The 288,358-nt window shown below is 36.9% G+C and overlaps 7 protein-coding genes and 3 long non-coding RNA genes across 12 annotated transcripts; 6 read left to right on the top strand and 4 right to left on the bottom strand.

Moving 5' to 3' along the window:
* The first annotated feature begins 3,289 nt into the window (after nt 1-3,289).
* On the top strand, nt 3,290-3,990 carry LOC119770629. The gene is made up of 3 exons (XR_005278921.1): nt 3,290-3,355; nt 3,426-3,584; nt 3,657-3,990. It is a non-coding gene; the product is annotated as an uncharacterized LOC119770629 (long non-coding RNA).
* Nucleotides 3,991-42,388: 38,398 nt separating this feature from the next.
* LOC119769173 (malate dehydrogenase, mitochondrial-like) lies at nt 42,389-42,661 on the top strand (the record flags this gene model as incomplete). Its single annotated transcript, XM_038261079.1, has 1 exon — nt 42,389-42,661. A coding segment is annotated over one exon (270 nt), but the record flags the coding sequence as incomplete, so codon positions are not given.
* Nucleotides 42,662-50,114: 7,453 nt separating this feature from the next.
* Nucleotides 50,115-104,437, bottom strand: LOC6052621 (protein kintoun). The gene is made up of 5 exons (XM_038259469.1): nt 103,043-104,437; nt 102,172-102,979; nt 51,032-51,423; nt 50,859-50,973; nt 50,115-50,794 (listed from the first exon to the last, which is right to left on the bottom strand). Exons 1-5 carry the CDS (start codon nt 104,104-104,106, stop codon nt 50,480-50,482), a joined length of 2,694 nt encoding a protein of 897 aa, XP_038115397.1. The 5' UTR covers nt 104,107-104,437; the 3' UTR covers nt 50,115-50,479.
* On the top strand, nt 85,801-86,979 carry LOC119768717. Its single transcript, XR_005278181.1, has 4 exons — nt 85,801-85,849; nt 86,143-86,398; nt 86,489-86,628; nt 86,695-86,979. It is a non-coding gene; the product is annotated as an uncharacterized LOC119768717 (long non-coding RNA).
* A 19,103-nt stretch (nt 104,438-123,540) lies between the features above and the next one.
* On the bottom strand, nt 123,541-190,072 carry LOC6052624 (GTP-binding protein Di-Ras2). 2 transcript variants are annotated; one of them, XM_038259470.1, is made up of 7 exons: nt 189,950-190,072; nt 189,506-189,540; nt 179,262-179,637; nt 146,473-146,750; nt 123,917-124,077; nt 123,729-123,852; nt 123,541-123,672 (listed from the first exon to the last, which is right to left on the bottom strand). In XM_038259470.1, the coding sequence occupies exons 3-7, from the start codon at nt 179,424-179,426 to the stop codon at nt 123,591-123,593; spliced, it is 810 nt and encodes a 269-aa protein (XP_038115398.1). In that variant the 5' UTR covers nt 179,427-179,637; nt 189,506-189,540; nt 189,950-190,072; the 3' UTR covers nt 123,541-123,590. The 2 variants fall into 2 exon arrangements, with proteins under 2 accessions (XP_038115398.1, XP_038115399.1); XM_038259471.1 differs by lacking the exon at nt 189,506-189,540.
* A 3,621-nt stretch (nt 190,073-193,693) lies between these two features.
* Nucleotides 193,694-221,412, top strand: LOC119769172. Its single transcript, XM_038261078.1, has 6 exons — nt 193,694-194,123; nt 194,167-194,628; nt 214,816-214,990; nt 215,068-215,962; nt 216,040-218,548; nt 220,769-221,412. The coding sequence occupies exons 1-6, from the start codon at nt 193,694-193,696 to the stop codon at nt 221,410-221,412; spliced, it is 5,115 nt and encodes a 1,704-aa protein (XP_038117006.1).
* Nucleotides 221,413-231,970: 10,558 nt separating this feature from the next.
* LOC6051826 (myb-like protein A) lies at nt 231,971-233,925 on the top strand (the record flags this gene model as incomplete). The annotated part of the gene is given in 4 exon segments (XM_038261077.1): nt 231,971-232,551; nt 232,796-233,213; nt 233,216-233,687; nt 233,748-233,925. Coding segments are annotated over 3 exon segments (786 nt in total), but the record flags the coding sequence as incomplete, so codon positions are not given.
* A 10,527-nt stretch (nt 233,926-244,452) lies between these two features.
* On the bottom strand, nt 244,453-288,112 carry LOC6051822. 2 transcript variants are annotated; one of them, XM_038259474.1, is made up of 4 exons: nt 287,854-288,112; nt 246,475-246,746; nt 245,881-246,034; nt 244,453-244,932 (listed from the first exon to the last, which is right to left on the bottom strand). In XM_038259474.1, the coding sequence occupies exons 2-4, from the start codon at nt 246,715-246,717 to the stop codon at nt 244,832-244,834; spliced, it is 498 nt and encodes a 165-aa protein (XP_038115402.1). In that variant the 5' UTR covers nt 246,718-246,746; nt 287,854-288,112; the 3' UTR covers nt 244,453-244,831. The 2 variants fall into 2 exon arrangements, with proteins under 2 accessions (XP_038115402.1, XP_038115401.1); XM_038259473.1 differs by having other exon boundaries at nt 244,455-244,932; nt 246,475-246,731.
* LOC119768716 lies at nt 270,604-271,813 on the bottom strand. Its single transcript, XM_038259475.1, has 3 exons — nt 271,522-271,813; nt 271,343-271,434; nt 270,604-271,215 (listed from the first exon to the last, which is right to left on the bottom strand). The coding sequence occupies exons 1-3, from the start codon at nt 271,522-271,524 to the stop codon at nt 270,996-270,998; spliced, it is 315 nt and encodes a 104-aa protein (XP_038115403.1). The 5' UTR covers nt 271,525-271,813; the 3' UTR covers nt 270,604-270,995.
* Nucleotides 272,651-274,245, top strand: LOC119768718. Its single transcript, XR_005278182.1, has 2 exons — nt 272,651-272,873; nt 274,091-274,245. It is a non-coding gene; the product is annotated as an uncharacterized LOC119768718 (long non-coding RNA).
* Nucleotides 288,113-288,358: the final 246 nt, after the last annotated feature.

The following is a 288,358-nucleotide window of genomic DNA, read 5'->3' as shown; positions in this document are numbered from 1 at the left end:
ATCGACTTTGCAGCCTCCCGTGGAATGGTGGTCAGGAGCACCTATTTTCCTCGAAAGGACATCCACAAAGCCACCTGGACATCACCTGACCAACGGACGAAAACGCAAATCGACCACGTCCTGATCGACGGCCGATTCTTCTCGGACGTAACGCACGTGCGCACCTTTCGCGGTGCGAATATTGACTCGGACCACTACCTAGTTGGAGTTGACATGCGCTCAAAGCTGTCGACGGTGTTTAACCAACGCCGAAGCCGGCGGGCCCCTCCGTTCAACACCGCGTTTCTCCAGAACGGGGAAGTGGCCCACAGTTACGCGCAGCAGCTGGAAGCGAATCTGCCAGGTGAGGAGGAACTTGGCGCAGCCTCGCTCGAAGATGGTTGGAGCCGTATTCGCTCAGCCATCGGCAGTGCAGCGGAAGCCACACTGGGTAGTGCGATCCGAGTCAGCCGAAACGATTGGTACGACGACTAGTGCCAACGGATTACCGCCGAGAAGAAGGCAGCTTACGACAGGAAGCTGCACAAGGCGACGAGAGGGAACGTGGAACGATACAGGCAGGCTCGGAATCGGCAGGTCGCGGTCTTCAAGCTTAAGAAGCGCCAGCAAGAAGACCGAGATTGCGCGGAAATGGAGCAGCTATTCCGAGCTAACGAAACGCGGAAGTTTTACGAGAAGGTGAACCGGTCCCGCAAAGGCTTCGTGCCGTTCCGCTCTTTATATAGTTTATAAGTTAGTTTTAAGGTATCCCTTTTCCCTTTTGTACATGTAGGATCTCCTACATTTGAAATCACTGAATAGCGAAAGCTACAATATTTCATGAATAAATGATAGTTGCTAGTATTTAAAATTGAGGTGAAAAGTCATCGTTTGTGATTGGACACTCAATAATATTTTAACTGAATGAATGTACATGGAAAAGAAATTTAAATAAATATAAATTGAAAAAAAGGCTTCGTGCCGCGAGCCGACGTGTGCAGGGACAGCGGTGGAAACCTGATCGTAAACAAGAGCGAGGTGTTGGAAAGGTGGAAGCAGTTCTTCAACGAGCACCTCAACGGCGATGAAGCGGACGGAGACGGCGTTGGAGTCAACCTTGGAGCGCCCGCAGCTGATGAACAGTTCCCGGCACCTGATCTAGAGACGGTGAAGAGGGAGACTTCACTGCCTGATCTCCAAGATCTGGGAGGAGGAGAAGCTACCGGAGGAATGGATGGATGGTGTCGTGTGCCCGATCTACAAAAAGGGCGATAAGCTGGACTGCGACAACTACCGCGGCATCACGCTTATTAACGCGGCCTACAAAATCCTCTCCCAGATCCTCTGCCGTCAGCTGTCACCCCATGCAAGGAGGTTCGTGGGGCCCTACCAAGCGGGCTTCACCTGGCGCGCGCGCCACCACGGACCAAATATTTTGTCTCCGACAGATCCTCGAGAAATGTCGTGAGTACAACGTGCCCACACATCACATCTTCATCGACTTCAAGGCAGCCTATGATACAGTCGACCGCAAGCAGCTATGGCAGATCATGCACGAGAACGGATTTCCGGATAAACTGATTCGGCTGATCAAGGCTACCTTGGATGGTGTGATGTGTCACGTGCGTGTTTCGGGGGATTTAGCGGAACCCTTTGGATCAAGTCGCGGGCTGCGGCAAGGTGATGGCTTATCCTGTTCGCTGTTCAACATCGTTCTTGAGGGCATCATTCGAAGAGCGGGCATTGACAAGAGTGGCACGATCATGAACAGGTCCTACCAGTTGCTTGCTTTTGCCGATGACATCGACATTGTGGCAAGGAACCTGGAGACGGTGAAGGATGTATACACCCGACTGAAGGTACAAGCAAGGCGTGTAGGACTTGGCATGAATACGACGAAGACGAAGTACATGAGAGGAAGGGGTTCGAAGGATGTCGGCCCCCCAAGCCTCACCTCTCTAACTGTGGATGGTGATGAGTTGGAGGAGGTGAGCGAGTTCGTGTACTTAGGATCGCTGGTAACCGCCGACAACGACACCAGCAAAGAGATCCGGACTCGTATTTTTGCTGGGATTCGTGCCTACTTCGGATTACGGAAGACCCTCACATCGGATCGAGTGCAACGCCGCACGAAGCTGACGATGTACAAAACACTGATTAGACCGGTAGTCCCTATGGCCAAGAGACCTGGACGATGCGGCAGGAGGACGAACGTGCCCTTGGAGTTTCCGAACGGAAGGTGCTACGAACGATCTACGGTGGAGTGCAGGTGTCTGACGGAGTGTGGCGAAGACGCATGAACCACGAACTGCACGCGTTTCTTGAAGAACCGACCATCGCCACCCAGGCGAAGATCGGGAGGCTCAGGTGGGCCGGCCATGTCGCCCGAATGGACGAGAGCCAGCCTGTCAGACTGCTTTTTGACCGCGCCGAACCAGCTGGCGGTACAGGCAGGAGAGCAGGGAAACCGCGCGCACGGTGGGGAGATCAAGTCTCGGATTAGTTTTCAAAAAGCCGTAACAGCCATTGGTAAACAAAGTCCTTTTTGCATCGGTATTCGACCTACTTACGAAAAACCAACATCAAAAATGCTCGAGATTGTTCATCTACACGTCCTTCAAGTGCCCCATACTTGAAATAAATGAAATTTTGTTTCATTTTCGAGAAAAACGAAAATTAGTGTCAGAGGTCGCAGTGGCTCTTACGGCTTTTTGAAAACTCACCCGAGAAGTGAATGGTGATATCCGGAAGATCTGTAACCTGGGAAATTGGAGAGTAGCAGCCCAAGACCGAGAAAGATGGAAGCGTCTTCTTGCTACAGCACGCGTACCTGGTGCGCTATGCTGATTGGTATGGTATGTACCCCTTTAGAGCTGCTGATTGCACAGTGTCAGATCGGTTAGATTGACCAGCGGAATTACGGTTCAGTTCTCTAGCATCAACGGAATCGATGATGTGGAGGTGTAGTGTGATATTTTATACCAATAGGGCGTTTACCCCTACGAAATTGAGTTTCAGAACCTCCGTTATTCTTGGTTACGTATAATTTACGCCAACCATCAAAGGAAGCGCAACTTTCACAAACGCAAGGGCTCGCCTTTCTTTGAATGCAGATTGCAAAATCTCATGTCTTAAATTATGGTTTATTAATTCCAATTCTTTAGGCAATATTTGTACTTCTAAATCAATTTAGTAGTTAACAACATTTTGGATTCAACGCAAAATTGAATTTGCCTTGCGCGCTCTCTCTTTCTCTTCTCTCGCTACACTCCGTTACCTGCTCTTTCGCAGGCAAGCGCACTGCGCAGTGCGCAGGCAAAAACAGTCTGATGTTAATCGTTTGTACGGCTGGTTGTTGTTTACGTTTTGTACGCAGGTATAATTTTCAAACAAATCATTTGATTTACAAAATACTTTGTTTTTATTTTTCTTGTTGATCATTTCAGCGCCGTGGAGAACTTGATAAAAACGGAACAGCTGGTGCTGAAGAACTCGATCGGTAATCAAAAGAGATTTTGCCGGCAACCGGCCGACAATATTGTTCCGCCGAGGATGCGACCAAGCAAACAAACGATTGGCATCAAGCAATCTGAATAATCAGATAGGTACATATGATATTTGTTTGAATATTATATTCAACTTGATACTTTGTGATTTTTTTCTTCTTATTTTTTCAGGTTTGGACGATTTTGGCAGTATGATCAACTAAACAGAATCGACATCGCCGCTAAAGTTTAAATATTATTATTGTGAACCATCCGTTCAAAAAGTGAACAATACTGTAAAAAATAAGTAGGTAAAAAATGTAAGAAAAACTTTTAAAAACCATTTCAAAACTATTTCTAAAGTAGTAAATTTGTATGATAAACTTCAATTTACCATTTAAAAACTATTACTCAAATAGTGAAACTGCGAAAAAATGTAGGATAAACCTTAAATAACCATATGGAAACTATTTCCAAAATAGTAGCCGTAGGTAAAAATAGCAAGAAAAATCTTAAAAAACCATTTACAAACCCTTTCTAAAATAGTAGACGCAAGGTTAAAAATTGTAAGAAAAACCTTAAAATACTATTTAAACACCACTTTTCAAACAGTAAAAACCGGGGAAAAAGGTCGCTTTTTTTTTTTAAATTAACTTTATTTTTACCATTACACAAATGGTAATTTGACGAAACGTTGTTCGGGAATTTTAAGGTTACCGTTGCTAACCACCCTCAATTCAGATGGTCGAACTTTATGAAAAATGGTTGGGTACCATTTCCGATATGGTATTTTAAAGGTTTTGCTACCATTTTTCAAATTGTGGTTACGATCTCTGAAATGGTGACAAAACTATTTAACAAAAAGTTTTTTTAAGGTTCTCGTTTATGCGGGTGGTGAACAGTTATCGTTCTGATAATGGTCAATCATTTGTTTAAATTATTTGGACTTATAAAAATTATCACGAAAATAAATTAGCTTTACATATAAACTATACGGCAAACAGGTATATCGTTCCATGAATTGTTAAACAATGGTTTGAATTGTTGGGACTTAGGAAAATTTTCGCTGATCTTTCCATGAAATGTTGAACAATGGTTTGAATTGTAGGGACTTAGGAAAATTTTCGCCATAATTCAGGTGTATCGTTCCATGAATTGTTGAACAATGGTTTGAATTGTTGGGACTTAGAAAATTTTTCGCTGAATTCAGGTGTATCATTCCATGAAATGTTGAACAATGGTTTGAATTGTAGGGACTTAGGAAAATTATCGCCATAATTCAGGTGTATAATTCCATGAAATGTTGAACAATGGTTTGGATTGTTGGGACTTAGGAAAATTTTCGCCATAATTCAGGTATATCGTTCCATGAATTGTTGAAATATTATCTGAATTATTCGGACTTAAGATTTTTTTTTGCTGTAGTTCATTTGGCTCAATCATACAATACCTGTTTCAAATAATCCTAAGCTTTTGGCGAACAGTTATATCGTTCCATGAATTGTTGTACATTTGTTTGGATTATTGGGACTTAAGAGTTTTTCGCTGAACTTCAAGTTGGAAATACTACGTCGGCTATGGTACCCTTATGTTTTAACAATAGCTGTTCCGAAAAATCCTTACCATATGGCGAAAAGTTATATTTCTCCATGAATTGTTGAACAATTGTTTGAATCATTGGGACTTAAGAAAATTTTCGTTAAAATTCATTTTTGGCTCAATCATACAAAAACTGTTTGAAATAAAACCGAACATATGAGGAATAATTATATCGTACCATTAATTGTTGTGCAATTGTTTCAATTATTAGGACTTAGGAAATTTAGCAAATTTTCCGCTTAGGTTTCTTTGACTAAATCATACCGAGTATCATAACTTTTATCATACCGGCTACAGTACTATTATGTTCTAACAATAGCTGTTTCGAATCATCCGAATCGTATGACGAATAGATACCGTTCATTAAATTGTAGGAAAAAAAATCAACCATTCGAATATGTGTAACCATTCGGGAAATAGTACCATTTTTACTTTGTTATATGGTCGTAACATTATATCAACAATATCACAAATGGTAACCATACCAGAAATAATTTTCTTATGATTTCGACAGTTTCACCTTTGGTATTTGATTATGCGGGTTTCCAATGCACTGGGGAAAATAAAAATTATTTCAAAGGGGATTTGAATAAACTTACTCGGCATAGATCTTGATTTTTGATCATCGGTGATTTTAATGCCAAACACCAATCTTGGAATAATTCAAAAGTTAATTCCAACGGTAAAATTCTATTCAGAGATTGCACTTCTGGTCTTTATTCGATTTTATACCCAAATGGGCCAACTTGCTTTTCTTCTGTTAGAAATCCATCAACAATTGATTTGGTTTTGACAAATCAAAGTCAGTATTGTGGTCCTTTAGTGACTCATGCTGATTTTGATTCTGATCATCTTCCAGTAACTTTTCACTTTCTCATGAAGCAGTTACCAGACCCAATAGTTCTGTGTTTAATTACCACAAAGCTAATTGGGACAGGTATCAGCATCATATTGAGAATAATTTAAATCATGATTTTGTTTTAGAAACCAAAGCTGATATTGATTCAGCCTTGGAATCTTTATCTAATGCAATTTTGTATGCTAGGAATATTGCTATTCCTAAAGTCCAAGTCAAATTTGATTCTCCCATTATTGATGACGATCTTCAGCTTCTGATTCGTCTGAAAAATATTCGCTGAAGACAGTATCAACGTTCTCGTGATTCTGCACTGAAGCGAATTCAAAAAGATTTGCAAAAGGTTATTGACCACAGATTCACTCTCCTGCGAAATGAAAAGTTTGCAAGAGATGTCGAACAAATTAAACCTTATTCCAAACCTTTTTGGAAACTTTCAAAGGTTCTTAAGAAACCTCAAAAACCAATCCCTTCTTTAAAAGATGGTGATAATATTCTATTAACTAATGGGGAAAAAGCTCAAAAACTTGCTCATTAATTTGAGAGTGCTCATAATTTCAACTTAAATGTTTTGAGTCCTATTGAAGATCAAATTTCAATGAAATTTCAGAATATTGTTGAACAAGAATTTTCATCAGATGAAGTTTATCATCTATTATCAAAAAATTAAAAATATGGAAGCCCTGGTGAGGATGGCATTCTTTACATTTTAATTAAAAATTACCTGAAGTAACTTTAAGTAGCTTGGTCAAAATTCGGTAATTCGATAATTTCGGAATACACCCTTCCGGCAGCAGCTGAAGATTCATGCAGTCTCACATCGCATGTTCGGGTTTAGACCTACAAGTAGCTTGGTCAAAATTTGCAACAAATCTTATGATTTGGCATATTTTCCCAATAGTTGGAAAAATGCCAAAGTAATTCCGATTTTGAAACCGGATAAAAATCCTGCTGAAGCCTCAAGCTATCGGCCCATTAGTTTGCTTTCATCTATTAGTAAATTATTCGAAAGAATAATTCTTAATAGAATGATGACGCACATTAATGAAAATTCAATATTCGCTGATGAGCAGTTTGGATTTCGCCTTGGGCATTCAAGTACTCATCAGTTGTTGAGAGTTTCAAATTTAATTCGAAGCAACAAATCTGAGTTGACCGAGCCACGTAGCCCAGTGGTAACGCTTCCGCCTCGTAAGCGGTACCAACACAACTGGTGATCTTTTCCCTTCTGGAATCGATTGCTTAGTAAAGGGAAGGTAGTGTATCGTCACAAACTGGACCTTATCACGACACCTTAGGGAGGCGACCTATGGAATGTTAACATTAACCTTAACATGTTAACATTAAGTTGAGAATGAAACTGCCACTGAATCCGCTTTGTAAATGCCGGCCCCGATACTCTTCAAGGGTGTTCCCTCAGGAACTGGGAAAGATTTACTTTTTTACAACAAATCTGAGGGCTATTCTACTGGCGCTGCTCTTCTAGACATAGAAAAAGCATTTGACAATGTTTGGCATAAAGGTTTGATTGCGAAATTAATAAGGTTTAATTTTCCGATTTATCGTACTCGTACGATCGTACTCTGCAGGTATGTTATCAGAATAGCAAATCTGATCAACTACCTGTACGTGCCGGCGTCCCTCAAGGAAGCATTTTGGGTCCAATTTTATACAATATTTTTACTTCTGACTTGCCTGATTTGCCCCCAGGATGTCAGAAATCACTTTTTGCTGATGATACAAGCATATCCGCCAAAGGTAGAAGCCTTCGTGTCATCACAAGAAGATTACAAAAAAGCTTGGATATTTTCAATTCTTATTTGGAAGAATGAAAAATTACTGAAAATGCTGCAAAAACTCAACTTATTATTTTCCCTCACAAACCAAGGGCTGATTTTCTTAAACCAAAAAGTCATCACATTATAAAGATGAATGAAGTAAATTTATAGTGGGAGGATCAAGTGAAATATCTTGGACTTGCTTTTGACAAAAACCTTACTTACAAGGATCACATTGAAAGTATACAGGTTAAATGTAACAAGTATGTTGGAGAGTCAGGTTGATCTCCACTGGACCAAAAACAAACAATCATCAATGACCGGGGTTCATTTGTTGAGGGTTTCGGTAGTCTGAGCGGAGAGAACTTTCTCCCAGAACTTTCTCTCTAGCCGAAGATGAATACATCGCACTAGGTTCAGCAATCGTACGAATTAGAGAACAACTCAAGTTGGATAAAGGTCCCCAAAGGGGAAAGGTCACGGGGTGACCGTAGCGCCCGCGGCGCGGCGATTGTAAATTATTGTACAGTCCTAGAAATAAACGTTCTTGTTAGAATTCGTGTAGTTTACGGTAATTCGCGTGTTTTATTTTATTACGGTGACCACGAAACCGTCACCCGGAAGCCCGGGGAGTCGTTCCCGCGGACTAATTGGACCTCCTCAACCAGTGTGTGTGCGCAGATGGATCTGCGCCCAATCTACCATCGGTCTATGTTGGGACCTACCAACGGAACCACGGACCACTTATCGAAGGCAACCAGGTCCCCAACAAAGTATATTAAATGTTTGTATCCACTTATAAACAGGAATTCTAGACTTTGTCTCAAGAATAAACTGTTAATTTATGAACAAATTTTCAGACCTGCCATGCTTTATGCTGTGCCGATCTGGACAAGCTGTTGCTTAACAAGCAAGAAAAAACTTCAGAGGATTCAGAACAAAATTCTGAAAATGATTCTGAAACTTTCTCCTGGTTCAGCACCAGTGAACTTCATCAATTAGCCGAAGTTGACACTTTGGATGTTATGTCCAATAAGATAATTGATGCATTTCGACAAAAATCATTGCAGTGTTCAGCTGCATTGATCCGCTCTTTATATAGTTTATAAGTTAGTTTTAAAGTATCCCTTTTCCCTTTTGTACATGTAGGATCTCCTATACTTGAAATCACTGAATAGCGAAAGCTACAATATTTCATGAATAAATGAAAGTTGCTACACCCAAAGGAAAAATATATCTCAAAATCTGCAACAGTGGATTTGCTGCAGAAAATGTTATATTTTATGACAGTTTTTGCAGCAAGCTCATAGCTCATTTTTGCCAGCGTAGTAAATATGTCAGCGATCTGCAGTTCTCACCAATACATATAAAGCTGGCGCGTCCCCTAGCAACACGCAAGAGAGAAAAATGTGTTGGTGCTCTGTCCCGCTCAATTCATCAAATGTCCATGGCGCGTTGGTAGCGTGTCGGAATAATAACCAAGAAGTGTGTGGTTTAATCCTTGTTCTGTTATTATTTTTTTTTGCAATACAACCAAACAGCCGTCGGTAATGTCGATAATTGTCAGTAACGGGTAAAAATGTCATACCCCTATATCGCAAAAAATGCATGAGGGCAGTTTTCATGCAGATCCTGATAAACTTTCATGCCGCCATGCATCACAATCATGCGACCGCCGTTTGGGTGTAGTATTTACAATTGAGGTGAAAAGTCATTAACTGAATGAATGTACATGGAAGAAAAAACCCGATTTAATCCCACCAGGGGTGAGATAGAGCCTTTCTTACTAAAGAATATAACTTCTTTTAATTCACAACATCGACTTAATACAAAAAATCTTATGATGAAAGCAAGGTATGTGATGTGTTTTCTAAAGGAAATTGAAAACGCAATTTTCACCAATAGAATATTTTTAATCGTACTAATTCTTAATCAAACAAGCGTTTATGACAAACGCTAGCATAGCTAGCTTCCAATGCGCAAGTGACGACACACACCGCGGTTTTGGTTTTCTAGTTTTGGTACGAGCCCAAAAACCGAACAAAGCAGGAGCAAAGCAAAACCGAGTTAACCGCACAGTGGGAAGCTTGCCATTCAGCGTCTACGAAAGTGAGAGAGTCAGAGATAGATATTTTTACAACCGCACCACTACACACTCAATCGCAATACCTTAGGTAGAAAGCCATTGGCGTCGCGAGCATTGAAAACTTTGAAAACGATATAAAGCTTAGAAGCTTCGAAAGCTCCTATTGGAATCCAATGAACTCAGTTGAATAAACTTACGAAATCACGACAAAATAAAGCCTACTTAAAGGCGATTTTAGGAGCACACGGGAAACAAATTGTTTGTACCCGGATGAATGTCCTATGTCAAAAAAGTTTTTGCATAAACATTGGACAGTTATGCAAAAACGGACAGAGCAAAAGAAACCGAAAAGCTACGATATCTTACATGTTGAAGGAAACATCGGTAGACAAGCTACTACGAACGAGTATAAGTCGAGCCGAAACATATGCGCCAGCATTCTCGCGCCAGTATTCGAAGCTCAACTTTACAACTTGTCGGCTTGGCGACGAAGCGTCGAAAATCGAAGCAGTGTGATTTTTAGCGGTTTTCGGATTAAAATTCATGCTGAATCGTCTTATTTACGAAGCTGGAAATGACGTCAGCCTTAAAGTAAAACATATACCTTTCTTTAGTAAGAAAGGCAAAAGCAAATCTTTCTAAAAATTGATCGGAATTGCCGATCGATGTCAATTGTTTCAGTTGCTCACTCATGGTCTGTACTATGAATGTAGGAAGAAATTTTGGATAAAATCAGCAATGAAAAATGTTGGCGAATGTCACCAGGTGCGCTTTCACCTTTTTTTAGGGATTTTTTTTTCTTATGGTAGGTTAATCAAGCGACTCTAACTCCAGAACCATATTATGAATCTGGATGAATATTTGGGAGGTTGTAAAGCTCGAAAAATTCAATATTTGAGATAAATAAAAGATATGAAAATGAAAAAATTGGACCATATTTTCATTTGAAAACTGTGTATTTTGTTGAAAAGTCTGGCCGCATCCGAAAACAGATGGATAATTCGAAATTTGCGCGGCAACTCGCCCAGGTTCAGCACACTAGCATTCATCTGCATTTAGAAGAATCGAAATCGGATTTATGGGAGCTGAGAACGGCGCGACACAAAATTTTGCAAATTTTACCACATACGAACATCACTCGACCTCCACGGAATTTATTTTCTCAAAATTCGAGGTTCGAGATAAACGAGTTCTGTCAAGGTGAATCGATAGAGCGTCGAAAATCGATGCAGTGTGATTTTAGCGATTTTTGGATTAAAATTCATGCTGAATCGACATATTTACGAAGCTGGAAATGACGTCCAGCCTTAAAGTAAAACCTATACCTTTCTTTAGTAAGAAAGGCAAAATCTGAATAAATATAAATTAAAAAACGTTACCTAATCCACCAGAAGGTGGTTGCTGCCTTCCTCCTAAAAACCTTGCAATCACACACTACGAAAGCTTTGGCTAACGCTTACTTAGTAAAGACACTATACATCTGGATGCTGCCATCTATGATAAATTTAATGAACCATTTGAAAGTACTGCAGTGTTTGTGTGCGTGCACTGAGCGGAAAGTTCCGACAGCTATCCGCCGGAGCTTTCAAATTATGTAAATAATGACCCTCTTTTGTATCAACCAAAACAGTTTTTCTACATAACTTTTAAAGTACTGCACCAAACCGGATGAAATTCAAAAAAGACTTGAAGAACCTGAAGACGAATCCAAAGACATAGATCCGGACAAAATCGGTCGAGCCAGTTCCGAGAAAAGTGAGTGAGAAAAAAAATTCTACGTCCATCCACACGCACAGACATTTGCTCAGAATTTGATTGTGAGCCGATATGTATACGTAAAGGTATCGAGAAATTAAAAAGAGAGATGTGAGCCGGTAACATGGAGTGAAACTTTCACAGCTGTCATGGAATACTTCACACCAGCTTGACAGAAAGTTTAACTCCATGTTGCACTTTTAATTTCTCGATAGCCTTGCTTCAGTGAGGTGAGGAAGGCAAAAAAGAAGACGGAGCACCGATCCAGTGTGCAAATGGGTCGAACTGCCAGGACTGCGCGGCGAACGAAGAAACGCTAACTCACAAGTTCAGCGAGTGCTTCCGCGTAGCAGCGGCCTGGGCGCACACAGCGATGACTAACGGCGATCGACAGAGGAAGGCAGCAGTTTTCTTTCGGCGAACTCTTCAGACCAGTTCTGAATGGAATTGCAGACGGACGAAGAGCAAAATTACTTAAAACATTCATCAGCTATATCTTCTTTGTTGACAAATGGTCAACAACTGCAATTGATTTAGCTGCTTTGAAGTTTGAGCTAAGCCTTGTTGGTTGAAATGGTGTAACCACTGTCGCGCCCGGAGATCCCGGGGCCCTCCTGACCACAAGCTACAAGAAAAGTGGAACTGGGAACACCTTCAGGCTCCTCCGGGGCGCCTGGTACCGACACCCCCACGAAGAATGACCCATAGGAGTATGGGTGTTGAAGGCTGTTGCAAAAAGATATATCGTCAGCTGTGTGCTACACTCAAACCCCGATGGTTTGACATCAACTGTTGTCAAACGAACGGGGTCACTTTTTAGTTTGACACCCCTTTTACACGGAGTTCACACACACTGCCAAACGATTGTTGTGATAGTGTGCGTGAGCGCTGTGTAAAAAGTGACAGTTCGTTAATTTTTAGTTTGACTTTGACCAACCAACGGTGTACTAACTAAAAAAGTGTCAAACGAAAAAGTGACCAACCACCGGGGGTTGAGTGTATCTTGTGACATAGTCCATTTTGGTCAAAAATGCAAGATGCTTCAACCCGATTTTGGGAACTCGCTTCCCAATTCGCCTTCGGTATGCCCAAAGATGCAATTTTGCATCATTAGTTCGTTCATATAATTTTCCATACAAATTTGGCAGCTGTCCATACAAAAATGATTTGTGAAAATTAAAAAATCTGTATCTTTTGAAGGAATTTTTTGATCGATTTAGTGTCTTCGGCAAAGTTGTAGGTATGGATATGGACTACACTGAAAAGAAAAATGATACACGGTAAAAAAAATTGGTGTTTTTTAATTTCACCTTTTGTCACTATAACTTGATTTGCAAAAAAAAAACGGTGCATTTTATCAAAAATTAACTAAAGTACGTTTTGATTGCAAATTCGATTTTACATCAAAAAATCAAGTTGAAATTTTTTTGCGACCAATATTTCGATTTTTTTAATCTATATTGATTCAAAAAATCATAACTCGGTCAAAGATTTTTTGCCCATCTGGAAATTTCTGAAAAGTTGGCATTAAAACATATAAAAAATTTAAAAATAGTGTTTTTTGCAAATTAAGTTTTAGTGCAAAAAAGTGAAATTAAAAATCACCAATTTTTCTTACCGTATATTTTTTTCAGTGTAGTCATATCCATACCTACAACTTTGCCGAAGACACCAAATCGATCGAAAAATTCCTTCAAATACAGATTTTAATTTTCACAAATCATTTTTGTATGGACAGCTGCCAAATTTGTATAAAATTATATGAACGAAATAATGATGAAAAATGGCTTCTTTAGGCATACCAAACACAAAAGTTTCAGCCGGATTATAAAATACAAAAAAAGTCGAATGACCGAAATCTCAGAGAATTGCTCATAGACCAATTTATCATCAAAATGATCGTGTACACTTGTGACACGTCATACATGGATGGATGTTGTGAAAAAATCTTCTTATTCTTCACAAATTTATATTGATGCACACTTTCTGAAGGCAATGCAATCTTTTGTTTTTGAAAATATTCTGATTGAGTCGGTTCAATTATTGATTTAGGCCTATTTTAGTTTGTGTATTTCTCCGATTTTTGTTTACATAATTTACTGTATCTTTTAACTGGTGTAACCAAATTTGTTGAAACTTAGTTGCTTTAAAAATGCAACTTTGAAGAATGTCTCTGCGTCAAATTCAATGAATGCAGCATGGTTGTTAAAGCGCCACTTTTCGATCTGGAAAGTTTTGCGCATTTTCTTCCTGGTTCACGCTGGTATGAACGCTGTTCACGTTTACGCGAACTCATTTTTTCGGGTGAAGTCACCTGCAATGATTCAACACAAAAACATGATGTTAAGTTCGAAAAGTATTGACGTAGACTACGTTTTACTCGAAGGTACTGGGGTGCCATTCCAAAAAAAACCCGGGCCGCAGGCCCAGAAATAACTTATAAGTAGGGTTAGTGAAATTTCACGATTTCGCGGACAGCGAAATTTGTCTTTTTCCACGAAATCCCGTGAAATTTTATGTTTGTGTGAAACTGTAACGATTTTTCTTTAAATATTTTATCAAACTCAAATAAGAATAAAAATAATTTAATAATTGTTCAACTACTAATTAGTAATTTTAATATAGGGTCAGTGAATTTTGATGATGAATTTTGATGCGGTCGGTGTGAAATTCTTGAAATTTATAATGTTTTTCTCCAAATATCATCAATATTTTAACCATAAAGACTATTTAAGTAATTTTTATAAATTTTCAATAGAAAAGCTTGACATGAACCATTTGATAAATTGATTGGATTTTTCTGTTTTTTTTAGAAACTAACAAAATTTAGTAATATTTTTTTCTCTTTGGTAAAATTTTACTACTATTTTATTTGAAATGTTAAATTTCAAAAAAAAATCAAAGAAATAAGCTTTGTTTTAACCAAAATTAAATGATGAGTATTTTTTTATCTTTGAAATCACCTTTTAAAAACATTTAAGATTTTTTTCTAAATCCCGTTCAATTTGAACGATATTTAATTATATGGGTGGATGATTCCCGTGAAAGATAAAAAATGACAACTTTTTTTTTGTTTTCCGTTCTCATTTTGAATAAAAAATTTGATTTCGTTTCGAATTATATTATTTTTGCCTTTTGATTTTAAATTTAGTTTTTGAAAAGAAAAATGAAATCCTTAAAAATATTTGTTAAGAAACAAACCATCCACATTAACGACCCCCGGGTCTTTTGTGGTCTCTATTGCAAGTTTCTGCTCGAACCTAGGAGTCCGAAGGCTTGAATGGGGAGAGCACCCAAACCTCTTTCTACTCCAAGGAACCTTCCACCCCAGTGTTTGAAATGACGGCCTTCGGATTGCGAGTCCAACCGCCGCCAGCGATTCCACCGGAGTAGGCTTGGTTTGGTGTGTTGTTTGTACTTATGGCATGGAGACGACTCCTAAACCTGGAATGACTTAACGGCCTTACAACCAAGGCTGCGGCTGCGGGCTAAATGTTGCAGAAAATTCAAATTATTTTACTTATTTTGGCTGGACAAGATTGATGTAAAAACAGAAGCAAATCAGCAAGAACGTTTTTGCTAGATTAGTCGAATATTAAAAAGTAGTTCAACAAATGGAAATACGCATGCCCTACATTTTGTTTTAAAATATGAATAAAGCTCATCCATAAAACAGGTGGAACCTTTTTTGAAATTTATGAGATTTTTTTGTGTCACGTTGAAATTTAGTGAAGATATTTTTAGTCTTTTGAAGAATAATATATAATGAAGCATAAAAAGTAGTTTCTACGATTTAAAGAAAAGATTTTCAGGTTATTTTAACATTTTCCACGTTCCGCGAAATTTGCGTGAAATTTTGTGTTTTGAAATTGAGGTCCCGTGAAATTTGCTATTTTCAAACGCTTATATCTTCCTTCCCTCAAATCGAATCGCCACGATTTTTGTTGCAATCGATTTGAAAATTATTCAGCAATTTGCTATTAAATTTTCCAAGTTGGCAAAATAGTTTAACTATTGAAACTATTCAATATTTTGCATATGTTTTCAAATTGCAAAATGAGCGCTTCACAAACAAGTACCTATTTTGAGAAGAAAATCACCCGAGCACCGCGACCGCGTATCGGTCGCGGAAAAGGAGGGGAAGTAGTGGGCCGAAAACATATACACTCAACCCCCGGTGGTTGGTCACTTTTTCGTTTGACACTTTTTTAGTTTGTACCCCGTTGGTTGGTCAAAGTCAAACTAAAAAGTGACGAACTGTCACTTTTTACACGGCGCTCACACACACTATCTAAACAAACGTTCAGTAGTGTGTGTGAACTCCGTGTAAAAGGGGTGTCAAACTAAAAAGTGACCCCGTTCGTTTGACAACAGTTGGTGTCAAACCATCGGGGTTTGAGTGTACACCATATTCTTGATTTACACAACGAAATGGGGGTGTTTAAATCGAGAATCGTTTAAAAAAAGAATGTCCATGACTTAAATTGAGAATATGACTTAAATTAAGAATATTTGGGATTTCGTAACTTTTCGGAGAATTTTCAAAATGTATCAATTGTATTTTGTTAAGAAATGCATAGCATAGCATAGCATTGGTGTCTACCCGTAGCTGCTACTTCGTTATTGACCAGGACCCCCAAACATTGCTCCGTGGACCACAGATGAAAAGTAGGAACCAATCATCACCCCTTCGCAATTTTCAAAGGTCCCTATCATGCTGATCAATACCGACGCCGGCCACGACCAGTGGTAAGACACGGGAAGTGGATGGGAATGTTAGTCCGATACTTGAGTGATGGGACCGCCAAATCGACTGCGTCTCCGACAAAGTATCACATGAGTTTTGAGGGTTAGTAAGATGGGTATGAGGTCAGGATTCACTGTGGTAGGTGATGCGACCATAAGCAATTTGTTTATCGGTTGAAATTTTAAAAATCTTAGGCAGCCGGCTGCGGAAAGATAGCTATCTAGGGATTTAAATATAGTATTAATTCGACCGCGATTCTCCAGAAATTCTCCGTCGGCGTGCCTTCCGATCAACGGTGATGTAGGAAGGGCTTCATTTATTGAAATGATTATTGAAATGATATAGAAAGGGCTTAATCCAGCAACACGACTTGCTAGTCTCAAAAAAAAAAATAGGTACGTTTTCATAGAAAACTATAAATAGAGAACAACACAAAAAAACTCATCGGCCAACGAACGCGAGTGAAAAAAAACAATGAAAAAAAAAGAAGGTAAAAAAACAGAACTGCGCGTCCCGGAAAGCACCACACGAAAAAACAGGACTGCGCGTCCACACAGGCTCCGCACTACTGATGCCATTATTTAATTATAATAGCCAATCACCCCATGCACTCGAACAGCGACACAAAAGAGACGGAAAATAACACGAAAAAACAGGACTGCGCGTCCACACAGGCACCGCACTACTGATGCCATTATTTAATTATAATAGCCAATCACCCCATGCACTCGAACAGCGACACAAAAGAGACGGAAAATAACACGAAAAAACAGGACTGCGCGTCCACACAGGCACCGCACTACTGATGCCATTATTTAATTATAATAGCCAATCACCCCATGCACTCGAACAGCGACACAAAAGAGATGGAAAATAACACGAAAAAAACATGACTGCGCGTCCACACAGGCACCGCACTACTGATGCCATTATTTAATTATAATAGCCAATCACCCCATGCACTCGAACAGCGACACAAAAGAGACGGAAAATAACACGAAAAAACAGGACTGCGCGTCCACACAGGCACCGCACTACTGATGCCATTATTTAATTACAATAGCCAATCACCCCATGCACTCGAACAGCGACACAAAAGAGACGGAAAATAACAAGAAAAAACAGGACTGCGCGTCCACACAGGCACCGCACTACTGATGCCATTATTTAATTGCAATAGCCAATCACCCCATGCACTCGAACAGCGACACAAAAGAGACGGAAAATAACACGAAAAAACAGGACTTCGCGTCCACACAGGCACCGCGCTACTGATGCCATTATTTAATTATAATAGCCAATCACCCCATGCACTCGAACAGCGACACAAAAGAGACGGAAAATAACACGAAAAAACAGGACTGCGCGTCCACACAGGCACCGCACTACTGATGCCATTATTTAATTATAATAGCCAATCACCCCATGCACTCGAACAGCGACACAAAAGAGACGGAAAATAACACGAAAAAAACAGGACTGCGCGTCCACACAGGCACCGCACTACTGATGCCATTATTTAATTACAATAGCCAATCACCCCATGCACTCGAACAGCGACACAAAAGAGACGGAAAATAACAAGAAAAAACAGGACTGCGCGTCCACACAGGCACCGCACTACTGATGCCATTATTTAATTGCAATAGCCAATCACCCCATGCACTCGAACAGCGACACAAAAGAGACGGAAAATAACACGAAAAAACAGGACTTCGCGTCCACACAGGCACCGCGCTACTGATGCCATTATTTAATTATAATAGCCAATCACCCCATGCACTCGAACAGCGACACAAAAGAGACGGAAAATAACACGAAAAAACAGGACTGCGCGTCCACACAGGCACCGCACTACTGATGCCATTATTTGATTATAATAGCCAATCACCCCATGCACTCGAACAGCGACACAAAAGAGATGGAAAATAACACGAAAAAAACAGGACTGCGCGTCCACACAGGCACCGCACTACTGATGCCAAAGAGACGGAAAATAACAAGAAAAAACAGGACTGCGCGTCCACACAGGCTCCGCACTACTCCAATTGTATTTTGTTAAGAAATGTTATTAAAACATTTTATCATGGTTTCGGAACACCTGGGATGTTCTAGTCCATCCGAAACTTCCGCAAATGTTGTGCAACAAACTTACCAAAGAAACAAGTAGAAACTTCAAGATTTTGACAACGGATCCTATCCAGACTGCTTCAGTGAGTGTGGTAGGCTACAGATCATTATTGTAACAACTTATTGGGATGATCTGGGTCATCCAAGAACTCCCTGGAGTTAAGATCTGTGAATCTACCGCCGTAACAAGCAAGAAGTCGACGGTTTTTTACCCCGGAATATATCCGCATAGCTTCAGTGAGTATGGTAGATTACTTTGCTGATGTGTTGAGATGTTTTGGGACATCTAAGAACTCCCTGGAGCTAAGATCTATGAATCTACCGCCGTAACAAGCAAGGGGTCGACGATTTTTGACCCCGGAACATATCCGCATAGCTTCAGTGAGTATGGTAGACTACTTTGCTGGGGTGTTGGGATGTGTTTGGATGTCCTGGGTCATCCAAAGACTTCCTAAAGTGAAGATCTGTGAATCTACCGCCGTAACAAGCAAGAAGTCAACGGTTTTGACCCCGGAATATATCCGCATAGACTAGCTGAGATGTTCTACATTCCTGAGTTATGATCTGTGGGACCGCCGTCAAGAGGTCACGATTTTTACCGGACCCTAGAGTTATGATCTGTTCAAAGCCGAACCTACGTAACAAGCAAGAAGTCGACGTTTTTGACCCCGGAACATATCCGCATAGCTTCAGTGGGTACGGTAGACTAGTTTGCTGATGTGTTGGGATGTTCTGGGACATCCAAGGATTCCCTGGAGTTAAGATCTGTGGGTCAACTGACGTAAAACGCAAGAGGTCGACGTTTTTGACCTTCGGAAATATCCGCAGAGCTTAAGTGAGTTTGGTAGACTTCTTTGCAATTATGTGAACATCCCGTTCCAGAAAGTTCTTGTTACAGCCATAGAACATCGTGTTATAACTCAATGGAGTTCTTGGAAGACACAAGACAGTCCAATACAACAGCAAAGTAGTCAACCATAATCACTAAAGTTATGCGGGTTTGTCCCAAGGTCAAAAACCATCGACCTCTAGCTTGTTACGGTGGTAGATTCACAGATCTTAACTCTAGGAAGTCTTTGGATGACCCAGGACATCCAAACACATCCCAACACCCCAGCAAAGTAGTCTACCATACTCACTGAAGCTATGCGGATATGTTCTGGGGTCAAACATCGTCGACCTCTGGCTTGTTACGGCGGTAGACCCACAGATCATAACTCCACGGAGTTCTTGTATGTCCCAGAACATCCCAACACATCAGCAAAGTAGTCTACCATACTCACTGAAGCTATGCGGATATATTCCGGGGTCAAAAACGTCGACTTCTTGCTTGTTACGGCGGTAGATTCACATATCTTAACTCTAGGAAGTCTTTGGATGACCCAGGACATCCAAACACATCCCAACACCCCAGCAAAGTAGTCTACCATACTCACTGAAGCTATGCGGATATGTTCCGGGGTCAAAAATCGTCGACCTCTTGCTTGTTACGGCGGTAGACCCACAGATCTTAACTCCAGGGAGTCCTTGGATGTCTCAGAACATCCCAACACATCAGCAAAGTTGTCTACCATACTCACTGAAGCTATGCGGATATATTCCGGGGTCAAAAACCGTCGACTTCTTGCTTGTTACGGCGGTAGATTCACAGATCTTAACTCTAGGAAGTCTTTGGATGACCCAGGACATCCAAACACATCCCAACACCCCAGCAAAGTAGTCTACCATACTCACTGAAACTATGCGGATATGTTCCGGGGTCAAAAATCGTCGACCTCTTGCTTGTTACGGCGGTAGACCCACAGATCTTAACTCCAGGGAGTCCTTGGATGTCTCAGAACATCCCAACACATCAGCAAAGTTGTCTACCATACTCACTGAAGCTATGCGGATATATTCCGGGGTCAAAAACCGTCTTCCTCTTGCTTGTTACGGCGGTGGACCCACAGATCTTAACTTCAGGGAGTTCTTGGATGACCCAGATCATCCCAATAAGTTGTTACAACAATGATCTGTAGCCTACCACACTCACTGAAGCAGTCTGGATAGGATATGTGTCAAAATCTTGAAGTTTCCACTTGTTTCTTTGGTAAGCCTGTTGCACAACATTTGCGGAAGTTTCGGATATACTAGAACATCCCAGGTGTTCCGAAACCATGATAAAATGTTTTAATAACATTTCTTAACAAAATACAATTGATACATTTTGAAAATTCTCCGAAAAGTTACGAAATCCCAAATATTCTTAATTTAAGTCATATTCTCAATTTAAGTCATGGACATTCTATTTTTAAGTCATGACTTAAAAAAAGTTGCGTAAATCGAGAATCGTTTAAAAAAGGTGACTTAAAAAAAGAATATGGTGTATAAGAACATGTGCCAGTTTTCAGACCATCATTCACGTCTCAGACGTCGGACCGGCAGCAGCAGCAGAAGCAGGAGAGGACCAGATAAGCAGCAGCAGGAGAGAGAGGGACCAGAGCCACAACAGAAGCGCGCATCGCCTTCTCGTCAGCCAGTTGCCTCTCGATGGCCGGACCGTTTGGATCTTCTGAGGAAGAGGGTGAGGGGTGAGGACTGCCCAACTCTTTGAAGTTGCCTTCACTCCCCGTCCCTCGTACTACCAGATGAAATGCCTTTCAGGAACAAATTTTGATCTACGGGGGTGACGGATTGCACAGCTTTCTGAGGCTGCTCTCGCCTCCTATCCCTCTCCCTCCCCTCATTCTGCTACCAATTCTTTAAGTTAGCGGAAAATCGTTTTTCGTTCTTCTCTTTCCTTCCTCTCTTTGGTGTTGTTGTTTGAATAAGGCTTAAACTTCTAGTCAAAGAAAGTATCGAGAAATTAAAAAGAGAGATGTGAGCCGGTAACATAGAGTTAAACTTTCGCAAATGAGCAGTTCTCTCAGATTTCGGTCATTCGATTTTTTTTGTATTTTTTAATCCGACTGAAACTTTTTTGGAGCCTTCGGTATGCCCAAAGAAGCCATTTTGCATTATTACTCTGTCCATATAATTTTCCATACAAATTTGGCAAAAATTATGTATAAAAATTCAAAAATCTGTAACTTTTGAAGGAATATTTTGATCGATTTGGTATTGTAGTGTCCTAGACTTCCTGTGCTCACTCCGATCATCACCGATGGCTTTCCACCCGTCCACCCGCTAACCATCGGTTCGCGTTGTCGTTTCCCGTCCGCTCCGGCCGGTGGCTTTCTCTCGACTAAATAACCACGCGCTCTTATGTCAGAATCTAGCACAAAGGCTTGCACGCAAGGTGTGGTGCAATATAAATACAAGTTCGGCGACTTGCATCGCACCCCCATCTCACCTTAGTAAAAAATAAATAACTGTCAAATCTACAAATGACTCTATTCTTGAACGTACCTTTTTTTATTCTTAACTTAAGTTGATGCTTTAGCCGCTCGTTTATAAAATGTGAAGATGGCTCAGTCGGCAGCGGGTAGCAGCAGTAACACCGAACATTCTACCCGTCGTCCGTTCGATTCCAGTCCAGCGTTATTCCACTTGGCCGTCGACGAGAAAGCGTCCCCTACCTGTGAAACAACTTTTTAAAATCATAATTTCCTTTTGCTGCCCGCTTCACTCATTTTAAAATAAAACATAGGCCACACCCTTTTCCTACTGCATTCCAAGTCGAGCTTCTCATTCCCATTGGCCAATCAGAATTAGTTGATTTGAACTAATGTAAATTTCAAAACTAATTTAAATTCCAAAACTAATGTAAATTTTCAAAACTAATGTAAATTTCCAATGAATCTAATGTAAATTTCCAATGAACCTAATGTAAATATACATCATTTATTATGATACCTTTTGGTACATGATAAATAATGTAAATTTACAGGAATATTTTTTTCAATATGTTGCCTTTATTTTTAGGAAATGAAAAATCTTTGCAATATATTTGGTTATCAATATATTATTTTGTTTCTTTTTTTTCATTTCACCTCAATGAACTAACAACGCACGTAAAATTTATTGAGAACAAAATTCAGCTGGATGTGCAGGGAATGAGCTTGAAAATTGTGTTTTTTTTTTCATATTTTTGTTTTATTTCTAAATTTCAGCACACAAAAATCCACAAACATCTGCATTTCTATATAAGGCACTTTGTGTTTTTTCAGTTTCAGATGAACTTGAAACAACACAATCAGAATCCTGAAGGAACCTGAACGGGTATTCTGCTTGGGCGGATGAAATTTGTATGAAGGGCGAATCGAAGGTGGGCCAAGGTGGTTTGGCTTTTCGGGCGGATGAGCTAACCTCAGAAGCGGACGAATTGTGTATAAGAGGCGCATCGAAGGCGAGCCAAGGCGTTTGGGGCTTTTGGGCGGATGAACTTCATATAGGGGGTAGATCTGGGGCGACCCGCTGGTGGACCAACCTACAGGGCGGCCGAACCGTATATGAGAGGCGCATCAAGGGCGAGCCATGGCGGTTGGGGCTTTTTGGGCGGATGAATTTTATATGGGAGGCGTATCAAGGGCGACCCGCTGGCGGACCAACCTACAGGCGTGGTCGAACCGTATATGAGAGGCGCATCAAGGGCGAACCAAGGCGGTTGGGGCTTTTTGGGCGGATGAATTTTATATGGGGGGCTTATCAAGGGCGACCCGCTGGCGGACCAACCTACAGGCGTGGTCGAACCGTATATGAGAGGCGCATCAAGGGCGAACCAAGGCGGTTGGGGCTTTTTGGGCGGATGAATTTTATATGGGAGGCGTATCAAGTGCGACCCGCTGGCGGACCAACCTACAGGCGTGGTCGAACCGTATATGAGAGGCGCATCAAGGGCGAGCCCTGGCGGTTGGGGCTTTTTGAGCGGATGAACTTTATATAGGGGCGGATCGGGGGCGACCCGCTGGCGGACCATCTTACAGGGGCGGACGAACCGTATCGAGAAATTAAAAAGAGAGATGTGAGCCGGTAACATGGAGTTAAACTTAAGCAACTGTCATGGAAAACATTACAGCAACTTGACAGAAAGTTTAACTCCATGTTGCACTTTTAATTTCTCGATATGAAAGGCGGGTCGAGAGCGAGCCAAAGCGGTTGGGACTTTTTAGGCGGATGTACTTTCTATGGGAGGCGTATCGAGGGCGACCCGCTGGCTGACCATCCTATAGGGCGGTTGAACCATACAAAACAGCGTATGTGGGGCGAATGAACGGCGGGTGAAACATTTCAAGGCAAACCTGGACGACCCCGGGGCGGGTCGCTGGCGGACCAACGTCACGATAAAAAAAAGGTGCAGGTGGTTATGTTCTACATGACCAATATGACAAAGAACTTTGTACAAAACTCCTAAAAAATTATTCTATTACATTTTATTTTTAAATCATTGCCTATTTATTTGGGACCGAGCCACGTAGCCCAGTGGTAACGCTTCCGCCTCGTAAGCGGTAGATCGGGGTTCAAATCCCGGCTCGGACCAACACAACTGGTGATCTTTTCCTTTCTGAAATCGATTGCTTAGTAAAGGGAAGGTAGTGTATCGTCACAAACTGGACCTTATCACGACACCTTAGGGAGGCGACCTATGGAATGTTAACATTAACCTTAACATGTTAACATTAACCCACTTTAACTTTTGGGGGGGGAGCGGGCGATTATCGGGGGTTGCCAGTGCCAGTCAAGACGCTTTAGTTCAGACACAATCCTCAAAAATTTAGATTTTTTGTGGCAAACGCACACCATCATGTTTCACGCACGCCGACACGCACACTCTCACACGCTTCATAACGCGTCAACTGTCAAACTTTTTCAGTGACGTTTATCAGAAATTTCGTGCCATTATTTCGTAAAAAGTGTTGATGCGATTTTGCCTCAAACTTTCAGGTAAGTTTTTTAGGAAAATAATAAACATTTCATGATCTAATTTAATATTCTTTTGCTTTTTGACAACCAGAAACACTTGGCAGCTGAAATCCACAGTCAAAGTTTTGCACGGTCCCTTCGCCACGGAAACTTGCTTGAATAATTAAGCTGCCTGGAACGTCCCTTGACCGGCCCTACAACCAGAATATGGGAAGCTCGCCGATCCGCGACCAAAACATTACTCCACTCCGACTTTTCCACCCCTTCCGATGGAAAGTCCTAATATTTCCGGTGATTGAATGGCCGCGAAGATGAAATCTTGTTAGCGGCACAGAAAATGCAGTTTTCGCCGACCAGTTCCGTGCTAGCAGCCGACGATTTGTAGTGCATATCAAACCCACCGGAAGTGTCGTAAGCTGTACTGAAGGAATGGCTCAACGGGTGCATCCACTTTGTGCAGGTGAAGACTTGGGTGAAGACGAAAAAGATTTGCGGAAGTGTCGTAGTCAACCTGATTCCCATCATGCACAACTTGAATGTTCCTCCATCAACTTCCGGTCTAAGAACGCTCGAAAATTCAATCCGACTCAGCGTGCGTGGTTCCTTAGCGGTTGAATAGCGTTGAAAAGGTTTGTAGATTTTATTGAATGTGTTGTTTTGAGTTTAACGTTAGTATTTCTTCCAACAGGTTCCGCCTTACAAACTATCGAGCGGGGAGAATTTTCGCCAGGCGTTTCTGTTGAACTGCGACGCCTTCGGCAACAGGTACTTTCCCCGGCAACCGTGGCTTCGACCTGTTGGAGTCTTACTATACGAATCAACGGAATCACGTCATGGCTTCCTGCACGGCCCAAAACCTGTTGGCTCGGATCACCCAGAACGCACTGCTGCACAAAAAGCTGCAAGTCCAGCGCAAGGTGCTGTACGAGCAGGCCGTCGAACCGGCCGTCCAACAATTTGTCCAGTCCTTCTGCCTCAACATCCATCGCAGTCTGTTGGTGCTGAGCAAAATGGTCGCCGGAGCGAACCGTCAGCTGCCAACTTAATGTTCCCCGACGGATCAACCGAGGCCGAGCTGTCCATCTCGCTGCAGCAAACGCTGCATCTCTCGAAACCCCAGGGACGTTACGCCGCCGGGCTGGCCGAGTTCGCTTCGGCAAGGGTTCCGTCACCTGGAACCTCAACTGAGCAGCGTTGATTTGCTGATTCGCATTTGTTCCTTTTTTTTGCTTTTTTCCTGAGAGAGAATTGCCTTCTCGCATCCTTTTTGTTCCGTTGCTAGATCTGCGCTTTGATCTGCGGAATAGTAGTTTTTTATTACTTTTCAATGTTTTCACTTATTTATTTCCTCCCAAAACATTCATTTTTTGGTCAATTTTTCTTTATACTGTGTTTCGTTTCCTCAGTATATTTTTAAAGACTAAAAGTTTCCATAATTATTCAATATTTTCTTTAAAAATGCAAAAAGCAGCACAAATTAAGAATTACTAAAATAAAAAATGCAACAAAAAGGTATAAAAATACTAGAATACTAGAATACAACAAAAATTAAACTAAAATTAACTATATTTAACTAAATTTAACTGAATTTATCAATATTTAACTGAATTAAAGTTAATTTTAGTATATTCAATAAAATTTAACTTAATGTTTAAGAAATTAGGCAAAATTAATTAAATTAAAGTATGTTCAGCCACATTAAACTAAATTAAACAAAATTTTACTAAATTGAGATTATTTTAACTTAATGTAACTTAATTTTACTCATTTTAGTAAAATTGAACTAAATTTTATCTAATTTTGCTTAACTTAAAATATGTTAAACTAAATTTAACTGAAATTACCTTAATTTGATTTTTACTAAATATAACTTAATTTAACGAAATTAAACTTTTTCCACTTGATTCTACCAATTTTAACTATTCTAATCTTAATTGAACCTAATTTAACTTAATTCAACTCAATTTAAACTAATTTAAATCAATTTTGCGAAGTTTAATAAAATTTATTAAACATTACTGAATTTAACATAATCAAACAAAAATTAACCAAGCTTAACTAAATTTAGCCAAACTCAATTAGTCAAATAAATAAACTCAACAAACAAACAACAAAATTTAACACAATTGAACTTAATTTAGCCAAATTTAACTAAAATTAGCAAAATTCATTTAAATTTTGCAAAAATTTAGCTAAATTAAACATCATTTAACTTAATTTGAGTAAATTTTACTTAATTGAACTAAATTCTGCTTAATTTACTTAATTTAATTCAATTTGAGTTAATTGAAAGTAATTAAACTCTATTTTACTAATTTTCTATAAATTAAGCCAAATTTAAGTAAATTTTACCCAATTTTACTAAATTTATGTGAATTCAGCTAATTAAGCTTAATACTACTTTATTTTGTAACTTTACTAAATTAAGCGAAATTTTACTAAACATAGATGATTTTAATTTAACCTAATTTAACTGAATTTAACAAGGAATTTAACTCATTTTGGCCAAATAAAACTAAATTTTACGAAATTGCGCTAAACTTAACATTTTGAAACTAAATTTAACTTAATTTAACAAAATTTACCTTAATTTAAATTAATTTACTTAAGTTCTGCCAAACTTAACTCAATCTTACTAAATATAACATAATTCAACTAGATTTGACTTAATTTGACTTGATTATATCAATTTTAACTTAGTTTATCTTAATTTATATAATTTAATAATTTAATTTAACAAAGATTATTAAAAAATATTAAACTTAACTGAATTCAATAAAATAAAACATAGATTTACTAAACTTCACTAAATTAAGGTTTCCAAATTTACCAAAGTTAACGTAATTTAACTAAATTTAGCCAAATTTAAGTAATTTCAATAAATTCAGCCATATTTAACTAAATTATATTCATTTTAACAAAATTTAAATAAATTCAACAAATTTTACATAAATTTAACTTAATTTAGATTTTTTTTACTAAATTCAGCCAAACTTAACTTAACTTAGTTAAATTTAACTAAATTTAACCACATTTATGCAAATTAAACATAATTTTGCTTAATTTAGCTTAATTTAACTAAATTCAACAAAAAATTTCTTAATTTTACTAAATTTAACCTAGTTTTACTAAATTAAATTTAATTCGACTTAATTGAAATTAATTCAACTTTTTTTAAACTGATTTTATTCAAATTTAAATTTAAATTGACCTAAATATAGTTTAATTTAACTAGTTTTAACTTATATAACTTAATTAAGCCAAATTTAGCTAAATTTAAATAAATTAAAAATTTTACTAAATTGAATTAAATTTTAACTAAATTTTATTATATTAACAAAATTCAATAAAATTTTACTGAAATTAAATCAATTTAACTAAATTAAACTAAATGTTACTAAATTTAACTAAGTTTGACTAAATATAACTAAATGTATCTAAATGTAATTCAAATAAACTAAATTGAACTCAATTTCACTAATTTTAACATAATATAAATTTATTAAGTCAAAGTTAATTAAATTGAAATAAATTGAAATAAATTATGCTTAGTTTTACGAACCTTAATTAAATTTTACTAAATTTAATGTAATTATACTAAATCGAACTAAATTTTATTATTTTAACTAAATTTAAATCAATTTAACTAAATTCAACTAAATGTTACTAAATCCAACTAAATTTTACTAAGTATAACTAAATGTAATATTATTACAAATAAATAAATTAATCGAAATTTTACTTTATACTATATGATTCAATTTAACTAAATTGAATTTAGTTTCACTAATTTAAACCTAATATAACTTAATTTAGCCAAAGTAAACTTTATTGAAATAAATTATGCTAAGTTTTACGAAACTTAATTAAATTTTACTTAATCTAGCTAAATTTTACTTATTTTAACTAAATGTAACTAAATTTATTTAAATCTTACTAAATTCAACTGTATTTAACTAAATTGAACTAAGTTTAACTAAATTTAATTAAATATAACTTAATTTTACTAAATTTAACTAAATCGAAATAAATTCAGCAAAATTTTACGAAACTTAATTAAATTTTATTTAATCTAACTAAATTTTACTTATTTTGACTAAGTATAAGTAAATTCCCCTAATTAAGTTAAATCTAATTAAATTTAATTAAATTTTATTAAATTTAGTTTAACTCAATATATCTCAATTTAAGTCAATTTAATTTAATTTAACTTATTTTAACTTGATATAACTTAATTTAGCCGAAGTTAACTCACATATTTTGCCTAACTGTTATTAAATTCGACTAACTTTCATTAAACCTAACTAAATTGATCTAAATTTAACTAAATTTGACTAAATCTAACTAAGTTTAACTTAATTTAACTTAATTTAACTTAATTTAACTAAATTTGCACTAAATTTAACTAAATTTTACCAAATTTAACTAAATGTAACTAAATTTAACTAAATTTAATTAAATCTTACTAAATTCAACTGAATTTAACTAAATTCAACTAAATATTACTAAATTTAACAAAGTTTAACTAAATTTAACTTAATTCAAATAAATTAGGCGAAATTTCACGAAACTTTATTAAATTTTACTTAATCTAATTCTAATCTAAATTTGACTTATTTTGACTAAATGTAACTAAACTAAACTAAATTCAATTAAATATAACTAAATTCAACAAAAATTTAACTTAATTTATCTAAATTTAACTAAATTTAACTAAGTTTGATTAAATATAACTAAATTTTACTAAGTGTACCTAAATATAACTCAATTTAACTAAATTTAAATTAATTTCACTAATTTTAACATAATATAACTTAATTTAGCCAAAATTAATTAAATTAAGCGATTTTACCAAACTTTATTAAACTTTACTTAATCCAACTAATTCACACTTATTTTGCCTAAATGTTACTGAATTCAACAAACTTTAATTAAATCTAACTAAATTTAACTTAATTTGACTAAATCTAACTAAATTGACCTAAATTTAACTAAATCTAACTGAATTCAAATGAATTTTACTAAACTCAACTAAATTTTACTTAATTTAACAAAGTTTAACTAAATTTAACGCAATTGAAATAAATTGCGCGAAATTTAATTAAACTTAATTAAATTTTACTTTACCTAATTCTAATCTAAATTTGACTTATTTTGACTAAATGTAACTAAATTCAACTAAATTTAATTAAATCAAACTTAATTCAACTAAATTTAATTAAATCTAACATTATTCAACTAAATTTAACTTAATTTAACGGAATTTAACTAAACAAAACTAAATTTAACTAATTTGAACCAAATTTTACTAAGTTTAGCTAAATATAACTAAATTTAACTAAATGTTTCTAAATGTAACTCAATTCAACTTAATTTAAATTAATTTAACTAATTTAAACTTCATATAACTTAATTTAGCAAAAGCTAACTAAATTCCAATAAATTGAAATAAATTATGCAAAGTTTTACGAAACTTTATTAAATTTCACTTTTTCTAACTAAATGTAACTTATTTTAATTAAATGTAACTAAATTCAAAGAAATTTAATTAAATTTTACTGAATTCAATTGAATTTAACAAAATTTAACTTAGTTTTATTAAATATAACTAAATTTAACTGAATGTAACTAAATTTAACAATGTTAAACTAAATTTAACTAAATTTAAATAAATTAAGCGTATTTAAATTTTATTAAATGTTACTAAATTTAAATAAATTTTACTAAATCTAACTAAAATTAAATAAATTTAATTAAATTTTTCTACATTTAATTTAGTTTAACTAAATATAACTAACATTAACTATATATAACTCAATTTTAGTCAATTTAACTTATTTTAACTAATTTTCACTTGATATAACTTAATTCAGCCAAAGTTTACTAATTTGACATAAATTAAGAAAAATTATACGAAACCTTTATTCAATCTAACTAAATTTTACTTATTTTAACTAAATTTAACCAAATTCAACTAAACTTAATTAAATCTTAATAAATTTAACTAAATTTTCCTTTTTTAACTATATTCAACTAAATTTAACTAAAGTTTACTGATTTTACCTGAATTTAACTAATTTTAACTAAGTTTATCTAAGTTTAACTAAATCTAACTAAAATAAACTAAATTTGTCCAAATTACCAATAAAATCAATTTAAAGTCCTGTTAACATACTAACCCAACTTATATTTTGTTTAGCTAGTTAGGTAATTAGTTTAAGTTTTGTTGTTAATTCAATATTTTTGTAAATAAAAAAATAATCTGTCGTGTTTATTTGTCACCCTATTTTATTTAATCGCCCTAACTTGAAATCCGAAGTAAACAGGAAGGAGAAACCCCCCGGTTTCCGGCACGTCGGTCTCCCATTTATAGGCCCGTTATCGTGGTCAAAACGGGCCCAAAAGCGTGCCACAGACGGGCGTAACACAGCAGCCAAAATGCGTAACGCCCGCCTAAATGTTGCATTCTGGCACGCAATGGGCCACAACGAGGGGAAAAAGCGTGCTGAAAATCGGGCACGCTTTCAGGCAAAACGTCCCCGCTTTTTGGCCGTTTTCCGCCCATTTTTCTATGTGGGAAGTTGAGAATGAAACTGCCACTGAATCCGCTTTGTAAATGCCGGCCCCGATACTCTTCTTCAGGAACTGGGAAAGATTTACTTTTTTTTTACTATTTATTTAATCCTGAATAATTTATTCTAATTAAATGTTTCCAATCTTTGGCACCTCTGTGGAAATAAATTGCAAAAACACGAAAATATTGCCAAAACAAGTATGGTTCGGAAAATGCCACGGAACCGGCCACTCTAGGTTGTGGTCACCACAATCAAAATGGTTATTTTCATGTCCAGTATCAAAAACCATGAATTTTGATACCCATATTGCCCCAAGTCGGATGGTTCGATTAATGTCCTCCCGGTAGAACCTTCCCTTGGACACTGGCCACTCCGGGTGTGGCCAATCCGGTCAAAATGGCCATTTTAGTTACCAGTTTCAAAAACCATGAATTTTGATACCCATATTGCCCCAAGTCGGATGGTTCGATTAATGTCCTCCCGGTAGAACCTTCCCTTGGACACTGGCCACTCCGGGTGTGGCCAATCCGGTCAAAATGGCCATTTTAATTACCAGTTTCAAAAACCATGAATTTTGATACCCATATTGCCCCAAGTCGTATGATTCGATTAATGTCCTCCCGGTAGAACCTTCCCTAGGGCACTGGCCACTCCAGGTGTGGCCAATATTTAGTGCACATACTGTGTCTTTCAATGTGTGTGTGTGTGTGTGTGTGTGTGAGCAATAAAATTACCACCGTGGATCCGTCTTTGAGGAAACCTCGTTAGGCGCTGAAATTTTCTGAGGCTAAGTGCTAGCTTATATAGTTCGCATGAAATGTGGCAACATGGTGCAAATTTTGCTTCCTCTCCTGCTTTCGCGAAACTCTCACGCGAGAGTTTGGCACCACTGTTGCCACATTTCATGCGAACTATATAAGCTAGCACTTAGCCTCAGAAAATTTCAGTGCCTAACGAGGTTTCGTCAAAGACGGATCCACAGTGGTAATTTTATTGCTCACACACACGCACACATTGAACGACACAGTATGTGCACCAAATTGGGAGGAATTCTGTTCTAATGAAGATTGTTAGGAAGGTCACCGAAAAACCAGAATAATTTGGGGCAATGGGGTTGGGACCACATTGGTAGAACATTGGCCACACCCGGAGTGGCCATGGCCCTGGGGAAGGTTCTTCCGGGGGGACATTAATCGAACCAGAGAGTAATCGAACCATACTACTTAGGGCAATATGGGTATCAAAATTCATGGTTTTTGAAACTGGTAATGAAAATGGCCATTTTGACCGGATTGGCCACACCCGGAGTGGCCAGTGCCCTGGGAAAGGTTCTACCGGGGGACATTAATCGAACCAGAGAGTAATCGAACCATACTACTTAGGGCAATATGGGTATCAAAATTCATGGTTTTTGAAACTGGTAATGAAAATGGCCATTTTGACCGGATTGGCCACACCCAGAGTGGCCAGTGCCCTGGAGAAGGTTCTATCGGGAGACATTAATCGAACCATACAACTTAAGCCGGGACCATAGACTAATAAAAGACTACTCAGTGGGCTCTGAACCAGACTCAACCTTTTTATGACCCCTCGACAGGGCCGGTTCACTGTCAAAAATGACAGATCGAAATGTCAACAACTGGCAGCTCTGACTTTGACATGACATTTTGCGCAATGTTATTGTTTGGTTTTGGGTTTTTGTTTTGAATTAAACGGAACCAGTTTCCGGAAGAGGACGGTGATTAGTAGAGTGAACCATCGTCTGGAGGGGATCCCGAACGAGATCCCGAGGGTGGTCGATTCTAGACAAGAAGCGGCTCTCGATCGAGATCATTGCGGAATGTTGATAATCTTCTTCTCCGAGAACGATCACGTGAGCACCGTCGGGTTTGCCAAGCAAAGCCGGCGCGGGCCGCCTCCGGTTAATACCGGCAGGGCAAAACCGTCCTCCTCCAACCCGGAATTGTCACTCTGAAAGGAATGAATGTCCTTGCAGATGCCATCTTGGCCTCGACGAATTGCACCTACTTCAAAAACCTTAAAACAGCCAAGATCTTTGCTCTGAACGGTCAACTTGTGGCATTCCTAACCCCAGCGATAACGTCGTCAAACAAAAATTTGTCCCCGAACCAGCATCACCAACAAACCGCCCCGAGCACCTCTTTCGCCGTCGCCGATATAGGCGAGCTGTACGCGGAGGTCAGCAGGAAGAAAGCCCCCAAAAAGAAAGCCCGCTTCGTCCCGGAACCGAAACCCGCCGAAGTCGCTAAGTCCGAGAATCCTCTTAATGGGTCATGAGAAAAAACCCTTCTTTTACTTTAGTACAAAGAAAACAAAAACGCCGATATTTTTATCATGCACATGAAAGTTTATTTTCAATGGTTGGTTACTATTATTTTCAACATGATCGAAATTCACTTTTTTTGTTCACAAAGTTCTTCTTGACAAACTCCTTGCCCTTCCGGATGTTTGTTTCAGCTCCGGAATGTCCTTCTTTAGCAGCTCTAGCTCGTAGGCGTTCACCTTGGGCAGACCAAGGTTCGGCGAGGGCAAAACGGGCTGCGGCGTAGGCCGTCGTGAACGTAGCCGATCCGGCACCGGCCTTGGCCTTGAGGACCTCTTGAATGCGTGCCGTCAGGGCGGCAATCTTGTCCTGGGAAGCTCTGGGGTTCACTGGGATAATGATCTTGCCGGAGTGGCCTCCGATGACCAAAATGTTGGCCAGCCGAAGTCGACACCCTCACCGATGAACTTGTTGGCACGGATAATGTGCAGCGTCGAAATGCCTAACACGCTCTTTCGGGCCCAAAACTCCGGAAGGCAATCGTTACCATCGAGTTGACTAGGTTCGAGGTGATTCAATCATCCGGCGGCGAGGTCGCGGACGATCGAGCCGTTCGTATTGAACAGATTTGGCTTGCGAGGAATGATGAGAAAACAGCAATCATCTAGAAAAGAGAACACAAATGATAAACCGAATAAAATAAGCATTTATTTTAAAAGCTAAACATTACCTTACAAACCAAACACCAGTAAATTTCGCTTGTTTCGCCAAACAAAAATCCCTGCACAGCTGATTGACTTGTTTGCAGCCTGCTGCCTTGATTGCTAAGAAAAACAAAAACAAACAAGATGCGCGCGTAAATCAGCACAAAACGAAATCGAAAAAACCAGCGCTGCCATGTCGTTCTGTCATACGAGGGGCAAGCCGATGCGTGGTTCAACGTGGTACCCGCGGTTCACAGCTTATGAGTCATAATTTTTGAAATTTTTTGTTCCGAGTGTTTAGTCTTTAATTAGTCTATGCCGGGACCGTGGTGTAGGGGTAAGCGTGATTGCCTCTCACCCAGTCGGCCTGGGTTCGATCCCAGACGGTCCCGGTGGCATTTTTCGAGACGAGATTTGTCTGATCACGCCTTCCGTCGGACGGGAAGTAAATGTTGGCCCCGGACTAACCTAAAAAGGTTAGGTCGTTAGCTCAGTCCAGGTGTAGGAGTCATCTCCCTGGGTCCTGCCTCGGTGGAGTCGCTGGCAGGCAGTTGGACTCACAATCCAAAGGTCGTCAGTTCGAATCCCGGGGTGGATGGAAGTTTAGGTGTAAAAAGAGGTTTGCAATTGCCTCAACAATCAAGCCTTCGAACACTTAGTTTCGAGTAGGAATCTCGTAATCGAGAACGCCAAGGCAAAGCTGTAGAGCGAATAATTTGATTTGTTGGGTCGCGGACCCTATTATCGGCGATTATTTATTACCCCCCGTCGCACGGGGGTGATACGAAAGAGACGTCAGTGGTGGCAACTGACGTCTGCTTGACTTGTTATTGTTTTGAATGTTGTTTGTAATGCTTGTGAAAATATACGTTCTGTTGCGTTTTGACACCCGTTGAGACTGGTCGTGGGTTCGTGGCGCAGGGGTAGCGGCTTCGGCTGCCGATCCCGATGATGCTATGAGACGCGGGTTCGATTCCCGCCTTATCCACTGAGCTTCTATCGGATGGTGAAGTAAAACGTCGGTCCCGGTTTCTCCTGTCTCGTCAGAGGCGCTGGAGCAGAAATCCCACGTTAGAGGAAGGTCATGCCCCGGGGGGCGTAGTTCCAATAGTTTCGTTTTCGTTTTGAGACTGGTCGTCTCATCGGGACCAAGAAAGTCGCCGTGTTTTATTTTATTGTACCGTCCTTCCAGTGGTGTCTTCGTCCGCCGTCGTAGTATTCGTTTCGTTTCTTGTTCCGGACGTCCCCGCAGTAATGCACAACGTAGGGGACTGGACGATCGGGCCGAACATGATTTGATTTTGATTTTTTTTGACAACTTGGGGCAATATGGGTATCAAAATTCATATTGGTTTTTGAAACTGGCAATCAAAATGTCCCGCCCGTGTGGATCAATCGGACCGCGCACTGGACCCACAATCCAGAGGTTGCTGGTTCGAATCCCGCGTCGGGCGCTCTAAAATTTTAAGTGTAAATATGGGTATCCGGCGCCGTCGCTCCGTGCCGTACTCAAACACTTAGGAGCCCAGGGCGGCGAAGTCCTTGTAGTTAAAAGGAAGACACTAGTGGTTGGTACTAGCAATGGTGGCCGACAGCTATAAAGTCAACTTCGTTTTTTCAATTAAAATGGCCATTTTGACCGGATTGGCCACACCCAGAGTGGCCATTGCCCTGGGCAAGGTTCTTCCGGGGGACATTTACCGAACTATACGACTTGGGGTAATATTGGTATCAAAATTGTCCCAAGTCGTATGGTTCGATTAATGTCCCCCCGGTAGAACCTTCCCCAGTGCACTGGCCACTCCGGGTGTGGCCAATCCGTTCAAAATGGCCATTTCCATTACCAGTTTCAAAAAACATAAATTTTGATACCCATATTGCCCCAAGTCGTATGGTTCGGTAAATGTCCCCCCGGAAGAACCTTCCCCAGGGCCATGGCCACTCCGGGTGTGGCCAATATTCTACCAATGTGGTCCCAACCCCATTGCCCCAAATCATTCTAGTTTTCCGGTCACCTTCCTAACAATCTTCATTAGAACAGAATTCTTCCCAATTTGGTGCACATACTGTGTCGTTCAATGTGTGCGTGTGTGTGTGAGCAATAAAATTACCACCGTCGATCCGTCTTTGACGAAACCGCGATAGGCACTGACATTTTCTGAGGCTAAGTGCTATCTTATATAGTTCGTATGAAATGTGGCAACAGTGATGCCAAACTCTCGCGAGAGTTTCGCGAAAGCAGGAGAGGAAGCAAAATTTGCACCATGTTGTCACATTTCATGCAAACTATTTGAGCTAGCACTTAGGCTCAGAAAATTTCAGTGCCAACCGTGGTTTCATCGAAGACGGATCCACGGTGGTAATTGTATTGCCCATACACACACACGCACACATTGGAAGACACAGTTTGTACACCAACTTGGGAGGAATTCTGTGTTAATGAAGATTATAAGGATGGTCACCGGAAATCCAGAATGATTTGAGGCAATGGGGTTGGGACCACATTTATAGGATATTGGCCAAACTCGGAGTGGCCACCAACCCAGAGTGGCCATTGCCCTGGGCAAGGTTCTTCCGGGGGACATTTACCGAACTATACGACTTGGGGTAATATTGGTATCAAAATTGTCCCAAGTCGTATGGTTCGATTAATGTCCCCCCGGTAGAACCTTCCCCAGTGCACTGGCCACTCCGGGTGTGGCCAATCCGTTCAAAATGGCCATTTCCATTACCAGTTTCAAAAAACATAAATTTTGATACCCATATTGCCCCAAGTCGTATGGTTCGGTAAATGTCCCCCCGGAAGAACCTTCCCCAGGGCCATGGCCACTCCGGGTGTGGCCAATATTCTACCAATGTGGTCCCAACCCCATTGCCCCAAATCATTCTAGTTTTCCGGTCACCTTCCTAACAATCTTCATTAGAACAGAATTCTTCCCAATTTGGTGCACATACTGTGTCGTTCAATGTGTGCGTGTGTGTGTGAGCAATAAAATTACCACCGTCGATCCGTCTTTGACGAAACCGCGATAGGCACTGACATTTTCTGAGGCTAAGTGCTATCTTATATAGTTCGTATGAAATGTGGCAACAGTGATGCCAAACTCTCGCGTGAGAGTTTCGCGAAAGCAGGAGAGGAAGCAAAATTTGCACCATGTTGTCACATTTCATGCAAACTATTTGAGCTAGCACTTAGGCTCAGAAAATTTCAGTGCCAACCGTGGTTTCATCGAAGACGGATCCACGGTGGTAATTGTATTGCCCATACACACACACACACATTGGAAGACACAGTTTGTACACCAACTTGGGAGGAATTCTGTGTTAATGAAGATTATAAGGATGGTCACCGGAAATCCAGAATGATTTGAGGCAATGGGGTTGGGACCACATTTATAGGATATTGGCCAAACTCGGAGTGGCCAGTGCCCTGGGAAAGGTTCTACCGGGGGGACATTAATCGAACCATACGACTTGGGGCAATTTTGATACCAATATTACCCCAAGTCGTATAGTTCGGTAAATGTCCCCCCGGAAGAACCTTCCCCAGGGCTATGGCCACTCCAGGTGTGGCCAATCCAGTCAAAATGACCATTTCCATTACCAGTTTCAAAAACCATGATTTTTGATACCCATATTGCCCTAAGTAGTATGGTTCGATTAATGTCCCCCCGGAAGAACCTTCCCCAGGGCCATGGCCACTCCGGGTGTGGCCAATGTTCTACCAATGTGGTCCCAACCCCATTGCCCCAAATCATTCTAGTTTTCCGGTCACCTTCCTAACAATCTTCATTAGAACAGAATTCCTCCCAATTTGGTGCACATACTGTGTCGTTCAATGTGTGCGTGTGTGTGTGAGCAATAAAATTACCACCGTCGATCCGTCTTTGAAGAAACCGCGATAGGCACTGACATTTTCTGAGGCTAAGTGCTACCTTATATAGTTCGCATGAAATGTGGCAACAGTGGTGCCAAACACTCGCGTGAGAGTTTTGCGAAAGCAGGAGAGGAAGCAACATTTGCTACGTGCTTTCAGCCAATCAGCAGCCGGGATTTTTCTTGCATTCATTTTTTATTTTTATCTTAACTTTTAAGTACTTTAACAAAGTTTTATCAACTTTGTGAGGTAGTCAACTTGTACTTTAAGACTTCCTTTCGTTTGGTGTGTAAAACATAAAGATTGTTTGAATGGGGAAAGATATAAGCATTTGAAAAACGACAGAAAATCGTTACACTTTCGCTTCGCGAAATTTTGGATTGACACCCGTAGACAGTGCCCTTAGGACAAAGTTCTTTGTCAAAACAAAGTTTGTTACGGCAGTATCAGTTGGTGAAAAAGAGTGGAAAAGCTTTGAGAGATAAGAGAATCAAAAGTTAGTAGAATCAAAATCAAATGATGAATATTAAATAGAAGAATCAGCGAAAAAGTGAGAATCAGTAGAGCAAAATAAAAATAGGAGATAGGTGGTAGCTGAGATTGAAGAGAAGAGAAACCCCGTTCTGCGATGTTCAGGCAGCAGTTGACTCAACATACTGCGAATCAAAACAATACCGTCAACAATCACAAACTACTTCCCTGTCCCACATTGGCGCGCCCCTTTCTTTTAGCCGACTCGACTCTAACCATTGCTGGCCAAAGCTTTACGAGTCGTTTCCACAGGCCACCAACAAGGTCACACTTTGTCACCAAGCCAACGTGGAGGTAAGAAAATAGGACACTTGCAAGGAACCAGAGCTATACTGTCTTGATCAAGAATGATCTAACAGGACTACGGACGCACTATGGGGTTTCAGGCGGCCATAAATCGAAAAACCGACATACTCTAATTATTTTTTTGGTATTTTGACAAAGAACTTTGTCCTAAGGGCACTGTCTACGGGTGTCAATCCAAAATTTCGCGAAGCGAAAGTGTAACGATTTTCTGTCGTTTTTCAAATGCTTATATCTTTCCCCCCATTCAAACAATCTTTATGTTTTACACACCAAACGAAAGGGAAGTCTTAAAGTACAAGTTGACTACCTCACAAAGTTGATAAAACTTTGTTAAAGTACTAAAAGTTAAGATAAAAATAAAAATGAATGCAAGAAAAATCCCGGCTGCTGATTGGCTGAAAGCACGTAGCAAATGTTGCTTCCTCTCCTGCTTTCGCAAAACTCTCACGCGAGTGTTTGGCACCACTGTTGCCACATTTCATGCGAACTATATAAGGTAGCAATTAGCCTCAGAAAATGTCAGTGCCTATCGCGGTTTCTTCAAAGACGGATCGACGGTGGTAATTTTATTGCTCACACACACACGCACACATTGAACGACACAGTATGTGCACCAAATTGGGAGGAATTCTGTTCTAATGAAGATTGTTAGGAAGGTGACCGGAAAACTAGAATGATTTGGGGCAATGGGGTTGGGACCACATTGGTAGAACATTGGCCACACCCGGAGTGGCCATGGCCCTGGGGGAAGGTTCTTCCGGGGGGACATTAATCGAACCATACTACTTAGGGCAATATGGGTATCAAAAATCATGGTTTTTGAAACTGGTAATGGAAATGGTCATTTTGACCGGATTGGCCACACCTGGAGTGGCCATAGCCCTGGGGAAGGTTCTTCCGGGGGGACATTTACCGAACTATACGACTTGGGGTAATATTGGTATCAAAATTGCCCCAAGTCGTATGGTTCGATTAATGTCCCCCCGGTAGAACCTTTCCCAGGGCACTGGCCACTCCGAGTTTGGCCAATATCCTATAAATGTGGTCCCAACCCCATTGCCTCAAATCATTCTGGATTTCCGGTGACCATCCTTATAATCTTCATTAACACAGAATTCCTCCCAAGTTGGTGTACAAACTGTGTCTTCCAATGTGTGCGTGTGTGTGTATGGGCAATACAATTACCACCGTGGATCCGTCTTCGATGAAACCACGGTTGGCACTGAAATTTTCTGAGCCTAAGTGCTAGCTCAAATAGTTTGCATGAAATGTGACAACATGGTGCAAATTTTGCTTCCTCTCCTGCTTTCGCGAAACTCTCACGAGAGTTTGGCATCACTGTTGCCACATTTCATACGAACTATATAAGATAGCACTTAGCCTCAGAAAATGTCAGTGCCTATCGCGGTTTCGTCAAAGACGGATCGACGGTGGTAATTTTATTGCTCACACACACACGCACACATTGAACGACACAGTATGTGCACCAAATTGGGAAGAATTCTGTTCTAATGAAGATTGTTAGGAAGGTGACCGGAAAACTAGAATGATTTGGGGCAATGGGGTTGGGACCACATTGGTAGAATATTGGCCACACCCGGAGTGGCCATGGCCCTGGGAAGGTTCTTCCGGGGGACATTTACCGAACCATACGACTTGGGGCAATATGGGTATCAAAATTTATGTTTTTTGAAACTGGTAATGGAAATGGCCATTTTGAACGGATTGGCCACACCCGGAGTGGCCAGTGCACTGGGGAAGGTTCTACCGGGGGGACATTAATCGAACCATACGACTTGGGACAATTTTGATACCAATATTACCCCAAGTCGTATAGTTCGGTAAATGTCCCCGGAAGAACCTGCCCAGGGCAATGGCCACTCTGGGTGTGGCCAATCCGGTCAAAATGGCCATTTTAATTGAAAAAACGAAGTTGACTTTATAGCTGTCGGCCACCATTGCTAGTACCAACCACTAGTGTCTTCCTTTTTAACTACAAGGACTTCGCCGCCCTGGGCTCCTAAGTGTTTGAGTACGGCACGGAGCGACGGCGCCGGATACCCATATTTACACTTAAAATTTTAGAGCGCCCGACGCGGGATTCGAACCAGCAACCTCTGGATTGTGGGTCCAGTGCGCGGTCCGATTGATCCACACGGGCGGGACATTTTGATTGCCAGTTTCAAAAACCAATATGAATTTTGATACCCATATTGCCCCAAGTTGTCAAAAAAAATCAAAATCAAATCATGTTCGGCCCGATCGTCCAGTCCCCTACGTTGTGCATTACTGCGGGGACGTCCGGAACAGAAACGAAACGAATACTACGACGGCGGACGAAGACACCACTGGAAGGACGGTACAATAAAATAAAACACGGCGACTTTCTTGGTCCCGATGAGACGACCAGTCTCAAAACGAAAACGAAACTATTGGAACTACGCCCCCCGGGGCATGACCTTCCTCTAACGTGGGATTTCTGCTCCAGCGCCTCTGACGAGACAGGAGAAACCGGGACCGACGTTTTACTTCACCATCCGATAGAAGCTCAGTGGATAAGGCGGGAATCGAACCCGCGTCTCATAGCATCATCGGGATCGGCAGCCGAAGCCGCTACCCCTGCGCCACGAACCCACGACCAGTCTCAACGGGTGTCAAAACGCAACAGAACGTATATTTTCACAAGCATTACAAACAACATTCAAAACAATAACAAGTCAAGCAGACGTCAGTTGCCACCACTGACGTCTCTTTCGTACTCACCCCCGTGCGACGGGGGGTAATAAATAATCGCCGATAATAGGGTCCGCGACCCAACAAATCAAATTATTCGCTCTACAGCTTTGCCTTGGCGTTCTCGATTACGAGATTCCTACTCGAAACTAAGTGTTCGAAGGCTTGATTGTTGAGGCAATTGCAAACCTCTTTTTACACCTAAACTTCCATCCACCCGGGATTCGAACTGACGACCTTTGGATTGTGAGTCCAACTGCCTGCCAGCGACTCCACCGAGGCAGGACCCAGGAGATGACTCCTACACCTGGACTGAGCTAACGACCTAACCTTTTAGGTTAGTCCGGGGCCAACATTTACTTCCCGTCCGACGGAAGGCGTGATCAGACAAATCTCGTCTCGAAAAATGCCACCGGGACCGTCTGGGATCGAACCCAGGCCGACTGGGTGAGAGGCAATCACGCTTACCCTACACCACGGTCCCGGCATAGACTAATTAAAGACTAAACACTCGGAACAAAAAATTTCAAAATTATGACTCATAAGCTGTGAACCGCGGGTACCACGTTGAACCACGCATCGGCTTGCCCCTCGTATGACAGAACGACATGGCAGCGCTGGTTTTTCGATTTCGTTTTGTGCTGATTTACGCGCGCATCTTGTTTGTTTTTGTTTTTCTTAGCAATCAAGGCAGCAGGCTGCAAACAAGTCAATCAGCTGTGCAGGGATTTTGTTTGGCGAAACAAGCGAAATTTACTGGTGTTTGGTTTGTAAGGTAATGTTTAGCTTTTAAAATAAATGCTTATTTTATTCGGTTTATCATTTGTGTTCTCTTTTCTAGATGATTGCTGTTTTCTCATCATTCCTCGCAAGCCAAATCTGTTCAATACGAACGGCTCGATCGTCCGCGACCTCGCCGCCGGATGATTGAATCACCTCGAACCTAGTCAACTCGATGGTAACGATTGCCTTCCGGAGTTTTGGGCCCGAAAGAGCGTGTTAGGCATTTCGACGCTGCACATTATCCGTGCCAACAAGTTCATCGGTGAGGGTGTCGACTTCGGCTGGCCAACATTTTGGTCATCGGAGGCCACTCCGGCAAGATCATTATCCCAGTGAACCCCAGAGCTTCCCCAGGACAAGATTGCCGCCCTGACGGCACGCATTCAAGAGGTCCTCAAGGCCAAGGCCGGTGCCGGATCGGCTACGTTCACGACGGCCTACGCCGCAGCCCGTTTTGCCCTCGCCGAACCTTGGTCTGCCCAAGGTGAACGCCTACGAGCTAGAGCTGCTAAAGAAGGACATTCCGGAGCTGAAACAAACATCCGGAAGGGCAAGGAGTTTGTCAAGAAGAACTTTGTGAACAAAAAAAGTGAATTTCGATCATGTTGAAAATAATAGTAACCAACCATTGAAAATAAACTTTCATGTGCATGATAAAAATATCGGCGTTTTTGTTTTCTTTGTACTAAAGTAAAAGAAGGGTTTTTTCTCATGACCCATTAAGAGGATTCTCGGACTTAGCGACTTCGGCGGGTTTCGGTTCCGGGACGAAGCGGGCTTTCTTTTTGGGGGCTTTCTTCCTGCTGACCTCCGCGTACAGCTCGCCTATATCGGCGACGGCGAAAGAGGTGCTCGGGGCGGTTTGTTGGTGATGCTGGTTCGGGGACAAATTTTTGTTTGACGACGTTATCGCTGGGGTTAGGAATGCCACAAGTTGACCGTTCAGAGCAAAGATCTTGGCTGTTTTAAGGTTTTTGAAGTAGGTGCAATTCGTCGAGGCCAAGATGGCATCTGCAAGGACATTCATTCCTTTCAGAGTGACAATTCCGGGTTGGAGGAGGACGGTTTTGCCCTGCCGGTATTAACCGGAGGCGGCCCGCGCCGGCTTTGCTTGGCAAACCCGACGGTGCTCACGTGATCGTTCTCGGAGAAGAAGATTATCAACATTCCGCAATGATCTCGATCGAGAGCCGCTTCTTGTCTAGAATCGACCACCCTCGGGATCTCGTTCGGGATCCTCCAGACGATGGTTCACTCTACTAATCACCGTCCTCTTCCGGAAACTGGTTCCGTTTAATTCAAAACAAAACCCAAAACCAAACAATAACATTGCGCAAAATGTCATGTCAAAGTCAGAGCTGCCAGTTGTTGACATTTCGATCTGTCATTTTTGACAGTGAACCGGCCCTGTCGAGGGTCATAAAAGGTTGAGTCTGGTTCAGAGCCCACTGAGTAGTCTTTTATTAGTCTATGGTCCCGGCTTAAGTTGTATGGTTCGATTAATGTCTCCCGATAGAACCTTCTCCAGGGCACTGGCCACTCTGGGTGTGGCCAATCCGGTCAAAATGGCCATTTTCATTACCAGTTTCAAAAACCATGAATTTTGATACCCATATTGCCCTAAGTAGTATGGTTCGATTACTCTCTGGTTCGATTAATGTCCCCCCGGTAGAACCTTTCCCAGGGCACTGGCCACTCCGGGTGTGGCCAATCCGGTCGAAATGGCCATTTTCATTACCAGTTTCAAAAACCATGAATTTTGATACTCATATTGCCCTAAGTAGTATGGTTCGATTACTCTCTGGTTCGATTAATGTCCCCCCGGAAGAACCTTCCCCAGGGCCATGGCCACTCCGGGTGTGGCCAATGTTCTACCAATGTGGTCCCAACCCCATTGCCCCAAATTATTCTGGTTTTTCGGTGACCTTCCTAACAATCTTCATTAGAACAGAATTCCTCCCAATTTGGTGCACATACTGTGTCGTTCAATGTGTGCGTGTGTGTGAGCAATAAAATTACCACTGTGGATCCGTCTTTGACGAAACCTCGTTAGGCACTGAAATTTTCTGAGGCTAAGTGCTAGCTTATATAGTTCGCATGAAATGTGGCAACATGGTGCAAATTTTGCTTCCTCTCCTGCTTTCGCGAAACTCTCACGCGAGAGTTTGGCACCACTGTTGCCACATTTCATGCGAACTATATAAGCTAGCACTTAGCCTCAGAAAATTTCAGCGCCTAACGAGGTTTCCTCAAAGACGGATCCACGGTGGTAATTTTATTGCTCACACACACACACACACACACACACATTGAAAGACACAGTATGTGCACTAAATATTGGCCACACCTGGAGTGGCCAGTGCCCTAGGGAAGGTTCTACCGGGAGGACATTAATCGAATCATACGACTTGGGGCAATATGGGTATCAAAATTCATGGTTTTTGAAACTGGTAATTAAAATGGCCATTTTGACCGGATTGGCCACACCCGGAGTGTCCAAGGGAAGGTTCTACCGGGAGGACATTAATCGAATCATAAGACTTGGGGCAACATGGGTATCAAAATTCATGGTTTTTGAAACTGGTAATTAAAATGGCCATTTTGACCGGATTGGCCACACCCGGAGTGGCCAGTGTCCAAGGGAAGGTTCTACCGGGAGGACATTAATCGAACCATCCGACTTGGGGCAATATGGGTATCAAAATTCATGGTTTTTGAAACTGGTAACTAAAATGGCCATTTTGACCGGATTGGCCACACCCGGATTGGCCAGTGTCCAAGGGAAGGTTCTACCGGGAGGACATTAATCGAACCATCCGACTTGGGGCAATATGGGTATCAAAATTCATGGTTTTTGATACTGGACATGAAAATAACCATTTTGATTGTGGTGACCACAACCTAGAGTGGCCGGTTCCGTGGCATTTTCCGAACCATACTTGTTTTGGCAATATTTTCGTGTTTTTGCAATTTATTTCCACAGAGGTGCCAAAGATTGGAAACATTTAATTAGAATAAATTATTCAGGATTAAATAAATAGTAAAAAAAGTAAATCTTTCCCAGTTCCTGAAGAAGAGTATCGGGGCCGGCATTTACAAAGCGGATTCAGTGGCAGTTTCATTCTCAACTTAATGTTAACATGTTAAGGTTAATGTTAACATTCCATAGGTCGCCTCCCTAAGGTGTCGTGATAAGGTCCAGTTTGTGACGATACACTACCTTCCCTTTACTAAGCAATCGATTTCAGAAAGGAAAAGATCACCAGTTGTGTTGGTCCGAGCCGGGATTTGAACCCCGATCTACCGCTTACGAGGCGGAAGCGTTACCACTGGGCTACGTGGCTCGGTCCCAAATAAATAGGCAATGATTTAAAAATAAAATGTAATAGAATAATTTTTTAGGAGTTTTGTACAAAGTTCTTTGTCATATTGGTCATGTAGAACATAACCACCTGCACCTTTTTTTCGAAAATAAACATTCTAACTAAGACAAATCCGGAGTTTGAAAGTTGTAGGTTCAAAATTCACTGAATTGCAGACCTTCAAAGGCGAAAATGGTATGAAAAAACATGTTTTTTGACAAAAAAATAATTATTTTTCATAGTTGTACTGTGTAGCTGTTTATGTATTTTTTCCTGCATCATTATATATATTCAGAAAGGTAATTGATTCAACTATTCAATAACATTTCACAAAACACACTTTTACAGGCTAAAAAAATAATAAAAATCAAAAAAGATGGATTTTTATTCAAAATTTAGTTTTTTCAACTTTGTTAATGGAGTGCTTTTTTGTGTGCATTTGTGCGATCTGAAAATTTTGCAGCTTAAAATTTGAACCATGTCCTAACTTGTCTCCAAATTTCAAAGTGCACTTATGTGCACTTTTTGAGTTATGCCATTTTGAACATTTTGATTCATGCAAGGAAATTAATGATTTCGCGTATACGCTTGGTTAAAATCACATTATTTACCTGCGGAGGCAGAAATGACGTACCTGCTGTGTATATTTTTAAATTGATTTTATATTCATGACTTTGTTGGTACTTAGGTACGTTTAATAAAATTAGAAATTCCTATTCTAAGTATTTTACAGAAACGATTCGTCGTATATTTATATCAGTTCGTTGTTGTGTTGTTTTGAAAGTATGGATAATAATACCGTAGTGTCCCTGTACGATATAACGAAGCACTATTATGAAAACGTGAGAATTGCTTTCGAGTATATTTGTAAGAATTACAACATTGCAGAACCATCACATGATCAACTCAGGAAAAAAACCACAGAGGAAAAACTACGCATGCTGTTCTGTAGCTTCAAAACGAGGTATACAAAAGCCCATGAGCAATTCTCTACCAAAACCGGAAATGGATTTTATTTGTATTTTTTGATTTGGCTCAAACTTTGTGGGGGCCTTCCCTATGACCAAAGAAGCCATTTTGCATCATTAGTTTGTCCATATAAATTTCCATACAAATTTGGCAGCTGTTCATACAAAAATGGTACGTAAATATTCGAAAATCTGTAACTTTTGAAGGAATTTTTTGATCAATTTGGTGTCTTCGGCAAAGTTGTAGGTATTGTTAAGGACTATTTAGAAAAAAATAGGTACACGGAAAAAAAAATTTCCCGATTTTTTTATTAACTTTTTTCACAAAACTCAAATTCCCAAAATACGTATTTTTATTTTCGAGATTTTTGATATGTTTTAGGGACAAAATCCGCAACTTTTGAGCTATAGAAACATGGTCAAAATCTGGCGCCGAGTTATGATTTTTTGAAAAACTGGTGATTTTTGGAAAAAATCGAAATTTCATACATAAAATTTTTTTGACCTCATTTTTTAATGCAAAATTGAATTTGCAATCGAAAAGAACTTTACAGATTTTTTGATAAAGGGCTCCGTTTTCAAGATATAGCCACCGAAAGTTTGATTTCAGCGAAATATTTGCAGTTTTTCGATTTTTAAAAATAGTGACAATGAGTGACCATTTCTAAAAATATTTTTTTTGAAAAGTTCAGAAAATTTGCTATAAAATTGTCTAAGAGACATTGAAGATTGGACCTCTGGTTGCTGAGATACAGCGGCTTAAAGAAAAAGAAACACGAAAATTGAAGTTTTCTAAGTCTCACCCAAACAGTCCACCATTTTCTAATGACGATATCTCAGCATTTAATGGTCCGATTTTCAATGTTAATACATAAAACATTCGTGAAATTTTCCGATCTTTTCGAAAAAAATATTTTGAATATTTTTAAATCAAGACTAACATTTTTAATGGGCATAATATTCAAAGTTTGGCCCTTTTAAAATGTTAGTCTTGATTTAATTTTTTTCAAAATATTTTTTTCGAAAAGATCGGAAAATTTCACCAATGTTTTATGTATTAACATTGAAAATCGGACCATTAATTGCTGAGATATCGTCATTAGAAAATGGTGGGCTGTTTGGGTGAGACTTAGAAAACTTCAATTTTCGTGTTTCTTTTTCTTTAAGCCGCTGTATCTCAGCAACCAGTGGTCCAATCTTCAATGTCTCTTAGACAATTTTATAGCAAATTTTCTGAACTTCTCAAAGAAATATTTTTAGAAATGGTCACTTATGGTCACTATTTTTAAAAATTGAAAAACTGCAAATATTTCGCTAAAATCAAACTTTCGGTGGCTATATCTTGAAAACGGAGCCCTTTATCAAAAAATCTGTAAAGTACTTTTCGATTGCAAATTCAATTTTGCATTAAAAAATGAGGTCAAAAAAAATTATGTGTGAAATTTAGATTTTTTCCAAAAATCACCAGTTTTTCAAAAAATCATAACTCGGCGGCAGATTTTTTGACCATGTTTCTCTATAGCTCAAAAGTTGCGGATTTTCGTCCCCTATAACATATCAAAAAATCTCGAAAATCAAAAATACGTATTTTGGGAATTTGAGTTTTTGTGAAAAAAATAAAAAATCGGGAATTTTTTTCCGTGTACCTATTTTTTCTAAATAGTCCTTAACAATACCTACAACTTTGCCGAAGACACCAAATTGATCAAAAATTCCTTCAAAAGTTACAGATTTTCGAATATTTACGTACCATTTTTGTATGAACAGCTGCCAAATTTGTATGGAAATTTATATGGACAAACTAATGATGCAAAATGGCTTTTTTGGTCATAGGGAAGGCCCCCACAAAGTTTGAGCCAAATCAAAAAATACAAAAAATAAAAATGGTCGAAATCGGCCGGTTTTGTAGAGAATTGCTCCCATAGAAGAAGTACATATTTTAAGTAATCTAACGACAATCGGTCACGTAGTGATTTTGATTTAGAAGAATTTATCGTGGAAAACGTGAATTTTGCAAGTGGATCAACCAAAAACGTGGACGAGAATCCATACAATGTTCCATAAAATAAACCGTCTAAAATTCTAAAACACCGCAAAAATTAAATTTTAGTTGGAGGGGGAGGGGGGGGGTCTTCAAAGAGAGGTGGATTTTAACTCAAGAAAAAGGGGAGGGAGATGGAACGTAAATCAGAAACTTTAACATAGCATAAACCGCCATTCCGTGCATCAAATAGACAGAGCAAGAATATTAAAATTCACCACTTTAATGCATGTGGCCTCAAATATATGAAAAAAACGAAAATCAAACTTTTTTTTGGAAAAATATCAATATTCATTTTTTTTTCTTTCATTATACTAAGTACAAACAACACAAAAAAGTCACAAAAAAGCAAAAAAATATTTTTGGCCGCTCGCTTATATGGAAATACCCCATAGTGGGACGTAGTCAGTGACGCTCCTTCCAGGATGTTCCTCGCCTGAGCGTCAACTGAAGAGGTATCATCAACATCATTCACCCTTGGCCTGCAATTTGATAAAGATTATTTATGATGAAATATTATTTCAATAAATGCCCAGGTAGCAGTTATTGATGCGGTGAATGAAGCTGATGTAAATAATCTCGAAAACACTAAACTTTAAAATTCGATATCTCTGGAACGAAACATATTCATTTCTGTCGATAAGTGATTCTTATGTATAATTGGCCGGGGAATACGATGGCGAGGTCAAATAAAAAAAATAAGTTGTGGTGTTTTGAGATACGACCGTTTAAAGTTTTCAATTGCGCAATACAGGTAGAAATATTAAATAAATCAACAATTTGATCACGTAAATGGATTCCACGTCCAATTTCCTTCAAAATTGCGTATAAGACCGACCTTCTAAGATGTGTGGTTCCTGAGTTATCTCCGTTTGAAGATAGGGGTTTTGCTCAAAAATCGGCAAAAAGTCGATTATTTGGGAGGGTACAAAAATGGAGGAGGGGAGGGGGGGGTCCGATATGGATGAAATTCGGGATTCTTGCATGTTTTGATAGTATCAACAGCCCTGCCAAATTTGAGCAGGATCGGAGAGGGTAATTTTCAAATGCTGTTCCGCTTCAGATGGAATGACCCATATGTAGATTGCAGCAAATTTTGATAAAACGTAAATGTTCAAAATGACATATCTCCGAAAACGCAAAAAATCACAGGCTGGAAATTTCAGCCATGTAAGATTATGATCCAATCTTTCAAGTGATCTTAGTTTCATGTTTAGCATCGGTTAGCAAAAAAAAAGTACTCGATTAACAAACACAAAAAAATAAGCTTTGTCAAAAAAATGGTTCAGTTATTCGATAAAAACTTCAGTTTTTGGTTTGGAAACAACATTTTATCTATTAATAATTTCAAAGCTTATCTCATTACCTTTCCAAAATGGCGGAGCTATGTTAAAATTAAACAATCAGCCTTTTTTACGAAAAACGCTAGTTTTTAACTCCATTTTTTTACTTTCAGCTTGCGTATCTCCGTAATGAACAAACTTAGAGCTGTGAAAATTTGGATTTTTCTAAGTTAGAATGTTTACTTTCGAGAAAAAAAAATCCCTAAAAATATTTGGAGAAGGTAACTTTTTTGAAACTTGGCCACCCAATGTACCATAGTGCATTAGTTGCACGATGGGATTACACGATGTTCCCCTAACAATATCAAGTTCTCTGAAATACGTAGTAAACTGTCATCAAAGTCAATTATATGCTTATAATTTTATATTAGACGCAGTTTATTGAAATTTATCACTAACAGTACATTCGTTTGGTGAAACATTCACTGGCAATTGCTGAAGTTAGGTGTTGTTTTGTATTTTGTTATTTAGTTCGATACACAATCGTTCGACTCAAACAAATGCACCATAAACTCTTAAATAGTTTCATTATGTGTGCTTCTAGTTCGAAGATTTTTAAATGTAGCTTTTATTATCGCACAATTATGGACATTTTGATTTCATCAAAGCATTGTAAAAAAAAAAAACAAAAAAAAACATCAGCTCTAAATATTTAGACAATTATTGTGACATAATGTAAGTAGTTTCAATTTAGTTTCACACTTCTATATCAAAAATCATGTCGCTCTTAAACTGCATTCCATTTGAACCATTGTGATGCTTGATGGCATTGCATCGTGAAGCTTTAGACTTTTACTTGAATTTTCTTTAGATTTGCCGCCGACGTTTCCAATATTGGCGACTATATCGATTGGATTGCTCTGCAATACTTCCACCTTTTTCCTAGCACCGTGGTTGGTATCTTCTATTGTATCAGTATCCAAATCGTTCCCACCCGACAGTTCAGCATCGGAGTGGAGAGAAATGCCACTGTCGTGCTCTTGATATTGTTGTACTTCTGCGTCAGGTGTATCTGACCCGATAACGTGATCCTGCAATACGAAACCATTCAATACTTACAACCATTAATTACAAAATCAATATAATTCAACCAACCTTATCATCGTTATCAGTGCTTTCTCCCTCACTCAGGCGACGTGAAAGAGCACGACGTTTGCTTTCATTCTTTTTTGCATTTTTCTTCTTCTGCGCCAGTATACTGGTGTTTGATCTAAAATGAAAATGAAATTTTATTTTGAATCTGTTTAGTCAAATAAAATAAAATTTACCTAAATAACTTGGTTTTGATAAATTCGTTGAAGCGCACTGTTTTGCGGCAACTATCGGATAGAAAAGAGTTCGCCTGATCAAGTGAATTAGTTACAATTGAGCTATCGATAGAAGAGGCCAGATAATGATCGTCAGAACATTCGCTGATGCTCCGCTCTAAAGATGCATATTTCAGAATTCCTTTACTCTTTCTGTTCAGTTGAATCAAAGCATTAGGAACAGCATTATTCTCCTGAACCTTTGCTATTCCTGGATCCAACGAACACGATTCTGAAACACTGCGACCTTTTCGTTGTTGTTTTTCAGGGTAGACAACATCTTTCTCGCCAGTCAATTGTTTATTTTGTACTTGTTCTGGTTCCATTTTGGCAGTTTCATTCTCAAGTATCACCTGTAATGGTAAAAAATAAATATTCAAAATTTACTCTTCGAATGTGATAGGCACTAAAGTAAAAGGTTGTTAAATATGGAGTTATTTTCATTGTTTATTTTAATTAACTAACTGAGCGAAAACATAAACAAAAATAATTATTGCATGAACACTCAACAGCTGACCTACGCACCAATCTTGAATGCCAAATATAAATTTTATTTTTGAGTGATTGACGGATTGTTCAAGCCACGAATCAAACTAAAATAATTCAATAATATTTACCATAGCAACATTCCAACAATGTGCGAAAAAGGCTTGGTTTTGGTTGCAAAAGGATTCTGACAGAAAAATTATAGCGACCCTATAGTATCTGTCTCAAAATTCTAGCGCTAGGGTATAACTCCCAATAGAGGATGTTTTGTAATCCAAAAATGCAAGATTATTTATTTTACTCTACTAAAAAATAACTCATCTCGTGTTTCGAATGATTCATTCGACAATAGGGTCCTAAAGCCCTATGTTCATTACAACGGTACAAAAACACACTTAAGAGGCAGTATTTGCTCAGTTTTTCAGGGAATTGAGGTAAAACGGGCATTGAAGTTCTAGGTCCCAAAAATATGAAATATTTTAAAATTGCTCGCATTTCCGTAAAACTTGATCAATTTAAATTCTTTTAAGTGCTAAGGAAAATTTGATGTTTTTTCAGGGAAAACCGTTGATTCCGGAGACATCGGAATGTTTGCCGATGCGCCAGGTCTAGGGACAACGAATCCATATGCTCTCTTCGGGAAATTGTTCTCTAGACCATTCCCCATAGGCCTGACCATACCAGAGGTTGGCGCGTTATTTTCCCAGACCTGTAGGAGCGTTTGAACAAAAAGTTCCAATTTCCCATAGTAATTCCCATGTAAACATTAACCCTGATGCGCGCAGCCAGTTTACAACCAAATGAGCTGATATTTGGCATGAAAGTCCCTATGGGCATGCCCTACAAGGGGAACCATACTAAAATTTGATCCGAGAACTTTTTGAAAAACGTACCCACCCTAATATACACTTATACAGCAATTCCCCACGAATACAGCATGGAAAAAAAACAAATGTCCTCGGATCGGGCTCAAAATTTTTCTGGGGGGAAATAATTAGACCCGTATTTTAATTGTTTGGCCATTAGGGTGATCTACGGCGTGTTAGGGTGGTCTGAAAAATGTCCATTTTCGTCGATTTTCGCAAAAACCACTTTTTTCGAAAAATCATAACTCCTCGCCATTTCAACTGTCTTATACGCAAATGAAAGGTGATAAGTTGGCCTTTCAAAAAAAAATAGTAAAAAGTTTGAAAAATCTAGCCTAACATATGTGCCTATGAAACTTTAAAATGCCTTTTTGACGGTGTCTGGACCAAAGAGCCTATGTCTGGAAATATTTTTATCGGATTCCCGGACATTTTACATAACATACTAAAAATGGAAGGGATGTTCGAGTTATGATTTTGAAAATAAAATCCGTGTTTTTGACGCGCCGCGCAAAAACCGGAAAATGACGAAATTGGCAAAAATTGCTGCTCGGAAGGCACGGCGACAACTATATATTTTACGCGATTTTCTTTATAGCACAATATATTCAAATATATAAATCAAATGTCCCAATAATATCATATTATTTTGGTTATATCTTTTCACAGCCGGCTGTCTAAAATATAAACTTTTTATCAACCTTAACAGCAAAAAAACGGGAATTGTCTCATCAGCAGCATTCGATTGTTTGCCTTGAGAATAATACATCACCTTATAAACAAAAGATATTGATTTTTGGGTCGCATCATCATCTTCTATGATGAATCCTGACCATTACCCTTACCTACTAACAAAATCCCAAGTAGAAGTAGTTTTTCCGGCACACGTGGGGGTGTGGATATCGTATAGGGTAGAGGACCCAGAAATCGCCCACTTTATAGTGGCAATCTAGGAAATTTGATGAGAATTTGATGACAATTTATTGGTTTTGGTTCTATTTGTTGTAGAACGTTGATAAACTATTTGATTTTAAGTTTCCACAAGGTTTTTATCATTTACATGTTCATTTTTGATAAAATTTTGCGTTTTAATAAAGTGCTCTGAAGAGCCTATTTTCGCCCCCCTAAAGCCTATTTTCGCCCACCCTTGGAACCAGTTTTCGCCCACGACAAAAATCAAGAAATCAAATGAAATTATGACACAAAGCTAAGCAAATATGGTCTCCTATTGATACACAACATGTTCCCGAAGCTAAATTTTATTGTTGTGCACATATTTTGTCATACATATTATAAATTGAGGTTCAAAAAATCCTAGGAGTTTTTTTTCAGATATCCTACTTATTTTGTGATTCTCTGTCTATTATAACTAAAACCAAAACATGTTCTCACTCTCACTAAAAAATATGACTAATTTGTGATAGAACTCATGTGTCCCTGTTCAACCAAGATAAGGGCACACAGTTACAATTAGCTCCATGTTGTTGTTGATTTTGTTAGGGGAGCTTTAATCCTATGGGTTATTTGCTCCCAAAATAACTCAATATAAAACATCGAGTACCTCTTAACACTCCAGCGACCAAGCCTCCGAAACAGTTGCTTCGCTAAATTCAACTCGCACATGAAAGCACATGTGTAACTACTTCTCCATCCTCTGCTTAATTTGTTCTCCTATGAACCAGTAAACTATAACATTTGAACCAAAACCCCTTATGAATGAAAGTAATTAAAATGATTATTTAACCTTTAAAAATAATCTAGAATGTTCCAAATATATTTTCAAGCACATTTCGCTGCGATTAGAAAAGTTTTTATGGTAAACGAAAACTGGTTCTAGATAAAATCTTAAAACACAATACTAGATTTCGCTCTGGTCGAAAATTGGATCGAATGTTTTTTTATGACCCCAGAAATCGCCCACTTTATTTTATTGAAATAACCTTTGGTAAACGTTTAAAACAGGTAAATCACTAGATTTTCATGAAATTCAGACATACAGTGAACTAATGAATTATTCATTCACATTATTTTCGGACAAAATGAGTTGTTTTCCCTCATTAACATTATTACCCGCTGCAGTCTAAATTGACAAAAATATGGCGGCTGCAGTAAGGCTTTTTTTGAAAAGCTTATAAAAACTTAATAAACAAAAGAAATTCATTAGGAAAGTTTCAATTAGTACTATAAATGCCCAAGTAGCAACACGCAACATGCTAAAAATGACTAAGTCCAATTTAAGTTGCAACTAGGGATCAGAAAGCAAAACTGCAACAATCTTGCAAACGATGTAACAATTATGTTTTAGCGACGTTATTTCGTTGCAGCATCTTTTTACGATCAGAAATTCACGCTCTTGAAATTATTGCTTTAGAAATGTTTCGGCAACATAATTATAACAATAATTTTGAGATAGAAAATTAACCAACAGCTTGAGTAATTTAATTCATTGTAAACATTGGAACGACAACCGCTCGTCGTTTCAAAAGCCACCGCCACAAAAAAACTGAATTCGGTGGACCAAGGATAAAGGAACAGGAATGATGCCGCTGAAAATCCTCTGAAATAATCGTCGAGAACGGAATGGTCACTCATTCTCCGCGGGAGAAAGTCTAGGAGATTGCCACGCTGCAAAGCAAGCAGGAAGAAAAGGTGAAAAACAAGGTGGAAGTCCGGGAGGCGATTGTTTAACAGGAAACTCGAAGTTCACAACGAGTTCATCAAGATTTTATTACCAGAGTCGAAGGTAATGCCTCGGTTCCTAATCCAAGCAGGACCAGTTTGGTCAGGAACGGAAGCAGCTGCTGCGCGACAGCTCAATCAAGAAAAAGCGAGCCAGTCCCAGCCGGGAGATGCATTTTATCGATAAGCACTGGATGAGCGTTATTAGAAATTGGTCGTCTTTTTAACCACGGTTGAAATTAATAAAAGATTTTGAATAACTAAGATCACAATTTCTGTATTTCTTTGTCTGAATCTGAATCCCGTTTAATTGCTGTTATTGATTGATTATGTTTGACAGCTCTAGTAATGTTGCGGTGGCAACAAAAATACAACGTAAAATAACGTCGTCAGAAATTAATGTTGCTGTATTGTCACAACAACATTGCACAAAATAAGAGCAGCTTAGAGGTTTGGAAACGTACCTGAATCGTTTTTGCAACATTTTTAAAACATAGTTTACAGGTTTTTAGCTGCTGGAATGAAAATTAACAGGACCGTAATAAGGAGGCTTGATTCGGAACTTCTGTTATTTTTTTATCTCTTGACGTTTAGACCGAAGTGGATCTATGTGCAGATTTTAGAATATTTACATTTTTTTTGTGTGGACAGTTGGCAATGTACGAAGACTTTTAGTTACAGTCAAAAGGAAGCTCCTAAACAGTTTCAACCGAATCATAAAATATAAAAAATAAAAATTCACAAAATCCGCCGATTTCGTAAAGAAAATGGCTCAACCCTCTACCGTTACACTCTTAGCGGGCTACGATCTAAAACTGACTTTGCCAATACTTTCAAAAAATTGTTGGGGTCTACTTAAAAAAAAAACTACTTTAAAAAAATTGTGGGGTCAACTTTGGCTGGGATTTTCACTAAAATTTCCAATATTTTTGGCAAAAGAAGCATGCAGTAATTTTGTATTGTCTCAGACTGTGCCTCTACGCTTTTTCAAACAATTTTAATGGTAATGGTATTATTCTATAGTAGAAAATGTGAAAAACAAGAAAAAAACTGAAAAATGGTTGTAGAAACACGAAAAAACTATATAGACAAATGGTAATGATAGGAAGTGGTAGAATAAGCCTAATACTATCAGAAACAAACATAAACTCAACAAGATAAATGCAAATATAATAACTAAAAAATAAACAAGAAAAACATAAAACAAGAGACTTAAAGTTTTTCGTAGAACAAAAGTTGCTCAAAATGCCATCGCGAAAAAAAAAATTAAATTAAAAATTGGACAGTAGAGCACTCTAGTAGGAGGCAGTAGGACAGTAGAGGTGCTCAAAGTTTTTGAAAGCCTGGCCAAATTTGAAAAAAATATCGTTGTTTCAATGTAGAAAAAAGAAAAACGTATATCAGTTGATTATTTGAAATTTTAGGTATTGTTTGGACCTATTCGTTATTTAAACATTTAACAAAATGTACATCTTCTCAGTTTCTCAAAACCCTATCAAATTTTCCTATTCTTAAGTTACAGGTTAATTTTTTGAGTATGTTTTTGAATTATGCCAAAAAAAGTAAACTTTAAACAAAAGTGAAGGAAATAACAATCACAACAAATTTCCATAAATGTAATAAATGTGTAAACAATGTAGCACTATTTATAAAATTTATTATCTAAAATCACCGCATCATTAATAAATCGATGCCTCTGTGCTCTCTTATGCTAACTAGATAACCAGCAAGCTTAGTACAAGAGAGCACAGAGGCATCGATTTGTAGTTGAAAAACTACAAACTACCCTTCCCTTAAAAATGATTTGTAATACATTTTAGAATTAACCCTTGATTCCTGAGAAAAACTATGTTTTCATAAAAAACAACAATTTTATTACACCTAATTTTTTAAACAATGACTACAGGGTTATTTTTTCAGACTTGTCCATTTTTGGTTTGCAGCGAAACCAAAGCGGAAACATTTTTATTGCAATATTAATTAGAAGTTTGTTGCGCTTGAAATCATTTAGGTTGCACGTTTGTTTTCAAACGCAACCAAAATTTTCACCAAACTGGTGACATATTTGCAACATATTTGTAACATTTTTGCAACACTATCAAATTCTCCTAAATAAATTAGCATCGCATAGGAAACATTGCTGCAACACGTTCACAACTATCTGGCTATTGTTGCCAATCGCGTTGTTGTCGTGCGCTTTTTTTGTCGCCAGAAGTGTTGCGAATATGTTACCTCAGCAATTTTGGATTGCTTTGAATTAGTTGCAAATAAGGCTTGGCAACAATAATTGCTGCTTGGGTGAATGAATATGTAAACCTGCATAATAAATTCAACCAAAAAACGGTATGAGTTTGCTAAATACAGATTAAATCCAGTAGGTGGGCGAAAACTGGAGCAGGGCGAAAACTGGGTCATCTACCCTAGAACCCACCTTTGGTAGCAACCTGTGCTAACTAACATTCCCGTCCCATTCCCCCGAGATCTACAAACTGACATGGCGGGCGCCGTTGGTGGCCAACGACTGTTACCTATTCTCTCTAGCTCTAGTTTTGATGATCTTGATGTTTCATATTTTCAACGCATTCAAAAATGCTGTTGATAAGAGAAACGTCACTAGATCGTTGAAGCGTATGATCAGTTGGGTTGATAGGGTACTGCGGTCCTGTTCAGCAACGGAGAAGGACAACCATGGGTGGTCTCTCATACCCATACTCATACTCATACTCAATTTAAAATCTTTTAAGTGCAATCAAAAGGTCGTTTGAAATGGTCACTCCATCCGAGATTGGTTTGACTTATTCTCATAGCTTTTGCAAATTACTGTTAAAAATTGATAATTTTAAAACCCCAATATCTTTTTGCAACAACCTCCAACACCCATACTCCTTTAGGTCGGTATTAACTTTTTACAGATTTTCTTATAAATTTATGATATTTCTGTAACAAACTTTTTACACTGCTAACCCCTGGGCCTTGTAAAGTCACGGGGCATGATTTGATCCTAGTGCATTTGTTAAAATTTGGGTAAATACATTATTTTTATAAGCACTATATGGTCACCACTTCATGCTACGAGAACTCGCTTTGCCGTAGCCCCATCCCAGTCACGAAATATTCTAGCAGAGCTGGTTCTGTCAGAATCCTGCTGAGCAATTCTCTACGAAATCGGTCTTTTTTCTTCAATTTTAATTTTTGTATTTTTTAATCCGACTGAAACTTTTTTGGTGCCTTCGGTATGCCCAAAGAAGCCATTTTGCATCATTAGTTTGTCCATATAATTTTCCATACAAATTTGGCAGCTGTCCATACAAAAATGATGTATGAAAATTCAAAAATCTGTATCTTTTGAAGGAATTTTTGATCGATTTGGTGTCTTCGGCAAAGTTGTAGGTATGGATACGGACTACACTGGAAAAAAATAATACACGGTAAAAAAATTTGGTGATTTTTTTATTTAACTTTTTATCACTAAAACTTGATTTACAAAAAAACACTATTTTTAATTTTTTTTATTTTTTGATATGTTTTAGAGGACATAAAATGCCAACTTTTCAGAAATTTCCAGGTTGTGCAAAAAATCATTGACCGAGTTATGAATTTTTTAATCAATACTGATTTTTCAAAAAATCGAAATTTTGGTCGTAAAATTTTTCAACTTCATTTTTCGATGTAAAATCAAATTTGCAATCAAAAAGTACTTTAGTGAAATTTTGATAAAGTGCACCGTTTTCAAGTTATAGCCATATTTAAGTGACTTTTTTGAAAATAGTCGCAGTTTTTTATTTTTTAAAATTAGTGCACATGTTTGCCCAGTTTTGAAAAAAATATTTTTGAAAAGCTGAGAAAATTCTCTATATTTTGCTTATTCGGACTTTGTTGATACGACCTTTAGTTGCTGAGATATTGCAATGCAAAGGTTTAAAAACAGGAAAATTGATGTTTTCTAAGTTTCACCCAAACAACCCACCATTTTCTATCGTCAATATCTCAGCAACTAATGGTCCGATTTTCAATGTTAATATATGAAACAATTGTGAAATTTTCCGATCTTTTCGAAAAAAATATTTTCAAAATTTTCAAATCAAGACTAACATTTTAAAAGGGCGTAATATTGAATGTTTGGCCTTTTTGAAATGTTAGTCTTGATTTGAAAATTTTGAAAATATTTTTTTCGAAAAGATCGGAAAATTTCACAAATGTTTCATATATTAACATTGAAAATCGGACCATTAGTTGCTAAGATATTGACGATAGAAAATGGTGGGTTGTTTGGGTGAGACTTAGAAATCATCAATTTTCCTGTTTTTAAACCTTTGCATTGCAATATCTCAGCAACTAAAGGTCGTATCAACAAAGTCCGAATAAGCAAAATATAGAGAATTTTCTCAGCTTTTCAAAAATATTTTTTCAAAACTGGGCAAACATGTGCACTAATTTTAAAAATGAAAACTGCGACTATTTTCAAAAAGTCACTTAAATATGGCTATAACTTGAAAACGGTGCACTTTATCAAAATTTCACTAAAGTACTTTTGATTGCAAATTCAATTTTACATCGAAAATGAAGTTGAAAATTTTACGACCAAAATTTCGATTTTTGAAAAATCAGTATTGATTAAAATTCATAACTCGGTCAATGATTTTTGCACAACCTGGAAATTTCTGAAAAGTTGGCATTTTATGTCCTCTAAAACATATCAAAAAATAAAAAAAATTAAAAATAGTGTTTTTTTGTAAATCAAGTTTTAGTGACAAAAAGTTAAATAAAAAAATCACCAAATTTTTTTTACCGTGTATTATTTTTTTCTAGTGTAGTCCGTATCCATACCTACAACTTTGCCGAAGACACCAAATCGATCAAAAAATTCCTTCAAAAGATACAGATTTTTGAATTTTCATACATCATTTTTGTATGGACAGCTGCCAAATTTGTATGGAAAATTATATGGACAAACTAATGATGCAAAATGGCTTCTTTGGGCATACCGAAGGCACCAAAAAAGTTTCAGTCGGATTAAAAAATACAAAAAAAATCGAATGACCGAAATCCTAGAGAACTGCTCTGCTAGAATGGTAGAACATTTCTGCTAGAATTCTATAAGAATATCCAGCTCTGTAAGAACTCTGCTAGAATCCTGCTAGAACCAGCCGTCCCCTAACATGACAGTTTTCGTGAGTTGCGCGTATCCACCGACAGATGGCAAACGCGCCCAATAAAAACGCAACTAAAAATTTGCAAGGGAAACTTTTTTCGTGACGGCTTTCGCGGCATGCTCCCTCCAACTGTTCGAGTTCGAGTGGCGTATCTTTAAACAAGTTTTTCAAGAAAATGATTCCAGAATGCTTATTTTGACGTTTTAAACCGAAACAAGGCAAAAACTAAACTTTTCGCCATTTTCTAATGTTTGGCTAGATGATATCAAAGGCCGCCATCTTAGGCCCACTGGGCCCACAAAAAGGGGTACGCTCAGTTTGTATGGGAGCTGTCAACATGCTCCCTGGCTGGCTAGAACGTCGTGACTGGGATGGCTTGAGCGATGACCGTTTAGCCACAAACAAACAGACGTAAATCATTGAACATTTTCTCAAAAATCCATCGATCACAAAATTCATTAGTTACTAGCTCTATCTGGTGGCCAAAACAAAAAATAATATCATCGATTTATAAAAGTTTCCTAAGCTTCCGTCGCGAAGCCGATGCGGCACTGGCAAAATAGGGTATTTGTCCCTATTTTGAGCCTAGTACCTATTTTGGGTCTACCAAACTTAATTCAACGAAATTGAGCATTACACCAAATCTGGCAGGGATCTGCCACTTGATAATAATACGTGGAGTCATTATCCTCCTCCTAATTTACTTTTTCTTTCTAAATTAGAAATAAAGCAATAAAAATAGCACTCTTCACTTTTTTCTTGGCAAATCGCTAAATGCCCATTAGGGCGAAAATTTTCACCACTTTTGCTTACCGCTTGTTGACACTCAGCGCCCGGCTTTCATCGCTCAGCACACGAATGAGAGCCATCCTCCGAATCTCCAACCACCGGCAATGTTTTTTTTGGTGGGTTGCACAATCCCGTTGAAAAAAAAAAATCACCAAACTGCCACCAAATCAATAAAATAACTGATTAATAACTTCGTCCATTTCGGAGAGAATGGCTTTTTTTTCAGTCCATTTGACACTTCTACAAATTGGGACACTGTGTGTGCGCTTTTCACAAGTTACAGTGTTTCTTGTTTCTATTATGTTTAAAATTAGTAAAGAATGATATAAATCATGTCCAAGCTAATTATGCACGTAATTCAAGTGAAATCAATCGTTCTAATGTTGATTTGTGGCTTAAAACATCACAATGATTGAGCATATTTGCCGACCGAATTTGTGCGGCTTTACTGTACGAGCTGGGGCTGAACCGTACGTTAAAAAAGCTCGCCACGTGCTTCGAGATTTCAACCAATCAGAAGGCAGGCCGAAAATATGTACAAAGAAGGTCGTATGCTAGAAGCAATATCCCCAAAATAGGGACAAAAAAATGTTTCAGTTTCTCGGGCTTATACAGAAATATAAAGTATTTTTGTCAAAAACGTGATGAAGTAAGAGCATTAGCATTAAGAGCGAGTCCACGAACATGGCATACCCCTATGTATGGGACGTCGTTTTGACCTCACACATCTGCCTGAAATTTTCAGGGGTTGTTTGTACATATATAACTAGCATCTGGCCAAAATATGAGCACTCTAAGTCAACGGGAAGTGGGGCAAATCGGGACACAAAGTTTGAAGGTTCAAAAACGTAAAAAATCTTAAAAAGGCTATAACTTAGGCAAAATTCAATTTAATTTCAAAATTCAAAATGCATCTTAAAGGACTTTAAAAATGCAACAAAATGCAGGGTAGAGCATCCCAATTGGTTAATTCTAAAGGGAGTTATTGGCATTTTAGTGAAAAAATAGCATAATTTTCAAACCGAAATAAAAAAGTGTTCCATCCAGATATCAACTCGGATCGACCTGCAGCTTGTAGAGGACTTTTTTAACTTTCATTTTTTTAAAGGGTTAAAATGGATGAAAACAAACATTTTTATGCATGTTTCTTATGTGAAATTGTTTCAGGAACACGATTATGATAAAATCATCATCATAAAATGGGATCTAAGGGGTCCTCCGAGCAAAAATTTACAACCAAAAAATTCACTAAAAGTAGAAGTCTCTATTCAATATGTTAAACTGCCTTACCCAAAGCGGTCTCAGTCTCAGATGGTAGTTCCAGATGTCCCCTAGGTCGCTGCAGGTCGATTCGAGTTGATATCTGGATGGAACACTTTTTTATTTCGGTTTGAAAATTATGCTATTTTTTCACTAAAATGCCAATAACTCCCTTTAGAATTAACCAATTGGGATGCTCTACCCTGCATTTTGTTGCATTTTTAAAGTCCTTTAAGATGCATTTTGAATTTAGAAATTAAATTGGATTTTGCTTAAGTTATAGCCTTTTTAAGATTTTTTACGTTTTTGAACCTTCAAACTTTGAGTCCCGATTTGCCCCACTTCCCGTTTACCTAGAGTGCTCATATTTTGGCCAGATGCTAGTTATATATGGGTCATTCCATCTCAACTGTGCACGAAAAAGTGCAAATTTGAAAATTACCCTCTCCGATCCTGCTCAAATTTGGCAGAGCTGTTGATACTATCAAAACATGTAAGAATCCCGAATTTCATCCAAATCGGACCACCCTCTCCATTTTTGTACCTCCCCAAAAAATCGACTTTTTGGCGATTTTTGACCAAACCTCCTAGTTTCAAACGGCGATAGCTCAGGAACCACAAATCTTAGAGGGTCGGTCTTAGACTCAATTTTGAAGGAAATTGGACGTAGAGTCCATTTCCGTGATCAAAATTTAGATTAATTTATTTAATTATTTACCTGTATTGCGCAATTGAAAACTTTAAACGGCCGTATCTCAAAACACCCCAACTTATTTTTTTTATTTGACCTCACCATCGTGTTCCCCGGCCAATTTTACATAAGAATCACTTATCGACAGAAATGAATATGTTTTGTTCCAGAGATATCGAATTTTAAAGTTTTGTGTTTTCGAGATTACCTACATTAGCTTCATTCGCCGCATCTGCTAGAAGCACACAGGCGGGCTGATCAATAACTGCTACCTGGTGTTCTAGGAGATAGTTAATTTAATTTATCTTTTTATAATTTTACGCAAATATTTATTCAAATGGCTAATAGGGAAATTCTCGTATGTTTGGCAGGTTAAGTCAAAAAGCCGTAATTGCCAATGGTAAACAAAGCCTATTTTGCATCGGTATCCGACCTACTTACGAAAAACAAATTTCAAAAATGCTTAAGATTGTTCATCAACTCGTCTCTCAAGTGCCCCAAACTGAAAAAAAAATTAAATCTTGTTACAATTGGGAGAAAAACAAATATTAGTGTCGGAGGTCACGGTGGCTCTTACGGCTTTTTGAAAACTCACCCGAGATTTTCACTATTTAAACAACAAATTTTGCAAAACTTTTGATAGAAACTTGCTTGTTCACTTCTTTCTTATTGAGCTATTTACCACTCGATTTCAGTTGAAAACGCTTTTAATCAGCTGTAATTGAATGCCAAAGCGCTGATATGGCAACATTAGAAGAACGCTGGAATTAGATGCTGTTCCCCTACCTTGATCAATCTATTTTTGTGAAAAAATATTTATTGGATTATTTTGAATGCACCGTTTATTTACGTGTTGCTAACCGTTTTAGAGAACCTCCGAGGCCATGACTAGGGCCTTTATCATGGGCGGTAGCAAAATAGTAACATTCAGCAAAAACCACAAAACCTGCTTTATTATTATTATAGTTTATTATTGACACTTTACCATAATTTGGCAAATCTCATTTATGGGTTAAAAGATTGATCATATTAAATCAATTTTTATATTGTGAGCCAGCTCCATTTGATTAAAAGATGATTTTGGTCAAGGTACATTTTATTTAAAAAAAATCCTTTATACGTGAGGACAGCAGCCGTATTGTGTTCCAAGAATCCAAGAATGACAGAAGAAAAAAACACTGTTGTTCGGACGATGTCGAAATCATCGCAACAAAATTTGGGAATTAGCCGCTTTGCAGCAGATCAAACTTTGTGATTTTCTTACATTTTCAGTTTTATACTTTACAGAAATCCTTTTCCTACTCCTTGTGATCGTCCTTCACTAGAGTACAACAAATCAACAAATTTTATTCATTTTAATTCATATTTTTAACTCAATAATGTATCGTGCACTTATTGTTCAGTGTTACTAACAAGATTAATTGCATTTTGCATCGGAATCCAATTCTGCCCTTTACTGTGTGTCGTTATTGCTCTGTCCTGTGGGTTAGCACAGAAATTCACTTCATTCATTGTTTTTAACAGATAAACATTCGCGATTAAACTCCAGTTTCCTACAGTGTTCTAGCAGATGCGGCGAATGAAGCTAATGTAGGTAATCTCGAAAACACAAAACTTTAAAATTCGATATCTCTGGAACAAAACATATTCATTTCTGTCGATAAGTGATTCTTATGTAAAATTGGCCGGGGAACACGATGGTGAGGTCAAATAAAAAAAATAAGTTGGGGTGTTTTGAGATACGGCCGTTTAAAGTTTTCAATTGCGCAATACAGGTAGAAAAAATAAATTAATCTAAATTTTGATCACGGAAATGGACTCTACGTCCAATTTCCTTCAAAATTGAGTCTAAGACCGACCCTCTAAGATTTGTGGTTACTGAGTTATCGTCGTTTCAAACTAGGAGGTTTGGTCAAAAATCGTCAAAAAGTCGATTTTTTGGGGAGGTACAAAAATGGAGGGGGTGGTCCGATTTGGATGAAATTCAAGATTCTTACATGTTTTGATAGTATCAACAGCCCTGCCAAATTTGAGCAGGATCGGAGAGGGTAATTTTCAAATGCTGTCCCGCTTCAGATGGAATGACCCATATGTACAAACAACCCCTGAAAATTTCAGGCAGATTGGTGAGGTCGATGCGAGATGGGTATGCTTTGCTCGTGGACTCGCTCATTAAAAAACCAACTTAGGGAGCGTTCTTTTATTACGTAACGCGAAAAATCGGACTTTTGGACCCCCTCGTAACAAAATTTCCATACAAATTTAAAAAAATGTATGGAGCGTAACACGGCCTCCGACCCCCTCCCGCCTACTGCGTTACGTAATAAAAGAACGCTCCCTTAATCATGTAATACCCAGTCACGACGTTCTAGAAGGATTCTAGCAGAGTTCTTACAGAGCTGAATATTCTTAGAGCAATCTAGCAGAAAGGTTCCATCGTTCTAGCAGAATTCTGACAGAACCAGCTCTGCTAGAATATTTCGTGACTGGGTAAGAGCAAGGCTACCTATAGCAGCCTTTGAGAATACATCAAATAAAAAGTGCGCTTGGATTAGTAGGCCCAAAATAGGGACCTTTTATTACCAAAATAGGGACCCTATAAACAAGATAATTTTGGCGCGCTTGCTGAAACGTCAGCGTTGCTGTGCCCTGATTGTAGCGCCACCATTCCTGGTGGTTGATCCGAGAACTACATTTAAAATTTAAATCAGCCGTTATATTAATGATTGATGGGAATTAAAACGAGATTAACGTCTGTTTGTCTGTGATTTAGCTGCCTTCGTGAACTAGGTAGTTCTCCGATAGTGGAAACTTCACAATTGCACAAGGAATCTCTTCTTTTGTGATGTTTTCCCTTTCTTATTGTGGGTTTTAGGTTAGGACTTCAGTATAGCATAATGGAATACCCGATTCGAGTGGTAGTTTGACAGTTCGATCCATAAGAAATACATTGTTCACTACCAATCGCGTCGGGTACTCCATTGTGTAGTTGTTTTTGGAGTCATCTTTAAAAATTAATAGTAAAAAAATATTTATACTTAACAAACAGCTTGGCATAAGCTTTTAACACTGGAACGCCCAACGCATGTCCAACTTACACGGACGCCCAAGCCTCCCAAAAAAGGTTGAACGGTAACTTAAACTCGCTGGTTCTCGGGCATTACTCAACCAATCTGGACGATTCTTGTTTCCAGTGATTTGTAAGAAAGTCTAGATGATCCTAAAATATTGCAGAACTTGATTTGAAGAAATCTGCAATTTCTGCGACCGAAAACATCGTTCCACCTTTTTTAAAATGACTGCCTCCGCGGAATTTCTGGCGATTTTTTTTTACACGCGAAAAAAAAAGTTGGAACTATACTTTTGATCGCAAAAATTTAAGATTTCATCAAATTAAGTTCTGTAAAATTCTATAATCATCTAGACATCCTAACAAATCACTGGACCGAAGAATCATCTTGATTGGTTGATTTATGCCTGAGAACCATTGAGTTGAAGTAACCGTTCCAACTTTTTTCGAGCCTTGGGCGTTGGAATGTTAACATAAATCTCGACCCTCTCCAAATCTACTTGAAAATAAAGTTATTTGTATTTTTATGCTATAGATTAGTTATGCTGTCATTAGGTTTTCATTTATGTAGAGTACAAGGCATTCTTTTATGTCAAAATTTCCATCGAGAAATTAAAAGTGAGAGTGTGTGCAACATGGAGTTAAACTTTCTGTGCAAGTGCTGTGAAGGTTCCCATGGCACTTTGAAAAATTTAACTCCATGTTGCACGCACACACTCTCACTTTTAATTTCTCGATAGAGTCTAGATCAATCAATCAGCAATGACAGTTCGCTCCATAAGAAATACATTGTAGAAAAAAGCAAAAATTGCTCGAATGGAAGTGCTCCATTCCATTTGAAAAGAACATAAACCGAAAAAAAGTTCTCCGATCGGGCTCAAAATTTGTCTGCACGCAAAACCGCCAATGCGAATTTCATGAGCATTGGTACCAGAATTATGAGCATCGAATGGTCATAAGGTGAAGCCGTTGATCATTTTCGAAGAAAATTTATTATCACTATAAAATATTCTGTATTAAATTCAATTTAACGAATTTCAGCACCAAAAGGAATCAGCATGTGCCGGTTGTTGCCTTCTTGAAGCCACTGAAAGAATTTTTGATCTAAATCAAATGTGCTTCAAAATTTATATAATTTTGTGGCACAGTCATTGACGTCCTAGTTGCCAATCATTGATTAATGACGATTTCCATAATTTAACAAGGAATGGGATAATCGTTACCAAAAGGAATCAGCATGTGTAGGGCTATTCTAAACAACTTGTTGAAGGAATTTTGTCAAAATATTGAAAGCGACGCAAAAATTATATCTTTGAACAAAAAATCATGACAATGATGGAAGTCTTCACGATAAACGATCATGAGAATGGAGCTCCCGCAGTCGAGCAGTTTTTGACAGTTCAAAATCCTTTGTCTTATGCTCGATTGGTACCTCCGTTTGACAGTTCTCGTGCTTCGATTGGTACTTTTGGTTTGAGATATCCCGCATAATCAAATACCAAAGGTGAAACTGTCGAAATCATAAGAAAATTATTTCTGGTATGGTTACCATTTGTGATATTGTTGATATAATGTTACGACCATATAACAAAGTTAAAATGGTACTATTTCCCGAATGGTTACACATATTCGAATGGTTGATTTTTTTTCCTACAATTTAATGAACGGTAACTATTCGTCATACGCTTAGGATGGTTCGAAACAGCCATTGTTAGAACATAATAGTACTGTAGCTGGTATGAAAAGTTATGATACTCGGTATGATAGAGTCAAAGAAACCTAAGCGTAAAATTTCTTAAGTCCTAATAATTCAAACAATTGCACAACAATCAATGGTACGATATAATTGTTCCTCTCATATGTTTGGTATTATTTCAAACAGTTTTTGTATGATTGAGCCAAAAATTAATTTTAGCGACATTTTTTTAAGTCCCAATGATTCAAACAATTGTTCAACAATTCATGGAGAAATATAACTTTCGCCAAATGGTTGGGATTTTTCGGAACAGCTATTGTTAAAACATAAGGGTACCATAGCCGACGTTGTACTTCCAACTTGAAGTTCAGCGAAAAACTCTTAAGTCCCAATAATCCAAACAATTGAACAACAATTCATGGAACGATATACCTGAATTAAAGCGAAAATTTTCCTAAGTCCCTACAATTCAAACCATTGTTCAACAATTAATGGAACGATATACCTGAACTTCAGCGACAATTCTCCTAAGTCCCAATAATTCAAACCATTGTTCGACAATTCATGGAACGATATACCTGAATTATGGCGAAAATTTTCCTAAGTCCCTACAATTCAAACCATTGTTCAACAATTAATGGAACGATGTACCTGAACTTTCAGCGACAATTCTCCTAAGTCCCAATAATTCAAACCATTGTTCAACAATTCATGGAACGATATACCTGTTTGCCATATAGTTTGTATGAAAAGAACATTTGTAAAGTTTATTTTTTGGCTCCTCCCTTTTCAAATGGTGTCGGTAAGTGTCGGTAAAACAGTTCACAATTTAAAATCATATCTTATTAATTTGTGGTACGGTTCACATAAAATGAGAATTGAACAGTTTGGGGTAGGGTACGACTATGATCCACGAAAAAAATCCCTTGTAAAAATGTATTGTAACATAACATTATTTTCAAAATTTTCAAATCAATACTAACATTTCAAAAAGGCCAAACATTCAATATTACGCCCTTTTAAAATGTTAGTCTTGATTGGAAAATTTTGAAAATAATGTTTTCGAAAAGATCGGAAAATTTCACAAATGTTTCATATATTAACATTGAAAATCGGCCCATTCGTTGCTAAGATATCGACATTAAAAAATGGTGGGCTGTTTGGGTGAGACTTAGAAAACATTAATTTTCCTGTTTTAAAAACCTTTGCATTGCAATTTCTCAGCAACTAAAGGTCGTATCAACAAAGTCCGAAGAAGCAAAATATAGAGAATTTTCTCAACTTTTCAAAAATATTTTTTCCAAAAGTGTGCAAACATGTGCACCTATTTAAAAAAATGAAAAACTGCGACTATTTTCAAAAAAGTCACCTAAATATGGATTTAACTTGAAAACGGTGCACTTTATCAAAATTTTACTAACGTACTTTTTGATTGCAAATTTGATTTTACATCGAAATATGAAGTTGAAAAAATTTTGCGACCAATACTTCGATTTTTTGAAAAAATCAGTATTGATTAAAAAATTCATAACTCGGTCAATGATTTTTTGCACAACCTGGAAATTTCTGAAAAGTTGGCATTTCATGTCCTCTGAAACATATCAAAAAAAAAAAAAGTGTTTTTTTGCAAATCAAATTTTAGTAATAAAAAGTTAAATAAAAAAATCACCAAATTTTTTTTACCGTGTATCATTTTTTTCCAGTGTAGTCCGTATCCATACCTACAACTTTGCCGAAGACACCAAATCGATCAAAAAATTCCTTCAAAAGATACAGATTTTTGAATTTGCATACATCATTTTTGTATGGACAGCTGCGAAATTTGTATGGAAATTTATATGGACAAACTAATGATGCAAAATGGCTTCTTTGGGCATACCGAAGGCACCAAAAAAGTTTCAGTCAGATTTAAAAATACAAAAATTAAAATTGAAGAAAAAAGACCGATTTCGTAGAGAATTGCTCAATATGAAAATTTGACTAGAGGCGCCCCTACGACTTAAAAAATTGTATACAAATTCTTAATTTCAAAATATGACTGGAGGCGCCCTTATGGCTGAAAAAAAATTGAACAGGGGTGTGCTTATGGGTAGATTTGAGTAGATGGCATCTACCCAGCTGTTTGCTCTAATTTATTTATTTTTATAAGGAAATATATTCAAGTTAAACAATATTTTTGACCAAAATAGGGCTTTAATCAAGTTTCACCAATTTCTTGGCTCAATTTTGAAGCGCCCTTTAGTTTTTTTCAAGTCATTTTCACTTTTTCTGGAAAGTCAACCGAACATTTCAGTGTCCCAGTGAAGTGCTGTCGCAGTTAGTCGCAAAGTCGCCAAGTCGAGGAGCGATTTTATTTTAATTTTTTTTGAAAATTTGACTAGAGGCGCCACTACGACTTGAAAAAGTGTATTAAAATTCGTAATATGAAAATTTGACTGGAGGCGCCCTTTCGACCTTAAAAAATGTATTAAAATTCTCAATATGAAAATTTGACAAGAGGCGCCCCTACGACTTAAAAAAAATGTATTAAAATTCTCAATATGAAAATTTGACTAAAGGCGCCCCTAAGACTTAAAAAAATGTATACAAATTCTTAATTTCAAAATATGACTGGAGGCGCCCTTATGGCTGAAAAAAATTGAACAGGGGTGTGCTTATGGGTAGATTTGAGTAGATGGCATCTTCCCAGCTGTTTGCTCTAATTTATTTATTTTTATAAGGAAATATATTCAAGTTAAACAATATTTTTGACCAAAATAGGGCTTTAATCAAGTTTCACCAATTTCTTGGCTCAATTTTGAAGCGCCCTTTAGTATTTTTCAAGTCATTTTCACTTTTTCTGGAAAGTCAACCGAACATTTCAGTGTCCCAGTGAAGTGCTGTCGCAGTTAGTCGCTAAGTCGCTAAGTCGCTAAGTCGCTAAGTCGCTAAGTCGCTAAGTCGCTAGATGCGCGATCGATGCGCGATCGATGCGCGATAGTTTAATGTTTGCTATATTGCAGAATCCTTTTGTTATTCTTGCGATGCATATGTTTATCGGTTATCCGAGGCGGACTCACACTTAGGAGACTCAGGAGACGGAGTCTTGTCGCAAAAGAACGATATCTATGGATTCGTTGACGAAACTACATGTTTTAAGAGGGCCACGTTATAAAGTGTTACGTCGATTCCATTTCATTATCGATTGTTGTGCGCACGCAACTTGGTGTTGCTCCAAGAGCGAGAGAGGCAGATTTGCTTACCAAATGGACAGATTGAAAGCGTGGGCCTTCGCGGGTAATCGGCTCCTATCACACTAACATTTACACACAAGATCCTCTGTTATTACTCTTAGCTTTAAGCAAAATGTAATTACAAAAGCCGCCTCGGTCATAACCAGGTCACAGTACCCAAAAAAACCTATAAAAAAATATTTAAAAAAGGAGAAGGCCTTCCCCTTAGGTGTAACAAGGATCTTCCCAATCAAAAAAAATTGAGAACATTTTAAAAGCACAAGCGTATTGGTTTTATTCTTGTTTTTTTTTTCAGCTATGCGCAAATCCTTATTCATTATTCATTTGCGTTGTACGATGTGTAATATTTTGCACAACCTTCAATTTTGATGAAAAAATATATTTGATTTTAAATATTAAATACTTGCTAACCGTTTCGCTCTGTGCTAACAGTTTTTAACGGTGTAGCATTCTTGAACACCCACTTCGCAGCAACGGCCTCACAGTGCATGTAAACCTTATGCATCGCTGTGTTAACATGCTTCTAACAGAATACTTGTGCAGGCTGGCACCCTTTTCTTATTCTCTTAAAGAGGATGATTTTTGAAGGGTAGAGTTTTTCAGAACATTTACTCCAAAACATTGATTAAATACTGCTTTTTTACTATCATTTACGTTTACTTTTAAAGAGATAGATCGTTTCTGGATTGCACCGGAATCAAAGCAAGACCGCCCCAGCAGCTGGACACCGAGTTGCGGCTGAGGACAAAACGCAAAGGCCAGAAGAGCCAACCTAAACCCCTACACAATCCCCCTTCCCTTCCCACGCCTTGTCTTTAACATCAATCCCTTCCCTACTAACCCCGAGTAGGCCGCGGGTAATCGGCTCCCCTCCCACTAACATTTACACACAAGACCCTCTGTAATTATAAAGTCAAATGTAATTACAAAAGCCGACTCGGTCCTTACCAGGTCCCAGCAGGGCTGCGAAGTCGGGTCATATTTCAAACGACACCGACTCCGACTCCGACTCCGGCTTTCTCAGATTAGCTGACTCCGACTCCGGCTCCGGCTTTGAACAAATGGTTGGCTCCGACTCCGACTCCGACTCCAGCCTACCAACTCTAGCCAACTCCGACTCCGACTCCGACTCCAGCTTTCAACAAATGGTTGGCTCCAACTCCGACTCCAACTCCACATGTTTTTAAATGTTTCAAAAGTTAGTTATCTATTATTAGTTAATTATTTTTAAAACATTGATAAATAGCATTATTTACGGGCTTTCGAAAACAGGTTTTATTTCAATTCAATTCAATTAGTTTTTATTAGTAAATAATCAATTCACAATTTCGTAATTATTATAACCTAATAGAGTTTTGGAGTACCTTTCAACTATGATTTGTACTTTAGTTCATTTTGATGCAATTGGATATTCTAACAATGGATTTGTTAACAGAAGGAAAAATTATTTATAAAAACCTTCGAAATTTGCTAAGGAAAAGGATAGAAATAGAAAAGCTTAAAACTAGATCACAGTTTGTTTTGTCTTTTGACGTCGAAAAACTTCGCTGCACACGGCAGCTTATCCGTTGTAGATGTACTTCATCATCAGCTCACTAAGAGCTTGGAATTGTTCTGCCTTGTTCCGGCAGGCTCGAAAGCGCGTGAGCATCTCTCCAGCAAGAGCGAAAAACTCGGGAAGCGTGAAGAGGTCATCTCCGGTAACGTCTGCTTGTCCCGGTGAAGTACCGCTCCCAGAAGCGGCTACTCTAGCGTACGAACCTCCCCAACCGGGAGGGAACGCTGGGTTGGTCGATGGAACCGCTCCGCCGCCAGCTGCTGCAGCGTTCGTGCTCGAAGTCTTTGGAGGTTGGCGGGACGCTGGCGCTTTCTTCTTCTTGTCCTGCTCCTCAAGGTACTTTTTCCGCGCGGCACATCCACGGAAATTCGCCGTGTGGTTTCCACCACAGTTCGCACACTTGACGCGCGCTTTGTGCTGCTGGGCGTTTTCCCCCAGCTGGTCTTTCCGCGGAAGATTGCACCTTTCGGTAAAGTGGGTCTCACCGCACTTTACGCACCGGGGTGGAAGATTACAATTTCTAGAACCGTGTCCGAATTTTTGACAGCGGTGGCATTGCGCTGCGTCGGCCGGATTCTTCGTGTAGAATCGCCACGTCACGAAGAAGCCGTCCAGTGCTTTGATCCACCGTAGGTCCTGGATTTTGACGGACCCGCGATCGAAGTACAGGAGGTACAAGGTGTACGTACCTGTCACCGTTGTCGATTTCGAGAGCACCTTTATTTCTCGAGGCTTAACCTTGACGCCCGTCAGGTGTTCTTCCAGGTCGGAGATCGGGCGGTCCGGATATCCCTGAAGGACGATCTTCACTGGGACCTTCTCTGCAGGATCAAATGTGAAGAATTTGAAGTTTCGCAACTTCAACTTCTTCACCACCAGGTCGAAATTCTGTTTATTGTGCGTAATAACTTGCACTGAAGTTTTACTAATTTTCAGACAATATTGGAGTCCCTCAAGCAACTCGTCAATATCGTCTGCCAACGTTTCCAAAACAAAAATTGGAGGTGGACGTCGTTCCTTCGGAGAGTTGCATTTTTTCTTCTTTTCTTGCTTGCGCGCAAGTTTATCATAGTCATCGTCGTCGCTAGCACTACTGCTGTCACTGGCGGTGTTGTTTTCTTCTCCACTCAGCATCTCAAATTCGTTGCTGGTGGGAACATTGGAAGTGGTTGTTGTCGTAGTGCTGGTGGACTGCTGCTGCTGCTGCTGGCCGGAAGTGCTTCCGGATGCCCGGGTCGATTGTCTCGTCCGTACTGGGGACTCACGTGGGCGGTATGACACGTGTAAAAACGATGGATCGGTGACGTCACTGGGCACGCTCCCGTGCGCGATGGCGGTCGATGCGGCGTTGGTGTGTTTACCTTTCTGCACTCTGCCGGTAGATGAACTTCGCGGGTTTTTCGAGGCCGCACTCGAACTGCCACGGCCACGGCTGGCCCTTGGCATGCTGGAGCAGCAAACTCGCGAGTAAACACTGTTAATTACGGCGAAAAAATCGAAAAGTTTGAGGAGCTCCGAACAGTTGACTGTTGCTGGCTGGTGTTGCCAGTCCCGATAATAGCATTATTTAAATACTCTCTAAGCATCATGTTTTTCTCAAGAAAAATATGTTAAGTAAAAGTAAAGTAAAGTAAAGTAAATAAACGGAAAAAAGTTTCTAGATTACAAGTTTTATACGTTATGGAAACAGAAATCAAAAAATATCTTCAGTTTTAGAGGCATTCTGAGAAGAACAGTTTTGTAAGTAAATTTGGATTTACTTGCTTAACCTCAAATTTGAAAATATTTTTTTCAAAGCTAATAAATTTAAATACTAAATTGTTATTTTTGAATGAATAACTAAAAGAAACCTGGCCTTAATGATCTATTGAACATTAAAATTCAATTTGCTAACTTTAAGGCTGACATTTGTAAGAAGCACAGTGACATGCACCTTGTTTTTTAAATGACAATTTTAAACGAAACTTTTTTTTGTTTTTTTTTTTTTAAGATGTACGTAGACATCACGCCATGGCTGAAGGAGATTATTATTGCAAATCAATAAAAAGTAAATCTTTCCCAGTTCCTGAGGGGAACACCCTTGAAGAGTATTGGGGCCGGCATTTACAAAGCGGATTCAGTGGCAGTTTCATTCTCAACTTAATGTTAACATGTTAGGGTTAATGATAACATTCCATAGGTCGCCTCCCTAAGTTGTCGTGACAAGGTCCAGTTTGTGACGATACACTACCTTCCCTTTACTAAGCAATCGATTCCAGAAGGGAAAAGATCACCAGTTGTGTTGGTCCGAGCCGGGATTCGAACCCCGATCTACCGCTTACGAGGCGGAAGCGTTACCACTGGGCTACGTGGCTCGGTCATTGCAAATCAATGTATCTAAACAATTTCTTCGTGGAAAGCATGCTTAAGATGTCCTTTTCAAATATCTGTGGCATGGAAAATATTTTAACCTGGAAATTTTTAATTGATTTTGATTTTAAAATTTTATATACTTTAAAAAGGAGGTGCACGATACTTCGTGAATCTTCACCTAAAACGAAGCTTTTTGGATGATCTTGCGCCTCCATCAAAATATATGAAAAAACTTATAATATAATAAAAACAAATATCCACAAGTAAAATATTTTCAAGGTCACAAATATTTCATTTTTATAAGGTTCATTGATTTACAATAATTATCACCTTCCGTCATATTGGCGTAAGACATACAGTATGAGAAAATTCGTACCAGTTGATAATATTTTGATTCTGGGTTTTTTATTTATAATATTTGATTGGAGCGGCCGTGGCTGACTGGTTACGGTGTTTGCTTTGTAAGCGAATGGTTCTGGGTTCGATTCCCATCTGCTCCCAACGAGAAAGTTAAGATCACAGAAATTTGAAATGGTGAATATGAACGAAAAATCAAAGTCGCTCGAGACGAGGTTCGATCCTCCGTCCTTTGGATTGGTAAGCAAAAATGTCAACCACTAGGCCATGACGACTTGGTGAACATGGACTGGAATTAGGAATACTGTTACAGAGAGCGAGTTGTGGCGCTATAACCACGGCAAATAGTGTCCAGGGCATTCGTGGAAATACAATGTCCCATCCCAGAGGGTCCCGGAATACCAAACCTTCTTAGCATGGTGCTCCCAACGAATACAACCAAATCTCGGAGCGTATGGTGGTGTGTCCCCACGCTTCTTCCTCCCCTGTCGATTCAGAATTGTGTTGTTGTTCGAACACTCCGTGCTCAAACTCAACCCAATTACGAGTCATCTCTGCGATACGGCTTTACGCAGTAGGCCTGGCCGCTTTAACGCTTGTGATGTTTCAATGCATTCCGATGCAATGGCGCACTACAAATGTTAATAAATGACAAGAAGAGTGCTAGGCGTCATCTAATCTAAGGCACTCTCCAGGATCCCTTCGAAAGATTGGCTGCGCTAGGGTCTGATTAGATTAGATTAGACTGGGTTTTTATTTATAATATTTGAAAAATAAATTAAAATCCTATATTTTGTTCTATAATTTTTATTATTAGTTAATTTTTGTACTGAATTCTGGAGATTTGTTCAACGATAATTTGCAACGCTATCAAAATAGTTTACCTAAAATCAACATCAACATCAACTATCAATGATTATTTCAAATTTGTTGCAACTTCTTTTAACATTTTTTGTTAGTTTAAATTATTTAAAATGCAACACTTTGATTTTCTTGTACTCAGTTTGTTATTATCGTTGATTATTTGTTACAAAAGTTAAACTTTCAGTGACTTTTTTTCGATCTGCAAAAACAGTGATTACTATTTATAATCTTTTTATGTACCTCGTAAAATTTTTCCTAAAAAATGATATAACTTAAAACCTCTAAGACATTCGCTATAGGGGTAACAGATGACTTTGTGTGTACTTTTTTCAGAAATAACTGAATGAAATTTGGTCAAATTTGAATTGAAAGGGAACATAAATATAGTCTGACTACATAACCAAAATTTTTTTTAATTATTTTTTGAATGATGATACTACATACTTGGGTAAGAGGTTATCATTTAGTGATTATAGTGTAATAACACAATTAGAGCTTTTCAATCACAATAAAAAGCTTCAAATACATAATGGCATCTGATAAATCAATTAAAAATATAAGTTGTTTTGTAAATTGTAAAATTAAGCTGTTACATAGGAAATACTGAACAATAAAAAACAAATTTTTGTTGAATTTAAGATAACACCGGCTCCGACTCCGACTCCGGGTTATCAGAAATCTTTGGCTCCGACTCCAACTCCGACTCCAGCTCATCAAATTTAGCCGACTCCTGCTCCGACTCCGACTCCAGCTGTTCGAGTTTTGATGACTCCGACTCCGACTCCGACTCCAGGTCCCCAAAAAGACCCGACTCCACCGACTCCGGCTCCGACTCCGACTCCGACTCCACAGCCCTGGGTCCCAGTACACAGAAAAAAAGTTGAATTTTGGAATGTTGAAAATTTGGTAGGTTGAATATTACCTCTTTATTTGTGTAACATTACATAAAAAAAATTGTGTAAAAATGTGAACCTGATGAATATTAATCAAAAACTGATGAAAATTCATCATTTTCTGGGGTAAAATTTATCATTTATTTTGCCACAAAATCTGTCACCATTTCCTGATGAATATTACCATCATTTTTTTTCTGTGTACCGAAAAGGACCTAATAAAAATAATTTTATGAAAAAAAACTAATGCTGAAAAGTTTGAAATTTTTGTCATAAATTAATTTTTATTACGTTCTTTTGAAATAAACACATACGAGCAACTCTCTACGAAATCAGCCGATTTCGACCATTTTTATTTTTTGTATTTTTTTATTTGGCTCAAACTTTGTGGGGGCCTCCCCTATGACCAAATAAGCTATTTTGCGTCATTGGTTCACCCATACAAGTCTCCATACAATTTTGGCAGCTGTCCATACAAAAATGGTATGTAAATATTCAAACAGCTATAACTTTTGAGTGAATTTTCTGATCAAGTTGGTGTCTTCGGCAAAGTTGTAGGTATTGTTGAGGACTTTTGAGAAAAATAGGTACACGGAAAAAAATTGCAGATTTTTTAATCAACTTTTTTCACTAAAACTCAATTTCCCAAAATACGTATTTTTTTGATTTTCGAGATTTTTGATATGTTTTAGGGGACAAAAATCCGCAACTTTTGATCCATAGAGAAACATGGTCAAAAAATCTGCCACCGAGTTATGAGTTTTTGAAAAAAAAAAACAGTGATTTTTGGAAAAAAATTGAAGTTTCATCCTAAAACAAGTTTGACATTCTTTGGCCGTAATATTCAATATTTTGCCCTTTTAAAATGTTAGTCTTGATTTAAAAAATTTCAAAAAAAAATTTTCGAAAAGATAGGAAAATTTCACAAATGTTTCATGCATTAACATTGAAAATCGGACCATTAGTTGCTGAGATATGGTCATTAGAAAATGGTGGGTTGTTTTGGTGAGATTAAGAAAACTTCAATTTTCGTGTTTTTTTCTTAAAGCGGCTCTATCTCAGCAACCCGAGGCCCAATCTTCAATGTCACTTAGACAACTTTATAGCAAATTTTCTGAACTTTTCAAAAAAAATATTTTTAGAAATGGTCACTCATGGACACTATTTTTAAAAATTGAAAAACTGCAAATATTTCGCTAAAATCAAACTTTTGGTGGCTATATCTTGAAAATGGAGCCCTTTATCAAAAAATCTGTAAAGTACTTTTCGATTGCAAATGCAATTTTGCATTAAAAAATAATGTCAAACTTGTTTTTGCATGAAACTTCGATTTTTTCCAAAAATCACTGTTTTTTTTCAAAAATTCATAACTCGGTGGCAGATTTTTTGACCATGTTTCTCTATGGCTCAAAAGTTGTAGATTTTTGTCCTCTAAAACATATCAAAAAATCTCGAAAATCAAAAAATAGTATTTTGGGAAATTGAGTTTTAGTGAAAAAAAGTTGATTAAAAATCTACAATTTTTTTTCCGTGTACCTATTTTTTTCTCAAAAGTCCTCAACAATACCTACAACTTTGCCGAAGACACCTAATTGATCAGAAAATTCACTCAAAAGTTACAGCTGTTTGAATATTTACATACCATTTTTGTATGGACAGCTGCCAAAATTGTATGGAGACTTGTATGGGTGAACCAATGACACAAAATAGCTTATTTGGTCATAGGGAAGGCCCCTACAAAGTTTGAGCCAAATCAAAAAATACAAATAAAATCCATTTCCGGTTTTGGTAGAGAATTGCTCATACCGTAAACCGGGATTACACTGACAGGAATTATTTTTTTTAAGCGTATTTTTCAACTGTTTTTATTGTTTTTTTTATTGTTTTAAAAACATGTACTGGGATAAGCCACACAAAGTCCATGAACTATTTTTGAAAAAAAAAAGTTATTTCAACAGTGTTTACGTGCAAGATTCTTAGTTTGATCTCCTGGGTGACTTTGATAGTAATAGTTTTTCTTGTTAAAAACAGATTTATGGCATTCTAATATTACTTTAACGTCAAATTTACCAGCACTAAGGTTGCTGATATAGTTTTTAAGAATAATACAGTGTTTATACAGTATGTAAAAAAAGTATTTACACCCCTTGGGCACTATGCACATTTTGTGATGAAACATGTAAAAAAAATTAAGTTTGACAGGAACCTAGTACTACGTTTTGTTCAGAAACTCATCAAACATTTTGCTAAAAAATGCTCATGAAAAGATGATTTCTATAAAAAGTTATATAACAAATACTATAACGAAAATAAAAAGGTGCAAAAAAGTTTGTACACCTTTCGAAAAATTAACATAAATAATGTTATTTGTTGACAAATCACCATAAATCCACTAACTACTTAGTATGGTGGCAGTGCGTGGCCGAATGGTTACGCTGTCCGCTTTGTAAGCGGATGATTCTGGGTTCGATTCCCATCTGCTGCAACCTTCCATCGGATGAGGAAGTAAAATGTCGGTCCCGGCCTTGGTTGTTAGGCCGTTAAGTCATTCCAAGTGTAGGAGTCGTCTCTATGCCATAAGTACAAACAACACACCAAACCAAGCCTTCTCCGGTGGAATCGCTGGCGGCGGTTGGACTCGTAATCCGAAGGTCGTCAGTTCAAACACTGGGGTGGAAGGTTCCTTGGAGTAGAAAGAGGTTTGGGTGCTCTCCCCATTCAAGCCTTCGGACTCCTAGGTTCGAACAGAAACTTGCAATAGAGACCACAAAAGACCCGGGGGTCGTTAATGTGGATGGTTTGATTTTTTTTAACTACTTAGTATAAAAGTTTATATAACTCTGGAAATTCTATATAAAACTTATTCAATTTCAATTCGGTTTTATTGGTGAATAATCAAGATACAATAAGTTCTTTTGAGGTAGGGGAGAGTGGGGAGACTTGATCCTCTTTTTTTGTATCGCACATAACTCTGTCAATTTCTCACAAAACTATAAACTTTTTGCATGAATTGAAAGCTTAAACATTCATCTATGTTTGGCTAATAAGGATATTTCATCAGATGAACACTTCGAATCATGCCAAGCGTTTTAAAAAAATATTTTTAACCGGCATTTTAAAAATGTTAGGGGTAACTTGATCCCCCTTTCAACATTTTGAAGAAATCTTAAGCAAAATGTTTCTTATTCATCCAAAGTTTTAATTTTCTATAAGTTACAGCAATTTCACATAAAACCTGTACGTTTGTGTTCAAAATATAACAAGTTTATTATGTTAAATATTTAAAAACTTAAAATTTTCTTTTTTAGACAAAAATTGAGCATGTTTACAAAAGCTGGTCATTTTTTTTTACAAAAGTTTTGAAAAATGGTTCAAACTGCAGTATGTTATGTACAACTAAACTAAAGGAAACTATGTATGAAAACCCAGCTCAATTAATTAATGTTGAGGCTGATTCCAGTGACTGTAAAAAGGCAGGGATCAAGTCTCCCTAAACGCACTTTTTTAAACAATTGATTGTAAAAATAGTATGACGATAAATTTAACATCAAATGCGTAAGGGTTTTGGAGTTGATAAGTTTATCAAACAATTCATGTATAAAAAATAATTTTTTGAATAATTTTTGAGTGTTTTCTATACATATCAATACAAAGAAAAAAAGATCTCTTGGAAGTTTTTTGCAGCTCGTTTTAGAAAAATGTGTGTAACTGAATCTAAACATTTTTTAATTTTTTTCTTTGTTTTCTACAATGAGTTTTAGTTAATTTCGCACAACTTTCTAGAACAAAGCTAATTGTTTTACCCACATGCTGACGAGATACAGGTTTGGGATCAAGTGTCCCCGGGGATCAAGTCTCCCCACTCTCCCCTACATAACAGAGTTTTGGAGTTCCTTACAGCTGTGTGTTACATCATAATCCATTTTGGAACAGTTATTGCTTGCAAATAAAGGTGTCACCAAGAGTACGAAAAAAATAAAAAAAAACTTGCTAAAATTGCAAGGGAAAGGGGATAGAAATAGAAAAAGCTTAAAACTAGATCACAGTTTTTTATCCTTTATAGGTTTTGCGATGCTTGTCCGTCGGGTCGCATGTTTTTTAGCGGCGTTCGTCGTCGGTGAGTTTGTCGGGTTAGTACGTGGAGTGTGTGTGTGAAGGTGCGACTGGCTCTGGTTGAAAAATGACAGTTGAGCCAGTCCGTTTTGTGATGCCTGTCCGTCGGGTCGCATGTTTTTTCGCGTCGTTCGTCGTCGGTGAGTTTGTCGGGTGAGTGCGCGCGTGTGTGTGTGAAGGTGCGGCTGGCTCGGGTTGAAAAATGACAGTTGAGCCAGTCCGTTTTGTGATGCCTGTCCGTCGGGTCGCATGTTTTTCGCGTCGTTCGTCGTCGGTGAGTTTGTCGGGTGAGTGCGCGCGTGTGTGTGTGAAGGTGCGGCTAGCTCTGGTTGAAAAATGACAGTTGAGCCAGTCCGTTTTGCGATGCTTGTCCGTCGGGTCGCATGTTTTTTCGCGTCGTTCGTCGTCGGTGAGTTTGTCGGGTGAGTGCGCGCGTGTGTGTGTGAAGGTGCGGCTGGCTCGGGTTGAAAAATGACAGTTGAGCCAGTCCGTTTTGTGATGCCTGTCCGTCGGGTCGCATGTTTTTCGCGTCGTTCGTCGTCGGTGAGTTTGTCGGGTGAGTGCGCGCGTGTGTGTGTGAAGGTGCGGCTAGCTCTGGTTGAAAAATATCAGTTGAGCCAGTCCGTTTTGCGATGCTTGTCCGTCGGGTCGCATGTTTTTTAGCGGCGTTCGTCGTCGGTGAGTTTGTCGGGTTAGTACGTGGAGTGTGTGTGTGAAGGTGCGACTGGCTCTGGTTGAAAAATGACAGTTGAGCCAGTCCGTTTTGTGATGCCTGTCCGTCGGGTCGCATGTTTTTTCGCGTCGTTCGTCGTCGGTGAGTTTGTCGGGTGAGTGCGCGCGTGTGTGTGTGAAGGTGCGGCTGGCTCGGGTTGAAAAATGACAGTTGAGCCAGTCCGTTTTGTGATGCCTGTCCGTCGGGTCGCATGTTTTTCGCGTCGTTCGTCGTCGGTGAGTTTGTCGGGTGAGTGCGCGCGTGTGTGTGTGAAGGTGCGGCTGGCTCGGGTTGAAAAATGACAGTTGAGCCAGTCCGTTTTGTGATGCCTGTCCGTCGGGTCGCATGTTTTTCGCGGCGTTTGTCGTCGGTGAGTTTGTCGGGTGAGTGCGCTCGTGTGTGTGTGAAGGTGCGGCTGGCTCTGGTTGAAAAATGACAGTTGAGCCAGTCCGTTTTGTGATGCCTGTCCGTCGGGTCGCATGTTTTTTCGCGTCGTTCGTCGTTGGTGAGTTTGTCGGGTGAGTGCGCGCGTGTGTGTGTGAAGGTGCGGCTGGCTCTGGTTGAAAAATGACAGTTCTAGAGTAAATTTTCAAAAGGTCCTATGCGACAAAATAAGCAAACTGAGTTATTTATTGCATGACATTCTGCAAGCCGGAAGCTACACTATCCGCTGATCCGATTTCTTAAAAGCCTTTTATTTTTCAAGTTATTGATAAAAAACAAAACAACCTAAAACCACTCTCAAAAAATTCTACCTCAAATAAATATAGGTCGTTTTACCACTTGGGAGTCCTATGTGCTTTCGAGTCAAACGTGCACATAGAACTGTAGCAAATCAACCTATGTGCCATCTATAAACTTTTTTGGTCATGATGCATATACGCCCATATCAAAACGACCTATGTACATGGTTATTTTGCTAATTTAAAAATATTTATAAGTCGTTTTTTATGAAACCCTAAAACAAAAATATTTTGCAATCTTCAAGTTCGCCCAATTCTCGCGCAACGTGTAGGCAACAGCTGATTGAGAGCATGAAATGTTTCAATGCTTCCAGCGTGAGAGAGAGAAACCGTTAGGAGAGAAAAACAACCAACCCGCGCTCTCGTAAACCCAAACGTAAACATCTGTCGGATAGGTGCTTGCAATTTAACTTACACGACAATGTAAACAATCTTTGTTTGGGTGCGGATAGGACTTTTCAGATTTTTCTAGTTTTTAATTTTTTTAAATGATTTTTTTGCCAAAGAAGTGCTAGAACCTTGTTGAAGGCTGATTAACTTGAATTCAGGTAAGTTCTTCTGTTGAAATACTGCGGTGGTAGCGGATTGAAACCAGCAATCCGTACATTTTTGATTAATTACATTATTTTTTTTTTTCAGAATCTACTGAACTGGTTTTGAGGACTGTTATTGTCGTGGTTATAGTTCATCGGTCGGTGGAACGTCACCGTTGACGTTGGCGTCACCTGCACAAGCACAGTTCTTCTTCGGGTAAATCGTCGAGTTCGTCGTCCTCGAAGCACCACCACGAGGAACGCCACCGAAAGCTTTCCTACTCGTCGTCGTCCTCGGATCGGCATCTGCAAAGCGGATCATGTATTGTCGCTCTGGCACTAAATAGAAACGAGCGATTTCCACTCTCGCCGCACTTTTTCTCTCCGCCTTTTTCTGTCAAGCTTAATTTGGTATTATACGATCAGTGTGTAAGCCAAGTCTGTTGTGATTCCTCCATCTTGTTCTGACTGACGAAAATGATTGCCGGCGGTTTTCGGCTGATTTAATAAAAACCAAAATGAAATGTGTACTATTTTTTTACTTGCATTAATGGCAAACATCATCATCCAAAATCTCCGACGGCAACACGCAAGCACTGATACTTTTTTAGTTAGACAGAAAATGCGGAGAGAAAAAGTGCGGCGAGAGTGGAAATCGTTCGTTTCGGTTTGGTGCCAGAGCGCCAAATTGTTTTTCAGTGACGTTTAACCTCGCGTTCAACACAACATCTCGTTGCACTCAGAATAAGATTTGATCAGTTTGCGGAGCGTAGTGTCAGATGAGTCGCCGCGAAAATTCGATTTATTTCCGAAACCACAATATCCTGCGAGAATCGACCTCGGCGGAAGAACGTCCCGGAAGCTGCCGTAGACGTGGTGGTCGTCGATGACCAAGCCATCATCGAGGAAGTCGTCAACACGGAGGATGTGACCGCGAACAGCAATTACGAGACTGTAATAATTGCAATGACGAAGTCGTCTGCGTCGCAATGGAAACGACTATCTTGACCGACGGGGACAAGATCAGTACGGAAATGCTGTTCCCATTGCCACCAACGTCCGAAGAGTAAGCCCAGCAATCTCCACCGCTACCACCGATGGCGCCCCTTTCTCCGTTGCCACCGACCTGCCCAAAGCCCGCGTCGAAACCTTCACCGAAGCCCATTAACAGCAGCAGCAGCTTTCCAACGTCGCAGTAACCGGTTCCACCAGCGACGAAAGTCATCAGCAGCGGCGTCGCCACGCCCGCCAAATAACAAGGTTTTTTCAATTGTATCTATGTTACCAAATCATTTCTATTTATTAAAACAAAATTTGATAAAAAAAAGTTGTGCTAGACTTAACCAACTGTTTTTAACTCACAAGCCATCTTGTTTACGTCGATCGCTCGGTGGAGCAGAGCAGAGTTTGGAAAAAAACTTTGGGACAGTTTTTCAACAGTTTATGTCAACGACGTGATGCACCGACCACCGCGTCTACGGTCGCTTCCGGGACGTTCTCCTAAATTTCAATTCAGCCGCGGCGGGTAGAACCATCGGAGCTGGAACGCTCACGACGTTGCCGCCGACCTCCGTGTCCTTCGTAACGTACGAGGTCGATTCCCGCCGGCTACTTGCTCCGCTGTGTGTACGCCAATCCGAGGACGACGACGAGTGGGTAACGGTCGTTTTCCCTCTCCCGCCGATCCCGGTATTTATTCTTGTCCCGCTCGCCGTTCTACCGGTGCTTGTCCTTCTTACTACTGCTGCTTCCGCCACTCCTGCTGTGATTTTTGTGAGACGACGAAGACGACGACGAGTGCTTATCGCTAGAACTGCAACTGCTCTTCTTGCCATCCTTAAACGCTTATAGTCCCCCACCAGCTTCCTCAGGTCAATCTTCGCCTCCTTAACCTACTTTTTAATGTCCACGACAACGACCTTCGTCGGGTCCGGCGTCGCTGGTTTCTTCTCACTAGTAGAAGGTGGCGGTGGCGGAGCCGCATTCAAATCCTTCTTCTCACTCTTCTTTGCTTGCCCTCGTGCCTTCGTTTCACCGGTGTGTGCTTCTTCTCCACGTTTAGCGACACCGGATGAGGGAGGATGTTTTACTTTTTCTCGTAGTGCGGCGGATCCACCTCGTACTTGCTGGCAACCTGGTCCGGATGGTAATGCTTGAGCCGCAGGTGCCACACTTTGCTCGTAACGGCCGTCAGCAAAGCGCCCTCACGCCACCTAAAACCAAAACTCCTCATTAATTCAAAACTAAAATAACGCAATCCTCCAAATTAAACTTACCTCACACTGAGAATTTTGGCTCGAGATCGAGCTTGAATTTAGTCGAGGTTCGAGCAAAAATTTTCAGTGGGACACGGCAGCCAAGTGGTTGCTTGCTCATTTTCTTTTTACCTGAAGTCTCCAGCTTGGAGGGTCGTCGTTCCTGCGCTTCTTGTTCCGGCCACACAGCAAAAAATTGTGTAAAAATGGAAGCTTTAAAATAAAATGTTTAAAAAAAGAAGGTGTAATATTACATCTGTTTTAGATGAATCGCCACTAAAAAATTTGCCTAACACATTTTACTCTGAAAATGTATTAATATTTCGATGGAAGGTGTAATTTTTCGACAATTTCGATGCAATATTGCATACAACAGCGTTTCGAACCAAACTTTCGTCACCTTATTTGACAACTGTCAAACGCTTTGTTTTGTTTTGCTTTGAAAATGCAAGTTTGCAGTTGCTGCAGAAAATTTGGTGAGTTAAATCAGTGAATTTAAGTGCTTCGAGAATTTTTCTAGCCGGAACGGTCCAAATTGAGTATGCAAGTGACTACAAGTACTGGTACAAGCAGTCATTATCCTTTCCAATTGGAAAAGTTTCGACAAGGGAAGATTCGAGAAAAAACAGGGCACATCTCCTCCTGATCCTTTTCTGGATGGTGACAGAAAAGATTCCGACGGAAGTCACTGGAAATGGTCAAACTGTCCTAACCGTAGGATTAGTAATGGCGTTGAATCATTTTAGTAATTTAATATTTATTCTCGCAGGAATTTCAAGCAGGATTTACCCACTTGTGTTGCATGCGCCCGGAAAACGTCGAAAAGAGCGCTCACTCCCGTCAAATTGATGTGCTTCAAGCTGGTCGATGACTGGAACTCCTTGGATCAAACCGTTCCGACAATCCCCAGCTTACCGGTCCCGCAGCAACCGGAACTGCCACTTTCGGACGGTGGCGGCATCTCGAAACAAGAAAATCATCCGGATTAAGTGAAACCTTAGGAGAGCTTCAAAAAGGTGCTGGAGGTTAGTAGTCGAGTCGCGCAAGTGACAGCTTTAAAAATCAATGGTTAACACTCGTTTAACATGATTTTGTTTTTCTCCCCACGGAATTAGATGAAGCTGCACCAATCATCCGGAGCGAGGAGTCGTCCCGGGTAATTCAACAAAATCCACCCGTCGTACCACGGAATCCCCCGTAACTCGCTTACCAGCATCATTTCCCGGCTAAGTGCGATTGAATTGATGTGGCTACGGTAGGTTATACGATTTTGCCAAAAGTTTTGACAGGCTTCAACTAATATTAATATTTCTACCCCCAGGATCAAAGAAGCGCTTCTTCGAAAAAAGCGGTGGAGCTTCACCTTCACCTTCAAGTTTAACCGACCCGGAAGCAACTCGTCCAACTGCAATATTTGATCATCCTTTCCGGAGCTTGAGCCTGCACCAACGATAAGATTATGCTGAGGATCTTCAGCTCTAGCACCCAGCGACACATGATGACCAACACCGCATTTCAGGGTCATTTGCGCCTTCCACAACACCATGAGAGCGTTCGAGCTAGCTGGCTGCGCTGAACGCCCACAAAATAATCATTAAGTTTTAAAATATAAAGGTTAAACCGAAATTATACTGTGTTTACGTTTCGTCTAATTTAAATGACAATTCGATATCTAGCCTCAATTTACACATTTTAAGATACAATTTTGCTTATTCCTTGGTAAATTTCATCATTTTCTTGGGGAAATTTTCATCTTATATGGGGTAAATTTCCATCATATATGAGGTAAATTTACACATTTTTAGAGGTAAAATTAAACATTTTTTCTGACATAAAAAATGTACCCCTTCCCAGATGTAATATTACCACGATTTTTTTTTCTGTGCAGCGAGATCAACTCGGTTTTGTTCTCGCCGTTGCTGATGTATCCTCAAAACCAGTTAAGCAGATTCTGAAAAAAAATATTGTCATCAAAAAATGTACGAATTTCAGGTTGCAAACAAGGTTGCAAACCACTACCATCGCTGTATTTTAACAGAAAAACTTACCTGAACTCTAGTTAATCAGCCTTCAGTAAGATTTTAGCACTTCTTTGACTAAAAAATCAATAAAAAAAATGTAAAACCAGAAATATCTGAAAAGTCCTATCCGCACCCAAACAAAGATTGTTTACATTGTCGTGTAAGTTAAATTGCAAGCACCTATCCGACAGATGTTTACGTTTGGGTTTACGAGAGCGCGGGTTGGTTGTTTTCTCTCCTAACGGTTTCTCTCTCTCACGCTGGAAGCATTGAAACATTTCATGTTCTCAATCAGCTGTTGCCTGCACGTTGCGCGAGGATTGGGCGAACATAGTTGTTATAAAAAAGTTGTTCTTTTTAAATAGAGATTTAAATATAATTAAGAAAAGTCCTATGTGCAATGCTGCACACATTTGCTCCAATGTAGAAATCCTATCTGCAAAAAAAGTTCTATGAAGCGTGTCCTATGTGCACTCAAAGGTCGTATGCAACAAATTTATTCAGAAATAAGTTTAAACAAGACTTTTGATAGTTCCCGTTAAGTACACATAAAAAGCATCATTCTAGGTCCATTTGTGCGTTTTTAGAATTGAAAAATACCCAACCTTGTTTAAATGGGATTTAAAAATGTCCAGCAAAACTTTGACATTAATTTACTCAGATTGAGGTTTTTGCACATAGGACCTTTTGAAAATTTACTCTAGAGTTGAGCCAGTCCGTTTTGCGATGCTTGTCCGTCGGGTCGTGCGGCTGGCTCTGGTTGAAAAATGACAGTTGAGCCAGTCCGTTTTGGGACCTATCCGTCGGGTCGCATGTTTTTTCGCGGCGTTCGCGTCGGTGAGTTTGTCGGGTTAGTACATGGAGTGTGGGTGTGAAGGTGCGGCTGGCTCTGGTTGTCACGATGACAGTTGAGGCAGTCCGTTTTGTGTTTTGTGTTTTGTGACCTGTATGTTTGTCTTTTCCTTTCTATTGACGTGGCTTTTTTTTCTTCTTAGTTAGATTGTAAAGTTCAAATATCGCGATCGTCTTTCTCGTTAGTCAGTCGGGTTTCTTTGTTCTATGACTCGCGATTGTTTCATGGGAAAATTCGTTCTTAATTGCGTTAGCATAATATAAATTATATTTGACAATTCGTTTCCCGCGAAATCACATTTTACCCAAGTAGCAACACGCAACATGCTAAAAATGACTAAGTCCAATTTAAGTTGCAACTAGGGATCAGAAAGCAAAACTGCAACAATCTTGCAAACGATGTAACAATTATGTTTTAGCGACGTTATTTCGTTGCAGCATCTTTTTACGATTAGAAATTCACGCTCTTGAAATTATTGCTTTAGAAATGTTTCGGCAACATAATTATAACAATAATTTTGAGATAGAAAATTAACCAACAGCTTGAGTAATTTAATTCATTGTAAACATTGGAACGACAACCGCTCGTCGTTTCAAAAGCCACCGCCACAAAAAAAAACTGAATTCGGTGGACCAAGGATAAAGGAACAGGAATGATGCCGCTGAAAATCCTCTGAAATAATCGTCGAGAACGGAATGGTCACTCATTCTCCGCGGGAGAAAGTCTAGGAGATTGTCACGCTGTAAAGCAAGCAGGAAGAAAAGGTGAAAAACAAGGTGGAAGTCCGGGAGGCGATTGTTTAACAGGAAACTCGAAGTTCACAACGAGTTCATCAAGATTTTATTACCAGAGTCGAAGGTAATGCCTCGGTTCCCAATCCAAGCAGGACCAGTTTGGTCAGGAACGGAAGCAGCTGCTGCGCGACAGCTCAATCAAGAAAAAGCGAGCCAGTCCCAGCCGGGAGATGCATTTTATCGATAAGCACTGGATGAGCGTTATTAGAAATTGGTCGTCTTTTTAACCACGGTTGAAATTAATAAAAGATTTTGAATAAATAAGATCACAATGTCTGTATTTCTTTGTCTGAATCTGAATCCCGTTTAATTGCTGTTATTGATTAATTATGTTTGACAGCTCTAGCAATGTTGCGGTGGCAACAAAAATACAACGTAAAATAACGTCGTCAGAAATTAATGTTGCTGTATTGTCACAACAACATTGCACAAAATAAGAGCAGCTTAGAGGTTTGGAAACGTACCTGAATCGTTTTTGCAACATTTTTAAAACATAGTTTACAGGTTTTTAGCTGCTGGAATGAAAATTAACAGGACCGTAATAAGGAGGCTTGATTCGGAACTTCTGTTATTTTTTTATCTCTTGACGTTTAGACCGAAGTGGATCTATGTGCAGATTTTAGAATATTTACATTTTTTTTTGTGTGGACAGTTGGCAATGTACGAAGACTTTTAGTTACAGTCAAAAGGAAGCTCCTAAACAGTTTCAACCGAAGCATAAAATATAAAAAATAAAAATTCACAAAATCCGCCGATTTCGTAAAGAAAATGGCTCAACCCTCTACCGTTACACTCTTAGCGGGCTACGATCTAAAACTGACTTTGCCAATACTTTCAAAAAATTGTTGGGGTCTACTTTAAAAAAAAACTACTTTAAAAAAATTGTGGGGTCAACTTTGGCTGGGATTTTCACTAAAATTTCCAATATTTTTGGCAAAAAGAAGCATGCAGTAATTTTTGTATTGTCTCAGACTGTGCCTCTACGCTTTTTCAAACAATTTTAATGGTAATGGTATTATTCTATAGTAGAAAATGTGAAAAACAAGAAAAAAACTGAAAAATGGTTGTAGAAACACGAAAAAAACTATATAGACAAATGGTAATGATAGGAAGTGGTAGAATAAGCCTAATACTATCAGAAACAAACATAAACTCAACAAGATAAATGCAAATATAAATACTAAAAAATAAACAAGAAAAACATAAAACAAGAGACTTAAAGTTTTTCGTAGAACAAAAGTTGCTCAAAATGCCATCGCGAAAAAAAATATTAAATTAAAAATTGGACAGTAGAGCACTCTAGTAGGAGGCTGTAGGACAGTAGAGGTGCTCAAAGTTTTTGAAAGCCTGGCCAAATTTGAAAAAAAAATATCGTTGTTTCAATGTAGAAAAAAGAAAAACGTATATCAGTTGATTATTCGAAATTTTAGGTATTGTTTGGACCTATTCGTTATTTAAACATTTCACAAAATGTACATCTTCTCAGTTTCTCAAAACCCTATCAAATTTTCCTATTCTTAAGTTACAGGTTAATTTTTTGAGCATGGTTTTGAATTATGCCAAAAAAAAGTAAACTTTAAACAAAAGTGAAGGAAATAACAATCACAACAAATTTCCATAAATGTAATAAATGTGTAAACAATGTAGCACTATTTATAAAATTTATTATCTAAAATCACCGCATCATTAATAAATCGATGCCTCTGTGCTCTCTTATGCTAACTAGATAACCAGCAAGCTTAGTACAAGAGAGCACAGAGGCATCGATTTGTAGTTGAAAAACTACAAACTACCCTTCCCTTAAAAATGATTTGTAATACATTTTAGAATTTACCCTTGATTCCTGAGAAAAACTATGTTTTCATAAAAAACAACAATTTTATTACACCTAATTTTATAAACATTCCTGAATACACCCCTGTACATCCAAAGCGCCATGATGGTACAATGTGAAAAATGACATCATAAATCAATTTACAGCTATTTAACCGACTTATTTATATTGTTTGGATAGATAATTGAAATTCTGCGTAGGTTTAATGTAAACTCTGGCAGTTTTCAGATAAATCAGCTAATTTTTTTGATTTTGATATTAAAATGGTTCTAAAATAGACAGCAAATTTTAGAAATATTGAAGGCGCATAAAAAAATCAGGAGTAGAATGCAATTTCACTCGGTAAACTTGAAATGGCCATAGACTTAATCCTTCTTTATATTTAAGAAAACTAATTTGTTTATTGTTGGCGAAAATGACTACAGGGTTATTTTTTTAGACTTGTCCATTTTTGGTTTGCAGCGAAACCAAAGCGGAAACATTTTTATTGCAATATTAATTAGAAGTTTGTTGCGCTTGAAATCATTTAGGTTGCACGTTTGTTTTCAAACGCAACCAAAATTTTCACCAAACTGGTGACATATTTGCAACATATTTGTAACATTTTTGCAACACTATCAAATTCTCCTAAATAAATAAGCATCGCATAGGAAACATTGCTGCAACACGTTCACAACTATCTGGCTATTGTTGCCAATCGCGTTGTTGTCGTGCGCTTTTTTTGTCGCCAGAAGTGTTGCGAATATGTTACCTCAGCAATTTTGGATTGCTTTGAATTAGTTGCAAATAAGGCTTGGCAACAATAATTGCTGCTTGGGTAGCATTACAGTAATTAATTGGTCGCTCATCTTATAAAAACTTAAAAGTATAAATAGTCTCAGGTCAACTCTACGTAAATGTGTTACGCTGAGTATAATATTTCTCCTTTTAATTACACATAATTTTGATTCTATCTTTCCACAGCCGGCTGTCTAAGATTGAATCATTTATGCTAAACTCAACACCAAATAACCGGGAATGGTCTCATCCGCATCATCCGATTGTTTGCCTTGAGAATACATAATACATCACCCTATCACTCAACGAAATTCATTGATTATTGGGCCACATCATCATCCTCTATGATGAATCCATTGGCCATTACCCTTTCCCACTAACAAAATCCCAAGTAGAAGTAGTTTTCCGGCACACGCGGGGGTGTGGATATCGTATAGAACCCACCCTTGGTAGCAGCCTGTGCTAACTAACATTCCCGTCCCATTCCCTCGAGATCTACAAACTGACATGGCGAGCGCCGTTGGTGGCCAACGACTGTTTCCTATTAGCAACGGTTCTAGTTTTGATGATCGTGATGTTTTATCTTTTCAGCGCATTCATGCATGCTGTTGATAAGGAAACATTATTTGATCGTTGAAGCGTATGACCGGTTGTGTTGATAGGATATTACGGTCCTGTTCAGCAACGGAGAAGGACAACCATGGGTGGTCTCTCATGCTCATGCTCATGTTCATCACAGTTTTTATCCTTTATAGATGTGCTTGATCATCAGCTCCCCAAGGGCAGGAATTGCTCCGCCTTGTTACGGCAGGTCCGAGACCGCGTCATCATCTCCCCTGCGAGAGCAAAGAACTCTGGCAGGGTAAAGAGATCTTCTCCGGTAACTTCTTGCTGGGCTGTATTGCCACTGCCGGCAGCGACCACGCTGGCGAACGATCGCCCCCATCCAGGAGGGAACGCTGAGTTGTCCGCTGGAACCGTACGATGACCAGCTGCCGGCACGGTTTCGCTCGTACTTCGCTGAGGAGGGTGGGACGCTGCTGCTTTCTTCTTCCTCTTTTCCTGCTCCTCGAGGTAGTTTTTCAGTGCGCTGCATCCACGGTAGTTGCTGGTATGGTTACCTCCGCAGTTGGCGCACTTGATGCGCGCCTTCGTTTGCTCTGCCTTGTCCCCCAAGTCCGCTTTGCACGGCAGTGCACACGCCTCAGAGAGGTGTGATTCACCGCACTTCACACAGCGGGGCGGGAGGTTGCAGTTCCGCGAGCCGTGGCCGAATTTCTGGCAACGGTGGCATTGTACTGCGTTCGACGGGTTCTTTGAGTAGAACCGCCAGTTTACCCAAAACCCGTCCAACGCCTTAGTTCGCCGCAGGTCTTGAATTTTGACGGTGCCGCGGTCGAAGTACAACAGGTACAGGGTGTTACTGTTGTCTTCCGAGAGAGGACTTTTATGTCACGCGGCGTTATGCCAGCACCCGAGAGGTCCTTCTTTAGGTCGGAGATCGGGCGGTCTTGGTACCCCTGCAAAACGACCTTAACGGCAGTCTTCTGCACGGGGTCGAATGTGTAAAACTTGAAGTTTTGACGCTTCAATTTCTCCACAACCAGTTCGAAGTTCTTTTTGTCAAAAGTGTAAACTTGCACTGACGACTTACCGATTTTCAGACAATATCCGAGGCCTTCCAGCAACTCGTCAACATCGTCCGCCAACGTGTCCAAAACAAAAATTGGAGGTGGTCTACGTTCCTTTGGAGAATTGTTCTTTTTTTGGCGTCGTGCACGCCCGTCATCGTCGTCGTCGTCGGAAGTGCTGCTACCGTCGGTGTTGTTGTTTTCTTCGTCGTCGCTCAGCATCTGGAACTCGTTCCTGATGGGGATGTTGGCGGATGTTGATGTGTCACTGGTCGTGGCACCGGAAGTACCGGAACGGGTTCGCACTGGTGATCTCGGAACGTATCCGGGATGTAGATACTTTTTGTCGATTCCATCTGCGCTCACGCTTCCCCCTCCCCTAAATGTCAATATATTACCATAGAATTGCTAAATAAACATTTTGGTGTGGGTATAACACCGTTTTGGGGGTATTTGTATCGATAGAATAGATTTTTCGTTGGAATTTCGTACCAACCCGGAATTACGTCGTAGGAAAATCCGCCGGCATCCGAACCGGTCCACGATTCACAAGACAACCTATGTGGAATCGGAAAGGGCATAAAATTACCGATCTTTTGATACCCAAACATCCAGGTTTTCTATAAAACTCACGTTGTTAAGTAGCTAGTTAGTAAACTTAATATTCAATCCAAATTATTTTTTTAATCAGTCAAGGAGGCCTATTTGGAGTTGGGAGACTGGATTTATGGTGATTTGTCAACAAATAACATTATTTATGTTAATTTTTCGAAAGGTGTACAAACTTTTTTTGCACATTTTTTATTTTCGTAATAGTATTTGTTATGTAACTTTTTATAGAAATCATCTTTTCATGAGCTTTTTGTAGCAAAATGTTTTGCATGAGTTTCTGAACAAAACGTAGTACTAGGTTCGTGTCTAACTTTATACTTTTTACATGTTTTATCACAAAATGTGCATAGTGCACAAGGGGTGTAAATACTTTTTTTACATACTGTATTTAGTTAACTTAGTTTACATGTTTTTTTAACGAAATATATCGAGAAATTAAAAAGAGAGATGTGAGCCGGTAACATGGAGTTAAACTATTGCAGCTTTCATGGAAACCTTCACAGCAGCTTGACAGAAAGTTTAACTCCATGTTGCACTTTTAATTTCTCGATATCTAAATAGTAGGTAAAAATGAAAAAAAAAAAACAGATTTTTGTTCATAAAATTATACAGTTCAACAAAAAATCAAATGTTTCTTGTCTCTGAGACGAGTACATGTGTTCCTAGTAGAATTTTGCCTGCTGAATCCGAATCCGGGTCCAAAATTGCTCCAAATGGTCCCAATTTTGAGATACACCCGTTTGAAATGTTAGTTTAGGCCAAAATTAGCTACTTTGTCGACTATTTTACAAAAGAACTATTGAATAAACAACTAAACCAATACATGTATCTTATAGTTCACGTTTTCCCTTTTCTGAAACACCCCTGGTTTTTAAAATTTGATTGTTTCTACGCATATTTATAGCCATTTTAAAATTATATTTTCAGTTGATTCTCATTCAAGTTTTTCCAACTTGCATGCAAGTCAAATTATGCTGGGGTATCAATAATAAAAATCAAAAATGCTTTGCAGAACGTTGAATAAGTTTGTCTCGGTAATCTAATTGATCATATTTCATGTAATTTTGTCTGCTGAATCCATTCCTATCATAAGATTTTTTCAAAAAGGTCAGGTTTTTGAGTAAAAATTGAATTTTCGATGTTTTTTCAAAATAAAATCTATTTTATGCTAAAGTATGACTCAGAGATGACTAAATGTCGATGTCTCGTCAGTCTAATTGATCATTTTTAATGTACTTTTGTCTGCTGAATCCATTCCCATCATTAGATTTTTTCAAAAAGGTCAGGTTTTTGAGTAAAAATTGAATTTTCGATGATTTTTTCAAAATAAAATCTATTTTATACTTGACCTGGGGGGTTTCCAAAATCGGGTTAAAACATCTTGTAGTGTTTGTTAAGTATAGCAAAACGTCATCATTAACTCATTTTCGACCAAAATGGTCTATGTCACAAGATAGCACACAGCTGACGAATTTTTGAACGTTGAATTGCTTTTTTGATTTGGTCAAAGCTTTTGTTAATTAGACATTTTAATTTAACTTTTAATAATAGGACCTTTAAAAAAACACTCTAGAATTGTTCTTTTAGACATTCCTTACTAAATATATTTATTTATTTATTAAAAGATCCAAAAGCTTTCTAAAACTTGTGAAAACCTTTGAACATTTGAATTAACAAATCTAGAGTTTTTTTTAAAAGTCCTATAAGCATGTTAAGTTTTTTTAAAAGTCCTATAAACATGTGTTTCACATGTTATAGGACCTTTTCAATAAAAAAATAACTCTGGAAAAGTGTTCGTGAAAACACTGAGAACGATATCATTCGTAAAAGAGCAATTCTCTGAGATTTCGGTCATTCGATTTTTTTTGTATTTTTTAATCCGGCTGAAACTTTTTTTGTGCCTTCGGTATGCCCAAAGAAGCCATTTTGCATCATTAGTTTGTCCATATAATTTTCCATGCAAATTTGGCAGCTGTCCATACAAAAATGATATGTGAAAATTCAAAAATCTGTATCTTTTGAAGGAATTTTTTGATCGATTTGGTGTCTTCGGCAAAGTTGTAGGTATGGATATGGACTACACTGAAAAAATGATACACGGTAAAAAAAATTTGGTGATTTTTAATTTAACTTTTTGTCACTTAAACTTGATTTGCAAAAAAACACTATTTTTATTTTTTGACATGAAATGCCAACTTTTCAGAAATTTCCAGAATGGGCAAAAAATCTTTGACCGAGATATGACTTTTTGAATCAATACAGATTTTTTTCAAAAAATCGAAATATTGGTCGCAAAAATTTTTCAACTTCATTTTTCGATGTAAAATCGAATTTGCAATCAAAAAGTACTTCAGTAAATTTTTGATAAAGTGCACCGTTTCTAAGTTATAACCATTTTTAGGTAACTTTTTTGAAAATAGTCGCAGTTTTTCATTTTTTAAAAATAGTGCCCATGTTTGCCCACTATTGAAAAAAATATTTTTGAAGAGCTGAGAAAATTCTCTATATTTTGCTTTTTCGGACTTTGTTGAAACGACCCTTAATTGCTGAGATATAGCCATGCAAAGGTTAAAAAACAGAAAAATTGATGTTTTCTAAGTCTCACCCAAACAACCCACCATTTTCTAATGTCGATATCTCAGCAATTATAGGTCCGATTTACAATGTTAAAACATGAAACATTCGTAAAATTTTCCGATCTTTTCGAAAAAAATATTTTCAAAAATTTAAAATCAAGACTAACATTTCAATCGGGCCAAACATTCAATATTACGCCCATTTCGTAAAATTTTAAAAGTTTTACAAAAAAAAATGAAGACCATAATGATTTGATTCAAATCACGGTTTATTTTATGAAAACTTTTAAACGTTATTTTTTGTTCAGCCCAGTTAACGAGCAACATTCGGTGACTAGGCTACGTTCTCAGCCCAGTTACCGAACAACTACTGTACCATGGTGTCATATCGGCAAAGTGTACGGATTTTTGCTCAGCAAGAGTTGGTAGCCTTATTATGAAAAAAAATTCTAATCTAATCTAATCTCATCAGACCCTAGCGCAGCCAATCTTTCGAAGGGATCCTGGAGAGTGCCTTAGGTTAGATGACGCCTAGCACTCTTCTTGTCATTTATTAACATTTTTAGTGCGCCATTGCATTGAAATGCATTGAAACATTACAAGTGTTAAAGCGGCCAGGCCTACTGCGTAAAGCCGTATCGCAGAGATGACTCGTAATTGGGTTGGGTTTGAGCACTGAGTGTTCGAACAACAACACAATTCTGAATCGACAGGGGAGGAAGAAGCGTGGGGACACACCACCATACGCTCCGAGATTTTGGTTGTATTCGTTGGGAGCACCATGCTAAGAATGTTTGGTACTCGGGGACCCATTGGGATGGGACATTGTATTTCCATGAATGCCCTGGACACTATTTGCCGTGGTTATAGCGCCACAACTCGCTCTCTGTAACAGTATTCTTAATTCCAGTCCACGCTCACCAAGTCGTCATGGCCTAGCGGTTAGCATTTTTGCTTACCAATCCAAAGGACGAGGGATCGAACCCCGCCTCGAGCGACTTTGATTTTTCGTTCATATTCACCATTTCAAATTTATATGTTCTTAACTTTCTCGTTGGGAGCAGATGGGCATCGAACCCAGAACCATTCGCTTACAAAGCGAACACCGTTACCAGTCAGCCACGGCCGCTCCTTGTAGCCTTAATATGAAAAATAATTTTAATTTTAGTGAATTTTCGTTGAAATAAATAAAAAAAATTTCGCTAAAATGTTTTTTTTTGTCGAATCTTTTTTTTTGAAAATAAAGATTGCAGTTTAACTATACGGAAGCTAAAAACATTTACATTGTTCAACATGTAATGTCACCATTTTTGAAATATAAAAACAAAATTTATTATTTTTTTTAATTTTGAAAACACTGGTACATTCAGCTCAAAACTTTTTTATCGAATACCTGAAACAATAAAATCAACAATACCGATAGAAAACCGTTATTTTGTAGTTTCTTTTATTTTGAATTGACATTTTTTTAAATAACAGAAATTAAATCTTTTAGAGCAATTCCATGTCAAATAGGGAATCGGTTGTACCCGACCCTCTCCGATTTCAAAGAAACTTTGTAGACATGTTATCCTACGCTCATATAAGCCGTTTTTGTATACATATATGGAGCCAGTTACACTCGATAATGACATTTGAGAAGGGCGTTTGTGTTTTAAATATTTAAAATAAAAGAAATATAAATACTAAAATAACTTGCCATAGTTTCAACATTTGCATCGAAAAAGTGTTTTAAAATGTATTTTACACTAGTTCAATTGTTTTGCAATAATAGTTTTCTAAAAATGTAAAATTTGACGAAAACAAAATTTTTGCGAAAAAAAAACTTTTACGATAGTAGACATCGAAAATTTTCAAAAATTCAAAAGATTTTTAAATCAACCCAAACATGCTAAAAATTATTCTAAACGCAGGGGAATTCATTTTAAATTGATTTTGACTAATTGCACTTAAATTTTCATAAAAAAATGAAAGTTTTTTGAAAAAATATTTTTTTTGCCCCCTGATTTTTCGGGCCAACATTGAAGGGGGGACAAAAACTTTAAATAAAATTTATACCAGCCTTACGAAATAAAAAAAATTAAAACACTTAGACAAAAATGTCTACAAAGTTTCATTGAAATCGGAGAGGGTCGAGAAAAAAGTACCTAAAATATTCCAGTTTTGGGCTGGAATTGCTCTTTTAAAAAACCTTTTTTTTTTTTGTAAATTTGGCCCAGCCTCCAAAAACTTTGAGCACCCCTGGACTAAAGAATAAAACTCAACTGTATTGTCGCTCTGGCACTAAATAGAAACGAGCGATTTCCACTCTCGCCGCACTTTTTCTCTCCGCCTTTTTCTGTCAAGCTTAATTTGGTATTATACGATCAGTGTGTAAGCCAAGTCTGTTGTGATTCCTCCATCTTGTTCTGACTGACGAAAATGATTGCCGGCGGTTTTCGGCTGATTTAATAAAAACCAAAATGAAATGTGTACTATTTTTTACTTGCATTAATGGCAAACATCATCATCCAAAATCTCCGACGGCAACACGCAAGCACTGATACTTTTAGTTAGACAGAAAATGCGGAGAGAAAAGTGCGGCGAGAGGAAATCGTTCGTTTCGGTTTGGTGCCAGAGCGCCAAATTGTTTTTCAGTGACGTTTAACCTCGCGTTCAACACAACATCTCGTTGCACTCAGAATAAGATTTGATCAGTTTGCGGAGCGTAGTGTCAGATGAGTCGCCGCGAAAATTCGATTTATTTCCGAAACCACAATACATTTTTTCTAGAGTTAGATCCATACAGCGTCAGTGTTTAATTGTTCGAAGTGTTCTAATTCTTTGGCAGATCTGATTCTAGTTGTAATGTACGACAGGACTACTGACGAACGTGACAGGACGAGGGTCAAGTTTAGATCACTTTTTTTATTTTATTGCATTTTTTTTGCTAGACAACGCGCATGCTCCGGGGTCAAAATCCGACGACCTCTTGCTTGTTACGGCGGTAGAATCGTAGATCTTAACTCCAGGGAGTCCTTGGATGACCATGGGTATCCCGAAGTATTTGAACCCTTTGTGATCGTACAATGGGTCAGTGTGCTCAGAAAAAGCTTTATCACAAGGATCCTGATTGCTCCAAAATGACTCATCCACTCGCGACCACAAATCGAAAGCGAAAAAACTGCTCTGACTGTTTCCTACCGTTTTTCCTTCCTCCAAATTCTGAACAAATGTCTGTGCGTGTGTATGTCTGTAAGTCCGTGCACCGAAAAAAATGCACTCGATTTTCTCCGGACTGGCTGCACCGAGTTGAACCGTTTTGGTCTCATTCGATCCGTCTTGGGGTCCCACATGACCCTAGTTAATATTATGAAGTTTTTAGATTCCAAAATATCCATTTAGTTTTTAATCAGTTAGTTTTCCTTCAGTTAGTATAACTCGCCTTCACACAAAGCCGTCGTTTCTGGTTTGCACCGGAAGCAAAGCAAGAACGCCCCAGCAGCTGGACAGCGAGTTGCGGCTGAGGACAAAAACAAAGGCCAGCAGAGCCAACCAAGACCCCTACACAATCCCCTTCCCTTCCCACGCCTTGTCTTTAACATCAATCCCTTCCCTACTAACCCCGAGTAGGCCGCGGGTAATCGGCTTCCTTCCCACTAACATTTACACACAAGATCCTCTGTAATTATTAAGTCAAATGTAATTACAAAAGCCGACTAGGTCCTAACCAGGTCCCAGCACCGAAAAGGACCTAATAAAAATAATTTTATGAAAAAAAAAAATATTATGAAGTTTAGAAAAGTACTTAAAAAGTTATGCTAAAAAAAATTAGAAAATCCTTCATGATGTATATTGTTAGAAAGGTATTTGAAAGACCTTTCCAACGCGTTCAAAAGATTGAAGATCTGACAACCGAATCAAAAGATATGAGCACTTAAGTGTTATTCCTACACTTTTTTTGGATCGAAAACTCTAATATTTTGATAAAAATAAGTGTTATTTATACACTTTTTTGAGGTTGTGTAGTGTATTCAGTTTATGAATGCGAGCAAGGCACCAACCACCTAAAGGTAGATTAAGTAAGGTTTTTAACTTCCAAACTAATCGCTATAGAATACTCTCTCTTTGCTCTCCTGCTCACTCCAATCGGGTAGTACAGTCATCCCACATATTCGGAACACCCACAAATTCGGAACACTTTTATGATAATTTGTCAAAAGCATGCCAAAAGTAGCTTTTCTGTCGACCTTTTTATTTTTAGAACCTTCATTTGGACATTATCTTGCTATTTCACTAGTAAAAGTAGGACTTTTTGAACAAAAAACTTCATTCCAAGACTATTTTGTCCACAGCAGCAAAACACTGCCTCCAAATGGCCTGTTTCATAATTGTGGGATGTTATTGTGCCTCCCACAATTGTGGAACACCTGAATTTAACTGATATTTTTACAAAAAAAAAGTTATCAAACCATGTATAAAACATCACTGAGCTTGAGTTTCATTGGTTTCAGTGTGTGAAGTCATTATTTGGTAATAAATATGTACTCCTGGAGAGATCTAAAGTTTGTTTACATTCGTAAGAAAAAAGTGTTCCGAATTTGTGGATTTCAAGGGTCAAAGTAATTCTTCAAAAATTTCATATAAAAGTTAAAATTTGCAGATGTTCGATACTGCATTCGAAATATCGCAAGAAAAGCTTTCAAATGAAGGTAAAAGCGAAACATTAAGTTCAATTATCGATTTGCTATGATTTTTTGAAAATTGGCCGATCTGGAAACCGTTCCGAATATGTGGGATGACTGTACAGCGAATGGCTCAGAGATAACGATTGCATTTTGTCGTTCAGTCGAGTTTTGTTCAGTTATTAAACTGCTTAAAATCTATGAAATCAAAAATGTTTAGCCAATTTTGTAGATAACACGACATCAAAGACACATTTACAAGCAATTTCCATCATTTCAAATACAAATTTCCCATATTGTTTTGGTCACCGAGAACTGATGTTATTTTAATCTAATCGGTCTTTATCGGTGAAATCTGACGCAAATTTTAGAAGAAAGATAATGAAATTTTAGGTGGATAGGTCGACTAGGAGTCATAGAAGAAGATATAAAGGACGGAAACTAAGTCAGCGAAGGGCCATTTGAGGAAGTATGTGTGTGTGATCAAGTCTTTTAGCCTTTTAATTTGGCTCTGTACAAGTACTGAGCGAAACACACAGTAAATGTACAGAGACAACTTATTCCTGCAGCGTCATCCATATGACTCCCGGACGGCCAAAAGAAATGATCGCACACCGCCTATACATATAACCGGCACGTTACTTTGGTTCTACCGATGACATTTATTGCGTTCGGATATTTCTGGGATGTGTCTTGAGCCTTGCTCTGGTAGCTTGGTATTCAAGACAAAGCCGTACTGCATTACCCTTGCGCTCCATAAATAGAACAGTTCTAATTTACATTTCTTTTATCCGAAAACTTTTTATTCCCATATTGTTTTGGTCACCGAGAACTGATGTTAATTTAATCTAATCGGTCTTTATCGGTGAAATCTGACGCAAATTTTAGAAGAAAGATAATGAAATTTTAGGTGGATATCTTCTTCTATGACTCCTAGTCGACCTAAAAAAAGAATTCAAACCCCGTCGTTTTTTGCCTCTCTTCCTAGGCAAGAAGAAAAATGTTCAATGTGAGGTAATTACATAGTATTTTTTACCTTTAACTGATCACAACACGATTCCGACAGAGATCGCTTTTTATGTTTTCTCCTTGAGTGTCTCTTTTGCTTTTTCGCATCCTGGATATTTTCAATGTTGTCCTCAGGTACGTTCAATTCAGCATCCATCGTTCCAGATTCTTCTGTGATATCGTCTTTCTGCATATTCTCCTGTATGTTGTTGCTATGATCAGTCTTGTCCTCCCCTTGCTCATTTTTATCCTCCATAAGAATGCATTCTGAATCGGAAATGCGCTTGGTTTTGATCTCAATACTCATGTTGGACAATTTTCGCTCCTGTTTTGCAGTTGATTTTGAAACTGCTATACAAAGACTGTCATCCTCTATCTCTTTTCCAAATTTATTCTTTTTATCGGTGATGTGTTCCATTATAGAATATTCCGTTAATTCATTTTCATCAATCCCTACATAGTAGCAATCAAGATGGGAACTGTCGAGAATAACTTTCATAATCAAACAGTTCTTCCATTCTTCATATTCAATATCACAAATGTTAGCGTTCGGGAAACGAGCGAAAAACATATAATATGATGGGAAGAATCCAGATCCGATGTTTGAAAACTCACATTTTACCGTATCGGTGCCTTTATGCACTTCGATACTCGCTGGATCAACGTTACGCACATTAAGGGTGAACGCAAATATATTGTCCATTTTATTTGTTGAAAATTTTGGGAAAAACTGTTTGCGATTTTCGAAACTATTTTTCTCATAACTCATACGAGCAGTTAATTCACTTGAACTATCACTGTTTAACGTTGAAGCAAGACAATTTTTTGATTCATGTCTGAAAAAAAAATTAATGTGACATTTTATACCATGGCTGCAGCGGACTGACAGTAATACTAACTTTTCATTTGTTGAAGCGACTTTATCGGAGCCAATTAATTTCGATACTTTTGTTTTGACAACAGGCAGCGATAATATCAGCGTCTTTTCATCAGTGTTAAATTTAGCGCTGCCATTTTTCTCATCAACCTCAAATGGCAGTTTGACCTGTAGTTTGTAACTCGCTGGCTCTTGACTTATCAAATGCAGCTCTTTTTGCGCTACGTTAAGTACGCAGTCACTTGCAGAATTCAAAAGGGGAAGTTGAACCTCGATAACGATCTCATCTGGTTTGACATTGCTGTTGTTGCTCTCATTCGTCATTTCGAAATAGTCGACAGATTTTTTATGCACCAATTTGAATTTTGGTGTAATGTACTCGTTGTTTGTGGTATGGCTTATGTTTTCTTTGTTATCAGTGTTATCATTGTTATCGTTATTCTCAGCTGATTTTTCAATCATGCAATGATTCTTTTCGTTTAAAGGATTATTGGTTTTCTGTCTAATTATCGACATCTTTGGAACTCCTTTGTACTGCAACTTAGGAAATTTCAAATCGTTATTGTTTAATGGAACATTAAAAGAACGTTCAACAGCATCAATGGCAGTATCTGTTACCAAATTCCGGAAATTTGCGTTTTGTTTAGCCAAGTGCAATGTATCAAAGTGAAAAATAACATCATAAACCATACACGATTTTTTTCTGTTGTCGTAGTCTTTTCTCGGCTGAGTTTGGGCGTACGGAATGCTCCACTTAAGACCTTTTTGGCCATTACTATTCCTCGTCGCCTTGCTTACTGGCTTGCCAACGAGATCAGAATGGCAGACATTGATGAAAATTTTGTTGTCTTCCTTGGTTGTTGTTTTAATTACATAACCCGGCAATGGTTTGATAAATTTTACATCGTATCCTCTTTCAGCCTCTAGCATTTTCAGCTCTTTCTCATACTGAATACGATTCTCGGGATCACTGAGCTCACTGCAGTATTCGGCAAACAGCTTGCGGAAATTTTCATCTCCAAGGCACCGGGTAACGTTTCGATACTCATCGCGAGTGAGTTGCATTGGCTCACTTAAGTTGGACATTTCATATATTTCAAGTGCCAGGCTGCTATTTTTTCTTATATTCTCTTTTTTTCTGCCGGCAACACGAGAGAAATTACGCAGCAAATGGGTTGAATGACTTTTTCACCTCCACGAGTTTTTAAGCAAATAGAAATAAATTGTTTACACGGTTTTTGAAGTTGTACTTGTCATTCAATAAGTGCTTCTTAGCTTTAACAACTCATAATACATTTCAAAGAATCTTCTAGAAATTTAATCCAACTCTAATCAAATATATATATCGGCCATCCTGACACGAACCGATGTTCCGAGAATATTGATCAAACTTAAAAATATTTCTTCAGATCACACTGACGTTTGCCCGGTTCTTGACATAACATAAGGTAAGCACTTGCAGAATGTGAATATGTATTAGTGCCACTATAGTGCCAGGCAGCATGCAACTGAGCAAACACCAACTTTTATACACAGTAAAAAACGTATTGAAAGACATACATACTACATTCTAGACTCGATTATCCGAAGGCCTTGGAAAAAATTCACTTCGGATAACCGAATCACGATTGTTTTTGTCTTGTTTTTGATTTTCGAGTTTAAGTTACGGCTGTCATCCACATACAAAGCAACTTTTTAGCGCGTGGCGTTTGAAAAGATCATATGCGCATCGGACATAAATTACAAAAATAAAAACTTTTTTCAGTTTCTGCCTTCCTCGCTATCCAGGTTTTTAGGCGAAGTTGGCGTTCGATTGGTGAACGTCCGAACTGTCAAAATCACGCAGTAGCACCAACATTACACACAAAGAAAAATACTCTAAATTTAAAAAGAACGTTCGTTGGATTAAAAGTTCGCGTTGGTGAATATTCGTAGAAAGTTCAAACTTTTTAATTTAAAAATGGGACATTTTTTGATACTACCATGCATTTATGGAACAAAATTGTTGTATCGGTTAAAGTGTTTTACTTTTAATTGGAAAAGAAACCTTTTATAGCAAGAATAAACAACATTTAATACTACAGTGATAATTTCAGGAAAATTAGCTTGATTCTAGGCATGATTTTATATTTATTTTTAAAAGTTTTAAACAGTATGTTAAAAGAAGACATTTTGTTATTGTATTTAACGATTGTGGCCAAAATCCGAGTCCAAGCTGTACCGATTCTTAGGGTACGCTACCGATCACTTCTGAGGACCCCAAGCTGGATGGTTCCGGATGGACGTTTCGAGGCGCGACAGCAAAGTAGATAACAGGATGGCAAGGGTGATCGACGTTTTCCGGCTGGAAAGTGAAGTGCTTGAACGGGAATTTTCCAATTCTGGAAGCGCATCCGGAACATTGGGTTGATGAGGCTTTCGGAACGGAATTCGATTTTGAGCACTTCATCCTCCTTCGAAAATGACACAGATTTTTCGGCACGCTGTCCAGGTTCATTCGGCTGGAGCTGCGCCGTCGCGAGATGAGCATTTGTGGGCGGTTAGTTGCTAAAAGAGATGGAAGTAAGTGAAGTTGGCATGCCACAGCACACATTCTCATTACTCACCGGTGTTGTAAACCGCCGGCACCGAGTGCAACAGCCGCTCTGGCCACCTCCGATTATCCCGCTTCTCGTAGTCCTCCTCTTCGTCGGCTCCTTCTCCTCACCGTGATTATCACCTGTCTCGTACTTGGCCAAAAACCGGATGTTAATCTTCTTCAACGCAATCTCGTTGTCCATGCAACGCTTCGGCAGCGTCATCTCCTCGATGATCTCGTTCCAGTCCTCGCGGGAATTGACATTCAATCACCAATCCCGGGCCACTACCACCGAATACAACCGGTGCGAATCCACATTCCTACCTCCCATCCTACAAAAACAAACAAAATCAATCACAAACCCCACAAAACACCCAAGCTTACTTCTTACCCACTCCGGTCGTGGGACAGCTGCAGTTCCTGCAGGAAGCTCGCCATGTCCTTTTTGAGCACTTGACCTCGTCCCGTACCCGCACCACCATCCTTCGAAGGCGTTCCGCTGCTGCTGTTTGGCTCACGAAGATTTCCGCGTCCGATTCTTGGAGGCTGCCACGGTCGGCTTTGCTTTGCGTCCTAGAATCACCAGAACCACCAGACCCACCAAAGTGTTTGATTACATTTGGAACATCAAAATGAAAGAAATTCTACAGTCGTATTAAAAGTTAAGACTTTTAAATCAGTTAGTAAGGAGATTTTCAAAAACTTTACCATTAAAAGTTTTCATCTTTCAAACAAGAAAAAAACCTTCCCTCGAGCTAATTTTAGCAACTTTTTAAATCAAAAATAAGTTACTTTTGTCATTACGGTAATATTTTTTTGTGTGTAGAAAAAAAAAATGTGGCGGTCATGCCAAGGCCGCAATGCGTGATTTTGACATTTCGGGCGTTCACCATTCGAACGCCATTTTCGTTTAAAAATCTGGATAAAATCACTCGAAAATTGAACTTCTTAAATATTGTAAGGCATGCACTTCGAAAGAAACCGGTCAAGAAAAATTTCAAATGGGAAGCAGCGGTAGCGAAAGCAAGCCAGAAAGGGTGAAGAAATGCCCCAAGAAAACGTTTCCTCTTTTGTTCTGCCGTTTGTCAAGCTGTTTCTTGACCCCCTTTCTTTCGAACAGCATACCGGCCCTATACCTTCAAGAATCTAGATATACCTTCACGTATTCATATCGACTCAGAATCAAATTTCTGAGTCTGTGGGGATGTTTGTATCGAGAAATTATAGTGAGAGTGTGTGCAACGTGGAGTTAAACTTTCTGTGCAGTTGCTGTGAAGGTTTCCATGGTACTTCAAAAAGTTTAACTCCATGTTGCACGCACTTCCACTTTGAATTTCTTGATACACACATCCCCACAGACTCAGAAAATGATTCTGAGTCGATATGCACGGAAAAACCCGTTCTGAAATTCGTGAACAAATGTGCATGTAATCTCATACTTTCGCTGTTCATGAAATCGTGAACTTTTTATGATATCATGAAGAAAAAACCACGATATCGTGCACTTAGTTCATGAAATCGCAAACTGAATCTAATGTCTAAAAAAGCTTTCCTGTTTCAATAACATGGTTTTGTGACGCCACCTACCTGTGGATTGTTGTTGGCCTAGGGAGCTTTCTAACATTTCATGCATTCACACTAGTGTCTTTTGTTCTCATGCGTAGTGGAACGAATTTTGAAGTGTTCAATCAAGTTTGTGTTGATCTATCCACATTTAAAGAAAAAAAGTTTTCTCATTTTGAATTATTAAATTTTAATTTAAACATAACGCGGCAGGGCCGTAGCCAGGATTTTTGTTCGGGGGGGGCTTGGGTGCAAAAATTCAAGGAGTATAAAAATCAGCAAATCATTTATACCATCACTTGGTTTGTGGTATAATTATTGAGATGAATTGTAAAATTTTAATGTAATGTATGCAAAAAAGTTTTCGAAGATTTTCATATTAAGTTATCAATGTATTTATTGAAGAAACTCGTTCGTCATTTTTTTTCTTTATTTTAACAGCTAGTTTGTATTAACACTCAAACGCTCGGGTAGTCATTTGACCTCTATTTTTTTTCTTAAAAATCTCATAACTTTTGATAGAATTGACCAATTTGGATGCTTCCGGGTGCAAAAGATCCAGATTTGTCTATATTTTCAACTGTCAGATGGGGGACAACTGTGGTCCATTTTTACCGGAGATATTCCGGATTCTGTTGGGGTACCTCGGCCCTCCTATATGGGTATTTGGCCAATATAATAAAAACTTTTCAACAGAATAAAATCGGAAATGATGCAAAACTTCAAGGCATCATCCTAAAACATCATCCTGCATAGATAGATGACATGCTAAAGACCTTCGGGCACCGGAACAGGTTCTTTCCGGAAACGGTTCACTGAGCTGATGTCAATTGGTGCTCAACTGGAACCGGCTCCGCTGCCCCGTAGGACTTAACCATGTCAATAATTTTTGCAGGATGATGTATTAGGATGATGCCTTGTTGTTTTGCATCATTTCCGAAATTTTTATGTTGAAAAGTTTTTATTATATTGGCAAAATACCCATATAGGAGGGCCGAGGTACCCCAACATAATCCGGAATATCTCCGGCAAAAATGTACCACATTTGTCCCCAATGTGGCAGTTAAAAATATAGACAAATCTGGATCTTTTGCAACCGGAAGCATCCAAATTGGTCAATTCTATCAAAAGTTATGGGATTTTTAAGAAAAAAAATAGGGGTCAAATGACTACCCGAGCGTTTGAGTGTTAAAGGAGTAGAGAAAGTGTTTTTTAACATTTTCTTGAATTGTTTAATTGTAATCCAATTTCGTGATAAACGTCGCTAAATTTAAAATATACTTAACTTGAATCAAATTTTTGAAAGCATAAATTATTTTAAAAAGAAATATCGATTTATCTAACCATAAGTATTATGTTTTCTGTATTTTATACTGAGAGAAATTTTAAACCGTCTGGATTTACATTTTCAGCTGTGTGATAATTGTGATGGTTTATTTAACATTTTTCATTTTTTCTAGCACAACATAAAACTCATAACTGGAATATTTGTTTTTCTTAAAATTTTATAAACAAACTTAAACAATGTTTTATTTTAATTGTTCTAAGCTATTGAAGCCATTTCATATTTTGCGAAGCTCCTGGTGCTCTCAAAATAAATAATTTTAATGAAATACAAAAAATATAATCGTTGAAATTTCAGCTTCTGAAGTGTCTCCATGGCAACAAAAAAATTACGTCGAATCTCAAGTTTACATCAACTGAGTTTACATGTGATGCATTTTTCCGTGTCGAGTAAATTCACATTTTTTCTGTGTAGGCCTATAATAAATATATATTTGAAGAAAAAAATCAGTGCCTGTGTTTAATTTTAATGTGTTAAAGAATTAAGATAAAATGTATTAAATTAATTTTTAACGCCAAAATATTCACTGGAAGAGTTGTTAATAATGCATATGTAACCATTTTTAAATGCATATGTAACCGTTAAAATTTTCCTCGATTGCATCAAACATTAAAACGAATCATGTTTAACTTTAATATTCCGACTAAACGCCATTTTCAAATTCATTACTCATTGTATTCTGAAAATTGGTCCAGAATTTGAGCAAAAATAAAATTTTAAAACATGACAAAAAAATTAATCAGATCTCAATTCTAAAGATAATTTTTTAATAAAATTTTAATCTATATACATGTTTAATAATTTAGGATTGTAACCATTTATTAAAATCGATGTTTGTTCAAGCAATATCTTGACTCTAGGAACAAAATCCTGCACATTTTATGGTTTAGAAATTTTATATTTACGAAACCTTGCTAAATTAAAAATAAAGAAAACTTTATGTAAGAATTCATAAATTGATTAGTTTTATCCTGTAAATCTAATCTTAGTCTGCACTTGAATTCAAACATACCAATATTCGAAGCATCAAAAAATAAGATTATTAAAACATAATTTATTGAAATGATTGAAAATTATTTTTGAATATCTTTATTTAAAAATGATAAAAATGTTTTTTTATAATTTAAGGATTTTTTAGTTGTAATTATTTTATATTTTTATGTATTTGATTTTTTTCATTTTTGGAAATTCTGATTTTTTTGAAATTATCATGTGTAATTATTATCTTAAATTTTTGTGTTAAAGGTAAAGAATACTTTATGTAAGAATTCTTAAATCAATTACATTTTTCCTGTAAATCAAATCTTAGTCTGAATTTTGCTACAAGAACTATATTTTACTTTCAAACGAAAATTTTAAAAAATGTCCTGTAGTACGGAGACTCTTAAAACTCCATACAAAAAATCTCAAGGAACGGTCAAGAAAAGGTTTACGAAAAGACTTCTCTTAAGCGGTACGCAGCTGAAAAGGAACAGAAACAAAAAGCGTCGTTTGATATTTCTTCGGGAGCAATATGTGTTGATGAGATTTTGATTTGTTTATTTGGATGCGACTGAAAATAACGTTTGAAAATAATGTATTCGCTTAAATAATATTGAAGAATTGCCTCATGAAGCTGACTATCAAAACGCTGAATCTAAAATGCTGAAATAAGGGAAAAGCCATTACAAAAATCACTTAATTTTCTGGTAAATATAAATTAATTTAGGAATACTAGAATTCAAACATAAAAATATTTAAAGCATCCAAAATTAAGATTGAAAAACATAATTTATTGGATTTTGAATAACTTAATTTTAAAATGATATTTTTTTAGTTTAGGATTTCTTAAGTATCAATTATTTTATTAATTTTTCAGTTTTAGATTTTTTAATTTTGGAATTTCAGATTTTTGATATTATTCTGTTGAATTGTTATCTTAAATTTTTATGTTTTTATTATTTTTATTTTTGATTTCTGGCATTTCTTTGTCTTATACCAAAAAATTTAAATCAAAAATTATGAAAATTTAGAAATTTGAAAGTGTAAAATTTTTAAATCTTCAATTAGCCGTTGCGAATATTATTCTGAAGTTTATGTCACTAAACTCTGACCAAAGTTGAGAGGGTTACAAATCAAAACTACAAGCTATGGTTTTATTATTTTAAAAGTGTTCAAAACACACTTTAAATCAGTACAGTTGTTTTGCATCATTAGTTTTCAAAATATCTAGCTGATGGCGAAATCCTTTTTTCGTGAGAAAAAACTTTCCGCGGTTCCGCGACATGTTACAAAAATTCTAAATATTTTTCAACGAGCCCAAACATGTCGTATATGATTATCAAAGCAGGAAAAACATTTCAAATTTGTTTTCCGGACCGACCTGGTCGCTGGTCCTAAAAAGACTTAATCGAAATAAGTTATTTCCATTAAAATTGTGGAGCTATTTTTTTCAAGTATCTCTCTGTTTTTGGTCCATTTTGAAAAGGTGGCAACATAAACTTTGGAAAATATTTACAATTGATATTCAGAAATAAGAAATTATAAAAAAAATAATAAAGAAATTTTAAAATTTTCAAAATGCAAATTCTAATCTGTAAAATCCAAAAAACAGATATTAAATACTTTAAAAATGAATTATTGATCAGAAATTATATAATTTGAAAGTATTTAAACATTAATTAATTTAATTTCAGAGTTTTTGAATCCAAGCTTAAATTTTTAAACGTTTTGAATATTTTTATCATTTTATTTCTTCCTTTAAAATCGCAAGCTCATGCACAAAGTGAAAATTAGTTGATAATAAGTATTCACTTAGTTGATCTTCCGATTTTGATATATTAAATAAAAATTGAGATTGGCCACGGTGGAAACTAAAAATGTGACCAAAAGAAAGCATTTTGGACGAGTGGTTTCGGAAAAAGGTTTACGAAAAAGTAATAAAAATACACACAGATATTTCTCAAGCATTTTCTCTAAGGTCTTAGATATGTAACTAACCATATTCTTAAAACCAAAACGATAAAATTAGAATTGTATTTCTGATAATATTCAAAATTCACTCAAATGTTTTTCATATTAAATGCTTTCGTTTTTGAAAACAAAATCTAAATATTTTGAGAAATTATGATAAATTTTGAAAATGTAGAGAAAAACATGTATTAACAGTTTAAAGGTTTTAATGCAAATAAAGGAGGGCTATTAATTTTACAATCCAAATTCGACTAGCCGAAGCATCGATTATCAAAGTTTCGATTATCCGAAGTTCGAAGGACTTCGGATAACCGAATCAGGAACAAATGAGATCGGCATGTTTTATTTGCTTGTTTTTAACATCAAATTCGGCATCTGTTTTTTAATGGTCCAATACACCAAGTTTTTGCTTTTGGGTGTTTTTAAAACCCTGACGGTTTCAAAAGCACCCAAAAAGCAAAAACTGGAAATTTGGTTTATTAGACCTTTAAAAAAAACACCAGAAATATTTCTTGACCTCCATTTTGACCGCCACATTGAATCCAAAAATTCTAAATTATTTTATGGTTCAGGGGTCATACTTAAGTTCTACAATCAAAAATAAGACAACAAGATCTAAGGATTTTTGCTGTCCCTATTCAGACTGTAGTCCCGATTCGCCCCAGATGACGGTAATTAGTTCTATGTAGCCCTTTAGAGCAGGGCCGGAAATTGTTATTTTCGAAGGTTAATAACATTTTAGCAAAAAACCCAAAAAATAAGGTGTCTTCGGGAAAGTTTTTCCAAATTTAAAGAAGACATTAGTTCTGAAAATTGATAAGAACTGGATAGTTATTGCGCCTTCCATTGGTCAAAAACTGAAACAGTTGCTTTTCTCCATACAATTTGACGATTTTGCCCAAACTTGGTGGTCAGTGATCAGAAAAAGCTCAAATTTTGGAACTTAGGCTAGTGATGCGTAAATCTTTGATTTCAGGATAGCCCCAAGTAAGCCCAGATTTGGACCATCCTAACCAATGTAATGCTAAAACTACAAGATAAATGAGATGTTACTGAATGGAACAATGTTCAAATCTGCAGCTCAATTTTTAAATATCCAAATTTTGGATCCATAATCTACAAAAACTGAGCCCGGCAATGGACAGGCAAATTACTTAGTTTGATCAATCAATTCTTGATTCTCTATCTTACAAATTATTTATGGGAAGAGAACACACAATCATTGATTTAAGATTTTTTAAGGTAGTTCAATTTTTAAAAAATGGAAAAATTTCGGGTGGGCTGCAGCCCGAAGCCCCCCCCCCCTGGCTACGGGCCTGTAACGCGGATTCACTAATTCGGATGGAACTGAATTCGAATTAGCAAATCCGAATTCACTAATTGGAACGACTAACAGCTGTCAAAAGCTTGAAACCACGTGTTCGGAAATCGTCGAATTGTGGAGTTTAAATGGCAACATGAGTTTGGTAACTGGTTGTGACGTTTGAGTGCTTTTGTATCGAAAACGTTCGAATTATCGGACATTCGAAGTAGGGAAATTCGAAATTACGAATCAGTTCTGTACTAATTAAAAATAATATAAAATATTGATACATTAACGTAAACTGAATCAAAAATTCCATTCGTTGTAAAAGTACCTAAAATCTTAATAGGGTACTAAAGCCCAAAGTAATTTTTTATGTACAACGGTAAAAAACACGCTTAAAAACCATTTCTGATCACTTTTTTAATGTTCATTTGGAACGAGCTGTCAAGTAATTTACTATCTCTTAAAAAAAGCCGCGAAGTTGAAATCCGCACAAATTTTTAGAAATTTATTAATCAGCTATTTCAACAGTTTGATTGTTTTATTGTTGTGCATAAAATAACATACAAAGAAAAAAATATGTAAATTTACATATTACTGTACTCACGTAATTACTGTTTCTTATGTAAACTCACTCAATGTTATGTTGAAATATGATGTAAAGAGTAAAAAGTCATGGAAATTACTCCAATGTAAATCTAAATCTAATGTAAATCATGAATCTAATGGAAAAGTTGAGCATGGAAACTCAAATCTGATGAATTTCTACCCGTGTTCGGCTTCCTGTAAATTCCTATTTAATGTAAATCATATATCCAATGTATTTCTGCCAAACGTTGACTTCAAAACTACCCGAACTAAAAATAGTTATATTTGGTTCTCTTTCTATCGCTTTCATATTTCGCTTGCCCACTGCCTGAGCCTCGACCTGAACAAGTTGATGCTTTAGCCGCTCGTTTATAAAATGCGAAGAAGTCGGCAGCGGGTAGCAGCAGTAACACCGAACATCCTACCCGTCGTCCGGTCGATTCCAGTCCAGCGTTATTCCACTTGGCCGTCGACGAGAAAGCGTCCCCTACCTGTGAAACAACCTTTTAAAATCCGAATTTCCTTTGCTGCCCGCTTCAATCATTTTAAAATAGAACATAGGCCACACCCTTTTCCTACTGCATTCCAAGTTGAGCTTCTCATTCCCATTGGCCAATCAGAATTAGTTGATTTGAACTAATGTAAATTCCAAAAGTAATGAAAATTCCAAAACTAATGTAAATTTTCAAAACTAATGTAAATTTCAATGAATCTAATGTAAATTTCAGTGAACCTAATGTAAATATACATCATTTATCATGATACCTTTTGGTACATGATAAATAATGTAAAATTTACAGGAATATTTTTTTCTGGTATCATGATAAATGATGTATATTTACATTACTTTTATCGGAAATTTACATGTAATGTAAAGTTACCAAACAAATTCTTAAATTCTTAAATTCTTAAATTCTTAAATTCTTAAATTCTTAAATTCTTAAATTCTTAAATTCTTAAATTCTTAAATTCTTAAATTCTTAAATTCTTAAATTCTTAAATTCTTAAATTTTAAATTCTTAAATTCTTAAATCTTAAATTCTTAAATTCTTAAATTCTTAAATTCTTAAATTCTTAAATTTAAATTCTTAAATTCTTAAATTCTTAAATTCTTAAATTCTTAAATTCTTAAATTCTTAAATTAAATTTAAATTCTTAAATTCTTAAATTTAAATTCTTAAATTTTAAATTCTTAAATTCTTAAATTCTTAAATTCTTAAATTCTTAAATTCTTAAATTCTTAAATTCTTAAATTCTTAAATTCTTAAATTCTTAAATTCTTAAATTTAAATTCTTAAATTCTTAAATTTAAATTCTTAAATTCTTAAATTTAAATTCTTAAATTCTTAAATTTTAAATTCTTAAATTCTTAAATTCTTAAATTCTTAAATTTAAATTCTTAAATTTTAAATTCTTAAATCTTAAATCTTAAATTCTTAAATTCTTAAATTCTTAAATTCTTAAATCTTAAATTCTTAAATTCTTAAATTCTTAAATTCTTAATTTAAATTCTTAAATTCTTAAATTCTTAAATTCTTAAATTCTTAAATTCTTAAATTCTTAAATTCTTAAATTCTTAAATTCTTAAATTCTTAAATTCTTAAATTCTTAAATTCTTAAATTCTTAAATTCTTAAATTCTTAAATTCTTAATTCTTAAATTTTAAATTCTTAAATTCTTAAATTTAAACTTAAATCTTAAATTCTTAAATTTTAAATTCTTAAATTCTTAAATTCTTAAATTTTAAATTTTAAATTCTTAAATTCTTAAATTCTTAAATTCTTAAATTCTTAAATTCTTAAATTCTTAAATTCTTAAATTCTTAAATTCTTAAATTCTTAAATTCTTAAATTCTTAAATTCTTAAATTCTTAAATTCTTAAATTCTTAAATTCTTAAATTCTTAAATTCTTAAATTCTTAAATTCTTAAATTCTTAAATTCTTAAATTCTTAAATTCTTAAATTCTTAAATTCTTAAATTCTTAAATTCTTAAATTCTTAAATTCTTAACGCTCCGGTGAGCGTGAGCGAGCACGAGCTACCTGATAAAAACTCACGCTCCAGCTGGAGCGAGCAAGCCTTCCGTGAGCGCTCGCTCATTTGCAACCCTGGTTTTAGTGTTAATGGTAGCCTACGAGCGAAAAAGTATGTTTTGTCCATAATTTACTTTTGCACCCAAAAATCAAACATTTATGAACTTTGCAAGGGAGCGTCTATAACCAAAACCACCATCATGGAAGGAGTGCATCCAGTAGACACACCTTTCCCCAAATAAGAGCTTGATTGGTTGAAACTACGACTTGTGAGAGCCATTTTTTAATTGTTCCCCGTGTCACATTGATGACTACTCTACCCTACTTGGGCAAATAACAGGGACCAAAATGTGCCCTTGGTTGCCCAGTAATAGATGGTAAATCAAACCAAAGTCTTGTATGTTGTAGGGTACAACAATACCAAATCATGTTATTCCAAGGGTAAAATAATACCACAAAATAAAACTATTTCAATACCAAGTTGAGGAATTTGAAAAAAAAACACCTTTATACCAAAATATGGTATCCTGACTTTCAAGTAATTTCTTTAGGGGTATATCAAAATGTTTAAATTCAAGTTTGAAATTTCCCGTTTTCAATGAATGTCTCAAAGACATCATTTTAGCGCAAAATTAATTATTTTGTAAAAATTGGTCAAAATTTTCCCATAATTTCAGAGGAATTTGATAAAATACTGTAATACCAAAAGAATACCAAAATGTGGTGACTGACCATTAACAAATTCTGCAATTTAGCAATCTAAAAACAATACCTTAAATTGGTATGATACCAAATTTTGCACTTGCATAATCCTTAAGACAAATTTTAAAGGGTCCAGGGATACCAAAATTTGGTATGTATTGATACCAGAGAAAGGTATTATAACACATTTCCCTTTGTTATTTACCCATGATCGGGCTAGACGTAACCCCAGAGCGTTATTAATTTTGTCCCGCTAGATTGCCACCTCGCCCTCTGTGGCATTGTTCATAAGACAATATTATTCAAAGGACTGTCAACTTGCAAAATGAAACACGTTTGAGTTTATTTTTTCCTTATAATATAGCTTGAGTGTTTTAACACTTGGTTGGGACGTTTTGTTTATTTTTATTGCAGATATAAAATTGGTTCAATGTGATGAATTCGCTATAGGAATCTATAGAAAATACTGATATTTTCTGGGAATCACACTTCACCTTGCCATTCATTATAATACGTGAAGCAACAAACTTGAAAAAACACCTGATTCGTAACAAACTATTGAAAACTGATGCTAAGCTTATTTTAACATATCGTCTGTTTTGTGCTATCTTGTAACAACGACCATTTTGGTCAAAAATGGGTTAATGATGACGTTTTACTATACTTAACAAACACTACAAGATGCTTAAATCCGATTTTGGAAATACGCTTCCGTTTCCCGGATATCACAATACACACTTGTGACATAGACCATTTTATCATCAAAATGATCGTACACACTTGTGACAAGTCATACATGTTGTTGGAAAATGTGGAAAATTTTTCAATTTTTTCACAAATTTGTGTTGATACTTATTTTTTAAAGCAATTCCATCTTTTGATTTTGAAAATATACTGATTAAGTCGATTGAACCATTGATTTGAGCTTATTTTAGTTTGTATGGGAATTCTGTGCACACTTGTGACACGTAGCACAATTTTACTTTCAAAACACACTTGTGACACGTGCTTTTTTTGTTTACATAATTTACTGTATCTTTTGAGCATGAGCATGAGCATGAGAGACCACCCATGGTTGTCCTTCTCCGTTGCTGAACAGGACCGTAATATCCTATCAACACAACCGGTCATACGCTTCAACGATCAAATAATGTTTCCTTATCAACAGCATGCATGAATGCGCTGAAAAGATAAAACATCACGATCATCAAAACTAGAACCGTTGCTAATAGGAAACAGTCGTTGGCCACCAACGGCGCCCGCCATGTCAGTTTGTAGATCTCGAGGGAATGGGACGGGAATGTTAGTTAGCACAGGCTGCTACCAAGGGTGGGTTCTATACGATATCCACACCCCCGCGTGTGCCGAAAAACTACTTCTACTTGGGATTTTGTTAGTGGGAAAGGGTAATGGCCAGGATTCATCATAGAGGATGATGATGTGGCCCAATAATCAATGAATTTCGTTGAGTGATAGGGTGATGTATTATGTATTCTCAAGGCAAACAATCGGATGATGCGGATGAGACCATTCCCGGTTATTTGGTGTTGAGTTTAGCATAAATGATTCAATCTTAGACAGCCGGCTGTGGAAAGATAGAATCAAAATTATGTGTAATTAAAAGGAGAAATATTATACTCAGCGTAACACATTTACGTAGAGTTGACCTGAGACTATTTATACTTTTAAGTTTTTATAAGATGAGCGACCAATTAATTACTGATGAGTTATGAGTTATCCGAAGGACTTGAACAATCGCGTTGAAACAATATTTGTCACCGTGCTTTACAAGCTATAATGCTAAAATGTGATTTCGCGGGAAACGAATTGTCAAATATAATTTATATTATGCTAACGCAATTAAGAACGAATTTTCCCATGAAACAATCGCGAGTCATAGAACAAAGAAACCCGACTGACTAACGAGAAAGACGATCGCGATATTTGAACTTTACAATCTAACTAAGAAGAAAAAAAAAGCCACGTCAATAGAAAGGAAAAGACAAACATACAGGTCACAAAACACAAAACGGACTGCCTCAACTGTCATCGTGACAACCAGAGCCAGCCGCACCTTCACACACACACTCCATGTACTAACCCGACAAACTCACCGACGCGAACGCCGCGAAAAAACATGCGACCCGACGGATAGGCATCCCAAAACGGACTGGCTCAATAGAGTTATCTACGTGCGCATGTATTGCGTGTACGTACACGAAAAAAGTGAGGTTAAATTTTGTACCAGCCAGCAAAACAAATGGTGCGCTAGTGTGTGTGAGATCGGGCTTAGATAGCTCTATTGTCATTTTTCAACCAGAGCCAGCCGCACCTTCACACACACACGCGCGCCCTCACCCGACAAACTCACCGACGACGAACGACGCGAAAAAACATGCGACCCGACGGACAAGCATCGCAAAACGGACTGGCTCAACTGTCATTTTTCAACCAGAGCCAGCCAATGTCCGTATATTTAACAGGTCCGGCTGAAAACGCTTTGGTTTAGTGTTATACCCCGTTCGCACGGGCGAGTTATAGCCGGTTTTAACGAAATGGTTTTAAGTTAAAACCAAGTTATATCCAACCCGTTCGCACGGGCCCGTGAGGTTATAAGGGTTTTAACTATTTTGACAGATTACAGCAAGCTGTGATTATTTGGTGTTGTCATTTATTTTCGATTTGTTTTGCGTTGATGCGGATCTTGACCATCCATGGGCATTTTTTTTCGGAAGGGCCTGGTTTTTTTGTTGGGAATTTTGCGCTTTCGGATTTGTTTGGAATGGCAGGTATTTTAAATTCAAATTTTCATAAGTTCAATGTGTTTTAAATAAGTTCTTTTTAATAATTTGGATTTGAATGCAGCCAACTCCGAAGGTTCGAAGTTGGTCACCGCTGCAATTGATGGATTGAATTGTACTCATCGATACCGACTTGCTGCTTCACCTTTTCAAGTTAACAAATTATAACGCCAGCAAAAAGGTAATACAACTTGCGATCCAACCCGTATTATAAGTAACACCTAATTCAATTCTAGGAAGACTTCTTTTTGATAGGCATGTTGCTGCCATCGGAATTCGCCCGTTCGAATGGCCGCGCCTCATTGTTGAGGTCTGACTAGAGGTAGCGATTTCTGAGCAAAATTAGGGAGGTGGCCCGTGGGCTGCTAACGGTCAATAAGAAGGACAACAATTTTCTGTCCCTGGGTATCGCCCTGCTGCGAAGTGTTGGACGAGTCCTGATTACGTGCATGGCCTCAAGATAGACGACCAGGAATTCAAGCTGGAACAGGTCAAGTTCACCAACATGCCCGCGTATTGATGAGTCTGCAACACATCTGTGTGTGCAAGTAGATTGTAGTCGCCTTCGGTGATGGCCATCCAGGTCGCCTCAAGAGAAAGAACATAAAAGGTCGTCGATGAATTCGATTAAACATTCCTCACCATACTCCCCAACCCTCCAACCACCCCCATCCTCCCCCTACCATCCAGCTTTATTTTCAATTGAGAATGCGAGACAACTATGACATATCCGATACGGTAATTTCTTTCCGAATATCTCGAGTATTAGTCTCATAGACTAAAGGACCATCCATGAACCACGTGAACACTTTTTTGGAAACTCAGACCCCTCACGCCCCAAAACGTTGTATGGAGCGTGGACGACCGCTCACGTGCAGTAGGAGAATAAGGTCTAGATCAGATAATTGAAGATGATCAGATGATTCTCTAAACAGAGCAGCTGTGTACCGCTGGATGGTTTGCCAGCCAGATAATCAGTGAGTAAACGCTGGATCAGGAAGCGTCTTAGGGTCAATGCCTCGAGGGGGTGAGAGCGGCTTGATCAGACGCGAGTTGAGGATCGCTCTGATCTGAACCAGCACAGTCTGGAACTTGTCGTACAGCAGGATGTGCAACATGATCGTAGATTTTCACAGCAGCGGTAGCCTGGCTGCCAAAGTTGAATTCTATTTTTTCGTTCGGTGTTCTCTTCTTTGAACGGCCGACTAAGAAACAGCTTAGCGAGGTCGCTCAGCTCACGTCTTGCTCCGACTAAGTTCTTGGCGTTGTCGTATATGGCCAGCTTCGGTTTGCCACGCCAGACGGTGAACCGTTTGAGGGCCGCCAGCAATGCTTGCATCGTTAGATATTTTGCTAGTTCTATATGTGAACGGTCTCCGTGACAAATACAAAGATAGTAACGAAGCAATTCACCGGCTGAGCTCGGTGCTGCGGGTACGCGACCTGGAAAGGTCCGCCGTGGTCAATTCCGATTCGTGCGAATAGTGATCACAGAGTGACTCTTTTTGGCGGTAGATCCGCCATGAGCTGGTCCAGAACCTTCAGCTTGACATAGAAGCAATCGACACACTTGTGAAGCGCGCAAGGTTCCGGGTATTGATCGGCCAGCAACGCCCCCGCACAACGGAGATCGGTAGTTGTCCTGTGTGAAACAAAATCTCGTAAAAGTTTGTGACGATGAACGGATGAGGTTTCGAGAAAGTACATACGGATGCTTTTGGTCGAAGTCTTCTGCGTCGGGAACTTTGGGGCATGCGGCCAGTGCTGGTGGTCGAGACTTAGCTAGGTCTCTTGAACCAAAACTGTTCATACTGCAACTGCATCGGCAACATGTCACGAGAAATAATGTCAGCTCGGTTTCTGTTCCGGGAGCATGATCCCAAGGTCCGCTCTTCTTCCGGTGTTGAATCTCTTAAACAAGGTTAGCCACGAGTTGGTTCCATCTGGACTGCAGTGAAGCAAGCCAGCAGCGAACGATCATGGAATCCGTCCAGAAAAATGCTCTGCCTCGGAAGTTGATGTCGTTGGTCACCTCCTCGTACAAGCGTCAGCAGCAGAACGTCAAGCGGGGTAATCGACTGCGATGCGATGCGAGGCGGGATTTGGAGGCCATCAAACATTCGGTCACGATTTTCACAGCTGAAAAAAAGTTGTTTTGTTTGGTTCATGACAACGTCAAACTTTGCGAAAGGTTTTCCTAGGCCTGCTAGTTGGGTTTTGTGAAATTCAAGCAGCCAAACCCCTTTTTCGAGCAGTTTTACCTAGGTTATAACTTTTAAACCCAGTTTTAATCTGACAGCTCGTTGTATGGGCAAAACCAGAGTTATAGCCGGTTTTAAGAGTTATAACCACTTTTGGTCTTATAACCGGCTATAACTCGCCCGTGCGAACGGGGTATTAGTAAGCAAAAAAGTGTCAACATTCGCGATGCCTCTGGTGATGACGTCATACCGTTCTTGCTACTATATGATGATATACAAAATGAATGGAAAATTAATTAAATTGTATGTTTTATGCATTTCTAGAAAACTTTTATTACGCAACAAATTGATCAAAAGCATGTTTTGCATGAAAATCGTGTTTTGAAAAAGTTGCGAAAGATTTAACCGAGAATTTTATTGATTTCTAGATGGAAAACACTTAACCACTTCTAACACATAAACCACGTGTACCATTTTGGGAGGGTGGTGGTTGGGGAAGGGAATCGACAATAATTATTCAATTATTGAAGTAAGTCCATACAAAAAGAAAAAATGAATGAAAATCATAGCTTTAGCGAAAAGAAAAGTTAATATAGAACAATATCCTAAACAATTTAAATGGAACATTGGTAGAGAAATATACACTTCAAATCATGATTTTATCAGACTGTGATTTTATTGTGAATCAAAGATCATTCAGAGGGTCCGCGTTTATCAAAGGAAAGGAATAACATATCCCATCAATGCTTCCTTCGATGTTCACCAAATTTGAGGAAGTTTCGCTCGCTTAATTGGTTCCGTGTGCTTCTGCAATGTAAGGGTGAAGATCCCAAGGGCAGCTGATCTTGAACACCGTGCTGCGACCTGGTGCATCAACGGTTTATGTTGCTGCTGCTGGGCAGGAAACCACTTTGAGTCTTGGTCAATTTTGCGCAAGTGGTACATGTCATGCCGTACATGACGCTGCGGTTGGGGCGGAAGTGGATAAAGCTGCTGGGGAGCTTAGTTCATGTGTGGCGGTAGTCGTCCGGTCGTGCGTCGACATGACGACCTGCTATGGTTCAAGCTGTTTATGCACCTGATTGTTGGCCACAACCGGCGGTGCATTGGGAATTTTCCTATTCCCGAAGTCCCAGTGATGGCGGTTCTTCGGTAGATATCGACTCAGAGCATTTGCTTCGGACGCACGGTACACTGCGGCAAATGCTTGGCGTTCCTCTTTACACTCGTGGTACTTCTGACGCCGCTGCTGATGGTATCTCCCGGCTGGCGCGGAATAGACTGCTGCTGAAGGGGTTGATGCTGAACGTGATCGCCGGCTGTACGGCGACCGGGACAAGAACAACGCGTACAGGAACGCCACCGAGCTGCTACTGCCGAATGCTTGGCCAAACCATCTAGTTCCTTCACTGTTTGGCTAATCTGTTCCGCCACCGTTTCCACCGTCAGTTCCGCTCCCGTCGGTTTCCAGAAGTCAAGATATCAAACGGCTCAAAAACATCCGCCGCCAACGTTTAATAGCTTGCAACTTCACGGGTCCATTCCTCCTATGCCAGCGGACGGAGATCCTTACTCTGCTTGTTCGGACTGACTCTTCCGGGTCAAAAATTGTTGAAACAGCTGCGAATAAAAGTATAAGTTATTAAACTATAAAATTTCTCAAACTTTTTGTTAACCTTTTTGCAAAACATTCTTCTGCAGATCGTTATCCGGGTTATCCAAAGGATTGATGACATTGGCGCGGCACAGGTTCCTTAAAATCCACGAAAAACTTGAAAAACTAAAAATTTCCCTTGCATTCGCTGCCAAAATAAACGGTATGAAGTCACACCGCTCTGCTCTGACAGTGCACGGAGAGAAAACTACATAAAATTACATTTCGTAGCTAAACCTGACAAAATTTTTTTCTCTCCGTTCTCACACTAATACAGCTATAGAAACATAGCCGTACCTTTAAAGGATGGATTACCTTGAGAGCCAGCCGCACCTTCACACACACACGCGCGCCCTCACCCGACAAACTCACCGACGACGAACGACGCGAAAAACATGCGACCCGACGGACAGGCATCACAAAACGGACTGGCTCAACTGTCATTTTTCAACCCTAGCCAGCCGCACCTTCACACACACACGCGCGCACTCACCCGACAAACTCACCGACGACGAACGACGCGAAAAAACATGCGACCCGACGGACAGGCATCACAAAACCTTTACATAATTTACTGTATCTTTTAAGTGGTATAACCAAATTAGTTGAAACTTAGAGCGTTTGTTAAGCGATAGTATACTAACCGATAGCTTCAAATAGATTGACTCCATCATTCATAGTTTTGTATTTATTTATCATCAAAATTTAAAAAACAATTTTCTCGAAAAAAAACTAAATGGTCGTTGTCACAAGATAGCACACAACAGACGATATGTAGAAGACGACTGCTTTTGATATTTTTTTCTTATTTTGTATTAGATTTCAGAGCCGTTTATGACTGCATTTTTTATTGAATATTGCAGTCTTCTGTACCAGATGCATTCTGAATCTGTTGTTTTGTCTTCCTTGAAGATCTCCTAATAAGTGATCTATAAGATAAAAAGTGACAACAGATTGCGCGTACATCTGACGAAATTATACTTACCTAGATCTTGGTTTCGATTTAGAATCACTGGTTGAAGCCTCATCGCTGCAACCAGCAGATAAGAATGATGATTCTTTTGAAAACCTTTCGCAACTAATGGACGGATTTCCGGTTTTCATTTTATCTAAAATTTATTTAAAACATAGAATTTATTAATTTAAAGTATTGCTTGTATAAAAGCATACTACCTTTACTACTAGCACTAACGTAAGCCGATGAGCGCCTCTTCAGTCCTGAAGTCGACTCACTAATGCCGCTGGCCGGAATGATACGGGACAGTGACAAAAATGTTTTAAAGACTTCAACAATATTAACGTCATCTTTAGCGGAACACTCCATAACCTTAACCCTGAAACATATTATCAAGAAGAAGAAAGAGAGAAACAAACAAAAAGTATGATTTACAATTATCACAATATTTTACATGATACATATAAGTTTGTTTGTTGCGTTCGAATGTAATTTGATAAACGTGATCCAAACAAATCGTTACATCGTGCTTGTTTTACCCCACTTCCCTTTGTCGAAAAGGGCTCATATTTGGCATGGGTTCATTTCATGTATCGATATGTTAAAAGTGCAACATGGAGTTTAATTTTGCTGTAAAATTTACCATGACAGCTGTGAAAATTTCACTCCATGTGACCGGCTCACATCTCTCTTTTTAATTTGTCGATAGACAAGAAAACGCTAAAAGTTTCATTCAAATCGGGGCACCTCTATACGACCTCCAGAACAAACCGTGCAAAATCTACAAAAAACTTCCTCTTAAATAATTCCCTTTTACACGATGAACACCTACTCAGATAGTTCTACAAAAAAAAAATCCTCTTAAATAATTCCCTTTCACTCGATGAACACCTACTCAGATAGCTACACGCAGAAATATAAGGCATATTTGAATCAACAAAACGTTTTGTTGATTGAAAATCAAGATTTTTGTTGAAACGGTAAACGTCAAAGAAACTTTTTCAAAACAACAAATGAAAATCAAGGTTTGTTTTAACGCAAAATCGGCGTTGATCATATTCAACAAAAATTTTGTTGAATCAAACCTCGTACAGGCTGATTCTACAAAATATTTTTTTGCGTGTACGTACACAGCAAAAAACCCGATAGTAAAAACGCATGCAAAAGCATGCACATCTCCTTCGGGAAAATAGACTCTTAATATTACACACTGCATGTGGGTAATTCTCTACCAACTCACACGAAATCGGGAAAAGTTGCCCCGACCCCTCTTCGATTTGCGTGAAAATTTGTCCTAAGGGGTAACTTTTGTCCCTGATCACGAAACCGAGGTCCGTTTTTTGATATCTCGTGACGGAGGGGCGGTACGACCCCTTCCATTTTTGAACATGCGAAAAAAGAGGTGTTTTTCAACAATTTGCAGCCTGAAACGGTGATGAGATAGAAATTTGGTGTCAAAGGGACTTTTGTGTAAAATTAGACGCCCGATTTGATGGCGTACTCAGAATTCCGAATAAACGTATTTTTCATCGAAAAAACACTAAAAAGTTTTAAAAATTCTCCTTTTTCCGTTACTCTACTGTAAAAATTATGGAACATGTCATTTTATGGGAAATTTAATGTACTTTTCGAATCTACATTGTCCCAGAAGGGTCATTTTTCATTTAGAACAAAATTTTTCATTTTAAAATTTCGTGTTTTTTCTAACTTTGCAGGGTTATTTTTTAGAGTGTAACAATGTTCTACAAAGTTGTAGAGCAGACAATTACAAAAATTTTGATATATAGACATAAGGAGTTTGCTAATAAACATCACGAGTTATCGCGATTTTACGAAAAAAAGTTTTGAAAAAGTTACTTTTTGCGTTTCTCTTTGTTTCGTCGTCCGTGTCTGTCGCGGGTGACCATGAATGTGGACCATGATCGATGACGACCAACTTTTTCAAAACTTTTTTTTCGTAAAATCGCGATAACTCGTGATGTTTATTAGCAAACCCCTTATGTCTATATATCAAAATTTTTGTAATTGTCTGCTCTACAACATTGTGTAGAACATTGTTACACTCTAAAAAATAACCCTGCAAAGTTAGAAAAAACACGAAATTTTAAAATGAAAAATTTTGTTCTAAATGAAAAAAATGACCCTTCTGGGACAATGTAGATTCGAAAAGTACATTAAATTTCCCATAAAATGACATGTTCCAAAAATTTTTACAGTCGAGTAACGGAAAATGGGAGAATTTTTAAAACTTTTTTAGTGTTTTTTCGATGAAAATACGTTTATTCGGAATTCTGAGTACGCCATCAAATTGGGCGTCTAATTTTACACAAAAGTCCCTTTGACACCAAATTTCTATCTCATCACCGTTTCAGGCTGCAAATTATTGAAAAACACCTCTTTTTCACATGTTCAAAAATGGAAGGGTCGTACCGCCCTCTGTCACGAGATATCAAAAAACGGACCTCGGATTCGTGATCAGGGACAAAAGTTACCCCTTAGGACAAAGTTTCACGCAAATCGAAGAGGGGTCGGGGCAACTGCTGTGTGAGTTGGCGGAGAATTACCCATGTACAACATTTGTAAACACAAAATTTGAAACCAGGTTGTCAGATAAATCTGAGAATGCCTAATTTTTCAATTATCAGCCAGAATAAAGATGCATCCTTCTCTGTGCCAGATATTGACATGTTTTTATTCACTTTATGCTCATTTCAAACAATTTGAAAATCAAAAAACAAGAATGTGTTTTTCGATTGTTAATCGAGCATTCGTTGGAGAAGGTTGTCTTATTCAGCATGACTCGTCGCAAAACGCCGGCAATATCTCCCTACCTGCGGCTCAAGCAGGCAAAAAAGTGGGAATATCCAAAAGGAAGGTTGAGGCCTCCACTGATGGCAAAAAACCGGGGATTTCCAAAAGGAAGGTGCTTTTGGAAGTGACATCGAACAGCAAAAAGACGAAAAAGAACGACGGTACTGTACCGATGGATGAGGAGGAGGAGAACTCTTCGTCAGCTTTTGAAGAACAACAAGTTCGCTGGACTGTCTGACGAGGACCAGGTAGCGGAAGTAAAGGAGAATGAAGTGAAACAGCGAAAGGAGAAACTGCCTCCTTTTTATGTGCGGCAATCAGCAGCAACGATCGACTTTCGAGCGGGGCTTGTTGAACTCATCAAGTCTGGGAAAGTCCAAGGCAACATTCGTCTGAGTCAGGATGGATTTAAGGTGCTGGTGCAATCCAGGCAGCACTATCAACTGGTCAAGGATTACTTGACCAAAAACGAGGCGGAGTACTTTACCCATGATGTCGTCATGGATAAGCCGTACAAAATCGTCGTCAGAGGTCTGTACGACATGCCAGTGGAGGAATTAGCTGCCGAGCTAAAAGTTTTGAAACTGGATGTGTTGGCCGTGCACAAAATGAGCCGACGCAACAAAGACATCAAGTACCGTGACCAGCTCTACCTGCTGCATTTGGCTAAGGGATCGACGACGAATCCTGAGCTCAAGGCAATTCGAGCGGTTTTCAACATTATCGTGTCGTGGGAGCGTTACCGACCAGTGCACCGTGACGTCACACAATGCTTCAACTGCCTGGGCTTTGGGCACGGAGGTAAGAACTGCAACCTAAAGCGTCGTTGCGCCAAATGTGGCACCGATGCGCACATCACATCCCAGTGCATCCAAGATTCGCTGGTGAAGTGCCTCAACTGCAACTGCACTCGTCAACCGACCGAAAATGCCCCAAGAGAGCTGAGTTCGTGAAAATTCGCCAGCAAGCATCGACGAAGAATCAGCCTCAGCGTTGTAGAACTGCTCCAGCTTTGGTGGAGCAAAATTTTCCACCTCTTCAACCGCGACGCCAGGTCCCGAACTTGGCACCGTTGCCGTTGGATCCCAGGAAGAGAGCAGAGATGAATCAACCGCGGCCGGGTTTCAGCCAGGAGCCGAGACCGTCACCACCGGGCTTCAGCCAGGAGCCAAGACCAACCCAAGAACCAGCAGTTGAGGAAAATGGTAATGATCTTTACACCTCAACCAAACTCCTCAATATTTTCAAACAGATGTCCGCTGCACTGCGTGGATGCAAAACCAAGACCCAGCAAATTGAAGTGCTGACCTCGTACGTCATCCAGTATGGATCGTAGGTCCCTCAAGCTGCTGATTTGGAACGCTTGCTTCATTAGGAGGAAGAATTTAGAGCTGATGGATTTTCTTCGCGAGAAGGAGATCGACGTAGCTGCCATCACAGAAACTCATCTGAAGCCCGGTGAAAAAGTTTATCTGCAAAACTACAAGATTGCGTCGCAGCTCGACAGGACCAGGTTCATCGTGATCTCAAGCCACGTCGGCTGCCACACTTCAAGCTGGACATCATCGAGGCCGTTGGGGTGGAAATTTCCACTTCTGTTGGCCCAGTACTCTTCATTGCTGCATACTGCCCACGTCAGGTGAATTCCAGAGATGGTTCAGCAGCAAAACTGAAGGGCGATATCCAGAAGCTGACCCGGCTGAGCGCAAAGTACATCATTGCTGGTGACCTCAACGCGAAGCATTGGGGCAACAGCAGGAGGAATCGGAACGGAGTGATTCTGCACAACGATCTGCAAAACGGATACTACAACGTTGTGAGTCCAGATCGTCCAACGAGGGTGGCTCGGTCTGGGAATCACTCAATCATCGACTTCTTCATTAGTAAGGCTACCAACTGTACGGATTTTTGAACCTCTTCGCGGATTTTTAACAGGCCGGAATTTGTGTAGGGAATTTTACGCATAATACGGATTTGTACAGAATTTTAACAACTTTTTAATCAAAAAATCAAATTATTCGCTCTACAGCATTGCCTTGGCGTTCTCGATTGCGAGATTCCTACTCGAAACTAGGTGTCCGAAGGCTTGATTGTTGAGGCAATTGCAAACCTCTTTTTACACCGTAGCTTCCATCCACCCCGGGATTCGAACTGACGACCTTTGGATTGTGAGTCCAACTGCCTACCAGCGACTCCACCGTGGCAGGGCCCAGGGAGACGACTCCTACACCTGGACTGAGCTAACGACCTAACCTCTAGGTTAGACCGGGGCCAACATTTACTTCCCCGTCCGACGGAAGGCGTGATCAGACAAATCTCGTCTCAAAATTTGCCACCGGGACCTTCTGGGATCGAACCCAGGCCGACTGGGTGAGAGGCAACCACGCTTACCCCTACACCATGGTCCCGGCTTTTTAATCATTAAATTGTTTTTTTTACTTGGTCCAAGCTTTTGTTAACTAGAAATTTTTATTTTTTTGTGAGTTTGATTTAAAAGGGAGAGTTTTCCGGGGTTTCCTCAATTCAAACTTGATTATCAATAATTCTAGAGTTTTTGAACTATTGTCTTTTATATGTTGAAAGGTGTAGACATTTGGCCCAGAGGGAAGACACGGATCAATAAATAAAAGACATTACTGGCGGCTAATAATTATCTTTATTGCCGCCACCACTCGCGTGCCTGACCGCGTTACACTCTGATATCGACTCCCCCATTCTTCTCATCTCTCGATGTCAACCATAGTTGATCTGTCAGCCAGTGTTGACCAGGGTTAGATTCCTACATCCCTCTCTTCCTTGAAAATGATAGATACTTTACAATTGATAATTTAACAGTTAAGCAAATTAGATTGTCCTCATAATTGCCCTGATCTGAACACACGAGTGGATTTACTTTTAATCTAGTATTTGTGGATAACAATCGTATTATAATCTTATATCTTTTGTTGAGTCAAACGAGCATTTATGTTTACAGTATAATCTTTTGTCACGTCCTTTGAACTTTGAACTAAGCCATTTCACTCAATGAAGTTTTGTCCTTTCACTCTCCTTTCTTAGTTGTTTAATTTAATTGTTGCTCCGTCACATTTATTAATCTTGTAATTGTAAATTCATACTCCCTACCGTTAACCGCTATCCTATCGATCTAGTACTACCTCCTCCTTCACTTAAAACAATTTAATTTAAAGTAAATAGAATGCTAAGCGTTTCCCTATTTTCCTATAATTTGAGCAAATTCACTCAATAAATTAATGGGTCTAAAATCTTGTACGCAGCATTTTTCCAGATAGTATTTTTTTATGGACACAATGCAAATAATATTGGATTTTATAAGACCCTTGCTTCAGCCTCTTTCTGAAAATGACTTGTTTTTTTTTTCCTTTGTTTTGAGTCCGGTAGATTTGAATGAATAAAGATAATCCTCAACTATCGTTTCACAATTCTATATCTTAAAACATTAACAGTCGCTCAAATAAGTTATTTGCCGAAACAAGCTGGAGCAGTTCTTTGCGCTGCAAGAGCTGATGGGCTCATATACCGTGTTAAAGTCTCAGCCTTCAGTAACGAACTGACAAATTTGCTGTGATATAAACTAATCCTTTTTCTTCTCCCCTAGCAAAAGTGACAGTTGTTTTAAACAGTTTTATCTGCTCTCGCTTAATTGATTGAAATTACTGAACTTATTTCGTCCAATGATTGTATCTGGACTATTTTGTAGCTGTAAGTATCTCCAAAACTCTGCATTTTGTAATTAGTTAAGCAAAATGTATTATGATAAGTACAAATAATAAACATGAATTGAATATAAGATATTTCTCATTCCTTGTCTTATGGAGTTACCGATTATTAACAATTTCACGGTGCCTATCAATCAGAGCCCCCTGCATCATTACTCCTGTCACACATTCTCAAGCATTTAATCAACCTCATAAAGCAGCGTCTACAAAATTACTTACAGCAACACATTACTATTTCTACAATCAAATTATAGCGGAATTGGGTCCGTCAACCTGATAATTCTGGAATACGCAGACAACTTCGCACCCCCAAACAGAACCCTATCTTGCAACCATCCTCCTTCAAATCTTAAGGACATCCCTTAGCTCATCAGCAGTCTCCAGGTGAGCCGCCAGCCAACTCGGCTCCGAGCCGCACACACTCCGTCTAGTTCGGCACCCCGCCCGCCTGGCTCTCTTGCCATGCGCACGACCCAGGTGACTCTCTGAAAACCCGGTTTGCCGTTGAGCTGCACTAGCTCGTGGTTCATTTTTCTCCTCTGTGTGTTGTTCACGCGGAATTCGGCCTAACGCAGTAAGACCTCTCCGAACGAACTACGTGTGCTTGCAGAACCTCCTCCTCCTGTGACCTGTTGCTAATGAAACTCAGTAATAAAAAAAAGGTATTTTGTAGGTTTAATCACTGATTGTGTTATAGTATTTTAGAGCGGGTTAAAGTTTGGCTTTACAACTTCTATATTATTAGAACACAATATCTTGCCTCTTGTATACGTTTGATGGGTACATAACCTTAACGAATTAAAAACAACCAGCAAAACAAACCTTCCACTTTAACGTTCCCAGATCTTTTATGGCCCCTATTGTAAGTTTCTGCTCGCACCTAGTAGTCTGAAGGCTTGAATGGAGAGAGCACCCAAACCTCTTTTTACTCCTTCACCCACGGATTCGATCTGACTACCTTTGAATTGCAAGTCCAGCCGCCGACAAGCGACTCTACCGGAGCAGGTTTGGTTTGGTGTGTTGTTTGTTCGTATACCAGGGAGACGACTTCTACGTCTGGAATGACTCCACGGCCTAACAACAACTAAGGGCGAAGACCAACGTTTTACTCCCCATCCGAATGGAAAGCATTAGAAGAAGAGAAACGAACCCTGATCATCCGCTTACAACGCGAACCGCGTAACCATTCGACCACGCCTGCACCCAAGCGAATTCCCAAATACCCTAAAATTTCCTGTTACTTTTCAATCGTTTCAACTAAATGACTAAACTAAACTAACTAAAATGATCCCTAATGGCACTCTGAACTTCCTTAAAAGTCCTTGTAGTTTGTACCTTGAATTCCTAACTTTAGCCGTAACTGTTACTTACGACAATGTTACAATGTTGACGAATAATAAATATTTCTAACTTCTTCTTTCGATGATCATACACAAGCCTGCAGCCTAAATATTAACAAGCCATCTATACGCTAGGCAGAGTGAAAATCCAGAAGCCCCTCATCATCATGCTTCCGTGTAATTATCCGCAAGCCATCTCTCCCCCAGGCATGAGTGGACAATCACAAGCCACTTCTTCCCCAGGTCTTACAGCAGATATTCACGAGCCATCTCTCCGCCAGGCATGAGTGAACATCCACCAGCCTCCTCTTCACCAGGCTTCCATGTAATCATCCTCAAGCCATCTCTCCACCAGGCATGAGTGGACAATCACAAGGCTCTTCTCCCACAGGCCTTACAGCAGATATTCACGAGCCATCTCTCCGCCAGGCATGGTGAACATCCACCAGCCTCCTCTTCACCAGGCTTCCATGTAATCATCCACAAGCCATCTCTCCACCAGGCATGAGTGGACAATCACAAGCCTCTTCTTCCCAGGACTTACAGCAGATATTCACGAGCCATCTCTCCGCCAGGCATGAGTGAACATCCACCAGCCTCCTCTTCACCAGGCTTCCATGTAATCATCCATAAGCCATCTCTCCACCAGGCGAGTGGACAATCACAAGCCTCTTCTTCCCCAGGTCTTACAGCAGATATTCACGAGCCATCTCTCCGCCAGGCATGAGTGAACATCCACCAGCCTCCTCTTCACTAGGCTTCCATGTAATCATCCACAAGCCATCTCTCCACCAGGCACGAGTGGACAATCACAAGCCTCTTCTTCCCCAGGTCTTACAGCAGATATTCACGAGCCATCTCTCCGCCAGGCATGAGTGAACATCCACCAGCCTCCTCTTCATCAGGCTTCCATGTAATCATTCACAAGCCATCTCTCCACCAGGCATGAGTGGACAATCACAAGGCTCTTCTCCCACAGGCTTTACAGCATATATTCACGAGCCATCTCTCCGATCAGAAGTGCGGTGCTTCGGTGGACGCGCAGTCCTGTTTTTTCGTGATAATTTTCGTCTCTTTTGTGTCGCTCTTTGTGTGCATGGGGTGATTGGGCATAATAATTGAATAATGCCATCAGAAGTGCGGTGCTTCGGTGGACGCGCAGTCCTGTTTTTTCGTGATAATTTTCGTCTCTTTTGTGTCGCTCTTTGTGTGCATGGGGTGATTGGGCATAATAATTGAATAATGCCATCAGAAGTGCGGTGCTTCGGTGGACGCGCAGTCCTGTTTTTTCGTGATAATTTTCGTCTCTTTTGTGTCGCTCTTTGTGTGCATGAGGTGATTGGGCATAATAATTGAATAATGCCATCAGAAGTGCGGTGCTTCGGTGGACGCGCAGTCCTGTTTTTTCGTGATAATTTTCGTCTCTTTTGTGTCGCTCTTTGTGTGCATGAGGTGATTGGGCATAATAATTGAATAATGCCATCAGAAGTGCGGTGCTTCGGTGGACGCGCAGTCCTGTTTTTTCGTGATAATTTTCGTCTCTTTTGTGTCGCTCTTTGTGTGCATGAGGTGATTGGGCATAATAATTGAATAATGCCATCAGAAGTGCGGTGCTTCGGTGGACGCGCAGTCCTGTTTTTTCGTGATAATTTTCGTCTCTTTTGTGTCGCTCTTTGTGTGCATGAGGTGATTGGGCATAATAATTGAATAATGCCATCAGAAGTGCGGTGCTTCGATGGACGCGCAGTCCTGTTTTTCGTGATAATTTTCGTCTCTTTTGTGTCGCTCTTTGTGTGCATGGGGTGATTGGGCATAATAATTGAATAATGCCATCAGAAGTGCGGTGCTTCGGTGGACGCGCAGTCCTGTTTTTCGTGATAATTTTCGTCTCTTTTGTGTCGCTCTTTGTGTGCATGAGGTGATTGGGCATAATAATTGAATAATGCCATCAGAAGTGCGGTGCTTCGGTGGACGCGCAGCCCTGTTTTTCGTGATAATTTTCGTCTCTTTTGTGTCGCTCTTTGTGCATGAGGTGATTGGGCATAATAATTGAATAATGCCATCAGAAGTGCGGTGCTTCGGTGGACGCGCAGTCCTGTTTTTCGTGATAATTTTCGTCTCTTTTGTGTCGCTCTTTGTGTGCATGAGGTGATTGGGCATAATAATTGAATAATGCCATCAAGTGCGGTGCTTCGGTGGACGCGCAGTCCTGTTTTTCGTGATAATTTTCGTCTCTTTTCTGTTGCTTTTTATGTGCATGGGGTGATTGGTTTTATGTGAGTAGGTTTTATGTGATTAGGTTTTATTTTTATGTTATTTTCTTTCTCTCCATTTCCTCAGTTTGATTTGCGATGCCTTTCCGTCGGGTCGTGTTTTTTCGCGTTCGTCGTCGGTGTGTTTTTCGTTTTTTTTTGCGTGCGTGTATGTGTGTAAAAGTGCGGCTGGTTCTGGTTGTCATCGATGACAATTGAGCCAGTCTTATTTGCGATGCCTTTCGGTCGGGTCGCAGGGTTTTTCGCGTTCGTCGTCGGTGTGCAATAACAACAAAACCTTATCATACCATTTCAGCTCGATAAACATCGTAACTCGTCGTTCGCTTCGTTAATCAGTACCCCACTAAACATGAATCATGTAAAACTCGTAAAAACATCTCAATTAAAAAGTCAGACTGTTAAATTCTTCATCATTTAATTACAAATAATTTTGGTTCTATCTTTCCACAGCCGGCTGTCTAAGATAAATCCATTTCAATTAAAGTTAACAGCCGATTAACGGGAAATGACTCATCCGCAGCATCCGATTGCTTGCCTTGAGATTAAAACATAATACCTTTCAACAAACACTATGATTTTGGGTCGCATCATCATCTTCTATGATGAATCCTGACCAAACACCCTATCCTACTAACAAATTTTCAGGTTCCTGGCGCTTGTGGGGTGTAAGCACAGAGTAAATCAGCTGCCCTAGTAGCAACCTGCGCTAACTAACATTCCCGTCCCTTAAAATCGAGATCTACAAACTGACATGGCGGGCGCCGTTGGTGGCCAATGACTGTTACCTATTCGCAACTGATCTAGCTTAAGCAATCATGGTGTTTTATCTTTTCAGCGCATTCATACATGCTGTTGATAAGGGAAACACCACTAGATCGTCGAAGCATATAATCAGTAGTGCTGAAAGGATATTACGGTTCTGTTCAGCAACGGAGGGGCAACCATGGGTGATCTCTCATGCTCATGCTCATGCTATATTCACGAGCCATCTCTCCGCCAGGCATGCGCGAACATCTACAAGCCTCCTCACCGGTACTAAGCCCCCTCACCGGCACTTAGCCACCCATCGGCACTAAGTCATCCCACGGCACTAAGCCAACCTCCGGCACTAAGCCCCCTCACCGGCACTTAGCCACCCATCGGCACTAAGTCATCCCACGGCACTAAGCCAACCTCCGGCACTAAGCCACCCACCGGCACTAAGCCATCCTATCGGCACTAAGCCATCCCATTGGCACTAAGCCATCCCACCGGCACTAAGCCAACCTCCGGCACTAAGCCACCCACCGGCACTAAGCCATCCTATCGGCACTAAGTCATCCCACGGCACTAAGCCAACCTCCGGCACTAAGCCACCCACCGGCACTAAGCCATCCTATCGGCACTAAGCCATCCCATTGGCACTAAGCCATCCTATCGGCACTAAGCCATCCCACCGGCACTAAGCCATCCCACCGGCACTAAGCCATCCCACCGGCACTAAGCCAACCTCCGGCACTAAGCCACCCACCGGCACTAAGCCATCGGCACTAAGCCATCCCACCGGCACAGCCATCCCACCGGCACTAAGCCATCCCGGCACTAAGCCATCCTCACTTTTCAGGTTTAAATCACCCGAATACTACACCACTCCAAAACAAGGACCACAACGTGTTTCAAACGCAAAATAATTATGCCTTCCTCTTAGAATTTTCACATATGTTACGTTCGTTCAAGTTTGCACCGGTTACTGTCAAATCGTTTACATAATATTATTTGATCGAACTAGAATTGAATGTCGAACTAAGTGCAGCGCCCGTGCTAAACCAACTTCTAAACAAATGCACCAGTAGAAACATTTTCTATCTGAAACCACCGGCCAACTACCAAATGTTCCCCAGAAATAAACTAAAGTATCTGCGCAACTTGTCAACCTGCCTGGCAGCCTATTCAAATAACCTACAGCCCAGTCACGAAATATTCTAGTTGAGCTGGTTCTGCCAGAATCCTGCTAGAACGTCGCGACTGGGAGGCCGTTTGTTATTGTTACCCAAAACTAGGTACAAAAGCTTACATTCCAGCAGAGCCTAACTGACACTCAATGACCGTGCAACCACGTAAACAAACGCACATTTTGTTTTATTTTTTTTCGTTGAGCTACATTCGCTCCCTTGTTCACACATACAGACCTACATACAGATTTACACATACAGGACCTTTCACAATCTCCAAAATACAAGGCACACATACTTACAAACGGTTGGTTTGATACTTCCTCTTCCTCCGCCTTTTCACACCAAAAAGTTACCTTTCTTTAGGATTCCCTGAGACACTTCCACTTGCACTTTCACTACATTTTTCTCCTCGTCGCCAATGTAGACATTTGGCCCAGAGGGAAGACACGGATCAATAAATAAAAGACATTACTGGCGGCTAATAATTATCTTTATTGCCGCCACCACTAGCGTGCCTGACCGCGTTACACTCTGATATCGACTCCCCCATTCTTCTCATCTCTCGATGTCAACCATAGTTGATCTGTCAGCCAGTGTTGACCAGGGTTAGATTCCTACAAAAGGACCTTTTAAAAAAACTCTAGAATTCTTCTTTTAGAAATTCCTTACTGTATATATGTATCCCTTTTCCAAAGGCTTTCTAAAACTTGTGAAAACATTTGAACATTTTAATTAACAAATCTAGAATTTTTTTAAAGGTCCTATAAACTATTGTGTTTTACATGTTATAGGACCTTTTCAATAAAAAAAACTCTGGAAAAGAGTTCGTGAAAACACTAAGAACGATATTATTCGTAAAAGCAAACTTGACATTTCGTAAACTTTTAAACGTTTATCAAAAAAAAAAGAAGAACATAATGATTTGATTCAAATCACAGTTTATTTTATGAATACTTTTAAACGTGAAAGTCATTAGCACTCTGATAGCATTTTGTGAAATTTGTTAGCTGTAAAAACAACACAGTTTTATATTTTTAATTCTCATTTTTTTTAAATTTAATTTATCTAAATAATTAATTGACAGTTTTTGTTATACCATGGTGTCACAACGGCAAAGTGTACGGATTTTTGCTCAGCAAGAGTTGGTAGCCTTATTCATAACCAATATGGCTGAGAACGTGGCTCATCCTGAGGTGTTTGAAGAGTTGAGTTCTGATCACTATCCAGTGGTTGTGGAGGTTGGAGCAGCGGCAACCAACCCGGAAAGATTACCACAACGTTGACTGGCAGCAGTTTCAGGAAGTGGTCGACAGCAACATAGACTATGATCAACAACCGGAAACTTCTACCGATATTGATCGTTCGCTGGAGGTGATCCAGCAGGCTATCAACCAAGCAGAGGCTGCCAACGTTCGGGAGGTTCCTGTTAATTTTAAGGTAACTGATATTGAATTAGATACTAAACACTTGATTAGACTTAGGAATGTTTATAGGAGACAATATCAACGGACTGGGGGCTATGAAAAAAGATTTCAGTGAACAATTTGAACAAAATCATACACCCAGAACTGGACATCGGCATACGAGAGGGTAAATAGCACGATTCGGTAGTAAAATGGTACTGTGTGCGGACTGAGAAAATAAATCCCGACACTACCGAGAGTACTTTACTCATGGGTTCATCTTCAAAAAAAAGTTTATCTATCAAAAAAAAAAGTATTGGTACCGAAACTCGAACCCAAGACCTTCGGCATATTGAACCGTGCCTTTGCTGTTTGGGCTGACATGGTTCGGTGACTAAGTGGCGGTCATTTGTCCATACAAGCCACTCAATACGATGAACTGTTCCAATGAACAAATGAACACGCGACAGGACTATACTCTCGCAAAATAGCACTTTCCTCACGTTTCTTCTCGTGAGGACTATCCCCTTGTTCTTAAACTTTGGGTGTACAAGACCGACTTGACAATATCAGAAATCAAGAATTTTCAAAACATGTATGCCAGCTTGGGAATTATTCAAAACCATTTTGGAAACTTTCAAAAGTTCTTAAAAACAAACCAAAGCCTATTCCTCCTCTTATTGTTGAGGATTCTCCTTTGATTACATCCGAGGAAAAGGCAAATGCACTTAGGCTTCATTTTGTTAGTTCTCATAATCTTGGCGCTTCCATGACCAGTCGTAAAGAAACATCAGTTGCCAATAGTATTTCAACAATCAATGACTCTACCTTTGAATTTCCTGCAGATTCCCATGCATGTTACTGGTGAGGAAGTAAGGGACATAATACTGCTCGTCAGCTTACGAGAGTAACCAAAATCATCAAGCAGAACAAGCTTGAGTCTAAATCAACTGCTATGGCTTTGTTGGATGTTGAGAAGGCTTTTGACAATGTTTGGCATGATGGTTTGATACATAAACTGTATTTATACGGTTTTCCAATGTATCTTATCAAAATTATCCAGCACTATCTTTCGGAGAGATCGTTCAGGGTTTTTCTGAATGGGATTGCTTCTGGATTATTCAACATTGATGCTGGGGTTCCCCAAGGAAGTATTCTTGGCCCACTTCTGTACAATATTTTTACATCTGATTTGCCTACTCTTCCTGGTAATGGTGTGTTGTCACTTTTTGCTGATGATACTGCCGTTATTTATAAGGTTAAAATAACCAGATATTTAGATGGCCGTCTTCAGAATGGTCTTGACGTTCTTTCCGAATACTTTGGCGACTGGAAAATTCGCATAAATGCAGCCAAAACTCAAACCATCATTTTTCCTCTTTCCAAATCGGCCAGATTTGCACCAAAGGATGATGTTTTGGTAAAAATGAATGATATTTCGATACCCTGGTCAAAGGAAGTTGTCTACTTAGGTCTCATACTTGACTCGAAACTTTTGTTTCGGCAGCATGTAGACAAAATATTGAATAAGTGCAGTATTCTCATTAGGTGCTTGTACCCTTTAATTAACAGAAAATCAAAGCTTTCTTTGAAAAATAAGCTAGCAGTTTACAAACAAATAATTTACCCCGTTAGGGACCATCCATAAACCACGTGGACACTTTAGGGGGTGTTGAGATTTCCAAAAAGTGTCCACGTGGTTTGTGGATGTTCCCTTATTGAGTACACTCAAAATATTCCACACGTTGATGCTACCTGAAAAATCACACTCAAAAAATATTAACGTTGAGGTTACCTGAAAAGTTATGTAGTATTTTTCCACTAGAGTTTTCACGTACCTTCTACGTGATAGCTTTAGTAGAAATGAAATTTGCTTGGACCGGTCGATTCACGTTCAATCTACGTGTTTGACATGTGAAAGCTTAATGTTTCAGCTAGTGAAACCTATATGAACGTTTTAGTAAACTTTATAGGAACCTTTTAGTCCTGTGGTCTGATTTCAATTTTTTTCTTTTGTTCGAAAAAGAAGGGCGATGCACGATTTAATTTAAAATCAAAATTTTATTGAATTTTTCTGTTGCTTTTTCGTCGGTAACAAACTGATAACACGTAAAGGACTTCTTTCTCGGCCTGTCCCTACAAAGAACGCGGGTCGTGACCTTCGGCGCTGCTGTTGGCTGCCGGTGATCGCGTCACCTCAGCGATGTGCTGTCGAGTCTCTTGGCCACACGCAGAATTACCACCGGTAGCAGCGAAACCAGTTCATGGTCTTGCGTTACATCAGTCCTGTTGGCCACGAGATGGGTACTGAAATGGGAGATACATTGAGGCTCAACTAACACGAAGCTATGTTAAAAGTCTAAACCTTTACCTTAACTTTAGTCGCCAATCGACGGTTTCGCCAAACTGCGTAGGATTTACTAAAGTTGGAACACCTTTGGCGTCGACTGGCCAGGACCGACGAGAGGGTGATCGCAACCCGTTGGCCACATCCGTGGCATTTTGCACCACGGAAGCACCGGTTGGTAAGGTTCAAATTGGCCAGAATTCCAGTGGCCGCCGGAAAAAGGATGCATAGATCGGATTCTGCAAAAAAATCATTAATTATAAATATAATTATTCAAAGTTAACTTAACTTACCGTCTGTTTCATTTCGAAATAAATTTCACTAGCACAAGTCTGGCAGCAGGTCTTCACCGTACGCCATCAATTTTCATACTAAAAGTATCACGTAGAAATTTCGGCCGAATGGCACACTCGAGTCTCGTTGAAGTTACATTTCAAAACACATAGAAGCTACATGAAAAAACCTAGTGGAAAAATACTATAAGGATTTTCACGTAACTTCAACGTGAAAACATTTTTTAGCCGGTACACTTTCACATTATTTTTACGTGTGTCACGTAAAACGAGCCTAGCGAGGGGAAAATCGGGGTTACGTGATTTTTCACGTAGCATCAACGTGTGGATTATTTTGAGTGGCACGTAACAACGATTTTCCCCTCACTAGGTCTGTTTTACGTGACACACGTATAAATAATGTGAAAGTGTACTGGCAGAAAAATGTTTTCACGTTGAAGTTACGTGAAAAACCATATAGTATTTTTCCACTAGGGTTGTCTATGTAACTTTTATGTGTTTTGAAATGTAACTGCAACGTGACTCGAGTGCGCCATTCGGCCTAATATCTACGTGATTATTTTAGTGTGAAAATTGAGTGCGTCCAGTTAAGAAGTGCTGTCGGACTTGTTCCCGTAAAATTTGATTGCAATAGAACGGTAAGTTAAATTAAGCTAGAATAATAATAATAATAATAATTTAATTTTTTCTTGCAGAAGTCTATCCTTGTGAGCAGCATCTTTTTCTCCGGTGGTCACTGGAATGTAAGCCCCGTGTTTTACATTAGTGGCCGGTGTAACCGTGGTGTTTGACACCACCGAAAATATCACGGACGTGGTCAGTTCATGTATGCGGTCGTGTTCGGGTTGAACCTTTTCGTTGCGAAACGGGTTCCCGTGCGACCATGATGGCCAGTGGAATCAGCTAGCTTCGACCGAACTTCCTCCTGCTAGGCCACATTAGCGACGTGGCCAAACGCAACGCAGGCGAACTGGAGCAGCACACAAACGTAGTTCCCTGGACATGTATTTATCGGTGGCGATTTTGCACCTGGCTAAGGGACTCAACTACGAGATCACGATTGTTATCCGAGCATTCGTTGGTGAAGGTTGTCTGAATCAACATGACTCGTCGCGTCCCGGCGCAAAACGCCGGCAATATTGCCCTACCTGCGGCTCAAGCAGGCAAAAAGTGGGAATTTCCAAAGGAAGGTTGAGGCCTCAACTGATGGCCAAAAACCGGGATTTCCAAAAGGAAGGTGCTTTTGGAAGTGACATCGAACAGCAAAAAGACGAAAAAGAGCGACGGTACTGTACCGATGGATGAGGAGGAGGAGAACTCTTCGTCGCACGAGGAGCAGCTATTGAAGAACAACAAGTTCGCTGGACTGCCTGACGAGGACCAGGTAGCGGAAGCAAAGGAGAATGAAGTGAAACAGCGAAAGGAGAAACTGCCTCCTTTTTATGTGCGGCAATCAGCAGCAACGATCGACTTTCGAGCGGGGCTGGTTGAACTCATCAAGTCTGGGAAAGTCCTAGGCAACATTCGTCTGTGTCAGGACGGATTTAAGGTGCTGGTGCAATCCAGGCAGCACTATCAACTGGTCAAGGATTACTTGACCGAAAACGAGGCGGAGTACTTTACCCATGATGTCGTCATGGATAAGCCGTACAAAATCGTCGTCAGAGGTCTGTACGACATGCCAGTGGAGGAATTAGCTGCCGAGCTAAAAGTTTTGAAACTGGATGTGTTGGCCGTGCACAAAATGAGCCGACGCAACAAAGACATCAAGTACCGTGACCAGCTCTACCTGCTGCATTTGGCTAAGGGATCGACGACGCTTCCTGAGCTGAAGGCAATCCGAGCGGTTTTCAACATTATCGTGTCGTGGGAGCGATACCGACCAGTGCATCGTGACGTCACACAATGCTTCAACTGCCTGGGTTTCGGGCACGGAGGTAAGAACTGCCACCTGAAGCGTCGTTGCGCCAAATGTGGTACCGATGCGCACATCACATCCCAGTGCATCCAAGATTCGCTGGTGAAGTGCCTCAACTGCAACGGTGAGCACTCGTCAACCGACCGAAAGTGCCCCAAGAGAGCTGAGTTCGTGAAAATTCGGCAGCAAGCATCGACGAAGAATCAGCCTCAGCGTCGTAGAACTCCTCCAGCCCTGGTGGAGCAAAATTTTCCACCTCTTCAACCGCGACGCCAGGTCCCGAACTTGGCACCGTTGCCGTTGGATCCCAGGAAGAGAGCTGAGATGAATCATCCACGGCCGGGTTCCAGCCAGGAGCCGAGACCGCCACCACCGGGCTTCAGCCAGGAGCCAAGACCAACCCAAGAACCAGCAGTTGAGGAAAATGGTAATGATCTTTACACCTCAACCGAACTCCTCAATATTTTCAAACAGATGTCCGCTGCACTGCGTGGATGCAAAACCAAGACCCAGCAGATTGAAGTGCTGACCTCGTTCGTCATCCAGTATGGATCGTAGGTCCCTCAAGCTGCTGAATTGGAACGCTTGCTCCATTAGGAGGAAGAATTTAGAGCTGGTGGATTTTCTTCGCGAGAAGGAGATCGACGTAGCTGCCATCACGGAAACTCATCTGAAGCCCGGTGAAAAAGTTTATCTGCAAAACTACAAGATCGCGACGCAGCTCGATAGGACCACCTCTGGAGGAGGAGGTGTGCTTGTCGCTGTTCATCGTGATCTCAAGCCACGCCGGCTGCCACACTTTAAGCTGGACATCATCGAGGCCGTTGGGTGGAAATTCCCACTTCGGTTGGCCCAGTACTCTTCATTGCTGCATACTGCCCACGTCAGGTGAATGCCAGAGATGGTTCAGCAGCAAAACTGAAGAGCGATATCCAGAAGCTGACACGGCGGAGCGCAAAGTACATCATCGCTGGTGACCTCAACGCGAAGCATGAAGTTTGGGGCAACAGCAGGAGGAATCGGAACGGAGTGATTCTGCACAACGATCTGCAAAACGGATACTACAACGTTGTGAGTCCGGATCGTCCAACGAGGGTGGCTCGGTCTGGGAATCACTCAATCATCGACTTCTTCATTACCAATATGGCTGAGAACGTGGCTCATCCTGAGGTGTTTGAAGAGTTGAGTTCTGATCACTATCCGGTGGTTGTGGAGGTTGGAGCTTCCGTTACTCCGCAGCGGCAACCAACCCGGAAAGATTACCACAACGTTGACTGGCAGCAGTTTCAGCAAGTGGTCGACAGCAACATCGACTATGATCAACACCCGGAAACTTCTGCCGATATTGATCGTTCGCTGGAGGTGATCCAGCAGGCTATCAACCAAGCAGAGGCTGCCAACGTTCGGGAGGTTCCTGTTAATTTTAAGGTAACTGATATTGACGTAGATACTAAACACTTGATTAGACTTAGGAATGTTTATAGGAGACAATATCAACGGACTGGGGACTATGACAAAAGATTTCAGTGAACAATTTGAACAAAATCATACAAGACCGACTTGACAATATCAGAAATCAAGAATTTTCAAAACATGTAAGCCAGCTTGGGAATTATTCAAAACCATTTTGGAAACTTTCAAAAGTTCTTAAAAACAAACCAAAGCCTATTCCTCCTCTTATTGTTGAGGATTCTCCTTTGATTACATCCGAGGAAAAGGCAAATGCACTTGGGCTTCATTTTGTTAGTTCACATAATCTTGGCGCTTCCATGACCAGCCGTAAAGAAACATCAGTTGCCAATAGTATTTCAACAATCAATGACTCTACCTTTGAATTTCCTGCAGATTCCCATGTTTCTGGTGAGGAAGTCAAAGTTGCAGTTAAACAAATGAAAAATATGAAAGCTCCAGGCTTTGATAACATTTTAATCTAGTGTTGAAAAAACAGAGTGATCAGTTCTTTCAACATCTAGCCAATATTTTCAATAAATGTTTGCAACTTGGTTACTTCCCCACCAATTGGAAGCTGGGCAAAGTCATACCAATTTTGAAGCCTCAAAAGATCCAACATCGCCAACAAGTTATCGTCCCATTAGTCTTTTGAGTAGTCTGTCCAAACTCTTTGAGAAGGTCATCTATTCAAGGCTTTTGGATTTTACCAACGATAATAATATAATTTTGAATGAGCAGTTTGGCTTCCGAAAGGGACATAATACTGCTCATCAGCTTACGAGAGTAACTAAAATCATCAAGCAGAACAAGCTTGAGTCTAAATCAACTGCTATGGCTTTGTTGGATGTTGAGAAGGCTTTTGACAATGTTTGGCATGATGGTTTGATACATAAACTGTATTTATACGGTTTTCCAATGTATCTTATCAAAATTATCCAGCACTATCTTTCGGAGAGATCGTTCAAGGTTTTTCTGAATGGGATTGCTTCTGGATTATTCAACATTGATGCTGGGGTTCCCCAAGGAAGTATTCTTGGCCCACTTCTGTACAATATTTTTACATCTGATTTGCCTACTCTTCCTGGTAATGGTGTGTTGTCACTTTTTGCTGATGACACTGCCGTTATTTATAAGGGTAAAATAACCAGATATTTAGTTGGCCGTCTTCAGAAGGGTCTTGACGTTCTTTCCGAATACTTTGGCGACTGGAAAATTCGCATAAATGCAGCCAAAACTCAAACCATCATTTTTCCACTTTCCAAATCGGCCAGATTTGTCCCAAAGGATGATGTTTTGATTAAAATGAATGATGTTTCGATACCCTGGTCAAAGGAAGTTGTCTATTTAGGTCTCATACTTGACTCGAAACTTTTGTTTCGGCAGCATGTAGATAAAATATTGAACAAGTGCAGCATTCTCATCAGGTGTTTGTATCCTTTAATTAACAGAAAATCAAAGCTATCTTTGAAAAATAAGTTAGCAGTTTACAAACAAATAATTTACCCCGTTATTGAGTATGCAGTACCTGTTTGGGAGTGTTGCGCTAGAACTCATAAATTGAAGCTCCAGCGTGTCCAAAACAAGGTACTCAAAATGGTTTTGAATGTTCCTGGCTGGACAAGATCAAGTGAGGTTCATGAATTAGCAGAAGTTAAAATGTTGGATCAGAAGATTCAAGAAAAATGTTTGAAATTCAGGGAAAAATGTGCTATATCTGAATACCCCTTGATTCAAGGATTGGTTTAGTTTATGGTAAGATTAAGTTAGTTTTAGGTTAGGTTATGTTTTCTTAACATTTTTTTTTCCTCATTGTACCTAGTGTTACAAAAATGATAAATCATATACTTTTAAAGTTATAAAAATGAACAGTGTTTAAATCACGAAAAGCAAACTAAAGCTGAAGAGCCACAGCTGACCACTTATTATGTAAACCAAATGTAATTATTATAAGAAAGATTCAATAAAGTATATTTAATTCAAAATACTACGAGATCACGGTTAAGCACATAGCGCATTGTTGATCGCTGGTGCACAACGATAGGAGCGTCGACATGGCGGAAGGTCACCCGAGATCTTTTTGAATTAGCAAACGGTGAAATCACCCCGAAGAAATTTATTAGTTAATAAAGGAATGAGTTTCAGCAATTACTCTTTATTTATTATTATTTCTATTCGAAAAAATATTATTAAAAACTACAACCATAAAAATCATATAATGTTTACTACAGCAAGCCTGTAGAATTCATCAATCGATTCATATAGCTTCTACGTGTGAAACACGTAGAAACAACGTGAAATGATCTAGCCAAGCATATTCCGTTTCTACTAGAGTCACCTCGTAGAAGTTACGTGAAAAGTTTAGTGGAAAAATACCACATAGCTTTTCACGTAACTTCAACGTGAATATTTTTTTGAGTGTATGCAGTACCTGTTTGGGAGTGTTGCGCTAGAACTCATAAATTGAAGCTCCAGCGTGTCCAAAACAAGGTACTCAAAATGGTTTTGAATGTTCCTGGCTGGACAAGATCAAGTGAGGTTCATGAGTTAGCAGAAGTAAAAATGTTGGATCAGAAGATTCAAGAAAAATGTTTGAAATTCAGGGAAAAATGTGCTATTTCTGAAGACCCCTTGATTCAAGGATTGGTTTAGTTTATTGTAAGTTTAAGTTAATTTTAGGTTAGGTTATTTTTTCTTAACTTTTTTTTCCTCATTGTACCTTTTGTTACAAAAATGATAAGTCATATACTTTTAAAGTTATAATAATGAACAGTGTTTAAATCACGAAAAGCAAACTTAAGCTGAAGAGCCACAGCTGACCACTTATTATGTAAACCAAATGTTATTATTATATGAAAGATTCAATAAAGTATATTTAATTAAAAAAAAGGTATGTGTTTTTCGAAAAGAAAATTAAATTTTCTGAATTCTACAATTTTTGATTAAATTCATATCCTCCATGTTAGATTTTCGTCTGCCAGATTGTTTTCCAGATTTTTGATCGATACTTTGCCAGATTTTTCAAATTTGTATGCTGGTAACCCTGGTTATTAATGATTTTTATTTGTAAGGCGTTTTGACCACCTGGAAAGTCAAGTCGCGAGATGGCACAAACATAAGAGAAAATATTTGGCATAGAATGAAAGCAATACTTTTTTTCTAATGTTGATACCACCGCGCGCTTTAGACTTTTCAGTTTTTGTTAAAAAAAATCTGGATACAGTGGATTAACAAAAAAAAAAAAAAGAACTACGCAAAATACTACTTACTTCAATTTGGGCAATTCACAGAATACCCATTCCGAGACATCTTCGATGCGTACTTCACGGTGTTTCACACTAAGATCGCTCTTATTACCTACAATTACTATAGGAATATCTTGGTAATCGGCTCGTTGCTCGCGAATCTCCTCAAAGCACTGCTTAACACAACCCAAACTTGGCTCGGAAGTGGTCGAGTACACCAGCAAAAAAGCATGTGCGGTAGCGATGGAAAGTCGTCTCATTGCCGGAAACTGCATGTCCCCAGATGTATCCAGAACGTCAACCTTTTGTGCGAAATGAGTTTTATATTATATTCACAGTAAAAAATAGTGGTAATATGGTTTTATGTCTCAAAAATGTGTAATTTTACCGCTAAAAATGTTTAAATTTAGCTCCATTTCAGTAGAATGTCACTTTTTTAGTCTAAATTGAGATAATCTTACATCATAAAAGAGAAAATATTAAATTGTAAACCTTCCAAAAATACACAGATTTTATTAAATTTATAAAAAAAAGGAATCGACATAACACTTTATAATGTGGCCCTCTTAAACCTTGCGGTTTCGTCTACGGATCCACAGGCGTGTATCGTTCTTTCGCGACAATACTCCTCCCGGGTCTCCTAAGTGTGAAGGTATGGCACGGGGAGAGGGCACCGAATACCTATATTAACACTTAGTTTATTTTGCGTCCGCCTCGAGATTCGAACCGGCGACCTCTGGATTGTGAGTCCAGTGCGCCCAATTGATCCACACAGGCACACATGACGAATCAGCGTCCAATTTCCTTTAAAAATAGTTGTCGAGCTTTGCTCCATCATTTTTTGTTTCCGAGATATGGCCATCTTAAAAAAAAATTGAAAAAAATGACGAAAATCGCAAAACTTTGGAGCGGTGTTAGAAATGAAGGGGCGCACAGTGGGCGGAAACCCACCTCTAATCCCATTAAATTGAAGCCGCTGTTTTTTTCTTCTGAAAAATAGTTTTTCATATGTAAAAAATCTCAGAAATCGATTGGCGCATAGCAAACCCACCGGAAATGACGGGAAAGGGTCCATTTTGCCCCATTTGTCCTAATAATTGGAATTTTCTGGATTTTAACTCTACTAGTTATCCTTATTAACACTTATAGGATATCTTTATGCTTATTTTGATGTAAAATTAGCAGCAGAATACAATGGTGATATTTTGCAATCATTTGGAGTGACCCGTTATGCCCTATGGGCCCTTTTTATGATTTTGGGTTATTTTACTCTTTTTTATAGCATTTTGCGTAGGAATTTCGTGAACTTATTTCTACAATGCGTGCATAATCGGCACAAGAATCAAATAACGCTGATTTAGAAACATTTATAATAACCCGTTTTACCCCATGGGCCATTTCTCCTATTTTTCCTAAAAAAAATTATTTATAAGTGTTTGGGTATAATTTTAATAAACTAATCACTGTTATATGCATAAAATGGCATTCTAATGGAAAGATACTGTTATACAGTTATTTGATATTTCCTATTTTGCCCTATGCCCCCATTTTAAAATATCTCATGTAATTTGATTTGTTTTTTGAAGCAATTTGCAAAATATGGTGATAAATGAATTTCTTTGTAATGCGTAAGATGACCAAGTAAATTAAATATTTTTATTTTGGAGTTATTTGAAATAGTCCATTTTACCCTATTTGCCCTCTCATGTTTTAGGCAATTTTGCTCCTTTTAGAAACGTTTTGCGTGCAATACTTATCGAATAATGACAATAATCTTGTGTTTTATGGACAGAAGAAAATAACAACAGGTATTTTGGGATTATTTCGAACTGCAAACAATCAGTCCTGCTCGTTCCCAATGTTGACATCAACAGCGTAACAAAAACAAACAGTATGTTACTGATTGATCTTGGTGAAAAATAAATAAATACTAGAAATTTAATTCAACAACTCCTTAAAAAAAAGAAAGCCGTGATAGAATAAAATCTTTATTTATTGATCTTTATAATTTTAGTAGATCAATTCAACCGACCTATTTCTCATGCTTTAAAAAAAATTGTATTATAGTGATCACAGCAATTCAATAGACACAATTCTAAGTAAATAAAAACAATATAATGTTTATGTTGTTCTTTATAAGTTTGAACAATTTTGGTAGTCTTTCAATTATTAGAACCTTAATTTCAACGAAAAACTAAGGAATTAAAAAAAAATCAGTCAATTTTGATTATTTCAAACTGAGCAAAGCATAATTTAACCTATTTGGTAAATTCTATGAAAAATTATTTTGAATCGCTTAGTTTGATTCGCTATTATCTGATTATTGAAATATATTATTATAACTATTGATTAATTATTTGGCCTTACTTTTCTACAGAAATGATGTCACTAATTGTAGGAATTCTCAAAACCATGTACAAGTTAACTTAACACCACTGTAGTCAATATCGAAGGAAAAGATGTATTAGGTTATAGGAACAAATGATCAAAGTATACTGTTTGAACAGCTCATCGGAGTAAAGAAGTAAAAAGATTTTTGATAATTGAATTTGAAGTTTACCTAAATGTCTTGGTGTAGTACTTATTTGAAATGTTTAAATATACTTAAAAATTGTTTGCAAAAGATTCCACAAGATTTTTGCCTTCCTCACCACAATGAAGAGGCTATAAAATCACTCGAAAAATGAACTTCTTTATTCGACCTCGTAGACCCACCTTCACGTATACCTATCGACTCAGAATCAAATTCTGAACAAATGTCTGTGCGTGTGTCTGGATGTGAGTCCGTCCACCGAAAAATATGCACACGATTATCTCCGGACTAGCTGAACCGATTTGGACCGTTTTGGTCACATTCGATCCGTCTTGGGGTCCCACAAGACCCTAGTTAATATTATGAAGTTTAGAAAAGTACTTCAAAAGTTATGCTAAAAAACGACTTGGCCAAAGTTTGAAATATTGTAAAAAAGGGTGGTTTTTGTAAGAAACCCCGTTTTACTACATATTGTTAGAAAGGTATTAGAAAGACCTTTCCAACGCGTTCAAAAGATTGAAGATCTGACAACCCCATCAAAAGTTATGAGCGCTTAAGTTTTTTATACACTTTTTTGAGGCCGGATCTCAAATATTTTGATGAAAAAATTGTTCGGGTCTATCATGCGACTCATCGTTGGATAAGTAATCAAAAAACCATTCCAACAAGCCCAAAAGATTGAAGATCTGACAACCCTATTAGTACTTTAGTGTTTTTAATGAAGTTTTTTTGAGGCCAGATCTCAGATATTTTGATAAATATATGCGAGGAAGGCACCAACCACCTAAAGGTGGATTAAGTAACGTTTTACTTATTAATTTGTTTTTCTTTGTTTTTTATTCATACATAAATTTCTTTTTAGTAAAAATTGTTTTTCTCATTGTTTTTGAATATTTTCGGATGATAGGGGAAATATACCCATTTTAATCACTCTAAGCCATACGACCAATTCTCATCACTTTTGCCGGTTTCCGCTATTAAGAGCGAGTTTTTCACCAATGTGTAACAGGTCGTATCGAGGTGCTCCGATTTGGATGAAACTTTCAGCGTTTGTTTGTCTATGTATGAGATGAACTCATGTCAAATATGAGCCCTCTACGACAAAGGGAAGTGTGGTAAAACGGGCTTCGAAGTTTGAGGTCAAAAAAACATAAAAAATCTTAAAATTGCTCGCATTTCCGTAAAACTTCATCAATTCCAACTCTCTTAGATGCATTCGAAAGGTCTTTTGAAGCACTTCAAAATGTGGATTGTGTCACGTTCCCCAGAAAACCATTCCCCCGAATACCATTCCCCAGAAATCAATTCCCCAGAATGAACCGTTCCCCAGAAAACCATTCCCCAGAATGTACTATTCCCCAGAAAACCATTCCCCAGAATGTACCGTTCCCCAGAAATCTTTATCGTGGTGATTATAAATATTTCAAAAATTTCAAAAAAAAATCCAGAATTTTCAAAATTTCTGAATGTTTTCAAAATTTTTAAAATTTTCCAAATTTTCCAAATTCCCAAAATTTCCAAAATTTCCAAAATTTCCAAAATTTCCAAAATTTCCAAAATTTCCTATAATTCCAAAATTTCAAAAATTTCAAAAATTTCCAAAATTTTCAAAATTCCGCCACGTTTACTTGTGTCAGCAGTTATTACAAGGCTAGAAAGTTTTCCCTTCTTTAAAGAAAGGAAAACTTTACTGACTGATACAAGTTGAATTTTACCTTTAAAAGGAGGAGGAGAGTTTTCCTTCTTTAAGGAAGGGAAAAATTATAGCCTTGTTATTAAAACTGCTGACACGGGTTTAATTTTCCATTCTTTAAGTAAGGAAAAATACTTGACCACTTACACAACTTTTAAACTTGTTGTCACTAGTCAAGAGAGTTTTTCCTTATGGAAACAAGAAAGAATACAAGAAAAAAAACTTTAAAGCGAAAATTCAACTTCTGTTATCAGATATCACAAGTCAAGACAGTTTTCCCTTCTTTAAAGAAGGTGAAATTCAACTTGTGCCAGGAGACCTTAAAAGAAGGAAAAATTTATCTTGTAAGTCAAGAGAGTTTTCTTCTTCCAAAAATAATAAATTAAATTTTTGTCACCTTAAATCAAATTTAGAAAATTTAAATCATCATGCAAAATGAGCAATATGCCAAAGGTCCAATATGTCAAATGGAATTATACCAACGACACCCATAATCATATTTTAATTTATCAAACATTTTTCTTCTTTGCAAAACTAAAAATAGCATTCACGGAAACAAGAAATAAAAAGAAAAAGAAGGGAAAATTTCTTAGAATAATAGAACGAGTCATAAGCCGAATTAACATTTTCTGTTATTTTCTCAAGAATTGTTGTCAAAAAAAAAGGAAAATTTCTTGGCATGGATAAAATAAACTTGTCCAATTTTTATATTTTCTAAGAAATTTCAAACAAACTAAAATTTGAAACTACTTTGATTTTTCGAGAAAGAAACTTTTCTGGGGAATGGTTTTCTGGGAAATGGTACATTCTGGGGAATAGTTTTCTGGGAAATGGTACATTCTGGGGAATGGTTTTCTGGGGAACGGTTTTCTGGGGAATGGTTTTCGGGGGAATGGTTTTCTGGGGAACGTGACACAATCCAAAATGTGCCATAGACATCCAGGATTGGTTTGACTTTTTCTCTTAGCTTTTGCAAATTACTGTCAAAAATGGATTTTTTTAAAACCTTAATATCTTTTTCCAACAGCCTCCAACATCCATACTCCTATAGGTCAAAAGATAGGCAATTTCATGGACTATTAGCCTATGATAATAACTTTTTGGCCAATCGCAGTTTTTCTCATAGTTTTTCGATTTTTCTACAACAAACATTTTACAACGTTAGTTTTTGCCCTGTAGGCCTCCATAGCGGCACTTGTTGGTCTCAATTTTGTCATATTCGGAATCCTCGGACAATTTCACGTAAATTAGAAGTATTGGAGTTGTAAATTTGATTGGATAAATTGCCATTTAGAATGAATCAAAATATTTTTTTAACAATTTGTTGGGTTCGGGGTAAAACAGGTTTTCGCCTACTTGATACAGCATTTGACGTATTGATCATAGGGTAAATAAAATCTATTTCTTTTTTCTAAAATGTTTTATTTAATTATTTTTTAAATCAAAATTGCAATTCCAATACATCTAACTTACGTGAAATTGTCCGAGGATTCCGAATATGACAAAATTGAAACCAAAAAGTGCCGCTATGGAGGCCAGCAGGGTAAAAACTAACGCTGTAAATTGTTTGTTGTAGAAAAATCGAAAAACTATGAGAAAAACTGCGATTGGCCAAAAAGTTATTACCATAGGCTTATAGTCCATGAATTTGCCTATCTTTTGACCTATAGGAGTATGGGTGTTGGAGGCTGTTGGAAAAAGATATTAAGGTTTAAAAAAAATCCATTTTTGACAGTAATTGGCAAAAGCTAAGAGAAAAAGTCAAACCAATCCTGGATGTCTATGGCACATTTTGAAGTGCTTCAAAAGACCTTTCGAATGCATCTAAGAGAGTTGGAATTGATGAAGTTTTACGGAAATGCGAGCAATTTTAAGATTTTTTATGTTTTTTTGACCTCAAACTTCAAAGCCCGTTTTACCCCACTTCCCTTTGTCGTAGAGGGCTCATATTTGACATGAGTTCATCTCATACATAGACAAACAAACGCTGAAAGTTTCATCCAAATCGGAGCACCTCGATACGACCTCTAGAACAAACCGAGCAATATTTACAAATACTGCCTCAAATCAGCATTTTTAGATGTATCAACAATGGAGAGTTGTTTGCTAACTTTTGTTTGAGTTCTATTTTACTTTGATAGTCAAAAACACTTTATGAAAGTTGTAATTTATGATCAAAGTGCTGATAGGCTGATAATAGAAAAAGGATGAAAAAGAGTATAGTTCCCTCAGTTTTAAAATTGTTCGAAAAATTCCTTTTAAGATTGAGTTTTCACAATTTTGAAATATTTTGAAGAGATTATAATATATTTAATATGTTTCCTATGGTACTTTGCAGTAGAGAGTTGTGATTTTAATACATTTGCTTCATGAAAAGGATTTAATGTCAGGCATAATAATTATTTAAGAGAAATTATTTTGATCTTTGAATTTTTTATAAATTTTGTTTATCAAACACCCAAGCAATAAGAAATTGGAATAAAATACTAAAAAACATATTCGTTTTTTAACAATCAACAAGATTGTATGTCTTTAAAACAATTGTTTTTGTTTCTTTTCTTATAATCAATTCCATTAATTCTTCTTGTTAATAAAAATCCACTTGATAATCTGATGTGAAAATACATAATTTTGTTGAATTACTTTTATGTTTACATTCTTAACATTTTTAAAGTTAAATCTTTATTCATTAGTTGATTTCCCTACAAATTCATTTGAAAGTGTTGCCACTGAGCAATTCTCTACCAAAACCGGAACGGGATTTTATTTGTATTTTTTGATTTGGCTCAAACTTTGTGGGGGCCTTCCCTATGACCAAATAAGCTATTTTGTGTCATTGGTTCACCCATACAAGTCTCCATACAATTTTGGCAGCTGTCCATACAAAAATGGTATGTAAATATTCAAACAGCTGTAACTTTTGAGTGAATTTTCTGATCAATTTGGTGTCTTCGGCAAAGTTGTAGGTATTGTTGACCCGAGCAGACGGAAATAACTTGGGAAGGTCAGTTTTTTGATACTGTGAGAAGATCGAAATATGTTATTGGGATGATCGGATTAGTTGTTAAAATAACAAAAATCAATAACAAAGATTTGTTCGAAGAATAACTTAAACTGTTATTATGTTGTAATTGCAATAACAAACCAATAACACAGAAGGAATCATGAAGGAATAACAAGATTTGTTATTTTGTGCGGAGAGGTGGAGCAGCATAATAACAAAAAATGTTATTGAACTGGCATGTCTCCATAACAAAAAAAAGTTATTGTTTTGGTTTATTTGTAATTTGCAAATAAACCTGCAGTTGCCATAACTCCTCTGTACTAGTCAGGGCTGCAGAGTCGGGTACCTCCAAGCGACTTTGAATCCATACTTGAATACAACTCCGACTCTGGATGCAGGATATGACGTCAACAACGACTTCAGCTCTCCAAAAATACCCGACTTCACAGATTCGGACTCCAAGTAAAAGTTGCTGAAAATTTTCTGAATCTGATGCAGTCTCCAAGGTCTCACTCCAGCTCGAACTTCAACGTCAGCTCCGACTTCCTGGCTCTGTGAAAATAATAACAGTTTTTGTTATTCGCACTACAAAAAATCTCAATAAATAAATCAATTCCGTTAGGGAATATAACAAAATTAAAAAAAAATGAACTCTCAAAAGTTAATTTTATCGGATTAATTTTAGCTTGAAACCCCATTTCATGGTGAAATAAATGACCCCGATAAAATTGGTCAAAATTATTTCATAGTTCTAGCCAATTTTAGTAAAATCCCTTAGGAGGTATATCAAATAATAAAAAAACCAACTTTCGAAATTTCAACTTTTTGGAATAGTTTAAGTTTAAGGACCCCATTTCATGACCCTGACGAAATTGGTCAAAATTATCCCATAGTTCTAACCATTTTAAACAAAGTCCTTTAGGGGGTATATCAAATAATTAAAAAAAATCAACTTTCAAAATTTCAACTTTTTAGAATAATTTTAGCTTAAGGACCCCATTTCATGACCAAAATAATGACCCTGACGAAATTGGTCAAAATTATCCCATAGTTCTAACCATTGTAAACAAAGTCCCTAAGGGGGTATATCAAATAATTAAAAAATCAACTTTCAAAATTTCAACTTTTTAGAATAATTTTTGCTTAAGGACCCCATTTCATAGCCAAAATAATGACCCCAACGAAATTGGTCAAAATTATCCCATAGTTCTAACCATTTTAAACAAAGTCCTTTAGGGGGTATATCAAATAATAAAAAAATCAACTTTCATACAGCAATTCCATTTGAAAAGAGCCTAAACCAAAAAAAAAGTTCTCCGATCGGGCTCAAAATTTTTCTGGGGGTTCCTTGGCCAAAATAATTAGACCCGTATTTTTTTGTTTGGCCATTAGGGTGGCCTACATCGTGCTAGGGTGGTTCAAAAAATGGCAATTTTCGTCATTTTCGCAAAAACCACTTTTTCTAAAATCATATCTCCGCGCCATTTCATCCGATTTTAGCTGTCTTAGACGCAAAGAAAGGTGATGAGTTTGGCTATTTGGGAAAAATAGTAAAGTTCCAAAAATCTAGCTTAACTATTGAAAAGTCGTATGAAAACTTAAAATGGCGTTTTGACCGTGTCTGGACCAAAGAGCCTATGTCTGAAAATATTTTTATCGGATTCCTCGGAAAATTTCACATAACATATCAAAAATTGGCGATGTCGAACCGTACGTTTCGAGATATGATTTTTGAAAAACTGCGTTTTCGACGCGCCACGCGCAAAAACGGAAAATGACGAAATCGGCAAAAATCAACTTTTTCCACTAAAACTGCGATAACTTTAAAATTTCAGCGATGACCTATAGATGTTATGGTACCAAAAGTTGCGTCTCTCAATTACGAAAATTTTGGTACCCAGACATGTATAGGTCATCGCTGAAATTTTAAAGTTATCGCAGTTTTGTGAAAAAGTTGATTTTTGCCGATTTCGTCATTTTCCCGTTTTTGCGCGTGGCGCGTCGAAAACGCAGTTTTATTTTCAAAAATCGTATCTCCAAAACGTACGGTTCGACATCGCCAATTTTTTAAAATGTTATGTGAAATTTTCCGAGGAATCCGATAAAAATATTTTCAGACATAGGCTCTTTGGTCCAGACACGGTCAAAACGCCATTTTAAGTTTTCATACGACTTTTCAATAGTTAAGCTAGATTTTGGAACTTTTTACTATTTTTCCCAAATAGCCAAACTCATCACCTTTCTTTGCGTCTAAGACAGCTAAAATCGGATGAAATGGCGCGAGATATGATTTTTAGAAAAAGTGGTTTTTGCGAAAATGACGAAAATTGCCATTTTTGAACCACCTAGCACGATGTAGGCCACCTAATGGCCAAACAAAAATACGGGTCTAATTATTTTGGCCAAGGAACCCCCAGAAAAATTTTGAGCCCGATCGGAGAACTTTTTTTTTGGTTTAGGCTCTTTTCAAATGGAATTGCTGATAATTTCAACTTTTCAGAATAATTTTAGCTTAAGGACCCCATTTCATAGCCAAAATAATGACCCCGACGAAATTGGTCAAAATTATCCCATAGTTCCAGCCAATTTTAGCAAAGTCCCTTAGGGGGTATATCAAATAATTTAAAAAATCAACTTCCAAAATTTCATCTTTTTAGAATAATTTAAGCTTAAGGACCCCATTTCATGGCAAAAACGAAACGAAATTAGACAAAATTATCCCAAAGATCTAAACATATTTAACAAAAGAAAAAATAATAACAGATTGTGTTATGGACACTTAGAAACTTTTCCATTTGTGCGATTTATGGCATTTTTTTTCTAAGTCAGTATACCGAACGAATAACAAATTTTGTTATTAGAAGAGTTTTTGAAATGTATAACATTTTCTCTTATTAGCGTGTTATTAAACATTTTCAATATAATATCACTTCAATACCAAATTTTGTTATTTTATCAGAAACTGTTATTATTTTTTCTTCTTGAAGTTGAACTTCAGGATAAAATAATAACACTCTTTGTCAGTGTTCCCTGCACCGCGTTCAGTCTGCGTGCGCCCGGTTTTTGTACACAAACGAACACCATCGTCGTGTGTAAACTCGAACCTATGAACTCGCACGCGAACATGCCTCCATGTACACGAACACGTCTGAACCGCACCTTAGGTTTACACGCCGTGCATGCACTTGGAGTTTAAACCCCGGGTGTAAACTTCGAGAATTCAACTTCGTCGTTGCCGAAAATATTGGTGTTACCAATACACAGCCCTTCTCTAAGTTGCACGTATACACCGACAGACGGCAATGAGGGCCTCGTCGGAGCTCGACCATTCAATACGTAACTCAAAATTCGTATGGGGAACTTTTTTTTCGTGACGGCTTTCGCGGTACGCTCCCTCAAACTGTTCTGGGATAATATTTGAACATGTCGTATGCCCAAACAAGTTTTTCAAGAAAATGATTCTGTAATGCTTATTTTGTCGTTTTAAGCCGAAACAAGCCAAAAACTATATTAATTTAAACAATTTGCCATTTTCAAATATTTGGCTAGATGATATCGTATACGCGTATATAATATCATCTGGCCAAATATTTGAAAATGGCAAATTGTTTAAATTAATATAGTTTTTGGCTTGTTTCAGCTTAAAACGACAAAATAAGCATTATAGAATCATTTTCTTGAAAAACTTGTTTAGAGATACGCCATGTTCAAATATTATCCCAGAACAGTTTGAGGGGATCCATCGCCAAATCGCGATAAAGTTCGCTAAAACTAGCGAAAAATGTCGCTAATTTCTCAGCCTGCACAAAAATTACCTAGAATCGCTAATTTTTTTCGCTGGTTTGGAAACCGATGAAATTCTACCAAACCAGTGAAAAAAAACACTGGTTTGGTGAAAAATGTCGCTGTTTGGGGGATCAGTTTTGCTAGAATCAGAAAATTTTCTCGCTGGTTTGGAAAAAGCGGCAGGGCACCATAATCAACCAGGAGATTATTGTACTGGTTTTGGGAAACAATTCGCTGGTCCAGCGGATTTCTTCACTGGACCAGTGTTCTTTTACGCTGGATCAGCGTTTTCTATCGCTGACGTCCGGGTTTTTTTTCCGCGGCAGCAGCTCATACCAAAATCAACCAGGAGATTATTCTACTGGTTCCGGCAAAAAATCCGCTGGTTCAGCGAATGTTCCACTGGACCAGTGTTTTTTTGCACTGGATCAGCGTTTTTTATCACCGACGTTTGTTTTTTTTTTTTGTTTTGGCGGCAGAAGCCTGTTCCGCGGCCATGGTCAAGTTCCTCGCCTACGATTCTTGCTGCCACCTGCGACAATTTGTGCACTCATCTATGCAGCAGTACAAATACATCTCCAGCTTCACTGCACCGTATTTTTCTGCTGCGAGAACTTTATGGAAACGTGCTTCTTTTCATTGAAAAGAACCCTCACCTGTTGAGTATGTATTTTAATGCTGAACACTTGATGCAGAACTTTTTCATGCTTTTTGTTTTGAAAAACCCTAAAGCAATTCGATTGCCACAAATCGCTTCCGAACGTGAACAATAACAAACATTTATGACGGCTGTCGGAAGGATGTATATCAAACCAGCGAAAACTTTCGCTGGAAATGAAACCGTTTCGGAAATAACAAACCAGCGAAACCAAGTTGCTGGATTTGATTTCGCGCAGCCACCTTTTCAGCGAAAAATTTCGCTGGTTTAGAGAAAAATTTCGCTGATATCAGCAAAACCAACCCAGCAAAATTCAGTCGCTGGTTTGGCGATCGATCCCCTTTCCGTGTACGTCAGCGATTCTCAACCTTCTTCTAGCTTGGTACCCCCTGCCGTGTAAATCAAGTAGGCCCGGTACCCCCGTTGAGAATCGCTGGTGTACGTATTGAATGGTCGAGCTCCGACGAGGCCCTCATTGCCGTCTGTCGGTGTCGGTGGCCTATAGGCCGCCAACTTAGACCCACACACCCTGAAAACAGGTACGCTCTGTTTGTATTGGAGATGTCCACTTGTTCCCGGGCTGCTGAGAATAGGGGTCGGATTCAAATTACGTGTGGGCAATATTTCATATTAAATTATATACGAATACCGTCACCCCTGCAGAAATTGGGCCTGAGGGTGAGATTTGGCCATACAATTTTATGTTAACTGAGATGGCCCATATTCCCCCCTGCCGAAAATCGACAGTGTGTCATTAAATATATATAAACATGTATATATGGAAATAGCAGGACATAACGATACTACGGTATTTAGTGCCAGTCCCTGATTTTTTTTATCAAAACATTTGACAATGGTTGGAAAAATATGGAGTGCCTGAAAATTTTCCTTCAAGTATTCTTTTTAAAATATTAAGTGAATATAAATACACTTATCCATATCAGAATGTAGACCCTATCTAAAGATTACTCTAGCAACAGCGAGACAGCAGCGACTGCTGTATGTATGAAACATCTAACACTACTACATTCAAACTATCCGATCATCTACGTTTGAACGCCGTTTAAACCTGAGGTTTTGTACATCAAGTTTACACCGGGTGCGCGTTTGGTGCAGCGTTCGGCGAAAACCCGAACATAGCGACGAAGCGTGTTTGAGGTTCACGCGCACTGAAAACTTGTGCTCGGGTGCAGAACTGTACCATGTTCGGGGAAGACTGCTCTTTGTTATTTTAACAGGATTTGTTATTGAAATATTATTAATTTTGTTATTACCGTCTGCCCGGGGAGGACTTTTGAGAAAAAATAGGTACACATTTGCAGATTTTTTTAATCAATTTGTTTTATCACTAAAACTCAATTCCCCAAAATACGTATTTTTTTGATTTTCGAGATTTTTTGATATGTTTTAGGAGACAAAAATCCGCAACTTTTGAGCTAAAGAGAAACATGGTCAAAAAATCTGCCGCCGAGTTATTAATTTTTGAAAAAAAACAGTGATTTTTGGAAAAAATCGAAGTTTCATGCAAAAACAAGTTTAACATTATTTTTTAACGCAAAATTAAATTTGCAATCGAAAAGTACTTTACAATTTTTTTTTTTTGATAAAGGGCTCCGTTTTCAAGATATAGCCACCGAAAGTTTGATTTTAGCGATTTTTTTGCAGTTTTTCAATTTTTAAAAATAGTGAGCATGAGTGGCCATTTCTAAAAATATGTTTTTAGAAAGGTTCAGAAAATTTGCTACAAAATTGCTGATTTTAGCGTGACGTACTCTATGGATGAAGCCAAAGCGGCTCTATCTCAGCAACCCGAGGTCCAATCTTCAATGTCTCTTAGACAATTTTATAGCAAGTTTTCTGAACTTCCCTAAAAAATATTTTTAGAAATGGTCACTCATGGTCACTATTTTTAAAAATTTAAAAACTGCAAAAATGTCGCTAAAATCAAACTTTCGGTGGCTATATCTTAAAAACGGAGCCCTTTATCAAAAAAATTGTTAAGTACTTTTCGATTGCAAATTCAATTTTGCATTTAAAAAAATGTCAAATTTGTTTTTGCATAAAACTTAGATTTTTTCCAAAAATCACTATTTTTTAAAATTTATAACTGGGCGGCAGATTTTTTGACCATGTTTCTCTATGGATCAAAAGTTGCGGATTTTTGTCCCCTAAAACATATCAAAAAATCTCGAAAATCAAAAAATACGTATTTTGGGAAATTGAGTTTTAGTGAAAAAAAAGTTGATTAAAAAATTTGCAATTTTTTTTCCGTATTCCTATTTTTTTTCAAATGTCCTCAACAATACCTACAACTTTGATCAGAAAATCCTCTCAAAAGTTACAGTTGTTTGAATATTTACATACCATTTTTGTATGGACAGCTGCCAAAATCGTATGGAGACTTGTATAGGTGAACCAATGACACAAAAAAGCTTATTTGGTCATAGGGAAGGCCCCCACAAAGTTTGAGCCAAATCAAAAAATACAAAAAAAAATGGTCGAAATCGGCCGATTTCGTAGAGCAACTCCACTGTTAGTTACTGTTATTAAGTCATAACAAAATTGTTGTTTTCTAAAGTCTTCTCATCGTTACCTGTAAATTTGGCGAAGTTCGAAGATACATTTTTTTTGTAAAGACTACTTCGAACAGCTTTGCAGATTTGTATGGATACATTTATGATGCAAGATGATCTCTTTGATCGACAAGAATCATTGACAAAGTTTCAGCCTGATAAAATTAAAAAGTTATCGTAGTTTGTTAACTTGTAACAACCAACCGGAAATTATTTTGATATATTTGATAATAATCTCGTTTAATATTGATTAAATTTATAAATTTTTGTTAAACATATTATCTGCTCACCAATTTTAAATAAAAATGCAGGAATACAAGCTTAAGACTGAATCATTTGCTGATCATTAAAAAATTAACAAAAAAAATTTCTGAATTTTTGCATTTCATTAATTTTGTGCTGTCTTCGCTGGAAATATTTATGAATTTATTATTATTTTTTTAAGCACAAGAAAATATTGCCTTTTTACAATCTGTACGTTTTTAGTACAAATGTAGCTAAAAAATAAATAGTAAACAATAAACATTTAAAAGAGGAAATGTAGGCTGAAAATAGGAGCGGCCGTGGCTGACTGGTTACGGTGTTCGCTTTGTAAGCGAATGGTTCTGGGTTCGATGCCCATCTGCTCCCAACGAGAAAGTAAAGAACACATAAATTTGAAATGATGAATATGACCGAAAAATCAAAGTCGCTCGAGGCGGAGTTCGAACCCCTGTACTTTGGATTGGTAAGCAAAAATGCTAACCACTAGGCCATGACGACTTGGTGAGCGTGGACTGGAATTAGGAATACTGTTAGTGTCCAGGGCATTCGTGGAAATACAATGTCCCATCCCAGAGGGTCCCGGAGTACCAAACCTTCTTAGCATGCGCATGGTGCAACCAACGAATACAACCAAAATCTCGGAGCGTATGGAGGTTCTCCCTGTCGATTCAGAATTGTGTTGTTGTTCGAACACTCAGTGCTCAAACTCAACCCAATTATGAGTCATCTCTGCGATACGGCTTTACGCAGTAGGCCTGGCCGCTTTAAGCCTTGTGTTGTTTCAATGCATTCCGATGCAATGGCGCACTACAAATGTTAATAAATGACAAGAAGAGTGCTAGGCGTCATCTAACCTAAGGCACTCTCCAGGATCCCTTCGAAAGATTGGCTGCGCTAGGGTCTGATTTAGAGCGTCCAATTTCCCGTCCCGAGGAAAAAAATCCCGGGAATTCCCGGGATTTCCCGGAAAAAAATATTTCCCGTTTCCTGGGAAATTTTGAAATTTCCCGGGAATTCCCGAAATACAAGCAGAAGTATACATTTTCCTACCTTTTTGACACCAATGTTTTGAAATTATACAAAAAATTATAATTGGAGATTTGATTTTTTTTAGTTCCATCTATTGTTCATTTTAACAAATCAGCTTGTCTGTAAATTTCATGTCAAGATTTAATTCAGATAATATTTATTTCTGATGCATTCACCACTAGGAATATTGTTTGCTTATATGTTGGACAACAAAACTTACGCTGTTATGGAATGAATAGAAACTATTTTATTTTTGACAACCTTTTTTAATGTTTTTTTTGTTATATCATTTGAAAATAAGATGTTTACATCTTCCGGCCAAGATCAACATTGAGATTTGTTTGACTTTTTTTACCTTGAACATGTTGGATGGAAACTGAACTGATATAATTAAATTTTTAAAAAAGGTTTGTGTAAGAAGAATTTGTTTCTAAGTATTCGAGAAATTACAGATTGAAGTTATAAATTTATGAAGCACGTGAGCTACCAAGGGCGTAAGAGGGTTATATATGAAAAAATATCGTTGAATTTCAACCACTTTTAAATGCTCAACATTATTTTAATCTAATTGATTTATTAGGCTGAATACCATATAACTAAAGTAATATCATAAAACCATGAAAAACCATTTAAAAACAACTTCGTATCAAATTTTCAAGTTGAAAAATAGTGTTTCAGGTTAAAAAGTGCTAGAAATTAGATTTTTAAGTTAAATTCAATGATTATTTATTTATTCACATGTTGATTTTTTTGTTTTTTTTTTATTTTAACTTTATGGTCACTGAGACAAATTTAAAAGCAATTTTATGGTTATGGAGCATAGATTTTCACTGTCCAAACACATTGATTTAAAAAAATCCTTCTCAACAAAAATACTAATAATATTTTTTTTCATTTGGGACGATTTGAAAGATTTCAAAATTAGAAAGCTTATATATTTTCTCAAAGTTGCATGATTTTTTACTAGCAGTCAAGCCAATAATTGATCCTCACACTCATTTTGACCATTAAAGTTGTTGTTCTATACAATTTCGTCGCAGAAGATTAATCAGAAACAGGATTAGAATAATTTTCGTTAAATTTCAAATTTCCCGGGAAATTTGATGAAAATTTCCCGTTTCCCGGGAATTTTGTAACCCCGGGAAATTGGGCGCTCTAGTCTGATTAGATTAGATTAGATTAGAAAAGAGGAAATGTAGGCTGAAAATTTTTAGTAGAAATTTAATAATTTTTGATTGGGGATTTTCAAATTTGAAAAAGAGGAGAAGTCAAACATGCCAAAGAATTTCTCTCACAAACGTTTTTTTTTAATACTTTGTTAAGTTTTATCTTTAATTATCGGTTAATGAGTTCATCGCAGGGAATTTTCCTCAACTTGGAATTTCCGAATCCCGGATTTTTTAAAATAGTTTGCCCAGGTTTTCCTGAAATTGAGAAAAAAATTATTTTATATATTTTGGTCTGGAAATTTTGATTTGGTTGTTTAAACAGTGGAAACGCTGAATACTTCGTGTGGATTTTTCAGCATTAGTTTTTTATTGAAAATATTTATTTGGCCTATTGAAGATTGTTTTTTGAAATTTTAGTGTTCTGTTCAGAAAATATTCTTTTGAAATATTTTCTTTGAAGTTTTATATACTTTAAAAGGAGGGAATTTATTTAGTGGTTACGGTGTAAACTGAAACTGAAAACATAAAATAAGTTCACCGCTTTCCAAATTTAGATTATTGCCATTATTTGATAAGTATTGTACGCAAAACGCTTCTAAAAGGAGCAAAAATGCCTGAAACATGACGAGAGGGCAAATAGGGTAAAATGGACTATTTCAAATAATTACAAAATAAAAATATTTAATTTACTTGGTCATCTTACGCATTACAAAGAAATTCATTTATCATCATATTTTGCAAATTGCTTCGAAAAACAAATCAAATTACATGAGATATTTTAAAATGGGGGCATGGAGCAAAAAAAGGAAATATCAAATAACTGTATCTTTCCATTAGAATGCCATTTTATGCATATAACAGTGATTAGTTTATTAAAATTATACCCAAACACTTATAAATAAATTTTATTAGGAAAAATAGGAAAAATGGCCCATGGGGTAAAACGGGTTATTATAAATGTTTCTAAATCAGCGTTATTTGATTCTTGTGCCGATTATGCACGCATAGCAGAAATAAGTTCACGAAATTCCTACGCAGAATGCTATAAAAAGGAGTCAAATAACCCAAAATCGTCAAAAAGGGCCCATAGGGCAAAACGGGTCGCTCCAAACGATTGCAAAATATCACCATTCGATTCTGCTGCTAATTTTACATCAAAATAAGCATAAAGATATCCTATCGAGAAATTAAAAGTGAGAGTGTGTGCAACATGGAGTTAAACTTTCTGTGCAGTTGCTGTGAAGGTTTCCTTGGCACTTCGAAAAGTTCAACTCCATGTTGCACGCACACACTTTCACTTTTAATTTTTCGATAAGTGTTAATAAGGATAACTAGTAGAGTTAAAATCCAGAAAATTCCAATTATTAGGACAAATGGGGCAAAATGGACCCTTTCCCGTCATTTCCGGTGGGTTTGCTATGCGCCAATCGATTCCTGAGATTTTTTTTTCATAAGAAAAACTATTTTTCAGAAGAAAAAAAAACAGCGGCTTCAATTTAATGGGATTAGAGGTGGGTTTCTGCCCACTGTGGGGTGGTTCAATTTGGTTCAAAATCGGGATTCTTACATGTTTTGATAGTATCAATAGCTCCACAAAATTTGAGCTTGATCAGAAAAAGTCGATTTCGAATTTGTACTTTTTGTGTACAGTTGAGGCGAAATGGCCCGTATGGAAATTACTATGGGGAACTCACATTTCACATTTTTGTCTGTACAAACGTCATATTTTATTATCTTATGAAACTAACACCGTAGAAGTAAAGTCTAGGATGTCCTGGACAAATTTCCCATAGACCGTATGTTTTTAAAGTGCAGAGTTTTATAAAGTAGTCTTTTTAAATAGTCGTTAAACATGAATAATAAAAAAACGCTCCCTTAAGTCGCTGTTAAAAAAGTTTCCGAAGAAATTACTTACCCACACACTTACCCGAGTTTTATGTAGTACGTAGTTGCTTTGGCAGTGTTGGCAAGAAAGCAGGTTTTCTTTGCACATTTTAAAATTCTACCGTTGAACGCTTTGTATCTTTTTCAAGCAGCACGCTAACACCATACTGTCTTGCGGAAAGTTGTTCGGGACATTCCTGACTATACATCTACGGTATTAGTTTCATAAAATATCAATCGTAGGCTTAACCAATCGCTCCCAAAGTTCGAGATGTTGTTTGGGACTCTTTTTCTCATGAAATTATTTTTATTATGTCCTTTTCGGTACTGGGACCTGGTTAGGACCGAGTCGGCTTTTGTAATTACACTTTAATTGAAGCTAAGAGTAATTATAGAGGATCTTGTGTGTAAATGTTAGTGGGAGGGGAGCCGATTACCCGCGGCCTACTCGGGGTTAGTAATTTGGGGGATTGTGTAGGGGTCTTGGTTGGCTGAGTGAGAACTAAACGGATATTTTGGAATCTAAGAAGAACTTATTGCCGTTCAAGAGCCAAACGACATGCGACACCTAGTGTTGAGTAGCAGAACAGAGCGAAGAATGTCGATTGAAGTTTCCGCCCTTTGAGGTTATGTATGCGAATTCTGTTTTGTTAAAATCCAGCGTTCAAAACAACTTTTGAGCAAAAATTTGAGCTGATACTTTGTTAACTTTTGATGCTCTATCATTTTAAACAATATTATTTTTTCAAAATTTTTTTTTTCAAATTTTTTTTATTGCGTTAATTTATAGAGGGCAAAGAGTTAACAATCATACTACTTGATTTTTTTCTCAAAAGTTGTTCTATGAGCTGTAAATTCAATTTTAAGTTTGCATTCCTATGTAACCGAACAGCGAAAATCTGAATCGTCATTCTTCGATGCTTTGCGCCATCTGTCGGAATTTTTGAGCTTTTGATCGCGAATAGATACGATAAAGATGAGCCTTGGACGAGTAATGGTTCGCCATAAGGTGAGACATCGTTCTGATGAATCCACGCGTCAAGTCCATTCCCTTGAACCAGGCCTTTCTTTTACCTTAGGTCGTATGGAAAACATCCAACGTCCCTTGGTGTCATCGTTCCATTGGTTTTGCCAAACTCGAAGCGCACACAGCCTCGGAAAACCGTAGCATTCTTGTAGGCTAATTGGCCTTTTAAAAATGTCTCCACTCTCAGCACCCTTCTTGGCGAGCAAGTCCGCTTTCTCATTATCCGGTGTTCGAGCTGTCAGCTCGAATAAAAAACGAAATTGATTGACGGCAACTCTGGCCTGCTACGACGAATTCAACGACGATGGCAACCCGGCCGACACCGTTGCAACGGCAAACTGCGCGCGCGATCGAAGGAAGGAGGAAAAGGAGGAGAGCGGAACTGGGACAGTTCGGAAGTAGCGTTCGACGAGAAAAGGACGCCAAAACTTCGCGAGTGCTAAGACGTTAAGAAACTAAATCGAATAAGTAAAGAATTAAGCCAATAAGTAGTGATTAAGTGTTTTGCTGCCCAACACCGAAAACGTTAAGTGAAGTTCGGAAGTTGAGTCCACCAATTGTACTTTCCGCCGGAGTTGTGGTCAATACAGTCCGCCACGAAGAAGGTTTCCGGGGAATCGGTTCCCCTGGTCATTGTTGGTCGTGCCCGACCTTCGGCGCCAACATTTGGTCCATCCGATCTGGATGAGCAGCGGTGAAAAGTGCAAGTGGTGACGTGGCAGAAAAAAACACGCACACACAAACGAGCGAAGAACTTTTGAGAAGACCTTTTCCGGAAGTGAATACAGAGTGATTTCTAGAGATCGCGTCGTCTTCCAGTACCATGTCATTGGGGCGACATCCTGCTAAAAGATTGTCTGAGGGGTACCACCTTACACCCGTCGTGAGCAGATCGCTCCGTCCGAGAGTTCCTAGGCGGCTAGTGTTCACGGAAGAGGAACCTACAATGCCAGCGAAGAAGATTGTGAAAAAGACCAAGAAGAAAGTAGAAGTGGCTCCAGCACCGGCGTACAAGCCGGTAGAAGAAGAAAAAGTGAAGCCTGAAGAAGAGGGCAAAAATGACAAGAGGGAGCAGTCCAACATCCTCGCCCACCAGCGGGGACTGGCGAAAGGAAAGCTCACCAAAATGCTTAACAACATAAGTGGTGAGGCTATGCTGTCAGTCGCGATGCTGAAAGCGTACCAGAAAAAGTTGACGCTACGTACGACGAGTTCTACAAGACCCACGAGCAGATCCTGCAGATTGTGCCGGCTTCCTTGAGAGAGGACCAAGGCATCATTTTCACCGTCTTTGATGACCTCCACATGACGGTGCTGACGATCATCGAGGAACAGTAGAGAGGTTGGCCAAACCTACGCAGGGTGGTTGTGCGTCCGGGCCGAGTCAAGTAGTTGTGCAGCATCCGTTGAAGATACCGATTCCAAACTTTGCAACCAATACGAGAACTGGTCCAAGTTCAAAGTTATGTTCAAGGACCTCGTTGACAAAACTGCGGACCCTCCCTTTGTCAAGCTCTACCACTTGGAGAAGGCGCTCGTCGGAACTGCCGCTGGTAGCATCGACACAAAGACAATCAACGAAGGGAACTACGAGCACGCGTGGGCGATCTTGGAAGAGAAATATGAGAATCTGCGCCACATGGTAGATCTCCATATCCGAGGACTTTTAGCGCTACCCAAGATGATCGGAGAGAAGTGCGAAGAGCTGCGATCGCTAGTGGACGAGTGCTCAGGTCATGTTGAGAACCTCAAGTTCCTCAAGCAAGAATTCACGGGCGTCTCGAAACAGATCGTGGTCCATCTGCTGGCTGAAGCACTCGACAAGGATACCCGCAGGCGGTGGGAGTCAACTGTTCCGAAAGGGGAACTTCCTGATTACGAAGCAACCGTTAAGTTTCTGAAGGAGCAAGCCTTCATAATGGAGCGATGTGAGAGCGCAGTTGTGCAGGGAAAGCCGCAACCTGTGAAGAAGCCAACGGTGAAATTCCCTATCCAGCAGTCGATGGCAACGATATCCAGCAACGAGGCGGCACTCAATTGCGACGTTTGCGGTGACACCCAACACCGGGCCTGGAAGTGTCCCCGATTCTTGGAAATGTCAGTTCAGACTGATGAGTGAAAGACTGATTAAGGTGCGCGAAAGAAACATGTGCTGTCACAACTGAGCAATTCTCTACGAAATCGGTCTTTTTTCTTCAATTTTAATTTTTGTATTTTTTAATCCGACTGAAACTTTTTTGGTGCCTTCGGTATGCCCAAAAAAGCCATTTTGCATCATTAGTTTGTCCATACAATTTTCCATACAAATTTCGCAGCTGCCCATAAAAAATATGTACGAAAATTCAAAATCTGTATCTTTTGAAGGAATTTTTGATCCGTCGACATCCTGGACAAAAACTGCAACCCACTCCCATGCCGTGTTTTGTTGGATTCTGTCTCTCAAGTTAACATCATCACGCAGCGGATGGTTGATCTTCTGGGCGTTGACGACTTTCACGCGAATGTGTCCATCGTGGGTGTTGATGGAATGCAAGCACGGTCCAACCGAGGTGTTGCAGTCCAGCTGCGGTCCCGTTACATAGACTGCCGGATCAACGTTCAATGTTTCGTCACCCAAAGGGTGACATCCGACCTTCCGACGAGCAACGTTGACATCAGGAGCTGGGAGATTCCTGCAGGAGTTCATCTTGCTGATCCCGGTTTCCACTCGCCGGAACAGGTGGAAATGCTCATCGGCAATCAGTGGTTTTGCGGTTGTTGATGTCCGGGAAGATGCAACTCGCTGAAGATCTCCCAAAGCTGTGTGAAACCAAGATCGGCTGGGTTTTGGGTGGTGCGATCGGTGACTGCGCAGCCCTAGGCGGAGTGGTTCGCGCTCAAGCTACAACGATTGAAGATCTTAGTGCGTCCATCCAGCGGTTCTGGAATGTGGAAGGTGTTCCGGAGCAGTTCCAAGGCAGCACCGAAGAAGAAGAGTGTGAGAAGCATTTCCTAGCCACCCACCGGAGGAATGAGGTGGGAAGATATGTAGTGGAGCTGCCGTTGAAGAAGGAAGTGGAGGAAATCGGTGATAACAGTACCAGGAATTCATGCAAGAGTACGAAGATCTTGGGCACTGCAAAGAAGTGAGTGAGCAGAACGATCCTCCAGGATTGAAGAAGTGGTACCTACCGCACCACGCGGTGCTGCGGCCATCAAATACGACGACGAAATGCCGAGTTGTGTTTGATGCGTCAGCGAAGATCAGTGGGCGTTCTTTGAATGAAGTGCTGAAAGCAGACATGCATTGGCACTGCACGCGGTTAGCACGCGTGCTATTTGAACGGATAGCACTGCGCTTTCAATCATAGCACTCGCCCTGGCAATCGAGCAAAAATGGTAACTAGGTTGATTTTTCATTTGTTGATTTGAAATTTACCGTCATCATTGTCTAGAATGTGATGAAACTAACAACAACCACTTTTATCTGTAAATTTGGTGCAGTGCTAGTGTTCAAGAAATGAAAGCAGAAGATCCATGGTTCAGATCCCTTCAAAGTAAACTTTTTTTGCTTGTCGCATAAAGCGTAACATTATTTTTTTATCAGCGCAGATTATTGTCCTGGAATCAAAATAATGAGTTGCAAAGAATAATGAAGTTTATCGGAGTGAAGGACCCGAAAATCAGTTCCAGGTGACCTGGAGACTTGACAGGGACGTGGCCTGGCTGGCAGTTGATAGGAACAGTATTTGAATTTTAATTCTTTGAAGTTTCGCGAGCCCTGAGATTAATTTTTTATGGAAGAATCTAGAAAAGGTATGCTACAGTTGTAATAGATTCCCGCCGTTGACCGATGATCAAATTTGCTTGAGAACTTTTATTAAAAAGACTCAATAAAAAAAGAAAAAAATCCTATGAGTGCTAAATGGGAGTGCTAATTAATAGCACTAGCACTGGGCTGGAGTAACGTCATGATTCGAAATCCGGACACTTAGTAGCATATCATTTTTTGTTATAGCTTGCAAAAAAATCATGTAATAAGTTGGAAATGTAGAAATATCATCAGGATGTAGTATAAACAGTAAGTTTCAAAGAAAATGCATGCAAAATATGTCTTTTCAAACAATTTTTCATCAGAATTTCAAAATTAAGATGACTTGTTGTGCTTCGAATCCCGGACACTGATAAAAGCTGATTCGAAATCCGGACACTTTTGCTTCGAATTCCGGACACTCGATTTAGCTTATGAATCGCACAAATTTGGACTGAAATGTTAGTGAATGGCATTCTTTAGGTATCAAATAAGCTGTTAACATCAAAACAATCGATAGTTTATATAAAAAAATGCTAGAATTTAAGGAAATCGAAACCATAAATTTCTACTTTGCCTTCCCGGTGCTTCGAACGCCTATGAAATATTTCAAGTGAAATGTTTCGCTTTTTTGGTTAACTTATAATTTTATTGTATTTAATTGTTTTGGCATTAACTACAGCGTTCGAAAAAACTTTAAATGAAAGTTGATATTGGAGTTCATCAAATAACACAGTTTTGGCATTCATAATGCGAACTTATATTCAAATAATTGATAAAACAAAATGAAGTGTCCGGGTTTCGAAGCGTCCGGGAATTCGAATCATGACGTTAGTATGCTTTGAACTTGGTGTGAGTGCTAAATTTGAAGTGCCAGTGCAGAGCGTGCCAATGCACGTCTGCCTGAAAGTTGGTGCAATCACCCAGAACGACCTCCTGTCGATAGTGCTTGCTTTCCGCATTCCTCGCTATGTGCTGATGGCGGATGTAGCAAAACTGTATCGGCAGATTGAAGTAGCAGCCAGCCACACCCCACTACAACGAATCTTTTGGAGGCGAAACTCGTTGGAGCCCCTGCGGGTTTTGGAGCTGACGACGGTCACGTACGGAACAGCTTCGGCACCGTTCTTAGCCACTCGAGCCGTTACACAGCTGGCGTTCGAAGGACGTTCGAGGTTACCGATGGCCGCAGACATCATTGAGAAGAACTTCTACGTGGACAACGCACTTTTCGGTTTCGACGAACTGAACGACGCGCTGGAGGCGCAGAAGCAACTGGTGGCGTTGATGGAGTCTGGAGGTTTTCACCTGCACAAGTGGTCAGCAAATGACGAAGAGTTGCTCCAAGTGATACCTCAAGAAGATCGAGAAAAGCTGGTCAGCATCAGTGGATCCGGGGCGAACGAAATCATCAAAACCTTGGGTCTCATGTGGAATCCGGAAAGTGATGAGTTGCTGTTCGTGTCGCTCCCCACGTCGGACATTCTGCACCCCACAAAACGGCATATTCTTTCTCTTGTATCGCAGATGTTCGACCCGCTGGGACTGGTAGCTCCAGTGATTCCCATCAGCAAGCTTTTGATGCAGAAGGTTTGGAAGGCAAAGCTCAGTTGGGATGTGCTAGTTACGGAGATACTGCTCGAGGAGTGGACGAGCTTCGTGAACGCTTTGGAGGGCGTCGATCAGCTGAGAATTCCCAGGAGAGTGCTGTCGCTACACGCGATCGCTTTTGAGCTGCACGGCTACTCGGATGCTTCGAAGGTCGCCTACGGGGTCTGCGTATACATTCGGTGCATCTTCTCCGACGGCTCTGCAACAATGGTATTGATTATGGCTAAAACTAGAGTGGCACCGATCAACTTAGAAAGCATACCTCGTCTAGAGTTGCTGGGAGTACTTCTTCTGCACCGTGTCGTTATGAAGCTCCTTCCAGCGATAAACGTCAAGTTCAGTGAGATGGTCCTCTGGTCCGACATCCAGGTAGTGCTAGCGCGGTTGAAGAAGCCACTGGAGCAACTGGAGCTTTTTGTGCGAAATAGCGTTCGTGAAATCACATCGACGGGGGACCTCTTCGCGTGGAAGTACGTACGCACAAAGGACAACCCTGCGGACGTCGTTTCACGCGGCCTTACAGCCAGGATGCTGGCCGTGTGCGTCAAGTTTTGGAACGGTCCCACGTACATGCGAACGGTCGTGTATCAGATGGAAGTGCCACCACCGTTGCCGGATGAGGAGATCCCAGAGTTGAAGGCCGTAGTCAACGTTGTGACGGCTTACAAGAAGCTGCCAGTCTTCAAAAAGTACGCGACCTCGTTCCGAAAGCTTCAGCGCATCTTGGCATTCGTGTTAAGGTTCGGGAGAAACGGATTAAAGGGAGAACAGAATCACCAGCCAGTATCCTACCATCGGTGAATTGCGAGATGCCACGAAGACCATCGTCCGAGTTGTTCAGAATGAAGACCTCGCCGAGGAGATTCAGCGCGCGATGTCCAACGAACCCTGTAAGTACATCGACAATCTAAGCCCATTTCTGGAAGATGGCCTGCTGCGAGTCGGGGGCAGACTGCGGAACGCAAGGTTGCCGTACAGTGCTAAACATCAGTGGATCTTACCGAGCAAGAATCCCATCGTGCGAGGACTGATCGAGGCCATTCATCAATAGAACCTGCACATTGGACCGTCCGGAGTGATGGCCATCTTGAGCAGCAATTTTGGGTCATCAACTGCCGCAACACGGTGCGGTATGTCACGAGAAGTTGTGTCAAATGTTTCTGGCGGATCAATTCATGGGAGACCTACCAAGCAGTCGGGTTGAACAAGCACCGGCCTTCTCTAAGGTTGGGGTCGATTTTGCTGGTCCGATTATTATCCGGCAGGGCATCCGCAGGGTTACCCCGGTGAAGGGATACATTTGTGTCTTTATCTGCTTGGTCACAAAGGCGATCCATTTGGAGGCTGTTGAAGACTTATCGACGGCGGCGTTCATGGCTGCTCTGAAACGTTTCACCGGCTACCGGAAGAAATCTGGAGCGACAACGGTACCAACTATGTTGGTGCAAAAAACGAGCTAAAGGAGTTAGCTGACCTGTTCCGAAGCGAGATGATGGAAAGGGGGCTGTTTGCGTTCTGCCAGCCGCGCCAGAATTTGTGGAATACCTCCCCGTGCACCTCATTTCGGCGGACTCTGCGAAGCTGGTGTCAAAAGCGTTAAAACTGTGCTCAACAAGGTGTTCCGACAAGCCGGCCTCAACATCATGGAGTTTGCTACACTTCTGTGCCAGATCGAAGAAGTTGACTTTATAGCTGTCGGCCACCATTGCTAGTACCAACCACTAGTGTCTTCCTTTTATCTACAAGGACTTCGCCGCCCTGGGCTCCTAAGTGTATGAAAGTATGGCACGGAGCGACGGCGCCGAATACCCATATTTACACAAAGAATTTTAGAGCGCCCGCCGCGGGATTCGAACCGTCGACCTCTGGATAGTGAGTCCAGTGCGCGGTCCGATTGATCCACACGGGCGGGACAAGATCGAGGCGATCTTAAATTCGAGTCCGTTGTTTCCGCACTCGAATGATCCCAGCGATCAAGAGGTACTCACACCAGGACACTTTCTGGTAGATCGCCCGTTGACTGCTATTCCTGAACCGTCTTGTGATGGAATCCAGTCCAACCGACTTTCACGCTGGCAAAACGTACAAACGCTCCGAGATCAGTTTTGGTCGAGCTACAAGCAAGAACGAAGTGGACACGCAAGAACCCCAACGTTCAACCTGGAATGATGGTGTTGGTTAAGGAGGATAACCTTCCGCCGAAAGTTTGGCGTTTGGGCAGAGTTGAACGAACGATACCTGGACCGGACAACATCGTTCGCGTCGCGGACATTCGGACCAAGACAGGAACACTTACGCACCCCATCCACAAACTGGCCTTTCTACCAATCCCGGACAACATGACTCCAAATTCTCTGTAGCTTTTTGTTGGGGAGGCTGTTCGAGCTGATTCGAAATTGATTGACGGCAACTCTGGCCTGCTACGACGAATTCAACGACGATGGCAACCCGGCCGACACCGTTGCAACGGAAAACTGCGCGCGTGGTCGAAGGAAGGAGGAAGAGGAGGAGAGCGGATAGCGGAACTGGGACAGTTCGGAAGTAGCGTTCGACGAGAAAAGGACGCCAAAACTTCGCGAGTGCTAAGACGTTAAGAAACTAAATCGAATAAGTAAAGAATTAAGCCAATAAGTAGTGATTAAGTGTTTGCTGCCCAACACCGAAAACGTTAAGTGAAGTTCGGAAGTTGAGTCCACAAATTGTACTTTCCGCCGGAGTTGTGGTCAATACAGTCCGCCACGAAGAAGGTTTCCGAGGAATCGGTTCCCCTGGTCATTGTTGGTCGTGCCCGGCCTTCGGCGCCAACACCCGGAATCGAGCAATGAGCGCGGACCCATACCACCGTGATGCTGAAGGACTGGGCCGCCAGGTTGTTTAAAGTCTTGCGTATTTCCGTGAGGAAAAATGCAGACTCCCTGGTCGGCTTTAGAGACCGGATAGCCTCAACAGAACTAAAGCTACCGGTGAAGATAAAGTAGTGCTCAGGTGACATGGTCTCGATGATTCTCAGTGCGCAGTAAACCGCGGCTAACTCTGTGACATAAACCGAACTCGAGTCCTTCAGCTTAAAAACAGCTGATAAAATTCATGATAAACACCGAAGCCCGTACATCCGTCGAGCTTGGAGTCATCGGTGAAGAATCTGTTGTACATTGATGCGAAAATCGACGGTACAACGCCTCGCTGAAGATGGTTTGGGATACCGCGAGTATCGGCTTTCATCGAAATGTCGAAGCCAATCAGTGTACTGCTGGTTAACGGAGGCGTGCGCTGTACCGTTGTGCTCGGGCTCCAGTCCCACGATGACATGAAGTCATAATAAAGAAGCATGCGCCGAGACTCAATTGGAAGGTTCAGCAACGTTTTAAAGTTGTCAAATACCTGTTTATTCCTGTAATCACACCGGGGCAGGAACCGGTGAGACAATTTGTAGTAACGAGTTTGCAGAGGCAATACTCCCGCCAAGACCTCGAGGGCAGAGACGCATTGAGCTCTACAGGCTCAATAAAAACTCGTTACCTGCTCTGTATGCACAGCAAAAAAAATTCTGTGTAAAATATCATGCAAAAGCATGCACATCACCTTTGTGAGAAAGCATGTAATATTGTATGAGACAAAAGCATGTACCCAAGAAAAAAATCAGGTCTGCTCACCCCAAAAATAACATCAATCCGGCGAGAGTCATATTCCGATTACCAAGTCCGCGTCCCAACCCACTTGGCTATCTCACCGCTATGTAAATGGATGGATCAATGCCAATCTAATAGTAGGTTTTCCGTACGTCGTATACTGTGTTAACTGCATACGATGTATGTGAAACCTACAGCTACATCGGTGAAGATCCTACCATTTTCATAGCGGCGAGATAGCCGAGTGGGTTGGGGCGCGGACTTGGTAATTTGAATATAAATATGACTCTCGCCGGATTGATGTTATTTTTGGGGTGAGCAGACCTGTTTTTTTTTCTTCGGTACATGCTTTTTGTGTACACGTTTTCTCATACAATATTACATGCTTTTTCTCACAAAGGTGACGTGCATGCTTTTGCATGCGATTTTACCATCGGATTTTTTGCTGTGTGGTAGAGCAGAGCTAAGTTCTGTATGCAGCGAACAGAGCCAGCTCTGTATGGGGAAAAATAATATTAAATTGCATATATCTCAAAAACGCTAAGTTTTAGAAAGTTGACATGTTCTAGAAAGTTGCTGGTACCAAAAGGTTCTATATCATTCTCTCAGACGTCATTACAATTTGTTTGAGTTTAAATGTGATAAACAAGAAAAAACTATTTATTTTCTAAGATACAAGGTATAGAATATTTTTTTTTTCGACAAAGTTGCTCAACTACCAAAAATAAATAACTCTCTCGAAGAAATTAAAGCTCTATCTTCAATAGATACCGAAATAAAAATAAAAACTATTTTTATAATAAATACTGCTTGTGACAAACACAAAGCGACCTCGTCGTAGGCACAGGTAATATGAAGCATGTTTGGTAGAGATCGTCTGAAGTGATAACTAGTATAGCAGTGTGTTCATAGAGAGTTCTAAATGAGTTTTTTTTAAAAGGTCCAATAAACCAAATTTTTAGTTTTTGCTTTTAAAGTGTTTTTTAATACCTCAAGGCTCAAGGCGGTTTCAAAAACACCCAAAAAGCAAAAGCTGAAAATTTGGTTTATTGGTCCTTTTAAAACAAAATCGAGTAATGTTAAATGCCCTCGTCTGGATGGTTGATAGAAGTTTCTGATAAAATTATACAAATTTATAAAATTATACATTCTTTTATTGTACTGATAAGTAGTTAATATTAGAAACAATATAATTTTTACCTATTTTTATGTTTGTTTTGACAAAACAAATGTTCAACAAAATTCCAAGTTTCGTGCAACAAATTAAGATAATAAAAATTTCAAAGCTTCTAACAATTATTTTAATTTTTTACAAAGAAAATCAGTTAACAGCTTTTTCAAATGATAAAGATTTTTTCAAGAAGCTTTGCCATTTTATTTAATACAACAGAAAAAAATCTATTTTTCCTTATTTTACAAGCAAGATAACCATTGGAAATTTCTAAATGCTCTCTAAGATTTTTTTTTACATTTTGTTACCTTTTTTAAATAAAATAAGAAATGGAAATTAAATAGCAAAAACCATTTTTTATTAATTTGTCAAGCTAGGAAATCAGTGAAGCGTTTTTAGCTCTAAATGCTCTCTATGGAAATTTGCTATTTTATTACCTGTATTCTAAAAATTTGTTAAAGCAAGAAAATCAGTGAAGAGTTTAAGCAAGAAAATCAGTGAAGAGTTTAAGCAAGAAAATCTGTGAAGAGGTTAAGCTCTTAATGCTCTCTATGGTAATTTGCCATTTTATTACCTGTATTCTGAATATTTTTTATTTTTTAAAGCAAGGAAATCAGTGAAATATTTAAGCTCTAAATGCTCTCTATGAATATTGGCCATTTTATTACCAATTTTTCTATTTTTTTTTCAGGCAAAGGAAATCTCTTTGTAATTTTGCCATTTTATTATTTTTTTTTAAAAGCTATCGAAATTAAATTAAAAAAAAAAACATTTCATTTAAATTATTATCAAGCAAAAAAATAAAAAAAGCGCAATATTCCAAAAAAAAAATAAAAAAAAGCGCAAAATTCCATTAAGAGCATTCAGAACTTATACATTTCAAACATTTTCTTGCTTGAAAAATTAAAAAAATATTTAGAATACAGGTAATAAAATGGCAAAATTCCATAGAGAGCATTTAGAGCTTGAACACTTTACCGAATTATTTGCTTGAAAAATTAAAAAAAAATATAATTCCATAGAGAGCCTTCAGAGTTTAAACTCTTCACTGATGTTCTTTGCTTAAACAAATATTTAGAATACAGTTAATAAAATGGCAAATTTCCAAAGAGAGCATTTAGAGCTAAAAACTCTTCACTGATTTCCTTGCTTGAGAAATTGAGAAAAATGGTTTTCGCTATTTAATTTCAATTTCTTAATTTATTCAAAATAGGTAACAAAATGTAAAAAAAATAATAGAGAGCATTTAGAGCTTGAAACTTTCCAATGGTTCTCTTGCTTGTGAAATAAGGAAAATATAGTTTTTTTTTCTGTTGAATTGAATAAAATGCCAAAGTTTCTTGAAAAAATTTTATAACGTTAAAAAACTGGTAACTGATTTTCTTTGTATAAAATTATAATAATTGTTAGAAGCTTTAGTTTATATTTTTTTAACGTGCATATTTGAAATTGTTATTATCTTAATTTGTTGCACGAAACTTGGAATTTTGTTGAACATTTGTTTTGTCAAAACAAACATAAAAACGTCTTCTTCAGAGAATTCAATACCCTTTCCAACTGCCCAATGGACCTAGTTGTTCAGGGTATCTTGCAAGGGTTCTAGCAGATCGACTTCTTTCTTGGCAGCGATTGAAACCACTGCGTCATCTGCGTACTCTATAAGGGTGCAGTCTCCGGTCAAGCAATCGTCGATGTCGCTGACGTAGAAGTTATACATCAATGGACTAAGGCGTGAGCCTTGTGCCAAACCCATGTAACTTATCCGGGTGATTGCCAGATCACCTTCCACAAAGTGCATGTGTTTTTCTGACAACAGGTTGATGAGGAAGTTTCACATCGTCGGATTGGGACCGCTCCGCCGCAGCTTTACTCCCAACACCTCGATGGAGACTGAATCGAATGCACCCTTGATGTCTAGAAAGACAGAAGCCATTTGGTGTTTCTTACCACGGGCTATGTCGATTCCTGTGGCCAGAAAGGCTAGACTGTCGCTTGTATTTACCCTTGCCTCTCCAGAAGCCATACTGCCATACTTGGGACTCTAAACAGGACCAAAAAAAAATATTTGCACAAAAAAGCACAATCATTTCAACTTTTGATTCATTAAGGAGAAATATACCAATTTTTGGCGCACTAAGCTTCCCGATCAATTCTCATAACTTTTGCAGGTAAAAATATTGTTTGTAAGCTGTAATTTAAGAGCAATGTAAAGATAAGCCGATAATAAAAATGAGTTGAAAAAGGCTATATTTTTGCTATGCAACGGAAGCAGATTTTTTTCTAAGGAAAACATAAGCACAGCTTACGAGAAATCTCCTATACAAAATAATAATTATTATTATGCCACGTTTCTCCACAAACGAAATGAAATAAGACCATATTTGATTGCTTATAAAAGTCTAAAAGTAAGTTTGTAAACAGAGTATTTTTATCAGATTAGTGACTGTGAAAACTGAGCAGCATACAGTAAAAAGATGTATAAATTTGGAAGGTTTAAAATTTAAAGGTTCTTTTATGATGTAAAATTACCTCAATTAAGACTGAAAAAAGTGCCAAAATACTGGTTAAATGGTAAACTTACACATTTTAGAGGTAAAATTACACATTTTTTTTAATGAAAAGATGTACCCATTCCCAGATTTAAAATTTGGAAAAATCATGCCGTCAACTGAGCGAGTCATGACAACGATGTTAACTCAAGTTTTCACTCACGTTGACGGAAGGGGAACAGCATCTAATTCTAGCGTGCCTCTAATGTTGGCAGGTCAGAACTTTGATATTCAATTAAAGTTAATTCAAAGCGTTTTCAACTGAAATCGAGTGATAAATAGCTCAATAAGAAGTGAGCAAGCAAGTTTCTATCAAAAGTTTCGCAAAAATTGTTGTTTAAATAGTGAAAATCAGCTAATTGGAGAGAGTGCTTAACCTGCCAACCATACGAGAATTTCCCCTACTAGAAAATAACCATCAAACAGCCAAATAATAAACTTACCTTGAGTGTAACGGTGCCAAAATCATACTCTCGATTGTACAAATCCTCTACAGTTGGTCTATACTTGTCCGAGTACGTTTTCAAAAGAAAACGTTTGATGATACAACTTTTTCCTACTCCTGCCCCGCCCAGAATCACCAGCCGTATACGCTCAACGTCAGACATTTTTGAAAATAGTTTGTAGTTGATAAGTTGGCATATACAATTCAACAGAGTGTGTAACGAGTTGGTCCCACAAATAACCCTCTGCAGAATTCCTAGATTTTCACCTCCCCTCTCCTAACAGTCAATTTGTATCAAATATGTAGCACAGTATCAGGGTTTAAAAGTTTATCAAATTACTTGTCAAGAGCAGAGAAGCTTTTTGTAGTATATTCTGAAAAAGAAAAAATAAATATGATTACTCAATTTAATAGGTACAAACATGCAAATCGGTAAAAATAGTATGTGACGGTTTGAGCTCACACTTGATTATTTTTTTTTTTAAATCGCCTTTATTATATTTAAAAAACACAATTGAAAATCCTAAAATGTTTAATTCGTTGCATTTGGTGAGTTTTGCCTTCCTCACTGAGGTAAGGCTATGATTCTGCTCTAAAAACAACAACTCAAATACTTCTAACTTACGTGAAATTTGCCAAGGATTCCGAATATGACAAAATTGAGACCAAAAAGTGCTGCTACCCGAGCAGACGGAAATATCTTGGGAATAACATTTTTTGATATTTAAAAATACTAAGCCAATAACATATTATGTTATTTATAACAAAATTTGTTATTCATCGTTATGATTTTATTGTTATTGGATTGTTATTGTGATAATAGACCAATAACATTTTTCGCTATTCTTCGAACAAATCTTTATTATTAGTTTTTGTTATTTTAACAACTAATCCCAAGCAACACACTTTGTCAGATAAACGTATTTCCTAACTTGTTGTATAACCAATCCACCTCGTTATCACAACTTGTTCTACAACTCCTGTGAAGTGGAAAAAGCGCACTTTTTCTTGTTGTTTAACTTGCCATGTAAGTTATCAAAGTAAGTTGTACAAATGTATTTGACAACACTGTGCTATCTAACAAGAGATTCAACGAAAAAGGGGGCGTGGTTTACGGCTGTGCTGTCAAATCAAAGCACACACTGGAAAGGAAAATAAGATTGAAAACAGCTATCTAACCGTCGACTAACTTACATGTAAACAATCGTTTCTTATTGGATTTTCAATCAACGACGAAGCTAATAAAAAAGTACGCTTGTTCCTGCAAGATTTATTTAAAATAATTCGAAACTGAATTTAAAAAAAAAAAGAAAAAACAATCATGGCGCGCATGTGATTAGTGTGAAATTCCCTGCATGGCGAACTTTTAGATTTTCCTTTTTTGATGAACTTCCTCTTTCCCAAGATTCGATCCGATGACTTTGACGATTTGTTGTTATCTCCACGGCAGATCCAGGCGCGCTTCCGCATCTCTCCACGGGGCTTCATAGTAAACAAGCTGGCCCAAGCGTCAATAAGAAGGCTGCTGTCTGTTTTGTTAACTAAAGAACTTAACTCCAACGAAGGCTGTCATTGGAATTGAAGTTATATCAGTTTGTTTCAAGTCAGTTTTTATAACTCCACTATATAACTTTGTTATAACAAACCGTTTCAACTGTCATTTCGATTACCTTACCACGGAGTAATTTTGTAAATCGGTATGATTTTGATTTGTTGTTTTCGCTATCATAAACTCAATACATAAACATTTTTGAAACTCTAAATTCCTCATGTACAAATTTACACCACCTAACAACACGCAATGTCAAGTTGAATATGTATGTTGAACATCAGTTATATAATCTATTCTCCGATAACATTTGTGTAATTGTAGCGTTTGAAGATTTGTTGTTGTAATTTGGAGAAGAAACAAGAAATTTCAAGCATTCTGGTTGGGGTAAAGCAGATCAGAGTTAGTATGTTGAGCCACTGAACGCAGCCCATCATCTCACCCTCACACACAACTAGCTGTCAAACCCGATCACACCACCACACGGACGGTCGACAGTAGGCGAGAGCAAAACTTGGACGAGAGCAATGCGCGAGACGAGAGAATGAGGGCCGTGAGAGTTTTGCGGGGAGTTCGGCTCGTCAGCCGTCGGGCTCGGCCAGTTCGTCCCAGCCTGTGCTAGCGTCTACACGCACTTTTGCGGGAATTTTTGCGCGAGTCGACGCAAAAAAAGGAAGATTTGAGTCGGGAGAATTTTGTGACGCTGGCGGAACGCGCAATCGGTTTTCATTCCAGGTCATCTACGGCGGTCATCGGCGTTCACTAAGGGACCGGTAGCGACGCGCACTACCAGGAGCTTTGTTCTATCTCCGGAACCGGAAAAACTCGGCTCGAATCCGGGTCAAGCGCGTGCGGCGGGAGGCCGCGGACACGAGGCCGCGAGGTGGTCGGTCGAGCCGTGGCGGCGCGAAAGAACTGGCGGCGGGGCCCAGAAGTCTGCCGGGATCTGGAACGTGCGGAGTTCGTCGGACGTGGAGTGGCCAGCCATGAGGCCGTGGCGCGGCGCGGAGGAGCTGCAGGGGGAAGAGGGTGAGAGATGGCGGAAGGAAGAAGTGTGCTAGTTGGTCAAAGAAGGCCTTGAGAACCACCAGAAGTGAGGGCGAAAAGGACGCGAAATACATGTTTTTCTAAGCTAAACGCAAATGGATTTCTTATTTTTTTTTTGTGAAGTGAAATAATTCTTTGTAACATAACAAAGCGAGAAAACCTAAGGTTATTTATAGAATGGTTGGCCACACCCATTTTTTAGAAGATGCCGTCACATGACAATGTTAGATAAGCAGTGAAACAAACTGTGCAATACTGTTTTTATTCAACAAACTGATTTCGAGTAAAACATTGCAGATGAGGGAACAACATCTTGGCATATCAGCACTTTGACGTTCAATTACAGCTCATAAAAAGTTTTTTCAAGTGAAATAAAGTGATAAATAGCTCAATAGGAAGTGAGCAAGCAAGTTTCTATCAAAAGTGTTCCAAAATAAATTGTTTAAATAGTGGTAATCATCAAATTGGATGGAGTTAGGAGCAAGGGTAAGCACTAACAAACATGTGAAAATATTCCCTATGTTGTGTGTTAAAGTTGGAAAAGAGTGAAGTTGACTGTGTTTTAACACTTGTGTGGCAGAAATCTCAAGAGTTACATAAGTCATTTATTCAAGTATTGAAACTAACTGTTATTTAACTAACGTTGAAATTTTTCTCGTATGTTGATCAAAAACAGCTGTCTAACTATTATTCAACAGACGACAAGTTATGAGTGCTACTTGGGAATCCGATCATCCCAATAACAGTTGGCGGTATTCTTGCATAACAAAAAATGCTATTCCCAAGTTGTTTTGGCTTCCAACCAAAATCAAACCAATAACAATTTTTTGCAAAAAAGGATTTTTTAAGAAGATTCGATAACACATTCTGTTATTTTAACAGTATTTGTTATTGAAATGGCATGAATTTTTTTATTACCGTCTGCCCGGGTATGGCGGCCTATATGGTAAAAACTAACGTTGTAAAATGTTTGTTATAGAAAAATCGAAAAACTATGAGAAAAACTGCGATTGGTCATAAAGTTAAACCGTAAGCTTATAGTCCACGAAATTCCCTAACTTTTGACCCATAGGAGTATGGGTGTTGGAGGCTGTTGTAAAAAGATATTAGGGTTAAAAAAAAAATTCAACAGTATTTTGCAAAAGCTTTGAGAAAAAGTCAAACCAATCCTGGATGACTATGGCACATTTTGAAGGGCTTCAAAAGACCTTTTGAATCTAAGAAAGTTGGAATTGATGAAGTTTTACGGAAATGCGAGCAATTTTAAGATTTTTTTCGACCTTAAACTTCAAAGCCAGTTTTACCTCACTTACCTTTGTCGTAGAGGGCTCATATTTAGCATGAGCTCATCTCATGCATAGACAAACAAACGCTGAAAGTTTCATCCAAATCGGAGCACCTCCATATGACCTCTAGAACAAACCGGGCAATATTTACAAACACTGCCTCTTAAATGTATCACTCAAAAAACCTTTCACCACAAAGTTGCATGAAAATTCCGGTGCCGGCCAGTTTTTAGACCAGAACAACGTTTTACATGAGTCATGCAACTTTCGCCATGCACTCAAGTCAATTCTGATAGATTTTCACGTAGCTTACACTCACACAAATAAATGTCACGTGAAATTCATGCCTGAAAATTTGGAGGCGTGGCTTGCAGTCAGCTGATGGGTAGTTTGGATGATAATCATGTAACATCCGCATGGGAACTGCTATGGAAAAAAATCCATGTGCCTTTTCATGCAACATTGTGGTGAAAAATTGTTTGTGTGAGTGAGTGAGGGAAGGTTGCATGATTTTCATGTCTGAAAATTTCGGCTCGCTTGCTGGAGGATTCCGATCATCAGTTTCTTCCCGGCGGTTGACCAGGCATGAAGTACATTCTGTTCAGTTTAGTTTTTTTTTCTAAGAGTGTAAATTAGTTGGTGAATGTACACAATTAAATATTTTGAAACGGAGGGTATGTATTTTCTATTTCTAAAAAATAATTCAACGCTAACTTGTGCGTTTATGTTTTTTCATGCGACAAAATATCACAGTTTTAGAACATGCCGGCCTACGTTGGACATCGGAACGAGCATCAAAAGGTGGAACCAAGCAATCAGGAAAAGCACGACAAAAGTCTCCCCCGTCGCTTGCAGGAGCAGCAACGGACAAACCCACCAACAAGTTTCATGTATCGATCTTCTCCCGGTAGCTGAACTTGTTGACTGCGGTGATGAGAACGACACGTCGCCTTCCCGAGAAGCTGCTGCGGTTTCCTGCTTCCGCAAGTGTTATTTTAGTTACTAGGTGTAAGTGTAAGTGTAACGGAAGTGATTTGTAAGTGAAACGTTGTATTAGACATTTTGAATGTATTCAAAATAAAAGTTATAAAAACTTTGCAGTGCGTATTATTTAGTACACTGAAAGAAACCAACATAGCAATCTCAAGTGTTTTTTCACGTGAGAGTCTCCAAAAATCAACACAATAAATTCACGTGCTTTTCCTTTGACCCACACATGTTTTTCATGTCAAATGGATGTGAAAATCATTCAAAATCAGCTGATCGCTATCGAAAGATCATTCATTCTTCCTTCGCATGCTATTCATTTCATATTCAAATGAATTTCACTTAGAATTGCCCCATTCGACATTTCCTTCAATTTCAAAGTGAAAAGCACGTTAGTTTGAAATGTTTTGGTTTTGGGGTGCCATACGGCCAAAATTCTTCATAAGTAAGATGGCCACAGACGATGATGGTGCAAAGTTTGCTTTTCGGATTGAAAAGCTCCTTTTTGCTTACTAATTACCGTAGTTTTTTTTCTATTTGTGCGCTGATGGTAAGTAAGAACCAGAGAAACCCATCATTGAATGAAATTAATGCGGATTAACTTTATTTTTTCCAGAAAATCGGCCAGAGATCGTCCAAGGAACCTCCTCCGATCCGGAGCTGTTATCCCGGACGAAAGATTGCAATCGGTGTTTGTCAAGATTCGTCATGCACATCAAAGGCGGGCTTCGGATCCGCCAGCTGCCGGATCGAGAAGTGTTTGAGGTTGTCGGTGACGATACATCGGCCCAGCAGGGCTTTCTTTTTGAGCGCCTGGATGGACACAGCTCAGCACAACGCCGTCGGGACCTGGTCCGAACACTTCCAGGCTGTGTAGCAGAGCAAATTTAATGCCAGTGAAGTGAAATGTATAGTTTAATTTCGTCCGTGGTTTAAAGTTATGTATCCAAGAAGATGTTTGGTTTTGAAAATAAAAAATATATATGTTTGAAACCTTTTCAACACTAAATTTAATGTAAAAAATAAAGAAACCCCCTTTAAACACCTGAAAACCATTGGAAAACCGTTCGATTCAGACTACAAAATCATTTAACAATAATGAGAAAAGCATTACAAATTCATAAGCGTTGTCACATGAAGTTAACGTGTTTTGCTTTTAAATTTACCGGGTCGCGCTATGAGAATTTTCGAAGTGATTTGCACATGACATTCACATGCCAAGTCGTATGGGGCAGATTCACGTGTGAAACATGTGATATTGCTATGTGCCTTTCTTTCAGTGTAAGAAGTTAAAGAATAAGAAAACAAAAGTAAGAAAGGAACAAAAGCCGCAATAAAATTCATGCAGCCTTCACGCGATGATCATGTCAGTAATGCATGAAGGATCATGCATATCTCACGTGAAGTTCATGCTAAATCCTCGGCTCGGATCGCTCCAGATTCTGCTTCCACCGGAAATTCACGTCAATGTTGCATGATTAACTGTATGGAAAATAATCACATATATTTTCATGCGGCCTTGTGGTGAAAAGTTTTTTGAGTGTATGTAAACGGTTTTCAAGTCCATCATCCAACGCATCGTTGGTTAGGTAATCGAAATCCCTTTTGAAAGATATTTTTGTACATTTTTGGAGCCGGATCTGAAATAATGATGAAATTTGTGTTGAGTATTACCCCGCTCTATTCACCCCCCAGAGCCTTACCTCGGTGAGGAAGGCTAAAATATGTTTTCCGGGTTTATAAACAGTACCATGCGAGGAGGCGCATGGTGGCTCAAGCAATTTTCACCGATAGAATTTTCAATTTTTCCGGACCGCGCACTGGACTCACAATACAGAGGTTTTTGGTTCGAATCTCCCCCTAACCCCCAAATCTCCCTAAAATTCTAAGTGCCAATATGGATATTCGGCGCCTTCGCCCATACTCTAAGGCTCCTAAAACCATTTTTTTTCAAAGTTTCAAAGATTTGTTAACTCCACTTTTAACTTCACTTGCGTATTAACTTCAATAAACCAAAATGTCGTGTTTTCAAGCACCATATCTGGTTGGCAGAAACCATCATTCCAAAACTAGTCATATGCTGAAAATAAGATTAATTTCTCGTCGAATGAAACTGGATAGGTCAAAATTGGAAATTTATTCGCAAAGAAACCACCCTTTTTTGTAAAAGTCTGCGTTGTAAAGCGGTGCATAAAAAAGCTTACTTTTCTCAAAAACCCATTACGGCATACGATTTAGCAGTCAATTTCAGGTTTTAAAACATGAAAGGGTCTATAGTTAATATTGATTAACAGAGCAAAATCATGAACTTTTCAATAAAATATTGAAAAAAACGAAATTTTCCTGTGTTGTAACGTCAGGCTGCAAATTCGCTCGTAGAGCACGCGTGTAGTATAATACTTTGTAACGGGCGGGGGTTGTCTAGACGTTTTGCCAAGAACCAAGTCCACTTATATGCGCCAGGCCGATGACGGCCGCGGACCGGCAAGATCTAAATTCATTAAAGCCCGACCCGGCTGCTCAACTCAGGGCAGGTGGAAAAGGTAACGGTGCCACCGAGTCACCGTCAGCAACCGACACGTGGTATGAACCGAGATGGTAAAAGATTTCCTGACCCTTTCGGTCACCAAATTACACCCCCAACTCAGACTCGACCTTTCACACTCTCCCCCTTCCACAGCCAAAGCAACTCCTAATCGGTATGAATACAAAAGCTCATTGGATTTCAGACTTAAGCTTTAATTCACCACTTCATTCAAGGGGGGGGGGGACAATGCCTTAAAAACCTAGGTGCTACTTGCTCTTTTCTCGATGACCGGCTCGATGACGACACGTGCAGGGCCTCCGAGGACGGAGGGCGGGTGATAGACAGCAATGGCGTACTCGGGACGCGTTTCTGGGCCGAACTCGGCAGCGGCAACGGGAGCCGACAACTTGTAGTCCACCACGTTCAGAGCCCGCGCAAACCGGATGGCGGCGGGTCGACGGCGCCAGCGTACTCGGGACGCGCTTCAAGGCCGAGCTCGGCGGTGGCGACGACGTGTGATGTGGACCGGGCTCGCGGGTGATGCGGATGTCCTTAGGAGGTCGATCTCCGACCGACCGATTGGAGATGACGACCGCGGTGGCGGATACGCTCGGACGTCGTGGGTGACTGCCCTATGGCTCAGGGGTTTGGGCCCCTTACAGGCCCGTCACAGTTCGAGCGATGGTCGACACGATTCCGGCAGGCGGAATATCCACGACGACGTCCCTTGGCTCAGGAGCGGTTACGAATGCTCCCTACGGACTGGCTTCAGACCTGGCTCGCCACGTGGATGGTCAGGCAGCGCCTTGCGACCCTCGGATGTTCGTCACGCGGATGGTTGGCACTCTCGGACGTTTTACACGTGATCTTCAGCTGTCGAGGATCTTGACACGTGGGTGACGGGACTGCGCCGCGCAGCGCTTTGGCGTTGGACACGTGGATGGTCGGGGCAGCGCCACACGACACTCGGATGTTCGTCACGTGGTGGTTCGTACGGTACGGAACCGATCTGAGGCGAATGTCGCCCGCCGCGGGTGAAGGTTCTTTTGCTCAGGGTGATGGTGGGGCCCCTACGAACTCGCTCCACTTAGAGTAGCCGAAACTACGCTCCGCCACGACGGGATCCTTTGGCTCGGGGAGGTTGACGGTGTCCCCTACGGAGTCGTCCACGGTTTTCACTCTACTTACGATCGCTGTTCTGTTCCGTCCACGGGTCGTGCGTATTCGCGTGCGCAGCGCACGCTCACAGGTGTCTCGGCTGTCTGCGCCGAAATCCGGCAGATGGCGGCACACACGTGGTTGTGGTCGAGACTGCTGGTCGACGATGGTTTGGTCGACGTTGTGCCGGTCGACGTTGGGTCACCGACCAAATCTAACCTCTCTCTCTACGGCCCTGTGGAAACACTTGAACGGGGGGTTCTGTCGGCACGTTTTATGTTAATCACTGTTTTACACGTTCCCCTAAATCTGCCCAACATTTGGGTGGTATTTACCTGTTTTGCGTTTTCCCTAATCGTACACTTGTTTCTCTCACTTTGGGGCTATTTACAGTAGTTGTTCACTGTTTTTATTGAAAAGATGTGTTACAATTGTGTCTTAATGTCGTATTGTCATATTCTACCTTCTTCTTCCCGCGTGGGTTTTTCCAAGTGTTTCCAATTGTGCTGTTGTCCGTTTGGTGGTCGAGATGTTAGAGGTCGAGTCCAGCGTTTTCTCCTTGCACGAAACCCCAGGAAACCCGAACCTAACCCGAATCGTATCACTCCTTCGGGTAATTGCATCACACGGTTTTAGACCAAACGGAACATTAATGGTACCTTGATGCTACCCTAACCCCTTTGAGCGTCACAACCGTCGCAAGCTCAAGATCGTATTTAAATTTAATTTGTCCGTTACAGTGACTGTGCAAATTTGTAACCATCGTTACAACTTTCAATTCCGTTTATTTAATTCCAATTACATCGAGTCACTGTCTTTCGGACATTATCTCGAATTATGTGAAAGCGTAGGTTTAAATCAAAGCCGAGTGTTGCACTTAAAAAATAAAAAATAAGGGTTTATTACAAATAAGCGATAATGGCTTCGATATCAAGCTATGTGTTAAAATTTCTAACACATGAGCAGTTCTCTATGAAATCAGTCTTTTTTCTTTAATTTTAATTTTTATATTTTCTAATCCGGCTAAAACTTTTTTGGTGCCTTCGGTATGTCCCCTAACACATATCAGAAAATGAAAAAAAATAAAAATAGTATTTTTTGAAAATCAAGTTTTAGTGACAAAGACAGTTTCCAAATTTGTATGGAAAATTATATGGACAAACTAATGATGCAAAATGGTTTCTTTGGGCATACCGAAGGCACCAAAAAAGTTACAGCCGGATTAAAATATACAAAAAAAATGGAATTAACAAAATCTCAGAGAATTGCTCAAATGACTGTGTTGACATGCTCTCGGAATCAATTAATATCCACATGTTCAAGTTTTACGACCACTGGAGTGAACCAATCACCGCCATTTTGGATTCGCCGGGATGCATCCAAGAGCGTAATAATCGGGTGCAGTCTACTGAGAGAATTTATGTTACACCCAAGCACAACACACAAGCATACAAGCCCACATTTTGATCCTGTGCCGACCAGACGTATGATGATGTTTCGAGACGAAGTAATGTGCCGATTCGGGGTTGAGGTACGGAAAACAACAATAGGAACGTTTAAACAAAACGAAGTTTGACGATTTTCTGGTATTGATTTTTGAGTAAAATTGGTTTGAAATGGAAAACTTGAACGGGCGTGTGAACAATCAACTAATTAAAAAAAAAATAAACCAAACGAAATTGTCTTACCACTTAGGTGAAGTTCATTCCTGCTTTTTACACTGCTGTTATGTAAAAGATCAGCCACAAGACAGAAGAAGATTAGTAGAAAATAGGCATTGGAGTAAGCTCGTCTGGCTCATTTTTGTAGCAGCAAATTGTAACTTTGTAGCAAAAAGTCCTTTTTCACGCACATTGCACTAAATTATCATCACTTTATTTACATGCACTAGTTCCACTCGCTATACTGAATCTATTATAGATTATTTGAGCTCAAATAAATCACATAAGTGGAAATGGTTTGATTCACACTTTGTCCCGTTGGGTGGCTACTGCGAATGTCGCATTACAAGCACGAGTAGAATTAGGATTTTGCACAAGCCATAACCAGAACAACGGCATTGTAAATTACTTTTTGAAACAATACGCTAGTTACATTCATATGTATACATTGCAAATACACATATATATTACCCAATAGATTGCAGAAGAAAAAAAAACTCTAACAACACAGGTAGTCTTTGTCACAACAGCAAACGAGATGTTTCTACGGCGGGGCACGTGAAGTGAGTCCGTCCACCAGAAAGAACTTTTTCTTCCCAAGTTGCAGCAGGTTTCAGCATCCTAGCGACCGACGCCACCATCGGGGGTTGCCAGGCAACAGTTAAACTTCGGATCATTTTCCCCTGGAGGGGAAATTCTGTGTATTTGCGCGCCACCGTTCAAGTTCGTTTGGTATATAATAGTAGGAAAATTAGCACAAGCACCAATATGCATAGCTTTTTGAGAAATCGGGAAAGCTTACTTGAAATAACATCGGTACAAATATGAATCACACAAACAAATTTTGCCGGAATGAAATTCATTATTACACTGCCTCTGCCTGTTTTTGCCTTCCTCACCTTACTGAGGAAAGACTATGAAACCACTCGTAAATGGGTAATTCTCCGCCAACTCACACAGCAGTTGCCCCGACCCCTCTTCGATTTGCGTGAAACTTTGTCCTAAGGGGTAACTTTTGTCCCTGATCACGAATCCGAGGTCCGTTTTTTGATATCTCGTGACGGAGGGCGGTACGACCCTTCCATTTTTGCACATGCGAAAAAGAGGTGTTTTTCAATAATTTGCAGCCTGAAACGGTGATGAGATAGAAATTTGGCATCAAAGGGACTTTTATGTAAAATTAGACGCCCGATTTGATGGCGTAATCAGAATTCCGAAAACGTATTTTCATCGAAAAAACACTAAAAAGTTTTAAAAATTCTCCCATTTTCCGTTACTCGACTGTAAAAATTTTGGAACATGTCATTTTATGGGAAATTTAATGTACTTTTCGAATCTACATTGTCCCAGAAGGGTCATTTTTCATTTAGAACAAAATTTTTCATTTTAAAATTTCGTGTTTTTCTAACTTTGCAGGGTTATTTTAGAGTGTAACAATGTTCTACAAAGTTGTAGAGCAGACAATTACAAAATTTTGATATATATACATAAGGGTTTGCTTATAAACATCACAAGTTATCACGATTTTACGAAAAAAAGTTTTAAAAAAGTTGGTCGTCATCGATCATGGCCGTTCATGGTCACCCGCGACAGACACGGACGACGAAACAAAGAGAAACGCAAAAAGTAACTTTTTCAAAACTTTTTTTCGTAAAATCGCGATAACTTGTGATGTTTATAAGCAAACCCCTTATGTCTATATATCAAAATTATTGTAATTGTCTGCTCTACAACTTTGTAGAACATTGTTACACTCTTAAAAACAACCCTGCAAAGTTAGAAAAAACACGAAATTTTAAAATAAAAAATTTTGTTCTAAATGAAAAAATGACCCTTCTGGGACAATGTAGATTCGAAAAGTACATTAAATTTCCCATAAAATGACATGTTCCAAAATTTTTACAGTCGAGTAACGGAAAATGGGAGAATTTTAAAACTTTTTAGTGTTTTTTCGATGAAAATACGTTTTTCGGAATTCTGAGTACGCCATCAAATCGGGCGTCTAATTTTACATAAAAGTCCCTTTGACACCAAATTTCTATCTCATCACCGTTTCAGGCTGCAAATTATTGAAAAACACCTCTTTTTCGCATGTTCAAAATGGAAGGGGTCGTACCGCCCCTCCGTCACGAGATATCAAAAAACGGACCTCGGATTCGTGATCAGGGACAAAAGTTACCCCTTAGGACAAAGTTTCACGCAAATCGAAGAGGGGTCGGGGCAACTTTTCCCGATTTCGTGTGAGTTGGTAGAGAATTACCCAAATTGATCTTTTTACTTTGACCTCCTAGGCCCACCTTCACGTATACATACACGGAACAAAATCTGGTCGTTGGATCCGAAAAATATTTGCGACGAATTCGAAAACATTGGAAGTTTCCGACATCATCGAGAATGTTTGCGATATTGGAAAAAATGTTTTCGATACACTGAAAGAAGCCAACATAGCAAAATCAAATGCTTTTTCACGTGAGTTGCTCAAAAAGAACCAACACAATAAATTCACATGCTTTTCCTTTGACCTGCGCGTGTTTCACATGTCAATTGGATTTGAAAATCATTTGAAGCCAGCTGATTGCTTGCGAAAAACCCTTCACGTTTGTTTCGAGTGGATTTCACGTGAGGTTGTTACGGAAAAGTCGAGAAAAAATCCGCGCCAGATCCGCGCCGACCCCAAAACCCAATCCGCGCGAAATCCGCGCCATATAAAAAAAAATCGCGACAAACATAGAAGAGAGTAACATAATGAATGAAATTTTAAACGAAAAAAGAATAATACAGAAGGCATTTGGATCAGTACCGTTGATCAGTTGTGGATTCATATCGCACCTGTACCAAATGGAATCTTTTTTGCCATTTCTGAAACAATATTAGCATTTTTTACAACACTTTAAATATCGTTGCTTTAAAAACAAATTCAGAAAAAAAATTAATTCGAAAATTTTAAAAAATTAAAGCCATAAAAAATCACCAAATTATAAAATCTAGGTATTTAGTGCTTGATAATTCTCGCCAAAACTTTACTCTGGAAAATCGAAACACGAAATTTCTATTATTTTCTTCTCTAAATTTCTCCAAACTAAAATATGACTCCGAAAATGATCCGAACTAAGAAAATGGCAAAAAAATAATTTAATAATTTTAATAATTTGATAATTTAACAATTTAATAATTTAATAATTTAATAATTTAATAATTTAATAATTTAATAATTTAATAATTTAATAATTTAATAATTTAATAATTTAATAATTTAATAATTTAATAATTTAATAATTTAATAATTTAATAATTTAATAATTTAATAATTTAATAATTTAATAATTTAATAATTTAATAATTTAATAATTTAATAATTTAATAATTTAATAATTTAATAATGTAATAATTTAATAATTTAATAATTTAATAATTTAATAATTTAATAATTTAATAATTTAATAATTTAATAATTTAATAATTTAATAATTTAATAATTTAATAATGTAATAATTTAATAATTTAATAATTTAATAATTTAATAATTTAATAATTTAATAATTTAATAATTTAATAATTTAATAATTTAATAATTTATTAATTTAATAATTTTATAATTAAATAACTTAATTATTTAATAATTTAATAAATTAATAATTAAATAATTTAATAATTTAATAATTTAATAATTTAATAATTTAATAATTTAATAATTTAATAATTTAATAATTTAATAATTTAATAATTTAATAATTTAATAATGTAATAATTTAATAATTTAATAATTTAATAATTTAATAATTTAATAATTTAATAATTTAATAATTTAATAATTTATTAATTTAATAATTTTATAATTAAATAACTTAATTATTTAATAATTTAATAAATTAATAATTAAATAATTTAATAATTTAATAATTTAATAATTTAATAATTTAATAATTTAATAATTTAATAATTTAATAATTTAATAATTTAATAATTTAATAATTTAATAATGTAATAATTTAATAATTTAATAATTTAATAATTTAATAATTTAATAATTTAATAATTTAATAATTTAATAATTTAATAATTTAATAATGTAGTTGGGTGCAAGCTTTTGCCCAGACCAGACGTATTTACCGCGCGTTCTGCAAAAGTTTGTTTTTTGCCCGTGTGCAGCCACACTTCGGTGTGAGGAAAATCTTCTCTTTCATTCTCGCTACCAGCAAACAATTGCCAGCGACGATGACCTCCGTGCGACCCCGGGAAAATACCTTCAAGGTTGACCTCAGTGTGTTCCCCAAGCGCCCAAGCTTCGAAGAAATTCACTCCTTTGTGCACGATGTTATGGGACTACGCATCGACCAGGTGAAACGACTGCAGATGAACCACGTGCAGAATGCTGCTCACGTGAAGTGCGATACCCTGAAGACCGCTCAGGACGCTGTCGAGGAGCACGATGGACGCCACGAGATTGAGCTAAACAAAGTGAAATACAAGGTGCGATTGCAGATGGACGATTCGACGGTGGAGGTCAAGGTCCACGACCTGTCAGAGAACGTGCGTGACGAGGAGCTTATTGGTTTCTTGCGACACTATGGGGACGTGCACTGCATCAAAGAGTTGGTGTGGGGAAAACTTTGCGTACAAGGGCATCTCTTCCGGCATTCGCGTGGTGAGGATGACACTGAGGAAACATATCCAATCGTTCGTGACAGTCCAGCAGGAGAAAACCCTGGTCACTTACAGAGGTCAACCCCAAACTTGCCGCCATTGTTCTCGTCTGTCGCATCCCGGAATCACATGTACGGACAACAAAAAACTCGTGGGACAGAAGAGTGACCTGAGTGATCGGCTCAAGGCCGCGCAGTCAACCGACTCGACCAGTTACGCCACCGTTGTGGACAAAGGGACCGCTATTATCAACTCGCTTTTGCCGAACTTCGTCGCCACCAACCTCAACCAGCTCAACCAAGCCGCCTCTGAGTCGAAACAAAAGGAACTCGACACCACAGCGCAGCAGCCGTCCTGCTCGCACCTGAGTACCGCAACTGATGGAGTCGAGCAATCCTCCTCCTCAACAATCACTCCAGCCGTGGCAGAAGACGACTCGATGTCGGACGAGACGATCGTACCGGTCGCGAACGAGACGGAGCTGATGGATCAAGATCTGCAGCAGCGTGGGTATGATGATTCAGCTCAATTCGATGCTACCTCTCCTGTCGATGTGTCAGGGAGTCCGTTCAAATCCCCTCCCCTTCCTCTCCCTATCAAACAAGTGCATAGTAGTGTTTCTGAATCCGACGAGTCGTCCGCTGAAAGGTCAGAGTTTCAGAAAGTGAAACCAAGACGCGGTCGGGGTCGTCCGAAGAAGCCGAGAACTGACTCGGTCTAATAACATCGATTAAAACATCCCTACTAACCTATCCCATTTACTAATCTCGAGTCGGTTGCGAGTATTCAACCCCACAAAACTAATCATGAACCATCCTACAATGAGCTATAATATCTGCACAATCAACACTAACGCAATTGCAAATAACAACAAAATTGAAAGTTTGCGATCTTTTATCCGCCAAACAGATGCAGATGTTGTACTGCTACAAGAAGTCGAGAACTCAAATTTGACTATCCCGGGGTTTGAGGTTCTCACGAACGTTGACGATTCCAAGAGAGGTACAGCTATTGCAATAAAAGCAAACATTCCCTATTCAAACGTCCAGCGTAGCTTGGACAGCCGCATCATCACTGTAAAACTTGGAACTTCGACCACTGTTTGTAATATTTACGCACCATCTGGAACTCAAAATGTGAGCTCTCGTGAGAACCTTTTCAAAAACTCTCTACCATTCTACCTCCAAAATTCTGCTGAGCACCTTGTTTTGGGTGGGGATTTCAATAGCGTGATTCGTAATGAGGACTCAACTGGTACTAGTAACTTTAGTATATCATTCAAAACATTAGTTGGAAATTTGGACCTTCACGACACGTGGAGTTCTTTAAATAGGAACCAGTCAGCATTCAGCTTCGTTCGCTCAAATGCTGCTTCTCGTCTTGATCGAATATATGTCCTCCTCTCTTGTTTCTCACCTTCGAGTCTCTGAGTACCTGGTGACGTCATTCTCTGATCACAAAGCTTTTAAGGTTCGATGTTGTCTCCCCGATTTGAGAGTGTTGCAAGGAAGAGGTTACTGGTCAATCCGTTCACACATACTCACAAACGAAAATGTTGAGGAGTTTGGTCTGAGATGGAATCGATGGTTGAGGGAACGAAGAAATTACAACAGCTGGGTCAGCTGGTGGATTAAATGTGCAAAACCCAAAATACGTAGTTTCTTCAAGTGGAAAACGAATGAAAAATTCAGGCAATTTAATGCAAATAACGAACATCTCTACCGGCAGCTTAAGGAAGCTTACGAGGGACTCTTGGGTAACCCAAGTAGAAGGGAAGACATAAATCGAATAAAATCTCAAATGCTACAAATTCAACGAAATTTCTCAAAAGTTTACGAGAGACTGAATGATCAAACTATTGGGGGGGAAAGAATATCTGGTTTTCAACTTGGGGAAAGAACTCGGCGGAAAAAGACAAGCTTTATAAAGTCCATTCAACATCAAAATCGTCAGCTAACTGATCCCGCTCTGATTGAGAATCACGTGTTCGAATATTTTAAATCCTTGTACTCAAAACAACCTGTAGAACCAAATGTTAACTTTCCGAGCAATCGGTCGATTCCAGCAGGGTCAGATTCAAATGATCGTTTGATGGATGAAATAACAACATCAGAAATCTTTTTTGCTGTAAAATCTAGTGCCTCGAGAAAGTCGCCAGGGTGTGATGGGATTCCAAAGGAATTTTACTTGAAAACCTTTGAGATCATTCATCCGCAACTCAATCTAATTTTGAATGAAATGCTCCAAGGAAACATTTCTGAGGAACTTGTTGAAGGAGTAATTGTACTTTGTAAGAAAAAGACAAACGAAAGCTCGATCAAATCATACCGACCAATTTCTTTATTGAATTTCGATTACAAACTGCTTTCTCGCATATTGAAGCAAAGATTAGAGAAAGTTGTGGTAGAAAACAATCTCGTGAATTCTGAACAAAAGTGCTCGAACTCTGAAAGAATCATTTTTGAGGCAGTGCAAGCAATCAAAGACCGAATTGTTGAAATTAATTGCACTAACAGAGCTGGGAGACTTATTTCGTTTGATCTTGATCATGCTTTTGATCGCGTTGATAGAGGGTTTCTTCTGGGGGTTATGAGAAGTATGGGTTTTAACGAAAGATTTCTGCTGCTCTTGGAAAGAATCATGTCCGCTTCGTACTCTAGATTGCTCGTCAATGGGAAACTCACTCAAAAATTTCCCATTGAACGCTCTGTTAGACAAGGTGACCCATTAAGTATGCACTTGTTTGTCCTCTACCTTCATCCTCTCCTAGTAAAACTCCTCTCCCTCTGCAATCACCCCTCTGACTTAGTAGTAGCTTATGCGGACGACATTTCCGTGATTGTTCGTGATGATTGTATACTGGACACACTCAAGCAAGCGTTTGTTGAGTTCGGAGAGTGCTCTGGAGCTGTGTTGAACCTCCACAAAACATTGGGGATGAACATAGGCAGGAACCGCTCACGTGAGATCCCACCGTGGCCTTCCATGGCAGAGTCGCTCAAAATACTCGGAGTGACTTTTTTCAATTCACTGAAGGAGACTACAAAACATAATTGGAACGAGCTTGTCCGGAAGACGTCGAGGCTGATGTGGTTGTACAAGCCACGGTCACTCACTCGTGCAGAGGGTTGTCGTAGTAAATACTTTCGTAACGTCGAGGCTATGGTACCTGGCCTCCGTTCTGAGTATTACAAATGTGATGATCGCTAGAATAACTTCGCAAATTGGGTATTTTATCTGGGCACAATACCCACACAGAATAGCAATGGAGCAATTGGCGTTACCCGTCTGTAAAGGAGGGTTAAACCTGCATCTCCTGTGCACAAGTGCAAGGCGTTGTTGGTCAGCCGGTACATCGCCGATCGAGAGTACACCCTTTGCACGGAATTTTGAGCAGCAAATGTCCAACCCACCTAACGTAATGGGTATCCCTGCACTCTACCCGTGTTTGAAGGTAGTGGCCAAGTTGCTCCCGTACATCCCCACGAACCTGACTGCGAACCCGTCGGCGAGTACTCTGCATGAGTACTATCGAGAGAACCTGCGAGTACCGAAAGTTATGGAGGAGAACCCCAACATCGACTGGAATCGAGTATGGAGAAACACCCGAAGCAAAGCACTCAACTCAGCTGAAAGATCAACCTACTACCTTTGGTCAACGGAAAGATCCTCACGCCGCGCTAATGTTCAGACAAAACAGAGCCATGAATCCGAACTGTGAACACTGTCCTAATTCCATTGAAGATCTTGATCATAAGTTCGCAACGTGCAGTAGGGTAAGACATCTTTGGCGTCACCTTCGTTTAAAGTTGGGGACAATTTTAGGTAGAAGGATTCAAATTAAAAATTTTCTCTTGCCAGAGCTAAAACACTGCGAAGTTAGGAGCAAACAAAAGGCGCTGAAAACATTTATAAATTATGTAAATTTCATTCTAGACCCTAAAAGCTCGCTATCAATTACCGCACTTGATTTCCACTTAGATTGTAATGTATGAAATGATGCTGTAACTCAAAAGTCTGAATAAACGTTTTTACAAAAAAAAAAATAATGTAATAATTTAATAATTTAATAATTTAATAATTTAATAATTTAATAATTTAATAATTTAATAATTTAATAATTTAATAATTTATTAATTTAATAATTTTATAATTAAATAACTTAATTATTTAATAATTTAATAAATTAATAATTAAATAATTTAATAATTTAATAATTTAATAATTTAATAATTTAATAATTTAATAATTTAATAATTTAATAATTTAATAATTTAATAATTTAATAATTTAATAATTTAATAATTTAATAATTTAATAATTTAATAATTTAATAATTTAATAATTTTATAATTTTATAATTTTATAATTTAATAATTTAATAATTTAATAATTTAATAATTTAATAATTTAATAATTTAATAATTTAATAATTTAATAATTTAATAATTTAATAATTTAATAATTTAATAATTTAATAATTTAATAATTTAATAATTTAATAATTTAATAATTTAATAATTTAATAATTTAATAATTTAATAATTTAATAATTTAATAATTTAATAATTTAATAATTTAATAATTTAATAATTTAATAATTTAATAATTTAATAATTTAATAATTTAATAATTTAATAATTTAATAATTTAATAATTTAATAATTTAATAATTTAATAATTTAATAATTTAATAATTTAATAATTTAATAATTTAATAATTTAATAATTTAATAATTTAATAATTTAATAATTTAATAATTTAATAATTTAATAATTTAATAATTTAATAATTTAATAATTTAATAATTTAATAATTTAATAATTTAATAATTTAATAATTTAATAATTTAATAATTTAATAATTTAATAATTTAATAATTTAATAATTTAATAATTTAATAATTTAATAATTTAATAATTTAATAATTTAATAATTTAATAATTTAATAATTTAATAATTTAATAATTTAATAATTTAATAATTTAATAATTTAATAATTTAATAATTTAATAAGTTAATAATTTAATAATTTAATAATTTAATTATTTAATAATTTAATTATTTAATAATTTAATAATTTAATAATTTAATAATTTAATAATTTAATAATTTAATAATTTAATAATTTAATAATTTAATAATTTAATAATTTAATAATTTAATAATTTAATAATTTAATAATTTAATAATTTAATAATTTAATAATTTAATAATTTAATAATTTAATAATTTAATAATTTAATAATTTAATAATTTAATAATTTAATAATTTAATAATTTAATAATTTAATAATTTAATAATTTAATAATGTAATAATTTAATAATTTAATAATTTAATAATTTAATAATGTAATAATTAAATAATTTAATAATTTAATAATTTAATAATTTAATAATGTAATAATTTAATAATTTAATAATTTAATAATTTAATAATTTAATAATTTAATAATTTAATAATTTAATAATTTAATAATTTAATAATTTAATAATTTAATAATTTAATAATTTAATAATGTAATAATTTAATAATTTAATAATTTAATAATTTAATAATTTAATAATTTAATAATTTAATAATTTATTAATTTAATAATTTTATAATTAAATAACTTAATTATTTAATAATTTAATAAATTAATAATTAAATAATTTAATAATTTAATAATTTAATAATTTAATAATTTAATAATTTAATAATTTAATAATTTAATAATTTAATAATTTAATAATTTAATAATTTAATAATTTAATAATTTAATAATTTAATAATTTAATAATTTAATAATTTAATAATTTAATAATTTAATAATTTAATAATTTAATAATTTAATAATTTAATAATTTAATAATTTAATAATTTAATAATTTAATAATTTAATAATTTAATAATTTAATAATTTAATAATTTAATAATTTAATAATTTAATAATTTAATAATTTAATAATTTAATAATTTAATAATTTAATAATTTAATAATTTAATAATTTAATAATTTAATAATTTAATAATTTAATAATTTAATAATTTAATAATTTAATAATTTAATAATTTAATAATTTAATAATTTAATAATTTAATAATTTAATAATTTAATAATTTAATAATTTAATAATTTAATAATTTAATAATTTAATAATTTAATAATTTAATAATTTAATAATTTAATAATTTAATAATTTAATAATTTAATAATTTAATAATTTAATAATTTAATAATTTAATAATTTAATAATTTAATAATTTAATAATTTAATAATTTAATAATTTAATAATTTAATAATTTAATAATTTAATAATTTAATAATTTAATAATTTAATAATTTAATAATTTAATAATTTAATAATTTAATAATTTAATAATTTAATAATTTAATAATTTAATAATTTAATAATTTAATAATTTAATAATTTAATAATTTAATAATTTAATAATTTAATAATTTAATAATTTAATAATTTAATAATTTAATAATTTAATAATTTAATAATTTAATAATTTAATAATTTAATAATTTAATAATTTAATAATTTAATAATTTAATAATTTAATAATTTAATAATTTAATAATTTAATAATTTAATAATTTAATAATTTAATAATTTAATAATTTAATAATTTAATAATTTAATAATTTAATAATTTAATAATTTAATAATTTAATAATTTAATAATTTAATAATTTAATAATTTAATAATTTAATAATTTAATAATTTAATAATTTAATAATTTAATAATTTAATAATTTAATAATTTAATAATTTAATAATTTAATAATTTAATAATTTAATAATTTAATAATATAATAATTTAATAATTTAATAATTTAATAATTTAATAATTTAATAATTTAATAATTTCATAATTTAATAATTTAATAATCTAATAATTTAATAATTTAATAATTTAATAATTTAATAATTTAATAATTTAACAATATAATAATTTAATAATTTAATAATTTAATAATTTAATAATTTAATAATTTGATAATTTAATAATTTAATAATTTAATAATTTAATAATTTAATAATTTAATAATTTAATAATTTAATAATTTAATAATTTAATAATTTAATAATTTAATAATTTAATAATTTAATAATTTAATAATTTAATAATTTAATAATTTAATAATTTAATAATTTAATAATTTAATAATTTAATAATTTAATAATTTAATAATTTAATAATTTAATAATTTAATAATTTAATAATTTAATAACTTAATAATTTAATAATTTAATAATTTAATAATTTAATAATTTAATAATTTAATAATTTAATAATTTAATAATTTAATAATTTAATAATTTAATAATTTAATAATTTAATAATTAAATAATTTATTAATTTAATAATTTATTAATTCAATAACTTAATTATTTAATAATTTAATAAATTAATAATTTAATAATTTAATAATTTAATAATTTAATAATTTAATAATTTAATAATTTAATAATTTAATAATTTAATAATTTAATAATTTAATAATTTAATAATTTAATAATTTAATAATTTAATAATTTAATAATTTAATAATTTAATAATTTAATAATTTAATAATTTAATAATTTAATAATTTAATAATTTAATAATTTAATAATTTAATAATTTAATAATTTAATAATTTAATAATTTAATAATTTAATAATTTAATAATTTAATAATTTAATAATTTAATAATTTAATAATTTAATAATTTAATAATTTAATAATTTAATAATTTAATAATTTAATAATTTAATAATTTAATAATTTAATAATTTAATAATTTAATAATTTAATAATTTAATAATTTAATAATTTAATAATTTAATAATTTAATAATTTAATAATTTAATAATTTAATAATTTAATAATTTAATAATTTAATAATTTAATAATTTAATAATTTAATAATTTAATAATTTAATAATTTAATAATTTAATAATTTAATAATTTAATAATTTAATAATTTAATAATTTAATAATTTAATAATTTAATAATTTAATAATTTAATAATTTAATAATTTAATAATTTAATAATTTAATAATTTAATAATTTAATAATTTAATAATTTAATAATTTAATAATTTAATAATTTAATAATTTAATAATTTAATAATTTAATAATTTAATAATTTAATAATTTAATAATTTAATAATTTAATAATTTAATAATTTAATAATTTAATAATTTAATAATTTAATAATTTAATAATTTAATAATTTAATAATTTAATAATTTAATAATTTAATAATTTAATAATTTAATAATTTAATAATTTAATAATTTAATAATTTAATAATTTAATAATTTAATAATTTAATAATTTAATAATTTAATAATTTAATAATTTAATAATTTAATAATTTAATAATTTAATAATTTAATAATTTAATAATTTAATAATTTAATAATTTAATAATTTAATAATTTAATAATTTAATAATTTAATAATTTAATAATTTAATAATTTAATAATTTAATAATTTAATAATTTAATAATTTAATAATTTAATAATTTAATAATTTAATAATTTAATAATTTAATAATTTAATAATTTAATAATTTAATAATTTAATAATTTAATAATTTAATAATTTAATAATTTAATAATTTAATAATTTAATAATTTAATAATTTAATAATTTAATAATTTAATAATTTAATAATTTAATAATTTAATAATTTAATAATTTAATAATTTAATAATTTAATAATTTAATAATTTAATAATTTAATAATTTAATAATTTAATAATTTAATAATTTAATAATTTAATAATTTAATAATTTAATAATTTAATAATTTAATAATTTAATAATTTAATAATTTAATAATTTAATAATTTAATAATTTAATAATTTAATAATTTAATAATTTAATAATTTAATAATTTAATAATTTAATAATTTAATAATTTAATAATTTAATAATTTAATAATTTAATAATTTAATAATTTAATAATTTAATAATTTAATAATTTAATAATTTAATAATTTAATAATTTAATAATTTAATAATTTAATAATTTAATAATTTAATAATTTAATAATTTAATAATTTAATAATTTAATAATTTAATAATTTAATAATTTAATAATTTAATAATTTAATAATTTAATAATTTAATAATTTAATAATTTAATAATTTAATAATTTAATAATTTAATAATATAATAATTTAATAATTTAATAATTTAATAATTTAATAATTTAATAATTTAATAATTTAATAATTTAATAATTTAATAATTTAATAATTTAATAATTTAATAATTTAATAATTTAATAATTTAATAATTTAATAATTTAATAATTTATTAATTTAATAATTTTATAATTAAATAACTTAATTATTTAATAATTTAATAAATTAATAATTAAATAATTTAATAATTTAATAATTTAATAATTTAATAATTTAATAATTTAATAATTTAATAATTTAATAATTTAATAATTTAATAATTTAATAATTTAATAATTTAATAATTTAATAATTTAATAATTTAATAATTTAATAATTTAATAATTTAATAATTTAATAATTTAATAATTTAATAATTTAATAATTTAATAATTTAATAATTTAATAATTTAATAATTTAATAATTTAATAATTTAATAATTTAATAATTTAATAATTTAATAATTTAATAATTTAATAATTTAATAATTTAATAATTTAATAATTTAATAATTTAATAATTTAATAATTTAATAATTTAATAATTTAATAATTTAATAATTTAATAATTTAATAATTTAATAATTTAATAATTTAATAATTTAATAATTTAATAATTTAATAATTTAATAATTTAATAATTTAATAATTTAATAATTTAATAATTTAATAATTTAATAATTTAATAATTTAATAATTTAATAATTTAATAATTTAATAATTTAATAATTTAATAATTTAATAATTTAATAATTTAATAATTTAATAATTTAATAATTTAATAATTTAATAATTTAATAATTTAATAATTTAATAATTTAATAATTTAATAATTTAATAATTTAATAATTTAATAATTTAATAATTTAATAATTTAATAATTTAATAATTTAATAATTTAATAATTTAATAATTTAATAATTTAATAATTTAATAATTTAATAATTTAATAATTTAATAATTTAATAATTTAATAATTTAATAATTTAATAATTTAATAATTTAATAATTTAATAATTTAATAATTTAATAATTTAATAATTTAATAATTTAATAATTTAATAATTTAATAATTTAATAATTTAATAATTTAATAATTTAATAATTTAATAATTTAATAATTTAATAATTTAATAATTTAATAATTTAATAATTTAATAATTTAATAATTTAATAATTTAATAATTTAATAATTTAATAATTTAATAATTTAATAATTTAATAATTTAATAATTTAATAATTTAATAATTTAATAATTTAATAATTTAATAATTTAATAATTTAATAATTTAATAATTTAATAATTTAATAATTTAATAATTTAATAATTTAATAATTTAATAATTTAATAATTTAATAATTTAATAATTTAATAATTTAATAATTTAATAATTTAATAATTTAATAATTTAATAATTTAATAATTTAATAATTTAATAATTTAATAATTTAATAATTTAATAATTTAATAATTTAATAATTTAATAATTTAATAATTTAATAATTTAATAATTTCATAATTTAATAATTTAATAATTTAATAATTTAATAATTTAATAATTTAATAATTTAATAATTTAATAATTTAATAATTTAATAATTTAATAATTTAATAATTTAATAATTTAATAATTTAATAATTTGATAATTTAATAATTTAATAATTTAATAATTTAATAATTTAATAATTTAATAATTTAATAATTTAATAATTTAATAATTTAATAATTTAATAATTTAATAATTTAATAATTTAATAATTTAATAATTTAATAATTTAATAATTTAATTTAATAATTTAATAATTTAATAATTTAATAATTTAATAATTTAATAATTTAATAATTTAATAATTTAATAATTTAATAATTTAATAATTTAATAATTTAATAATTTAATAATTTAATAATTTAATAATTTAATAATTTAATAATTTAATAATTTAATAATTTAATAATTTAATAATTTAATAATTTAATAATTTAATAATTTATTAATTTAATAATTTAATAATTAATAATTAATAATTTAATAATTTAATAATTTAATAATTTAATAATTTAATAATTTAATAATTTAATAATTTAATAATTTAATAATTTAATAATTTAATAATTTAATAATTTAATAATTTAATAATTTAATAATTTAATAATTTAATAATTTAATAATTTAATAATTTAATAATTTAATAATTTAATAATTTAATAATTTAATAATTTAATAATTTAATAATTTAATAATTTAATAATTTAATAATTTAATAATTTAATAATTTAATAATTTAATAATTTAATAATTTAATAATTTAATAATTTAATAATTTAATAATTTAATAATTTAATAATTTAATAATTTAATAATTTAATAATTTAATAATTTAATAATTTAATAATTTAATAATTTAATAATTTAATAATTTAATAATTTAATAATTTAATAATTTAATAATTTAATAATTTAATAATTTAATAATTTAATAATTTAATAATTTAATAATTTAATAATTTAATAATTTAATAATTTAATAATTTAATAATTTAATAATTTAATAATTTAATAATTTAATAATTTAATAATTTAATAATTTAATAATTTAATAATTTAATAATTTAATAATTTAATAATTTAATAATTTAATAATTTAATAATTTAATAATTTAATAATTTAATAATTTAATAATTTAATAATTTAATAATTTAATAATTTAATAATTTAATAATTTAATAATTTAATAATTTAATAATTTAATAATTTAATAATTTAATAATTTAATAATTTAATAATTTAATAATTTAATAATTTAATAATTTAATAATTTAATAATTTAATAATTTAATAATTTAATAATTTAATAATTTAATAATTTAATAATTTAATAATTTAATAATTTAATAATTTAATAATTTAATAATTTAATAATTTAATAATTTAATAATTTAATAATTTAATAATTTAATAATTTAATAATTTAATAATTTAATAATTTAATAATTTAATAATTTAATAATTTAATAATTTAATAATTTAATAATTTAATAATTTAATAATTTAATAATTTAATAATTTAATAATTTAATAATTTAATAATTTAATAATTTAATAATTTAATAATTTAATAATTTAATAATTTAATAATTTAATAATTTAATAATTTAATAATTTAATAATTTAATAATTTAATAATTTAATAATTTAATAATTTAATAATTTAATAATTTAATAATTTAATAATTTAATAATTTAATAATTTAATAATTTAATAATTTAATAATTTAATAATTTAATAATTTAATAATTTAATAATTTAATAATTTAATAATTTAATAATTTAATAATTTAATAATTTAATAATTTAATAATTTAATAATTTAATAATTTAATAATTTAATAATTTAATAATTTAATAATTTAATAATTTAATAATTTAATAATTTAATAATTTAATAATTTAATAATTTAATAATTTAATAATTTAATAATTTAATAATTTAATAATTTAATAATTTAATAATTTAATAATTTAATAATTTAATAATTTAATAATTTAATAATTTAATAATTTAACAATTTAATAATTTAATAATTTAATAATTTAATAATTTAATAATTTAATAATTTAATAATTTAATAATTTAATAATTTAATAATTTAATAATTTAATAATTTAATAATTTAATAATTTAATAATTTAATAATTTAATAATTTAATAATTTAATAATTTAATAATTTAATAATTTAATAATTTAATAATTTAATAATTTAATAATTTAATAATTTAATAATTTAATAATTTAATAATTTAATAATTTAATAATTTAATAATTTAATAATTTAATAATTTAATAATTTAATAATTTAATAATTTAATAATATAAAATTTAATAATTTAATAATTTAATAATTTAATAATTTAATAATTTAATAATTTAATAATTTAATAATTTAATAATTTAATAATTTAATAATTTAATAATTTAATAATTTAATAATTTAATAATTTAATAATTTAATAATTTAATAATTTAATAATTTAATAATTTAATAATTTAATAATTTAATAATTTAATAATTTAATAATTTAATAATTTAATAATTTAATAATTTAATAATTTAATAATTTAATAATTTAATAATTTAATAATTTAATAATTTAATAATTTAATAATTTAATAATTTAATAATTTAATAATTTAATAATTTAATAATTTAATAATTTAATAATTTAATAATTTAATAATTTAATAATTTAATAATTTAATAATTTAATAATTTAATAATTTAATAATTTAATAATTTAATAATTTAATAATTTAATAATTTAATAATTTAATAATTTAATAATTTAATAATTTAATAATTTAATAATTTAATAATTTAATAATTTAATAATTTAATAATTTAATAATTTAATAATTTAATAATTTAATAATTTAATAATTTAATAATTTAATAATTTAATAATTTAATAATTTAATAATTTAATAATTTAATAATTTAATAATTTAATAATTTAATAATTTAATAATTTAATAATTTAATAATTTAATAATTTAATAATTTAATAATTTAATAATTTAATAATTTAATAATTTAATAATTTAATAATTTAATAATTTAATAATTTAATAATTTAATAATTTAATAATTTAATAATTTAATAATTTAATAATTTAATAATTTAATAATTTAATAATTTAATAATTTAATAATTTAATAATTTAATAATTTAATAATTTAATAATTTAATAATTTAATAATTTAATAATTTAATAATTTAATAATTTAATAATTTAATAATTTAATAATTTAATAATTTAATAATTTAATAATTTAATAATTTAATAATTTAATAATTTAATAATTTAATAATTTAATAATTTAATAATTTAATAATTTAATAATTTAATAATTTAATAATTTAATAATTTAATAATTTAATAATTTAATAATTTAATAATTTAATAATTTAATAATTTAATAATTTAATAATTTAATAATTTAATAATTTAATAATTTAATAATTTAATAATTTAATAATTTAATAATTTAATAATTTAATAATTTAATAATTTAATAATTTAATAATTTAATAATTTAATAATTTAATAATTTAATAATTTAATAATTTAATAATTTAATAATTTAATAATTTAATAATTTAATAATTTAATAATTTAATAATTTAATAATTTAATAATTTAATAATTTAATAATTTAATAATTTAATAATTTAATAATTTAATAATTTAATAATTTAATAATTTAATAATTTAATAATTTAATAATTTAATAATTTAATAATTTAATAATTTAATAATTTAATAATTTAATAATTTAATAATTTAATAATTTAATAATTTAATAATTTAATAATTTAATAATTTAATAATTTAATAATTTAATAATTTAATAATTTAATAATTTAATAATTTAATAATTTAATAATTTAATAATTTAATAATTTAATAATTTAATAATTTAATAATTTAATAATTTAATAATTTAATAATTTAATAATTTAATAATTTAATAATTTAATAATTTAATAATTTAATAATTTAATAATTTAATAATTTAATAATTTAATAATTTAATAATTTAATAATTTAATAATTTAATAATTTAATAATTTAATAATTTAATAATTTAATAATTTAATAATTTAATAATTTAATAATTTAATAATTTAATAATTTAATAATTTAATAATTTAATAATTTAATAATTTAATAATTTAATAATTTAATAATTTAATAATTTAATAATTTAATAATTTAATAATTTAATAATTTAATAATTTAATAATTTAATAATTTAATAATTTAATAATTTAATAATTTAATAATTTAATAATTTAATAATTTAATAATTTAATAATTTAATAATTTAATAATTTAATAATTTAATAATTTAATAATTTAATAATTTAATAATTTAATAATTTAATAATTTAATAATTTAATAATTTAATAATTTAATAATTTAATAATTTAATAATTTAATAATTTAATAATTTAATAATTTAATAATTTAATAATTTAATAATTTAATAATTTAATAATTTAATAATTTAATAATTTAATAATTTAATAATTTAATAATTTAATAATTTAATAATTTAATAATTTAATAATTTAATAATTTAATAATTTAATAATTTAATAATTTAATAATTTAATAATTTAATAATTTAATAATTTAATAATTTAATAATTTAATAATTTAATAATTTAATAATTTAATAATTTAATAATTTAATAATTTAATAATTTAATAATTTAATAATTTAATAATTTAATAATTTAATAATTTAATAATTTAATAATTTAATAATTTAATAATTTAATAATTTAATAATTTAATAATTTAATAATTTAATAATTTAATAATTTAATAATTTAATAATTTAATAATTTAATAATTTAATAATTTAATAATTTAATAATTTAATAATTTAATAATTTAATAATTTAATAATTTAATAATTTAATAATTTAATAATTTAATAATTTAATAATTTAATAATTTAATAATTTAATAATTTAATAATTTAATAATTTAATAATTTAATAATTTAATAATTTAATAATTTAATAATTTAATAATTTAATAATTTAATAATTTAATAATTTAATAATTTAATAATTTAATAATTTAATAATTTAATAATTTAATAATTTAATAATTTAATAATTTAATAATTTAATAATTTAATAATTTAATAATTTAATAATTTAATAATTTAATAATTTAATAATTTAATAATTTAATAATTTAATAATTTAATAATTTAATAATTTAATAATTTAATAATTTAATAATTTAATAATTTAATAATTTAATAATTTAATAATTTAATAATTTAATAATTTAATAATTTAATAATTTAATAATTTAATAATTTAATAATTTAATAATTTAATAATTTAATAATTTAATAATTTAATAATTTAATAATTTAATAATTTAATAATTTAATAATTTAATAATTTAATAATTTAATAATTTAATAATTTAATAATTTAATAATTTAATAATTTAATAATTTAATAATTTAATAATTTAATAATTTAATAATTTAATAATTTAATAATTTAATAATTTAATAATTTAATAATTTAATAATTTAATAATTTAATAATTTAATAATTTAATAATTTAATAATTTAATAATTTAATAATTTAATAATTTAATAATTTAATAATTTAATAATTTAATAATTTAATAATTTAATAATTTAATAATTTAATAATTTAATAATTTAATAATTTAATAATTTAATAATTTAATAATTTAATAATTTAATAATTTAATAATTTAATAATTTAATAATTTAATAATTTAATAATTTAATAATTTAATAATTTAATAATTTAATAATTTAATAATTTAATAATTTAATAATTTAATAATTTAATAATTTAATAATTTAATAATTTAATAATTTAATAATTTAATAATTTAATAATTTAATAATTTAATAATTTAATAATTTAATAATTTAATAATTTAATAATTTAATAATTTAATAATTTAATAATTTAATAATTTAATAATTTAATAATTTAATAATTTAATAATTTAATAATTTAATAATTTAATAATTTAATAATTTAATAATTTAATAATTTAATAATTTAATAATTTAATAATTTAATAATTTAATAATTTAATAATTTAATAATTTAATAATTTAATAATTTAATAATTTAATAATTTAATAATTTAATAATTTAATAATTTAATAATTTAATAATTTAATAATTTAATAATTTAATAATTTAATAATTTAATAATTTAATAATTTAATAATTTAATAATTTAATAATTTAATAATTTAATAATTTAATAATTTAATAATTTAATAATTTAATAATTTAATAATTTAATAATTTAATAATTTAATAATTTAATAATTTAATAATTTAATAATTTAATAATTTAATAATTTAATAATTTAATAATTTAATAATTTAATAATTTAATAATTTAATAATTTAATAATTTAATAATTTAATAATTTAATAATTTAATAATTTAATAATTTAATAATTTAATAATTTAATAATTTAATAATTTAATAATTTAATAATTTAATAATTTAATAATTTAATAATTTAATAATTTAATAATTTAATAATTTAATAATTTAATAATTTAATAATTTAATAATTTAATAATTTAATAATTTAATAATTTAATAATTTAATTATTTAATAATTTAATAATTTAATAATTTAATAATTTAATAATTTAATTATTTAATAATTTAATAATTTAATTTTTTAATAATATAATATAATTTAATAATTTAATAATTCAATAATTTAATAATTTAATAATTTAATAATTTAATAATTTAATAATTTAATAATTTAATAATTTAATAATTTAATAATTTAATAATTTAATAATTTAATAATTTAATAATTTAATAATTTAATAATTTAATAATTAAATAATTTAATAATTTAATAATTTAATAATTTAATAATTTAATAATTTAATAATTTAATAATTAAATAATTTAATAATTTAATAATATAATAATTTAGAAATTTAACAATTTAACAATTTTATAATCAAATAATTTAATAATCTAATAATTTAATAATATAATAATTTAGAAATTTAACAATTTAACAATTTTATAATCAAATAATTTAATAATCTAATAATTTAAAAAATATATAATTTGATAATTTAAGAACTTTCCTTAAAAATTAAAAAAATAACAAAAATCAATTGTAACATTTTCGTAATTTTTCAATTTAATAATTCGTACTTTTTTACATTTTTTACGTCTGTAAGTTTTGACAATTTCAAATTATGAATTCTAATTTTTTTATTATTTGAATATGATAATTCTGAAATTTCAAATGGAACATTTCCATTCGAGCAGTTTTTGCTTTTTTCTACAATGTATTTTTTATGGAGCGAAATGTCAAAAACTGCTCGACTGTGGGTGCTCCATTGGGAGTAGAATCAATTGTACCTGAATCAGAGTGGCAACAGAATTTTTGTTTTTTTTTTTAATAAACCAAAAATTTAAAAATTTAAATTTTTATATTGAAAAACATAGAAAATCTAAAAAGTTTCATAGCTTCAAATTTTTAAAATTCTGTAATTTTTCGAATTTTGTTCTTTTGATTTTAATAAAATTTGATATTTATTTGAATTGTAAGGCAGATGTTTTAAAATAATGAGTTGTAATGTTATGTTGAATTTATATAACAAATCTCAATACATTAAAAAATCGCTTCTTGAAGATTATTTCGAAGTTTCATATTAAGAAAAAAACAATCAATAATTTTTAGAACAAAATTTTCTTCATTAACAACTTCTTAGAAACTGATATTTTCGCACTCAACGAAAAAGAATTAATTTATTTAATTCCTAATAATATTTTTCTTTGTAATTTGAAAGAAATTCTATCGTTCTCAATTATTTTGTTTATCAAATTGATATCCGCGCGAAATCCGCGCCTGAGCAAAATTAGCCAGCAAATCCGCGCCAGATCCGCGCGATACGCGCCATCCGCACCATCCGCGCGATCCGCGCCGTCCGTAACAACCCTGTGTGAGTTTTATAATAAAAGCGCTTAGATTTCCCCCATTGGACTTATCCAATGGTTTCAACGTGAAAATCACGTTAGTTCCAAATGTCTACGCATGTGGCTAAGAAATCTCCAGAAGTATGATAGCCACTGACGAAGATTGTTGTTTTTTTCTTGTCGGCTTAAAAAAGTCTACGTTTTTTTAATATTTGTTTTAAAAATGCACTGAGAAGTGCAAAATCAACTAAGCAGTAGAGCGTTCAATTTCCCGTCCCGGGAAAAAATTTCCCGGGATTTCCCTAAAAAATATATTTTCAATTTACAAATTTCCCGGGAATTCCCGAAATTTAAGCAAAAGTACACATTTTCTATACTTTTTGGAACCATTTTTTAGATGCTCAGATAAAAATGAATGAAGATGATTTTGCTAAATTAAATTTAATTTATAACTCATATACAATTAATCAGATTATCAGACACTTTGATATCGGATAATATTAATTTTTGAAGCTACGGGAAAATTATGTAAGCTTTTTCAAAAATATTTGGAGTTATTTCATAAAAATTATATTAAATTAAGAATTTTCACGTTTTTGTTTACCATGATCTAATGAGTTGAAAAAAAAAATCAGTGTCTTGCGAACCTTCGTAGTGAACGGACACTAGAGCTGCGGTATTTTTTACTACCTAAGCTCAGAGTTATTTCAAAACAAAATTCACAGTCTTTTTAAAGACTACCTGAGTTATTTTCCAAAATTCTAAACAGTCTTTTCAAGACTAACCCCACCTGAAATTTTGTTGTATTTTACAAACGAAGCCATCTTTTTAAGAGAACTTTGCTTGCAAAATGCGTCAAAACAAAGGTAAACGCAAATTTTCTGAAGATTTGGTCGTTACGTCGGTGAAGCGTTTGAACGCTAATCCGGCTAACGGAAACATAAAAAGAAAACAGCCTCTTCTGAGGTCTGATTCTGATTCTGAATGTGAGGTCAATCCTCCAATTCCATTGACAAACAGTTTCGGTGTTTTATCCGAAACTGTTGACAAGGATTCTTCTCCTCGTACTGAGCCTTCTGCTGTCGAGAAACGAGTAAAGGCTCCGCCAATTGTAGTGACTTCCGTCTCCGGTTTGGCCAGCTTTCGAACGCAACTGAAGAATTGCAAGGAAACTTGCAATTTGAAGGTTTCGTTCCAGCTTGGTCAAAGAGGAGAATGTCGCTTGTTGACGGAATCTTTACAAGATCACCAAACTTTTGTTGGTTATTTAAAAAACCACAAACACAATTTTTACACGTATGAGACCAAGAATGCTCGTCCATTCAAGGCGGTCCTGAAGGGTCTCTCCAACGACTTGTCGGTGGATGAGATCAAAAACGAACTTAAGGTGTTGCTTGGCTTTGCCCCATCCCAAGTAATACCAATGAAGAAAAAATCAAACGGGAATATTTCTCGCTTTGGTTTGACTTCGCAATTTTATCTGATTCATTTCAACAGAAATGAAATCAACAATTTGAAACTTTTGGACAAAGTACAATTTTTGTTCCATGTACGAGTAAAGTGGGAGCATTTTAAGAAACATGGCGGTAATGGCCAGAATCTGACCCAGTGCCGGCGTTGCCAGGCATTCGGTCACGGTACTGATCATTGCGCTATGGTTCCAAAATGCATGGTTTGCGGGGATTCTTCTCACGACAAGGACAATTGTCCCGTGAAAGAAATCGCCCAATTTAAATGTGCAAATTGTGGTGGAAATCACAAATCAAATTTTTGGGATTGCCCCATCAGAAAAAAGGTTTTGGATTCTCGTGCTAAGCATCAGCTGAAATCCAAACCGAAATTTTCTCAAAGTATGGATGTACCTGCATCTTTAAATCAAACGTTCTTGCTGTCTCACTCGAACAATGCATTGTTCGAGTGAGACATCAATGGGGCTACCAGCTCGCATCAGTCACCCCGCCCCGCGTCGAAGAAACGGAGCTCGCAGCGCCTTTCGTCGTACGCCTCCACCGCTAGTTCAGGACCTGCCGCGGATTGTGCAGCGTGTGGACTCGCGCATCCTCTCTACAAATGCCACAAGTTTGGTCAGCTTTCTGTCCCTGAGCGTCAGCGGATTGTGAGCAACAAACACCTCTGCTACAACTGTTTGGGGGCACACCATGTGAGGAATTGTTCGTCCAAGCGCTCCTGCAGGCACTGTCAACAGCGGCATCATTCGCTCCTTCACGTGGGACATGCTGATAACTCGCCAAGAACCAACAGCGGTGCAACGGCACCCACACAAGCGAGCGGGCAGTTGGAAGTGTCCGCTTCGGTCGTCTCAACCAAGCAAGAGGTCGCTACGCCCACCGAGGTCGTTCCACAGGTCGAAGTCAGCGTTCCACTTCAGCAGCCCAAGGAAAACGTGTTCCTGCTTACTGTGCTGATCAAGGTCGTCGATTCGTTGGGAATGGAACACGTGGCCCGCGCATTGCTGGACAGCGCCTCCCAACCTAATCTCATCACCGATCGCATGGCAAGAATTCTGCGGCTCAAGCGAGCCCCTGCGAGCGTGGTGATCCAAGGCGCAGGCCAGATGTCAACACCAGTTCGGCATTCCGCCTCCACCGAAGTGCGGTCGAGAAAGAGCGATTTCTCCTGCGGGATCAACTTTCTTGTCATGGACAAACTGACTGCGGAGCTTCCAAGCCACAACATCTCAACGTCGGGTTGGAACATTCCGGTGGAACTCTTCCTCGCCGATCCGACCTTCAATGAACGGCAGCCGATCGACATGGTTCTCGGAGCAAAGCATTTTCACTCTTTCTTCCCTAGCGCAGCTCGCATTCACCTCGACGGTTCACTTCCGATTCTAGTAGACAGCGTCTTCGGCTGGATTGTCACCGGTTCCGCCAGCCAAGCTTCGTCCACACCAACCGAAACCGCACACTCGTACTCGGTACTCGCGATGATGTCGCTGGAGGAGAGCATGGAGCGATTTTGGAAGACGGAGGAACTCACAATCAACGACAAGCTTTCCGTCGAGGAGCGAGACTGCGAGTCCTTGTTCCAGTCGACGACAACGCGTACGCCGGAGGGTCGCTACGTGGTACGTTACCCCCGCAAACCAGGTTTCGAAAACTTGCTGGGTGACTCCAAGACCGCAGCTTTGCGACGGTTCCGCAGCTTGAGCGACGGCTAGAGCGAGACGCACAGCTCAAGGCGGACTACCACAAGTTTATGCGGGAGGATGTCGAGCTGGGCCACATGCAGCTGGTTGAACCTGATGAGAAGGACAAGACGCCATCGTGCTACCTACCCCACCACCCCGTCTTTAAGGACTCCAGCACGACGACCAAGGTTCGGGTCGTCTTCGACGGTTCAGCAGCAACTTCTACGGGATTTTCGCTCAACCAAGCACTCTGCGTCGGACCTGTGGTTCAGGAGGACCTTCTCTCGCTCCTGCTCCGCTTCCGGAACTACCCTGTAGCCCTCGTAGCGGACGCAGCCAAAATGTACCGGCAGGTTCTCGTCCACCCAGAGGACAGAAGGCTGCAGCGCATCTTCTGGCGGTTCTCGCCAGACTCACCCATCCAAACGTACGAACTACAGACCGTCACGTACGGCCTAGCACCTTCCGCGTACCTAGCCACCCGTTCCCTTCAGCAACTCGCTCAGGACGAGGGTCACGAGTACGCGTTGGGCGGTCCAGCGCTCGAAAGCAACTTCTACGTAGATGACTTCATTGGTGGCGCTGACACGGTCGAGGACGCCATACGCTTGCGGAAAGAGCTTACGGAACTGCTGGCCAAGGGAGGGTTCGAGATGCGGAAGTGGACATCAAACCGTCTCGAGGTACTGCGAGGACTGACCCAAGACCAAATCGGCACGCAGTCGAGTCTGCAGTTTGGTCCGAACGAGATGGTAAAGGCGCTGGGGATTGGATGGGAGCCCGAGGCCGACGTTCTGCGATTCGACTCGCAAATCAACCAGAGCAAGGGACCTCCCACGAAGCAGTTCATCCTCTCAACAATCGCTCGACTCTACGATCCTCTAGGTCACATCGCACCCGTAGTTGTCACCGCCAAGATCATCATGCAGGAATGCTGGCAGCTGAAGTGTGACTGGAACGACCCGGTGCCGGACAACATTCGCATCAAGTGGGAGAAATTCTTCAAGGAACTTCCAAAAATCCGGTCCTACAAGATCGACCGCTACGCTCTCCAGCCCGACTCCACCTACCAACTGCACACATTCTGCGACGCGTCTAAGGACGCCTACGGAGCTTGTTGCTACATCCGCTGTGAGGACCGACACGGCAATGTACGGGTAACGTTCTTAGCTTCAAAATCTCGGATCGCCCCACTCAGAGGACTCAACGTTCCTCGCTTGGAAGCAAACGCTGCTGTGCTCGGAGTTCACCTTCACTTCCGGATCAAGCAGGCACTCAAGATCAAGATCTCGGACTCGTACTTTTGGACGGACTCAGCTGTCGTACTGCAGTGGATCCAAGCAAACCCGAACACCTGGAAGACGTACGTAGCGAACCGTGTCGCTGAGATCCAGTTCTACACGCGCGGCTGTCATTGGAATCACGTGCCGACCAAGGACAATCCGGCGGACCTGGTGTCCCGCGGGATGACGGTGCCGAACTTCTTGAACTGCGAGACCTGGAAGAATGCAACAAGTTGGATATGCTCAAACCCACGAGACTGGCCGAGGACCAACCCGCAAAGCGTTCCGTCGGACATCCTGGAAGTTCGCGTAGTCGCCGCTGTGACAGAGAAGCCGCCGCAGGTTCACCCCTGGTTCCTGCGCTGTCACTCGTACAGACGGCTAGTCCACTCGATCGGATTCGTCCTCCGATTCATCGACAACACCAGGCAGAAAGCGAGAACGACCAGAACGACACCTGTGCCGCGTGCCCTAACTGTGGAGCAGTTTGCCAAAGCCAAAATGGTGCTCACTCGACTAGCACAACAGGACTCTTTCAGCGCCGAACTGACGGAACTCGAAAAGGGGAAGCCGGTGCCAAAACAGTCCAACATCTACAAAATGAGCCCATTTGTCGATTCAGAGAGAGTGTTGAGAGTGGGGGGTCGACTAAAGCTTTCCCAACTGCCTTTCCAAGCCAAACACCCAGCCTTACTACCTGGTTCCCATCCCTTCGCTCGCATCCTCGCCGAATTCTACCACCAAAAACTGTTCCACGGCGGCGGGCGCCTACTCCTCACCGCCATGCGCGAAGAATTCTGGCCCATCGGTGGTCGCATTCTTGCCAGAAGCGTGGTGCGGAATTGCTTCCGTTGCGTTAGACTGAATCCCGAATTGGTTCAGCAGCAGATCGGCCAACTTCCGGCTCAACGGATCATCCCTAGTCGCCCATTTAGCGTCGTCGGCGTGGACTACGCAGGTCCACTGTACCTGAAGCCGATACACAAACGTGCTGCACCGGCCAAGGCCTACATTTGCCTCTTTGTGTGCTTCGCGACGAAGGCCGTTCACATTGAACTTGTTGGAGATCTCTCCACCCCCGCATTCCTTGCCGCGCTGCGCAGGTTCATCGGACGACGCGGAGTGCCGTCTCACATTCATTCCGACAATGGCAAGAACTTTGAAGGCGCTAAGAACGAACTTGCCCGGCTGTACGCAATGCTCACTCACGACGACGAGCAGGAGAAAATCCACGAATTTTGCACAGCCGAGCATGAGCATGAGCATGAGCATGGTTGACTGCCAATGAGCTGCTACTCCGTTATTGACGGATCAGCTGAAGTTACACAATGAACCAACAGATGAATAGTGGGAGCTAATCATCCTCACTGTATAACCCCTGAAGATCTCTGCTTTAAGTCAATACCGGCGCCCCCCCAAGGAGATGCAGTTCAACAAAGGTAGGAATGTTAGTCCGATAGTTGAAGTTGCAGACTCATCAGACACAGAGTTTGTCGCTCTATACCTGTTGACACCGCATGAGACCGTTGAATCCACAGCATCTCCTTCAAGCATCACGGGAAGTGGGGGAATTGTGTTAGTAGGGGAAGGAAAGGGAAGGTCAGGATTCATCTTGGTAGATGATATGACCAGAAAGTGAAACAATCGTTGCCTTCCGAGCTACGACGCTATGAGAAGGACTTATCAATCGCGTATTTTTTACTTCTTACCGCCGGCGTGCCATCCGAGCAACGATGCTATGGGATGGGCTTTCAAAACTAAATGAAAATATAACATATAATTCAACGACGCGAATCTCTATTTCAATGCTTTCCCGATCTATTTCTCGCGGGTTCGCACGCGCCTATTCACACTTCGATCGATCCAACGAACACCACACGACTGATGGCCCAATTTCTCTGGGCACACCGCGACCCCCTTTTCAATGATTTCGAGAACTTTCTACCACTTTCCCGCGGGTTCGCGCGCGTCGATTCACTCTCCGATCGATCCAACGAACACCACACGACTGATGGCCCAATTTCTCTGGGCACACCGCGACCCCCTTTTCAATGATTTCGAGAACTTTCTACCACTTTCCCGCGGGTTCGCGCGCGTCGATTTACTCTCCGATCGATCTAACGAACACCACACGACTGATGGCCCAACTTCTCTGGGCACACTGCGACCCCCTTTTCAATGATTCCGAGAACATTCTACCACTTTCCCGCGGGTTCGCGCGCGTCGATTTACTCTCCGATCGATCCAACGAACACCACACGACTGATTGCCCAACTTCTCTGGGCACACCGCGACCCCCTTTTCAATGATTTCGAGAACTTTCTACCACTTTCCCGCGGGTTCGCGCGCGTCGATTTACTCTCCGATCGATCCAACGAACACCACACGACTGATTGCCCAACTTCTCTGGGCACACCGCGACCCCCTTTTCAATGATTTCGAGAACTTTCTACCACTTTCCCGCGGGTTCGCGCGCGTCGATTCACTCTCCGATCGATCCAACGAACACCACACGACTGATGGCCCAATTTCTCTGGGCACACCGCGACCCCCTTTTCAATGATTTCGAGAACTTTCTACCACTTTCCCGCGGGTTCGCGCGCGTCGATTTACTCTCCGATCGATCCAACGAACACCACACGACTGATTGCCCAACTTCTCTGGGCACACGGCGACCCCCTTTTCAATGATTTCGAGAACTTTCTACCACTTTCCCGCGGATTCGCGCGCGTCAATTCACTCTCCGATCGATCCAACGAACACCACACGACTGATGGCCCAATTTCTCTGGGCACACCGCGACCCCCTTTTCAATGATTTCGAGAACTTTCTACCACTTTCCCGCGGGTTCGCGCGCGTCGATTTACTCTCCGATCGATCCAACGAACACCACACGACTGATTGCCCAACTTCTCTGGGCACACCGCGACCCCCTTTTCAATGATTTCGAGAACTTTCTACCACTTTCCCGCGGGTTCGCGCGCGTCAATTCACTCTCCGATCGATCCAACGAACACCACACGACTGATGGCCCAATTTCTCTGGGCACACCGCGACCCCCTTTTCAATGATTTCGAGAACTTTCTACCACTTTCCCGCGGGTTCGCGCGCGTCGATTTACTCTCCGATCGATCCAACGAACACCACACGACTGATTGCCCAACTTCTCTGGGCACACCGCGACCCCCTTTTCAATGATTTCGAGAACTTTCTACCACTTTCCCGCGGGTTCGCGCGCGTCGATTTACTCTCCGATCGATCCAACGAACACCACACGACTGATTGCCCAACTTCTCTGGGCACACCGCGACCCCCTTTTCAATGATTTCGAGAACTTTCTACCACTTTCCCGCGGGTTCGCGCGCGTCGATTTACTCTCCGATCGATCCAACGAACACCACACGACTCCACGAATTTTGCACAGCCGAAGGGATTAACTGGCATCTCACTCCCCCAAAAGCGCCCCACTTCGGAGGATTATGGGAATCCGCCGTAAAGGTTGCCAAGAAGCACCTGTTCCGGCAGCTTGGTCCGTCAAGGTTGTCATTCGAGGACATGTGCACCGTGCTCACGCAAATTGAGTCCCACATGAACTCCCGCCCACTTCTTCCACTGAGTGAAGATCCGAACGACCTCGCCGCTCTAACGCCGGCCCATTTCCTAATCGGAACATCGATGCACGCCCTGCCCGACCCAGATCTGCGCCACATTCCAGTCAACCGCCTAAACCACTATCAGCAACTCCAGCTCCACGCCCAACAATTTTGGGCCCACTGGCGACGCGAATACCTCCAGGAGCTGCTGAGGGACACCAAGGGTTACCAGCGGAACGACGAAATCCAACCCGGTAGACTCGTGATCGTCGTCGACGAACTGCAAGGACCACTCCGCTGGCCACTTGCCCGGATCGAAGCCGTTCATCCTGGACCATACGGCATCGTACGAGTTGTGTCGCTGCGAACGGCCAGCGGTGGAATCATCACCAGACCAGCTGTTAAAATCTGCTTGCTTCCCGTGCCGCTGTCTCCTGAGGCTCCACATATCACACCGCAACCGGGTCAGCTGCCTACCGATGAAGTGTTTCCTGAAGAAGAAAAACATTAAATTTAGTTAATTTATTAAGCACACGAAGTGCATCTGCTCAACTTCCCCTCTAGTTAGAATCTTATTTTGCTTTGTTTACATTTTTTTTGAATTAGTCATTCAAGGCGGCGGACGATGTTGTGTCAGCCAGTCTTTCTTAAAAAGTTCTTTGTACTTTGCAGTTAGCACCGTCGACACCACAATATAGCTGGTGCCGACCGGCATTATTATTTTCGCCCCATAATTCTGGCACCGCTGCGCTGTCAGAGGCAAGCCACCCAAATTTGTCTCGTCACTTTCGACGTCATTCCAAATCCAACCTCTTTTGAAGACAGAAGTGCTGAAAATAAAGAAAATTAAAATTAGTTAATTTCTGGAGAAATAAAGTGCGATTTTACTTACCTACGCGCGTGTTAAATTTACTTACCGTACCGCCGCTGCTCTGCTCCTGCTGCACCTGCTACCGCCGGACCGCTGCTGCTCCCGCACCTGCTGCTGCCTGTACCTGCTGCTGCGCTTGCACCTGCTGCTGCTACTGCTGGACCACCTGCTTCCGCCCCCGTTGCTCCCATCTGATCCTCACGCAGAAAACACAACGTAGGGTCCCGGTTGGTGAGTTGCCACTCCACTTAGTCTTCTGAATTCACTCATTATATTGATAATTCAAATCATGATTCGGCTTTCTGAGCCTTTTTGATCTTCGTGGATACTCTTCAGGCAATTCTGCCGTAAGGGCACTTCTTTTTCTTCTTTTTCCTCCAGCCATCACCGGAAATCCTCGAAAATCTTCTTCCGAACTAATATCTGCTGCAGTCGTACAAACTGCTTCCTCCTCGCCCTCGCATTCGCCGCGCACCACCGGAAACAGGTGCACATTCGGGCGCTCCTGACGCTCGTGATGGGGTTTAAGCTGCATCCTGTGGGCCATCACCTGAGCGCTTCCAACCGACACCTGGAATAAGTTTTTGGAAAATTGTTTTAGAAAATGTGCTCTAATCCATTTGTTTGGGATATGCGCGTTATGGTTTTTGTACCATACAACATCCCCTGGAATCAGATCTTTTAGAAAGTCATTAGAAACTTCCACATCCCTAAGACAATCATCTAGGGTTTCATCAGGTGAGGATTGGTGCTTGAGAAGATGCTGTTTATAATTGTTTTTAGGATTAAGTAAATCAAGCAAAGTTTTAGGTTTATAATTGAACACCTTTTTGCAGGAAGTTGCCCGGTACTAGAAACTACATTGTTCCTAAAATTCATCAAAAACAAACTAATCTGGTTCTCCAAATCAATCTCAGCCATTGCAGGTTCTAGTAAAAACTTCTTTAAAACATCCTTTGCAGTTCTCACCAGCCTTTCAGCTTGGCCATTACTAGATGGATTATATGGTGGACTTTTCAACACCTTAATGCCCTGTTTTTCAAGAAATGAAACAAATGCATGAGAATTAAATGGAGGACCGCCGTCCGATACCAAAACATCTGGTAACCCAAATTTTGCAAAATATGCAACCAATTTCTGCAATACTTTGGCACAATCCGTACCTTTCTTCATCCACTCAATCTCTAACCACTTTGTGTTTGAATCCACAATCAAAAGAAAATTGCTATGAGAAAAATGGAAAAAATCAATATGTATCCTACTAAATGGTCTTGTTGTTGGAGTCCATTGAGACAAAATTTTTGGTTTTGCCACCACTGCCATGCTAGCGCATACTTCACAAGTTGAGACAAAACTTTCAATATCTTTGTTTATACCAAACCAATAGACATTTTTTTTTATTATTATTATTATAGAGACTTTACATCATTGTGCATTCATCTCTTCAAGGTGGATAGTGAAAGAGGAAAGATTACAGAGTTTAAAATCACTTCAATAATTATTACCGTGCCTTTTTTCTAACGATTTCTGTCTATGTTTCAAATATTTAGCGGAATATTTAAAGAGTGAATTATCAAGTTCTTCAATTTTATCTTCGTTCTCTTCTTCCAGGGATTTAGAAGTTATCTCACAGCACTTTTTCTTATAATATTTTGCTTTTATGACATCTTCATCTTCTTCATCTGTTTCTTCTGCAGCCATCTCTCTTCGTTTTTTTGTTAGTTCGTCTTCCGCGTCTAAATATGCCTGTAAGCGCTTACGGCGGCGGCTGTGCTTAGAAAGCACGGTCTCGAATCCATCGTTGGCTTCGTCGTCAATTTCACTTGTTTCCATTGCATTTTGTTCTGGTTTACTGTGGTTGCTTTTACTGCTGCTGCTGCTTGGTTCGGGTTCAATGGGTTGTGTACTGCTTTTTTGGTTCACCTTTTAGTTGAATCCGCACATTTTTTGTTCTTTGCTTTGAGTTTGCAAAGCGATTTTTTGCTATAATCGTCACTGTTGCAGCAGCATTGTTTACAGTGATTGATTTCGGCGTTGGCGGTTTCAGCAACATCCGCAGGGTCCGAACTCCATTTGGGATCCCTGGGAAGAAGTTAATCCAGCGGTCGTTGGTGATGGTCAAAACTTTGCCGTATTTACTCATCACTTTGACTACGTCATCATTGCTTATGCCTAGAGGTAGGTCAAGCACACGAACTTCCGTAGCGTTGTTGTCCAGGTAAATCGGGATTTTGCAACCCTGATATACCAGAGGTTTGTCGATGATGGACGAGGCCATTGCTGAGTCGGCGAACTGCAACACGGCTATTTTTCTTCTATTGCATAATTGCAATGCTCGCAAGTTTTCTTGGTTTACTTTAAGGTCTGCGAGAAATTTTTTTACAAGCTTTGGGCTTGGTTGGTTTTGGAGTTGACAAAAATCCAGAACCACACTGTTTTTGTCTACGGTGCACATTTTAAAAAAAGCGGCGACGCGCAAACAAACTGCGGACTGGCGTTGAGAATGTGTTACGACGCGTCCCGCGGATGTAGAAGTGACCGGATGGTCACATTAAAACACGCCATAAACAGAAATAAACTATTTATTAAAACTGGGAGAGAACTCCCATCTCCACAAGACGAACGAATAACGAAGAATTAATTACAATAACAAAGACGATGACAACAGACTAAAAATCGTGGGTCATGCATGTTGACATCTATCGCATGACAACAATAGTTGTCATCGATGAGCCCAGCAGAGATGCACTGGCAGTGTTGCCAGGGCACTGTTCCAGTTGTCCCAACATCTCCCCCTTTAAGTGTTGTTGCGGTTGAGTCACTGGAGCGATCCTCGGAGATCGAAGAACGTCAGTACTGCTGCATCCCAGGGTTGCTTGGAGATGTGGTTGCTGCTACCAGATGACGTTGATGCAGATCCGGATTACGGCTGGACCAGAAGCGACGCAGCGACAATGACGGCCTTGAAGAGCGCAACTCGGCTGTGCTGCACGTGACGTCATCGGAGCTTGTGATGGAAATGTCGTTGATCTTCGGGCGACGAGCAGATATTTCAGCGACACCTGCTGTTGGTTGGCCGTGCCGCGGCCTAGAACTTCACCCACGGTCGCGCCTCGGCTGAGGGACCGCAAGTTGATTCAATGAAGTTCGACTTCGAGTTGATGATGAGTGGATCGGATGCGGATGTTGTTGTTGTTGCATGCAAAGAGTCCGATCACGAACTGCAGCATTTGTTTTCAGTGCCTTCTTTCCTCCTCTTTCGATTTTTTTATGCAAATCTCAGGGACGGTTGAAGTGCACTGACCCGGCTTGCCTTGATGTGCCGGATTGATGATGGTGCTATGATGCACTCTTGTGAAGTCATCGGGTGCCTTTGACACGTGAGATGCATGTTGCACATGTCCTTTACAGAGCCGCTTAATGACGTCAGCACACCCAACCTTACCGTCGACGGCGAGAGTGTTGATGAACGCCATCGGACTTGTTGGATGCTGCGCCGGGATGATGTGTTCCGGCTGAACGTCCTGCTTCACCCTTGTTTCCGTGCAGTCTCCGCGGGTTGAACTGCAAGCGGAACGGTCGACCGCGCCGGCGGGACCTTCGGTGGAGGACCCTGCTCGTACCACTTGGTGCTCCTCGCACGGCTGCTGGCATCGCTGCGGACTCACCGGTTGCTGCTGGAACCGCTTAAAAGGGCCGCACTTGTGCGATTGTTGTTGACGCCGTTGCTCGAGGACGATGGGGAGCTGGCAGGTCACGAGCTGGAGCAGGGGAAATTGGTGGAGGAGCTGCGGAATGATGTTCGTCGGCAGCTGCTGCTGCGCCGTTTTGACAGGCGGATCTTGCTGGTCATCCTCGACGAACGCGATGGCCGACTCCTCCATCGCTCTTTCCTTCCCCGCGTGGGAAACGTGATTTTGCCCGGACTTTTTGTTGCTCACTGGTGCAAAATGCGGACGAATCCTCGTCGCCAATGTTACGACGCGTCCCGCGGATGTAGAAGTGACCGGATGGTCACATTAAAACACGCCATAAACAGAAATAAACTATTTATTAAAACTGGGAGAGAACTCCCATCTCCACAAGACGAACGAATAACGAAGAATTAATTACAATAACAAAGACGATGACAACAGACTAAAAATCGTGGGTCATGCATGTTGACATCTATCGCATGACAACAATAGTTGTCATCGATGAGCCCAGCAGAGATGCACTGGCAGTGTTTCCAGGGCACTGTTCCAGTTGTCCCAACAGAATGCAACTTGTAAGGTCGGCGGTTACTTTGCAACTGAAACCAATAGACATGTTTTCGTGCTAACTGTTTCATTTTCACTATCCCTGCGTGATTGGTATGCAAAAGTGTCAAAATCCCGCTTTGCATTAAACGTGGTATTACCACCCTGTCCTGGTACAAAACACACCCTTCAACTACTTCCAAATCTTTCTGATTTGCAAAAACGTCCATTAAGCGTTTGTCAAACTTAAGCGGCCAACCATCACGCAGATAGTTAATAATTTGTTGTAAATAAACGTCGTCCTTTGTCACCTTCGCAACCATAACATAATCTATTGGCAATGTGTTACTGAAATTTATGCTCCGAACAAAATCTTGATCTAACTCAGCAGGCACCGCCTGCTCCAATGGAAATCGCGAACAAAAATCCGCATTTCCCATTTTCGCAGAAGGCCTGTATCTGAGCTCAAACTTGTAAATGGACAGTTCCAAAATATAGCGTTGAAGTCTATTGAGTTTTTGCCCTCCTTGCCGAAAATCCCCAGCAAGGGTTTGTGATCAGTGTAAGCAATAAACTCTTGTCCAAATAAATATTTATGAAATTTCTTAATAGTACAAACTAATGCCAAAGCTTCCAAATGCAGAATTGGATACTTATTGTTGTGCGTCATCTAAACTAAAAGAGGTAAAACTAATTGGTTTTTCAACCTCGTCAATCACATGAGCAATTACTCCTCCCAGACCATAGCCCGAGGCGTCAGACACCACAACAATTTCTTTATGGGGATCATAAAACTCCAAAATATTGGCTTCAATTAAAGATTGTTTACTTTTTTGAAATGCCGTGTCACAATCATGACTCCAGACAAATTTAACATTTTTCCTCAACAAATTGTAGAGATGATACAACTTGGAAGACAAATTAGGCACAAATCTGTTATAATAATTAATCAATCCCAAATAAGACTTGAGTTCATGTACATTTGTAGGCACTTTAGCTTTTTGTATAGTTGAAATTTTGTCAGGGCTGGTCATCAAACCTTTCTCCCCAATAATATGTCCCAAATAATTTAATTCAGGCACAAACAATTTGCACTTTTCCAAATTTACTTTAATGTTTGCCTTCACAAGTCTTTCTAAAACAATTAACAGCTTCTGACGACAATCATCAACATTCTCTCCTGCTATTAACACATCATCCAAATAACAGAAAACATTTTCAATGCCACCCAATATCTGGTCCATGACAAATTGAAAAATTGACGCACTAGGAGAAGCCCCCTGTGGTAAACGATTATATGTAAACAAACCTTTAATAGTATTAATAACCATAAATTTTCTGGACCTCTCCGATAAAGCAAGATACTCAACTTGCTTCCCTCCAAATCCAAACAACAAAAAACCTTGCAATTTGCCAATTTAGCAAATAAATCACATGCAACCGGCAAAGGATAGGAATTTGGGACCAACACCTTGTTGATTGAGACCCTGCAGTCAATAACCAATCTAATCTGATTATCTTTTTTCATTACAACAATTACAGGAGACGCCCAGTCACTCGACTTTACCGGAGTAATCACATTTTGTTTCTCCAAGCGATCTAAATAAGTTAAAACTTTCTCCCTTAACCTGTAGGGTACGTCATAAGCTTTTTTAAAAATGGGCACATCACTCCTCAAAACCAATTCAGCTTCAAAACCTTTAATAGGAGTAGAAAAATCCTTAACGAAAACCTCACCATAATAATTTTTAATTTCCTCAATCAATTCTTCACGTTTTGGTGTAGTTAAACTATTGACTTGTTCATCAACAAAATCAAATTGCTAGAAAAAAATTGCCTCCATTGAGAGAAGAAAATATCCATCCAGTTCCTGCCAAAAAGTGGAATAAATTTAAAGTTTGAATTCAAAATAAGAAGCTTCAAAACATGTCTAGAACCATTAAGGTCAACTAACCCATCTGTTTCTCCCTAAATTTTCAGCTTGTTTTCGTTCACCACCAAAAGTTGCTTATCACATTGTTTCAAAGGTTTGTCAAAAAGAGTAAAATATTGGCTCTTGCCTATCACAGTAACCGTAGAACCACAATCTACTTCCATCGACATCAAAATATCATCAAGTTTGACATTCATCAAACATGGCTCACTAATCTTATTAATGGACTCCACACACATACACTGCAATTCACCTGAGTTCCATTCGGAGTAACTATCGTCGCTGTCACTTCCAGCCATGTCGCCGGCTGTTGTCAATCGACCCATCATGTCCGTGAGCTGCTTCTCTGAACTGGTTCCAGGTTTTGCTAGATCTACAAATTTGACCACATCACGCTTCAAATTCTTGAGAGTAAAACACTTGCGTTTCACATGGCCAGGAACCCCGCAATATTCACACACTACCACAGATTCCTCCTCTAACTCTGGCTGAGAACTTTGCCCATATCTATTGTTTGATTCATTATTTCTAAAATTTTTGTTATTGTAACGATTCGGTTGTTGATTGTTTCTGTTGTTGTTGTTATTTTGATTGTCATTGCGATTATTGTATTGTGTGTATCTGCCAGAATAACGATGATTTTGATTACGCTGATAAAAATTGTTCGCATCACGTCTGTAGTTATTATTATTATTGTTATTATTTTTTTTTTTTTCAGCTCCCTCCGTGTACGCACGAGAGCATGCAGCTAGTGCTCAGTGCTCCATCGTTTTTTCGATTTTTTTCGCCGTAATTGATTGTGGTCACCCGCGAGTTTGCTTCTCCAGCATGCCAAAGGCCGGCCGTGGCCGTGGCAGTTCGAGTGCGGCCTCGAAAAACCCGCGAAGTTCGTCTACCGGCCGTGTGCAAAAAGGTAAACAAACCAACGCCGTGTCGGCCGCCATCGCGCAGGGGAGCGTGAACGCTGAAGGCATCGACAAAAAGTTACTACATCCCGGATATGTCCCAAGATCACCAGTGCGAACCCGTTCCGGTACTTCCGGTGCCACGACCAGTGGCACATCAACATCCGCCAACATCCCCATCAGAAACGAGTTCCAGATGCTGAGCGACGACGAAGAAAATAACAACAACACACAGCACTACCGACGACGACGACGACGATGATGGTCGTGCACGGAAAAAAGTGCCGACGTCAAAAAAGAACAACTCTCCAGTGGAACGTAGACCACCTCCAATTTTTGTTTTGGACACGTTAGCGGACGATGTTGACGAGTTGCTGGAAGGCCTCGGATATTGTCTGAAAATCGGTAAGTCGGCAGTGCAAGTGATCACACAGACCAAAAAGAATTTCGACCTGGTGTTTGAAGAATTGAAGCATAGCAACTTCAACTTCTACACATTCAACCCCGAGAAGCCCCCTGTTAAGGTCGTCTTGCAGGGTTATCAAGACCGTCCGATCTCCGATCTGAAGGGTTACCTTTCGGACGCCGGAATAAAACCGCGGGAGATAAAAGTACTCTCGCGAAAGACAACAGTCACGGGTGTGCACACACTGTACCTGTTGTACTTCGACCGCGGCACCGTCAAGCTCCAAGATCTGCGGCGGACTAAGACGTTGGACGGTTTTTGGGTAAACTGGCGGTTTTACACCAAGAACCCGACGGACGTAGCGCAATGCCACCGTTGCCAGAAATTCGGCCACGGCTCGCGGAACTGCAACCTCCGGCCCCGCTGCGTGAAGTGCGGTGAGTCACACCTCTCGGAGGCGTGCGCACTGCCACGTAAGGCGGACTTGGGGGACAAGGCAGAACAAACTAAGCTACGCGTAAAGTGTGCAAACTGTGACGGTAACCATACCGGCAATTACCGCGGATGCGTCGCGCGCAAGGTCTACCTCGAGGAGCAGGAAAAGAGGAAGAAGAAAGCGTCCCACCCTCCTCAGCGAAGTACGAGCGCAGCCGTTCCTGCAGCTGGACAGCGTACGGTTCCAGCGGAAAACTCAGCGTTCCCTCCTGGTTGGGGGCGTTCGTTCGCCAGCGTGGTCGCTGCCGGTAGCGGCAGTACGGCCCAGCAAGAAGTCACCGGGAAGATCTCTTCACCCTGCCGGAGTTCTTTGCTCTCGCGGGGAGATGATGACGCGGTTTCGGAGCTGCCGGAACAAGGCAGAACAATTCCTGGCCCTTGGGGAACTGATGATCAAACACATCTACAAAGGATAAATTACCTGTGATCTAGATATAAGCTTTCTCTTCCTCTATCCCCTTTCCTTTGCAATTTCTGTAAGTTTTTTTTTTATAGTTTTTTCTTACTCTTGCTAGTGCCTTAGTTAAAGAAATAATTGTTCCTAAATGGATTATGATGCAATACACAGCTGTAAGGAACTCCAAAACTCTGTTATGCACTTCAAAATAACTCATTGTATCTTGATTTTTCACCAATAAAACCGAATTGAATTGAATTGAATTATTGTTATTTTGTGTTTGTGAGTTTTGCCTCATGTACGGACGAAAGCCTAATCTCTCATGCACCGGTCTACGAAAGTTGTTCACTTGCCCAAAAGAACGAAAATTACGTTGTTGTGGAGAATATTGATCGATAAACCCGACAGGAAGATTACAAGAATTGAAGTTGTTGTCGTTATTGTTCAATGCATGCACGTTATCCCTGGCTATATTCCACGTCGTAATTAGTTTATCCATTTTATCTAACGTTAATCCTTCCTCCTTCAACAACATTTCCTTCAACCGATCATTCCTTAAGCCCGCCAAAATGCGGTCTTGGATGGCCACATCACGAAAGGCACCGAAACCACAGAAATCCGCCTGCAGTTTGAGGGCCTGTACAAATTCTTCTGCCGTTTCGTCAGGCTGCTGATTACGCAGACTCAACCGGAATCTTTGAACAAGGTCAGGTTCCACCCTATCTAGTTTCAGTTTAAGTTTGGCTTCAATATCGTTGAAGGTGGCATTTGCCAAATCCTTCTCATTATAGATCGTTTTAAGTTGAGTAAATAGATAAGGACCGCATAAATTCATAAAGTGAGCTTTTTGTTTTTTAGAATCTGTCACGTCATTACCGTCGAATGTATATTTCAGACGGCAAATCCAGTCCGAAAACGAAGAACCCTTGCGGAACGGCTCGGTGGATGAAACCATTCCTCCTTGGCTCATTTTCAACAACTTTAATCAATTGTTTTTTTTTTTTAATTAAAAAAAACACAAAGGACCAATTAGTCTAGCTCAAAATCAATATTATAGGTTTGAAGTGACTCACCCGTACAGCTGCAACTTAACCTCAAAAAATCAGCACTTCCAGGTACTGCAACACGTGGCTCGTTCCCCGCTCACCCGCAGCGACAAAAATCACCAGCCGGTCACCTATCTGGAGTTCAGTTATCACCGATTTCCCTAGTGACCAAAGTAAAACTTCACTCAAATTTTACTCCAACCGATGCGCTTGCCTACACCGATTTCCACCGAGGAAAACTGAGAAAACAATTTTTTCCTCGTCGCCAATTAATACGAAGAAGTCCGGATATTAAGAAAAGGTGTGCACAGTTTGAGTTCCAGATGATAAAAGGGAAAGATTTATTCAATCTGACATCGGAGTCGTTTCAGAACGTTACGCTTTACGTTTGACATTTTGCGTTACAATTTAGTACACTCAACCCCCGGTGGTTGGTCACTTTTTCGTTTGACACTTTTTTAGTTTGTACCCCGTTGGTTGGTCAAAGTCAAACTAAAAAGTGACGAACTGTCACATTTTACACGGCGCTCACGCACACTATCAAAACAAACGTTTGGTAGTTTGTGTGAACTCCGTGTAAAGGGGTGTCAAACTAAAAAGTGACCCCGTTCGTTTGACAATGGTTGGTGTCAAAACATCGGGGTTTGAGTGTGATGAGTACCCCTCGTTTGAGTGCCGTCAAATGACAGCACTAATACATGTAACGCGTGTTCTCTATCTGACCTTAAATAAACGAGCTTGCGCTCTGTTCGGCCTCTTTTACCGCTGAACTCCAAACGGACAACATCGAGTACTTTCTGCTCTGCAAACCTCATCACAACACAACCCTCATTACTAAATCCCGGTTGTTTTAATTGGCGACGAAGGAGTGAAGAACTACGCGAGCGATTTTTTTTCTTTCGGTGGTGTGTTTAATCGGACAGTTTTTTTTTATCAATTTTTCATTTGCGGGATTGAAACGATCGTCCTGTTCGGGTGTGCACGCATCGGGGAAGAAATTTGCTGGCTATTGTGTGCGAGTAGCGGCGGCACCATTTTGTTTTCTACAAACCGACGCCGAGTGAGCAGCAGCAAAAAACCGAGGATTCTGTCGGTGTGCCTGGAAGTGCGGTACCTGTTGGCCGGAGATTCGCACCGGAACGGACGCAGCACGGCGAATTTCGTGGTTCGGGCGGCAAGTGGCACGATTTTGCGCGGCGGATTCCGGTGGATTTTTGCTGATTCGGTGCGGTGAAGGTTCTGCTTTTTGCGGTGGTTTGGAGCATCGGCAGTTCCAGCGGCATTTTTGGGACAAAGGGGAGCGTTCGTTGGCGGCGGTGGCCTGGCGATTTGTTCTTGGACCGGGAGAAAGCAGCTCTGGTAAGCTAGGGTAATTGGGTGATGTGATCAAGTGATTTTGCCAAAAATAATTTCAATTAAAAAAAATAATTCCTTAGCAAGTATCACTGAGGAGTTTGCGAGGAAAAATTCATGTGAGCTTATTAATCGACTAAAACCGAGTTGCTTCTGTAAGTGTGTGTGAATCTTTTGTTCGTTTGAACAAAGGGTTTCGCCATTTTATTTATTGGTTCACTAAGAGAGTTTTTTTTTTTCTTCAATTTAGTGAGGCCAAATCGCCACGGTGTAATTCAGCTGTTTGAGCCGGTGCACAAACTTTTGCTTCGCTGATCGACGTTTTCCTGTGCTGGTGCACGGTGCGCGCGACGAGTTTGTGCAGGAGGTTAAGTTTGCTTGCTGGCAAAGGCCGGGAAGGAGATCGGTGAGTGAAAAGCTATTTTAAAGTGATCCCTGGATTTGCAGTAATATTTGTGTTTTTCTTTTTATTTTTTTTTTCTTTGGGAAATTTGAAATTTGATTTTTTTTACCTGATTTTTGATATCAAGACATGGGTTCGAACGGGTTAGCTACCTCTATTGAGATGTTTAGAAAGGGTACGTCATTTACGGACTGGTCCGATCGATTGGCCTATACCTTTCACGCAAATCAAGTTGCGGCTGATCGCCAAAAATCGCATTTCATGACGATTTGCGGACCGTTTTTTTTTCTCAATTAAAACTGCACTACAGCAAAGATGAGCTGGATAAAGCCTCTTATGCTGATATTGTGTTAAAATTGAAACAAAAATTGGACAAAACGGAGCCGGACTTAGTCCAACGCTTTCGTTTTAGTCAGCGAAACCAGCAACCTGATGAATCCAATGAGGATTTCGTGCAGGCGGTCAAGTTGCAGGCGGAATTCTGTGGTTTTGGTGCGTTTAAGGACGTGGCCATAATGGACAGAGTTCTGGCGGGTCTTCTTGATGGGAATTTGAAGGAGAATTTGTTGAAGGAGGAGGGGTTGACTTTGGACAAGATGGACAAGTTCATCACAACCTGGAACATAGCAAAACGTAACGTGAGTGCACTTAACAATCAAAACTCTTGTGCTAATTTTGGACAATTTAACTACCCTCCACCTGAAATGGTCAACCAAGTTCGAAGACCGGTGCACGAGAGGTTAGGTTCACATCCCTACAACAATAGACAACATTCAAACACACATAACAACAATTACAGATCGGGCTTCAATAGAAACAGTAATAGATACAACAACAACAGATCGGGTCAAAACAATCATCAGCAGCGCGCACAAAACACACAAAATACACATAACACACAACGTTCAGTCAGATTTCAAGGTGATAACCGTAATAACAATCAAAGAAACACAAATTACAATAACAACAACAACAACAGATTCAATTTATTTAAAAAAAAACTGAGAGGGTTAAGCCTGATTATTCTGAGACTGTTTGCGATTATTGTGGGAAACTGGGGCACATTAAAAAGAGGTGCTTCACCTGGAAGAATTTGCGTCGTGATGCTGTGAATTTTGTCGAATTGGCGCGACCGGGAACCAGTGCTGAGAGGGAGCTGGCGGATCTATTGGGGCGTATGAACACAAGGGAGGATCCGAATGAGGAGACTTCGGATGCGGAAAGCTACTCCGAGTGGAACCAAGGTAGTTTACAATGCATGTGTGTGGAGTCCATTAATAAAATCAGTGAACCGTGTCTGATAAATGTCATGATTGATAATGTTTTTGTCCAAATGGAGATTGATTGTGGGTCTACTGTGACTGTGATTGGAAAAGTCCAGTATTTTAAACTTTTTGACAAACCTTTGAACAGGTGTGATAAGCAACTTTTGGTGGTTAATGGTAATCAACTCAAAATTGAGGGAGAAACAGATGTTTGGGTTAAACTTAATGGTTTCGAGCATAAATTGAAGTTGCTTGTGTTAAATTCTGATTTCAAATTCATTCCGCTTTTTGGCAGGAATTGGATGGATGTTTTCTTTCCTCAATGGAGGCAATTCTTTTCAAATAATGCAAATATTGATGAACAAGTTAACAGCGTGAGTGTGCAAAGTAGTGATCAATGGATTGAGGAGATTAAACGAGATTTTTCTCAGGTTTTTGTCAAGGATTTTTCCACTCCAATCAAAGGATTTGAGGCGGAATTGGTTTTAAAAAGTGATGTCCCAATATTTAAGAAAGCTTATGACGTTCCGTACCGTTTAAGGGAGAAAGTTTTAATTTATTTGGATAGGTTGGAGAAAGAGAATGTGATCACTCCAATTGAGGCCAGTGACTGGGCTTCTCCGGTGATTGTTGTTATGAAAAAAGACAATAAAATAAGGTTAGTTATTGATTGTAAAGTGTCGATTAACAAAGTTTTGGTGGCTAATGCTTACCCTTTGCCAGTTGCTAGTGATCTTTTTGCTAAATTGGCTAATTGCAAGGTTTTTTGTTCGTTAGATCTCGAAGGAGCTTATACTCAACTTGCATTATCGGAGAGGTCCAGGAAATTCATGGTCATCAATACAATCAAAGGGTTATTTACATACAATCGTTTACCACAGGGGGCTTCTCCTAGTGCGTCTATTTTTCAGCATATTATGGATCAAATTTTAGGCGGAATTGAAAATGTGTTTTGCTACTTGGATGATGTTCTGATAGCAGGTGAAACTGTTGAGGGTTGCAAAAGCAAATTGTTGATTGTTTTAGAAAAACTTGCAAAGGCAAATATTAAGGTGAATTGGGAAAAATGCAGATTTTTTGTTACAGAACTTCACTGCCCCTGATCGCATAAATGTCCCATATGCATTTTCATCGATTTCGAGTTATTGATGTAGTTTGGTTCAAAATTGTGTGCTCTTTCGATAGAGCCTATAACATCCAGTACTTTGTTCTAGATATCAGGAGGAAATCCAGTTTTTTCGCGAAAATTTAACACGTAGCTTTATGTATGGGACAAACTTCAAATGCGTTTTTCTCAGCTTGCTGTTTTTGCATATGGGACATTTATGCGAACATGGGCAGTTCAGTATTTGGGACATATTATTACGGACAAAGGTTTATTGACCAGCCCTGACAAAATTTCAACAATTCAAAAAGCAAAAGTGCCTACAAATGTACATGAACTAAAATCCTTTTTGGGTTTGATTAACTATTATAATCGTTTTGTTCCAAATCTATCTTCCAAGTTGTACCATTTGTATAACTTGTTGAGGAAAAATGTGAGGTTTGTGTGGAGTCATGATTGTGACAAAGCTTTCAATGAAAGTAAACAATCTCTCATGTCAGCCAATATTTTGGAGTTTTATGATCCTTACAAGCCTATTGTGGTGGTTTCTGACGCATCAGGTTATGGCCTGGGTGGAGTGATTGCTCATTAGCGTGGCTCACGGATATATGAAAAAGACAAAAGTGTTCAATTCCAAACGCCTCGACCGGATTTTTGTAGCAATATGGCCCCAGAACATAGCCTGAAACTTTGAGCGCATTTGGTTAAGGTTTAGTACTTCCACCATTGACCTGAACTTAGTATGGAACTTTTAAAGATTTACTATGGGAAATTTTCACTTTTAACCTCTTCTTAGATAAAGTTTCCCAAAACCCAATCAAATTTTCTTATTCTTAAGTTTCTTATAGGTTTTGATCCGGGGAACAACTTTGTAGAACATCGCAAAGCGCTAGGAATTGATCCTGAAAAGATACAGGATATTTTTTGGAGCTAGGAATTTTTTTTTAAAGTGCTCTAAAAATTTGCCTGTATCTTTCCGGGATTAATTCCTAGCGCTTTGTGATGTTCAACAAAGTTGTTCCCCGGATCAAAACCTATAAGAAACTTAAGAATAAGAAAATTTGATTGGGTTTTGGGAAACTTTATCTAAGAAGAGGTTAAAAGTGAAAATTTCCCATAGTAAATCTTTAAAAGTTCCATACTAACTTCAGGTCAATGGTGGAAGTACTAAACCTTAACCAAATGCGCTCAAAGTTTCAGGCTATGTTCTGGGGCCATATTGCTACAAAAATCCGGTCGAGGCGTTTGGAATTGAACACTTTTGTCTTTTTCATATATCCGTGAGCCACGCTAGTCTTCATCTTTTGATGAGTGTGTAATACAACCCAGGACATAAGGGGTTCCTAGCCGGGTCCAAGCTATCCTCAGGGATGGGAAGGATCGTTAGTGAACACCTATCTAAAGTACGCAAGGAGCCCTACGTCACCTTAGTGGTATAGTTGTTTGTAGGGAGGTTTTGGACTCAATGTTAGTAGGAGAGGTAGAACCCTAGGATACACCTCGTAAGGCGTTGCGGGTTAGTTGTAACAGTATTCCTAATTCCAGTCTAGGCTCACCAAGTCGCCATGGCCTAGTGGTTAGTATTTTTGCTTAACATTCCAAAGGGACGGAGGTTCGAACCCCGCCTCCAGCGACATTTGTGTTTCGTTTATATTCAGCATTTCAAGTTTTTCTATGTCCTTAACTTTCTCGTTGGGAGCAGATGGGAATCGAACCCAGAACTATTCGCTTACAAAGCGAACACCGTAACCAGTCAGCCACGGCCGCTCCATGAAAACTGGGCATATTGTAGACTTATTTTGGATTGTGATATCATAAAAAATAATAATACTTCAAGAATAACATTTATTAAAATATTGTAAGTTTTACATAACAATGTTAATTTTTCTTGCTACGCAAACAAATGGAAGAAATATTAGTACAACAACAAATTATTTGCAGCACATTGTTTAGAAGCAATTTCACCGTTGGAAATATTATTTTGGTAAAATAGATTCTTCCAACTCATCACCAAACAGACTTATTAAAAAAAATCTGGATAATTTACAACAATTTCTTTGAGTTTAATTTGTACTCTTGTTTGTGAGGAAAACATGGTTCCATTCCGCCCAAAAAATATTTCCATCGGATTGAGTTTGTGTAGAACTTGTTTTAATTGAATAATAAGGGGTAATTTTCCGCCAACTCCCACAACAGTTGCCCCAACCCCTCTTCGATTTGTGTGAAACTTTGTCCTAAGGGTCCATGATCCCCCCCTCCTTTAAAGTCGACATAAACTTTTAAAAATATTTGCAACGGCCTAACAGCTCGTTGCAAAACTTGATTTCTTTTCAGCACTTGTCGTATTTATTTAAATGTACGACTCGTGCTGTAAAAATCTTGTTTTCGCAACTTGTTGCACAAACTACTGTTTTGCGTTTCTCTTTGTTTCGTCGTCCTTAGAGGGTGACGTTTCTCGAGATTTTCAATTTCCCGGGAATCGAGAGTTGAATTTAGCAATTTCCCGGGAATTCCCGGGACCCGGGTTTTTTGTGAACTATGCCAATAGTGCCATTAATTAATAAAGAAAAGTAATAGATGTGTTTCTTTTCAATGAATTCAATTGCAATTAATTCATGCTTTCAATTAGTAGCCTCATTATTTTCGCAAACTATTAAACCTTTTTTTCTGAATCTACAAATACAAGATCGTGTCTTGATCTTTTAAAGAGTCAAAATTGTAGGTTAAAATGTGTACGAATCTTAATTCGCACTGAGAGATTTTTCAAAAGAAGCAAAAAATTGTTTTAAGATTGTTGTGTAGTAAAAAAAAGCTAATACATGATAATCCCAGTATCGGGATTATTGCAACATGATGAAAAAAAAGTGTCAAAACAACAATTGAAATTCGTTTTTTCCTTTTTAAGGTTAACTGTAAAAAATTATTGAAGAAATAGTTATCAGGAAAACATAAATGTTCACATTTGGCGGACCTTAACTTCACAATGTTTTCCCAAAATATAATTTAATTATGATGTTGATGCGAAACACAAAATGACTAATTGACATAAAAAATACATTGATACAGCGTTATTAACTTAATAAGAATTGAAACTAGATTATGACGATTGTTATGCTCGAGAGAGGATATGGAAATTATACTTGTACTGTAAAGGCTTTTCCCTATCAGAAATAATAAATAAAAATAATATTTGAAAAACTTTAGACTTTATGTCTGGGGTGTAACTGCTAAGTATTCTTTAAAGTAAATTTTGGGGTCCACATTATTTTGGGTTCTCTCAATTATAGTTGAATTTTTGATAAGTTAAAATGTACACTTTCTGAATAAGAATATTAGAGAAGCATTGGTTTATTCGAACTTGTAACTCGAACATGTTCTAAACAATTTCGAATTTTCAAATGTTTTCCTGATTAGTTTATAAAACTTTGCTTCGATATTTATAAGTTTAAAATTTCCCGGGAGTCTCGACCAAATTTCCCGGGAATCGAGAGGTCCAAAAATTGTCGATTTCCCGGGATTTTTTTCCCGGGAATTTTCGCTCGTCACCCTCTAGACTCGTCCTTGTCTGTCGCGGGACGACCAACTTTTTAAAACTTCTTTTTTCGTAAAATCGCGGCAACTCGTGATGTGTATAAGCAAACCCCTTATTGTTAGATATCATTTTTTTGTAATTGTCTGCTCTGCTTTGTAAAGCATTATTACACTCTAAAAAATAACCCTGCAAATTTACAAAAAATACGAATTTTAAAATGAAAAATTTCGTTCTAAATTTAAAAACGACCCTTCTGGGTAATTGTGGATTCAAAAAGTACAATAAATTTCCTTCAAAATGACATGTTCCAAATTTTTTTTACAGTTGAGTAACGGAAAATAGCAGAGTTTTTTAAACTTTTTAAAGTGTTTTTTCGGTGAAAAATACGTTTTTTTCGGGATTTTGAGTACGCCATCAAATCGGGTATCCAATTTTACCTAAAAGTCTTTTAGACACTAAATTTCTATTAAATATAATTTCTATACACCATTCAGAATGAAAATTATTGAAAAACAGCAGAGTCGTACCTACCCTCCGTCACGAGATATAATAAAAACGGACCTTGGATTCGTGATCAAGGACAAAAGTTACCCCTTAGGACAAAGTTTCACGCAAATCGAAGAGGGGTCGGGGCAACTTTTTCCGATTTCGTATGAGTTGGTAAAGAATTACCCTAAGATATTACTCTTCTTATTGAAAAGTGCCAACGACAAAATTGGGCGAAAAGTTCATCGCCCAGGGATCGCGAGTTGGCGCGAGCGAATGAACACCGCGAAAAAAGATTCGGGGGTGCATTGGGGTTCGTCATTCGGTTTGATGCGATGTAATTAATTTTTACAGTAAATTAGGCATTGTTACATAAAATTTAACCTTTCAAACGCACTAGAATGGCCAAATTTTAAAACAACGATGTTTGCCAATTTGACCGTTTTACCCCCAATTTCCCTAGTAGAACAAAAGAAAAGTTCATCCGCGGTCTGTCAGCAGCGCGCTGTTTTGTTTGCTGGATCAACATTTGGAAATGTCGAACGTTGAAGGAAATCGCTCAAAAAATGGAAATTAACCGATTTCAAATGTTTTGGCCGCAAATGAAAGGTAAGGGTGGCTAATTTTTGATTCCGATCTGTAAAACTAGTTCTGGCTAGGGTTCTGGGCACTGCGGCAATCGTTTTTACCGGCGGGTTGCTTCCGGTTGCATTTGATTTGTGGAGAAGGTTTTTCAATCCACCAGGGGCTTATTCGGGGGCAACAGTTACGGTAATCCGGAACTTCTGGTAAGTTTGATATTTGCAGTGTTTAGCATGAAAAACAAACTTAGACTAATATTTCAAGTGTGCGCATCAGGTCATCACTTCCTGGAATTCTTGGATGATCAATAACAATCCAACGTACCCCAGAGTATCTATCCTGGTTCACTAAAGCTACCTGAAGCTACAAGTAAAGTAAAGTAAATCTTTCCCAGTTCCTGAGGGGAACACCCTTGAAGAGTATCGGGGCCGGCATTTACAAAGCGGATTCAGTGGCAGTTTCATTCTCAACTTAATGTTAACATGTTAAGGTTATTGTAAACATTCCATAGGTCGCCTCCCTAAGGTGTCGTGATAAGGCCCAGTTTGTGACGATACACTACCTTCCCTTTACTAAGCAATCGATTCCAGAAGGGAAAAGATCACCAGTTGTGTTGGTCCAAGCCGGGATTTGAACCCCGATCTACCGCTTACGAGGCGGAAGCGTTACCACTGGGCTACGTGGCTCGGTCACCTGAAGCTACACCGATTGGCAGACGTGCATCGGCACTCAATAGAACTTGACAATTTTTTAAGGCCATGGCTTGGAAGAGGCACCATATCATTTTGTTCTAGCTTAGCTTAGCTTGGTTGACCGTACTCTAGCCGAGCAAAAAGCTCGCAAAAGCTAGGTTGGCGCCGATAAGGAAAATAAATGCGTCAGGAATGTGCCGAATGACACATTACCATTCATTTTTCCTTTTGGTCGACTCCTCACGATCAACGGGGGAAGTGGGGGAGGGATTTGATGATTGGATACCCTATAGAGATGCATAAGAACATAGACGACCTCCAAGATATCCGAATTTGGAAGGGGAAAAGGATTGATGGGATACTTCACCGACGAATGAAGTAGTAGGCTTTGGTTGGTGAATATAATGAAATTTAAAATGCAGTAATAAAAGAATGAAAATAAAAAAAATAAATAAGAACGCTCTCACAAAATTTGACCCCACACCAATGACGTCACTTCCATCCTGAGAGCTGTGTATGTGGAACTTGTCCTTCTTTCTCCGCTTCCTTGGCATCTCCTGATCTGCCGGAGGTGACCGCCAGCTGGTCCACCACAGTCACGTGAATTCAGCAACGATGACGGAAAGCAGCACCAGATAATTCCACTCAGCCGACGACTCTCCAGTGCCAGCAGGCACCATCTGACGTGTAAAACTTGCAGTCCAAGGGAAGGAACGTCTTCACGTTCCGGAGGTCATTCAGCTAGGCCTGCAGCTTGGTCAGCTTGGTGCCATTCTCCGTCACATCCAGATGCTCTAAATCTCCTCCACGTTGATGAAGGTCTTCAAAATCATGTGCACCTCGGTTGGGCTCGTTCCTTCTGTAGCGTCTGGTCGCGGACCCAATGTCCGGAGCTTTAGCCACAGACAAAAATGCGAAACAAAAGGCACACACAAAAAAAAAATCACTTTTCACTCCGAATATTTTTACGACCACGCGATCCCTTTGCCAATTATGCACAGATGACGCTGCATTTTCAGAGGGTAATCTTCTCCTCGCAGCACACAATACACGACAAAAATGCACACACAAAAAAAACACTTTTCACTCCGAATATTTTTAAGACCACGCGCTCCCTTTGCCAATTATGCACTGATGACGCTGCATTTTCAGAGGGCAATCTTCTCCTCGCAGCACACAATACACGACAAAAATGGGAAACAAAAGGCACACACAAAAAAAATCACTTTTCACTCCAAATATTTTTACGACCACGCGATCCCTTTGCCAATTATGCACTCAAAAGGCACCATATCATTTTGTTTTGTGCCTAAAGTATGTTTTTTTCATTGCACTATGAGGTTCTGAACGACCGAAACCTTTATCTTCACTTATTCGCTAGTTTTAGTGATGAAGTGCTATTTGAGTGCAAAATAGCACATTTAGCACTTGAAATTTTGGTGATATTCAAATCACTATTTTTTTTTTGCTAATCCAAACTGCATAGTAAACAACGACTATTAAAAGCATTGAACTAAAGCTTGTTTTGATGCACAGTGATCAAAGATTCACTCTGCCGGTTTACGAAGGCAATCATCTCAAAATGTGGTGAAGTGCTATTGAGTGCCGATGCACGTCTGCCGATTGGTTAATTCACCCATATAGACCTCCGTTGATCACGCATGATCTCAAGAGGTACTGGAAAACAAACCCCGTAATGGCGGACAATAGGGTCCTAAAGCCCTAAGTCAATTGTTATGTTCAACGGTAAAAAACAGATTAAAAACCATCTTTGATCACTTTTTTCATTTAAATGCAAAAAATAGGACAGGAAAATATTTTTTCGATGAATCCACTGAGTTCGCGTAGAACGAGCTGTGAAGTAGGACCTTTTGGTCAAGAAGGGCCGCGAATTTTTGTTTTTTCAAATTTATTTAAAAATCGATTTTAAATCTTTCTCGGTCGTGCAAAGTGTCATTGTACTCAGAAATATAAGCTTTATCGTTGTGAACAATAATATCACAAATTTAAGCTTCACTTTAGAACCCAATTGAAACATATCAAACGAAATATTTGAAACCAAACCTGCACAACAACAAACAAACAGAAAAATGAGGCGTTATTTTGTATTCAATAAAGTATTTAATTCCTTTCGTTATTGCAAATTGACTTTTGATTGTGAACGCGCCAAAATCAGGTCTCAACAGATTTTGTGAGCCAGTGCAGATTATGCTCTATTACAGCAGCACAAAACAGAGAGCATAACACATACAACAACAGAAAACAGAACATCCAGTGAGTGCCTGGAGTTCTGGGCTTCAAATTAAGTAGCTTTGACCAGCAGGAACCGACTAGCGGTTGGTCATTGCTCTGCGAACCGTACTACTGACCAGTTCAGATTAAATCAGACGCAGTTTTACTAAGATTAGTGTTTACAGTCCACTTTTAGTCCGTCCAATAACTGACCGCGAATAAATCTGACGACATTGAGAATAAATGTTTTTTGTACAACCCGCGAGTTCTGATTATTTTACGAAAGATCCGATTTTGCATGGCACCGGGATTCTGACGCTAGTATGTGCGCAAACAGATTGCATTTTCTGATTTGTATGAAACCTTGTCCATTGATTTATTTATTTTGACCAAAAAAGTTATTGTGCACTATTGCTTCATATTCTTTATACAAAATGGTGTCTGTCTATACACAAGTGCTGTGAATGTTTTCGCAAATCTGTATCTTGAGATAAGATTTTCTGTTTACCAATCATTGGCAAAGTTTTAAGTTATGACCAGGTTTGAATTTAATTAAATTAAAAGATCATAGCTACAATGATTAATACAATCATATAGATCCCCGTTGATCAGGCCTTCTCCGCAAATCAAATGCAACCGGAAATAACCCGCTGGTAAAATCGATTGCCGCAGTGCCCAGAACCCTCGCCAGAATTAGTTTTACAGATCGGAATCAAAAATTAGCCACCCTTACCTTTCATTTGCGGCCAAAACATTTGAAATCGGTTAATTTCCATTTTTTGAGCGATTTCCTTCAACGTTCGACATTTCCAAATGTTGATCCAACAAACAAAACAGCGTGCTGCTGACCAGAGCTGAAAATGTCAGGGGTCCTGATGCGAAAATCGGTGACGCATACACGATTTTTTCAGATCCATTCACTGAACCGCAAAACCGTGACATAAACAAACCCGACTCAGTCATGAGTGCCCTAGCTCACTGAGCAGCTGCAATGCGAGGCAGTAGTCGACCAACGCTCATTCGACGTTGCACGCACACACATAAAGAAACAAGTTTTTACACAAAAAGTTGGTATTTATGCGTGGAAATGTAATTTTGAATATAAGTTATGGTTGTTTTAAGTGTTTTGCACAGTCTAGAACCATTCAATTGTTTAAAAATAGTCAAAATAGCGTTTAGAGAGGATTTTACAAGTCAGTCATACGACACGAATTGAGTGAGTGTAGCTCATTTTTTCACGTCTCTCATTCTCCAGCAGCCGACCGGCACGAGTCAGGCGGCAGTGGTTGAACGGACACAGTAGGCTTACAGTCACATGCTAGCAATGAACTGACATTTTGGTTTGCTTCATGTGTACGCTGGGTTGGAAACATTTTGCAGGCCTGCTGCTGACAGAACGGATGAACTTTTCTTTTGTTCTACTAGGGAAATTGGGGGTAAAACGGTAGTTGTTTTAAAATTTGGCCATTCTAGTGCGTTTGATGTAACAATGCCTAATTTACTGTAAAAATTAATTACATTAAAAAATAATTATTTTCTAATTTTACCGAATGACGAAAAAATCATTTAACCCCAATGCACCCCCGAATCTTTTTTCGCGGTGTTCATTCGCTCGCGCTAACTCGCGATCTCCGGGCGATGAACTTTTTGCCCAATTTTGCCGCTGGCACTTTTCAATAAGAAGAGTAATAATTTTAAAAAAATCCTCGATTTGACCACAGTTAAATAATATCAAAAATAAATATCTATACTGTTTGTTAACACTTACGACTATTCGATCTGTCACATTTGTTCGAGCAAGCTCACTCGGCCAGATTGTTAGAAGTATAAATAAGAACATTTCCGGTCGCGTAAAAGAATAGAGTTATCTAAGCCCGAGCTCACGCACACTAGCAACCCATTTGTTTTGCTATCGGGTACAAAATTTTACCTCAATCTTTGTCGTGTACGTAAACGCAATACATGCGCACGTAGATAACTCTATAGTCTTTAACGTCGGTAAGGCTGCTTTGAGTAAAGGCCGCGTTCATTTTCATTTTTTTGTACAACGAAATGGCTGTACACTACGGTCCACATGTAGGTGTAGATAACTAGAAAATAAAAATAAAGTTCCTGAAATCATAGTTTATTGTAGCTACATCGTCATCGTCAGCCCGAGAATGATATTTATACAGCAATTCCCCACGAAAACAGCATGGAAAAAACAAAAGTGCTAGGATCGGGCTCAACAATTTTCTGGGGGTTCCCTGGCCGAAATAATTAGACCCGTATTTTTTTGTTTGGCCATTAGGGTGACCTACGCCGTGTTAGGGTTATCTGAAAAATTGCCATTTTCGTCGATTTTCGCAAAAAAAAAAACACTTTTTTCGAAAAATCATAACTCCTTGCCATTTTAACCGATTTCAATTGTCTTATACGCAAATGAAAGGGGATAAGTTGACCTTTCAAAGAAAAATAGTAACAAATTTCAAAAATTTAGCCTAACAAATGAAACGGGCGTATGAAACTTTGAAATGCCGTTTTGACGGTGTCTGGATTAAAGAGCCTATGTCTGGAAATATTTTTATCGGGGAATCCGATAAAAATATTTCCAGACATAGGCTCCAGACACCGTCAAAACGACATTTCAAAGTTTCATACGCCCTTTTCATATGTTATTTTTCTATTTTTCTTTGAAAGGCCAACTTATCACCTTTCGGCGAGGAGTTATGATTTTTCGAAAAAAGTGGTTTTTGCGAAAATCGACGAAAATGTCCATTTTTTAAGACCACCCTAACACGGCGTTGGTCACCCTAATGGTTAAACAAAAAAATACGGATCTAATTATTTCGGCCAGGGAACCCCCAGAAAATTGTTGAGCCCGCTCCGAGCACTTTTGTTTTTTTCCATGCTGTTTTCGTGGGGAATTGCTGTATAGTTAAAACTCGCAACATCGACACAAAACAAAAATTTCGATGCGTTCATATTTATTCAAAACAACTTATTTTTGTTTTGCGGGCACTAATCTGTATAAATTGTCACTCATTTTTTGTACTCACCAACTGACAAGAGACCAATAATAATCCATAACGTGCCACCGAGAACAAATCCATCGATGAAATAAACCACCGCGGTATATATGACACTGATTAACAATCCAATCGCCAACATGATTCCAAGAATAACCCAGGGCATCATTAGGTAATGATTTTTCTGCAAAAAGTAATAAATTACACTGACCAACAAAAAAAAATGACAAAAAAGGCTGCGCCGGCTCAACTCGAGGGGAAGCATGAAATTTGGGGTCCCCAGAAACACGTGTACTTTAAATTTTTCAGAAATATTTAGACAGGGCCGAATGGTTTTTCTCCAAAGTTTGTATGGAGAATCAGGGTGGTTCGTCACTATTGCATATAACCAAAAAATACATACAATATGTGGGAGTACCGAACAGCACTAATCCTACATACAAACTTTGGAGAAAAACCATTCGGCCGTGTCTGAATATTTTTGAAAAATTCAAAGTGCACGTGTTTCTGGGGATCCCAAATTTCATGCTTCCCCTCGAGTTGAGTCTGCGCAGAAATTTTGTTGGTCGGTGTTATCTATGCGGTTCTTATTATGCTTTAATTGTAAGAAAATATTTAACCTACCTTGAGTACTCCGAAAATCATGAGCAAAGAGATTAGAATGGTCATACACAAGTTCAGAGCAAAAATAATTTTCACAGCATTCTGCGGTAACCAATCCATGAGAATTGTTCTGAATTCTACTCTGGTGGTGAAAATAACAATGATGGATATTATTGAAAGCAAAATGCCCATAATTCCTGAAATTAAGGATCCGGCCCGCAGCGAATAGCAGCGACAGCACGAGCTTAGTAATGGTTCAGCCATGTTGGTGTATAAGTCTGCAAATCAAAAACCTGGTTTAAAATAGAGTTATTGAAGATGTTAGGTGTCGTTTTCTCTGGCATATACAGGGTGTTTGGTTCATGGATGCGGATAATTGCTGGTTCCCTAGAATACCCCAAAACATGAAAAAAAGTCTTCTACGGCATGGTCGAATTCTCAACCTAAACCGAGTTAAGTAGAATTTACTGTTTTGAGGAGTTTCTACACCAAAATCGATTTATCTCATGATTTAGTTTAGTTTGCCTACAGAGCCTTTACATTTTTTTCTTGTCCTAGTGTTGTTAGTTTTTCGCATTTATTTTGCGTAAATGGCAGGTAAATGGTTTGTTTATGTATCAAAACGATGCTCCTTGATCCCCTCTACAAATCTCTCCAAATAACCATTTCCCGATTTCTTTTCCTAAAGCCGCTATTTTAATTTTATTGATGAAAAAATCGAAGCCAGAAAACCTGACATGGTATCTTAATAAATCAAACCGACGCCTGTCAGAGCATCGCGAAAAGCATACTTGATCGACGCGCGCGCGGCCGCATGTTTGCTGGAAGGAGGGAGACAGTAAGAAAACAAACCACGTGTGCCCATTGCATTGTGGGAAAAAGTTCGTTTCAGAATTGTTACATTACCGGAGGTATTTTGTCTCGCGTTATTTTTTCAAACGGTAAAAACAAAAGTTAAGGGGCGGCTATTTAAAGGAACGAAGGTTAGTTTTTAAAATGAGTAAAAATTCAATAAGTGCGGCATAGGGTCTCCTTGGAGGATTTCCACTGTTGTTCAGTGTGCGGATCGTTTGACCCACACAGGCGGTACAACAATAAATAATTAAGCTGATTAAATCAAACATTTAAAACAAGCCCATTGACAAGCAAGTAAATGTTTAGTTAGCAGGAAGAAGATACTTTGTTTTTTAAGAGTTCTACTTTTTTTACATAACAAAAAGGATAAGTTGGATTGTTTAAATCCAAGATACATCTAAGTTATTTCTTGCGTACATAAGACAATAGCATACATTTCCATCAAGCACCAAATGTTGGCATATCAACATCCTTTTGTTTAGTTAAAACTTTTGAAAAGCATTTTTGGTTGAATAGCTCAATCAAGACCTAATTCGGAATGTGATCATAATTTGATAAAAATGTAAAATCAGCCAATTTATTAGAAAGAGTTTCTTACCTCTATGCTTTAATCATAACATGTTGAAAATAGTTTTAAGATAGATTTTTGTTTATTAACGTGAATTGATATTTTTTAATCATTTTCAAATATTGCAATTGGTTTTAAAGTAAATTAAAAAAATGCACGCTTAGAATAACAAAACTTCTTAAGAAACCTAAAAATCTTTTGTATGAATAAACAAAGATTTAGTCATTTAAAGCTTGAGGTTAGGCCGGCGGGGCGGTTTTTTCGCTTTTTTTGTTTACCTCAGTGTCGCTCTCCGCGCGAGCGGCGAATGCGACGAAAACTCTCTCGTTGCTGTGCCGTGCTGCCAGCATGTGTGTTTTGCACTATAGTCAAGACACGTATTCAAAAAAATTGCTTATTGTTGTTATCAAAAAGCAAATTATACTAATTTGGGGTCGCTGAACTCAAATATGACCTCAAAATTACTCCAAAGTACACAGGGAATGTGTAATCCAAGATGGCGTCCAATATGGCGGTAGTAGAATATTAGAAATTTTCATACAGAAATTTAGCAAGCAATCAGCATCTCAAATTTAACTAATTTGGGGTTGCTAAACTCGAATATGACCTCAAAAATACTCCAAAGTACACAGGGAATGTGTAATCCAAGATGGCGTCCAATATGGCGCTAGTAGAATATTAGAAATTTTCATACAGAAATTTAGCAAGCACTCAGCATCTCAAATTTAACTAATTTGGGGTCGCTGAACTCGAATATGACCTCAAAAATACTCCAAAGTACACAGGGAATGTGTAATCCAAGATGGCGTCCAATATGGCGGTAGTAGAATATTGGAAATTTTCATACAGAAATTTAGCAAGCAATCAGCATCTCAAATTTAACTAATTTGGGGTCGCTGAACTCGAATATGACCTCAAAAATACTCCAAAGTACACAGGGAATGTGTAATCCAAGACGGCGTCCAATATGGCGGTAGTAGAATATTGGAAATTTTCATACAGGAATTTAGCAAGCAATCAGCATCTCAAAGGAGAATGGGCGAATTTGGTCCAAGGATGTACACGAACGGGACTAACTTTTTTCGAAAGATCTCGCAGAGATATGAAAAAAAGTCTTCTGGACCAACTCTCTAAACCCCAGGGTTCAAAAGTTACATGCTGTTGAAGTTTGAGCATTTTGAGTAAAAATATACAAAAAATCGTATTTTTGCTATTTCTAAAATCATTTACAAAATCTCATTTTCATTATGGATTTCGATTTTCTTGACTTCATTCGACGCGTATCAGCAAAAACTATGAATTCTAAGATGTCTTAGCATGATTGAAACATGATTTCTCTTGTTTTTTATCCGTTTGAACCGTTTGTGCAAGAGGCATCCCATAGAAACAAGTCGAAACTTCAAGGTTTTGAAACCGGATCCGACCCAGACTGCTTCAGTGAGTATGGAAGGCTTCAGTGCAATGTTGTAACAACTTATTGGGATGGTCTGAGTTATCCGAGAACTCCTTTGAGGTAAGACCGGTGAGTCTACCGCCGTAACAAGCAAGATGTCGGCGGTTTTTGACCACTGATCATACCCGCATGGCTTCAGTGAGTATGGTAGACTACTATGCCGATGTGTTGGAGTGTCCTGGGTTCCCCAAGGACTTTCTGGAGTTAAGGTCTGTGGGTCTACTACCGTAACAAGGAAAATGTCGACCGGTTTTGACAACGGAACATGCCCGCATAGCGCATAGGATGACCAAAGACATCCCAACACATTAACTAAGCAGTCTACCATACTGACTGAAGCTATGCGGGTATGTTCCGGGGTCAAAAACCGTCGACCTCTTGCTTGTTACGACTGTAGCTCTACAGATCATAACTCCAGGGAGTCCTTGGATGACCCAGGACATCCTAACTCATTAGCAAAGTAGTCTACCACACTCACTGAAGCTATGCGGGTATGTTCCGGGGTCAAAAACCGTCGTCCTCTTGCTTGTTACGGTGGTAGACCCACAGATCTAAACTCCAGAGAGTCCTAAGATAACCCAGAACATTCCAACACATTAGCAAAGTAGTCTACCATACTCACTGAAGCCATGCGGGTATGATCAGTGGTCAAAAACCGCCGACACCTTTCTTGTTACGGCGGTAGACTCACCGGTCTTAACTCCAAGGAGTTCTCGGATGACTCAGACCATCCCAATAAGTTGTTACAACATTGCACTGAAGCCCTCCATACTCACTGAAGCAGTCTGGGTTGGTTCCGGTTTCAAAACCTTGAAGTTTCGACTTGTTTCTATGGGATGCCTCTTGTACCAACGGTTCAAATGGATAAAAACAAGAGAAATCATGTTTCAATCATGCTAAGACATTTCAGAATTCATAGTTTTTGCTGATACGCGTCGAATAAAGTCAAGAAAATCGAAATCCATAATGAAACAGAGATTTTATGAATGATTTTAGAAATAGCAAAAATACGATTTTTTGTACATTTTTACCCAAAATGCTCAAACTTCAACAACTTGTAACTTTTGAACCCCGGGGTTTAGAGAGTTGGTCCAGAAGACTTTTTTTCATGTCTCAACAAGATCTTTCGAAAAAAGTTGGTCCCGTTCGTGTACATCCTTGGGCCAGCTCCCATACAAATTTGCCCATTCTCCTTTAACTAATTTGGGGTCGCTAAACTCGAATATGACCTCAAAAATACTCCAAAGTACACAGGGAATGTGTAATCAAAGATGGCGTCCAATATGGCGGTAGGAGAAAATTAGAAATTTTCATACAGGAATTTAGCAAGCAATCAGCATCTCAAATTTTACTAATTTGGGGTTGCTAGACTCGAATATGACCTCAAAAATACTCCAAAGTACACAGGGAATGTGTAATCCAAGATGGCGTCCAATATGGCGGTAGTAGAATATTGGAAATTTTCATACAGAAATTTAGCAAGCAATCAGCATCTCAAATTTAACTACTTTGGGGTCGCTAAACTCGAATATGACCTTAAAAATACTCCAAAGTACACAAGGAATGTGTAATCCAAGATGGCGTCCAATATGGCGGTAGTAGAATATTGGAAATTTTCATACAGAAATTTAGCAAGCAATCAGCATCTCAAATTTAACTAGTTTGGGGTCGCTGAACTCGAATATGACCTCAAAAATACTCCAAAGTACACAGGGAATGTGTAATCCAAGATGGCGTCCAATATGGCGGTAGTAGAATATTGGAAATTTTCATACAGAAATTTAGCAAGCAATCAGCATCTCAAATTTAACTAATTTGGGGTCGCTGAACTCGAATATGACCTCAAAAATACTCCAAAGTACACAGGGAATGTGTAATCCAAGATGGCGTCCAATATGGCGCTAGTAGAATATTAGAAATTTTCATACAGAAATTTAGCAAGCAATCAGCATCTCAAATTTTACTAATTTGGGGTCGCTGAACTCGAATATGACCTCAAAAATACTCCAAAGTACACAGGGAATGTGTAATCCAAGATGGCGTCCAATATGGCGGTAGTAGAATATTGGAAATTTTCATACAGAAATTTAGCAAGCAATCAGCATCTCAAATTTAACTAATTTGGGGTCGCTGAACTCGAATATGACCTCAAAAATACTCCAAAGTACACAGGGAATGTGTAATCCAAGATGGCGTCCAATATGGCGGTAGTAGAATATTGGAAATTTTCATACAGAAATTTAGCAAGCAATCAGCATCTCAAATTTAACTAGTTTGGGGTCGCTGAACTCGAATATGACCTCAAAAATACTCCAAAGTACACAGGGAATGTGTAATCCAAGATGGCGTCCAATATGGCGGTAGTAGAATATTGGAAATTTTCATACAGAAATTTAGCAAGCAATCAGCATATCAAATTTAACTAATTTGGGGTCGCTGAACTCGAATATGACCTCAAAAATACTCCAAAGTACACAGGGAATGTGTAATCCAAGATGGCGTCCAATATGGCGCTAGTAGAATATTAGAAATTTTCATACAGAAATTTAGCAAGCAATCAGCATCTCAAATTTTACTAATTTGGGGTCGCTGAACTCGAATATGACCTCAAAAATACTCCAAAGTACACAGGGAATGTGTAATCAAAGACGGCGTCCAATATGGCGGTAGTAGAATATTAGAAATTTTCATACAGGAATTTAGCAAGCAATCAGCATCTCAAATTTTACTAATTTGGGGTTGCTAGACTCGAATATGACCTAAAAAATACTCCAAAGTACACAGGGAATGTGTAATCCAAGATGGCGTCCAATATGGCGGTAGTAGAATATTGGAAATTTTCATACAGAAATTTAGCAAGCAATCAGCATCTCAAATTTAACTAATTTGGGGTCGCTAAACTCGAATATGACCTTAAAAATACTCCAAAGTACACAAGGAATGTGTAATCCAAGATGGCGTCCAATATGGCGGTAGTAGAATATTGGAAATTTTCATACAGAAATTTAGCAAGCAATCAGCATCTCAAATTTAACTAATTTGGGGTCGCTGAACTCGAATATGACCTCAAAAATACTCCAAAGTACACAGGGAATGTGTAATCCAAGATGGCGTCCAATATGGCGCTAGTAGAATATTAGAAATTTTCATACAGAAATTTAGCAAGCAATCAGCATCTCAAATTTTACTAATTTGGGGTCGCTGAACTCGAATATGACCTCAAAAATACTCCAAAGTACACAAGGAATGTGTAATCCAAGATGGCGTCCAATATGGCGGTAGTAGAATATTGGAAATTTTCATACAGAAATTTAGCAAGCAATCAGCATCTCAAATTTAACTAATTTGGGGTCGCTGAACTCGAATATGACCTCAAAAATACTCCAAAGTACACAGGGAATGTGTAATCCAAGATGGCGTCCAATATGGCGGTAGTAGAATATTGGAAATTTTCATACAGAAATTTAGCAAGCAATCAGCATCTCAAATTTAACTAGTTTGGGGTCGCTGAACTCGAATATGACCTCAAAAATACTCCAAAGTACACAGGGAATGTGTAATCCAAGATGGCGTCCAATATGGCGGTAGTAGAATATTGGAAATTTTCATACAGAAATTTAGCAAGCAATCAGCATCTCAAATTTAACTAATTTGGGGTCGCTGAACTCGAATATGACCTCAAAAATACTCCAAAGTACACAGGGAATGTGTAATCCAAGATGGCGTCCAATATGGCGCTAGTAGAATATTAGAAATTTTCATACAGAAATTTAGCAAGCAATCAGCATCTCAAATTTTACTAATTTGGGGTCGCTGAACTCGAATATGACCTCAAAAATACTCCAAAGTACACAGGGAATGTGTAATCAAAGACGGCGTCCAATATGGCGGTAGTAGAATATTAGAAATTTTCATACAGGAATTTAGCAAGCAATCAGCATCTCAAATTTTACTAATTTGGGGTTGCTAGACTCGAATATGACCTAAAAAATACTCCAAAGTACACAGGGAATGTGTAATCAAAGACGGCGTCCAATATGGCGGTAGTAGAATATTAGAAATTTTCATACAGGAATTTAGCAAGCAATCAGCATCTCAAATTTTACTAATTTGGGGTTGCTAGACTCGAATATGACCTAAAAAATACTCCAAAGTACACAGGGAATGTGTAATCCAAGATGGCGTCCAATATGGCGGTAGTAGAATATTGGAAATTTTCATACAGAAATTTAGCAAGCAATCAGCATCTCAAATTTAACTAATTTGGGGTCGCTGAACTCGAATATGACCTCAAAAATACTCCAAAGTACACAGGGAATGTGTAATCCAAGATGGCGTCCAATATGGCGGTAGTAGAATATTGGAAATTTTCATACAGAAATTTAGCAAGCAATCAGCATCTCAAATTTAACTAATTTGGGGTCGCTAAACTCGAATATGACCTCAAAAATACTCCAAAGTACACAGGGAATGTGTAATCCAAGATGGCGTCCAATATGGCGGTAGTAGAATATTGGAAATTTTCATACAGAAATTTAGCAAGCAATCAGCATCTCAAATTTAACTAATTTGGGGTCGCTGAACTCGAATATGACCTCAAAAATACTCCAAAGTACACAGGGAATGTGTAATCCAAGATGGCGTCCAATATGGCGGTAGTAGAATATTGGAAATTTTCATACAGAAATTTAGCAAGCAATCAGCATCTCAAATTTAACTAATTTGGGGTCGCTAAACTCGAATATGACCTCAAAAATACTCCAAAGTACACAGGGAATGTGTAATCCAAGATGGCGTCCAATATGGCGCTAGTAGAATATTAGAAATTTTCATACAGAAATTTAGCAAGCAATCAGCATCTCAAATTTTACTAATTTGGGGTCGCTGAACTCGAATATGACCTCAAAAATACTCCAAAGTACACAAGGAATGTGTAATCCAAGATGGCGTCCAATATGGCGGTAGTAGAATATTGGAAATTTTCATACAGAAATTTAGCAAGCAATCAGCATCTCAAATTTAACTAATTTGGGGTCGCTGAACTCGAATATGACCTCAAAAATACTCCAAAGTACACAGGGAATGTGTAATCCAAGATGGCGTCCAATATGGCGGTAGTAGAATATTGGAAATTTTCATACAGAAATTTAGCAAGCAATCAGCATCTCAAATTTAACTAGTTTGGGGTCGCTGAACTCGAATATGACCTCAAAAATACTCCAAAGTACACAGGGAATGTGTAATCCAAGATGGCGTCCAATATGGCGGTAGTAGAATATTGGAAATTTTCATACAGAAATTTAGCAAGCAATCAGCATCTCAAATTTAACTAATTTGGGGTCGCTGAACTCGAATATGACCTCAAAAATACTCCAAAGTACACAGGGAATGTGTAATCCAAGATGGCGTCCAATATGGCGCTAGTAGAATATTAGAAATTTTCATACAGAAATTTAGCAAGCAATCAGCATCTCAAATTTAACTAATTTGGGGTCGCTGAACTCGAATATGACCTCAAAAATACTCCAAAGTACACAGGGAATGTGTAATCAAAGACGGCGTCCAATATGGCGGTAGTAGAATATTAGAAATTTTCATACAGGAATTTAGCAAGCAATCAGCATCTCAAATTTTACTAATTTGGGGTTGCTAGACTCGAATATGACCTAAAAAATACTCCAAAGTACACAGGGAATGTGTAATCCAAGATGGCGTCCAATATGGCGGTAGTAGAATATTGGAAATTTTCATACAGAAATTTAGCAAGCAATCAGCATCTCAAATTTAACTAATTTGGGGTCGCTAAACTCGAATATGACCTTAAAAATACTCCAAAGTACACAAGGAATGTGTAATCCAAGATGGCGTCCAATATGGCGGTAGTAGAATATTGGAAATTTTCATACAGAAATTTAGCAAGCAATCAGCATCTCAAATTTAACTAATTTGGGGTCGCTGAACTCGAATATGACCTCAAAAATACTCCAAAGTACACAGGGAATGTGTAATCCAAGATGGCGTCCAATATGGCGGTAGTAGAATATTGGAAATTTTCATACAGAAATTTAGCAAGCAATCAGCATCTCAAATTTAACTAATTTGGGGTCGCTAAACTCGAATATGACCTCAAAAATACTCCAAAGTACACAGGGAATGTGTAATCCAAGATGGCGTCCAATATGGCGCTAGTAGAATATTAGAAATTTTCATACAGAAATTTAGCAAGCAATCAGCATCTCAAATTTTACTAATTTGGGGTCGCTGAACTCGAATATGACCTCAAAAATACTCCAAAGTACACAAGGAATGTGTAATCCAAGATGGCGGTAGTAGAATATTGGAAATTTTCATACAGATAAAGTAAGTAAGTATGTTTTTAAAATAAATTTGTTTAATTTATCAAACAAAATTTAAGTAAAGTCAGAATTTTTCAGGGACTCAAGAAACTATGTTTTAAATAAATTTAACTAAAATGACAAAATAATTTTAAAGAAATTCTGATTTTTTAGCAGGAATCTTATAAATCCAGTCATTTTTTTTTATTAATTTAATAAAAATGTCAAGTGTCTACTGGTTTCCTGATCCGAATTATTTAGAACAGGTTCCAATTGGCCATTTGGCCACAAATCAGTTTCTGATTTTAAATAAATTCTGATTTTTTCCAGGAATCTGTTAAGTCCAGTAACTTATCTATATATATATATATATATATAAAATTTCGACGGTTTTGTTCGAACGCGAATCAGTTCAATACGGAGCGTCGGATCGAGGTGCTCTTTGTTGCGTTGAGTTCGTATAAGCCCAAGGAAGGTTCTTACGCTAACTAATTGACACTTTGGCCACTCTGGAACCGATTCCGGAAAAGCTGCAGATTGTATGGGAAAAGTTACGTAAAATCAAATTTTGATCACAGGAGGCTGAATAAGCAAACAAGCATAAAACGTCACGAAACCAAAAAAGGGCAGGACGAAGTTTGCCGGGAAGAGCTTGTTTCAGAAATAAATTTAATTATAATTTCAAAATGATTTTAAATAAATTCAGATTTTCCGAAGAATCTTATAAATCCAGTTACTATGTTTTTTTTAAATAAATTTAATTAATTTGTCAAAATAATTTTGAGTTAAGTAAGAATTTTTTGGGACTCTTATAAATCAAGTTACTATAAATTTTAATAAATTTAACTAATATGTCAAAATAATTTTAAATAAATTCTGATTTTTTAACAGGAATCTTATAAATCTAGTCATTTTTTTTAAATAAATATAATTAAAATGTCAAGTGTCCACTGGTTTCCTGATCCGGATTATTAAGAATAGATTCCAATTGGCCACAAATCAAATTCTGATTTTAAATAAATTCTAATTTTAAATAAATTCTAATTTTTCGAGGAATCTGTTTCGCCCGGAAACTATTTTAAGAAATAAATTTAATTAAAATTTCAAAATGATTTTAAATAAATTCAGATTTTTCGAAGAATCTTATAAATCCAGTCACTATGTTTGTTAAATAAATTTGATTAATTTGTCAAAATAATTTTATATAAAGTCAGAATTTTTCAGGGACTCTTATAAATCAAGAAACTATGTTTTTAAATAAATTTTAACTAAAATGTCAAAATAATGTTAAATAAAATCTGTTTGTTTAAACAGGAATTTTATTATTCCAGTAACTTTTTTAAATGAATTTAATTCAAATGTCAAGTGTCCACTGGTTTCCTAATCCGGATGATTTAGAACAGGTTCCAATTGGCCATTTGACCACACATCAGATTCTGATTCTTAATAAATTCTGAATTTTTCTAGGAATCTGTTAAGTCCAGTAACTTTTTTTAGAAATAAATTTAATTATAATTTCAAAATGATTTTAAATAACTTCAGATTTTCCGAAGAATCTTATAAATGCAGTTAATATGTTTTTAAAATAAATTAAATTAAATTGTAAAAATAATTTTTAATTAATTCAGAATTTGGCCAGGAATTTATAAATCCGGTGACTATGTTTTTCTAAATTAATTTAATTAAAATAGTTTCCTTATCCGAATTATTCAGAACAGGTTCCATTTGGCCATTTGGCCACATTTCTGATTCTGATTTTGAATGAATTCAGATTTTTTCCAGGAATCTGTTAAGTCCAGTTACATTTTTTTAAATAAATTTTAATTTTAATATCGAAATAATCTTTGAAAAAATCTTTTTTTTTTTAACAGGAAACTTATAAATCCAGTCATTTTTTTTAAAATAAATTTAAAGAAAATGTCAAATCTCCTCTGGTTTCCTGATCCGGATTATTTAGAACTGGTTCCAATTGGTCATTTGGCCACAAATCAGATTCTGATTTTAAATAAATTATGATTTGTACCAGGAATCTGTTAAGTCCAGTAACTATTTTTAGAAATAAATTCAATTAAAATTTCAAAATGATTTTAAATAAATTCAGATTTTTCGAAGAATCTTTTAAATCCAGTAACTATGTTTTTTTTTAAATAAATTTAATAAATTTGTCAAAATAATTTTAAGTTAAGGAAGAATTTTTCGGGACTCTTATAAATCAAGTAACTAAGTTTTTAAATAAATTTAACTAAAATGTCAAAACAATTTTAAATTAAATCGGTTTGTTTTGACAGGAATCTTATTATTCCAGTAACTCTTTTAAATAAATTTAATTATAATGTCAAGTGTCCTCTGGTTTCCTGATCTGGATTATTTAGAACAGGTTCCAATCGGCCATTTGGCCACACATCAGGTTCTGATTTTAAATAAATTCTGATTTTTTCAAGGAATCTGTTAAGCCTAGTAACTTATTTTAGAAATAAATTGAATTATAATTTCAAAATGATTTTAAATAAATTCAGATTTTCCGAAGAATCTTATAACTCCAGTAAATATGTTTGTTTTAAATAAATTTAATTAATTTTTCAAAATAATTTTGAGTTAAGTCAGAATTTTTTGGGACTCTTATAAATCAAGTTACTATGTATTTAAATGAATTTAACTAATATGTCAAAATAATTTTAAATAAATTCTGATTTTTTAACAGGAATCTTATAAATCTAGTCATTTTTTTTAATAAATTTAATTAAAATGTCAAGTGTCCACTGGTTTCCTGATCCGGATTATGAAGAATAAGTTTTAATTGGCCATTTGGCCACAAATCAAATTCTGATTTTTCCAGGAATCTGTTAAGCCCGGTAACTATTTTTAGAAATAAATTTAATTAAAATTTCAAAATGATTTTAAATAAATTCAGATTTTTCGAAGAATCTTATAAATCCAGTCACTATGTTTGTTAAATAAATTTGATTAATTTGTCAAAATAATTTTAAGTAAAGTCAGAATTTTTCAGGGACTATTATAAATCAAGAAACCATGTTTTTAAATAAATTTTAACTAAAATGTCAAAATAATTTTAAATAAAATCTGTTTGTTTTAACAGGAATCTTATTATTCCAGTAACTTTTTTAAATAAATTTATTTCATATGTCAAGTGTCCACTGGTTTCCTGATCCGGATTATTTAGAACAGGTTCCAATTGGCCCTTTGGCCACACATCAGATTCTGATTTTAAATAAATTCTGATTTTTTCCAGGAATCTGTTAAGTCCAGTAATTAATTTTAGAAATAATTTTAATTAAATTTTCAAAACGATTTTAAATAAATTCAAATTTTTCGAAGAATCTGATAAATCCAGTTACGTTTTTTTTTAGAATAAATGAAATTAAATTGTCAAAATAATTTTTAATAAATTCTGAATTTGACCAGGAATTTGATTAGTGCGCTGACCACGGGGACGCGCTGTCTTGTTTTTGCATTCTTATTTTCATTTCTTTTGTGTAGCTGTTTGTGTGCATGGGGTGATTGGTTATTATAATTGAATTAATGACATCATAAGTGCAGTGCTTCTGGGAACGCGCAGTCCTGTTTTTCGCGAAAATTTTCGTCGTAAATGATCGTAATAATTTATTCCAACTGGCAGTTTTAGTATTAACTCATCAAACTATCGATTTTATGACGAGTAAAGCGTCATTTATTTTCTATTTTTGAAATTTTCTCGCGTTATCTAAATTGTAAAAACAGTAAAAATATACTGATAAGTCCAGCCCATAGCAATACTGCTCGGCTGGCACGCGTTCGATGAAAAAAACTTTTAAATAATCAATTATCTATCTTTCCGCAGCCGGCTGCCTAAGATTTAAATTTTCAACCGATAAACAAAATGCTCATGGTCACATCACTGCCACTCGTGAATCCTGACCTCATACCCATCTACTAACCCCCTCAAAGCTCATGTGATACATTGTCGGAGATGCAGTCGATTGGGCGGTCTCTATCACTCAAGTATCGGACTAACATTCCCATCCACTTCCCCGTGACCCTACCACTGGTCGTGGCCGGCGCCGGTATTGATCAGCATGATAGGGCCTTTGAGAAGTTGCGAAGCGAGGAAAGATAGCTCCCACTTATCTCCCACGGCTCGTGGATGTAACTTCTGGAGGTCCTGGTCAATAACGGAGTAGCAACTGCGGGTGGGCACCTATGCTTATGCTTATGCTAATTCTGAATTTGGCCAGGAATTTTATAAATCTGTTGACTATGTTTTTGCCTTCCTCACCTTACTGAGGAAAGGCTATAAAATCACTCGAAAACTGAACTTCTCAATTAGACCTCCTAGACCCACCTTCATGTATACCTATCGACTCAGAATCGAATTCTGAGCAAATGTCCGTGTGTGTGTGTGTGTGTGTGTAGGGATGTGGGTCTGTGCACCAAAAAATATGCACTCGATTATCTCAGCACTGGCTTAACCGATTTGGACCGTTTTGGTCTCATTCGATTCGTCTTGGGGTCCCATAAGTCCCTATTGAAAATTATCAAGTTTAGTAAAGTACTTCAAAAGTTATGCTAAAAAAAACGATTTTGACTAAAGTCCGGAAGATTGTAAAAAGGGTGGTTTTTGTAAGAAACCCCAGCATGTTATAAATTTTTAGAAAGGTATTTAAAAGACCTTTCCAACGCGACCAATACATTGAAGATCTGACAACCCTATCAAAAGTTATTAGCAATTAAGTGTTATTTATGCACTTTTTGGAAGCCGGATCTCAGATATCACGATGAAAACGTTGTCCGGATCTATCATGCAACCCGTCGTTGAACAGGTAATCAAAAAACCTTTCCAACGCGTTCAAAACATTGAAGATCTGACAACCCTATCAAAAGTTATAAGCACTTAAGAGTTATTTATACACTTTTTGGAGGCTAGTTCTCAGATATTTAGATGAAAACGTATTCCAAATATATCATGCGACCTATCTTTTTATAGGTAATTTAAAGACCTTCCCACGAGCGTGTCTATTTTGGATAGCATTACCCTTTGAAGGAGAGGAAGGCACCAACCACCTAAGGGTGGATTAAGCAACGTTTTTTTAAATAAATTTAATTAAAATGTCAAGTGTACACTGGTTTCTTAATCCTGAATATTTAGAACAGGTTCCAATTGGCCACATTTCTGATGCTGATTTTCAGATTTTTTTTTTTCCAGAAATCTGTTAAGTCCAGTAACTATCTTAAAACAATATACAATAAATTCGGAATTTTTACAGGAATCTTATAAATCCAGTAACTTTGTATTTTAAATAAATTTAATTAAAATTTTAAAATAATTTTAAATAAAATCTTTTTTAACAGGAATCTTATTATTCCAGAAACTTTTTTTAATAAATTTGATTAAAATGTCAAGTGTCCACTGGTTCCTTGATCCGCATTTATTAGAACAGGTTCCCATTGGCCACATTTATAAATCTTATTTTAAATAAATTCAGATTCATTTTAAGGAATCCTGAAAATTTGTTAACTAAAATATTTGACAATATTTTAACAACATTTAAAACAGGTTTCGGTTGGCCACTTGGACAAATTTCTGATGTGATTTGTTTAACGGGAATCTTGAATTTTGTCCACTGGTTCCCTGATCCGGAATATATAAACAGAGTCCGGTTGGCCATATTTGGCTACATATCTGAATCTGATTTTGATGGAATTTAGATCATTTTGAAAATTTTAATTTCAAATAAAATTGTCAAGTGTCCACTGGTTCCATGATCCGGAACATTTAGAACAGATTCCTGATGGCCACATTTCTGATTCTGGCTATAAATAAATTCAAATTTTTTTTCAAGGAATTTTAAAATTCTGGTAACTAAAACAACTTTTAAATAATTTCAATAAAAATGTCATGGGACCATTGTTTCCCGAGACCGGGAGAGTCAGAACAGGTTCCCATTGGCCTCTTGGCCATTTTTTCGGATTCTGAAAATATTGAGTAGCAAAAAATGCTTCAACACCACGTTTGTTTTTCTAAATTGTCTGACACATAGGAATTTTTAAAAAACTGCTTAAATGTTTTCTAGTTTCCGCATCCGGATTGGCCAGAACCGGTTCTCAATGGCCACATTTTCAATAAAACACCTTCGGATATGCTTGGACAAAACATTTTTTGAGTTTGTATTGATTGTTTGAAGCAATAGTATGTTTTTTTCGCATAAAAAGCAACCAATTTCAAAATTTTGAAGATTTCGCACAATTTTGGCCAATAATCCGGATTTCCACCGGGACCGGTTACGAGAACCGACCAATGGGACCATATTTTGGGTTTTTCTAACAATTTACCGTATAATGACACCGGAAGCATCTAAAAAGACCTAATAGAACTTAAGTTACAGTGAAAACAAAATAAAAATATTTTTCGACGGGGGTGATTCATATGCAAAACTTCTGCATTGAATATCTCGAGCTAGGGTTAAGACATGGGCCAGGTTGCATTGTGTTCAGGAAGCCGATCCCTCGGGAAGTTTTTTTGATCGTCCTGCTAATAATGAAAAAAATGTTACGCTGTGTAATCTACTATGCTATGCATGAATTCTAAACAAATTGAAAATTCTTTCCTAAAATCTTTTGCCATCCATAAAATGGATTTGAAATGTTATTGGTAAATAAAAATAATTCTTCCTCGGTTTCCTTGTAGGGGAACTCCATTGAAGAATATCGGGAAAAAAACGGAATCGACGTAACACCTTATAATGTGGCCCTCTTAAACCTTGCGGTTTCGTCAACGGATTCACAGGCGTGTATCGTTCTTTTGCGACAAGACTCCGCCTCCCGGGTCTCCTAAGTGTGAAGGTATGGCACGGGGAGAGGGCACCGAAAACCTATATTTACACTTAGAATTTTTTGCGTCCGCCTCGGGATTCGAACCGGCGACCTCTGGATTGTGAGTCCAGTGCGCGGTCCGATTGATCCACACAGGTGACAGAATATCGGAGCAGACATTCACAAAAAAACAACTACCGGGGTGACATCCCGAGGGTAAATAACAAAGGAAATGCCGTATTATACCTTTGTCTGTTATCAATACCAAATTTTGGTATTCCTGGAAATTTTTCTTAGGATCTTTAAATACTTTAAATGCTTTAAATACTTTAAAAACTTTAAAAACTTTAAATACTTTAAATACTTTAAATACTTTAAATACTTTAAATACTTTAATTACTTTAAATACTTGAAATACTTTAAATACTTTAAATACTTTAATTACTTTAAATACTTTAAATACTTTAAATACTTTAAATACTTTAAATACTTTAAATACTTTAAATACTTTAAATACTTTAAATACTTTAAATACTTTAAATACTTTAAATACTTTAAATACTTTAAATACTTTAAATACTTTAAATACTTTAAATGCTTTAAATACTTTAAATACTTCAAATACTTTAAATACTTTAAATACTTTAAATACTTTAAATACTTTAAATACTTTAAATACTATAAATACATTAAATACTTTAAATACTTTTGATACTTTTGATACTTCAAATACTTTTAATACTTTTAATACTTTTAATACTTTTAATACTTTTAATACTTTTAATACTTTTAATACTTTTAATACTTTTAATACTTTTAATACTTTTAATACTTTTAATACTTTTAATACTTTTAATACTTTTAATACTTTTAATACTTTTAATACTTTTAATACTTTTAATACTTTTAATACTTTTAAAACATTTTATACTTTTAATACTATTTATACTTTTTCTACGTTTCATACTTTTTATACTTTTTATACTTTGTATACTTTTTATTCATTTTATACTTTTTATACTTTTTATACTTTTTATACTTTTTATACTTTTTATACGTTTTATACTTTTTAAACTTTTTATACTTTTCATACTTCTAATACTTTGATGTTTTATTTTTTTCATTTGAGCGAATAATTAAATTCTCATTATCTTAAAATATTTGTAAATAAAAAAGTGTTATTTTGGCATTTATGTGGATCGATCATCAGAATCCTGTCGAAACAAGTCAAGCTTGGGCAGCTTCTCTCGAGAACAAAAGAAAGAGGAAAGTTCAGACTGTTAAGCTCTGAAGAATAATTCCGAGTTTCAATATCAGATGGCGCAGTTGCGCAATACAAAGTTGTTTATTTGAAATCATCTGACCCGGTGGTCTCAATGAAGTTTGGTTGCTTAAAACTAATAAGAACTTTACAAACATAAATATAGTCAAGTTATCAAAACATAAATTTAAACAAAACATGATTTAACGGCTAGATCTTCTTGTTCTTGATGCACGTTGTTGCGGGTTTTCAGCAGGACGAGATGAACGAGAACGATCTCGGAGTTCAGTTCGAAGTCTTTCCAAAATCGGCTCACAGGTTCGTGGAAGTCGAACAGATGGTAAAACTCGTTGAAAGCTGTGGCCAGCGCACGAATAGGGGAGTTTTCCGCATAAACCGTACGGACCAACGGGCGTGAGAGGAATCCAGGGGTTGGGCGTCGAAGCTTTGCTGTCAGTTTAAGCTCATTTTTCCAAAGAAGTATCAGAATTCCTAAATAAGGCTTTCTAGGCCCAGTGAAAAAAATATAATTTAATTCAAAAATGACGAACTCCTCGTCACAGTGTCCTGATGCAAACAATGATCGAGCTGTAGCTGTCACAGCCCTGCGAAGTATGTTGATGTCAGCCGGGCAGCCAGTCAAAAAAACCAGCTAGAAGTCGCCTGACAAAAAACTTTTGCTAGAAAGAGATAGGAAACCTGATGCAATCAAACGTCCAGCTGTCATGTAAACATACTTTGAATGTGTTGGTAAATTTGTGACTAGAAAGCCTTATTGGGCCAGCAAATTTAGGAATTGGGTGACTTCTCTGGCAGAAGTTGGCAAATTCCAAAATTTTAGAAACTGGATTACTTCTTTTTATTTTCAGTGAAGTAGGCCTTGTTTTTCTCCTTCGACGTCGTTTTGGCAGCAATCTCACGCACACGCTGGCGTGTTTCTTCTTCTCGGAGCTTGCTCTTGATTTCCTCCAGTCGTTGTTTTATTTTCGCCGCTGCTGCTGCTACGATGTTGTCGGATCGAACGATGACGACGGAATGAAAATCGTTGGCAAAAATGCTGCCTTCACGATTCCACGGCAAAACAAAACAGCCAATCAGAGAGCAGAAAGATTTTTTGCGTGGGTCAAAGCACGCGCTTGCTTGTTCAAGGCCAACTGCGATCGTTTGACGTTTGAAACTTGCAAGCGAAAATTGTTAATATTCGTACCAGTGCTGTTAAACGTTTAAATTAACGACGTTGAACCACTGACGAACTGACGTGCCACGAGCAAACCACTTTTGACCGCAGTTGTCTTCTTCTTGTTTGGCGTTTTTGCTTCTAGCGAACAATCTGTCAACCGATTTTTCTCTCTTCCCTCTCTTCACTAGCTCTCACGCAAAACGGACATTAGGTATAAATTCCTAATTTTTAGTATTTTTTGAACTTATGTTCTAGCTTGTCAAATTATACCTAAAAATTAGTATTTTTTTCTTCCTAAAATTTAGGATTTTTTTAGAACACTGAAGTACTTCTTAAAAATTCCTAAATTTTAGTATTTTCTTTAGTTCTAAAATTGCGATTCACGTTTTGACAAGTCAAAACAAAATAATTTCGTGGCTGTGAGTTGGTGTTCCGCAGTGCTGCTGAAAACTTAGGAACTTTGGCAAGGTAAGTTTTGTGCAGGAAGAAAAGTGGCTCTCCGGTTCTGCACGGAGAACGGAACCCGGAGCATCCTTGTTAGAGGAAGTGTGGCTCGCGTACTTGTGGAAGAGGAGGAGGAGGAGGACGGAACCTTCAACTCCCGGCGGAATTAAAAGCCGCCACTTCCTCTCGTGCTCTGGAGGACGGATCTCGGGACGGATATTTGCGGAAGAGCTGGAAAGGGGAAGTATAAACGGACCCCAACCGTGGAGATTGTGCGACCGTGGCGATTGTGTGAATGAAAAGTTGTATCGAGTTTGAGTTTGACGAACCAATTTTTATCTTTTTGTGATTTGGTTGGACGTTGCGGGTGTGTGTATGTATGCGTTTGTGAAAGTGTTCGTGCGTGTGTGTGTGTGTGTGTGTGTGTGTGTGTGTGTGTGTGTGTGTGTGTGTGTGTGTGTGTGTGTGTGTGTGTGTGTGTGTGTGTGTGTGTGTGTGTGTGTGTGTGTGTGTGTGTGTGTGCTCGTGTGTGCTCGTGTGTGTATGAGAGACTGAAAGTGAATGGGTGGGGGTAGACGAAGAGAAAGAGAGAAAGAAAGAGAAAGTGGGAGAGAGAAGAGGAGAGGGAGAGAAAAAGTGGGAGAGAAGAGGGAATGAAAGAGAGCGAAAATGGGAAAGGGAGAGAGAAAGTAGAAAAGGGAGAGAAAGGGGGAGTTTGTGAGAGAAGGCTGGAGGGGAAGAGCGAAAGAAAATGTGGGAAAGAGATAGGGGTGAGGGTATATTAAAATATTAAAATATTAAAATATTAAAATATTGAATTATTAAAATATTAAAATATTAAAATATTAAAATATTAAAATATTAAAATATTAAAATATTAAAATATTAAAATATTAAAATATAAAAATATTAAAATATTAAAATATTAAAATATTAAAATATTAAAATATTAAAATATTAAAATATTAAAATATTAAAATATTAAGGTATTAAAATATTAAAATATTAAAATATTAAAATTTTAAAATATTAAAATATTAAAATATCAAAATATTTAAATATTACAATATAAAAATATTAAAATATAAAAATATAAAAATATTAAAATATTAAAATATTAAAATATTAAAAAATTAAAATATTAAAATATTAAAATATTAAAATATTAAAATATTAAAATATTAAAATATTAAAATATTAAAATATTAAAATATTAAAATATTAAAATATTAAAATATTAAAATATTAAAATATTAAAATATTAAAATATTAAAATGTTAAAATATTAAAATATTAAAATATTAAAATATTAAAATATTAAAATATTAAAATATTAAAATATTAAAATATTAAAATATTAAAATATTAAAATATTAAAATATTAAAATATTAAAATATTAAAATATTAAAATATTAAAATATTAAAATATTAAAATATTAAAATATTAAAATATTAAAATATTAAAATATTAAAATATTAAAATATTAAAATATTAAAATATTAAAATATTAAAATATTAAAATATTAAAATATTAAAATATTAAAATATTAAAATATTAAAATATTAAAATATTAAAATATTAAAATATTAAAATATTAAAATATTAAAATATTAAAATATTAAAATATAAAAATATTAAAATATTAAAATATTAAAATATTAAAATATTAAAATATTAAAATATTAAAATATTAAAAATTAAAATATTAAAATATTAAAATATTAAAATATTAAAATATTAAAATATTAAAATATTAAAATATTAAAATATTAAAATATTAAAATATTAAAATATTAAAATATTAAAATATTAAAATATTAAAATATTAAAATATTAAAATATTAAAAATTAAAATATTAAAATATTAAAATATTAAAATATTAAAATATTAAAATATTAAAATATTAAAATATTAAAATATTAAAATATTAAAATATTAAAATATTAAAATATTAAAATATTAAAATATTAAAATATTAAAATATTAAAATATTAAAATATTAAAATATTAAAATATTAAAATATTAAAATATTAAAATATTAAAATATTAAAATATTAAAATATTAAAATATTAAAATATTAAAATATTAAAATATTAAAATATTAAAATATTAAAATATTAAAATATTAAAATATTAAAATATTAAAATATTAGAATATTAAAATATTAAAATATTAAAATATTAAAATATTAAAATATTAAAATATTAAAATATTAAAATATTAAAATATTAAAATATTAAAATATTAAAATATTAAAATATTAAAATATTAAAATATTAAAATATTAAAATATTAAAATATTAAAATATTAAAATATTGACATATTAAAATATTAAAATATTAAAATATCAAAATATTAAAATATTAAAATGTTAAAATATTAAAATATTTAAATATTTAACTATTGAAATAAGCATAAGCATTGGTGCCCACCTGCAGTTGCTACTCCGAGCCACGAGCCATGGAAGATGAGTGGATGCTATCTTTCCTCGCTTCGCAACTTCTCAAAGGCCCCTATCATGCTGATCAATACCGGCGCCGGCCACGACCAGTGGTAGAGTCACGGGGAAGTGGATGGGAATGTTAGTCCGATACTTGAGTGATAGAGACCGCCCAATCGACTGCTTCTCCGACAAAGTATCACATGAGTTTTGAGGGGTTAGTAGATGGGTATGAGGTCAGGATTCACGAGTGGCAGTGATGTGACCATGAGCATTTTGTTTATCGGTTGAAATTTTTAAATCTTAGGCAGCCGGCTGCGGAAAGATAAACTAGTGATGATTTAGAAAGTTTTTTAATCGAATGCCAACCGAGCATTAGTGCTATGGGCTGGACTTATCAGTATATTTTTACTGTTTCTACAATTTAGATAACGCGAGCAAATTTCAAATATCCTCGCAGCACACAATACACGACAAAAATGCGAAACAAAAGGCACACGCAAAAAAAATCACTTTTCACTCCGAATATTTTTTACGACCACGCGCTCCCTTTGTCAATTATGCACTCATTTAAATATTTAACTATTGAAATATTAAAATACTGAAATATTTAACTATTAAAAAATTAAAACATAAAAAAACCAAAATCTTTATAAAAAAGATAAATTTAATATTAAAAATATAGATGCATTGAAAAATAAAATAAAATTTAAATTTTAATATTCATTTTTAGGAGAGAACATTTATGAAATAGTTGTGTTTGATATAATTAAAAATATTAATATCATATAAACCATTGTTTTCTTCTGCCTGCATATCTCTTGGATAATACCTAATTTGATCTTTGATTATTCTTAAGTATAAGTAATTTTCGATCCCTCACGTTTATAGAAAATACCTCAAATTTAGGTATTTATGCCTAGAAATAAGGAATAAATGGTCCGCCATCTTTGATTATACCTGATTATCAGTAATTTTGATCCCTCACTTTTCCAGAAAATACCTCAAATTTAGATTTTTATACCTAAAAATTTTGAATAATCATGGTCCGCCATCTTTGATTATACCTGAATATCAGTAATTTTGGATCCCTAATTTTTTCTGAAAATACCTCAAATTTAGGTATTTATTCCTAAAAATTAGGAATAATAATGGTCCGCCATCTTGGATTATACCTGAATATCAGTAATTTTGGATCCCTAATTTTTTCTGAAAATACCTCAAATTTAGGTATTTATTCCTAAAAATTAGGAATAATAATGGTCCGCCATCTTGGATTATACCTGAATATCAGTAATTTTGGATCCCTCACTTTTCCAGAAAATACCTCAAATTTATGTATTTATACCTAGAAATAAGAAATAATCATGGTCCGCCATCTTGGATTATACCTGAATGTCAGTAATTTTGGATCCCTCACTTTTCCAGAAAATACCTCAAATTTAGGTATTTATACCTAGCAATAAGGAATAACCATGGTCCGCCATCTTGGATTATACCTAAATATTAGTAATTTTGGATCCCTCACGTTTATAGAAAATACCTCAAATTTAGGTATTTATGCCTAGAAATAAGGAATAAATGGTCCGCCATCTTAGATTATACCTGAATATCAGTAATTTTGGATCCCTCACTTTTCCAGAAAATAACTGAAATTTAGGTATATATACCTAGAAATAAGGAATAATCATGGTCCGCCATCTTGGATTATACCTAATTATTAGTAATTTTGGATCCCTCACTTTTTCTGAAAATACCTCAAATTTAGGTATTTATTCCTAAAAATTAGGAATAATAATGGTCCGCCATCTTGGATTGTACCTGAATATCAGTAATTTTGGATCCCTCACTTTTCCAGAAAATACCTCAAATTTAGGTATTTATACCTAGAAATAAGGAATAACCATGGTCCGCCATCTTGGATTATACCTAAATATAAGTAATTTTGGTCCCCTCACTTTTCCAGAAAATACCTAAAATTAAGGTATTTTGGTTCTACAATTATACCTAAAATATAGGAATTCTCGTACTAAAACGCTATTAGTAATTTTATTACTAATAGCCGATTAGTAATAAAATAACTTATTGCAGTCAGGTTCGATTATACCTAAAAATTAGGAATTTATACCTTATGTCCGTTTTGCGTGCTCTTCTTTCGCTTCGCGCCAATGTTTACATGCAATGTATTGTTGCAGTCAGCATAAACTAACACACGCTTTCGCCGAAACGAACAGCGCGTTCCAAAATCGTTCTGAGCGCATACTCTTTTGAAACGACGCAGATTATAAATTGAAGCAGAGTCGCAATATCAAAAACACGTGGGAGAGAGAATTAGTTCAGCGAACCTGGAGGTAGATGGAGTTGGTGTTCGCTGAAGAATTTGCGGTCAGAATTATCTCATTAAAATGTATGGGGTGGCACGTCAGTTCGTCAGTGGTTTAACTTAACGTACCAGTGCTGTTAAACGTTTAAATTGACGACGTTTAACTTAACGGAATCGTTAAAAGTTACCCACTCAGCGCGTTCCGTTTGGATTCCGTTTAGAATTCCGCTTGAGCGAAAAAAGTTCGATTCGAATTCTAAACAGTGTTCGTTTTAGATTCTAAAACGTATTCCGTTTCAAACGCAACAACCGGTTCCGTTTGAGTTTTCGCCGCAAATCGGTTCAAGCGGAATTCAAACGGAATCGAAACGGAATGGACGGGTTAGTTTTGACAGCTGCTTCTTTTTCTTATTTTTTGTTCCTGGTTTTGTTTTGCTTTGGTTGAATTAGTATTCAACCAGAAAAAAATGCCTAAGTATGTTTTTAAGGTTAAAAAGATTTTATTTACAAAATAAACAATAAAAACAAACCCCAAACCCCATAAACCCTTATGAATATTTTTAATTTCTTAAAAAGGTTTTACAATAAAAGAACACCGTTACCAAAGTTTTGCCGATCTTTTCTGCCGTCCCGGGAGCATTCGGCTGGAATCTGTTCGTAGAATCGGGTCACGACCATCGGATCCAATCTTCGTCATCTACACGACCTCGCAACCGCGAGTTGACCGATCGGCATTCTCCCGCAGCTCCACGACCTACGGTTTTGACACTCCGTCCTTTTTAGCCTACTGTCAGTTCGCGGAGTTTCTACAGTCGGATTCAGGTTTGGCAGCTGATTTTGCAGGAATTTTATCACCCCCACGTCGCTATCACTTTCGGGACATATTGCGGTATTTCTCCACCAGAGCAGCGTTCTTCCAGAACGCGTCTCGATCGGCTTGGCCGTCACCCACGCGTTGTACACAAACCAGTCCCGACGTGGTCCAATCGATCTTGGTCGATTCCATTGGTCGGGTTGGGTTGCATTTCTCCGCGGTCATCAACACACGGGTAAGCTTTCCGATGATTCCCGCTCGTCGTCGCCGAAATCTGAAAGAATAAGTTGTCCTTAGGTTAGGTTAGGTTTAAATAATCTAGAGAGCAATTGTTTTTGGCTTGATGATCAAAAAATCTTCATTAAAAACATCTAACAATAAAATCCGGACCTGTTACTTACCTCCTAGGAAGCAGCAGCAACAATTCCTGCGAAGAAGAATCTGCTACGGCTCGGGAGGAGGATTTTGGGTGAAGGACCAGTAAAACGAGAACCTGAAACAAAAGATGAATCACACAATTGTCGTAAAAGTATAACTACATTTCCTCCAATACGGTCACTAAGTCTTCTTTAAATCTTACCATTTTTACGCAAGAAACGGACGAACTTGATGCGACAAGTTCAAAATTAACCCGAAACGCCCAGATCCATCACCGTCGTGGCGCGGTTTTTGACACTTTGCACTCACACATTCATTCCAAAGCCGTTTCGGCGAATCGCGGCGAAATGTCAACGAGGTTCCACCGTACACCAGTAGGTGTCGCCCTTGTGCAAAAATGGTTAAACGGAATGGAAACGGAGTCCAACCGGAGATTCCGTTTAGAAAATTTCGAAACAATTTTCGAAGCGGAATTCGAAGCGGAATGAACTCGTCATGCGGAAAATCGTTTGATTGGGTAACCTTAACGTGAACGCGAACGGAGCCTACGTTGATCTTAACGAGAACGCGAACGGAACACGTTAATTAACGCCGTTAATTAACGACGTTAATCAACGTCGTTAATTAACGCGTTAATCCTTCTGAGGCCCCGACTTTGAAGGCCTGTATATCCCGAATGACAACATTTAGCGGGTTACTTCCAGTTGCATTTTTACGGGCATTAACTGTGACTATGAGTTCCCGGTGAGGTTATTTGTCCAAAGTTACCACCGGTTCCGGCAACCCGGAACATCCGTCAAGCATGTTTTTTTTAAAGCTTTTGTCATTTAATCGACATTTGAGCCAATGTTATGAAACCTTGTTTGTAGTACATAGGTACACTGAATACCTTGGGTCAGTTCAGGGCATCTGTGGCCACTCCGGAACCGAATCTATGATACCACGCAAATGGTTCCGATGATTGTGATGTTCAAAAGTCGACATGTTGCTTATCAAATTTAGTGAAATGAAACTCATTAATCAGCTATTATCATGCCAGTGTCCTTTGACCCGATCGGACCACTCCGGAACCGGTTACCGGAGACCGGAGGAAGTGTAGTGAGTATAGGAAAAGTCCTTTCATGCGACATATCAAACTTCATGAAATTGAAAATTATGTCCTCTTAGATGCATGTCGATGCCTTATGATTCAATATGTAGATTTTTTATTTTATTCAGGAAATATACAATTACACTTTTGTATTGGTTCCGGTTGACCAGCCTTTAAACTCCAGTGCGCTTTTGCAGTTTGTAGGCTACAAGATGGTACGCAGTTGGAGTCCCATTGCATTCCATCCAATAAGGCCAAGTAGCCAGCTGAATTGTACAGGTTTGACACTCTCATCTCGCCGGTTACCATGGAAACCCAATCAAAGAGCCAGTTGCTGTTTATTACGTCAATTGTCAAATTTGCCTGATTTTTAGTTCAAGGCCTCCTAGATTGCGTTACGGAACCACTTCCGAATGTTCTGTCAATGATTTTAAAACCAGCCAACCAATACAAGTGTATAGCCAGTACGGCTCCAACCACGATAGCAAGCGGTTGCATTTTAACTCCTCTCTCGGTGCTTTTCTTGCTCAGCAAAAATGAGTAAGACGCGAAACACCGTAGTGGTATTAGATTTCAACGTCTTACCCACCCGACCCAAACCCCTCGACGTCGAGAGGTTCATATCGCGCGAACTAAAAGTGCAGTGCAAGCATGAACTGAAGTGCGTTCAATTGTTACAGTCTGGCGTTACTCTAATTGAGTTTAACGACCCAGCACTAGCAGAACGTGCAATTAGCAAGAATCTGCGGCACTCCATGCAGTGCGGGAATCAAATGTTCCTGATCCCGGTGTACTTCAAAGATCACACCGTGGAAGTCAGGATACATGATTTGCCACCGGAGCTGCCGGCTGAAAAAATCACCAACACTATGAGTCAGTACGGCAAAGTGCTGACCATAAAAAGTGATACATGGAAAAAGTTCTTCGTAGGCATTTCGAACGGAGTGCGGGTGCTTCGCATGAACTTGGACCGTCCAATTCCAAGGCGCCTAAAGATAGATGGCTGTGACAGCAACGTCTTCTACAAAGGCCAACCAAACGCCCGACTCACTAAGAAAAAGCGCGCAACCAAAAATAACACGGAAAAAGATGTGTCAGCAGAACCAAACAAAGCCGGGGAGTCAAGCAGCAGCAGTACGACGGCTAAAATTGACGACGACAGCAATATCAAAAAATGCATCAAAACAAAACGGCCAGCCGAAGAAGGGGAAAACAGCAGCAGCAGCAACAACAACGATCAAATGGAACTGGAAAACGATGATTACTTCGAAGTCGTGCGATCGAAGCATGAACGGAAAAAAATGAAATTGACGGATGACCAGCGAACCAATTTTTTCTACAAAAAATGGAAAGAAGCCGGGCGGAAGTACCAGGAAGCAGTGGACGACGCAACAAAACACCAAGCATTGAGACTGCAGACCATGTACAAGGAGAAATGGTGGCAATGCTATCAAAAATTAGGAAAAGACGGCTTCGCAAAGTGGATTGAATTGTTAGAAGAGGAAGATTTTAATGAATTAGTGCTAGAAAATATGAAGTGAAGTGTGAAGTTCAAATGTATTTTCCTCTATTCCTATCCTCCTTTTGTTTTTGAAGGCAGGTTGAATCAGCTATTATAGCTGCTAACCTGGATAAATAAAACAAAAAAAAAGTGTATAGTCACAAAGTAACACAGAGCGAGCAGTCCAAATAAATGTCATTTTACTTTTTGGCTCCATAAGGTTTGCTGGTAGCAGGCGTGCGATGTACCACAAAGTGGAACCATAAATCAAGTGGCAGTGGTAACTCTGTCTTACTCTGGGGTATAGCTAAAATATATTTATTAATAATATGAAATTCTTCAAAGGCGTCGACACTTTATCTATGATGCAGGAGAAGCGAGAGGGGAGGGGAAGCACTGTGGCCTCCAATGGCCGATTCCGGAAAGATCAACCCTGATGACGTCAGTTTGGCCTTCATTGGTTATAATTTTCAATTTCATGATGTTTGATATGTCGCATGAAAGGACTTTTCCTATACTCACTACACTTCCTCCGGACACCGGTAACCGGTTCCGGATTGGTCCGATCGGGTCAAAGGATACCGACATGATAATAGCTGATTAATGAGTTTCATTTCACTAAATTTGATAAGCAACATGTCGACTTTTGAACATCACAATCATCGGAACCATTTGCGTGGTACCATGGAATCGGTTCCGGAGTGGCCACAGATGCCCTAAACTGACCCAAGGTATTCAGTGTACCTATGTACTACAAACAACGTTTCATAACATTGGCTCAAATGTCGATTAAATGACAAAAGCTTTAAAAAAACATGCTTGACGGATGTTCCGGGTTGCCGGAACCGGTGATAATTTTGGACAAATAACCTCACCGGGAACTCATAGTCACAGTTAATGTCCGTAAAATGCAACTGGAAGTAACCCGCTAAATGTTGTCATTCGGGATATACAGGCCTTCAAAGTCGGGGCCTCTGAAGGATTAACGCGTTAATTGGGAACTAAAGCCCTATGTCAATTTATATGTACAACGTTAAAAAAACACGATTAAAAACCATTTCTGATCACTTTTTTTCATTTTAATGCAAATTTTTTTTTTGACAAGACAACATTTTTTCGATGGATTAACTATGGTTCCCTTGGAACGAGCTGTCAAGTAGGAGCTTTTCTGTCAAGAAGGACCGCGAGATTAATTTTTCAAAATTGATTTAAAAATCCATTTTAAACTCTTTGTGGTCGTACAAAGGGTCATTGTACTCAGAAAAATAAGTTTTATCGCTGTAAACAATAATATCAACAATCTAAGCTTCATTTTAGGACCCAATTAACGACGTTAATTAACGGCGTTAATTAACGTGTTCCGTTCGCGTTCTCGTTAAGATCAACGTAGGCTCCGTTCGCGTTCACGTTAATTTTAACGATTAACGGACGCGTTAACGTTAATTAACGTTTAACAGCACTGATTCGTACTATTTCTTTTAATGAAAATGTTGGGGAAAATATTTAAATTAATTTAAACGCCAAGCGTCAAAAGCTTTAAAAATGCACCAGAAGCATTGCATGAATCATTTGAAACAATAACTCTTTCGTGAATTTTTCGTTGGCCCTGAAAAACGCCATTTTGTTAAATTGCCGCAGAAGTTGATTCTTGTGGCCATCTTCTCGAGCGTCCATCCAAGTAGGCCTTGTTTTTCTCCTTCAACGTCATTTTGGCAGCAATCTCACGCACACGCTGGCGCTGGCGTGTTTCTTCAATAAGGGTATCAAAATTCATGATTTTCAATACTGGTAATTGGTAATGCAAATGGCCTTTTTGACAGTATTGTCCACAACCTGGAGTGGCCGGTGCCCTCAGGGAGGTTATCCCAGGAGAACATTTACCGAACCATACAATTTTGGGCAATATTGGTATCAATATTCATGGTTTTTGATATTGGTAACGAAAATGCCAATTTAGAAAAAGGTGGCCAAAAGCTGCAGTGGCCGGTGCCCTAAAGGATAGTTTTCCCGGGCAGACATCTATTGAACCAACGAGTTTTGGCACTATGCACGGAAAAAAAATCGTGAACAAGCGTTCATGAAAATGAGAACCACGAACAAAGTGTTCAAATCCCATGGTACGATTTCCAAAAACGTACCATGGTATTTGAACACTTTGTTCGTGGTTCCCATTTTCATGAACGCTTGTTCACGATTTTGGGAACTCTTTTTTCTCCGTGTGGGTATCACAACTCATGGTTTACAATACTGGTCATTTCGAAAAGGTGGCAACAATCTGGAGAGGCCGCTACCTCACGATTGTTCCGATTGCACGGAGAAAAAAGAGTTCCCCAAATCGTGAACAAGCGTTCATGAAAATGGGAACCTCGAACAAAGTGTTCAAATCCCATGGTACGATTTTGAAAAACGTACCATGAAATTTGAACACTTTGTTCGTGGTTCCCATTTTCATGAACGCTTGTTCAAGATTTTGGGAACTCTTTTTTCTCCGTGTGGGGGACAAACATCAAACCATAGAGATATCATGGTTTTTTTTTATACGGAGCTTAAAGAGAATTTGAGCGTAAAACTGAATCCAATAATGTTTTGATTTTATCTGACGCATAATTCAACAAAATGGCTTAATTTTAAAAGCTTTTCTGCTAAGTTCTTTGTCATACTGGTCATGTGTAACATGACCACCTGCACCTTTTTTCCGTGTACCTATTTTGTTCTCAAAGGTCCTCAACAATACCTACAACTTTGCCGAAGACACCAAATTGATCAGAAAATTCACTCAAAACTTACAGCTGTTTGAATATTTACATACCATTTTTGTATGGACTGCAGCCAAAATTGTATAGAGACTTGTATGGGTGAACCAATGACACAAAATAGATTATTTGGTCATAGGGAAGGCCCCCACAATGTTTGAGCCAAATAAAAAATTACAAATAAAATCCATTTCCGGTTTTGGTAGAGAAATGCTCAGATGATTGTTTTTTAGTATATAATCATTCATTTTTTAAAGCAATTTGTAGGTTGGCACATGAAAACTTTTTAAATTAAGAATAAACATATGTTGTAATTGTTTTTTTTTCCCCCGAATGTTTCGGGATGGCGTTTCGAAGAACCCGGGTCGCAGGCCAGAAAATAAAATGTAAGATTTCTAACACTTTGTCTGTTGTGTGCTATCTTGTGCCAAAGACCATTTAGTACTATTCGAGAAAATCGATTTCTAAAGTTTGATGATAAATATTTTCAAAACTATGAATGATAGAGCCAAACTTTTGAAGCAATCGGTTCGTATACTATCGCTTAACAAACGATCCAAGTTTCAACTAATTTGGTTACACCAGTTAAAAGATACTGTAAATTATGTAAACAAAAATCTAAAAAGAACGTGTCACAAGTGTGTTTCGAAAGTAAAATTGTAATACGTGTCACAAGTGTGAACAGAATTCCCATACAAATTTAAAAAAGCTTAAATCGATAGTTTAACCGATTCAATCAGTATATTTTCAAGAACAAGAGATTGCATTGCCTTTAGAAAGTGTGTATCAACATAAATTTGAGAAAGAAAAGGTGCAGGTGGTTATGTTACACATGACCAGTATGACAAAGAACTTAGCCGGAAAGCTTTTAAAATTAAGCCATTTTGTTGAATTATGCGTCAGATAAAATCAAAACATTATTGGATTTAGTTTTATGCTCAAATTCTCTTTAAGCTCCGCATAAAAAACCATGATATCTCTATGGTTTGATGTTTGTCCCCCAATCGGAACAATCGTGAGGTAGCGGCCTCTCCAGATTGTTGCCACCTTTGTAACCTTTTGGGTTACACAGCGCCAAGAAGTCGAAGTGTAGAAGGAGATAACTTGGAATAACTTGCCCGCCTTCCCTCGTACACTGTAGATCGGGCCTGGGACCGGCTCTGCCTGTTCTCGAAACGGTCGAAAAAAGAATTGGAAAACTATTGTTTCAAACAATTTGATGACGTGGACCAATCATTAGTGGCCACGATCGATTTTTCGCGTTTCCCCCATCCATCGCCATCCGCGATCACGCGAGCCATTTGGGGCTCGTTGCAAGACCGTGAGCGAGATCGATCTCATTAGTTCTCGAACCGTTTAGAGAATCGAACGTGCCTTCCAAACCCCGTACACTCGAAGATCGTCCAACACTTGTGATATTTGAGTGGTAATTAGAGGCAGTGCAAATTAGTATCAAGGTATCAAGTGAGTACGTTAGGCGAGAATAATCGATAAAAATTGTAACGGTGATAATTTGTCCCGCTAGCTCAAACACCGCGAATCGATCGCATTTGATCTTGATTACCTAAGCCTCAGCAATCAGTGCAGGGAAACTAGCAAAAAGGTAAAGTGCGTTTAAAGTACCTAAGGGTAAAGTGCTCATGGTTGTCGTGTCTCGCCCGAAGAACCTTCTGGCGAAGGTTTTTTGCTTGGTTCATCTCGTCCACAGCTTTGGAGGACGCCTCGGTATCGGCACCCACTCGCACGTGTGGGACTGTGGGCCTCACGCTACACCTGCGCCCTGCCAACCGAATCGCGCTTGTTCGACGCCGTTTCGCCCGCCTCCTGGCCGCTGTAGAGCGGAAATTGTGTTCCTGTGAATCCAGCCGGCGACTCCGTAAGCCACGTCGATCGTCGATCGGCGACGCCGCCCGTTCGGAACCTGGACAGAACGCATCTCGCCATTTGCCATCCTTGGACCAAGTTTATCAACGAACACGTGGGAAGCCCACGTGGTAAGCAACCCGTCCAACACTGCCGAGCCGCTGATAGCGTACCGTGCGGCACAGCCAAGAACCTTTCCACGTGCCCCGGAAGCACGACTTGAACCACCACACGTGGTGGCACTACGTACTCGCATCGAACCTCGCACCACCGAACTCGCACCGCACTGAACACGTGGATCAGTCCGTAGGAGACGACCCGCCAAAAGTCTCCGAGTCATTTGGACGCAGCCGCAGGGGAAACCCGGTCCCCGTTGACCGGTCGCCTGGCCTACAACATCGGAAGTGGACGCTACCGTAGGGGCGCACTAACCGTGGTATGCCAGTGGGTCCTCCGTAGGGGCCAGCAACAACCCTGAGCAAGTGGAGCCCACCGGCGGCTGTTTGAACGACCACGTCGGGGATTGTCTGACCGTTGTGAACATCTCACACTGGCCTGGGATCGATCCATCGATCTGCCGCAACACCGTGGGATTTGAACACCTGGGGAAATTCATCTGTCGGCGGCCTCTCGCCTTCATCCGACGGTAGCAGCACACCCACGCATCGCTTGAGGGGCGGTGTCCTAAGATCTACAAGCTGCTCACCAGCGGCGACCAGACTGCTGCAGCCGAGATCGTCGATTCCAGCCTGCAGAAGGACGACCGACAACCACCGAGCAGAAATAAGGTCAGATAGCTAAGCATGCATGCACATTAGATCTCCCCCACACCTACAATTGTAACATTGGCCACAATAAACCCCACCGAGATCATGTTTATCCCCAAAGCGCGCGTTTGATTTCTTTTTGCGCTAGAAAATTGATTGGGTTTCGATTCTTTCTTTTTGGTCTTGTTTGCTTGGGCCTTTTGCCATTTTAGTTTTGGGTTGTTAACCAATTTACCTGCCCTGAGAGTTGATCTAGTCGGGAAGTAACAGACCTCCCGCAGTACAGTTCCGTTACTGTACTGGCGCGTAAGCGGGAGTGTTTCGAGGAAGGTAAAGTAATCCTGGGTTTTGGATTGTGCAGAACTCGAGTTCGGGAACAGGGTTTGCCAAGTTCTTCTTGGTTGTCTCACTCTCACCTCGACTTGGCTGACGCGCACCCACACCACCCCCTTAACTGTTACACTTTTTTAAATGGCCAGTATTGTAAACCATGAGTTGTGATACCCATAGTGCCAAAACTCGTTGGTTCAATAGATGTCTTCCCGGGAAAACTATCCTTTAGGGCACCGGCCACTGCAGCTTTTGGCCACCTTTTTCTAAATTGGCATTTTCATTACCAATATCAAAAACTATGAATATTGATACCAATATTGCCCAAAATTGTATGGTTCGGTAAATGTTCTCCTGGGATAACCTCCCTGAGGGCACCGGCCACTCCAGGTTGTGGACAATACTGTCAAAATGGCCATTTGCATTACCAATTACCAGTATTGAAAATCATGAATTTTGATACCCTTATTCAAGAAACACGCCACACCAGCGTGTGCGTGAGATTGCTGCCAAATTGACGTTGAAGGAGAAAAACAAGGCCTACTTGGATGGACGCTCGAGAAGATGGCCACAAGAATCAATTTCTGCGGCAATTTAACAAAATGGTTAGATTCCTTGAGAGGAAATTGAAAAGTCGATCTCCCTGAGAGGAGAAGTAGTCCCCGAGAGGATAGATCCCTTGAGAGGAAAATGAAAAGTCGATTTCCCTGAGAGGAGTAGTAGTCCCCGAAAGGATAGATTCCTTGAGAGGAAATTGAAAATGTCAGGGCCTCGCCTCGAAATGTCATACAGGAACAAAAGCGGCGAACCGAAGATTCGCGTGACGTTTTGGAATTTTGACAGTCTGGAACGCATGAATTACCCCATTATTGGTTTCCCGCACGAGTGAAATGGAAATTGATGCACAAGGCTGAAGTTGGGAAATTTGCAACTAATCTTAATTTATGCTAATTTTCAAAATTTAAACAGCAATCTAAAGCAACCCGGTTAAGAAACTAAAGATAGACTAAAGGCACGATGATTTGTTCTAATCTTGCTTAGAATCGCGATGGAAGCGGTTTAAATTAAAAAAAATTAATATATTTTTTTCTGTTCCAGAATTTAACGATTTTTTTTTATTTTGTATGACTTCAAAAGTAGCAAGGCTGTGGAGTCGGAGTCGGAGTCGGAGCCAGAGTCGGTGGAGTCGGGTCTTTTGGGGACCTGGAGTCGGAGTCGGAGTCGGAGTCGTCAAAACTCGAATAGCTGGAGTCGGAGCCGAAGTCGGAGTCGGCTAAATTGTATGAGCTGGAGTTGGAGTCGGAGCCGGAGTCGAAAATTTCTGATAGACCCGGAGTCGGAGCTGGAGTCGGAGTTGTCAAAAAATTTAATTTAATTTATGAACTTATTTATTGTTCAATATTTGATATAATTCAGGTTAATTCCAATTTTTTTAAATATTTTAAATTTATTTATTGAATTGCGTGCACTGCATTAATTTTTTTTTATTTAATTTTTTTTGGTTCAAGATATTTATCAGATACAATGATGTTTTCTAAGCATTTTTATTGTGATTGGAAAGCTCTTATTTTGTAATTTCACTAAGATCACTGAATGATTATCTGTTAATCCTCTCTTGTCAATGTTTGTATACACTATACTATAGTGTCATAACTCATAAAATGGTAAACAATTGTCGCTGTGTAGTCATAAAATTAAAACATATTAAAATGATTCTTTACTGTCTCTTCATGCTTGTATTTATGTATTCTTTCAATTAAAATAAGACCAAATTTTATCAAAATCTTTCTAAAAAAATATACACTCCGTCATCTTTTTGCCCGATAGCGAACGTCTTGGAGGTTTATGTAGATCATTTTGTTTGAATAGGAAAAATTTATGTTCACTATCAGTTTTTAACAAAAAAAAATATGTTTTTAAAACATTTTCAACTATTATATTTATCTTCTACTTGGAACGCAGCATGCTCATTTTGTTTGTAAATAAAAACAAATCAAAGTGTCGTACTGAAAACATTTCAAACTGACAAAAATATCCAAATAAGTTGCAACTAATTTTGAAATAATCATTCAATTTATTAGATATTTCGATTAGCTCAATGTTTACAATTTCTCTACAAAACTCTCAAAGTGTTGATCCTTAAATAATAATATAATATAAATCGTTGAACAAGTATATTTTTTTAAATGCCCTAAATCTACAAAACTCTCAAAGTGTTGATCCTTAAATAATAATATAATATAAATCGTTGAACAAGTATATTTTTTTAAATGCCCTAAATCGGGGTGATATAATTGATATAATTTTAATTTATTTTTCAAATATTAAAATTTTCTAATAATTTATATGTTTTAAGAATGTACTGGGCTGGATCACTCAAAATCAATGTACGTCTTCTCAAATAAATTCAAAAAAGCTTTAAAAATAGTTTGAAAATTGTTTATTTCAAAACTAGGGTATCTTTGTTAGTTACTGTGTTTCTTTAAAATTTCAGTCTAAAAGTATGCAAATTTATTTGATATATCAAATCGATCGTGAAGGCTAGCTTTCTAGTTATATTTCATTTAAAAAAGTACAATTTAGTGTAGCTAGCGTATTAACTTTAAAAAATTAATGTAAATTTAAAGAAGTTAAATAAAGTGTTCGAATTTTTCAAATGTTTGAAAAACATCACAAATGTTTCATATTTTAACTTTGTAAATCGGACCATTAGAAGTTGAGATATCGACATTAGAAAATGGTGGGTTGTTTGAGTGAGACTTAGAAAACATCAATTTTCCTGTTTTTAAACACTTGCATGGCTATAGGATCTCTAAGGATCGTATCACCAAATCTAATCTAATCTAATCTAATCAGACCCTAGCGCAGCCAATCTTTCGAAGGGATCCTGGAGAGTGCCTTCAGGTTAGATGACGCCTCCCTAGTAACATTTTTAAACTTACAGGTTTTATCATGGGTCTGGAAACCCTCATACGGCCTAAATAGGCTTTTATGGCCTACTTAAAACCTAAAATGTTACTTGGGCTAGCACTCTTCTTGTCATTCATTGACATTTGTAGTGCGCCATTGCATCGGAATGCACTGAAACATCACAAGCGTTAAAGCGGCCAGGCCTTTGAAGGTACTCTACAGTTCGGCTGAGCTGTGGGGGGATTTTCTCCGAGTACATCGGCAGGTTCAAGAACTGCAAGACTCGCTTGGACCAAGTAACCCTCGTCAGTTACATGATCTCCAAGTATGGAATTTAAGGAGCTTTTTTTTTTGTTATTATATTGTTTTACTGATCCTCGGTCCCAACCTGGTCACAGCACCTAAAAGGACCTAATAAAAATAAGTTAAGAAAAAAAAAAGCGGCCAGGCTTACTGCGTAAAGCCGTATCGCAGAGATGACTCGTAATTGGGTTGAGTTTGAGCACTGAGTGTTCGAACAACAACACAATTCTGAATCGACAGGAGGAAGAAGCGTGGGGACACACCACCATACGCTCCGAGATTTGGTTGTATTCGTTGGGAGCACCATGCTAAGAAGGTTTGGTACTCCGGGACCCTCTGGGATGGGACATTGTATTTCCACGAATGCCCTGGACACTATTTGCCGTGGTTATAGCGCCTCTAAGGATCGTATCACCAATGTTTAAAAAAGCAAAATATTGAGAATTTTCTAAGCTTTTCAAAAATACTTTTTTTTTTCAAAAGTGAGCAAACATGTGCACTTATTTAAAAGAATGATAAACTGCGAATGTTTTCAAAAAAGTCACCTAAAAATGAATTTAACTTGAAAACGGTGCACTTTATCAAAATTTCACTTGAGTACTTTTTGATTGCAAATTTGATTTTACATCGAAAAATGAAGTTGAAAAATTTTTGCGACCAATATACTCGGTCAAAGATTTTATGCACAACCTGGAAATTTCTGAAAAGTTGGCATTTGATGTCCTCTGAAACATATCAAAAAATACAAAAAATTGAAAATAGTGTTTTTTTTTGCAAATCAAGTTTTAGTGACAAAAAGATAAATAGAAAATCACCAAAAACGATTTTTTGCAATTCCGTCGTGAAACTATTTACTTTTCCTGTCATTCTTGAACGACAAAATAGCCTACTTTTCTGTACCAAAAATAACAGAATCGAATAGCAACACTTTTCATAATAAATGCTGAAAAGTTCTACTTTTCAGCACTCAAATGGGTGCTGAAAAGTTGAACTTTTCTGCACTTGTTTTGAAAAGTAACACTTTTCAACTTTTTTTTATTTAAACGATTTATTGACAAAATACATGAAAATTTGACATAAAATTTCACTCAGTGTGTGTGTTTTTTGGAATTGCAAAAAATGTTTTATGGAAGTCGTTGCAAAACTTGATTTTTTCAGCACTCTTCGTATTTATCCAACTCGGTGAACCTCGTTGGATAAATGTACGACTCGTGCTGAAAAAATCCTCTTTTTGCAACTTGTTGCATAAACTACTATTACCGCGTATATTTTTTTTCAGTGTAGTTCATATCCATACCTACAACTTTGCTGAAGACATACAAAATCGATCAAAAAATTCCTTTAAGTGATACAGATTTTTGAATTTTCATACATCATTTTTATATGAACAGCTGCCAAATTTGTGTGGAAAATTATATGGACAAACTAATGATGCAAAATGGCTTGTTTGGGCATACGGAAGGCACCAAAAAAGATTCAGCCGGATTAAAAAATACAAAAAAAAATCGAATGACCGAAATATAAGAGAACTGCTCAACAACAAAATTCAAATTTTCTTAGAAAATTGTTGTGCTGAAAATGCGTTTAAATCTGAAGATATTTTTAATTTTTGTTTCATTAACGCTGAAAACATGTTACTTAGAACAACAAACACTTATCTACCAAGCTTAATATGGTTCCATACCATTCTGTTTGTATATAATTCGTATTTATCATTTTGCAAAACACCCCGAACATCAATGTCACCCCGGTTTACAGTATTCGCGCAAAAGTGAACTGAAAAGTGAGTGATGTGATTAATTAAAATTTCTTAAATATTTATAATACGGAGTCGGAGTCGGCTTAACTCAGAAAGCTGGAGTCGGAGTCGTAGTCGGAGTCGGCAAGAGTTGGTAGGCCGGAGTCGGAGTCGGAGCCGGAGTCAACAATTTGTGGAAAGCCGGAGTCGGAGTCGGAGTCGGAGTCGCTTGAAATATGATCCGACTCCGCAGCCCTGAAAAGTAGTACACAACGGTTATAGAAAATTTTACAAAAAATGTTTTTTTTTGGTTCGTCCACAAACAATCTCATGTTGGTAAACAAACGACGCCATATTGCCAATGTTGTTCGGTAGCTAGTTTCAGGCCATCGCCGGGGCCCTGGAAAATGTCGATCTCCCTGGGAGGAGCAGTAGTCCCTGAGAGGATAGATCCCTTGAGTGGAAAATGAACATGTCGATCTCCCTGGGAGGAGTAGAAGTCCCCGAGAGGATAGATTCCTCGAGAGGTAACTGAAATGTCGATCTCCTTGGGAGGAAGAGGAATTCATGTTTTGATTTGGAGTAGCCCCTTGATTTTTGCATTTTGCATTTTTATTTTACGCTGATATCTTTGAGAGGAATTTGAGACTTAGCAAGGGCCATGATTGATGATTTATATGTTTAACACCTCACCTTTTAGTTGAAATTTAAACCGTTTTTAAAGACAGAACTTCTCGCAGGTTATGTTGAAACTCATTGTTTTTTTTTTAATAATAGAAGCTTGCCAAGGATACCAACTTTGGACCTAGGACTGACCATCTTTATTTATGTAGTGTTCGTATGGTCTTTCTGTGAATTTGCTAACTCTGATAAGTTTGGTGAGAGCTAAAATTTCCAATATTTCTGGGAGCACCATCAATTGTTTTTCATTAAAGTTTAACGTGGTGAAGAGTGCAAGCTGCGTTTTATTTTATTTTTTTCTTAATATGAGATTAAAGAAGTTTGCTTGATAGAGATAAGCAATAATTGATTAAGTTTTAGTATTTATCGTTATGACAACATTAGAGCGGTCTTAAAATGTTCAATATCAAAAAGTAATACATGATAAACTATTGAGTTTTCAATCAAAATAAAACTTGTATGAGGCAATTACAATGTATTTAATGAAAAATGTCATTCAAATGGCTTAATAATTTAACTAATGCTTAATTAACATCTTTTGCGAATATTCTCTTGTTACGATGAAAATCATGATATGGAACCGTGATTAAAAAATGGAATATGTGAATATTTCGGATTACAATGTATATTTTTGCTAAAAAGAATGGATCAATTTAATTGATTATGTTTAGGTTAATTAAAAAAATTGTATAAGCCACTACGCTAACTTTTTTGTAATAGTTGAAAGTATAGGACTTGAAAAAAACAGAAGTTTATTCTTGCAAGTCGGACGGGACGAGAGGACAATTTTTGTTTTTCAAAACTTTGTTATAGATGAATGAAATGAATAATCATCTTTTAAACAATAAAATAAAGGAATGGTAAAGCGAGGGATAATTTGATCAGAACGCCATAAAAAGAGAAAATGAGTGAGATGACAGCAGAAACTAGCGAGCGTGTGTGAGAGAAAGGAGAAATCGGGCTTTAAGCGTTCGTGTTGAACGAGATCAGTCTATCAGTCTGGTGTTTGAGCATAGAACGAACGGATGTATTTTGAATGGTTTCTGAAAATTAAAAAGAAAATGCGACCAAAAAACACGACAATGGCCAAACAAAAAAAATACGGGTCTAATTATTTTGTCAAAGGGACCCCCAGAAAAATTGTGAGCCCGATCGGAGAACTTGTTTTTCGGTTTAGGCTCTTTTCAAATGGAATTGCTGTATAGCTTTGTTTAGCAACCTCTTGAATCTGAATACTCTCAACGCCCGATGGTTGGCCACTTTTTCGTTTGACACTTCTTAGTTTGTATCCCGTGAGCGTGACGAAATGTCACTTTTTACACGGTACTCACACTTACAATCAAACCAAACGTTGGGTTGCCAGTGTGAGCTCCGTGTAAAAAAAGTGTCAAAGTAAAAAGTGACCCTGTTCGTTTGACAAAAAATGGTGTGAAATCATCGGGGTTGTAATGTAGTACAAAAATCGAACGTTTTTTTGAAACAAGAACTCTCTCTCTCTCTCTCTCTCTCTCTCTCTCTCTCTCTCTCTCTCTCTCTCTCTCTCTCTCTCTCTCTCTCTGTGGGAAAACATTCGAGATCTCCTGTACGCACTTTTTCAATAGAGATCTCCACGGTTTCTCTCACGCACACCACGATTCTGTGTTAGTATTTGTATTTAAAGTATCGAGAAATTAAATGTGAGAGTGTGTGCAACATGGAGTTAAACTTTCTGTGAAGTTGCTGTGAAGATTACCATGGCACTTTGAAAAGTTTAACTCCATGTTGCACGCACACACTCTCACATTTAATTTCTCGATTGTTTTGGTTTTGATCGATTGTGATTGGATGAATTCCAAGCAGCTGATTTTGTTTACATTATTTTTACGCAGACATAGGCAAATCGAGTAGACCAATCGTCTGTAAAAACCAGCTGTTTACCACGTGCTCGTGGTGTAACAAAGGACACAGCTGATTTTGACAGACGAATTATTCTACTCGATTTGCCTATGTCTGTGTGTAATCTTGTTACAAACTAACACACTCTCGCGCGTGGATATCTCTATAGAGTTATCTACGTGTGCATGTATTGCGTGTACGTACACGAAAAAGATTGAGGTTAAATTTTGTACCCGCCAGCAAAACAAATGGGGTGCTAGTGTGCGTGAGCTCGGGCTTAGATAACTCTATTCACAGAACTTCTTTTGCGTTGACAACCACGATCATCCATCTTGACACACAATTCTCAACACAAAATAACACAAACGCGCGAGAAATTCAATGCCAAGCACCCACACAAACAGTGCTCACAAGTTCGTTCTTTATCAAGTTCATCTTATGCTTTCCAACTTGATGACTCAATAAAATCACTGCAGCTATCGTGTCTTAGAACAATTCTATGCTTCGTGCCAATGTGGTTTATACAACACGACCACCAGTTAAAGAACACCTAATAACATACATCAAAGGAACGGCCTAAATATGGGTATCTCTAAAAATAGATCTTTGATCATCGTCAGCGTACTAGAGAAAGAGATACAAAATTTCTCCTATTATAGAGTGTAGCAGAAACAGACTGTCCTCTGAAACGAAATGCATCCATTTCGTCTCATATATGCTCACCTGTCTGGAAGCTTAATTATGCTTTAAATCACCAGGAAAGTGGGAAATTCTCAGCCTGTGCGATATGGACGCGTTGCCTTTAAACTTAAGAATACACACACTATGCTTTACATCAGCTCGAAAGCATAATATTGACTAGTGCTGTCCACTGCTACCCAAAACCCTTGCGAATCAAGTTGAACTGCGAAAAATAAGCCGACTTAGTTATTGCGCGGGTGCGTATTTTCGTGTTGGTTACAGTAGTGAGTGAGTCTTCGTTTACTGGTACTGGTATGCTTAATACTCTACCACATTTAATCACATCCAGATGGCGCATCGCAGAAAACCAGCACTGGGAAGTGGTCGTCATCGCAAAAATCCGTATTCGTATACACCAGGGGGTAGCGAAGAAGCCATAATCTTGGAAGTTCAGAAAACAAACACTCAGAATCAGTATTATTCATATTATTTTGATAACACGAAGTGTGTTATCCTGGTTAAACTCAAAAGTCCCATGCAAATGTGT

The sequence above is a fragment of the Culex quinquefasciatus genome, chromosome 3 (genome assembly GCF_015732765.1).
Source record: "Culex quinquefasciatus strain JHB chromosome 3, VPISU_Cqui_1.0_pri_paternal, whole genome shotgun sequence".
Taxonomy (NCBI): domain Eukaryota; kingdom Metazoa; phylum Arthropoda; class Insecta; order Diptera; family Culicidae; genus Culex; species Culex quinquefasciatus.
This window is presented reverse-complemented; position numbering and strand designations above follow the sequence as displayed.

Excerpts from the sequence above, each read along its gene's own strand:
- LOC6052621 (XM_038259469.1), bottom strand. The coding sequence starts at position 104,106 with ATGTCCAACTTAAGTGAGCCAATGCAACTCACTCGCGATGAGTATCGA. Across the intron at positions 102,980-103,042 it reads GTCGCTTCAACAAATGAAAA|ACATGAATCAAAAAATTGTC; the intron begins GTTAGTATTACT and ends TTTTTTTTTCAG. Across the intron at positions 50,974-51,031 it reads ATCAAAACCAAGTTATTTAG|ATCAAACACCAGTATACTGG; the intron begins GTAAATTTTATT and ends TTTTCATTTTAG.
- LOC6052624 (XM_038259470.1), bottom strand. The coding sequence starts at position 179,426 with ATGTCTGACGTTGAGCGTATACGGCTGGTGATTCTGGGCGGGGCAGGA. Across the intron at positions 124,078-146,472 it reads TGTGAATTGCCCAAATTGAA|GGTTAAGGTTATGGAGTGTT; the intron begins GTAAGTAGTATT and ends AATATGTTTCAG. Across the intron at positions 123,853-123,916 it reads CGTTAGTGCTAGTAGTAAAG|ATAAAATGAAAACCGGAAAT; the intron begins GTAGTATGCTTT and ends AATAAATTTTAG.
- LOC119769172 (XM_038261078.1), top strand. The coding sequence starts at position 193,694 with ATGACCTCCGTGCGACCCCGGGAAAATACCTTCAAGGTTGACCTCAGT. Across the intron at positions 194,124-194,166 it reads TCTCTTCCGGCATTCGCGTG|TCCAGCAGGAGAAAACCCTG; the intron begins GTGAGGATGACA and ends CGTTCGTGACAG. Across the intron at positions 214,991-215,067 it reads TCCCTGAGCGTCAGCGGATT|GCACTGTCAACAGCGGCATC; the intron begins GTGAGCAACAAA and ends GCGCTCCTGCAG.
- LOC6051822 (XM_038259474.1), bottom strand. The coding sequence starts at position 246,717 with ATGGCTGAACCATTACTAAGCTCGTGCTGTCGCTGCTATTCGCTGCGG. Across the intron at positions 246,035-246,474 it reads TGATTTTCGGAGTACTCAAG|AAAAATCATTACCTAATGAT; the intron begins GTAGGTTAAATA and ends TACTTTTTGCAG. Across the intron at positions 244,933-245,880 it reads TATTGGTCTCTTGTCAGTTG|TTATCTACACCTACATGTGG; the intron begins GTGAGTACAAAA and ends TTTATTTTCTAG.
- LOC119768716 (XM_038259475.1), bottom strand. Across the intron at positions 271,216-271,342 it reads TTGCTGCTGCTTCCTAGGAG|ATTTCGGCGACGACGAGCGG; the intron begins GTAAGTAACAGG and ends TTATTCTTTCAG.